General features: G+C 54.6%; 7 protein-coding genes across 10 annotated transcripts; 3 read left to right on the top strand and 4 right to left on the bottom strand.

Annotated features, from left to right (window-relative positions):
• Positions 1-4,291: 4,291 nt before the first annotated feature.
• Positions 4,292-67,905, bottom strand: FLT4 (fms related receptor tyrosine kinase 4). Of its 3 annotated transcripts, none has more exons than XM_068162418.1 (30): positions 67,672-67,905; positions 44,394-44,490; positions 36,140-36,414; positions 31,863-31,975; positions 30,795-30,957; positions 30,436-30,575; positions 29,591-29,759; positions 28,406-28,523; positions 27,625-27,776; positions 26,788-26,950; positions 24,826-24,970; positions 21,875-21,983; positions 20,477-20,836; positions 20,092-20,238; positions 19,340-19,471; positions 18,988-19,094; positions 18,550-18,685; positions 17,644-17,748; positions 15,989-16,102; positions 15,673-15,761; positions 15,235-15,382; positions 14,634-14,728; positions 14,178-14,300; positions 13,662-13,773; positions 13,214-13,313; positions 12,607-12,712; positions 11,525-11,664; positions 10,676-10,796; positions 9,826-9,911; positions 4,292-8,432 (listed from the first exon to the last, which is right to left on the bottom strand). In XM_068162418.1, the coding sequence occupies exons 1-30, from the start codon at positions 67,727-67,729 to the stop codon at positions 8,216-8,218; spliced, it is 4,140 nt and encodes a 1,379-aa protein (XP_068018519.1). In that variant the 5' UTR covers positions 67,730-67,905; the 3' UTR covers positions 4,292-8,215. The 3 variants fall into 3 exon arrangements, with proteins under 3 accessions (XP_068018519.1, XP_068018509.1, XP_068018528.1); XM_068162408.1 differs by having other exon boundaries at positions 4,293-8,435; XM_068162427.1 differs by lacking the exons at positions 36,140-36,414; positions 67,672-67,905 and having other exon boundaries at positions 4,294-8,435; positions 44,394-44,461.
• A 4,211-nt stretch (positions 67,906-72,116) lies between these two features.
• On the bottom strand, positions 72,117-78,082 carry LOC137453269 (zinc-binding protein A33-like). Of its 2 annotated transcripts, XM_068162394.1 has the most exons (8): positions 78,025-78,082; positions 77,290-77,564; positions 76,639-76,734; positions 74,780-75,013; positions 74,358-74,377; positions 73,497-73,612; positions 72,873-73,204; positions 72,117-72,755 (listed from the first exon to the last, which is right to left on the bottom strand). In XM_068162394.1, the coding sequence occupies exons 2-8, from the start codon at positions 77,560-77,562 to the stop codon at positions 72,660-72,662; spliced, it is 1,167 nt and encodes a 388-aa protein (XP_068018495.1). In that variant the 5' UTR covers positions 77,563-77,564; positions 78,025-78,082; the 3' UTR covers positions 72,117-72,659. The 2 variants fall into 2 exon arrangements, with proteins under 2 accessions (XP_068018495.1, XP_068018487.1); XM_068162386.1 differs by having other exon boundaries at positions 72,117-73,204.
• A 14,086-nt stretch (positions 78,083-92,168) lies between these two features.
• On the top strand, positions 92,169-99,228 carry LOC137445995 (neuropeptide Y receptor type 2-like). The gene is made up of 2 exons (XM_068148234.1): positions 92,169-92,322; positions 97,829-99,228. The coding sequence occupies exon 2, from the start codon at positions 97,867-97,869 to the stop codon at positions 99,028-99,030; it is 1,164 nt and encodes a 387-aa protein (XP_068004335.1). The 5' UTR covers positions 92,169-92,322; positions 97,829-97,866; the 3' UTR covers positions 99,031-99,228.
• Positions 99,229-120,560: 21,332 nt separating this feature from the next.
• Positions 120,561-149,237, top strand: HMGXB3 (HMG-box containing 3). The gene is given in 21 exon segments (XM_068162360.1): positions 120,561-120,790; positions 121,506-121,653; positions 122,067-122,241; positions 122,694-123,257; positions 123,922-124,020; positions 126,106-126,237; positions 129,718-130,130; positions 130,489-130,664; positions 130,949-131,046; positions 131,581-131,679; positions 132,156-132,305; positions 135,900-136,201; positions 139,401-139,528; positions 140,516-140,647; positions 140,899-141,083; positions 141,670-141,889; positions 143,309-143,442; positions 143,847-143,963; positions 145,317-145,346; positions 145,348-145,527; positions 147,185-149,237. Coding segments are annotated over 21 exon segments (4,062 nt in total). The 5' UTR covers positions 120,561-120,681; the 3' UTR covers positions 147,656-149,237.
• CSF1R (colony stimulating factor 1 receptor) lies at positions 149,192-176,840 on the bottom strand. The gene is made up of 21 exons (XM_068162375.1): positions 176,703-176,840; positions 170,296-170,541; positions 168,969-169,253; positions 168,131-168,267; positions 167,049-167,208; positions 166,022-166,211; positions 164,890-165,005; positions 163,784-163,904; positions 162,910-163,100; positions 162,231-162,343; positions 159,095-159,221; positions 158,501-158,605; positions 158,068-158,178; positions 157,698-157,860; positions 156,981-157,090; positions 156,717-156,835; positions 155,681-155,803; positions 154,204-154,315; positions 153,369-153,468; positions 152,680-152,785; positions 149,192-151,452 (listed from the first exon to the last, which is right to left on the bottom strand). Exons 1-21 carry the CDS (start codon positions 176,749-176,751, stop codon positions 151,324-151,326), a joined length of 2,913 nt encoding a protein of 970 aa, XP_068018476.1. The 5' UTR covers positions 176,752-176,840; the 3' UTR covers positions 149,192-151,323.
• Positions 176,841-181,049: 4,209 nt separating this feature from the next.
• Positions 181,050-220,380, bottom strand: PDGFRB (platelet derived growth factor receptor beta). The gene is made up of 23 exons (XM_068162350.1): positions 219,824-220,380; positions 205,284-205,361; positions 204,468-204,764; positions 203,763-204,032; positions 202,211-202,338; positions 201,691-201,865; positions 201,071-201,263; positions 200,772-200,887; positions 199,690-199,816; positions 198,946-199,157; positions 198,006-198,100; positions 197,578-197,710; positions 197,064-197,168; positions 196,844-196,954; positions 195,821-195,974; positions 193,614-193,780; positions 193,272-193,390; positions 191,970-192,092; positions 190,501-190,612; positions 190,082-190,181; positions 189,882-189,987; positions 188,025-188,263; positions 181,050-187,352 (listed from the first exon to the last, which is right to left on the bottom strand). Exons 2-23 carry the CDS (start codon positions 205,330-205,332, stop codon positions 187,202-187,204), a joined length of 3,282 nt encoding a protein of 1,093 aa, XP_068018451.1. The 5' UTR covers positions 205,333-205,361; positions 219,824-220,380; the 3' UTR covers positions 181,050-187,201.
• Positions 220,381-229,802: 9,422 nt separating this feature from the next.
• Positions 229,803-248,934, top strand: CDX1 (caudal type homeobox 1). The gene is made up of 3 exons (XM_068162340.1): positions 229,803-230,320; positions 246,092-246,237; positions 246,931-248,934. Exons 1-3 carry the CDS (start codon positions 229,894-229,896, stop codon positions 247,135-247,137), a joined length of 780 nt encoding a protein of 259 aa, XP_068018441.1. The 5' UTR covers positions 229,803-229,893; the 3' UTR covers positions 247,138-248,934.
• The last annotated feature ends 1,125 nt before the right edge of the window (positions 248,935-250,059 follow it).

The following is a 250,059-nucleotide window of genomic DNA, read 5'->3' as shown; positions in this document are numbered from 1 at the left end:
CAGGGCTGCAGGGGAGACACGCCCATGGGAGGCGGGGCCAAGTGTATAGGCGTGCGCTATGACGTCATCGGGGGCGTGGCGGTGTGGCGGAGAAGGTGGAATGGCAACTGGGCGCGGGAGGTGCGCTCCGGCACTGGCTGGTCCCGATGTCTGCAAGGGAGACTTGGCTCTAGGGACCCTCAGTTCTTCAAGGAACTAGATGTAGGGACACATATGAGTTGCCACAGCTCCTCTGCGTCTTTCATCTGGTGATGGTTTAAAAGCATGTCTTCAATACGGGGAAAAAGTAAAAAAGGGCTGTGCGTCTGCAAAAGAGGAGGGGTGCGCCCAGTCTGCCCAGCTGCTGCCAAAAGCGCTGTTGGGGCGGGAACAGTGCATCCATGGCGGGATTTTGTCACCCCTATCGAATTTGGAGTTACCTTGGGTGTACTAGAATGGGAAGTCTTACAAACACTCAAATGTTGTTAATAAATAATAATCCTATTAAATACTGTAACCAGGACTTGATTAATTACTTTTAACTATCATTGCAGTTAAGATTTCAGCCTCCCTATGACCATAGTAAATAGCAACATACTGTAATGGCCTTCTGGGGTTTTGAAGGGTAAACTACCTGAAGATTATTTATGGCAAAGAAAACACATACTGCAGGGCTGTGAGTTAGGGCATTAAGTTCTGAACAAACAGCTGTGCTGCTGTTCTTTCGAGATACAGCCTCCTTGGTGACTTCCCCAGCCGCTTGGGAAAGGCCTCCATGAAGCCTGGTGTTTAACCTAAGCATCTTACTAAACTCTTCCCTTTCGGAAAGTTGTGTAGTTTATCTATTTGTGATGCGCCTGGTCACATCGTGCAAGGCAACACCACTGAAGCGTAGGTTGTTTTGTTGAGATGTTGTGATGGATCTCATCCTGCCCTTGGAGAAACCTGCACCATTCCCATGGAAAGGAGCAGGGCTGCAAACCTGCCTCATGGAGCAGAACAGACCTATGCTCTCTGCTAAAGACATGGAGTGTGTGGTTCTGTACTATCCTCAGAGAAGCTGTTTGTGAAAAGCTCTTTAGATATGATCCAGGAAATGTCTGTGAAGCAGCAGATGAATGTTCTGCTTCCACTTTATTCTTTTTCCCCCCTTTTAATTTAATTTTTATTTACTTGGTAAGTGCAGGGTGAGGAGCCACATGCCATTAATAGTTTCTCAACGTTTCACCCCAGATGGTGGGTGAGAGTCATAGCAAACACACTGATCCTGCACCCTGCAGAACATTCTGGAGCTGTGATTCGTGCAGTGCAGACAGCAGTTGGATTTTCCAGCACTAAGAGCACTGCTTCATTTTGAGGTGAAGTCATGTCCTTTATTCCTGAAATGTCCTCAGAAAGGGCCAAGAAATCCTAGGAGCCTGGAGTATTCTTTGCTATTACTGCATTGATCTTCAGAGAAAGGTCTCTGAAGGTCAATGATTAGAGGGCTGGAGCACCTCCCCTACGAGGACAGACTGAGACAGTTGGGGCTATTTAGTCTGGAGAAGAGAAGACTCCAAGGAGACTTAATTGTGGCCTTCCAGTATCTGAAGGGGGCCTACAAGAAGCTGGAGAGGGACTTTTTAGGGTGTCAGGTAGTGGTAGGACTAAAGGGAATGGAACAACAATAGAAATGGGTAGATTCAGATTGGATGTCAGGAAGAAATTCTTCCCCATGAGGGTGGTGAGACACTGGCACAGGTTGCCCAGAGAGGTGGTGGAAGCCTCATCCCTGGAGGTTTTTAAGGCCAGGCTGGAGGTGGCTGTGAGCAACCTGCTCTAGTGTGAGGTGTCCCTGCCCCTGGCAGGGGAATTGGAACTGGCTGATCCTTGAGGTCCCTTCCAACCCTAACAATTCTATGATTCTATCTCAAAACCCTCTTGAAAAAACACTGAGGAAACATTTGCTGGCCATGTCAGGAGCAAAACAAGCTGGAGGGCCCAGACCATGACCTGTCAGTTCCCTTTTCTAACCACAAGAAAAAGCTGCTTTTCGTTTCACCCTGCCCGTTTCCCTGTGGGCTGTGTTCCTGCCGGAGACGGTTGGCTGTGCCAGACTCCCCCCGTGAGGGCTGCCAGCTTTGGTCACACAGCAAGAGCTGGGAGCTTTCTCTGCCACATGCAGGGCCATGAGCTGGGAGGAAGAAGATACCTGAGGTCTCAGGGCCCTCAGGAGAGATGCAGCCAAGCGCTGCTTCAGGATCCACAGTATTTCATGAGCAGAGCAGCTTCTATCTCCTCATTCCCCAAAGGGACAGGTCCCTAGATGGGGAGAGGAGAGTGAGAGAGTCCTGTTGGCTGCCCTCATAGTATCATAGTATCAGTCAGGGTTGGAAGGGACCACAAGGATCATCTAGTCCCAACCCCCCTGCCATGGGCAGGGACACCCCACACTAGATCAGGCTGCCCAGAGCCTCAGCCAGCCTGGCCTTAAACACCTCCAGGGACCGGGCCTCGACCACCTCCCTGGACAACCCATCCCTGTCCACCATCTGGTGGTGGATCTGGATAAAGGGATGGTGGTGGAGCTGGATAAAAGGATGATGGTGATGGAGCTGGATAAAGGGATGGTGGTGGAGCTGGATAAAAGGATGATGGTGGTGGAGCTGGATAAAGGGATGATGGTGATGGAGCTGGATAAAGGGATGGTGGTGGAGCTGGATAAAGGGGGGGTGGTGGAGCTGGATAAAGGGGTGGTGGTGGAGCTGGATAAAGGGATGATGGTGATGGAGCTGGATAAAGGGGTGGTGGTGGAGCTGGATAAAGGGATGATGGTGATGGAGCTGGATAAAGGGATGATGGTGATGGAGCTGGATAAAGGGATAATGGTGGTGGATCTGGATAAAGGGATGGTGGTGGAGCTGGATAAAGGGATAATGGTGGTGGAGCTGGATAAAGGGATGATGGTGATGGAGCTGGATAAAGGGATGGTGGAGCTGGATAAAGGGATGATGGTGATGGAGCTGGATAAAGGGATGATGGTGATGGAGCTGGATAAAGGGATAATGGTGGAGCTGGATAAAGGGGTGGTGGTGGAGCTGGATAAAGGGATGATGGTGGAGCTGGATAAAGGGATGATGGTGATGGAGCTGGATAAAGGGATAATGGTGGAGCTGGATAAAGGGGTGGTGGTGGAGCTGGATAAAGGGATGATGGTGGAGCTGGATAAAGGGGTGGTGGTGATGGAGCTGGATAAAGGGATGGTGGTGGAGCTGGATAAAGGGGTGGTGGTGGAGCTGGATAAAGGGATGGTGGTGATGGAGCTGGATAAAGAGATGGTGGTGGACAAGCAGGAGCTGAGGGGATGTCTCCCCAGGCCTCTCTATGCTGCACAGGGCAGCCATGCCTCTGTCCGTGGCAGCTCCTCAGAGGAACGTTTATTTTTTCGGTAGACAAATGGCACCGAGCTCTTCCGAGGTCACCACAGTGTGAGGGAGCCGCTCCTCAGGTTTCACCCTGCCTCCTACTGATTTCTGTTGGTGAAATGGCCACCATTCCATTTACGTTCCATCCCCAGCGCTCCCCCGGCGCGGTACATTTTGCTCAGCCCCGATGCTGCCCATGGTTCGCCCCCGCCCTTCTCTTTCCTGTCAGTTTCCTCCCGCCGCCATCTTCCCGCCCGGGCCCTGCCCCGGGCCCGCCGACGCCGGGGCGAGGGCGCCACCTGCGGGCGGCGCGGCGCCTCCCGCGGACGGGCCGGCCATGGCGCCTGGGAAGGGCTCCGATCGCTGAGGAGAAGGGGGAGCCCGAGGGGGCTCCGCCGCCTTTGGCCCCTCCTGGCGCCTGTCACCGCTGTTGGTGAAGGAGGGCAAGAGGGGCGGCGGGGTCCCAGACCCCGGGCCGAGGCAGGGTGCGGATCTGGGAGAGGTGGCGGCGGTGAAAAGCTGGGTGCTGGACCGCCGGCTCCTGCCAGCGCGCCCTGGGCGGTGAGACGCTGGCACAGGTTGCCCTGGGCGGTGGTAGGAGCCCCCTCCTTGGAAATACTCCAGGTCAGGTTGGACGGGCCGCTGAGCAACCCGCTCCAGTTGAAGCTGGCCCTGCTCACTGCAGGTGGCTTGGACACGATGGCTTTTAACTGTCCCTTCCAACCCTAACCACTTTACGATCCGAAGCTTAACCAAAGTGTATCCGGCTCCACCGCGAGAAAAGACCACGCTTCATCCTGGATGGAAATGCCACTAAGGCCAGCTGTTTCCTAGAGGATGCAGAGACATGCAAAGGGACATGAAAGTAAAAATAATAAACCCAAAGTGTGTAACTGCTTGGGCCAGAGGAGGGCTAGGAGGTGCTGCAGGGGGAGCTGGGAGCAGGATGCTGCAGGGGGAGCTGGGAGCAGGATGCTGCAGCACCGGCCCCCAGGAACCAGAGAGCAGCTGCCAGTTATGACTTTATTCATTACCTTTTTTTCTTCTCACATTTAGATATTACAACAAAACTCTTAATGACAAAGGATAACAAGTACTACAGGAGGAGAGGAAAGAAAGCAGTGTTCTAATTGGTTTGATATATCACCATGAACTTCCAGAGACAAGACTCAACGTGAGCTATAAACACTCACAGACGCTTACTGGTAGGGATACTCACGTGCAAACACCCCACACACTCACCCACGAAACACCCACCCACACTCACACCACCCTTTTGTACTCACACATAACCCATGTGGTAACCTACTTGCATGGAAGGCAGCCCACTGAAACATTGAATGCTGCTGTAGCAACAACAGGTACCAGGTTAAAATATTGCAGTATAAATGAAGTGTTACTTGATACACAGGTTTTGGTTTTCTTTCTTTCTTTCTTTTTTTTTTCCTTCAGAGATGCATGTGTGTTTGCAAGTAGGGGACCCAACACTTTGTTTTCATGAGGCAGGAACAGCCTCTCAACACCAACACTTCGCGAGGAAAAATGAGACTGCAGGTAGACCAGGAACAGTCATTTGGAAGGAGGATGATAAATAGCTTAGCTTCAATGCTCAGTTCCAGTAAAAGCCCAACCAAAACAAAACAGAGAGTGCATTGTGCAGGGAGCAGGCACAATTTCCCAACCCTGGGCTTTAAGTTGAAATACTCCTTTGTCGCTGTGGAAAGGCAGACAACGCTGTTGCCTCACGTCTTCAAACCAGACAGGACCAGCTTCATTTCGTGCTCACACTTATCTGGAGACACTAAACCAAAATGCCAGAGATGACACAAGAGCGTGGGGAAGGGTATCAGCGTTGTGTGCTCTAATTTTAGTATACTTTTAAGGGAGTGAAAGTACAGTGGTCTCAACAGCTCTTCAATAACCCACACTACAAGTGTTCTTCAGCAGCAGGAGCGTCTGAAGAGCAGCCAGCGCTTGCTCATATCATGGCTGCATTGTTCCTGTGATGCTGCTGGTGCAGATACAATAGGATCTGATTCCACCACCCCCCATCAAGATGGTGTGAAAGAGAGAGAGAAAGTAAACTCCCATGGAATGAAATGATTTCAATGTTCAAAAATCAGCTGTCACGTCACTGCTTTCCCAGAGCGAAGGAGGGGATCGTTAACAATGGCTCTAATGAAGTAACCCTTCTCCACAAGGATGCTTGAGAGCAATTCACAGCTGAACCTAGAGTCAACATGCAGCTGTCCTGGCTGCCTGGGAGTGCTGACAGCCAGGCAGGGTGCTCAGATGCCTCTGTCTGCTTTCTGCTGAGAAATCCTGCCACTGCCCTGCAAATGTTGGGCTTTGCTAGTACATTTCTGTCCTTCATATGGGCCAGGACTTGCAGCTACTTTGGCATTCTGTTTTTAAACTATTATTTTATTTATAGGCCTCTTTTTCAGGCTTTCTCTCTGATGGGGCTGTGTTTCCAGGCAGAGAACCATTCGTGAAGCACTGGAAACAAGAGAGCCTGGGTCCTGTAGATGGACATCACCCAGCAAGCAACCTGAATTTATCTCAGCTCTCTGTCATCTTCCACTCATGTGAATGCTGATGGGGGACCCCCAGCAATACAGGGCACATGCAGCCTTCCTCTGATCAAGGAAACCACCAGTTCAAAACCCAGGGCAAGAAGAGGGCAGGAGAATTTGGTCTGGCCTGCACCCCATTGGCTGTCCTACTTCCTTGGCCTGGCTCTCCAGCATCTCCTGCCAGAGGATTCTTACTGACTCATGACAATTACTTAAAGATGCTTAAATTCCTGGCAACTCCAGGAGACACCAGTAGAAATCAGGGAATTCATTGTCACAGGCAGTTTCCAATTCCTCATCCTGAGCCAGTTTGGCTCAAGCTGGTCCAGTTTTTGTGCCTCTTTTTGCCATGGAAATCACAGCCCTCTGATCCTGTTGACACAAAGAGGGAGCGGAGCGTTCAGCGCCCTGCACGGGCTTAGAGAATCTGAATGACAGGCATGCTTCTCCCATGTGCTAAATAAATCTCCCCATTACACTTCTGCAGAGAACTATAATTAAGACTTGGGAAAGTCATTGGTAAGGGCTCACAGGCTCATGTCAGGAAATGCATAAAACCCTGCTGGAAGAGAAACAGTTTGGGAAAGCAGCACATCTGACAGGAAACACAACTCAAACAGTCCAAACCAAACCCTTGGCTCTGTGCACAGAGGTGTGGCCAGCAAGCAGAAGCTCCCTGCTGCTGAGATGCCCTGGTGCAAGGAGCTCTGCCAGCCACAGGCATGTGGGAGAAGAGAGGATGACAAGCTGTTCAGATGAGCCTCTTCACCCAGACTCTTCTGGTGGTGACGTAACCATGCTCTGTGGCTGAGCTCTCGGATTGTGAGCAGCATGGAAAGAAGTAGGAGGGGAAGTGGTGAGGCAGCGGTGAGGCAGCAGCACAGAAATCTGTAAAGAGGGGTTGTGGAGGTTCCCCAGAGCTCTGGATTCACGTGGTATCTTTTAGAAACAAAAGGCCTGAGTGAGGAGATATTTCCTTCACAAATAAATGCTCCTCAGACCTCCAGAGGCAGGTACACTGTGCAGAGAATGCCTCCTTAGAGCCAGAGACCTGGGGCAACAGGAAAGGTCATGGTGCAGAACTGTCCATCTGGGCGAGCTGGGACTTGAGCCCTGGCCAGGTGCTGTCCTCCATGTGCTCAGTGTTGCTGAGATACAAGGGGATACAACCCAGGGCACCTCATGACTGGAGCTCTGTTCCTTCCATTGTTTCCAAAACCCTTGCAGCAACTTGAACATAAACATTTCACTCCCTGCTGCTTTGATCCTTTTCCTCCCAACAAACAACCCATTTTCACTCTGTGTATAGAAGCCAGCTGAAATTAACACAGCTCAGCTTTAATTTCTCACTCAGGCAACAAATGATCTCAGCACTGCCCTGGGAGAAGGGGAAGGTGAGAGCAGCACACCTGTGAGTAACCTGCTCCCAGCACAGATTGTATGAAGCCCTGTTTTGCACAGGCTCTGCAGAAAGGGTTGCTATTTGTCTCACTGGGAGGACTCTAGCCATCAGCTGATGACCAACTCAGCACTAGCTGTGTTGAGATGGCTAAAATAATCCTGGTATAAGGCAGATTGACAAGTTTCCCCCCGGCAGAGAAGAGAAGGGTGTGGGTGTTGCTTGCGGAGGAGCTGGAGAGGCTGGCGCCTACCCAGACTGAGCAGCGTGTGTGAACGCTTACCAAGCTCCCTCAGGAGCTCTCCGTACACCTCCTTAAAACGTCCTGCTCTTGCTGCTAATTCCACTAGGGATTACTTCCCTTTGATTCTGCTCCACAGCTCAGGAGCTGACATCATGAGGAGAGGAGGAGGAAGCAATCCAGGGAAAAACGTTCGGGCTGCACACCAGGAAGAAACTGGAGGCTAAGACGGATCTATTTATATCTGACCTGAAATGGGCTTTCTGAATGGGAAGCTGATCCGAGCAGAGGCTGGATGCGAGGCAGAAGGTGCTGTGGTGCTGAGCACAGGCACCCACTCGCTGGCAGAACGCACCGGTCTGGGCTGCAGGAAGAATGGAAATGTGAGGGAGCAGTGAAGTGGCTTCCTCCGGTCCTGGCATGGGGAAGCTGCAGCTGGAGGTGCTGGGTGAGCCACTGTGCTGCCTTTCCAAGGACATCGGTGTGCCCCATCCACTTGGGGTAGGTTCCCTGCTGGGGCTGGGCGTAGGTTGAAGGAGAAGCTCGGAGGGACCCTGATGATGTGCCTGGAGGGTGAGAGGAGATGCCTGGCAGGCACCTCCAGGGCTTGATGCCGTTAGTACTGCTCGGAGAAGAAGGAAGCGTGGAGAGCGGGGGGAGTGGCCCCCTCTCCAGGCGGGGTGCAGCTGCCGTCCTCAGAGTGTTCTGACAGCTCCCCGTATTCGCTGTTGTAAAAAGTCTGGCCTCCGACTTGGGACCCATACAGCAGCCGGCATCTGCTCCGCAGCTCCGACTGTTCCCCTGGCAGCTCTGCAGTTCGGCTGGGCCCTTTACTGCTGCGAGAGAGATGCACACACAAGATCAGTCTGCGCACTCCTGCCAAGCCTCTGTCCTGCTCTGAGAAATCCCAGCTTCAGGAAACGTCATCTGCTAATGCACGTGGCAGAGGTAGGGTCAGGAATGGAGCTACACCTCCGTCTGACAGCACAGCAGCAGGCCTTGCTCTGAACACAAGCACAGCCTGTATATTTTGTGAAAAATCAGTGACAAAATTATTTCAGCTCTTCTAGATACCTTTGGGGAGCCCAGGGAATGTTTGGGACCCAAAAGAGCAGGGAGAGAGAAGAAACATTGCCTCAATTGCTCCTAGAGCTGGCAGGGATAACAGAAACTGATACAAACCAACAGCCAGGATGAAGGAAAGGAAACAAAGGAAGATGAAGATGTGGGAGGAAATCAGCAGCCCTGTCTCAGTGCCTGCCAATCCAAGCTGACTGGCAAGAATCACAACAGTGAGGGCAGGGACACATTCAAGGAGAGGTTTAAGGTCAATGTTTTCCAGGAGATGGGACACCAGGTAGCCCATGGTGTAGGAGACAACAGGAACATGGCTTAGGGAAAAGAGGACAAGCAGCAGAAGACAGTCAGGATACAACAGCAGAGAGGCCACAGGGCTATGGCAAAGGAAAAAGACAATGATCATTTTGATCCGATGTTGGGAGGCAAAGGAGTGAGGCATAGGACTGGCCTTGTTTAAAACAAGCTGATTTGCTGAGAGAGGCACAGTCCCAGCCTGTTCTGGCACCATGAAGAGATAAGCTGCAGAGATTTTCACCCAGTTTCCAAGCCTGGGGCAAAGACATAACCATCTGTAATGTCCTCAGCCCTGAGAGTGCCAGCTCAACCTGCTGGGTCAGTACTGGCATGTGGGAAATCCTAAGGCCTGCACCACCCCTGCAATGCCACATCAGGGCCTTGTACCACATGGTTCAGGGCTGGGGGATGGAGGTGGCTGCCACATAGTATCCATCTATCCATTCCATCCATCCATCCATCCATCTATCCATTCCATCCATCCATCCACCCCTCCCTCCCGTCTGCCACTGCTTGAACAAGGCCTAAGGTGTTTCACCAGAAAACATCACTAAGCATGAAGGCTCTCATGAACATCATCACTCCACTGTGCCTCGTTGTCTTGTCAGACACATTCTCCTAGAATGGGCACAGTGTGCATTTTTACACCCTGGGAAGCAGCAGGCAGGTCTGTTCTCTTGTGGTTTGCCTCTCATTAACGTGTGCACCAACTCAGCTGGCTGAGGGCCCATAGCCCTGCTGCTGCTGACAGCCCCAAGAGGGACATATCCTATGGGGGGACCCCAGGAGCTGCCTCCTGCTCTCACTGTGTTTGGTAGCAGGGAGGTCTGAGCGGCTAGACTTAAGGAGTACCTGAATCCACCTTCTTTTCTGTGTCGGTTTTCTATCCTCTCAAATTCCTCAGATGCCAGAACCATCCCACTGTCTGTCTGATTGTCCTGGAAGGAAGCAACAGGAGTTATCAGTAACATCCCTGTCGACTGATCAGAGTAGGAAGGGAGGAGCAATCATTCAGAAGATGAGATCATGTGTATCTGTGATGGAAATAAAGGACTAGGGGCACTTTACCAGCAGGCTCCATGCTGGAACTGATTTTCATAGGTGCCTTCTTAAAAGCAGCGCATACAATGGCAGGATTTGTGTGTGCAGTTCAGCTGGGGGAAGAAAAGAGTGCTCCCTGCTTCGAGTATTACCTTCAAATCTGTGAGAAGTGAGGTTTTCCTCTGAGACTAAGGGCATGACTTGAGTTTGCCACTAGAGGAGATGTGAGTACCAGCCCAGCTCAGAGAGGCCAGGAGGATCCTTACTGCACACTGCCATGTGGGTCAAGTTAGGCAAGGTGCAGACAAGCACTGTATGATTTAACTAGTCCTGGCTGGATTTCAGCATGCTTAACCAGGCCATGTTCACAGGTCTGAAAAGAGTGAAGAACAGACTCTTCTCTGAGGCCTTTCACAGTCCTTGCTTGCAGGTCTAGCCTTGCTATTTCACACTCAGGCAGCATGAGCTGCTGTAGAGAAATCCTTATGTGCCAGGTGGAGAAATGAATGTGCATAGGACTGGATGGATCAAACAGGAATGACACAGACAGACTGACATTAGGTAGGAGCGATCTTCCTTCCATGATCTTAACAGCAAACGTGTCAGGCAACAGCTGGACATTTCTTTGCCCCCTGCTGAACCCCACTCAGATGCTACTCACCGGGTGTGCCTTGTACATGGTGTGTGTCATGGGAAACTCTTCAAATGTCTTTATCCTGGATGGACACCTGATCTGATTGCCCCCCGTCAGACACCCAGGGAATGAGACACAGTTGTAGTATCTGTTGACAGAAGTGACTGCATTCAGTAAACCCAACAGAGCCAACGTCCTGACTAAACAGGACCTGGACCCAACCTCCTTTCTGTGCAACCAAAGTACGCAGGGAGGCAGATGACCCAAGCAGGGGATGTGGGGAGGGGAGCAGCATCACTTCACGCCTCTTAACTCCATACTCCATCTGCAGTACCGAGCACCCAGACTCCCATGTCACATCAGGGCTTGATTACCTCTCCACTTTGGATGAGCAGAATTATGTCACCTAGATTGCAGGCATCTTCCAACCTGGTTTATTCTATGGATTCTATGTATGTATTCATCAGCACACTATCACAGCTTCCTGGAGATGAGAAGCCTAGGCCTAGTTGTCTGAGTTAGGAACAGGCAAGATGAAGCTCCTGCACTAGCAGAAGGGCAGAATCCCAGCTGACACCTTCCTTCCTCATCTACCCGATGGGCCATGATGCCTTTAGTGGGATGTGAGACTTTGTCAGTGTAGCTGGAGGCGGGAGAAGTAATGTCCCAGACTTACATGTTAAGAGCTCTTTCTCCTAAGCAAAGTAATTTGCTTTTGCTAGTGAGATGCTATGTCTAAATGCTTGGATCATGCCTGATCACCAGGGATCTTTTCAACCTCTTGCTGCTGGGTTCACCCCATATCTCTCAGGCTTCCTTGTAGCAGGCTCCTGGCTGCCTGCTGGGATCTCTTTGCCCTCTTCAGAGGGGATTCACCTTGCTGCTAGGCTGTGGCAGCGTATCCTCATGTCAAAGTCCTCTTCATCTGAGTTTTGCTGGGCAGAGGAAGGCACCTGGGAGAAACCATCATCTTCTGAGCTGTGAGAGTCGTTCAGTGGGATGTAATCCTTCCCTTCCTGGTAGGAAGAACAGTGAGTGGCCTTACAAGAAGGGGAAGGCTTTCCTACAAGAAAAGGCTCTACAGGTAGAGGCTGTCAGGGCTAGGGAGGAAACTTTCTGGTTCCTCTGGGACAAAACATCTGGCTGGAGATTTTTGTGACTTCTGTGTTAAGTAGCTGCAAGTGTTGCAGGTGCATGGAGGTGTGCTTGAGCAGGAAAACAGCAGGAAACCAACCCAGTCCTTCAGCACCTACAGTTCTCCAGCCTGCACAGACAGAAGAACCCTGTCCTCTGGGGGCACTTTATTGTGGCTCAGTCATGCCTGTGCTGGGAAGGTAGCTGAAAGGTGAAAATGAAGGACGTCAGGATGAGACACCACTCGTGTTTACACATGTAGCTGGCATCTTAGGAAATGGAACAGCTAGGAAAGGTTAAAATCAGAGCTGGGCACTCATCACAGTTTAGAAGTCCTGGGGAGTTACTGCATGGAAGTGATTAGTAAGAGTTTCATGGCAATTTGTGTGGCTGACTGCTGCAGTGGCACGGTTGTTTGGTTCACATGACCCTGACATTTAGATCTGAGGATAGAGTTTCAGAAACCCTGCTGAAGTCCTGGTTTTCATTATGCAGGAGTGTGGGAAGGCAGGAGTGCCAGGGGCTTCACTCACTTGAAAAATGTATAATAATCCTCAGAGGATTAGGATGGAAACCCTGGGATGGTGACTGAGAGGGCACCCACCATGCAAAGAGCAGAGCTGTATTAGGATGCAGTGAGAGGACTGCCACAGAAATGAGCTCTCCGGTAGCTCTGGGAAACAGACCTCTGATCCAGGAAACCCTGTGCTAGCCCTTGGCCTGCACAAAGGTATTGCCCTGGCCAGGGAGTCAGAGGAGGGCACAGCAAGGGAGCTAGTGGTGGGAGAAGAAAGAGCTGAGCAGGAACAGAGAGAGGTTTTCACCTGTTGGACATTTTCCTGCAGAAGGTTCCCCAATATCTCCACCAGGTCAGAGAAGGTTGGTCGCTCCTTGGGATCGCCGTGCCAGCAGCTCAGCATTATACGGTAACTGCCAAGGAGAGATGAGGGGTTTGTGCCACAGAAACCCCCTCCTAGCTGGTTCTGCAGCCCCTCCCCACCTGCTGCTTGCTGGGCAGTGTGCACCTGCACTGTGAAGGAAAGCTCAGCACCACCCAGCACGCTGCCCATGTGGATCTGCTGGAAAGGGGCTGCTTCATTAGGCACTGACTATAACAGTGCACAAGGACACCTGGGCACCTCTGACACCTTTCAGAATGGGAAAGCACATTGCCCACTTACAGCCCCATCCCAGAATGGGTGTGCAGGTGTACCTAGGTAGTTCTGATGTGAACTCATCTGGCCTGCCCTCCAGGCAGCTGTCTGGAGTGAAGGATGTGTTGGCTTCTCGCCCCCCCCTCCCCCGGCTGAAAGCTCTTTGCATCTCACAGAGGAGCCTGTCCTGCCCTGTGCTGGGATCTAGGAGGTTTCAACTAGCCTGCAGAAGGTTCTGCTCTGCCCAGTGCTGGGATTTGGAGGTTTTCTCACTCACATTTCTGCTGTGGCATACTCTGGGGCTCTCATCCTGGTACCATCTTTGAGTCTCTGGCAGAACTCTTCGTTGATCTGGACTCCAGGATATGGAGATGCCCCTAAAGGAGGTTCAGAGAGGGAGGAGAATGTGAAGTGTGCCATCAGAAACCAGTCCTTCTGAGACTTCCTACCAAAAGACTTGGAGATGTGATCTCATACACAGCTCAAGTCCTTGGTGCTGCCTGAGACAGGTCCCACTCCTTAAGTGAGCTGGTGGCCACCTCTGCATGCCTGTCTCCCCATCACCCACTTCATGAGCATCCATAGTTTTTTTTGCCTATACTGATGTCTCTTCACTCATTCCTTGGAGGTGTCAGAGCCTCCTGCACAGGCTCACCCACCAAGCTGCTACATGGGAAGAGAAGTCCTGCCTCCCTCAGCAGCATGTGACCCTCATAAGCACTCACCCAGTGAGAAGATCTCCCAGAGGAGCACCCCAAAGGACCAGACATCACTCTGGGTAGTGTAGACCTTGTCAAAGATGCTTTCTGGAGCCATCCACTTCAGAGGGAGACGGGCCTGCAGGAGGGAGGAGAGGCACAAGTGTTCTGTCAGGGACATGGCCCAGGACAGCCCTTGTGGCAACAAGATGAAAGAAAACAAGAGCAAATAGCCCTGCTCCTCTCTCCATGGAAGCATGAAAGTTTGGTAAGGCCTGAGGGAGGGATGGAGACACTCGAAGGAAGAGGAAAGAGTGTAAAGAAAGAAGAGCAAGGTAATGACAGGCTGAGGGGCAGAAGGAAGGAGACAGAGGTGATGGAGGAGGAGGAGAGCACAGGTACTGTTGGGCTGGTGGTTCCTGGTCCCAGCCACACAAGTGGTCCTGCTCCTTGTTTTTCATCTTTTCCTCAGATTGTTCCAGAGCAGTTCATGAACACCTCAGGGGGCCTACTGTGCCTGGGGTTTGAGAAGCTGCTGCTTACGCTGCCTTTCCTGACGTAGTCGGGGTCCTTGTAGATGTCTCGGGCCAGGCCAAAGTCACAGATCTTGACCACGTTGTTCTCTGACAGCAGGATGTTGCGAGCTGCCAGGTCTCTGTGGATGCACTGAAGGCACATGAAGAGGAAGGGACAAAATCAGAGTGAGGGGAACCACCGTCAGAAAGTGCAGAGCGCCCTCCCCTAGCCTTCCCCTGCAAACTGAGCTGTAATGGGCAAATGAGGGGATAACGACAAACATTTCAAAGGCAGATCGTTAAGGAGAGGATAAAATGCAAGAGAACCAAGTTCCTATCTCTGTGTTGACAGAGCTGCTTCAGACTTCCTGAGAAGTATGAGGCAGGTCACTGAATCTCTGTGTGTCACCCATAAAGTGGCTGAAGGGAGGCCTTCTCTGGTCAAGCATGGGCAGAAGAAGAGGGGAGCAAAAGGTGAACTCACCTTTCTGGATGCCAGGAACTCCATGCCACGTGCCACCTGGAAGCTATAGCAGATCAGGTCTTCCATTGTCAAGGGACTTTGCCACAAGTCATCCACTGTCCAGGAGTTCAAGAGAAAGGTGAGACAGTGAGTGGTCTCCTGTCATCCTTGCCCCTCTCCAGGACAGCTAGTCCTCAGTGCCAACTGGAGGAACCAGTTCCCCTCTAGGGTTTTCTGCTTAGGTGGTGGATAGCACATGGCAGGAATGTGCTCATCGGACAATGAGTCCAGCCTCCAGCACACGTCAGTGTTGTGGAGAACAGGACTGGAAGGGACTTTGAAGGTCAACTCATCCTTCCTGTCCTAGGGAGGACCCACTGAGATCCCCTTCAAGTCTCCTTTCTTTAGGCTTGAAAAATCCAAAGCAATTTCATTCTCCCTTTTGGGTTTCAAGAGGCAGATTGCAGCACCAGCCCTTTAGCCCTTTTCAGGGATCTGCCACATGACAGTGGAGTGACCAGCACCAGGGCCGGGTGCCAGGTGCCCATGGTCATGCCCTACCCATTCCTCAGGTTAGACAAGTCTGGCAGGTGAGGAGCTGCTGCCAGGACTGGAGTTTTACCTTCCTGGATGGGCTGTGCTGGGTGGCTCTTGTGCAGCAGGAAGCGGTTGAAGATGGCACTGTCGCTAGTCCCGGAGCGACTCCTCCTGTCTGCTCTCACTGCCTCCACGATGGACTGCACCTGGATGCGCAGCCTGGGAGACTTCTCCTGGCAAGGAGACCAGAACAAAAACCTCAGCAAGCAGCACATATCGTACCCTCTGCACCCAGGAGCAGCACAGACTTGCTCTGTTCTTAGACTGTTGCTCTGGCCTGGAAGCACCTATCTTCCACTGCAGAGATGAATGACTTCTCTGATGTGCACATGAGCCAAGATCACTGTGTGAAGTTGAGCTCCTGCTAGACAGAGGGTGTCTCGGTCCCATTGTCACATCCAGGCCACAGGTCTTCCTTCCCTAGCCATGGGACAAGTCCCTAGGGGCAAAGGAAGCTACTTACCCTGTAAGGGCTGAATCCTTCCCGTTTGGTCCGCAGGTAGTTGGAGAGGTTTCCATACTTGCAAAACTCAACAATAACCATCAGTGGACCTGGTGAGAAGACATCAAAGGCCAGGGGAGGAGGTAAGATTGGAATGGTCAGAATTGCCCCCAGCTCATGTGCAGCCCTGCTGAACTGTGGCACTTGCCCTAAGTGCACAAACTCGCCAATAACATCCCCACATCCCTCTGGTCACGCAGGTGGCCAGCAGAAGGGGTACAGGGGATGAACACAGGTCTCTGGGAGCAGGCCCAGCCTATGGCCCTGGGGTATTTACCATTGGGTTTGGTGCAGGCACCCAGCAGATTCACCACGTTGAGATGATTCCCGATGTGAATGAGGATCTTCAGCTCCGACATCAGTGCCTTGTGCTCGCTTGCAGTAGCTCCCTCTGCAAACACACAGACCATGTCATGATGCCTCCTCACAGCTTTTCACTCCCCCTCCCCCTTCTCTCAGCAGAGTGTTAATGTGAGCCTTGCTGCGGAGACTGTGACCCCAAAGCCTTAGTACGTTTTGTTATCGCGTGCTTCCGTATGAGATGTCAGAGCCTTGCCTGGAGCTCCCAGGATCCCTGCTGCATTGTGTGGAGTGCTCCCTACAGATGCAGGGACAACACAACCTGTGCCAAACACGTTTTTCCTTGTGATAGTTGTGCAGGGCAAAAGATCATTTGAGGCTTACCTACAGATGCGCGCGTTTGAGTCTCTGCCCTTTTGGCCTCCAAACAGAGATAATGAGCCATAAAACAATTTGAAAGACAATAGGAAACAAAAAGCCTCTCAGCCTTTTGATCATGACTGTCCCAGCTCAAACCCAGAGCAGCTTTTGATGGTTCCACCCCGACAGCAAACACAGCGTTGTGGCCCTGCCAGCTCCCTGCACTGCACCTTCTCTCCCGGTGTCTAATCCACATCAGCTCCTGTCTGTTTTACCCTCAGGGGTTGTTCTCTAGGTTTCTGTGCCTTTTTCATACTTCTTGGCTTCCCCATAAACAGTTTGCTTTACTTGAGGGTTTCCAAATTTAGTCTGAGAGAGGGAAGTATCCTCCTGAGGTGCAGCTGATGGGCCACATGACAGACAGCCAGGATTCCTTCTGCAGTTGCTGTGCAGATCATCAGTACACTTGCAGTGCTAAGAACTGCTGAGATGAGCCATGGCTTGGTATCTATGTTCTGGCCACTGCTGGCCAGATGCTGCCTTGATTGTTTTGTTGGGTGCCAAACTGCAGAACAATGTTTTGGATGCCTGTTTGAAAACATGGCTATGAAAGCTGAAAATCTCACTCTGGGCTGACCAGGCTTTGGGTGCAAAGCAGTTTAGCCCTCAGTGCTGTGAGAGAGCTACAACCTGCTTCTTTACCCAGTTGTGAAGCAGGCCCATAAACACAAAATACAGGCACATCTGGAAGAAGGTAGTTGGGAGCAACACTTTCCTTCAGTGACCTGCCAAAGAGGGGCTCTGGATTCTAGTTTGTCCTTTGAGGCAAATCTCATTCTTTTCTTTTGCAGATAGATAAGTTTCCTTGAAAGCCAAGTTCCCTGAGTCACAGAATGGTTTGGGTTGTAAGGGACCTTTAAAGGTCATCTAAGTCCAACCCTCCTGCAGTGAGCAGGGACAAGTCCCTACTGTAGGTTCTGTCACTTGCCTCCCAGTGCAACTGAAGAGGAGTAAAGCATCCAAGAGGGAAGCCCAAGAGGATCAACAGAGTTGAGGCCAAGAAGACCTAAATTCTAAGGTTGCCTCCAGCTCCTCTCCCCTAGCTGAGGGCTGGCTCAAGCAGAAGCATCCAGGAGTGCTTGTAGGAGATAAAACGTTTTCCTGTGCCTTAACAAGTGCCTTATGCAAAAGACAGGCAGGTGGACTTTCCCTGGCAGGTGCCTCATTCTCTGCTGTCTGCAGACTCCATATTCTGCTTCACTCCCCACATACCTTTCAGCATTTTGACTGCTACAGTCTCACAGCTGTTACTTTTATTGATCCCAAAGGCTGACGCTTCCACCACCTTCCCAAAGGCACCATGACCAAGGACTTTACCTACAGACAAGGAGAGAGGCAGTGTGAAGGAAGGCAAGTGCAGCACAGGCAGAACAGAATGAATAAAAACTAAAAATCCCAGCAGGAAACCATGAGAAGAAGAAAGAAAAAACATCATAAAGGAAAAGGAAGGAGTGGAACTTGTGCCCTTGCCAGGTGGCTGCTTGCTCTGTTGGTGAGAATAAGAGAAAGGGTGGTGGGAGGAATTGAGACAGAGCTGGCATGGACAAAGCAGAGGAAGGAAACAGCCCTGCAGAAGTGAGAGGCTGTTTGTTGCCCTCAAGCAAAGCATGTTGGAAGGGTAAATGTGACACCTTGCAGCAAAGTAGCCAGAGTTCATGTCACTGCTCTGTGCCTTAAAGGTAGTCTGCAGGACTTTTAACCCTCCCAGGCAGAGGGAAGAGACTGCCTGTGGGTGTCTCAGCGTAAGGAGGATAATGGATGCTGTACTGGGCCTGGACTTGGGGTACCTGCTGTGGCCTGGGCTGTTCTGTCCAGATGGCCACTTAGAGAATTTGGGAATGTGTTTTAAAGTGTGCCCAGAGGTCTTCTGCTGTCTGTGTGGGTACAGTAGGAGAGTCTGGGCTTACAGTTGGCTCAGACCTGTCCACAGTCAGACCTGAAGAGATTTCCTAGGCACAGCTGGGATTTGGGGACACCTAGGGAACAAGACTGCAAGCCTGAGGCAGAGAGAAAGCATTAAATAGAGAGATGTGTGTAAGAAGCCCAGAGGATGAGCCTGAAGGGCTGGTGGGAAGCCCTGGCTGCAGCACACGGTGGCAGGGAGGGGCTCAGGCTCACCTAGGCGCAAGCGGTCCCGTGGGAATTCCCACTTGCTGGAATCATAGGGCAGGTACTCGCACTGCTCCTCCAAGGGCACCTCCCCAGGGTCCATGATGATGGAGAGGTAGCCTGTCTTGATGTCTGCGTGGGCAGGCTGCAGGAATCAGCCAACACAAAGGGTGAGGAGATGCCCTCCCAGCACTGGGTGCTGACTCCCAGAGGAGATTTGGTTCCTTTGCCTGCTTTGACCTATTTCCCCCTGGCAAAGGCTGTTCCCTGTCACCTCCTTTACCACAAGCCTTGTGCACCCTGTCCCTGGCAGTGAGAGCACTTGAAGCCACACTCAATGACCTCCTTTCCACAGGTGCTGTCACAGAGCCTCCCATCACAGCAATGGTGCTGCCCCAGGCCCTTCTACACCGTCTCCCCTGCCCTGGGACAGAGACAGTCACATACCCTTTTGATGTTACAGAAGATGAGGATAAGGAGGATCCAGAAGAAAACAGCAATAACCCCAGTCCCAATCAGGATGACAATCTCCACATTGGTCCTGTCATCAGAGCCTGTGGGATGGGAGGGAAATCACAGCTTCAGATATTCCCATTCTGTGCCCCGGTTCAGCCATCCCCTGTGGCCTGCTGGGCAGGTGCTTGCCCAAACTAAACATGCTCTGGACTGCAGATCCTCCTGTGAGAGCACCAGGCCACCAGCAAGGCTTAGGGGCTTTCCCTTCCTCCCACTGCTGTGGGACCTTGGCCACACTTCTACTCCTTCCTTTCATCCCCAGAGGTGTCACAGCTCCTGGTACCTTCCACAGAGACACTGGCTGAGGAGTTCACACAGCCCTTAGCGTTGCAGACACTGCACAGGTAGAGCCCAGCATCCTCTTCTCTCACCCTCTGAATGCTCAGCCTCTGGTTGAAGTCTGCCAGGTCAATCCCTGTAAGACACAGAGGGTTGCAGTGGTCACCCACAGGGAGAGGGCATTAGCATACTGGACTGATTCAGGCTCAAAGTAAGGCTCCTGTTTTTTCACTGGCTCATTTTAGAGGGCAGAATGGAACTACACCAGTTGGTTAAGGCTCTCTTCTGTGGCCTGGAAGGTTCTTCCCCAGGCAGTGAATAGAGGGAACTAAAACCCTGCAGACAGCACTGGATGGGGATGGTGCCAAGCAGCCCAGCTGGTGTGTCAAGCTCTGCTTCAGCTCCAGAACCTGTTCCTTTTCCTCTGCAATATGCCTCAATCCTTCCCACATCCCTTCATGGGATCTGGGTCGGTCCCTGCATGAGCAAAGATGCCAGGCACTGAGCTGGGAGTAAGAAGATGAATGATTTATCTCTCTGCTCACCAGCTGAATGAGCACAGGCACAGAGAGTGCTGTCCCAGGCCCTAGGGCACAGACTTGGCTGGTGAGGCTGTATCAAACTGGGACAGAACATGATTCACACCCCAGATCAGCCAGTTCAGAGAACATGTGTCTTTGCCTGGGCACGGCAGTTTCAGCTCTCCAGCTGCTGGACATGGTGCCTTGCCTTTGATTTGCCCCCAGCCCACTGTACCTGACACTTCTTCCACCAGTTTCTCATCTTTGTACCAGCTGATTTCAGGAACGTGGCTGCCGTCCACCTTGCAGCGCATCTCTATGGAGTCGCTGACGTTCACCCAAATGTCAGTCAGGTTCTGCTTGAGGCGGGGGATCTCCAGGGCTGGAGGGGCAGCACAGAGAGGAGGAGGGGAAAATGGGAAACTGATTGATCAAAAGCATATCTGTGTTCTTGGAGGGCTTTGGCTCTCTGACCCCTGCTGAAGGGGGTCTTGGGAACCCAGGTGCCCTGCCTCTGCCACCTGGAGTTTAGCTTGCTTGTGTGGCTTCCCAGGGAAGCTGATGGCAGCAGGAGCACCAAGTTCTCCTCTGTCACTCCCGCCTGCCCTGTGGACCCTCACCCTGCACAGAGATGTATTTCTTGTGGCAGTGCTTCTCCCGGGTCTTCCTGTTCTGCACCTCACACACGTAGTCTCCCTCCTCGCCCAGGGAGATGTTTGGGATGGTGAGCAGCAAGGTCGCATCATTAGAGTCGGGCTTGAAGCGCAGCTCCCCCTGCATCTTGGTGGCATAGTGGTGGACATTCTTGCAGTCCAGCACCAGGGGGTTGCCCTCCTCGTCGTGGAGCTTGGAGAGGTTCAGCCGGTACCACTGCAGGTTCTCGTAGGTGTAGTTGTCAGCGTTGCAGCTCAGCTGTAGGTCCTGCCCCTCTATGGGCTCCTCCGAGGGCTGGGACTCAATCTCGAACCCGTCTGGAATGGCTTTCAGGAAGGAAATCAACATGTGAATGAGTTTCCACGGCTGAGCTGCCAGACACAATGAAATTGTCTGCTTGGGCTCAGCTCTCTGAGACTCTCCTGTCCTCAGCCCAGGGTGAAGGAAACCAATCTAGAGCAGGACTGTGGCGTGCGGACTTCCATTGATCCACAGCTTAAGCTGAACCCAGGGCTAAGGGCTGTGCTGAAGTCCCAGAGTCAACTTAAGATGGAGTCATAAGTCAAACAAGCCTGGGATGTCTGCAATAGGCTGTTACTGTTCTCAGCTCAGCTGAAGCACTCTGGATTGCAGACACAGCTGCTTTCACAGGTGCAGACAGTTGCACAGTCAGGCTGGGCATCTGCACACACACAGAGTTACTGGAGCAGCAGCTGAAGATGTTTATTAACGGTGCTCATTACCTCCACAAAAGCTGGTTGATCTGCCAGCACAGGTACTGTCTGTAAGGGCCAAGAGACCAGGCTTCCAGGGTCTGTTTAGAGGGGCATGAAGATAACCCTCTCCTATGCCCTTGCCTCTTGACTCTCAACCACCAGCACAGGATACCACTGGTAGGAAACTTACACAGCCCCCTATAGGCCATGACTCCAGTCCACACTGCTGGGCTCACAGCTTTCTCCCACCACCAAAATCCCATGGGGACCCTGAGGGGAGCTCTGGCCAAAAGGATCCTGCCTGGGAGCAGGTCTGGCAGTGCCACTAGAGGATGCTATTGGACCAGGCACATCCCCTGCCCTGGGAGCTGCCTGGGCCTGAACCAGCAGGACATCCCCAGCCCGGGACCTGCCAGGGCTGCTCCAGGACCTAGGCACAGGTCTGTCTGCCCAAGTCTGCCTGCGCTGTCTGCTGCCAGGGCTCCAGGGTTTTGCCACTCAGCAGAGCTCTCAGGGAGCACTGCTTTCCTGTTGGTCACTGTTAAAGGTGTCAACTGTGAATGACAGGAGCCAGCAGGTCTGGGGATCTGCCTGTTTCAAGCAGAGAGCCTGGCTGATGCAGATGGAGGGGTGGTCTGCAGTACTCACTGGTCACGTAGAAGTAGATCAGCCGCTCATCTCGACCCACTTTATTAGAGGCAATGCACTTGTACATGACTGAGACGTTGGCCTCCTGGATGGCCAGTTTGCTGACTGTCTGATGGGGGAAGAGAGCATAAGGCATTAGAAAGAGTAAGAGGGAAGAGAAGCAGGATCAGTGCTGCTCTCTTGCAGATGGCAAAGCTCACAGCAAGCCTGGCCCCAGGTGGCAGCTGTACCTGGGAAAGGGTTATACAAAACTGGCCTCTCATTCAGTAGCCCTTGGTACATTTCCAGCCTTATCTGCTGGCTGTAGAAAGAGCAACACAGTTTAATTCCTGATTTCTGCTCATTTTCACAGAGCCCAGCCAGCACTGTGGAAGCAAACTGAATGCTAAGCCCCTTGGATTACTAAGGGGAAAGGCCTCTGTCCAGCAAGGGGGACAAACATGATGTAGAGCTGAGGGGTGGCTAAACTCCTGTCAAGCTTTATAAAAGTGTGGAGAAAGGGAAAGGACCCCAAGGTCTGGATTATCTGAGCCCTCTGCAGTTAAGTGACTACTTTGTGTCCCACAGATTTCAGTGGAGTTTACAGCTACTTACAGACCTGCAAGCACTCCTTTCATCCATAAAGGAATACCAAGCCTGGGAAAGCATCCCAGCTCTCACCACTTCAGGAAGAGCTCTCATCTTCTCCCTTTAAATCCCAAGTGTACATAGGCATGGTTGTAAAAGCTTCCTCCCCCCTCCTTCCAGCAAGACATGACTAAGACTAGGCAAAGAGCCAGGCTGGTGTCCTGGGAGCACAGGCCCAGGAGATGCTGCCTCTGAACATGCCAGGGAAGGCAGCTGGGGAGTAAGGCTGCTCTCTTCCTCCAGCTCATGCTGCACACGTGCAAGCTGCCAAATGTGTTGCAAGCACTCCCCTTAGAGGAGATCTGCAGTTTGAAGCACAGGTTTCTCCTCCCTCCCTGCTTAAATGGCAAGGTAATCACACCCCAGAACCCCTCTAGTGAGACACTGTTCAAACTGCAAATAAATGATGTTCCTCCAGGGAAGCTACTTTGCCCTTTCTATTCACCCCATAGGCCTTGGGAATCATGTAGGTTCTAAGTGGCAGTGTGTTAGCTTCTGTTCCCCAGGAGGGAACAGGAGGAGCCACTCCTGCGCTGCACGCTCAGCACAGCTGAAGTGACCTTATTGCCAGTACTGCTGTGCATTGCCTTTTCCGTTCCTTGGGGCTGTTGAATGCAGCTGCAGTGACCCCAGGGCTGCCACTTCTGTGCACTGCCTTTCCTGTTTCTTGGGGATTTTCCTTCTAAACGCCTCTGTTACGTTGGAGTCGGGCTTTCTGGGTCTGACATCATGCTGCTGCCTGCACATCCTGTGGGGCTCACTCTGGCCTTGCCAGACAGAATGAAAAACAGTGGAGGATGTTAAGAGAAGACAGGGGAGAAGGAGAAGGAGAAGGAGAAGGAGAAGGAGAAGGAGAAGGAGAAGGAGAAGGAGAAGGAGAAGGAGAAGGAGAAGGAGAAGGAGAAGGAGAAGGAGAAGGAGAAGGAGAAGGAGAAGGAGAAGGAGAAGGAGAAGGAGAAGGAGAAGGAGAAGGAGAAGGAGAAGGAGAAGGAGAAGGAGAAGGAGAAGGAGAAGGAGAAGGAGAAGGAGAAGGAGAAGGAGAAGGAGAAGGAGAAGGAGAAGGAGAAGGAGAAGGAGGCACATTTGGAGGATGCAGCATCCCACCACAGGTGAAGAGCTTTTTTCTCCCAGAGCTCTTTGCACATCCCTGGGCTGTACAACCTAAGCTGGACCTCCAGGACATTTACAACCAGCTAGATGGAATGAGGAGAACACAACTGAGGGATGGAAGTAAGAAAATGAAAAAAAGGAGAAGATGAAAAGGGACCAAACCAAGAGTCACATCTGGAGGGATGCAGAAGGGCTTTGGACCCAGGAGCTCCCAGCACCCCTGCTTGCTTCCCTGGGGGGGCACCAATCCCTGCCTCTCCTTTCCTCTGCTCCGGGAGAAGCAGGATCTGTCCCTGCCACCCTTCTGGCAGAGTGACGAAGTCCCGGCCGGGCCAGGGGACGGGAAGTGCCTTTGGAGGTGTGTAGGAAAACAGGAAGTGACTTTCGGAAACAGGAGCCCATTTGTTTGTTCTGCATCCCTCTGTGAGCAGCTGATGCCCGACAGCAGCGGGAACAGGAACCCCGTCATGGCACAGGCCTGACACTTGTGGCTACCGGAGAGACGGAAAGAAACAAGCAGCCGGCAGGGGCTGCCTGCCTGCAGGGGCTGCCTGCCTGCAGGTCACAGATGCTGCACTAAGGGAGAGATGCTCCTTCCAGAGAGCACACACCGTGATGCAGTGGGCTCTGGGGGGCACCTGTGCCCTCACTCACAAACCTGCAGCAGATAGATGCCAGTATCTCCATACCAGCCTCACCCATCCCATGGGGATGGGGACAGCTGGATGCAATGCCCTGCCACACACTTTCCTGAGGCCCGAGATTTCCTGGTCAGCCTGATTCCTGCTCTCCCCTTTCCAGCTGCCCAGGCTGCTGTGTGAGGTTTGGCTCTCCCAGAAAGCTGATGCAGCAGTGATCAGAAATAGCCATGGGAGCCCCCATAGAACACATCCCCCCACCACACTCTCCCTGCCTGGGTGCCCTGTGTTCACTGGTGATCGCTGTGATCCCTCCAGAGCCTCTCTGGATGCAGGGCCATTTCTCAGAGGTGACAGTTCACCCTCACCCTGAGGCTGCCTGGGACTGCAGAGCCCCAGCACTGGAAATGGCCATTGACGGTTTACTCCAGAAGCAGAGGTGTGAAGCCTTCCCCAAATCTGGCTCTGTCAGGTTCATTTCCAGCTCAGTTTTGCTGGCTGAAGCCAAAGGACCCCTTCGAGGGTGCCTGTCTCCAGCTCCTCACTCCGGGATTGGTCTGGGGCTTACAGCCTCACCTTGTTCCGCCCCTCCACGAACTCCACCCAGGTGTCGATGCTCTCGATGGGGTTCACGGCGTCCTGCTGCGACACATCTTTCCAGTCCTTGCACTCAGGCATCCGGTCCCGCTGGTGGCGCCGTGCTGCCCGGTGCCTGCTGTTGCTAATCCAGCAGCCAGGGAGGAGCAGGAGAGAAAGGAGAGAGATGGAGAGAGGTTCAGCTGGGGAAAAGGCAGCAAAAATGGCACTGTGTGGGAGAACTGATGCCCCTGGCCTCTGACTCTGCAGAATGTCCTGAGTCTCTCGGGCTACACAGTTCCAGTGTGTTTTATCAGGGTGCTCTGCAATCACATTATCTGTTGGGGCAGGGAATGTATTCAGTATCACTAAGGTTGGAAGAGACCTCAAAGATCATCGGATGCTGGTGTCCCAGGCAGTGTCTTCACCCCCAGGCCTGTGGTTTCATCCTTCCCTGCTATGAATGGAGAAATGCAGGAGTGAAATCTGTTCCTGTCTGCCTGGTGCAGTTCTTGATGCTACTTTGCTCCACAACAAGGCCTTAAACCCCTGCTGGGACTGTGAGTCAGAGATGTTACAGACTCTGGATAGATGCTGGCTGGTTGTGCACCAAAGGGTGCTCCTGCTGCTTTTGAGTCAACAAATAGCAGGAGGGAAACATCCCAAGCAGAGATGCTGCTGGTATCTCACAGCAGCATGTGTGCTGTACCTCTTTGGGGTAAGACAGGTGGGCAGGGAGAAGTGTCCAAATCTGTCATGGCCCTGGATGCTGCAGGGAGCTTCTGAAATAGAGGTGGGGCAGGGAGATGGGAGGCTCTGCCCAAAATCCAGGGTGGGATTTGCAGAGGCAGAAGGCTTATGGCACCAGGGGAGCAGCAGGGAGCTGAGCACCTAAGAGCAGGGGCAGGGGTGTGTGCTGGCAGCACAGGTCAGGGCGCTCAGCACGTTGGTGAGCTGTGTAAACAACAGGAAGCCCCAAAGAAGCCTCCTGCATCCTCCGGAGCTATGCTAGGCAGAAATATGGTGGCCTTGGGAGACAGTGCTCATAATTCATGGGCCCCTCTGCTTCCTGACAGGGCCACAGTGCACTTGCATGCAATGAAGAGCTCTCTGCTGTCCCTGGCTCAACAACAGCTGGCACAGGGCTGCAGGACCTGGCTTCCTCCAGGCACCCTGATGTCCTCCACCCTGACTGCTCTGGCTACCACTCCCCAGCATCCCTTTTCCTTCTTCCTAAAAAACGTCATTACAGCCCTGCCTGGTGCTGCCCCAGCTTCCCAGGGCACAGGCAGTGGGCATGCACCCTTCCTGCCTGCCTATTGGTCCTGCTTGCCCAAACACCCTCCTGGCAAACCATCCTGGCAGCTAGCAGGGATCTGGTGCTTGCCCAGATTCAGTGGCTCTTCCTCACACGCAGCAGCTCTGCTCACCTGCCTGTAAGCATTTTTGCTTCTGTTATTACCCAGCAGAAGAAAAAAAGTCCAAAGAACCACAGGAAGCCTAGAGCAGGAATGGGCTGAGCCCCAGGTGCTGTCTCAGGCTCTCACCAAGGGGCTGTGCTTCCACATAAGCAGTGGTTTTGTTGCAGTTTCTGTGAGGTGTGGCCTGGCCACGGACATCCCCTGCCAGATGCAGATGGTTGAGGACACAGAAGAAGCTGCAGAAACCCTTGGTGTCTGGGACCAGTGAGCTCCACTCTGCCTCTCTTACAGGGCAAGTGAGTGTCCAGTGCTCTGAGCTATCAGTTGGTGCTCTCCTTGTCTTGCTATTTTCTGGCTGGGACAATCAGAAGTGAGATGGGTTTGGGAACACATCCAGAGTGCCCAAGGAGTCCATAATGCCATGCTGGTGTCCTGGTAAGTCAGGGGTGCTGGAAGAACTGGCACTTGGGGGGCTGGAAGGAATGGCACTTGGGGGGCTGGAAGGAGTGGCACTTGGGGGGCTGGAAGGAGTGGCACTTACAGGCTGCGTCGGGAGAACATCCGGCAGGGCATCCATGGCCTCCACTGCCACTGGATCACCTCGGGTGCTGGGATGCCATAGACTGTGCAGGTGAGGGCCTGGGGGCTCCTCCGGGAGTAGATGCTTGGGGAAGAGGCTTCCTTCTCATGGATGTGTGGAGGAACTGCAAGGATCAGTGATATGAGTGGCCACAGGCTCAGCTGCTGCACCCCCAGTCCAGGCACAGCTGTCCCCAAAGCCAGCTACAGAGAGACTGGGCACTAAAGCACAGGGCTCTCTGGGCAGCTCAGGCCTGCAAGGCAGAGCAGGTCACACCTGTGCAGGTTCAAGTGACATAATTGCTTCTTCCTCTGCAAGGTATGACTGTCTGGATGCTGCAGGGCTCAGACCTACAGAGCTTGCTGGAGACAAATCTCCAAGCAGCAGTGCCATTCCAGCACGTTTTGTGCTGGCATCTGGTTTCTGCACTACAGGGACCAGTTTCTGCCAGGGAAACTCCCTAGGAGCTTCCCAGCCAGGAGAACTCCTTCGGCTCCAGGCTCCACATGTGTTGTAGCTGCCCTGCCTTTAAGTCAACCTCAGCAGCATCTCTGACTGCAGCTGGGAAACTGCCCTTGAGCAAGGATGCATCCTGCCCTGAGTGATGGAACCAAGAACAAGCCCATGCTGTATCACCTGGGCCACAAGGAGCCAGAGCATCCCTCGGCGTTGGAGGAGAAGGCGATGGTGCAGGTGCCCACTGCTTTAGGGCAGCACTGGGGACTTGGCCTCTGAGCAGCCCTGAGGCTGGGGCCATGGGCTCAATGCTCTCCCCCCAGCCCTGTCCCCCTCCCTTACCATTGACAATCAGCTGGAGGCTGATGTGCTTCTCCAGCCCCGCCAGCCTGTTCCGCAGAACCAGTGTGTAGGTCCCGGCGTGCTGCTCCGACACATCCTTGATCTGCATTGAAGATTGAGATTGCTTGGAAATTAGCTTCCCGTCCTTGTACCTGCGGGGAGGCAGAGACAAATGCAGCCATGGGGAGGAAGTGGCCCACTGGCAGCTGGGCAGGGGTTTGCTGGTCCCCACTGAAGCACAGTTGGGGCAGGCCTTGCTAGCACGGGGGACCTGTCCGGAGAAACTCCTGGGCTTCCCTGGACCCGAGTTATGGCTCTGTGCATTGCCTTGTGTGGGTGTGTGTGAGGCTGGGGATGTCATAGCTCTGCCCTGAGCAGTGGGCAGGTGCAAAGCTCCCACCTCCCAGACAGCTCTGATGGAAGTGCAGCACAATATGGTGCACAACCAGGCCCACTCTCTTGCTCCTCTGGGCAACCAGCATCCCCACTGCAGGGGGATGAGAGGGACAGCTTCTGTGGGAGCTCCACTGGGCTCATCCAGACAGCACAGACCTGCCAAGCCCTTTGCTGTTTTGCACACAGATCTCACCTTCTCCTGTCCCAAGCTGCCCTGAGAGCCAGGGCAGGGGGGAGAAATAACCCCCAGGGGTGGGGAAAAAAGTGACATTTGGGACACTCTTGGTCACAGAGGGGCCTAGTGAGGAGGTTGGGCTAGGCTTCCCTACTTGGCATAGGGGAGGAAGAGAGGAGAAGGTGTCTCAGGCTAAGAAAGATGAGTTACCACTGGAAGTCTGGTGGGGGGTAAGCCACAACTTTCACTGGGAGCTTCACAGCTTCATCTCCTGCAGTGGCTTCTATCACTGGGCCTTTCCTCCACTCCACATTGATGAAGGGCTTTTCTGCAAGGAAAAAAGTGAGCATGGAGGAGAGCACAGCACAGAGGGACAGGCTGTCATCAAGCTCTGCTCTTTTCCACAGGGCCAAACAGCAAGGAGCCTGGACAGGCAGGATGTTGTGGCAGTGCATTTGAAAATGATGGCAGCAATGACATCAAAATAGCCAATATCCACTCCTGCCCTGTCTGCCCGTACAACCCCCAACTCCTCTCCCACACCCCTGTTCCCAGCAGGGCCCTCTCCCTGGAGCAGAGGCCATGGGTGCCAGGCAGAGCTGGGCAGGTGAGCAGAGAGCTGTGACTCTGCCTTGCTGTTGGGATGCAGGGAGGCTGTGCTGCCCTGGGACTTTATGCTGCCAGGAGACAGCAACCCACTGCCAATGGTGCCTTGTGTGCCCACAGCTGGGTGCCTCCCAGGCCTTGTGTGCCACAGGGGCACCGTATGTGCCACTGGGCCATGAGATGTGTCCTGCCATCCTACTGCCAATGTAGTGTTTGTATCTCTCTCTCATCATCTTATCACCTTGCTGAATGTGATTATGCTCCCAGTGTGGTGCTGGGGTGCAGAAAGGCTGAGGAGGCAGGCTGGGTCTCACTAAAGCAGAGTGGGATGGAGGTGCAGAAGGGCTGAGGGGCTGGAGGCAGGCTGGGTCTCACTGAAGCAGAGTGGGATGGAGGTGCAGAAGGGCTGAAGGGCTGGAGGCAGGCTGGGTCTCACTAAAGCAGAGTGGGATGGAGGTGCAGAAGGGCTGAGGGGCTGGAGGCAGGCTGGGTCTCACTAAAGCAGAGTGGGATGGAGGTGCAGAAGGGCTGAAGGGCTGGAGGCAGGCTGGGTCTCACTAAAGCAGAGTGGGATGGAGGTGCAGAAGGGCTGAGGGGCTGGAGGCAGGCTGGGTCTCACTAAAGCAGAGTGGGATGGAGGTGCAGAAGGGCTGAGGGGCTGGAGGCAGGCTGGGTCTCACTGAAGCAGAGTGGGATGGAGGTGCAGGATCCCCTCTGCTGAGCCTTGGGCCAGGCACTGCCCGAGCTCAGCTCTGTCTGTGGCTCTGCGAGGGAGCGGAAGGTGCCTACCATGCACGATGACGTCGGTGCTCTCCTCCAGCACCTGGGCACCGTTGGTGGCCAGGCACGTGTACTTGCCCAGGTCCTGCTGGCTGACGTTGTGAAGGGTCAGGATGCTGGAGAGCTCCGTGTGCGTCTGCAGGGACCGGCGCTCAGGCTCCATCACTGCCCGCTGCGTCTGCGGGAGGTGGCAGAGAGAGGGGCATGAAACACATGGATGGACTGGAACTGTGCAGATGGGCTCCTTGCTGCCCTGCCTCTCCCTGGACAGACATCTCCGCTATTGATCATCATCCTCAGGAGTAGAAAGGCAACAAGCCCTTCATGGCTGAGCATCTGAGGCTGGGGTCAGGGGTTTTAGCACATGTTTTGCTCTGATCTGCAGCCTGGGAGCCTTACAGCTAGGTGAACAGTGATACCCTCAGGGGACTCGTGTGTCTCGCTGTTCACAAGGCTACAACTGCAGGAAAACACATCAGGGAAGGGACCCCCTCAGAAGCTGTTGGTGACCAGGCCTGTGTGACTACAATAGCTCCTTTGTAAGCCAAAGATGTTTGCTCTGGATTTGCACTGGTGGAAGTGAAGCCAGTGTTTGCCCAGGAGAGCCCCAGAGCAACAACCCTGTGGCAAGGACAATGCTTCCAGACAGGAAGAGAAATCCTCCCTCTGTCTGCCTTCTGCTGCAGGACAGAAAAATGGGCAAGTGCTCTGACCAAGATGTTCAGGGCACAGCATGGTCAGGATCATGAGGTAGAGCCCTGCCAGTGATGTGGAGAGGAACAATGAATGGGCAGGAGTGGATGACTCAGAGGGAAGTGGGTCAGTGCACTGGGAGCAGCTCTGTTTGCTGGTACCTGTTTGCCAGGGTAAGTCCACTGGAAGCGAACACCCGAGTTGAACTCAGCCCACACTGTGCAGTTCAAGACCAGCTTCTCTCCCACCAGCAGCTCCATGGCTTTCTTGGGATACAGCTGGATGTCGTACAGCTCGCTCCCTGGGGCAAAGGGGCAACAAAAGGACTTCTTTGACTCTGAGTCAGCAGTTAGGAGAGGCTTGGGTACGACCTCCTGCTGCTTGTTGAATCCCCGTCTGGCACACAGTAGAGGAGATAAAGCACCATGCAGAGCCGGCACAGCTAGAGGGGACCACAACCACCCCAGGAACCACACTGCTGGGCTTCAGAGTCAGCCAAACCACCTTCCCAAATATTCACCTGCTATATGGATGATGAAGAAATTGGATTTGAAGACCTTCTTGTCGATGACAGTCTCACACTGGACAAACAAGGAGTCCCTGATCAAGTGTGTGGGCACCTGCATCCCCTTCTTGTTGTCCCAGAAAGTGCTTTTCCCGTCGGGGTGGATGAGGGAGTTTTGCTGGAAAAATCACCGTTTTGCCAAGTGAAGTAAGAGGTAACAGCATTCCCACCCCACCCCTTCCAGGCTTTACACTGGCTAACTCATCCCTTTTGTGGGGAGAAACGCTGCAGCATCATGCTGTGCTGGCCTCCAGCCCTCTCCCACCGAGGGTTTGTCATCTAGGAATCACAGCCTCCCCTGGCCCCTGTATCCTGCACCTCGAGCCTCTGTGTCTGCAGAGTGGGCCAGGGACTTCCAGGAATGGAAACATCCAGTGATAGCTAAGGAAACTGATGCTGATGTCCCAAACATCAGTCCCACTGGGATGAGTGCTGACCTTGAGTAGTGTCCTTCCCGGGCAAGGGAAGGCCCCTGGCCCCCAGTGTGTCCCTGGAGGCCTTTGTACAATAGTAACACTCATCCTGGAAGGATGTATTTGCATTGTCAAAAAAAAAGGGGGGAGAGGAAAAAAAAAAGGGGGGGGGGGGGGGGGGGGGGGGGAGAGAAGGCACAAGCAAGCTGATAACAGAGTTGTTTTTAGTCATCAGCCCCAGGGCTGCAGCATCCTCCCTTGTGGGGATGGCGACCACCTAGAGAGCTGGTAGATCACAGAGAGCAGAGCCAACCAGGGAGTCCTGCAGGGAAATGGGATTCAAACAAACCCTTGTTTTGCTTCACAGAGCTCCAGGGAAGCGCAGCAAGGCTGGCAGGAAACCTGTGGGGTCTGCCCAAGGGAACTGGCCAGCACGGCTTCGACCAGCAAAGAAAACGAGGAAGCCAGTGGCTTGTACTTTCCATGGAAAAAGTGTCCCGTGCACTTTCCATTCCTGGCAGTGCCTGTCCTGCCTCCACGCAGGCAATTACCAAGGCAGAACAAATGCACTGCCCCTGGGGTCAGAGCGTCCCCCTGGCTGAGCTCTTACCGAGAGCAGGGTGACGTTAAGGTCTGGGATGGACACGAGGCATGGCACCCAAGTGTGCTCCTTCTTGCTGATGAGGAGGGTCTCTGGCTTGTTGATAAATGGCTGTTCAAAATCTGAAGAGGAGACAAGGAGAGGCACAACTAAACAGAGGCAAGAAAAGAAGCAGGAAGAGGCAGCAGAAGCAAAAGAGGCTTTCCAGCTTCCCTTAACACAGCACGAGCTTGCCAGAGGGAGTGATGCTGAGCTGGGTGGCTCCACCTGCAAGGTGACAGTCAGAGGAGACACCCGGAGCTTGGGAATGCAAAGAGAGCAGCAGAGGCTGGCGCCTGGGCCAGCTGGCTCCTGCACACCAAACACCCTACTGATGGAGCAGTGCTGGAAATGACCTCTCCTTTCCTGGCCCCCCTCAAGGTCTCTGCCTGGGTTTAACCCCTGGTGGAGGCAGCAGGTCTTGACCTGGGCTCAGCGCCTGCCCAGCTGGTGACTGAGCGTGGCCCCGTGGCAGGGCTGGTGCAGGCTTGTGCCGCCCTGGTGCGGCAGCAGCAGAGAGACCTTCCAGGGCCAGGAAGTGATCCGCAGCAGAATGGTATGCAGATGTCATCCTGCAGCCATCCTGGCTGGCAGATAAACAGATGAGCTGAGCTTTCCAGGGCTGCCACCCCACTGCTGCAAGCACAAATATTGACAGGAAGGACAAAACCACCCAAAGTTAATCAGTGAAACGACTTAGCAAGGCCAGAGACATTATACTGAACTCCACGTGGAGATAGCACTGAGGAACAGAGTCTGCAGCAGGGACTGTCCCATCCTGCTCAGGGAAACAACAACAGCCCAAGTGGGGCTCCACAGTGGAATGAGCTGAGAGCAGCACATAAAGGAGATGTGCCATAGCCCTGTCCCATCATGACAGCCACCAAAGACCAACCTGATGGCAAAGAGATGGCAAGTTAACAATGTCCTCATCAGGTGTCCCTGCCCATGGCAGGGGCTTGCAACTAGGTGATCACCTAGAGATGGTCCCTTCCAGCTCAAACCATTCTATGATTAACAGGGCAGCACAGACCCCATTTCTGGTTCTTTCTCAGATACACTAGAAAGACCTGGTGAGATCAAGATGCAAAATAGACTTCTATCCCAAGTCATGGCTGGACAGGGGGTAGGAAGGGTAAGGTTTGCTATGCAGAGCCTCATGCTAGCTCCTGCTGAGGCTCAGCAGTGCATTGGTTTGAGGGGGTTTCTGCTCTTTGGACTTTCCCAAACAGGGCATAGAATCAGCAGCCACCAAGGCTGACTAAATGGGATGAAGACAGATCTGGAACAGAAAATGAACTGCAAGGCTGCTTGGTGTCCTCCGGCCGTACCTCATGGATGGATGATTTCCTTTGCAGTGTCAGCCCCTGCTAGCACACCTGCACGCAGGTGGGCTCACAGGATGCTCTGAATGGAGACTGGTCACTGGTGTCTAAGATGCTCAGTGCTGTCAGCATCTTTCTCCTGTAAGAGTCATCTCTCTGAAAACGTTCCCCCAGCACGTGGTCTCGATTGGCCTTGTCTGTGGCAATTGTCCCGTGGGTGAAGGGGGCTCCATAAGGAGGTGCTGGGTCCCTATCTGGGAGACATGGGGCTAACCAAGGCACCTGCTAGGGGAGATTTTATGGCTCCTAGTATGCTGGAATCAGAACAAATGATACCAGTGGCCTTAGAAGTTACTCCTTATTCACCTGGATTGCAGCTAACCCACCGATGTCAAGGGACTGAAATTCATGTTCTGTTTGTCCAGCCTGAGACTCTCTCCCTGCTAACCAACCCCTGAAGGTGCCTGTCTGAAATGACAAATCAAAGATGAATTTGACAACGATCCTCATTTGGGGATCCTGCTGTTCAGATCACACTGGGCCCAACCCAACCCAACCCAGTGCTCAAGGGAATTCCTTTAATTTTCGATCTAGAAAGCTGTTGCTTCAGTGCTGCAAAGACCCCCTGGGGGTGAAGAGCTGTTTTCTATACCTTAGGTGAAACAAGTCATGCACAGGAAACCTGTTGGTCAGCTCTTAGGAAAATGCAGAGTGCCCAGAAAATGCTAATCTTTCTTTCCTGGGGTTTTGTGCTGCCACAGGATTGCTGTCTTCCCAAATCACAGCTTCCTTTCCGAGCCGTGTTCCTCATTCTTCTCCTGGGCCCTGGGCATGTGAGAGGGAGGAGCTGACAACTGCCAGAGGTGAGAGATTATGAAGTCTCCTCCAATCTCAGATGGCAGCCAAGAACTAACTGATTTACTGGGCTGGTCCTGCTGCCAATGAGCTTGTGATTCATGCACTAACTCCCCTCTCTCACCACACCACATATTTTCTACAAGGCTGCCTTAATGGGTCGGATGGGAATAATTTAGCATCTTTCCTCATTAATATATGCTCAGGTTTATGAGATGGGGGCTGTAGAGACCCTAGTCTACCCTGCTGGGGCATCCTGTGTGTTTACAGTGCTATCTGCAGCTCTAATCAAACACACACCTAAGCAGACGCATGGGAAATGAGACAGATGGGTGGAGAGTCCATCTGACAGCTGAGCTGCAGGTACAGTACTGAGGAGCCCACGTTTTGCAGCCAAGCACAGACATTTCGTTCTTGGCAATCCCACCAAGCTCTTAACACGAGAAATTAGGTTGATGGATAAACCTGTGGCCTGATCATGCTGTCTCCAAACATCCCCAACACTTACATCAGCCCTTCCGTGCTCTCAAGGGACAGTTTCACATCGCAGCCCCGTTCAGCAGGAACAGGCAGGGCTTTATCTGAATGTTCTGCAATGACTATGATTACTCTCTGTCTGAGTTTCCCTGACATGTCCCTTCTCATGTCTTGCCTGGAAAGGCAGATTCTGAGGTTTCCTGGATGCTTGATAGCCATAACAGGGCACAGCCTGACTGGAGTGAGTACGGACATGTGCACAGCAACGCCGTGAGGTGTTGGCTGGATCTGTTGCGCACAGGCTGTCCGCAGGCACGGTGAATCCCAGGAGCCCCTAACAGTGTGGGATTTATTGCCCCCTAAGCTTGCACACTTGCTGCAACCTGGGCAAGAGGAGAGCCATTACTGAGCTGCTGCTGAGGCTGGAGGTGAGAGAAAGTGGACAAAGGAGCAAAGTGGCATTTGCTGGATCACAAAGAAAATCAGGCTCTTGCAGAAGCGCTCCCTGTGGGTAGCCTTGTGAGGTTATTTTCATTGTAAGAAGCTCTCTGCCCCCATCCTGATACAATACTCAGGAGTGCCTGAACACCCCTGTCCATCTCCCAGACATGTCCCCACAGCATATCTGGGACCTAGGGAAGCTCTGTTCTGTTTTAGGATGGGCAGCAGAGCCCATGGGAAGGGGAGGCAATTGCCCAAACAGACCTCAGTTCCTCCCCAGCAGCTGCCCAGTTTTTCTGATTTGCCCCTGCATTTTTCTCTGCATAGCTGAAGAGGCAAACCTGCCTTTGCCCTGGGACTCGCTGAAAAATGCATCTTGTATGTCATGACCTGCCTGGCTTATGACAACTGCGCCAACTAATAAATGGGGGCGGAAAGAGAAATAGCTCAGCCAACTGTTTCCAGGGGACAGGGCTCATTTATCTTGCTGGAGTGCGCTGGGAGCAGTGGGGGAGATGAGAAAGAAGGAGCCCCTGGAGCATGGAAGAGATGAGTATTGACCCCACAGCTACTTGCTGAGCTGAGGCCCTAGCTCAAAGCCCTGTGGACAGCCCTCCTCCTCCGAAACACATCTCATGACCCTGCCCTCCATGAGCAGTGTGGAGAGGAGCATCTGTGTCTGCCACTGTGGAGCAGCTCCAGCAGCTCAAGCCCGGGGAGAGGAGGAGGCTGCACACGGTGCATTTGCACCACTCCTCCTCTCCCTCGCTCAGTCCCAGCTTAACGGAACATTATCATCCCCAGCCCTTTCGTCTCGGAGAGTCCCCAGCTGCCCAGGAGCTAACTCTTGTGCTTTTTTTAGCAGTGGAGCATCCCTGAGGCCGAGCTCTCACTCCTTAAATTCCTACATTCCAGCCTGGCTGGAGCGATGCCCCCGGGCCAGGACGTAATTGAATCTCAGGCGCTGCCCAGAAACGGAGGGATATTGATTCCTGCAGGGAGCCAGCCCTTGGTCCTCTCCCCGAGCCCGCAGCAGCCACGCTCTGCCCAGGGAGGCTGCGGAGCGCGCCGAGGTTTGTAACCTCCCCAGCGCCGCACTGGTGCGCAGGCCGCCCCTGAGCTCCCCCAGCCCGGAGGTGCAGCTCTTACCTCTGACGAACACGTAGGTGCTGACTGCTGTGGTGCCCTCGATTTTGGCATCAATGTACTTGTAGTAGCAGCGATAGTAACCTGTGTGGTTGGCCTGGGTCTCCGTCACCACCAGGACCTTGCAGTACGGCTTTGTGCCTGTCCCCTCGCAGTCTTCTTCTCGGACTGCCTGGCTACTGCTGGGGGCTGCTGAGGACACCAACTCGGGCTCCTTCTCCTTCCCAGCGGGGTCCACCTTGCCCCCAGGCCACGACCACTCCAAGGGGTGCTGGCCTCTAGACGTGGGCAAAGAGGAGAGTTAGCTTTGAGGCTTTAATTGCCCTGGGTGACTCCATGCACAGCTGCAGGGGGGCCAGCTGTGGCAGGGAGGAACAGCCATCCTCCAAGGAGGAAAACAGGCATGGGGAAATGGCAGCAGCTTCACTCAGCAGAGGCTTGTCCCCTTCCGCAGGGCACCTCTATAGCCATGCTAAGCTGTAAGGTTTCAGTCCACTCGCAATTAAGTCTCTCCCTCCCGTGACTTTGTCCTGCTGGTATTGATACCAGGTCAGAGAACCACACAGGGCCTTGAGGGAAAGGTTCCATTTATTCTCTATTCCCTCTCTTTATTAAAAGGATCCAAAGCTATTAAGAAAACACACAGATGTGATGAGCTCCCATGGCTCCATGTAGCTGCTGGCTGGGGCTTGTAGCGTGATGAATGGAGTGGGAAGCAGAACGAAGGAAGGAAAACAGACTGGAAAGAAAATGAGAGAGAGAAAAGCAAGAGGGAGTCAGAGATAAAAGGCAGCAAGCAGAAAACAAGAGGAGGCTCAGCTCATCACCCTCTGTTCAGTTGCCAGCTGTTTCCTTTCTGCTGCTGGGAGAGGTGGTTCCCTTGCTTTGCACAGCACCCTCCAGCCCCTTCAACCCCCTGGCTGGCCTGGAGCTGCTGCCCCTTCCCACCTCTGCTACAGACACCTCTGCAAGAGCACAACCTCAGAGCCTGTTCATCAGCAGCCCAAAGGCAAACAGAGAAGTCCAGGAAGTGCAAGAAACAGCCAGACAGAGCCTGCAGTTGTGCTTTTATATGTAGCTGAGGGTCTCCAGAGCAGGAGGCTTGCAGATGACGTGCGGGCACACACGCCTGCCACCACGGCTTGCTCTTACTCCACTTGTTTACTACAAACAAACCAAGCTTTGATTCCATGCTGCAAGTTTCCTCCTGTGAACTCAGAGCCTCTTTCAGAGGAAGGCCTAGTTCCCACTTGAAAGTTTGCCAATGTGGCTGGAAGTCTGTGGAGAATGTGCAACAGGGAAAAAAGACGACATGGGAAGGGACAGCTGTGGGGGAGAAGTGGCCCTTTGTCAGCACTGTTTGCTCTGAGGGGGGAAACTGGGTTCATCCACGATACAAGTCAAGAATAAGCATGTTGGCATGCACAGCTCCACTGCCAGGACCCTGCCAGGGCAGCTTTGTGGGCAGCTGCTTTAAAGGGCAACCAAACTGCGACCATCACCAACAGCTGGATCCAGCAGACAGGCAGGCACATCAAGGAGGAAGGGAGAGAAGGTGCCATTGGAGGGCACAATGGCTCAGATTAAATGAGGGAAGGGTTTCTGTCTAAGGGTGGGGGAAAGATAGAATGGAATAGAATAGAATACAATAGAATAGAATAGACCAGACCAGACCAGATTGGAAGAGACCTTCAAGATCATCGTGTCCAACCTATCATCCAACACCACCTAATCAACTAACCCATGCAACCAACCTTATCAAGTCTCCTCCTGAACACCTCCAGGGATGGGGACTCCACCACCTCCCCAGGCAGCCCATTCCAATGGGCAATCACTCTCTCTGTGTAAAGCTTCCTCCTAACCTCCAGCCTAAACCTCCCCTGGCACAGCCTGAGACTGTGTCCTCTTGTTCTGGTGCTGGTTGCCTGAGAGAAGAGACCAACCTCTGCCTGCCTACAATCTCCCTTAAGGTAGATTAAGGTAGATCTGCCCCTTTGTGTTTGTCTTCAGCAGCTGACTTATCTTCCTGCAGACTTTGATCTCTTCCAGTCCCTGCTGCCTGGCTTGCTGTGGATGAGCTGGGAGACAATGTGCTGCCCTGTGTCACCAGGCAGTGTCATGCCCTTGGGGACAGCCACGCTCTGACCCAGCCTAAACACCACAGAAGCATCACAGAAACACTCAGGATGGAAAAGACCCTCAGGATCACCAAGTCCAACCAATTACCCTACTCTGCAAAGTTCACCCCTAAACCATATTCCCAAACACCACATCCAAATGGCCTTTAAACACATCTGGAGTTGGTGACTCCACCACCTCCCTGGGCAGCACATCCCAATGCCTGAAACTTCTGCCTTCAGTGCTCGAGGCAGGACTGGAAGTACAGCTCCAGCAGCTTGCATCCAGGAATCACAGGCAGGTTTTTCCAAAGCATCAGAGGCTCACAAACACTTCCATAAAAGTAAAGCTTGAATTTGGAGGGTTTTCCCACCCTGTTTATGCAGAGGGAAATCTGATCACCAAAACCAGCAGCACTCAGTGGCCACTGCCTGCACTGGGTGCAATCCAGCCATGTGCTCTTGTGGCCAAGAAGGCCAATGCCATTCTGGGGTGGATTAGAAGGGGTGTGACCAGAAGGTCGAGAGAGGTTCTCCTCCCCCTCTACTCTGCACTGGTGAGGCCACATCTGGAATAGTGTGTCCAGTTCTGGGCCCCTCAGGTCAAGAAAGACAGTGAGCTGCTTGAAAGAGTCCAGTGCAGAGCCATGGGGATGATTAAAGGGGTGGAGTATCTTCCATACAAGGACAGACTGAGAGAGCTGAGGGCTCTTTAGTTTGGAGAGGAGACTGAGAGGTGACCTCATCAATGTTTAGAAATATGTGTAAGGTGAGTCCCAAGAGGCTGAAGCCAGGCTCTGCTTGGTGGTGCCCAATGCCAGCACAAGGGGCAGCGGTAGAAGTTGAGGCATAGGAAAAAAATTTCACTGTGAGGATGACAGAGCACTGGAACAGGCTGCCCAGGGAGAATAGAATAGAATAGAATTAACCAGGTTGGAAAAGACCTTCGAGATCATCGAGTCCAACCTATCACCCAGCACCATCTGATCAACTAAACCATGGCACCAAGTGCCTCATCCAGTCTCTTCTTATACGCTTCCAGTGATGGTGACTCCACCACCTCCCTGGGCAACACATCCCAATGGACAATCTCTCTTTCTGGGAAGAATTGCTTCCTCACATCCAGCCCAAACCTCCCCTGGTGCAGCTTGAGACAGTGTCCTCTTGTTCTGGTGCTGGCTGCCCTGGAGAAGAGACCAACCCCCACCTGGCTACAACCTCCCTTCAGGTAGTTGTAGACATTTTTGCTGTCTCCTGAGCCTCCTCTTCTCCAGGCTATGGTTGTGGAGTCTCCCTCTCTGGAGATACTCCAAACCCACCTGGATGTGTTCCTGTGTGACCTGGTGTAGGTGCTCCTGCTCTGGCAGGGGCTTGGTCTGGATGAGCTTTCCAGGTCCCTTCCAGCCCCTGAAACTCTGTGATTCTGTGAAAGCCTGGGGCCAGCCCCACCCTCAACCCACAGCCAGGAGCTTCAGACCCTGAGCGCACAGAGGAGCCCCAGAGCCCTTTGCCTTTGCTCAGGCGGTTTTGGCTCTCCACGTGGGGCAGGGTGCTCGTACAAGGCTCCAGCGTTTCCGCCTTCTGTTTGTTTACCCGCGGGGGTTTTTCACGCATTATCAGATCCCCTTGTTTGATCAACCACCAAGGCCAGCAGAAGCTGAGTGACAGGAGTTTGTATAAACACGGATGGGCCAGAGCAAGCAGCAGCACCGGCCCGGGGGCAGCGCTCAGCTGAGGCACTCCCTGCATCACGCCTTGCTGCGCCGGGTTCAGCGGCCACACGGAAGCTGTAGGCAGCAGTGGGAGGCTATGGTAGAGCTGCCGGTGCGTTTAGAGGACCAGAAGGTGGCAGGGATGAAGCCAGGCCAGGCTGACTTGGACTTCTCAGTCTGCCCTCTGCATTTGGGGAAAAGTCCAAGCCTCAGCTTCTGGTTCTCTCCCTCCTATCTACCACCTTTGAAGATTTGTTCCCAAGTTGTTTTCTTCCAGCTCTGTGACAATGTGCCTCTGGGCGACAGAGCCCGCTGGTGCCAGCTGGAAACACATGCACTGTGGGCTTCTGTACAGCTGCTTTCCTCAATCTTTTCAGGATAGATGCTCTTCAAGGGAGATGTTGCAATTGGCACCACTTTTCCTCAATCCCCTTTGAAGCTCCAAAGCGTGATGTGATGGACAAAGCTGGCTGTGGCTTCGGGGCTTAGCTGGGATCAGACAGATCCTCCCTTAGCACCACAGAGGATGTTCACAGCAGTTGCACACATGTAGGAAAGAGGCAGCAGGTGTTGTGTGTCCCTGGATGCTGCTCCAGAGCAGTCATGGTGGAGCACTGCTGTATCCTCAGACTCCTCCAGTTCTGCCACAGTGCTCATTTCCTCCCTAAGAGCCAACAGGGCTCGGAGGTCAAATACTTCCTCTCTGCTAGAGCAGGTTTGTACATCTGCCAGTCAGCTCTGTTAACAAGTCACCAGGCAGCAAGGGACAACCTTGCCCTTCTTTTTTCTGCATCAGGGTGATGTTCCCACTCCATCTGAGTGGCCAGCACCTGTAGGATGGAATGGATGTGGCTGCACTGGCACAGCCAGGACCAAGTCAATTCCTCTGGGGGTTTCTGCTGTTGTGCAGCTGGCTGCTGTGGGCTCTGCTCCAATATTCATGAGCCAGAACAGCACAAGCTCTCTGCTTTCCCCCAGCACAAGCTGCTGGGGGCATGAATGCAGAGATTCACAATATTCCTTCCTTCCTTCTTGGGATGGGAGCTAATAAAGGATGCAGTGTCCATGAGGGCATCAGTCCCTTTGCCCTACTCTGCCACATGCTGAGATCAAAACATCACTGGGGCTCTCAGCCAGCCTTGGCATCATCTGTACTTTGGGGAATGCTCCTACACTGGTCCCCTGCTCTGTCTGGACCTCTCAAGGGTGCACTTTGCTGGGTGACAGAGGAATGTGCCTGTTTCAATGCCATTTGCAAAAGCACCTGGGGGCTCCTTGTGCATGTGCTGTGTCTTTGGGTTTCTGTTAAGCATGTCCAGCTCCAGAGGCATCACTTCACCTGTGGTCTGTCACAGTCTGGTCACCAATGAGGCTTAAGTGGGCTGTGGAGCAGGAGGGAGGCTGCAGAGCTGTGGGTGTGTGAGTTCCAGGCTGCTGCAAGGGAGCCTGAGAGCACAGTTGGCTGCAGAACTCCCACGCTCAGTGGGTGAAGCTTGAAAGGTCTCCAGGGAGTCTCATGTGGGGGGTTTTGAGCTCAGCTTTCTTCTGTGGCACTGCTTCAAGCAGGCCCATACTCCTGGCTCCAGGGCAGCTCAAAGAGCAGCCAGAGGACATAGTTCTCAAGGGAAGACCAGGGTCAAACTGAAGCCACCTCCAACACGATGCTCAGCAGCAAAACTCTGGATCCTGGATTTGATTTCATGTTTTTTTATTGCCCTACCCTACCCTCTCCTTTGCCTGTTTTCTTGGTGGTCTTCATGCTTTTCCCTTCAGCTCCCATTAATACAGGCCAGGTCTTCCTAGGGTGGGCCACGGTCCAGAGAAGAGGTTGGAGGAGCAGCTGGGTGTAATTAGAGATCCAGAGAGCAGAAAGATTTACTTTTCATTCAAATGAAGTAATAGTGTCCCACAGTTAAAAGCCTTTTCTCAAGACATTAGAAAAACAGAGGCTTGAGAGCTCAGAGGGAGAAGGTGAACCTCTGAGCCACACAGGAGATGCTGAGACTTATCTGCCTGTGGATGGTGTGAAGCAGGACACTGCACTGCCCTGAGGGGCACATCAGAGACAACAGGATGCAGAGGCTGGGGGCAGCAAGGGATCAATGTGGGCATAGGGTGCACAGGGTTCAGTACTGTTTGCAGATGACCCTGCTGCTCTTTGGCTGGTCAGCTCAGTCCTGCCCAGGGCCTGAGAGCCAGGAGTAGGGATGTTCCTTACCTCAGCTGTGTCACACAACCACAGAAAGTCAGGGGCTGGAAAGGACCTCAGAAGATCATCCAGTCCAACCCCCCTGCCAGGGCAGGATCCCCTAGGGTAGGGCACACAGGAATGCATCCAGTTGGGATTTGGAAGTCTGCAGAGAAGACTCCACAACCTCTCTGGACGGCCTGCTCCAGTGCTCTGCCACCCTCACAGTGAAAAACCTTTTTCCTTATGTTCAGATGGAACCTCCTATGCTCCAGCTTGCACCCACTGCCCCTTGTCCTGCCCATGCCACTGTGCTGTACGGATGCTGCCCTGCCAGCCTGCTGCAGGAAACAAGGAGCTTGCTGCCACATGGAGAGGCTCTGCAGCTTCTACAATGCTCCCTGCAAGGCCAGGCCGTGCAGAGCCCAGACTGGAACTATGTTTATTTTTACACTTCATGTGCTTTTCCCTTCCCATTAATCAATACCTAACAAATGCACAAGGAAAGGGCAATCTTGTCTGCAGTGCAGGAGGGTTACCTGAAAAGCAAAGCTTTCCGCTTCATGGTGCTAAGCAGATGTGTTCATGCTTGACTGCAGAAGACACTTTCTATCCCACACCTCTGACTTCAGTGTGTCCTTTAGCCTTGGCTAAATCTGCAAGCAACACAGCCTTGAAAGTCACTTTCTGGGTCCCTTCCTGGGCCAGTGCTGGGCAAGGGTTTGGCCTGATTATGAGGTCATTCAGGATAACGTCGATCTTCCTTCTTCCAGAGTTCAACAGAGACTGTCAGCTCCCACATCCCTCTGTGGAGGGAACTACCATGGCAGAGCACTGGAGTCCCCAGACTCCCTCCTCGCCCTCTCTACCCCCAACAGCAGCTGTGTGGCTGACCACAGTAGAATAGAATAAACCAGGTTGGAAGAGACCTTCAAGATTATCACGTCCAACCCATCAACTGATCCAACACCGCCTAAACAACTAACCCATGGCACCAAGCACCCCAGCAAGTCTCCTTCTGAACACCTCCAATGATGGTGACTCCACCACCTCCCCAGGCAGCCCATTCCAATGGGCAATCACTCTCTCTGTATAGAACTTCTTCCTAACATCCAGTCTTCCATCTCATGCATTTCCTACAACCCAGCACACACCATGGCTCTTCAGGTCACGGCACGACCAAGCCTGCCGCCGCCTGCCTTCCCAGACCAAGTGAAACCAGTTCAGTGTGGCCATCAAGAACCTTTCCCCTGTCCCTCTCCCCAGCTGTGAACTCATTCACAAAGTAAAAGCAATGCCATCTGTTCCAGGAAAAGTTAAATATGTTTGTGACAAGACATGAACACGATGCCAGCCAAGTGCTTGCGGTAATTGCTCCCCGGTTATATATAACACTGAGAAACACCCATCTGAGGCCCACGCTGGATTTACACCCCCACCGGGCCCTAGCACTCAGACCTCAAGCACGGCTCTGCTTTCAGCTGCTGAAGGGAAACTCCAGCTTTGTGATGAAAATTGACCTTGGTCAATTCACCCACTTGTGGCAGCTTTTTTTTCCACACACCCCCCCCCCGCCCCTTTCCAAGATAGGGAATACAGCGCTGACAGCAGCCAAGTGTCCCAGCACCAGAGAAATCAGCTCCAGCACATCGCCTCCCCAGAGCCACAGTCTCCAAAACAACCAGGGAGGCTCCAGCTCCTCTCTCAGAGTTATTCACCTGGCCTGGATGGGGCTTCCCTTCACTCCCATGCTTACAAAGCAGAGCATTAAAGCCCAGCCTCTCACAGCCATTACTGAGTGCAGCCTTGCTTCCTCCTGTTGATAGAGCTTAGCCTCCCCCAAGCTGACCTGCCAGATTTAGAAACCAGACCTACAACCCTGCTGTGATGAAGTGAGAATAAGCAATGGCAGAGAAAGAGAAGGAGGTCTAGGAAGGCCACTTTGCCTGAAGAGCTTACAAGGAAGCTATTAGATCATGCACATCTTTATCCTCCTTTTGCCTGCAAGACTACAGCAGAGGTTATCATCATCATCATCTTCTCTCAGTCATCTTCAGCTTCTTTTTCAATTAGTTAATTAGGAGAATTTATTCTTGGTGAATGTGGAAGATTCCTGTCAGTTGTGCTAATTTGCAGGTGTGCTGCAGCCCAGGTGTTCCTGATGGGGTCTCCTTGCCTGGTCCTCCAACATTTACCAGGTACAAGTGGTCTAGGCAGAGCCACGTTTGCTTGCACCTTACCTGCAGGTGATGGTCAACGTGTCCTTGGTGTTGATGATGTGCTCTTCCTCGGTGATGCTGAGAGTAGGGGGGGTCATAGAATAGCTGCTCACCAGATCTGGAGAGAGAGAAAGAGAAGGGATGATGCAGACATCTGCTAGTCTGGACCCACTGCTGTGGGAAGCAGCTAGCTTGGCATTACAAACCCAGAGAAGGGCAAAGCTTCTTGAGGGAAACATCTCACAGGAGTCTGCTGGGTCACAAGCAGCTCACTTGCAGCCCTCCTGGCTCCAAGAGTGCTTCAACAACAGCCACAGGGCCAGGGCCAGACACCCCCTGGGCTCAGACAGACAGACAAACACAGATGAGGGCCAGAAAAAAGAATGGAAGACCAGAAATGAGAGGATCCAGGTGTGGTCATTCCTCACCAGGTGACTGAGATTGAGCTCACTTGGATTAGGGCTCCAAAATGATCTTATCTGGTAAGTGGAGGGAGCCTGGCAAGAGGTTTTTCTACACATGTGGAGTTTTCTGTAATCAGAGGGACAAATCAGGTCTGCCTACATATCACAAATGCAAAACTCCTGCGCAGAAGCTGTCAGGAGCCAGCAGGCAGTCACAGGATGCCTGTCTCCTGCTGGGCACTCTCGGATACAGGCAGTCACCCCAACAGGACCAAACCTCTGGGGATTACAACAGCTCCTTTCCTGCACCACAGCTGGACAGGCATTCCAGGAGTGAAACTATCCAGGCTCAAGGATGGGCAGTTAAACATTATCACTGCTTCTTCCAGCTGGTTTTTGTTTTTTGGGGAGAGTCCCAGTTCTCGTGGGCTTGCATCTCCGGCATGCCAGACACACACCCTAGGCAAGCTCCTCACGGACAAAGCATCTCGAAGTACCGGTTACCTCCAGGGACAGCCCTCTTGTTTTTCCTCAGCACCCTGGTGCTGACTGTCATTACTTTGTGATCCTTATCTTAAAACTCCAGCTTCTGGAGAAGTGAGATAATTCAAAAGAAGAAGTCTTGGTGACTGCAAAAACAAGCAAGCAAACCAACCAGAAATAGAAATTTGGGGGGGGGGGGGGGGGGGAAGAAAAATAAAGACAAAGGAGGAAAAAAAGAAGAAGTTGTGAAATGTGAAGCTGTGAGTCAGGTAGATGCTGAATGCTAAGGAAGAAAAGAATGCAAAGATATGTTGCTAGCTCCACCTTCTACACAAATGTGAGGGTTTTGCAACCGTGTGCTGCACCCTTCTCTTTTGCTCCTTCCCTCCTGACATTCAAACCCGAGTATCAGAGAGATCTGGCAGGCAGGGAGAGGTCTCAAGGACGCTGTGTTTCCATGGGTGTCACAAGCTGCAGGAACGCCACACGAGGCCTCTCCTCCCGACCTGGGGCCTGAGGACCACGTGGCTGGAAAGCCCTGCGGTAGAGCCGCGTGATGAGCGCTTCTCTATGGGGAAACCTGCCCCAGGAGACACTGAATGGCCACCAGCGCCTCTGGCACACGGTCTCTGAGGCATGGCCGGAGCGGCCAGACCCGTGCCAAAGCTGGGGGGCCCAGGGTCCATCCAGGGCAGCAGGAGAGACTGCCGAGGGGGCTAGACCGGCGGAGGGACGTGCTGAGCGACACCGCCGGGCCGGGGCCGCCGGCCTTGCTCTCCCTGATTGTTCTCCACTTCCTTCCCGCCTGCGCACGGCTCCGAGGTGGTGTCCCTGCGGCTGCCCCCATAGCAACGGCAGGGTGACGGCCCTCACCCCCTGCCATCGCCCCCTGCCATCTTCTGCCTGCTCTGCGCTCGCCCACATGAGGCGGCCTCAGCCCAAGGGACACCCTGGCCCATCTCTGCCTGTGCCTGCTCCCCAGGGCCTGTCCTTCAGACACCTCTCTCTCTCCACAGCAGCAGCGGCCATCGTTCAGCCATCCTTCATCCTTCGTCATCGTTCCCGGGCCCCTGGGACTGGGTGGCGCTCGGCCCCCAGCGAGGACACCCTGCCCCTCGCGCCTCCAACCTTCCCTTCCCCGAGGGAGGGGACGTTAGATGTTGAACACAAAAATGTGCCCTGGGGCTGTGAAAATAAATGAGCACATTTTTGGTGAAATCCCTTCAAAATGCAAGGAGGTTTATTAAAGAGAGGAGGGGGGGAAGGAATCTCTCCTCTAAGCTGCATTTCCTATGAACGCCGGACACGCTTATCCCAGTGCAAACATTGCTCTCCAGATGGCCACAGCCTGCCAGCCCATCAGCCCCAGCAAGCAGCTGGGGGTGCCTGCCTGCTGCCCCTCTGGCACTCAACCCCAAACCCAGAAGATGTGGCTTTCCATGGGGCTGGTTGAGGACAGCAGACCCTATCGGTCAGTGCTCTGTGGCAGCCAGCAGAAGGCTCACCCCCGAAATCCTGCCACAGCAATCCCCAGGGCTGGCTGTGACAGGCACTGAGCTGGGTCTCAAAACCAGAGTGGTCTCCTTTGCTTGAACCACTAAACAGAAGGTCCAAGGTGGCTGGAGCCTCTCAGCCAATGCTGTGCACTGCATCTTCCCCACGGCTGGGCTCTGAGGCAGCAGGGTGGATGCAGCAATAACCTCCTGCCTCCCTTCACGTGCTGCCCAGTGACCTGTTAGCAAACACCAGGGGGTGGAGGGGAAGAAAGAAAAAGTACGGTCTGTGCAGGTTGAGGCTGTGGGATTCCTGCAGATGCATCCTGTCCATGGCCCTCCATGACTGCAACAGGAAAAGGAACCACTGCTCCCTCCAAAAGCACCGCAGCGTAGGGCTGGGGACGCTCATGCTGCTGGGCCAGCTCTTGCCACCGTCCAGCCTCCTTGCTGGCCCTGAACTGCTGGCAGCTTCAGGGACTCTCCAAATCAGGCACTGGCTCATGCTGGAGACCCATGACTCATCTTGACACTGGGGCTGGCATCTTAGGATGCTGATGCCACAGCCACCTGTGCCATCCAGCACAGGCACAAAAGGGAGGCGCAGAGCCTATTGCCAGCCTGCCAAAAGCACCTTCAAGATGATCAGCTCTCCCTAAACCAGTTCTTCATTCCCCATTGTGCTTGCCAGACAGATCCACCCCACTGCTGCCTTTGCCTTGAGGGAACGTGTGCCCTGCTGCGACTCTCTCCCGTGTCTCACTCTCCCCAGGACTGAACTTGGTGCCGAGCTTGACCACTAAATCTCAGCTAACCGACATACAGCTGGTTTGTGTCTCCAGCAAATCCCAGGGTACGAGGGAGATGTCTCCAGAGCATGGAGCGTCTCCTCTCCCCCAAGTCCCTCCTTCCCCACCTCCAGCCCCAGCCACGCTTTATCTGCTGGGCCCTGCGAGCCGATCCCCTTCCCCTGCGCATGCCGAGGGTGCCCTCGCGCAGGCAGAGCACTCCTGTAATTAAAAAGGCATGCGGCAGCCCCGGCCAGCTTTGTTTGCTCAAGATGGTTTCCAAGCAAGTTGGCAGTGGGATATTAAAATAAACAGAGAGGGATTGATGGGATGCAGGGAGAGGAAGCAGGATCCCACAGGCACTCACACCTTGTCTATTTTCAGAGGAGTGCGTTTCCCAGCGGTTTCCCTACCCTTGATCTCTCAGCGCTTGGCTCTGAAAGGGGCCAGGCTGCACTGAGGGCCTTCTCCTTATCACTGGCAGCTCCTTCATTTTTTTTCCTAGCCCTCTCTGCCTCTTTCTGCACCCTGAAACCACTGCTGCTCTCAGCACAGCAGCAGGGCTGCCCACTAGGGTCCTGCATCCCAGGGCTCTCCTTGCCTGGTGAAGAAGCTGTGCTCACTCTGGAAACCCCTGCTCACCCTAGGGAATCCTGCAGAGACCAAGCAACCCACAGGCTCCAGCCTCATGCCTTATCTCTTCTCTCCACTCCTGAGCACATTGCAGGAAAGCTTTGCATGGGGCCTAGTTGTGTCCTGTGATGGCTGCAGATACTCAAATCACTGCAGGGCAGTGTCTGTGCCAGAGCCAGCAGCAAATGATGGGTTTGGAAGCCTGTGCAAAGGCTGTGCCTGGGTGAAGGTGCAGGGACAGCGTGGCACGGCACGAGGCAGGAACAGCGTGGCACGGGATGGCAAGAGGCAGGGACAGCGTGGCATGGGATGGCACAGACGCAGGGACAGCATGGCACGGGACGGCAAGAGGCAGGGACAGCGTGGCATGGGATGGCACAGATGCAGGGACAGCGTGGCACGGCACGGCACAGAGGCAGGGACAGCGTGGCATGGGATGGCACAGATGCAGGGACAGCGTGGCACGGCACGGCACAGATGCAGGGACAGCGTGGCACGGCACAGATGCAGGGACAGCGTGGCATGGCACGGCACAGAGGCAGGGACAGCGTGGCATGGGATGGCACAGAGGCAGGGACAGCGTGGCACAGCACAGACGCAGGGACAGCGTGGCATGGGATGGCACAGATGCAGGGACAGCGTGGTACGGCACAGCACAGACGCAGGGACAGCGTGGCACGGCACAGCACAGACGCAGGGACAGCATGGCATGGGATGGCACAGAGGCAGGGACAGCATGGCACGGGACGGCACAGACGCAGGGACAGCGTGGCACGGCACGGCACAGACGCAGGGACAGCGTGGCACGGCACGGCACAGACGCAGGGACAGTGTGGCATGGGATGGCACAGACGCAGGGACAGCGTGGCACGGGACGGCACAGACACAGGGACAGCGTGGCACGGCACGGCACAGACGCAGGGACAGCGTGGCACGGGATGGCACAGAGGCAGCTCCTGCTCTCTGTCTGCTTCCACTCGCAGGAAGCCCTGCGCCAGGTCCTCCCCCTGAGCCCATGCTCACCACCTCAGCCCCTCTCCGTTTCCCCTTCCCTCCCCCTGTGCTGAGTCGGCCCTGCTGACGGATTAACAGGGCTCCTTTCCGGAGAGGGATTCTGTTCACACTCTGTCCTTCTCGCTGACTTCCTTCCCTGGCGCTGGCCTGGATCCGCTGCGTGTCCCCAGCTAACCGGCACAGCTCTGGCTCCTGTCACCCAGCTCGCTGCTTTGGGGGGCTGTGATCAGAGCTGCAAAATGACATGCATGGAGCAAAGCTGCTCCAGACGCGGCTGCACGCTCGTGCTTGCCTCCCTGCACCTCACATAGCCAGCACCAGTGCTGTCCTGGAGCAGAAGATAGACTGGAAGGGAAATAAAGGATGTCCTTTCCCCCAGGATGCTACTAGGACCCTGCTACTGTTCCATCTCAGCTGTGTTCAGGCACAAAGCTCCCAGCCAATGAGCATCCCAACAAAGCAAGGCAGGGACTCGAGATTTGGTGCTTTCTATGAAAGGAATTGCTGGCAGATTCTTACCAGCCAGCAGAATCCCCAGGCTGAGGCTCCAGGATGTGCCCACGTCCCAGGTATGCAACACAGATCACCATGGGTGATCCTCACCTGACTCCCTGGGCTCAGGCAGCTGCTCTGGCCTGGCTCAGGCTCAACACTGCTCTGGACATCCTGGAATTCCTCAGGGTCCAGTGATACCATAAAGCCCAGTGTGGCTCAGCTTCCAAAGCATCTCCTGTTTCCCTTGAGTTTTACCCTCAGCCTGAACCTTTGGCTGCCCCAAACTGCCCCTGCAGGCAGAGGAGCAGTTATGGGGCTCTTCCCTGGCAAGCAGGGCCAGACATGCACTTAGACATGCAACCACACACCACAGCTACTATGGGAGCAAAGACCAGCCCCTGAAAAGCTGGCAATAAAGTTTCAGGACCTTGGTAGCTGAGGAAACAGGGACTGAATGACCCTTTCTGATGCAAAAGAGCAACAAGAGCTGGCACTGGGGAGAAGGGGGAGAATTGTGGTAGAATTACAGGATACCAGTATGGAGGGGACCTCAAGGAGCATCTGGTCCAACCTTTCTTGGGAAAAGCACAGCCTGGACAAGACAGACAGCAATCTGTCTAGGTGAATCTTAAAAGTGTGTGATGTTGAGGGCTCCACCACTTTTCTGGGGAGATTATTCCAGTGGCTGATTGTCCTTGTTGTAAAATATTTTCTTGGTGTCCAGCTGGAATCTCCCCAGGAGTATTTTGCACCCATCACCCCTCATCCTTTACATGTGACCTCCCCTTGCAAAACAAAGGATTCTCTGAAACCTTGCTCTGCCCTTTCAGCAGCCCTCTCCTCCAGCTTTCCAGGCTGGGCTTGTCCAAGTGAGCAGCATTTGCTGGTAAAACTACATGTGCACCATTTCCCCTTGCTCCACAGGCACAGCCTTCCTCCCTCTGCTCCAGTCACATCTTCCCCACCTGCTCTGGTAGGACTGACTGTCCTGATGCTGGAGGACACACGCCCAACCATACACTCATGGGAAGTCCATGTGCTGGAGGCAGAGCCTGGCCAGCTTCCCCCATGGAGTGACTCCTCCTTGTGCATGGGGCAAGCATCCAGCTGGGAGTTGGAGCAGCAAAGCATGAGCAACACAAGGAGCAGGCAGCTGGCAGAGCACTAGAGGGAATTTGGACGTAGGGCTGTCAGCTTTTCCTCCTTCTGGTGCTCACTAGCACAGAGCAAGACTTGTTTTGCAGAGAGGTGAGATATCACACAAGGCTGAGAAATGAATGACAGGCTCCAGCCAACGTGGGGATGAAACACCAGGTGTTTTGTGTCCAGCCTCACAAGGATCAGAGTGAACCCCAAACCATGGAGGGAATTCACATCAAAATGGAGCAGACTGTGCCCAGGGACTGTGAGGACAGGGTGACAGCCACCCAAGTCCATGATGAGGCTGGGAAACAAATAGAGATGGTGTGCTGAAAAGCTGTGTGAGCAAGGTGGAAATGGGCTGAGGTGTAAGCAATGAATAAATCAAACTCAACAGTGGCAGAAAAATGGAAGATCTCTCCAAACTATGCATCAGCACCCTGGGAAAGGAGGCAGGTCTCTTATTTTGTAAGGGTCGTAAAAGATGTCCCTTTTTCTGCAACCCAGGGCTGGCCATCGTTCAGACCTGTCCCTAAAGGGGTTAAACAGAGGAGCTGTGCTCCTCTGTGCAGGATCAGCCTCACTGCAGCCTTCCTTGTGCTACAGCAGCATCGCTGTCCCAGCCACACCACTGACCTCCACGCACCCAGAGCTCCTCCAGGCCAGGGCAATGTCTTTCCCCTTCTCACGGTGGGCAATGCCAGCAGTGAGACAACACTCCTCTGCTCTAGAGATTGTCATCCATGGACCAGAAAGCCCTGAAATGTCACCAAAGTGGGGTGGGTCTGTGCCCTCATCCCTTTGTGAGGATACCCAGAAAGCATCAGATGTTCCTTTGCTCCAGCCAGGGTAGGCTGTCCTCTTCCAAGGGGCAGAAGGGACTGGGAACTACAGAACTCAGTCAATACTCACAGACACAGAGGTGATTGTCACTACTGGGTTCCTGATCCCTTCTATCCAGCACCAAAAGCACAGCAAGACAAGTTTGCCCCGAGACACCTGTGGGTAAGTTGGTGTATGGAGGCAGGAGCCCCCCAAGTAGGAACTGAGAGCTGGTGGAAATGCTCTTCTCTTAGCACCAGCCTCAGAGATGCCCCAAGCACAACGGGTCTGTAGCAACACCAAGTGAGGAGGAAGGATGTATGACCAAACTGAGAGGGCATCCAATGCCTCTGAGTCCAGCCAAACAGACCCACAGCCTCAGCCCATAAGGCTGCTCTGGCCTCAGTGTATCCACCCCAGTGGATAGCCTTTAATTGCTCATAAGCTTTTAACTAGTTCTTTTCTGGCAAGGCACACACACACAAATCTCATAACCACCTGCACTGATGAGGAATGAGACAAGGAAAGTCCTGACCTCTCTGTGATTCTTCAGCTTTTGGACTTCCAAGCTGGCAGTCTCACCAGGGGACAGAAAGAGAGGTGCTTGAAAGCAGGAGCCACCTTCAAGAGAGCTGGGCTGTCCTGAGGAGCAAAGTTACCCTGGTACCCTTCAGTCCTCATCCCTTGGTGCCTCTAGGCAGGGATTTAAATCTGGGTATTTCACAAGCCAGCTGCCCCGAGGCAGCAGAGCACAGCTCCATCCACTGCCCGACCATGCTGCCACCTGCTTTGGGGACCGGTCTGCAGGGGCACAGCCTGCCATGCTCCAGGGACCGCCACCAGCATCCCAAAGAAGGGTCAAGGAGCGCCTGTCTGGGAGTGTTTATCTGTCTGCCTTTCTCCTCCGCAGGAAGCACTATCTCACCATCGCCCTGCCTCACTCCAGCCCGGTTTCCTGCTCCATCCTGCCAGGTTTACCCTGCTTTTTCCTCCTCCCCTCCCCCTGCCCCATGGCTGTCAGGCCATGTTTGCATTTCTGTCTCCTGCTGTCTTTCCTCTCCCTATCCACCCCCCGCGCTCGCTCCCTACTCCATCCTCCCCGAGAGGCTACGTCCTGAGCCAAAGTTAGCCTCTGTCAGGTAGCCACATGTCCGGCCTGGGGCAGTGGGTCAGCCGGGGCCACCCTGCAGACCTCCTCCAGGATCTCTGCTGTCAGCAGCCTCCCCGGGTCCCGGGGGAGCTGGCTGTTTGCTGCTCTCGCTGGGCTGAGGGATGCTCCGGCACATCAGAGAGCTGGTTTCCCCTCGGCGGGCTGCCCGCCCACCCTCTCTGCTGCTGGCCAGCGGCTGGCCAGACGCCGCTTTGTTTGGTCCCCCCAGTCCCTGGAACCTCTCCGGGTTTGTTGGCCGCCTGCTTCTGCCCGGAGAATCCTTTTCCTGCCTTTGAGATAGAGGATGCTTGAGCCATCTGTGCGGTTTATTTCCTTGTAGAAACTAACAAGCCAAGGATTGCTTCCTCTCCCTGACATTTCGGAGGGCAGCTCCGGCTCAGCGGGATGCGCAGGGAGGGGGAGCCCAGCACCTTCAGACAGGAACAGGACCTATTCTGTCTACAGGATTCACTCCCCAAGGGACAGAAATCCTCAGATCTGCCAAAATGCCCGCGGCAGCTCCTACTCTGCCACTGCTGTGGCTCTGCAGGAGCCCAAGGCGAGCTGCCCTGCTTAGCACACACAGCCAGCCCTCTTCCACTGGCCCCTATTAGCTGCATGGCTAAACCCTTCCAAAACTCAATTAAAATTATCCTCCCACATCTTAAGGACTGTCAGGTTGCCTCTCTTCCCAGTTTAATTTACTTCTTTCAAGATCTTGCCCTGCTCACATCCTCAGCCCCCGCAGGATGTGATTAATATGGTGCAGAAAGAGCAGAGGGATCAGATGGCTTTAGGGGACTGGTAAGAGAAATTAACACTGTTCATTACATCTCTAACCTGAAGGGATGAAATGGATGGTCCACAGGTCATACAGAATGAGTGTTGGTCCAAATCTAGTCAGACAGGCATTGCCAGCACAAAGAGGTGGCCAAGATGAGCCAGAGATGTTCCCTGTGGGCTCTGGAATCTCTGGGCAAGTGGCTTGGGAAAAGCTTCTGCTGCTGCTGCTTCCAGTTAACTTACCTGGGACTACTCAGAAGCCTGCCTGACCATTGCAGGATTCAGAGTTTAATTCCACCCCATGTCTGCACAGTGTAACCCCAGGAGCTTTACTGGGCTCAAGTATTTCTGGCAGCAGTGGGTACAAATCCATGGCCTCTGAAGAGACATTTCCAGCCACTGAGAAGCAGCAGCAGACTGTACAGTGACAAAGGATAAATGACCACAGGAAATTATTATCTACTCCTTCTCATGCTGTGCCTGATGGTGTTAGGAGGCAGAAGTCAAAGGAACTTTTCAGGCAGCTCAGCTAAACTGTAGATTTTGCCACTGTGGGATATCCACAGAGATTCCCAAATAGAGAGAGAAGATCCTGGAGAGAAAGTCACCAGCAGCTCTTACACCCAGTGCTTCAGGTGAGACACACAGGTCTAAGAGACTCTAAACTGCCCAATGCCAAAACAGAGCAGGTGCATCAAGGCAGGATACCCCTGCCCATGTGAGGACATCATCCCCCTTCCTGGAACCCCAGCTGCCCACACTGAAGCTGATGACAGCCCAGGCAGAGCCAGGACCAGCTCCAGTACCTGGGCAGGGGAGTCTACCAACAGCTCCAGGGCTTTACTGCACAGACACAGAGAAGCAGTGGAGAGGAGACCCTCAGTTAGAGCATCATTGGCTACAGCTCCGTGTTGAGCCATCCCCAGAGGCTCAGGTAGAGCTCTTGTTGAAGCAAGCCACAGATGTGCCACTTGGGGAAGATGTAGTTCAAGTTAGAAAGACCTCATCATCTGACTCTCACTGGGAGATGAGGAGGCAGAAGCAGCTGAGCTGGATGTCAGACAGAGCCTGAGGGCTGGCACTGAGCACAGAGAGAAAAGGGCAGCAGCATTTGTAAAGGAAAAAAGCAAGTTGCAGGTTTGCTTTTTCCTTGATGTATGTGAGCATAATAGTTGGCCTTTTAAGATTTAGCTCTTCCCAAGACTGTTGGCTTATGGACAGACTGAGCAAGGCATGGAAGAAGCCCCTGCACCCCACTCAGGGCAGGTTCCCCCACCCTGAGCAAAGCCTGTGGATCCTGCCCAGGCTGCTGCACCCAGGCTGACTGTGCTGGGCTTTTTCAGGGGTCTGCAAGCCATGCAGCTGAACTGGGAGGCACTGTGCCAGCAGGAAAAGACCTGCTCTGTTTTGATCTCCCTGGTGTCTGCATCCAGATGTTTACTACTTAGCCGTGAACTGAAATCAACTCAGAGCCCTCAAACCAAACAGCTGCCTGGAGCTGGCAGTGCCTGTTCTCCTCTGCCGAACAGCCCATCCGCAAGCTGATCATCAGCTGCCGAGTGCAAGAGAAGCAGATGAGCAGGGCAAGTGGGGAAAAAACAGTTTTGCAATTAGATAATTATCTTGGCCTTGGAAAACCTGGATTCAATTCTCCATCTGCTCCAGGCTCTCTGCAAGCCTGCCATGCAGCTTCGTTGTACCTCCATCCCCACCTGACCCACAGAGGGTAGGGCAGCAGGAACTGGGCTGCTTTGGCTTGGAGGAAAAACAAGAAAGGAGGGATCCTTATTGCCCCTAATGAAAGATAACAGGGAAGAAAGAAACTGGATTTATCCCAGAGCCAATGCAGCATGAAAAAGCTGCATTAGATGTGGATGAATCCAGAAAGCAGGAAGCACAAGCGAAGTGCAGGAGGAATTTAGGCTTCCTGGTTGTCAAAGTAGGGTTTTCAAGCATCAAGTAGGATCTTAAAAAATAATAACGCAGCAGCAAAGGGAAGAGTGGTCACAGGCATGACAGAGAGCTGCTGCCTGGGGAGCAGGAGAGCCAAACCCTCCTCCCTGGTGCAGCCTCTCACATGCGCGCCCGCACGTGCGCACCCCGCATCTGCACGACCCCTGCTGCTGCCTCCGACGGGGTGGGCACCAGAGGAGGCAGGAAGATCACAGGCACATGCTCTTCAAAGCAGCATTAGTCATTAGAGGTAGTGGCAGAGGAAGCGAGCCTCAGGTACGAGGTCAGACACACACAAGCAGAGAAGGCTGCTGGAAGAGCTCTGAGCGCTTGCTGCGGATCTAAGAGCCCTCTTGACATCTGCTCGAGCAGGAAGGGAGATGCAGTTCCCGGGGGGTAAATGCACCTACTGCAACGTAGGAGATGAAAAAAATTCAACTCTCCTGGATAGCACTGCACAACTTGGCTTTCTGCCATCCTTGAAAGCAGCCAGAGCTGGCCAAACCCAGAGCCTTCCCTGATGTGGTTAATAAAAACCTTTCTCTGCTCTCTGCAGGATCCCCAAGAGGGACGGGCTCTAGAAAGTGCAGTAAAGCTCTCCCCTCACGCCCAGGTCAGCGATCCCATCTGCTCCCTGCTGGGCAAAGAGAAGTGAGGATGATGAAACTCAGGGCTGGGAAGAAAGGCAGCCCCGCAGGGCTCGCCCGGGGCACCGATGGCAAGTGGTGCGCTCGGTTTCTCTTGGCACAGAGCTGCGACCGCAAGCCAGGACCCGCTGCAGCGGGAGATGGTAATCAGCATCTCCGAGAGCCAAAGTGGATGGGGGCATTCACGTCACTTGAGATTAGCTGGCTGTTTAACATCTGCACAGATTTCTCTCTCCACCTCCACATAACACCCCTCACGCAGCCATGAAGCTCATTGAATTCCCTTCCAAGAAAGGCTGAGCTGGAAATGTCACACTTTGTGTATCACGGCAGGATTCCTCCAGCCAAACGCCCAGCCCAAATGGCACCGTGGGACTCTGGTGCTCTTCGAAGGCCAGTAAGCTAAAAACACCTTCTGCCTGCTTTTCAGAAACGACTTAGGAGAAGGTTACCAAGTTACCAAGTTTCCTAAACACCCAGCTACTCTCTTGTTGATGCTCAGCGGCCGCCTGTTGTTTTCCCGTTCAAAGGTGCTTCCCTTGCCACGCAGCTCAGCGGGGAGAGCACGCAAGCGGACGCAGGGGGAAGGAAGCCTTTACACATGCTAATGACTTCCACCCAAGGAGCACAAGCACCAGCAGGGAAATGGTGCTAAAGAGACAACACGCCGCTTCCTTGGCCGCCCCTGCTCGGACACCGCCAGCTGCTGGGTGCTCAGAGCCACGGGGCGAGGCTGGAGATGGCCGTCTCAGCCCCATGGAAAAGCCAAGGTGTGAATGAAGGGAAGACACATTGGCTTGGACCACAAAGGCAGGAGAAGTTGTTTGGCAGCTTTGGCACCACACTGGACCTAGGGACTGAGGAGAGACGTGGGCCCTTTCCCATTTCCAGCAACGTGGGCCTGGAGACCACATCCCTTCCAGGTGCTGCTCAGCCCATTTCACCATGCCCATCTCTCGTCGTGCCAGCACAGGTCTCCTAAGTTCACCTGGGGCCCTGTTTATTTGCCTTTTCTGTTTTAAACTTACTGTTGTATTAAGAAGTGTTTTTCTTTTGGCAAAGGTTACCGCGGGGCCAACGCCAGGCAGAGTCTCCTGCCTTCCATCACCACTATAACCTCTGAGCAGGAGCTCAGCCTGGCCAACGTCTCTTATCTCCAGCGAAGGCAGGCTTGTGTTTCCACCACCGTGTAAAAGCCACCCCGGCGCTCCCCCTCTCCCCCAGTGCATTCTTTAAAATGCCACCCAGGCCTTGTTATTGCTGGGAGGCTGGAAAGCCAGAGATTAACTGCCTCAGGCTGCATTAGGCTTTATTTGTCTAAGCAGCCAAGGGTGAGGAGTGGCCATAAATATTGTGAAACGCCGAGGGTTGTGGAGGGGCAGCGCTGGGCAGCGCAGGCACCGTGGCAGTGAGCGCTGCAGCTTGGGCTGGGTGCGGTTCTGGTGTCACTGCTGCCGCTGGAAAGGTTCCTACCTCCCTGCAGCACACCAAACCCCATCCTCACATAGTCAAACTGGGGACAACAAGCCACCACCCATGGCTTCTGGTTGCTTTGCAAGCAAATGGGGTGGATCTACCTGACTGAGTAGGCAAACCCCACCGCAGCACTGTCACCCAAGGGGACACGCACTGGGTTCTAGCCTGCCTGCCTAGAATGCAGTACAGCTGTGCTCTGGCTCCTCTTCGTGCACTGGGATGTCACAGCACAGAGAGGAGATGAAGACCAGGGTATGCCCTGACACTACCCCCCCACACCAGCAGCACTGCCAGAGCCAGCACTTAGAGAGAGCAGCTGTGTGAGAGAGCTTGGCAGCAGCCAGCACCCAGATGAGTGCTCAGCAGGCCCAGATGCATGCTACAGTAGCTCGATTGCTTTACAGAGGTGTCGCTGAGTGATTCTGGTTGCAGGCAAGGTGGTTGCTTCCCCTGTGCTTCATCCCAGCACAAAGACCACACACTGCCTGCCCAATGGTGTGGGAAGTTTCCTGGGGTGAATCTCCCATGGGAGCATCCCCACCCCCAGCAGCTGGCCACCATGCTTTCGAGACATAGAATCACAGAATTGTCAGGGTTGGAAGGGACCTCAAGGATCACTCAATTCCAACTGCCCTGCCATGGGCAGGGACACCTCACACTACAGCAGGTTGCTCACAGCCACATCCAGCCTGGCTGCAAACACCTCCAGGGATGAGGCTTCCACCACCTCCCTGGGCAACCTGTGCCAGGCTCTCACCACCCTCATGGGGAAGAACTTCTTCCTAACATCCAATCTGGATCTACCCATTTCTAGTTTTGTTCCATCCTCCCTAGTCCTATCACTCCCAGACACCCTAACAAGTCCCTTCTCAGCTCTCCTGTAGGCCCCTTTCAGATCCTGGAAGGCCACAAGAAGGTCTCCTCAGAGCCTTCTCCTCTCCAGACTGCACAACCTCAACTCTCAGTCTGTCTCCACAGCAGAGCAGCTCCAGCCCTCCGATTGTCCTTGTGGCCCTTCTCTGGACACGTCCCAGCACATCCAGATCCCTCTTGTAACAGGGGCTCCAGAACAGGACATGCTGTTAAACTTCTGCCCTTTGCTGCCCAAGGGCCAAGCACTGCACAGTGGTGAAGGGATGATGGCCACTCCAACCAAAGCGCACTCGACTGGGGACTCTGCTCAGGCTAGCACAACCCACTGCATGGGTGCTGGGTTTCTGTGGGTGCTGGATGCCATCACCTCTGCTGGATGCAATTTTCCTTGCTGGCCAGCACTCTGAGCTGGCAGTTTCCAAACCTGATCATAAACCATAGCTCCTGCCCAACCTCCTTGCCTTGGGAAATAGCAAGATTTGCTGTCCTCAATGGAAACATTGACTTGACCCTCACTTTAGGTCGTTGTGCCTCACATCCACCTCAGCAGACGCCAGCCTTTCAGAGATGGGGAAAACAAATCACAGGAGGAGAGCCAAGCCTGGAGCTGAGCCTCCCTGCCAGCCCCCCTGCGTGTGGCTGCAGACATGCACACGCTTCCCCCAGCCAACGTGGGACCTTCCACTGTGTGGAATAAAACTGGAGAGTTTTCCAGGCTCTGCTACACAGCACTCCACTTTTTGTAGTGGTGGGTTGTTTTTTGCTGTGGGCAGCACATGAAACCAGTAAACCTTTTACAGGCTTCCCTGCTGCAGAGAGAGCTCACGTGCCTCTCTGATTTAGGGCTCCAAAACCCTTTGTGGGTTTCCTGAACTTGCAGGCAGACCTTCACAAACCTGTGAAGCCACTACCCAACTTGGGGCACCTGGTCTGCTAATCCTTGCCAATGGATGGAATGGTGAACCCCCTGCAGGATGGGTGCTCTGTGTCCCCAAAGAGGAAGGGGATGATGACCCAGGTAGGAGGTCTGGCTGCCCTTGGCTGCTCAGCAGAGCCATCGTGAGCTTGCAAATTCCTTATGAACTTCCCACGTGACACAATAACCCAGGGGCCAGATCCTGCAGCCATTTCTTCTGTCTTTACTCAGACCAGCCTCCACTGAAGTCATTGAGGCATTGGCCTAAGTACAACAGAAGGACTTCAGGATTTGGCCTAGTAATAAAAACTTCCTTCCTTTGTCTACTGCTCACTCCACACGATCCCATTACCTCCCAGCCTCCTCCTGACCACATCTCCCGAGGCTGGGGCCATCAGTTGTTTGGTTGGTGCTGCTCTTTTATTTCACCCTCTGCTGGACTCCTCTGCTGCAAGCTGCTGAGGTGGAGAGGTGGCAATGAAGAGGGCAGATAAGGGGGTGAAATGCAACCTGTCAGAGGGGCAGTGCCAGTCCCGGCCACACACACGTGCGCTGACACCGCAGAGACTGGGAGCTCAGCCATCACATCCCCAAAGGCAATTCCTTCCACACCTCTTTGAGGATGGAGTGTCTTCCAAAAGCCTTTTTTCACACCACTGACTGTACAGCAAGTTCCTTAGGCTATACACCAAACTCCTTATGTGATGGGGACTGGGTGAGAGGCTCCTGCCCAGGAAGGGATCAGAGGAAGTTAACTCATCTCGATGCAATGGTGACTATGCATCATGCTGGGAAGTGACGCCATAAGAAACACAGAAAACTTTAACCAAGTAACTTGCAATATGAGTTGCGATGATTTTGCTGCCTTAGACTAGCCAGGAGGATGCAAAGCTCTGTTATCCTCCCCAGGCACCTCATCCCCAGCATGGCCATCCAAAACATGCCCTGGGGTTTGGGGCAGGAGCTCCTGCTCCCCTCCCACGTTTACCAGCCTTGCCCACAGCTGTGGCACTGGCAGAGCAATAGGCAAACACAAAGGGACTGACACAGCAATTCCCTTCCCACCAATCCCTCTGCCTGTGCTGCTTGATGACAGAAAGCAAACAGAAAAGGAATTTGCACTTAGCTGAAGTGAGAAGCATTTGAGGTACCAGCACAGTCTGATGACCTAAGTCTCAACCCTGCAACTCACAGATGCTCAGGTATGTGACCTGGCCATATTGTGGAGAGCAGAGAAACCACTCCTGGGAGTTCCCTGCAGGGGGATTTTTCACATGGCTCAGCTAAAGCTGTAATGGTCAGACCTTGGAGCATGCAGGTCTAACTACCCCAGGGGACACACAGCTCTCTGAGCAGCACAGGAGCAGTGACCTCAGTGTGTGAGGCCATAACGTGGTTTTGCACAGGCCTGTGTGAACCCTGTGCCACCCAGCTTGGCTGAGCCACCTCACCACGTCCTGCACCCTAACGCAGAGCACAGTGATGCCAACCTGCGTTGCACAGCAGAAAGTCCAATGCCCAGTCCAGCAAGGGCTGTCCTGTCGGGGCTTGCTCTTTAAAAACCACACTCACTGTGCATCCTGCCCTTTTAAAACACATTAATTGCCATGGAAACAATGCTCTTATTGGGATGGGAGCAGGCTGGTGGCCTCCACGGATGCAAGACAAAAATCAATGGATACACAAATACAGACTGCATTTCTGGGGCTTTTTTTTGTGGTTTTGGGGGCTGGGCACAGTGGGCACACAGGAGAGAATGGCTCAGGCACTAGCAAGATGCCATCCTCTATGAAAAGCAAGCTGGGGACAATAAAACATGCAGTAACATCTCCTTTGCAGTGCTTTTCTGCTCAGTCAAAGCTCCCCTGTATGGGACCTGGTCCCAGTACTGATGTGTGTGCTCAACTCCTGCAGCTGGTCATCACTCCCAGCTCCTGAGGAGGCATCCCTTCATGTGCCAGTTGCTGGTGAGTGGAAAGACTCACCTGACCTCAGACCTTGGCAGGGTGGCTTTGCTTCATGCCTCCTGTCCCCCTATCCCTGGTCCTTTCCACCAGCTCAGATGCCTCACCCAAACGACTCGACCGGTGCCAGTCTCGCGTCTCTATGTAAATGCCATCACTTTGTGGCCTTGAGAGCCTTTCCAGTAGCTCTGAGGGGGGGCTGTACACAAACCAGCACAAAGGGAAGGGCTCTCGCAGCCCTTCCCTCCCTGCCCGCAGCTGCCCCTGAAAACCCAGTGCAAAGGGCAGCCCCGGTGCCCGGCTCTCCCCTCCCGGTGAGGAGCAGCACTGCCCCGCTCCCTGCCGTGCCGCCCATCATAAAGGGGTCCCTGAGCTGTTATCAGGCAGTGACAGTTTCCGCCATCAGATTCCTCCTGTCCGTCAGGAAAGCTAAATAAGGAACGTCGCTCAGGCGGCTGCAGGAAGAGGGGAAATGCAGGGACATCCGGCCCAGCTGCCAATTTTTCCTTTCCCATGAACCACCGCTGACCTCCGCCAAGGGAGAACCTGGACACCCAGCCTGGCATCGGCACTGCTCCTCTTCGCTTAACCCTTCCCCGGGGGATGCCCCGGAGCCCGCCCGGGCGGGTGGCCTCGCCGTGCCACGCGGTGTGGCCGCGGTGGGATGGGGCACGGGCGCTGCGCCACTGGTGCCGGCATGGCAGAGCGAGGCGGGCGGACTCGGCGCACCAGCTGGCACTTGCCCAGCCAACTGGAGCCGTGGCCAGCAGAAGGCTTAACCCCTCCGTGCCTGCTGTGGGTGGGTGGTTGCACCTTGCGTGGAAGCAATAGATCCTGAAAGCATCATCCAGCTGCTCTGATCACCTCCCTCTCTGCACCAAGAGCTGGAGCAGGGCCGAGATCGTTCTTCTGCTTATCCCTCTGCAACTGAACAGAGCTTTTCCAGGCTCTGCTGAGAGCTGTAACCAGCTCTGGACTGGCTGCTGCAGACAGGTAAAACCTCATCTTCTTTTTCTCTCCAATCACTCCTCGGCTTTTCCCATCAGTAACAAGAGATAAAGACCAGGATGATCTACAACCTACTCAGCCCTTTCTTGTGGTCTTCCCTGGTCAGACCCTGGGGTCCTTGCTGCCTTTCACTGCACAGAAGCAGAGCAGGGATGCAGCAGCCATCTGGTTATTGTGCACTCAGAGAAAGGGAGACCACATCCCTTGCTTGGAGTATCTCTTGCCTTTCCCCACCACCCCATCCTCTGTGTTTCCCCAGTTTGGAGTCTTTTCCTGACCCCCTAAACCCACCCTCCCTCATTAGCACATGACGTCCGTCCCATGGCACCTCCAGGTTTGGCCCACAGAGTGTGTGCTGGAGATCCTCTCCCTGGAAGGAGGGGGCAGAAACACAGCAAGGAAAACAATTCACACGTGGGAGAAGTTGTAAGGTGAAATACAAGTCACTCGCTGAAACCTCTTTCTGCTACCTCAGCAGGGAAACGACTCCAGGAGAGACTCCCTGCTTAATATCTTCAGCTTATAAAACTTAGTGGGAGTTTCACCACCAGCTGCAGTGGGGCCAGGTCTTCACCCTCCTTCTGCTGAACTTGTACCTAGAGCAGGAGCTCAGCACCAGCGGCGGTGACGCTGGGCTCCGAGGCTCGTGCCTCCTCGCCGACTTGACCAAAGGCCATCTCTGCTTCCACTGCTCTGTGCTAACAATGAGGCACTGCAGATGGGCAGCAATGTGTGTGCTGAAAACATCAGAACTGTTCTGACCAGAGAGAAAAAGCCCCCTTGGGACCCTCTTTTTTAACAACATGAAACAAGAAACAAAGGTCTGGGATAGCCAGAGGCAATAAAACCCCTGGAATTCATTTAACCACTCACTAGATGCCAGTGCAGCTGCAGCAGTATTTCTTTTCTTAATGAAGGAGAAAAAGTAGCTCCAGCTCTGGCCCAGGGCAAGGCTCAGCTCTGGTCTCCCCAGAAGACAGCGGCATACAGCAGGCATTGCCAGTCTGCCCCGTGGCATCCAGCTGGAGAAGGAGCTTCTGGGCGCTGCGTGCCCAGCTCCCTGCTGCTGCTCGCCCAGGTGGAGATTGCAGGAACTGCCAGCACAGGGGTAGCTGCAGCAGGTCAAGGCAAAACAGCACTGGGCACCTCTGGCTCTCAGCCTGGGGTAGGAAAGGGGGCCTTCAGCTTTAGCTAACCACCTGTGGATTTTTTTCCTCACCAGCCCGTGTATTTCTCTGTGCACAGCTGCCCGTGGATTCAGGCAAAGGTTTATAGCACCCCCGAGGCCCGTGGTGGCCAGCACCATCACTGCACAGTGCCATGCAACAAGCCAGTGGCCTCCCACCACACTGCATCCTCCCAGCACAGGAACCCACAAGGAACTGCCTTCTTCAGGCAAGCTGTGATTTTGCAGCCCTTGTCTTTCCCAAGGGTAGAGCCTGGTGATGTTTTGTCATTCCTCACATGGAAACCACCATCAGTCTTGTTCCTTCACACCAGCTCCTCACCCTCCATGGGCAGCACGGCCTATGGGGTCCAGCCATCACAGGGCTTTCTGCTTCTCCCTCTGCCTGCAGGACCCCCCAGGATCCCCATCACTCCAGGCTTATTAGAGCTTTTCCCCACCACCAGATCTAAACACACAACCCCCCAAAATGGGGGTAAGGGAGAACCTCCACCTTGCCCCTATTATTTAGGGCTGTTTCAGTCCAGCAGGCTGAGTGCAAAGATGCTAGGAAGATGAGGACAGTCTTTTCAGCAGGGCCTGTTGGACAGGAAAGGACAGGACAGATGGTTTTAAACCAAAAGAAGGAGATTTAGACTAGAAAGGAGGAGGACATATTTTACACTGAAGGTGGTGGAACACTGGCACAGGTTGACCAGAGAAGTGGTAGGTGCCCTGTACATGGAAACATTCAAGGCCAGGTTGGACAGGGCTCTGAGCAGCCTGATCTAGTTGAAGATGTCCTTGCTCACTGCAGCAGGGTTGGACTAGATGGCACTTAGAGGCCCCTTCCAACCCAAATCATTCCATTGCTCTATGATGTTTGAAACACCTCTGCTGTGCCAGCTGGAGTGGCTGGGAAGAAGGTGGGCGAGATGGGTGCTGTCTCCAGAGCTCCCTAAAGGTGCTGAGAGGTGGGCAGACCTGGGGACACATGGAGAGTCCTCTCCTGCTCGTCAGCCACACAAAGCAACCTCCCGAGTGCTGCGGATGCCCTGTGTGGTACCAGAGAAAGCGCTGCCTGGCCGCGGCTCGCTCCTGCCTCTGTTCCCGTGGGATCCCGCTCTCCCTTTCCCTCCCCAGGAACTGCTCCGGGACGCCGAGAACAGCCTGTTCCCTCCCGGCTGGCTGGGAGCACCTGACCTTCCCACGCCTGCCCTGGAAAGTACCACACCAAGAGACATCCTGGGACAGCGATTACACGTGGAGCAAGCTCACGGGAGAGAGGCAGTGGAGTGGGAAACACCAGAGACAGCCCTCTCCTGTCCTGCCAGTGCTGGCAGGGGACATTGTGCTGCGGGGGGAGTGCTCCCCTGACCAGATGTAAAACTGAGCTCAGCAACAACCACCCCTGGTTGTTTGTGCAGGCAGTGAGCTACGTGCTGGGGTGCTCAACCCCAGGGTGGTAGTTGCAGCTCATTCATCTGGAACTGGAAGGGGGCACAAAGGCCACGGGCTGCCCTCTCCCCAGCAGCACCTCAGGGACCACCGGCTGCATCCCCCCCATCATCCATCTCCTCCTTGGAGGCCCTGGCTCTGGTTCATCACTAACAAGCAGTGGGGTTAAGCCAGAGCAGGGTTTGCTGCGCACTCACAGGCGTTGCACGGAGGAGTGTTGCTGAGATGGCTCACGTTTAGTGCCTGCACTGCAAGAGCTGCTCCAGACCCCAGCAGAGAAGGTGAATGTTGCTGCTGGCACCGTCAGCGCAGGGCTGTCCGAGCACCCGGCTGGGGAGGTGCCTCTGATCTTGGAGGGCAGGCAGTGGCAGCCAACGTAATCGGCTCAGGTCCTACACAAGCATAGGCCCTTCCCTCACACAAAGGGCAGATACTCTTCCAAGCAGCATGCTGGAGTCCCCAGTGGGGTGATCTGGCTGTGGGGTGGTCAGCATTGCTCTGTGCCCAGGGCACGGCGGCTCAGGGAGTGCATGCTCTCATTGCCACCCAGAGATGATGCCCTGGGGTGGAATCTCAGCTTGCTTTCCCATCTTGCTGCCTGCAAAGGGCAGCTCCCCAGTTCTGCTCCATCCTGGAAGCATTGCAGAGCTGGGATGCAGGGAGACTGTGCTCTCACACACAGCATCCTTTCCTAGTGCTGGCCTGTCTCACCAAGTACCAAGGTGCAGGAGCAAGCAGGACGGAGCCAGAGGAGACCTTTCAAGATCTTGAGATGAATCTTTCACCATCCCTGTTTCACTGGGATGGTATCACACCCCCATTGCTGCTTCCAAGGGGAGCAAATACTTGCACCCAGCTGGAATTGTGGTTAATGAGGGATTTGTGGGTCCTTTACATGCTGACAAATTGGTCTCGAGTAGAAAAGAAAGAGAGGAAGCAAATCCCCAGGGTACCATCCCCAAGTTGAGCCCCACACGGCCCTTGGTCGCTGTGCTAATCAGGCAGCACTGGGGAGCTTCAAAGCCCTGTGCAGCTCTGCGCCGCCGAGGCCCACACATTACAACCACGCTGGCCACGGCCTCCCAAGCACTGCTCCCTGCACCTCCAGGAGATGAAAGAACCTGAGACAGCTACACCGTGCTTTACAAATTGCTAACAAGAGACCTTTGAACAGCTGCAGCTCCCGCCGCGATGCCACCACCAGCAGGTTCTTTTCTGCCTTGCCTCCCTGAGCCCCTGCTGAGCTCCAGCAGCCCAACGTGTCCTCTGGCCCCGTCACACCAGGGCAGTATCTTGGGCAGCGCAGGTTGGCAGTGCCACTGACGGTGACGCTGTCCATACCATACCCCTGTGGCCAGACCTGCAGCCTCCCGTGAGCTCCCTTCAGTGATGGCGGCAAAGGCTGTCAGGGACAGTGAGTCACAGAGCTAAGGCTACAGAAAATTCTATTTATGCTCCCAAAATTCATCTCCCTACATTGCAGGCTTCCAGCACCACTAACTTGCTGTCAGGCTCACTCTGACCTGGTCTCTCAAACAGTGCAGGCAGGAGCTTCCCTGGGTGGAAGCCAGTGGGGCTGGTGCCCCATCCCCACTGCCCTGGCAACTCCCTTCCACCCAGCTCTGCTCTGCCCCACGGTCTCTGCCCTTTGGAAGGGTGTTGCAGCCCCAGCTCTGCTCTGTTCCCACATCCACCTGACTCAAGCCACGGCCAGGGGTTTCACTTGATGCCCAACTGCTTCATGCCCCAGAAGCACTACGGGAAGGGAAAATATTCCACCGGGAATATTTTGTCACCTTTGGGTGACTTCCCAGGCAGCCCGGTGACCTCTGGGAGAGGGAGGCTGGCTGACATCGAGGGGACCACCGCCTTGTCGCGCTTTCCTCCCCAGCGCGCTGCCTGGCGCTAACAAATTAATGACTCCCAGCATGAAAAAATAAACAACCAGAGCAGGGAGCCGGCCCCGGCTCTGCCCTCCCGGCCGGAGAAACCCCTCCTTGCCAGAGTCCCATGCGGACTGTTCCTGCTCCCAGCCAGCATACCCACGGCACGGGCACGACGTGGGCTGCCCCGTCCCGTCCTCCCGTCGTCACAGCCGTCGGGGGCACCCGGCAGGGCGCGTCCCTTCAGGGCCGGGGACTCCGGGGCGGGCTGCGTCGGGGCTGGGGGAACCCACGGCGGGCTGCGTCGGGCACCACAAAGGATGAGGACATCGGGACAAGCTGTGCCGGGGACAGAAGACCTCGGGTCGAAATGTGTTGGTCCCTGCTGGGGCTGGGTACAGCGGGGCAAGCTGTGACGGTCCCGGTCGGGGCCGGGGACACTGGGGCAAGCTGTAGCGGTCTCCGTCGGTGATAGGGACCTCAGGACCGGCTGTATCGGTCCCCTTCGAGGATGAGGACCCCGAGGCAGGCTGTGTCGGTGCCCACCGGGGATGTGTGCCCTCGAGGAGGGCAGCGCCGGAGCACGGCACATCCCCGCCCGCGATCAGGGAGGTGGCGGCAGGCAGCGCCGGTCCCTGCGGCGCCTGGGGCACACGCGGGCGGCTGCGCCGGGTCCCGTCCGGTCCCGTCCCATCCCATCCCATCCCATCCCGTATTACCGCGGCAGCAGCCCCCTATCCCCGACGCTCACCTGCCTCCGAGACAATGCCGAGCCAGAGCCAGAGGGACAGCGTGCAAACTCTCTTCATCTCCGGGGCTGCGGGCAGGTCCGTGCGGGGCGGCGCGGAGCGATGCGGTGCGGAGCGCCCCGCGCCTGAGCTCTGCTCCCGCCGCGCCCCAGCTGCGGCGGCAACGCGCGGCGGCGGAGGGGGGAGCACCGAGGCCGTTTCCTTTTCCTCCGCCTGCCCCGGCCGCCCGCCGCCCTCCGCCGAGCACCGCGGGGCGCCGGGCGGGCGGCGGGGCGGGCCGGGGCGGGGCGGGAGGCAAAGTGGGGGGGGGGAGGGCACCTGCGGGTCCGGTCACCGGCGGGAGGTCCTGACTTTCCGCACCTGTGTGACTCCCACACCTGTGTGCATCATCCCTGCAGCGGTGTCCCTGGGTGTCCCACACCTGTGTGCACCATCCCTGCCTCACGTACACACGAACACCCTCACACCTGTGTGTGTAACCATGCGACCACCCTGCGCTCTGCACTCCTGTGTGCACCCCCGTGTGTCCCACCCCCACTGGTGTATGTCTGCATCACCCCCAAATGCCCGCAGGTCTCCCTTGTTGTCGTGTGCGACCTCTCAGCAGAGGGGATGCAGAGAGCAGAGGGGATGCAGAGGGGATGCAGAGAGCAGAGGGGTTGCACAAAAACCCCCTCTCACAGGGCTGTGCACACACCTCACAGCGGCATACACACATGGCACATCTGCTTGCACGCACCCCTCCGCGCCTGCGGGCACCCCCCAAAGCCTCACACCTGTATGCATACCCCACCCTCCTTCCTGAGCTCCCCCTCTTCCCCTCTAGGGCACGCAGAATCGCACATGGGCTTTCTCACACCTGTCTGCACATACTTGAGGACCCCCTTCCCACCATCCATCCGTGCCAGCAGCGTGGGACACCAGTGTTTCTCCCAGCACAGTCACCTGTGGCACATGACTGTGGCTTTGGCAGCAGAACGGTGCTGCCCCATGAGTGCCAGTGGCACTGCCCCTCGCCCCCCCTCCCCCTCCCCCAGTGCTAGCGGCTCTGTCTCAGTGCAAACCGATGGTGAACGGAGGTGATGGCAGAGCTTTGGGGGCGCAGTGGCACAGCAGGCACAGCCCTGCCAGCTGCCTGTGCACCCAAGTGCTGAACAGATAAACTGACATACCCCCACGCTGCACCCCAGGGGGTTATTAATTATGCACGCTTGTGGACAACGAAGAAAGAGGCTGAATGAGAAACACGGGCTCTCGGCTTCAAAAAATCGTTAAAACTTCTTGTGCACTCAATTGCCAAACCTGTGGAAGAAATCACCCTGTCCCTCTACCCAAGCCCTAGGAGCCTTCAAGCCGCAGAGTTTATTTTACCCAGCTCCTCCCAGCCCATCTGATGAGATTTTAACCCTGAGAGTGCCGACTGCGTCGCTTCCCAGCGCACTCATCTTGGACCTTCATCCCAAAGGAGCAGGAAGCAGAGGTGTCCCTCCGTCCCAGGCGAGCGCCCAAGCCTCTGCAAGTTTCTGGAGAGAGATGTTAAAAACTTGCCGTGATGAGGTGGTGAGGAGTCAGAGGTGGGGACTGCGCCAAGAGGCAGCGCTGCCCATTGCCGTCCTGTGAAGAGCAGAGCCTGTGGAGTCAGACCCCTCCCCAGCGCAGCTCTCTGCCATGGCAGCCTACCCACACTGGGCACCACTGCGAGCATCGGGGGCATCATCACAGAGATGAGCGGCGAGGTGGTGAAGTGTGGACGGTGAGGGAGGGATGAATCACATCACACCGCTGAGACGCTGGGTGAAATGCACAGCCGAAGGGCTGCCCGAACGAGCCGAGCGTGACAAGACCTGACCTGGCACCCCCAAAACCAAGGGATTTTGGCATTCTCCATCGCTGCCAGTCCAAGTGCGGCAGCGTGCAGGCGGCGGTGGCGAGGACCAGCCTGTCCATGCTGCCATCTAACGGCGGGACAGCGGGGAGGGCTCGCCCCGCCACAACGGGGAATTTTCCATCACAAGCAGAGGGTGGCTGTGGGACCGATGGGACCTTTCCATTGTTGGCGCCCCGGGGAACAAAAGGATCTTATTTTAAACTCTTGCCCCGCTTCCAGCACACGGGGGGTGGCGGTGGGGAGGGGACCTGTGGAAGTGAAGGCTTCCCCAAAGCACGGGAAGAAAACACAGACGCCGGGCAGGAGCTGCCAGACACTGCCCAGCCCCAGGCATGGCTATGGGAAAGGTTCTGAGGACACCCAGGGACAAAACAGCTACGTAACCTGCAAGGGAAACAGAGCCTGGTCCTGGGGGCAGAGGATGAGAGTCTGCCCTGGCAGGTGCAGAGACTGGATGCTGGAGCAGTGGGGTGCTGCCACAGTGCCCACTATCTCATGCCTTTCTGCCTGAACCCAGGGCCAGGGCCTGCATTATCCCCACCCGTGGGTTCTACTCCACAGTGCTCAGGTTTAGCAGGGAAATCTATTTCTGAGACACCACTTCAGTGTTTTGTCACCAGGTGAATGCTGCACATGCAGCAGCTCAGCACAGCTATTTCCCCTCATGTAGGAACTGCCATAGGTGCTGTGGGCAGGGCAGGGGCTCTGCCTGCCCAGGCATTCCTGCTAGAGCCCTTCCTTGCTGGCAGGGCCAGGTGAGGACATTGTACCCTGAAATGCCACCACACACAGCCAGGCAGCAGCAGGAGGAGGAAGAAGATGCTTCCTCGGGAGCCTGCTCAGCCCGGGGATTTGGAACAAGCAGGTTTCACTGCTCTCCAGCTCTGCCTCCGGCAAAGGGAAGGTGTAGGAGGTGGCAGCGATGGCACTGGCACTGGCACCTGTTGAGTGCACTGCTGGCAGCCTGTGCCACCAGAGGGGCCCACGCGGCACACACCAAAGCCTGGCCCTGCTCCCTGCCCGCAGCTCTGCTTCCCCTCACAGCTGGGGATGGCTGCCTGCTGCCTGCCCTCGCTCAGCCCCCGTTTGAGGGAGGGGTTTCAGGCCCCCGGGCACGGCTCCCTGCTGCCATCAGCCCAGCCTCACCTCCCCTCAGAGGCTCACGCCCCTTGAGGGGGGTGACAGCCCCGCACAGGGCAGCATTGCCAAGCCCACAGCTTCCTCTTCTCCGTTCTGTTTTTCAGCTGAGGCTTTGGTAAGACAAGGCAGGAGCTGGGAGAGGAGGCAGTCCAGCCCAGGGACCAAGCCAGGAAGGAGCAGAGTCCAGTCACTAGCTAAAGCCCAGCTGAGGATGAGGAGGGAGCAGAACCCCCTGACATCCCCTTCAAGCACACCTGAGCCCCCAGCAAGGCTGTACAAAGCAGTGGCTTCCCAGTAGCAACTGCACCTAGCTTCACCCCCAAAGCCTGCAGAACTCCTGCTCAGGAGGGCACATCTGCCTGCATCTGCCACAGGTCAACCTCCCTGAGCACAAAGTCCTCTCTTGCCCTGGCACAGGCATTAAGACACCTCAAAAGCAGGTGTTACAGCAGAGCCCAGCCATGGCACACTGTAGTGCTGAAGGACAGAGCAGAGGAACATCCTTCATGGCACCATGGGAAGAAGGGCCCCTTGTCCTGTCCCTCCTGGTAGGGGAAGGAGGATGAAGGACCTGCTCTGCCCAACTGTGGAGCTGAAAAGCCCTCATGCCTCACAGCATGGAAAGCTGAGCCTGAGCCTCTGCAGAGGAGGAATTTGCAGGCTCCAGCCAATACCAGGTGCTGTGCAGGATCAGGGTAGCTCCAGCCTCTGCTTTGACCCTGGAGCGGACATGAGTGCAACAAACATGGCAACTCCACACCCCTCAGGTGCTGCCATCCTCCCTCCCTCCCACACATCACTCCCACCAGCCAGGATCTGACCAGCTCCTGCCCTGTCAACTCCACAGACTCACGAGTGAGGCAAGGAGAGAGCCAGCACAAACCGAAGCAGCCAGCTCCAGCTCAAACCCACAGGATCCCCAGGCCCCTCTCCTGCAGGAATGGTGCTGCCAGTGAGGCCACATGGGGCTGACAGGCAAAGAGCCACCTGGGGGATGCCTCCTCCCAGCACCAAAGGCTGCCCAGGCTTTCATGAACTTGGCCTGAAAGGAGACTTTGCATTTTTCATATATACAGTGCTTAAGAGCCAGCCAGGCCTCAAGAAGCCAAATCTTAAAGCCCAGGAGCCTAAGAGCAGGGCTGGGCTCAGGTGACCCTCCTTATCCCATGGGGCTGCCAACCCCCACCTTTGGATCCAGCAGCCTGATACAGGAGGGTAAACAAAAGAGCAAGAACTGCTGCAAGATGTGCTGGGAGCAGTCCAAGGGCAGGGCTGAGTGAGAGCAGTGGCTCCTCCATGCCTCCTGCTGCAGGCAGGGGTAAGGAGTCTGGGCTGAAGCAGGGGCTGGTCGGTGGCCCCAGGGTGTGCAAGAGATATCCCTCCCAGCACGCAGCAAAGAGGAGGTCCAGCAGGCAAAGATCTTTCTCCTGTACTTTAATGGTGATTGTGTAGAAGGGAGGCAGCAGCAGTCCCACACCCGTGCACTGAGCTCCCTCTGCCGCCAGCCTGGAGCCCTTCCCCTCACAGCTTTTCAAGCAGAGGAAGCCCACCGATGGGAAGCAGCAGCAAGAGGCACCCGAGGGTGCTCTGGGACCACTGCCCAGCTCCACAGGGTTCATAGGAAGGGCAGGAATTGCAAGCAGCCTGCAGCCTCCTCCACTGTGGGTCTGGGGCTATGGCTGTCACGCCATGCCATGCTCTGGCATGCAAAGTTGCTCTTCAAGAGGTGCCAGGCACCTCCAGGAATGCTGTGCAGGACCCCAGCCATGGTATAGAGAAGGGAGGGCAGACAGGAACTGGAAAGACTCATCCCAATCTTTGCTCTCACAACAGTCCCTCCAACACCCACGAGGTAAGTCCACATGTGCCAAGCTGTCTTCCACCACAGCCCCAGGCAAGCAGTCAGCCAGCAGAGAAGGAGCCAGGCTGGTGTCCCCCAGGCCCCCTGCTCCTCCTCCTCCCTCAGAGGTTGAGGTGGCAGAGGCGCATGGGCTCTGCGTTGTCCCTGCCGTCGCTGAAGCAGGTGCTGAAGAAGGGGCAGTACCTCTCTGCAGAGACCTGGTGGAAGGTGAAGAGGTGGGACATGTCCTCAGCATCAAAGAAGGCGACGGTGCCCTCCTGGCAGTCCAGGAAGACCCCCACCTTGCGGGGGGGCCGGCGGGGAGCCAGGCGCACCCAGGGGGTGCTGGTGGCCCAGTACTCAGCCCTGTTCCGCAGGCGCAGCGTCCAGTAGCCGTTCTCGGGGCACAGCTTGACCTTTGCTGCCCGGTCCACAGCCTCAGCGGCCACCCCCAGATCCCACTTGGTTTTGCTGCCCACCCAGACCTCCCAGTAGTGCTGGCCGCTGGTGAAGCTCTGCGAGCTCAGGACGTTGACGCACTGCCGGAAGCGCCGGGGGCTGCTGGCCACGGGCCGGGCCCGGTCCCTCTCTGTCACTGCTGTCAAGTCTCTGGAGAAGACCAGGTTGGGGTGGGCTGACTCGGGGTCAAAGGTGAGTGGGGCAGGAGCTGTGGGCACAGTGAGCATGGCATTTTACCAGTTGCACATACCCTGTGTGGAGCACCCCCAGCCCTGCCTGCAGCCAGCACAGCCACCCCTCACACCAGTCAGCAGCATCTGTCCCCAGATGTACTGCACATACCCTGTGTGGAGCACCCCCAGCCCTGCCTGCAGCCAGCACAGCCACCCCTCACAGTGGTCAGCAGCATCTGTCCCCAGATGTACTGCACATACCCTGTGCAGAGCACCCCCAGCCCTGCCTGCAGCCAGCACACCCACCCCTCACAGCAGTCAGCTCACCAGGGCAGACAGACTGCAGCATCTGTCTCCAGAAGATGTACTGCAAGGGGCCGCTGCAGCTGTCTCTGTAGCGCTCCAGGTCAAAGGCAGGCTGGGTCTCAACACGCACTGAGGGCCTGGGGTGGAGAGAGCAGAGCTCAGCCCCCATGCTGTGCCCCTAGCAAAGGTCAGGACTGCAACAGGCTACCATGCACAATGGGTGTGGTAAAGAGGAGACTCAAACCTCCTCAGCAGCTGCTCACTCCACCTGCAGCAGTGCCACCCACAGCGTGGGCAAGTGGCTCAGGGCAGAGGTGGTGTGGACCGAGACACGTCTGGCAGCACTGCTCCTGGAGCACTGACTGCTGGCAGACCAGCACCCAGGCACGACTCCTGTGTGGGTGGACAAGCCAGGCCTGTGGAGCCAGACTGCAGCCAGGGCAGCCCCCAGGGAAGGAGGCAGAGAACAGGGATTTGCTCCCCTAGGGCAATTCTGGCTCTCGGCTACTCGCAGCCTTAGCCAAATCTCTTCCTCTGGGTCAGTTCTGCGGCTGCATGAGTTGCAAAAAGCTAAGGACAGGTAGAAGTCAAAACACCCAAAGTCTGGGGCATAAACCTTACTCCCACTTGCAGCATGCACAGCTCTTGTACCTGTTCCAAACCAGCATGTCTCCTTCTCCCACTCTTCCAGCCCAGCTCCCTAGGGAGAGCATCCAACACATGCTGGGGACCAGCCACCACCTAGCACAGCACCAGCAGCTCACTGAGCAATTTGTGATGCTTTTAAAACTTGAGATAAGATGCCTCCCCTGTGTGGCTCCAGCCAGGGGTAGAGATAAGCTCCTGGAAAGGCAATCAGCTTCTCTCATGCCAGACACGTACCTGATATCCAGGCTCTCCACCTGCAGTGAGGAGCAGAAAGAATGAGCAGTTACTGTCTGTAATTAATGCAGCTGCACAAATAACCTCCCTGTCCTGCCTCCTCTTGCTATACAGGACAGAGAGAAACCAACCTGCCAGGACCCCTACCCTGAGGGAAACTGCCTGGGCACCACAGCCAAGGCAGTTTTATAGGGGTGACAGGGAAGGAAGGCTTCTGAGAGCCCCCACATCTGAGAGATCACCACAGCCATTGTGGCTATAGCCTCCAGACTCCATGGGATGGGGCAGATGACCTACAGAGGTAGCAGTGAGAACCAACCTCCAGGTACAGCCTAGTGCTGTCACTTAGGACTCTCCCCATCCCCAGCTCAGATCCTGAAACATCCCTCAGCCTCCCATCAGGGCCAGCCAGGCAGGCTCACCTCCAGCAATGACACCTCCTCCACCTTGCTCAGGGTGTGCTCTATGTGCTCTATGTCCTTCTGCAGCACCAACACTCCCTCCTCCAGCCGGCGCACATCCTCCTGCAGCTGTGCCAGCAGCTGCTCTTCCTTCTCCCCCAGCTCTGCCAGCGCAGCTCTCTCCTCTTCCTCCAGGATCTGATGAAGGCGGCCAAACTCTGCCCGAATCTTGAACTTCAGATCCCCAGACAGCTTCTGAGCAGAGGGAAAAGGCAGGAGATTGGCCTGGCAGCTACAACACACAGGCAGTGGCACAGGATGGCTGGGCCTGGTACGCTGCTTACAAGGTGGAAGCATCAGTGTCCCAGGCACACCCATGACTTCTTGGATGGAGAGCAGGACACAAGGACAACTTGCAAGGTTGCAGAGCCAAGGGGTGGGGAAAAACCCTCCAAAACCAACCAATCAACCCCCCCCCCCGCCAGGCTCTGCTGGTGACTCAGTCACCCAAACTAGAACTCCTTGCACACAGCCACAGTGGGAGCCCACAGCCCTCTCCCACACCACCAGGAATTTGCTTGTGTGCAGAACTGGAGCTCTTCTTTCTGTGGAGCTGCACACTCAGCTGTACAGGTTAGAGCCCTGGGCAGAGCTGACACTGGTAACTTGCTCTTTTTCTCCAATGCCTCCACCTCTCAGGGCTCCTCTCTGTATGGGAGAGGTGGGGGAGCTGCACAGACTACTCTCTGCAGTTAAGGCTGATAAAGCCACATTCAGCTCCTTTCAGAGGTCACTTTTTTTCTAGTTGTTTAGTCTGCCAGCCAACCTCTTGTGCTCTCACTGCCTCCCTGCTTGTTTACAAGAGACAGCCAATGGCTTGGTGTTTTCCCAGTCTTTAAGCTTTTAATCTCCAAGTGCAACCTTCACCCTCATTACTTTCTCGAGGAGTGCTTCCTGAAACGTGCATCCCCTTCTAGCAGCAGGAAACCCATCTCCCCCAGGGTACAGCTGAGAGTTGACCAGCAGGCAGGGCACCCCAGCCTCCCTTTGCTCTAGCAGGTGCTTGTGCTGACACACCAGAACCACAGAGGATGTGCTGATTTGAACAGGGAGGCTGTGCAGTTTGCTCCTTTACTCTTGAAACCCCTCTTAGTCAGCTCTTCCACTGCAAAGGGACATCAGCTGCATATGCTTACTTCCTAACACCTCTCCATTGACCTCAAAGGTCCATTCCCAACCTGGCAGTGGGATAGAGGTATGAAACAGTGCAGGCAGAGGGATCAGACTCTGGTCAGAAGACAGCCTCCTATCAGTTTTATCTCACTTCCCAACTACTTCTGCTTTGCTCCTTCCTTGGCTTTTAATACTTTCATGTCACTCAATAAGGAAGCACAGTCAGGTAGTTGCTCCACTGATCAGTGCCAATTAGGCAGCCTGTTGCCACTTGAGTCTCCAGAGAGCACTCAGGCTCCTCACATCCCCTCAGAGCTTCATGGTGAATCCAAACACAGTCCTTGCGACAAGGCCACAGCTCTCTGTAGCACCAACACTGTTGCTGACCCAGCTCCTTCAGTTTTGCTGCCACCTCTTCAGACACAACAGGATTTCAGAGCTTCCAGGAATGGCAGCACTGCAGGGCTAGAAGAGGCTGCTCAGCTGACAGCCCTTACCACTCACCTGCTGCACTAACACACCTTCTAACCACTGCACTGAGTGCTCAATGCTCAACATCCAGCAGCCACAGGCCTTGGCCTACATGCTGAGGAATTTGCTCAGCTCCCCGCACCTTCATGTGGATTTTTTTCACAAGAAGCTGAGCTAAACCCTCTCCAGACACCAACTCAGAGGCTGTGCAGAGGGCAGGTGCTGCAGAGCGTTACCGTCAGGCTGCAGATATCTTCCTGCGCCGCGCGCTTCTTCCGCAGGAAGTTCTCCAGCTCCTTCTGCCGAGCCTGCAGAGCATCTTCCAGGTGCTTCTGCAAGGATGAGGGGAAAGAAGGTGGGCAGAGCATGTTAGTACTGTGATTCAGGGTCCATCCCAGAGGCCAGCACCAGAGGAAGGTGCAACAGAACTTCCTACAAAGGCATCTGCTGCACAGTCCTGAGCACTACTTGTGTGTGCACATAACGAAGCAACTTGATTTTTAAGAGTGGGAACTCCAGCCTGGGTTATCCATTTGCACAAGTCTTAAACCTTGTGTGCTGGGATCTGACTCATGCAGGGATTGACTCCTTAAGCAGCATACCCAGCACAGGCAGCCCTTAACCCCAGCTGCATGGTCCTTTTGCAAGAGACAGGGAGGCTGTGATGGAAGGCAGGCATGGCAGTGAGGGAAATGAGTGCAAGAGAAGAGAGGGTGCAGCAAAAGGGAGAGGGAATGAATCAGGACGGCATAAACATCATTGAACTTGGGTCAGGTAACCCAGCAGGGGAACTAGCTGCAGGAGGAGGGGTGGTGGGCTCGCAGGGGCTGCACAAGACTCACAGGGCACTTGTCCCCTTCTCCCCAGTCCGGGCAGCGGCCACTCACCTGCATCTTGTGCCGGTGCTCCGCAGAGCCGCAGCGCCGCACCTTCTCCACCAGCCCTGCCAGGAGGTAGTGAGTGCGGAACGCCCGGCTGGGGAACTCTCGGCGGCACTGGGGGCAGGAGGGGACGCGGGTGCAGCTCTCCCAGTAGCCCTGGATGCAGGCCTTGCAGAAGTGGTGCATGCAGTCCAGCATGACGGGCTCTCGGAAGAGCTCGCAGCAGATGGCACATGTCAGCTCCTCCCGCAGGCTCCGGTCCTGCCTCCTGCCCGCCATCCCTGCTGGCACACACATCACGCTTTGGGTTTCCCGCCACCATCAGCCCACAATTCCCTTCCCTCAGGGCTAGGGAAGCCTTCAGCTTCTTTGGGTGCTCTGTGGCAGGGTTTGGTTACCAGACCTTGGACCAGAAGCATAGGAACCGCCCAGGTGCCACACTGGGGGTGCCCGGCTCTGGAAACCCCCAAATGCCGGGAATTACAGATGAGCCTTGGCAAAGACTCAAACCCTTTCCAAAGTCACAACTTTCTACCTAGCATTACTTCAGCACAACGACTCACGGGGCCTAACAGGGCCTGACCCTGCGTGCCTGGCAGGGCCCTGGGAAGAGGCCACCTGACCGAAAAGCAGCACCCTACAGCCCGGGCAGCCTCGGGCTAAATCCCAGTCCCGTCCGAGCAAGTCCGCTGCACCCTGAGCTGCGCACCCCAGTCAGTACCGCGCACCACAGACACCCACCGTACTGTGACCCCAGATCCTGCCCTGCTGCACCGCTGCCAGCTACGAACTCGGGACTTTCGAGCCCGCCCCGCCCGTGGACTGACGTCCGACACCACCAATCGCCGTGCGGGGAAGCCGCCCCTCTCCGCCCCGTCCGCCCGCTCATTGGATGGAAGCCGGAGAAGGGCGGGGCTTCAGCACGTGACGTGATCGCGTGCGCGCGGAGCAGAGCCGCTGTTGGGGCATCGCGCGCCTCCCGGGGGAGGGAGCGCGCGGCGCAGCGGGGGCTGTCCGGCCCGGTCCTGTCCCTGCCCCCGGCCCTGCCCCCGTCCCTGCACCCGGCCCTGCCCCCGGCCCTGCACCGCCCCTGCACCGCCCCTGCCCCCGGCCCTGCCCCCGGCCCTGCCCCCGTCCCTGCCCCGCTGCTGGACTCAGCAACGAGACCCTAGAAGTGAGCCCTATGGAAAATCCTTCCCCTCTCTTCCCCAGTTTCCCTTCGACAGAGGTCTGAAGCTTGCTGGAACTGAGCAAGCTCTCCTGGTCACAGGAGCGTCAGGGGGAACTCCAAGCGATGCCTTGGGACAATCATAAGGGCTGTGGGCTTGTTAGCAAAAAGAAAGAAGGGTTTTCATTCTTGTGTGGCCACTTGATGGTGGGTTCTGGGATGCTGTGGGAAGTGGCAAACGCTGATGGGACATGTGAGAAAAATCACAAGAGCTTTCAATACTGGAAGTAAAAGCAAACAAAACCAAAAGGAGGGGGGGCACAAGGACAAGCAGCAGCTGCACAGACCATATGTTTCCTAACTGCTGTTAGATCATCCCCCAATAAAGGGCAATGTGCTGCGCACTGACCACCTGCTGCCCACCTCGCCTGCTGCTTGCTCACTGGCACATAACTGCAGCTGCCCTGCTTGCACATGCTGGCCTTCCTCTTGCCTCTCCCAGCCCTTCTGGAGTCACACGTTCAACCACAGCCCCATGCCGAGGTTTGGACTTTGAGCATTGCTGGCTACACGAGGAGCAATCAGTCCTGGGAGATGCTGGCCGTGGGCAGGTGAGATGTGCCCCAGGCAGCCTCCTGCAACCACCTGTGCACAAAGAAGCAAGGAGACGAAAGCTCCTTGATGCTCCCCATTGCCCTGCAGAGCCCTAGAGCAGGCAGCACAAATGCTGGAGTGTGTGTGGGGGGCTGGGGAGGACCCCAGGGAGAGCGCGGAGCTCCAGGAGGTGCCTCTCCATCCTACCCCATCTCAGCTCCTGGTGTGCGGCATGCGGACGTAGCGTGGACAAGGTGGGAGGATGTGGCTTGCTGTGAAGGTGCTCTGAGGCCTTTGTGTGGCCAAACAGGTGGCATCCACGGGCACCAACAAGGTCAGGCTATACCTCAATGTGCAGCCAGCCCCAGCACAAGACCTGGGGCTGGAGGACTGGGGACTCAGGGCCCATTCCAGTCCACTGACTCCTGCTCCAGTCCTTGTAGTGTCTGGGTATTGGGGGACAAGATGCACTTGGTGGGCAGGAATCATTTCCAACAGACTGAACCTGCTCCCATTGCTGCCCTCTTCCCTTCCCCACTGCACAACTCAGTGGGGTCCTCCTGAGAATGTTCCTGTCATGGTGACACTGGGACCTAGGGATGGCACAGGGATCCAGGGATGACCAAGCAATCTCTGCTTAGCTGTGACTTAGCTGTGACAAGACCTGATTCCCCAGCTTGATGGAGTTTTGTGTTTTCACTGAGGGTACAGGCTGGGACCTGCTGGTGGCAGTGGCTGGTGCCAGCCCAGTGTGCTGCAGCTGCTGTGCAGGTGGGCAGTGCCCACGCAGCAGGAGAGAGGCTGGCATTAGGTGTCATCCTCCTGCCCTGCACCAGCTGGCTTCGAACTGGTGGGGTTTGGATGGCAGCTGAGTCATCTGCTTAGCTGCATCCCCCTGAGAGGGAAATGACTTTGTCATCTCTGTCCAGCCTCTGATCTGCTGGATTTCCCCAGGAGGCATCATAGCCTATGCACACACACACACACACAAGCCAGCAGACAAGGCACCCAGCCCAGGACACACAGCTTGGGGTGAGCCAGGTGCTGCTCCCTGACCTCTTGCAGATTGCAGCACCACGACCCATTATTTGTGTGGCTCTGCACAGAGGTAAAAGCATCAATAATTGCCTCTCAGCAGAGATCTGGAATGTGCTGTGAAAGGTTATGTTTCCCCAGCAGCCTGAGCCATTGGTGCTGGGAGATGTCCCTGTTGAATCAGCATCTGTGCTGTGCTCAGAGAGCTCATCCCTCCCTGCAGGGCTGGTTGCAGAACACAGGGAGGTAACAGCCTGTACCAAGACACACCCTGGGGCAGCTGCAGGTCTGTTGCTGGGAGGTGAGTCCTTCTGTAGCCAGATAACTGAAGATTCACCCTTAGACAGCAGGAACCAGCATATTTCCAAATCCATAGAGACCCTTTAGGAAATGAAGCACTAGAGCAGACTGTTCTGTGGCCCAGGACACTTCAGTAATGGCATAATAGAGCCTGGGGTTGTTTAGCCTGGAGAAAAGGGTGCTGAGGGGAGACCTTGCTCTCCACAACTCCCTGAAAGGAGGTGGGGTCGATCTCTTCTCTCAAGTAGCGAGTGATAGGGACAAGAGGAAATGCTCTCAAGTTGTAGCAGGGGAGATTTAGGCTGGATATTAGGAAAAATATCTTCACCAAAAGGGTTGTCAAGCCCTGGAACAGGCTGCCCAGGGCAGTGGTTGCCTCAGCATCCCTGGAGGGATTTAAAATATGTGTAGACACAGTGCTTAGGAACATGGTTTAGTGGTGACCTGGCAGTGTTGATTTCACAGTTGGACTTGATGCTGTTAAAGGTCTTGCCCAACCCAAACCATTCTGTGGTTCTATTCTGTGAATTTGGGACAGGCCAGCTGATGATGAGCTTCCCCAGCAGCTTCCCTTTTACCCCCAGCTGGAGCCTGCTCCTGGGACACTGTGCAGTGTGAGCAGCAGGAGCATCATTCCCCTGTGGCACTGGGCTGGGGCTGTACCAGCAGATACCCTGCCTCTGGGGTTGGCACAGGGCTGTGGGACGCTGCTCTCATGGGAGTGATGCTCTGCACCAGGGCATGGCACTGACAGCACTGCAGGGTGTCCTGCAGCACCCAAGGGAGCCCTGGACCTCCTGATCTCTTGACTTATTTTCCCAGATAAGTCCCCTTGCTGCTGGCAGGACCAACAGCCCATGCAAAACTCATCTCCATCCTTGCAGGTTCCCGCTGCAAACACTGGCGTTGGAGCCAGAGGAGGAGTGGCATCATTTTACCAGGCACTGAGCTACTCCATCAGTGCCAGAAGGGAGTTCTAATAAAGGCAGAGATGTCCTTGTCACAGCCGTTGCACTTTCTGGGACATCAGCTAGGAGGTCTAAAGCTAGCAGTGAGTGGCAGTCATTTCCCAGTGAACACATCTCCCTTCTGGGGATTGAAAGCACACACCCAAGCGTCCCCTGGTCTCCAGCTCCTCTCTAAGTGCTCCTGGCATCTCCTCCCTTTCAGCACTCTCTTCACTTGGCACTGTAATGTTTTCTTTTCCTTTCTTTAGCATATTCCTCTTGGGAGGCTCCAAGCTCTGGGCTGGGACCTGAGAACGCTGTGTGTGGAGAGCCTGATTGTGCACTGGGGAGATGAAGGATAACATGGATCAGGAAGGGGCTGGCTGAAAGCTCATGGATTGGGTCCAAACCCCTTTGTGGCTCTCTGCTGCGTGCAGTAATGATGTATTCTTGGAGCTGGTTTCCAGAGGCACTGGCTGGCCTTGCAGAAGGAGGGGGATGAAGTGGGAAGTGCAGTGGGTCTAGGTGCCAGAGGTCCTCACCGGACTCCCTGCAATGCCCAAGTGGAAGGGGAAGAAGCTGCTGATCCATGGTGTCAGTCCCTTGTGTCAGCTTTCCAAGCATGGGCAGGAAAGCTCAACAGGGGGTGAGAAGCTTTGCTTTTTGACTTCCCTGTTGCACTTTGCTCTGAGAACAAATATGCACTGAGGACTTCATTCCCTCTACTGATGACTTCATTGCCTCTGGATCCTGCTCTCTACCTGAGCGGTTCCTAGCTGCAGGGCAGACCAGAGGGTGGAGGATTAAACTGGGGCTGGAGCCCTTGGGTCCTGCAAATGTGACTCCCAGCCTCAGGGGGTGACTCCTCTGCTCACTGGTCTGTGCCCTGCTGCACGCACCAGCCTGTCCCCTGCAGAATGCAAACCTGGAGATAGGAGGTCCTCCAACCAGAGCCATCAGGGTGAGCTGGTGGGTTTGGTGTGTCTGCAAGGGAACAAAGCACAGCAGCACTTGGCAGTTCCCAGCTCAGCTGCCTGCTGGGATTTGAAGACCTACATGTGGGAGCTTGCTTTAAACACAGTCAAAAACTATCAGCCTACCCTCGGTCCTTACCCTGAGACCCTCAACAGTCCTTATTTCCACATGTCAGAGACTGAGATGAATTGAAACTGTTGGGTTTGTTTTCCACCTGCTGATGTGGACAAGCCCCAGGGGAAGGCCTCTATGGGATGAGAATGGGCCAGCCCTCTGTGCTGCCCACAGCATCCCTGTCCAGGAGGGAGTGTGGTGCTGCTAATCCCCAGATCCCTGACATCCCCAAAAGCAGGCTGTACCTCGGGAAGCTCCACTTTGATGGAGTCTGTCCTCACATGAGAAGGGAAGAAGAAATGGAAAGGGGAAGCAGCAAGCAAAAGGAAACAAGTGAAAGGAGAGCTGGGGTGAGCCAGGGTAACAGCTGCATCACTGTTAATGGATATTGTGCATCCCACCGTGCCCTCAGCAGCAGGGACATGATTTAAAGGCCCCAGCTAGAAAAGCAAGCAGGAAATGAAGCAATGGTCTGAGAGATGGTATCTGTGGAGAAACAGCTGGAGGAGGAGGGTGACAAAGGGAAGGACATTATTTGCCAATATTTCTTTGTCCAGGCCCAAGTGAGTCTGCTGTCTTACCAAGGCTGGAGCCCTGTGCTCTGAAGGTGTTTGACTGGCCACAGACACCCCTGTGAACTGGCCACTGTGGTCCAGATAAGGGCCAGCTGGAGATGGTGAGAGATGGTGAGCAGGTTCAGACCATCCCAAACATGTCACAAAAGCATGCAGGTCAGGTAAGGCCAGCGGCCTACAAGTTTGTGACCTTTTGTCCCTCCTATGTCCAGGAGCTCATGAAGAAGGGTTGGAATGGACAAATCCACCTCCTACTACAGGGAAGTTTGCAGCACAGGACTGGGACATTTCTGACTCTTTGGATGCTGCATGGCTCTGGGGCTGTAAGAGCCATTCACCCAGAGACCACTGGTCACAGCAAAGGAAACAAGTCCTGGAGCAGGCACAGGGAGATGAACGCTGCTTAACCGTGGTGATTTTTTTCTGGGGATGCTCAGTTCCTAGGGAGCAAATTCATATGGCTGCTGAGGTTCTCAGCCCAGTTTCCCTCCCCAGGACTTCTCATGCATGCCATGACAAGCTGGCATGTGTGGTCTGGCGCACTGGGATGTGACATTCCCCATGCCAGGCCGCCGGGCAGCCAGGAATCCACATTTGCATTCCCCCAGTGTCCTTCAGCTCCCCACACCCAGGTGCCAAACCCAGGAGGTTTCTGCAAACGTTAACGTTTCTGCCTGCTGCTCGTTTGCCTGTTTATTCTGAGCTATGCAGAAAACCCCTCTGGTATTCCACACACAGCACAGGGCTCAGCCAAACCAGCTTTGTCCTCTCAGCCTTGCTGCAATGGGGCCCATTAGCTGGTCCCTGGCTGAAGGATGTCCTGTAAGACTCTTCTGCACTCGAATGCCTGGCTCATGGTGAGACTGCTGAGCAGCCCCAGACCTGCTGAGCTGCCTCCGCAGGGCCTGAAGCATTTGGATTTTAAAATAGATTTTTTAATGCTTCTGACCTCATCTCTGTCCAGCAGGGGGGTGGCAGAGGTCCCCATGAGCTCACCACACAAAAATGGACAGGCTTGGCCACTCAAGGTGCTCAAATATTTTGTCAGTTAGCAGCCACATTCCACGGTCAGAACACAGCAGCCACGAAATCCAGCCCTGTGGTCACCCCACATCCTCAGCCTGCTTTCCTCTGGGAGCTCTGAAGCTGTTTGCTGTATTCATTACTTGCATTAAAGTTGTCCACAGAGCCCAGTTCCCCTCAGCACCCCATGATGTCACATGTGAAAGCCTTCAAGCCCATCCAGCAGAGGTGGAGAGAATTCACTGACCATCACACAGCCTTCAAAAGCCAAGGGATGGTTCTGCAGAAGCCCTCAAAAGAACAATATCAGGTCACACAGCAGGGGTTATCCGGCATAAATGTTCCCCCTTGCTGTTAACTTTGGCCTTTGCTACTGGAGAAAGATGCAGATGTGCTCCAGAATCTCACTCATTTGGGGGAAATTTAGATTCATTACTGCCTGCAGCTCACCAGCCTCCTCCTGGAGGCAACCCACTGTGACCCCCAGCAGGATTTCAAAGCAGCTCTACCTTTCCCCCTTGCACTTTCTTACTTGCCACGTAGTGAAAGCTGGAGCCTGAGCATTACCAAAGTGGTCACCAGAAATAAAGGGAAAAAAACTTCCATTGCCACTGAGTGAGACAGCCATCTCCATTAAGGAAAATCATTAAGGGAGCTATATCTTTGTGCAAACACCTGGAGGAGCCTCAAAAAGATTTTGCTTCTGGAGCTGTCACCATAACAACAAAGGATGCAACGGGGAGGGAGCGGGCAGAGATGTGCCCTCAGCAAGCACGAGGGGCCGCGGCCAGCCACAGAGTCAGCGGCCTCAGGTGATGCTGAGGATGAGGAGCAGGCCAACATGGGTATGAAGGAGCATGCTGGTGTTGGGGAGGAGTCTTTTGGACACAAGGAGGGGAAAGGATGGGTGATCAGACCAGCATGGTCCTGGAAATACTGCAAACATTTTCTGCCCCAGTCCTGGTGTCTGAGCTGTTGAGGCTGTGGTGCTGCTTGCTCAGGACCTTGCTGCTGTGCTGGAGCTGTCCTGGGCAGCTACGGGGCCAGGGCCACCACAAGAGGCAGCCAGGCTGAAGCTGAGTCCAGAGTCAGGTTGGTGGCCTTCAGGAGGCTGCATCATCTGCAGCACAGTAAACACTGAGAGAGATGATCCTACCATGGGGATGAATTGATCTCTTTTGGAGCCCTGCTCTTTGCTCTCACTCCCTATTCAAAGTTCACAGACTGATTTATTTGTAATAGGAGCTAGGCAGGCTCCTTCCCCCTCCTTTTTGAGGGGAATAAGCCCAGGACAGCTGTCAAAACAGGGAATAACCTACCCTGGAGACATGGCACCAGGGCCTCTGCCACCTTCCTCCCTTCTCTGGCTACTAGGACTGCCTGCACTCCTCTACTTTGCTCTGCAAAATGATGATGAAGCACAGTGCTATGATCCCCAGATGAGGCTGTCACAGGAGGCCACACATCTTCTGCCCAGAGTCAATGTCACCCTGCAGGGACATGGAGCTGAGCACCACATTGGGAAGCCCTGAGCACTGACAGAGGTAATGCTGCACAAAGCCATAGTCCCCTGGCACTTTAAGTACCCTTAAGTCCTGGGGAGAAATAAGTTTCTTCTCCCTCCAGCAGGAAAAGGCTTTCACAGAATCACAGAGTTTCAGGGGCTGGAAGGGACCTGGAAAGCTCACCCAGACCAACCCCCTGCCAGAGCAGGAGCACCTACACCAGGTCACACAGGAAGGCATCCAGGCGAGTTTTGAGTATCTCCAGGGAGGAAGACTCCACAGCCTCCCTAGGCTGGATGTTAGGAAGAAGTTCTTCACAGAAAGAGAGATTGGCTATTGGAATGTGCTGCCCAGAGAGGTGGTAGAGTCACCATCACTGGAAGCCTATAAGAAAAGACTGGATGAGGCAGTTGGTGCCATGGTTTAGTTGATCAGATGATGCTGGGTGATAGGTTGGACTCGATGATCTTGAGGGTCTTTTCTAACCTGGTTAATTCTATTCTATTCTCCCTGGGCAGCCTGTTCCAGTGCTCTGTCACCCTCACAGGGAAAAATTTTTTCCTCCTATTTAGGTGAAACTTCCTATGCCTCAACTTCCACCGCTGCCCCTTGTGCTGTCACCGGGCACCACCGAGCAGAGCCTGGCTCCAGCCTCTCGAGACTCACCCTGCACATATATATATATTTATATATACACACCCAAATATTTATCTATATATATTTTCGAAGTGGATCTGCAGGCTGCAGAGATCGTCCTGCCTGCTGTGTCTGGTCTGAGCTCCTCGGTGGAGGCGGAGGGGAAGCGCAGCTCCTCGCTAATGAATCGCAGACACACGCTCCCCCGAGCAGTTGCTTGGCAAGTGTCCCACATGTCCCGTGCCAGATTTGCTGGCCAGGAAAGCTCGGTGGTATTAGCATGTTCCAGTTAATTAGGGTTGTAAGCCGCCCTTTTCATCGCCTGCAAGAGCTGAAGGGAGGACAAACCCCGAGCGCTGCCTTTATAAGGCTTTGTGCTTTCCAGCACCGCCTCTGCTTGACTTGTGCATGCTCCGCTCGTACCCTGGGGGTGCTGCTCTGGCTCCCGGGGGACTCGGTGTCAAACCTATCTCTCAGTGTCAGATGGTGGCTCTTGGGTTGTATTTCTGGCGAACACGGAGCCAAATGCATTCCCAGCCAAATCCCCGGGCAGGTATCAGGAGTGGATCTGACCCCCTGCCCCGGTGCGAGGAGCTGCCAGCAGCACGGCTGCGCACCGGCTGGCAGGGCTGCTAGCCTGGCACTGCGGAGCTGAGCATGGCAGGGACAAACTGCCCCTTGCTGGCAGCTCAAGTGAGTCTGTGTCGCTCCTCCAACCCCGGGACTGGGAAAGACAGCAAGGTTGTGAGGCAGCAAACATGATGCTGCTGCCACCACAATGGTGCTGAGCAGTCTGGTGACTTTCAGCATTGCCAAGCCCATAGAGAACACTGCACTGCTGCCCTGGATCGTCCCCAGGTGCTCACATCTCCTTCAGCCTTGGCACTTGGGTAGAATTTAGGCTGAGGCTGTCACCAGCCCATCCAGCTCTGCTTGCTGCCATTGCCACAACCCAACATTTATAGGATAGGATAGGATAGGATAGGATAGGATAGGATAGGATAGGATAGGATAGGATAGGATAGGATAGGATAGGATAGAATTAACCAGGTTGGAAAAGACCTTGGAGATCATCAAGTCCAACCTATCACCCAACACCATCTGATCAACTAAACCATGGCACCAAGTGCCTTGTCCAGGCTCTTCCTAGACACTTCCAGTGATGATGACTCCACCACCTCCCTGGGCAGCACATTCCAATGGCCAATCACTCTTGCTGGGAAGAATTTCTTCCTAACATCCAACCTAAACCTCCCCTGGCACAGCTTGAGACTGTGTCCTCTTGTTCTGGTGCTGGCTGCCTGAGAGAAGAGGCCAACCTCTGCCTGTCTACAATCTCCCTTCAGGGAGTTGTAGACAGCAATGAGGTCTCCCCTGAGCCTCCTCTTCTCCAGGCTAAGCAACCCCAGCTCCCTCAGCCTCTCCTCACAGGGCTGTGCTCCAAACCCCTCCCCAGCTTTGTTGCCCTTCTCTGGACACCTTCCAGCAACTCAACATCTTTCCTAAACTGAGAGGCCCAGAACTGGACACAGGACTCAAGGTGTGGCCTAAGCAGTGCTGAGTACCATTTGGTACCTTGAGAGTGACAGGCCACAGATTAGTAACTCCACTGTGAGACTATGCAGGAGGAGCATCCAGCTGAGGAGAGGAAGACCTTGGTTGCAGAACATGCTGCCTAAGTGAGATGGGCAAGGCAGAAAGAAACGCCACAGGGCAAATGTGTCACCCCTCAGCTGCCCTGGCCACTGCACACCCAAGCACCCTGGGGTGCAGGTAACAGTGCTCCAGGGCTGTGTGAAGTATTTTCATCTCCTCTTTGGCTTACAGGGAACTGAGGCACACGGTGGGGTTTGCTCCCTCAGACAGGGAGTCGCTGTCAGACCCCAAACCTCAGCCCAATTCCTGGTTCCTCTGGACAACTGCTGGTGCACAATGTGTTGTATTTTTGCAATCCCAGCTCTGAAGAGCTTATCTGTCTGCAATTATCCTCTTCTGCAGAAGCTGTTTTCTAGCTGGCTCAGTACACAAACAACAAGCAACAACCATCTAATAAATTAGCAAAGCTTTGAGTGCAGTGACTTGCAGAAACGGCAGCTAAACGGAGGGGCCAGTTCTGGGCTCAGAGATGCTGGTGTCTGCTTAGAGGAGCCCTGCTGAGCTGCCCAGAGTCCTTCTGCCCTGATGCTGAGGATGATCAGGGGGATTTTCGGTGCTGGAGGGAGATCCAGGGGTGGGAAGAGGTGGAAGGGGCAAACCCTCCTCAGTGTTAATCAACTTAATGAAACGAGCCCTGTGGGTTTGCCCCAGCTGGAGGCCTGTCCCAGGAGCTGAAGAGTGGTGATGTGTCTTATACAGCAGGACGGAAGCCTCATTAATCCACATGAGCCACATGAGGACATCCATACAATCTCCACTTTACTGGCTTGCTGACCCTCAGCTTGAAGACACACAGTGTCCTCATCTTCTGTGCCCTGAAGCAGAGCAGTCCCAGGCCAGCCAGCACACAGAGCTGACCTCTCCTCCTGCTTCCGCAGTGCCTCTCGCGATGGTATCAGCCAGCTCAGGTATTCTGGCAAAGCCTCGTCCCCAGTGCTCTCTCTGCTCCTTACCTAACCCCGGAGGCGCTGGTATGGGAACAAAGAGGCGTTACGAAACGAGGCCCTGCTTTTCAATGCAGAGCGGGTGCAGACAGCTTCCCATCCTCCCTCCCACCCCTCAGCAGCTTGCTGGCTAATTTAGTTCCCAACTGCATCACAAATCCGCTGCCTCCGTGAACCGTGGGGCTCCAATGGAGAAGGGAACTCTGTGTTGCCACAACGTGCTGCTGCTCCTGAGGCTCCTGAGCAAAGCACAGGCTTGGCACCACAGGAAAGAGCAGTGGAAAGCTTTTGGCTACAGGCAGGTGGAACCAAACAGATGTGTGAGAAATGAAAGGCTGCTTTCCTAAGTGTGTCAGTGTTGCTGCTCCAGATGAAGCAGGATGAACTGGAGCATCTGGAAGCCTTGGTAACAGATTTCTCAGAGTGATCAGATAATGCACCTTCCTTTTATGACAGAAGTTGAGCTCCAGAGTGTGGATTGCAGCTGCGAGGTGTGCAGCCCAGGGAGCTGCCTGCTCCCTGAGGCAGAGCAGGTTAGGGATGGGCTGATGAAAAGTGGGCTCCATTTCTCAGCTTTTCACATCACTTTTGCTCCCTGCAGAATAAATTTCATTGTGGTCTTCTCAGAAGAGTGGGTGAGCAGAAGTGTGCTTGCCTAAACAAAATCCAGTCGCTGGGAAAAGGCTTTTGGGCTGCAAAGATCCTTTCAGTGATCCCATCCTGCCTGCCAGGACTCGAGGCTCCTGGGACACCTCTGCTCGGGGCTGGAACTGTTGGTGTGTACCCAGCCTGTGTGTGCAGACACCCCAGGGTCTGAGGTTACAATGCTGCATGCAGTGGCTCCTGGCACCTCTGCTCAGGGCTGTGCAGCCTTCCACACCCCAGGAGAGAGCAAGGGGCCATCTTCATATTTCCCCATCCTCCTCCTTTGGGCTGTAGTTGCTGGTTGAGGCCAAGAAGCTGCTTAGCTGCTTGGAGAGCTGTTAACTGCCTGGGGAGTTCTTTTTGCACCTTGTGTTCAGGCCTGTGCCACTCTGCTCCTCTTGACCCACCAAGAGGGTGAGGGGCTCTGGCAGAGCAGAGCCTGGGTGTCCCTTAGCTGCCAAGGAAGTGAGGGCAGGGCAGCATGGGGGCTGTGCCGGATGGCCTCGCCGCCAGCAGCAATTATGCTGTAGCTGGGTGAGATTAGGCAGGCTGGCAGGCAGCCTGTGTCTGTGATGCCGTGAGAAGAGCCTGGCTCCTGAGGGGAGCTCAGAGGGAGCAGGGACCAAACCCTGGCTCCGGGGCTGCCAGTTGGAGTGATGCCCCAGGCATGCTGAGAGCTTGACCTTCCCTTGCTGCTCTGCTTCGTGTCACGGGAAGGGTGCTTGCAGAGGGACCATTCGTGACAGTCTGCAGCAGTGTGCAGCTCTCTCCCCTCCTGGGCTCTCTCTGTTCTGCCAAGCACACTGAGGCTCCTCAGCTAAGTTTTCTGGTCAAAGAGGTGAGCTGATGTTTGGGAGCTTGCAGGTTCTGGTTCCAACCTCTCTTCTGGACCCCTGAGTCCATGGAAGAGGATGGTCTTGTGATGACTAATCCATGATTAGAGGGTTTGAATTTGCTGTCATCCAGCAAACACCACGTGCAAAAACTGACTGGAATTCACCCCACGGTCCTGATGAAGGCTCACAGCTTCAGGCTGCAGCAAGTTTCTCTCCTGTCAATCATTGCCTTTTCCTCAGGCATCTTACTCCAGCCCCAGGGCAGAGTGGGGAGTTGCAGCAAAGGACTCTGGAGAATGGACAAGAAAAATCTTATGCTGAAGGAAAGGGGGAGGAAAATCTTTGTTGAGCAGCATTCAACCATCCACTGCCAAGGACCTTGGAGAGGAGTATTCATCCACTGGGGACCCAGGGAATGGCATGGACCACTTGCTTCCCATTAGCTGCTCTTTGCCTCTCCTACAGACCACTGGAAGACAGCAACAGCTCCTTCCAAGCAGGCTTGTCCTGTCCTGCTCTGCTCTCCTCCACTCTCAGCTTTCCAGAACAGCTAAATCAACAGCCTCAGGGTAAAAAAGAAGGGGGAGAAGACACAAAGCTCCCACCAAAACCCCTCTATTGCAGCTGGTGGATTTGTTTGTGTCAGCACTGGTGTGCTGAGCCCTTTCCTTCCTGAAAGGGAGATGGGGAGAGAAGGGGGAAGGATGGGACTCATGAGGACCCTTGCCTTATGTTTAGGTTTGAGTGCCACTTCCCATGTGACTTACTTCAGGAGTGTTCTCATCCTCCTTTTTCTGTTGAGCCACTGGAGTTGCTTTTGCCTTGTGTATCCCAGCTTTGTGCAGCACAGAAAGTTGGTTGAAAGCCCTCTCAATTTCTGTGCTCACAAAGAAAAGGAAACCAAAGTCCACTGTGGGAAAACAATAAACCAGCACAAGACTCCTCTGAAACTCCTAGCTGGAGATACTCAAAGCTCAGAAGTGTCCTCCTCCCTAACCTCTGGGAGCATTTCCTAGCCCAGGTGAGCTGCAAACTCACACATTGCCTGTGCTGGAAATTCTGTGCTGGGAACACAGCTGGCTTCTCTTTGAAAGCAAACCCTTTTGCCAGGTAGGGAGCTGTGCTTCTCCTGCTTCCCTGTGTTGCCCACAGGGCATTTTCCTGGTCTCTGGTAAGCTTGTATTCTACAGATTTGGACATGAGGATGCTGCTTTTGTGCCTCTCCCTTTCTCTTGCTCCAGGTATATGGGCAGTGCTGAGAACCCTAAAATAGAAACTCGTATGGGTTCCCAGCTCCTCACTGAATCTGGCTCTGGAGCAGGCCAAGCCATCTGCCAAGTGGCTAAAACTTCTCACCATTATTTGTACTCACTTCCCAAGAGTACCTGATGCCCTGGCCCACAGCAACAACCTGCTGTACAAGCATGGAGGATGCTGTACAAGCATGGAGGCAGAGGAGGATGGGGTGAGGTCTGCAAAGGCTCTGCTGAGTTGCAGGACCTGCAGAACTCTTGCTGCAGAGGATGCCCACCCCTGGTCAAGACCCTACCAGACTCTAACAAGTTCAAAGCCTGAGCAGATGGAAGAGCTGCAGAGTGAGAGTGGGTGGACGCTCGCCTGGGGCAGTGGCACGGATGGGGAGCCTGCAGACTTCCAGCTCCCACCACTTCTCCCTGGAGAGGGATCTGGATGTGGTGGAAAAGCTTCTCTCTCCTTGATGCAAGAAGCCCCTCAGTGGCTGAACACTGTATAAACAGCAGCGGCAGGCTCCCTCCCCCTTTCCATTTCTGTTTGTTAAACACACTCTCCCTGCCTTTCACTCACTCAGGAGCTAACCCAGCATCCAGCTTTGCGAGTCGGGGGCTGTCAGTCACCCTGCCGGAGGCTGTCTCTGGATGCTCAGAGTGGGGAACCGCAGCTACCTCCGGCGATGAAGCACCATCCAGCCCGGATCCTCTCCTGACTTCCTCTCTTTTCTGAGGACAGTTGCAGAAAAGTGCTTTCACCTCTTTGCTACAGGTTGACTTCCAGAGAGCAGAGAGGACCAGGTGCTCCATCCTGGCCAGCAATGAGAACATAACTCCAGGTGAGCAGCTTGGGTCCTGAAGGAAGAGGATGCTTTGACCTTTGCCAGGTGGGCTGGGGAGGGCTTATCTGAGTGGAAGGGCTGAGATGGGGCCAGGTCTTGGCCACACCATGCAGTTCAAGCCAAAAATTTGGGAAACTGGATTTGGGGTCTGAGAGCCCTGAGAGTTGGAATAGAGAGAGAACAGGAAATACTGCTGGGAGAGTTTCAGATGGTCCCCGAGCAGAAGCAGGGAGTCTGGGAGGCAGGATGCTGAGTGAGAGCAGCCAGAACAGGTTGTTCCAGGGGGCTGCAGGGATCAGGCACGTACAGCTCTGGAGCAGTGCTCTGCAGGTGTAGGGCTGCCTGAGAGATCCTGATCTCCCCCACAGTCTGCCTCCTCATGGCTTGGTACAAAGCTCCTGGCAGCTCCTCCGTGCTGGGACTGCACGTGCTGCTGCCGCTCGGCTCGCTGCCAGGGATCAGTGCCCTCACGGAGAGAGATGCAAAGGGAGATAGCAACTGCAGGAGAATTGCTGCTAGCTTGCTTTCTGCACTCAGTGCATGTTAACTGCTGAACAGAGAGGCTCTCCTATAGTCCTGGTGTAGCTTGCATTTCACCTGCAGTTTCTGGTTGTCCCAAAGCAGGATGTGTGTTTTCACCTTGCCTAGGCTGTTAGCTGGTTGTGTTCGCTCCCTCCCCTCCCTTGTCTCATCTGCCCTGGACTTGCTGGAATTCAGGAGGTGTCTCCATCTCAGTGTCAGTCACTCACTGAGCCCTGTCTCCCAGCCAGCCTTGCTCTGCTTCCATGGAGCATCCCACAGGGCAGAGGGCCCCACGTGGTTCCCTCCTGCTTTCTGTAGGAGAAATTTCCAGGGGGAAGTGTGCATCCCCACCAAATGGATCTCTTCACAGCACCTTCTTTTTCATCCTGTCCTGAGCTGAGTGACTAAGACATCCTCCTTGCCTCATCTCCTTCAGAGTTTTCCATGGCTCCAGCCTAGGCAGGATGTGCAAACATTTAGAGTGAGGAGTGACAAGAACTTCCTGGTGTATCTCCTTCTCCTTGTACTTTGTCTTCCAGTGCCGGGTGTATGCTGAGCTCCTCTGTGAGCAGCTCCAGGGCCCTGGAGCTTGGCAAGTGCAGGGGTGGCACTGCAGATCTGATGCCATTAGGCTTCTGCACCAATGGGCCTGACCTGGAGGGCATCTGATGATGGGCAGGGCAGGAATTCTTCCTTTCTGCACCCCTTCACTGGAGACAGAAGGACCTGGGACAATTTCTATCTACTCTTAGGCTTCAGGGAATCACCCCAGAGGTGCTCTTAGTGCAGAATCCAGGCCATTAATGGCACAGAGAAGGCAAACCCCCTTCTCCTCTGTCACTTACATCTTCATGCAGCTCCTGAAATCCTTGTCCAGGATTTGTCCTGAGAGATGCAGAGTCCTCTCTGGTAGTGAATGCAGGAGGCCAGAGTTAGCAAACTTGGGCTCTGTTCCCAGCTCTGCTGTGGCTGTGCTGTGTGGCCTGTGGTGAGCTGGTTAACCTCCATAGCTCAGTTTATTGTATTCTCCTCCCTTAAGTGCTGTGGGGTGCAGGGCTGAGCACTGTGGCCTCTGAAGTGCTGTAGGGGAATAGGAAAGTGGTGGAAGGAGGTGGAAGCTGGCTTGTCCCAGGCTGATGTCCAACTTAGTGATGAGGAGTGCTCTCACCCCTGTGCCATGGACCCCTGACTGCTGCCAGACATGGGACTTGGGATGAGGTTGGTCAGTGCTCCAGGCTGGGCTAGTGGAGATGAAGAGGTTTCATAGAGTTGAGTTGCTTCAGAGGAAGAGTACAGCACAATAAATCAGTGAGGTGAGGCATGGAGGCACTCCTCAGCCTCAGCCTTCACACCCTGGTGCTGCTGTAGGAAGAGACTGTGGCTGTCATCAGCCAGAGAGCAGAGGCTGGCCCAAGTCCCCCCACTCCCTCCTGCTGAATCAACAACAACTGAGATAGAATTGCAATTCCTGGCCATGCTCTGAGCAATCCTTGTCCTTACCTCCCCCTTTTCTGCACTCCTTGTCCCCATGCTACGTGCCTGTTGGCTGTAGAAAGCCCATTCTCACTGCTTGGGACATAAAGAGGAATTTTAATTAACAAGCTCTGTTTACTCCAGCCCTCTGCCTGCCCCTCCAGCCCTGCTTTCTGAACCCTGCCAGGCTTTGCAGATGGCACTTCCAGGTCTGGATGTGCCCTGACAGATCTGGACCAGGCTGGCTGCATGCCTGGGGCTGTAGCAAGGGTGTTCCTGGGAAGCAGAGGTGCATTTGAGTCCCAGGGCACCTAGCCCTGGCCCTCTGTAGGAATGGATTTTGGAGCTATCACAGTGTTCATTGTCTCTCTCAGTCATCAACAGCAGTGTGCTGAGTGCAGGGCTGAGGTTCCTTTGTGCTTCCCCCTCCTCTTCCCTGCTTCCCAAGGGCTGAAGTCTGCTGGCACAGGCAGCAGCTCTCTGCCTCACTTCCATGTCTGGGTCCCAGCCCTGCCTCAGACTGATCCTCAGAAAGCGAGGACAGGATCCAGGCCATGCCCTGTTTCTGCAGCCCTTTCTGGCAGCCCAGCCCAGAGCAAAGTGCTTAGGGTAGCATTTCTGCCTCCTCCAGGTCTGCCCTGATGTTTTGTTCTCCCCAAAGCAGTTGGCTCTCATTTCCAAGTCTGGGCACAGGAGTATGTGCCTGGTAGCAGCCTACACATGTGCCAACACTTCCATTACCTGCTGAAACTGACCTCAGCCCACTCCTAGAAACATCCCTGTGACCTCCAGGCAGTCCTCAGAGTGGGAACATTTATTATGGCTGGTTTGGATCTTAATTAAAATGCCTTAATTGATTTTTAATAGCTCCCCTTTGGAAAAAAAAACAACAGAGCAAAGCAAATCAAATAATAACTCCATTAAGGCCATTTTGTTAGGAAGCCAATAACCATGATGTTCCTGGCTCCTCTCAGATGGTGGGCAGCTGCCAGTCTCCAGTGAAAGGAAACAGCCTGAGATGTGAACATGGGGGCTGGCAGCCAGCTGGTGGGTGAGATGGGGAAAAAGAGAAGGGAGTGCCCACTGTGGTGTGCCAGGCCTTGGGTATTGAAGATAAACAGGACACAAAAGGCACAGAAAAGGAGGTAGCAAACAAGAGTGGTAAAGTAACACTCAGCAGTCTGAAGGTACAAGAAGCCAGGTGGAGAGCAAGCACTGAAAGTGTGCCCAGCCCTTGCTCTCTCTCCTGCACTGGCCTTGCTCTTCTGGCAGCAAAGTTTGCTTTGGGGCCACCTGCAGCATGGGTGTCTGAAGAGAGGCTCTGGTTGAGCTGCTGCCCCATGAGGGTTGGGCTCTGTCCAAGAGGCTGTGGCTGTGCCACCCTCCCAGGGCCCTTCTCCATTCCCCACTGTGTCAGCTGTGCAGGGAGGCTTTGAGCTCCTCACTCCCACCTTAGGAGTTGTGAGCTCCCTTTGGCCTTTGGGTTACCTTTCCAAGGCTGGGGGTGCAGAGGGCTGAGATCACCCTTAAGCAAACTCTCAGCACAGTAAATCCACTAATTTCTTCCCTCCTGCTGCTTAAAGCTGCCTTCCTCCCCTCTTAGTGACAGCTTTATAGTCTGCATTACCACAGCATCTGAGCCAAACAGTTTCATTTACAGGAATCATTGACACAAATTGACCAGCAGTTAGACAACTTGGACAAGACAATGGACATGGAGAGGGGCAGGAGAAAGCAAGTGTGCAGGCAGGGAAAGTCTACTCCAGGCAGCTCCTTTGCCAGGCCTCTGCAGGGCTGTGGGTTTCCAGCCAGCTGGGCAGGTTCCTGGGGAGCAGCTCCCAAGGGGGAATCACAACCCTTGCTCTGAGGAAGGATGCAAGAAGCAGCATCCGTTTGTTATTCATTGCAGTGTAATTGCTGCCACTTTTACCATCTTGCCACCATCACTGCAAGGTATTGAAGGAAGCAGCAGAAATGCAGAGGCTCTGCACAGAAAGCATTGTCCCTTCCCAAGGACAAGTTGTCCTTAAACAATTGGCTCTCAGGGCATGGGATGTGTGGCAAGCCCACCAGCACCCCACCAGCATCCCACCAGCAGTGCTCCTGTCTCACCTGGTACAAACCCAGAGCAATCTGCTCCTCGAGGAGCTTCAGAAGGTATCCAACAGTCTGCCTTTAATTCCCAGCTTTGTTTGAGCCCTCTGCCTCCCTCTCTCAGTAGCAGGACATTATCCCCTTCTTTCTCTGCAGTTCAGAGAACAGAGGATGCTCTGCAGACCACCTTGTTTGGGCTGGGTGATGACTTTTGCCCGATTTTGATCAAGTGTGTGGTGGGAAGGGGGGAGAAGAGATACTTGAGGGGCCATGTCCACCCCTCTCTGCATGCCCCAGCAGCAATGCTGAGGCACAGAGCCCAGGAAGGTGCCAGCAAGAGCTGGCTTTGCTGCTGCTGTGTTTGGACTGAGTGAAAAGCCTGCCATGACAACACTGCTGCTGCAATGGCACCAAACACCAGCTGTGGGTTCCAGACTGACTCAGTTCTGGCTCATCAGCTGGGCTCCCTTCTCCCAAAGCCACGTTCACACAGCTGTTTGAACACCACGTGGCAGGAAGCTCACTGGCGCTGGGGCTTCGGGGCTTTGGCTCTTGGGCCTCTCTGTGCCTGGATGCTCAGCAACAGCTCTGCAGGAGGCTTGTTCACAGCTTCAGGCATTTGGCTCCTGCACATGCACATCCCTGCAGGAGCTCCCTCCTTTACCATGAGGGTAGTGGAACACTGCAACAGGTTGCCCAGGGAGGTGGTTGGGTCTCCATCCCTGGAGGTGTTCAAGGTGAGGCTGGACAGGGCTCTGGGCAACCTGATCTAGTTGAGGGTGTCCCTGCTGAGTGCGAGGGGCTTGGACTGGATGAGCTTTGGAGGTCCCTTCCAACCCAGACCATTCTATGGTTCTAAGATTCTTCTGCAAAGCCAGCAGGTGCCTGGGTGTCACCAGCTCTGAGGGGTGAATGATGACTGTGGTTGCAATTAAAGCTTTCTTTCCTGAACAGGGTATTGTGATTTGTGTAGCACAGACTTTGTGATTGGAACAGCACAGGTCTCCTACAAGCAGGAACAAGATGGTGCCATCTGCCAGCAGTGTGACACAGAGCTTGTTATTCTTTATAAGATGGGGACAACCTTTTCAGCAGAGCCTCTTGTGGCAGTGCAAGGGTTTTGTAGTAAAAGAGGGGAGAGTTAGATTTGATAGAAGGAAAACGATGTTTTACACTAAGGGTGGTGAAACACTGGCACAGGCTGCCCAGAGAGCTGGTAGATGTCACATCCATTCACCTGATCATAGGCTCTAAGAGGAGATGTGAGAGAATGGGAAGGGCATCCGGTGTGAGGAAGCATGGGAGATGTCACTGCTGCTGCTTTTTAGCCCAAAGTGCCCTGTGGGAGATGCCCTTTGAGTCTCAGTTCCTGCAGATGCTCTGCTGTCTGACTTCTGCTGTGCCTGTGTTCTAGGCCTCCCTCTCCAAGTGACAGAAAGTCTCAGGCCAGGCATGGGACCGTTGGAGGGAGCCAACAGCAGCCTCAGCATGGAGAAGACAGCGTTAGAGGAGAAGCTGCCACAGGGCTGGCACGCCAAGGACTTTGTGGCTGCTGGACAAGATCTGGCTGGGTCTCGCAGCGCTATGATGGACAGCACCAAGATCCTGGGAGTCCAGGTTGTCCTCATTGCTGCCTACTCCCTCATCATTCTGCTGGGGTTCATTGGTAACTCCTTGGTCATTTACATCATAGTGAAGTACAAGACCATGAGGACAGTCACCAACTTCTTCATAGCTAACCTGGCCCTGGCAGATCTGATGGTGGACACGCTCTGTCTGCCTTTCACCCTGGTGTACACGCTGCTGGATGAGTGGAAGTTCGGAGCTGTCCTTTGTCACCTGGTCCCTTACGCTCAAGCTCTGAGCGTCCACGTGTCCACTCTCACCCTCACTGTGATTGCCCTGGACAGGTACCGGTGCATTGTTTTCCACCTGGACAGCAGGATCTCCAGGAGGCTCAGCTTCACCATCATAGCTGTCATGTGGCTGGCAGCAGCCATCCTGGCAGGTCCTCTGGCCATCTTCAGGGAGTACCGGTACGAGGAGATCCCCTCCATCAACCTCAAGATGGCCGTCTGCTCGGAGAAATGGCCTTCTGGTAACAACAGAGATGCCACCATCTACAGCCTCTCCATGCTCCTGCTGCAGTATGTTTGTCCCCTTGCCATCATCTGCTATGCCTACACCAGGATCTGGTTCAAGCTGAAGAACCACGTCAGTCCCACCTCCAGGAACGAAAACCAGTGCCGGAGGAAGAAGACGACCAAGATGCTGGTGATGGTGGTCGTGGTGTTCGCCGTCTGCTGGCTGCCCTTCCACATATTCCAGCTTGCCATTGATCTCGATCTGGTGCTCATCTTCCACGAGTACAAACTCCTGTACACCGTCTTCCACGTGGGGGCCATGTGCTCCACGTTCGTCAACCCCCTGCTCTACGGCTGGATGAACAAGAACTACCGCAACGGCTTCCTGATGTTCTTCCGCTGCCAGAACAAGCCAGAGAGCATCCACACTGAAGGCTCGGTGAGAGGGAGGTCCTACATCTGCAGGGCCAACACCCTAAATGGCAGCAGCAAACAGACTCCTGGTAACGAACCACTGCCCACAGAGGTGTAGGGGTGGAACATCCACCTCTGGGACCGAGGCTGATTGAGCCCAGAGATGTTCTTTGGTGAAGGTCTTTCCTCGGTGGCACATTGTGTTGCAAAAACATTACAGCTGCTGCAGCCATGTAGAATACCCTCCCCCCCCCACCACCCTCCACACCACCCTCCCCCCCATACTGCTCAGTTCAATAAATCTGGTGTACTCCTGTCTGACCAAACAAATGCTTGGTGCCATGGTTTAGTTGATTAGGTGGGTTGGATCAGTCGATAGGTTGGATGTGATGATCTGAAGGTCTCTTCCAACCTGGCTTATTCTGTTCTAAAGGATTTAATCCTTCCTCTGCATTCAGAGTGATGCTGGCAGAAGCACACAAAAATTGTCCACACAGAGGCTCTCATCCAGCTGTTTGCATTTGCCAAGGTGGGCTGTTCAACCTTGTGCCCCCTGACACCTTACCCATTGCCAGTGGAGAGCGTTTGTTGTGTGTGCTCCTTCATCTGGAGTCTCCTCTCCAAAAGCCTTCATGATCCGTCTTTAGCTAATGCCTGCACGGGGAGGGGGAACCACACTCCTCTGCTACCGTAGGCTGGTTACTGTCATCACGCTGTGGGCCTGGGAAGGGAGCTGTCTGGGCAAGGTGGGAGCTGGGCAGTCCCTCTTCAGATTTGCAGCCCAGGGGATGAGCTCTCGTGCTCAGAAAGCCCAGGAGGTGGCAGTGACATGTCTCACCGTATTTCCCTTCACAAATGCCACAGCACAGCTTCTGGGACGTTAGCCAGGGAGCCTGCAGGCCAGTACCCTGGATTTAGCAAGAAGGAGAGCAGGCAGAGAGAGAAGCAGATAGGAAAGGGCAGAGCTGGCACAGCTGATCAAGAGGACTGAAACTGAACCTGGGAAACAGACAAAGGTGATCTTCTCCAGACCCTAAGAAGCAGCTCCTGCCATGAAAAAATTTGATGGGTGCCAGCATGACCAGAGAGGCAAAACTGCCACCAAGTCCACTCCCCAAGGCACTCAGAGGCTTTAACAGCTTTACTCTTTCTGGGGCTGGAGGTAGTATGGGTCTGTACCTGGGTGCTTCAGTTCAGAGGGCAGAGGTAGCCTGCTTGTATGGTTGTCAGAGATGTGGTATCCTCTAGCAGAAGAAGACATGGAGACAAAGGAAGATGTATCCTTTGAAACCAAACTATATGTTCTCTTCCCTAAAGCTATGTCAGCTGGGGAGCTTATTTTTAGCTCTGCCATCAAAGGAGCCTTGATTGCTACTGTGATCCAGCTCGTTGTTGGTGTTGTCTCTAAAAGTCAGTGTTCATCAGATTGGAAAGAAACTCCTGAATGCAGGAAAGAGACTCAACAGACTTCCTTGTTAGAGATAAAAAGAAAAGGAAAGCTTTGATTGGTAGGTCTTCACTGGAGCAAGGACAAGAGGTAAGAGGACTTGCAGTACTGAGTGTGCCAGCTTGGCTCAGGCTGCTGAGCTCTCACAACTCTGCTCAGGCTGCTGAGCTCTCCTCAAGAGATGGATTGTCAAAGGGTTTGTTTGGAAATACACACAGTATCATACAGTAGCACTAAGGTTGGAAGAGACCTCAAAGATCATGGAGTCCAACCTGAAATACAACTCTCCTGCCTCCTCCCTATCTTAACCTGGCTCTGACCCTGGTTCTCCAGCCCAGCTTCTGACTGCCACACTAGATCTTGCTCTCTTTGTTCATTTCTTCTTTCGGATCCTCAGCTCCATTTTCCTAAATAGGTACAAAGAAAGTAGTCTCTGGTTCCTTCCTGAGAGACTTCACCGCCAGGCAGGGGCTGCAGATCACACTCTGAACTCAGAGACACGGCCATGCTAATGCCTAATCACCTCCCCAGCATCTGATCCTGCAGATCACAGCCTGAGTTTCTTTTCAGGGAGCTTTAGGATCTACAATAACTCTCAGGAAGTCATTGATGCTCCAGGGAAAGGCTGATCTGCTTCCTGACAGGCCGAGACACAATGGGAGAACCAAGACACAAATAAGCCTTTTCCACCTGAAGTGCCTTGGTGTGGCAGTGGGATGTGGCTGTTTCATCCTGATGGGTGGTTGGTCTCTTCTCCCAGGCAACCAGCACCAGAACAAGAGGACACAGTCTCAAGCTGCACCAGGGGAAGTTTAGGCTTGAGGTGAGGAGAAAGTTCTTCACAGATAGAGTTGCTAGCCATTGGAATGTGCTGCCCAGGGAGGTGGTGGAGTCACTGTCCCTGGAGGTGTTCAAGAGGGGATTGGATGTGGCACTTGGTGCCATGGTTTAGTCATGAGGGCTGTGGTGACAGGTTGGGCTCTATGATCTTTGAGGTCTCTTCCAACCTTGGTGAGACTGTGAGACTGTGATACTGGGATGTTTCCATCAAACTCCAAGATACCAGGAAATATTTCTGTTTCACGAGCAGCTTAACTGAGTGGAAAGAATTCAGCTATTGCCAATAAACACTTCAGAAAGTGATTTAAGGCTCAATAATGTATGTCAGAGTAAAAGAACACATTCAGCAGTGCGAGCCTGGAAGACAATCATGCTGCCAGCAGAGATGGATGAGGAGCTAAATTGCTCTTCCAGCGGCCCTGCCAAAGGTTTTGTCCTGTGACACGGCGCACGGCATCTGCCTGCGGGGCGAGGCAGATGATGGCATTCTGAACGACTGCTTAACTTTGAGCCCAGACTTTTAAACTAAATATGGATGGATAAATAAATAAATAGATCCCAGCTCTTCACAAATAAATACTGGCAGTGGCATTTATAGAGCAGAGGGCTTTTGCTTTCTGGTGGAGCAAAGGGAGAAGGAGAAACTGTTTGCTTGTAGTGTAAGAGGAGAGCTGTGCTTGCTTTATTTCATACACTTGCACGGCTCTGCTAATGGATTGCTGATGCTTTTTCCTTGCCATTGTAAAAACTTACAACCTTACACCCACACCACTGGCAAGGAAAGCAGCTCTCAATTGGGTATACATGTCCCTGTGGAAAAGCACAATGCCTCTGCTGAGGGAAAGCGGCCCTAGTGTCCACTGCCAAACAGAACAAGAGAAGGTGGAGAGCGAGGAAGCAAAGCTTGATTTGGGCAAATAAAGAGTGTGTTCTAGACTGTCATGACTGCAGAGCAGACAGGAGTGAAGTTGTTCCCATGAAACAGAAATCAGTTGGAGATAGAATCACATAATGGTCCAGGTCAGAAGGGACCTCCAAATGTCATCCAATTCAACCTCCCCGCAGTCACAAGGACACCATCAACCAGCTCAGGTTGCCCAGGGCCTGGTCGAGCCTCATCTTGAATATCTCCAGGGGTGGGGCCACAACCACCTCCCTGGGCAACCTGTTCCAGTGCTCCACCACCCTCACAGTAAAGAACTTCTTCCTGATATCCAATCTAAATCTGCCCTTCTCTAGTTTGAAGCCATTGGCCCTTGTCCTGTTCCTGCAGGCCTTTGCAAACAGTCTCTCTCCATCCTTCCTGTAGCCCCCTTCAGGTACTGGCAGGCTGCTATCAGGTCTCTCTGGAGCCTTCTCCTCTCCAGGCTGAACACCCCCAGCTCCCTCAGCCTGTCCTTGCAGCAGAGGTGCTCCAACCCCCTGGTCATTTTCGTGGCCCTCCTCTGGAGCCTCTCCATCAGGTCCATGCCCTCCTGAAGGTTCCTCAAATATTACCAGTGCCAAAGATGGCTTCACTGCTATGACCAGGCCCATGAAACCACAGACCAGAAGCATTTTCAGGTTTTGAACTACTTAGTGTTCAGAACAGGGCATGACCCTGCTTTATTGGTATGGAGGGCTGATTCTCTAGCAGTTACAGATAGAGTCAAAGGCATCTTCCCATTGCTTGCTCCTTGCCAAAGGTACATCAGTGAGTGCCTGCCAAGCCAGACTCCGTGCTGCAGAGGTAGCCCTGGTGCTCCTGACGTGGGCTGGAATGAGTCATGCCAGTGGTACAAGAGCTGATAAGGCTAAGGTGTTTCATTACAGAGCTAGCAACACAGTGACAAAAGTGAAAATGAACAAGTGTTTCATCAGAGCTTGTCTGGAAGGTGGTGCTGGGGACCAAACCAATGTCCTGATTCTTGCTTCTCAAAATGCTGCTTCACCCAGCTGACCCCAGGCTCTTTCACAGCTTTCACAGAATCAAGAGAACATACCTGGTTGGAAGAGACCTCAAAGATCATCCAGGCCAACCACTAACCCAGCACTGAAGGGTCAACACTAAACCATGTCCCTAAGTGCCAGGTCCACAGGCTGCCTGAGCACCCCCAGGGATGGTGACCCCACCACTGCCCTGGGCAGATCATTCCAGTGTTTGAGAACCCTTTCAGTGAAGAAGTATTTCCTCATATCCAGCCTGAACGTCCTCTGGTGCAGCTTGAAACCATTTCCTCTGGTCCTGTTGCTTGACACCAAGGAGAAGAGGCTGCCCCCTCCTCACTCCAACCTCCTTTAAGGGGTTCATAGAATCACAAAGTCACTCAGGTTGGAAAAGACCCCTGGGATCATCAAGTCCAACTACTGACCCTACTCTACAAAACCATATCCCCAAGCCTCACATCTAAAGAGCCTTTAAACACATCCAGGGAGGGTGACTCAACCACCTCCCTGGGCAGCCTATTCCAATGTCTGACCACTCTTGGATGATTTTTTTGTAGAGAGTAATGAGGTCTCCCCTCAGCCTTCTCTTCTCTAGACTGAACAATCCCAGCTTCCCCAGATGCTCCTCGTAGGTCTTGTGCTCCAGCTTTAAGGAGGGAGGGACTGACTTCCCTGAGGACCACCCTATTTCTCAGGCTAGGACACTCTTCCTGCTCACACCAAACAAATCCTGAGTTACAAAAAGTAGCACTGCACAGTTCTTAACTGGTTCAAGGTGAGAAGAAAGTCCTTCTCAGAGAGAATTGTTAGCCATTGGGATGTGCTGCCCAGGGAGGTGGTGGAGTCACCATCCCTGGAGGTGTTCAAGAGGGGATTGGATGTGGCACTTGAAGCCATGGTTTAGTTAGTCATGAGGTGTTGGGTGACAGGTTGGACTTGATGATCTCTGAGGTCTTTTCCAACCTTATTGATTCTATGATTCTAAGTGATCCCTAGCGGATGAACTGGACAGGCATTGGAATGCCCTGCCCAGGGAGGTGGTTGAGCTGCCAGCCCTGGCTGTGTTTAAAGGTCATTTGGATGTGATGCTTGGGGATATGGTTTAGGGGGGAACCTTGTAGAGTAGGGTTGCGGGTTGGACTTGGTGATCCTGAGGGTCTTTTCCATCCTGAATGTTTCTGTGATTCTGTGAACTCTCAACAGCCCCCATAGGTGGGATGCCCCATCCAGCCCCATCCAGCCATTGCTGACATCCCAGCCAAACACAAGAAGAGCTGAGACGTGGCCTCATCCTCCTTTAAAAGCAGCAGCAGCAGTAAGAGTCGCTCCCCAGGAGAAGCTGCTCCAAGAGCTCTCAGCAGACCCAGAGTCTCTCATCAAACCTTCCAGGCATGACAGAGCAGGCTGAACTTTGCAGAGCACAGGCTGTGCTTTGGACACAGAAAGCTCTCTGAGCACTGGGAAATTTTGCATCTAAAACCTTTAGCTTGCTCTGAAAATCCCTTCCCTTCCCATTTGCTTTCCAAAGCGTATAGGACCGTGACAAGCCCATGTGCACAAAGAGAGCAAAGGGTTGGCTTCGTTGCCTTTCCTTGTCTTAAGGCAATACACGCACCAGCATTTAGATCAGTGCAAGGGGAGCTGGCTCCCCCGGTCAGGGCTCTGTTAGAATCAAAGATGTGATGCGCTCCTGCCTATGCTTCATCCTGCTCCTGGAAAGGCTAGCCCCAGCCCCTCGGGGCTCTCTGCCCTGCGGGAACAACATGCCCTCTCCCTTTGCCCACGGCAGCCCAAGTGAGCAATGTCCAAAACGTTTTCTTCAAGATGCTCACAAATGTAGCGGCAGAGGCTTTGCTCTGAGCCTTTCACAAAGGCTCTGTAGGGAAATAGAGACCAGACCGGGAGAGGAGCAGCTTCTTTAACATATGCTAATCTAAGAGGGGCTGGACTGCTCTTCTGCTGGCGGAGGTCGCAGACAGCTCAGCAGTTCCCTTGCTATCAGGTGTTAATCTCCTCACTGTTACAACTAACATGGGCTGAAACCAAATTAGCCTTGGGCAGCAGCTGCGGGCTTGGTGTTTCCTTTGCATGCCTTTGTCTTTTGGCTCTGTCGTTGTGCGATTCCAAGAGGGTCTCTGAATGTGCTGTGTTTTAAACGAGGCCTCAGGACCAGTTCACCTGGTGAAAACCAGGAACTGCTGCACCAGTCCAGAAAAGAAATAAAAAAGAATGAAAGGAAAGGCTTCTGGGTTCCTAGGGGTGTGCAAACTGTGGTCCCTCCCACTGGAAAACACTGAGCTTTGCCTGCCTTTCAGCTTTCCCTTATCTAGCTTGAGATGCTTCAGGAGCCAAAAATAATATTGCATATTAGTGCCAGAACATGCATCTTCTCCCCAAGCTCATTTCAGAGAAGGGATTTGTTCAGGAGGGCCTGGGAGGGGAGGAAGGCTGAGGCTTTAAAGCTCATCCTTATCTCCAGTCTCAGTGCTTTGCAAGTTAAAAGACAAACCAGAAGAGGACAAAGTCACGCACACACGCTGAGGGAGGTACCAATTTATCTTCAGACAACACAACCTCGATTTAATTTTCTACCCAGCCACCCCAGCACCCCTTGCTGAAGTGCTGCATGTATATGGGGCTGAAGGAGGTGGTAGGAGGGAAGCATTTTTCTGCTGCTAATAGCAATACCTTAGTGTCACTCATGATTTATAGCCACCAAAAAACAATGCTCTTCCTGGTCTCTGTTCTGCTTAGTGTAATGAGCACAGAAGGAATAGTGCAGATGCTTCATGTTGCTCACAGGAGGAGATCTTCATTAGTTCAGTCCTCTCCAGTGTGGTAGCAAAGACTGTGAACATTAGAGGAGAAACTCTTTTGTTTCTAACAGCTTATTGAAGTGCATAAGCATGGAGTTGTCACTGTGACACTCTGCTAATGTGTCACAAACTTCCAGACACTGTTTGTCTTCCAGGATGCCCAGGCTACAGGGGGCTTCTGCCTTGCTGCTGTGTAGAAGAAAGAAGGAAAACAGGTCAAGACTTCAAGCCCTCAGCACAGGAAGGATGTGGACCTGATGGAGAGGGTCCAAAGGAGGGCTGTGAAAATGATCAGGAGTTTGCAGCACCTCTGCTACAAGGACAGGCTGAGGGAGCTGGGGGTGTTCAGCCTGGAGAAGAGAAGGATCAAGGGAGACCTAATAATGACCTTCCACTACCTGAAGGGGACCTACAGGGAGGATGGAGAGAGACTGTTTGCAAAGGCCTGCAGTGACAGGATGAGGGGCAATGGCTTCAAACTACAGAAGACTAGATTTAGATTTGATATTGGGAACAAGTTCTTTACCATGAGGGTAGTGGAACACTGGATCAGGTTGCCCAGGGAGGTGGTTGTGGCTCCATCCCTGGAGATATTCAAGGTGATGCTCGTCAGGCTGCTGGGCAACCTCATCTAGTTGAGGATGCTCCTGCTTACTGCAGATGGACTGAGTGACCTTTGGAGGTACCTTCCAACCCAGACCATTCTGTGATTCTATGATAATATATTCAGGACATTATGAGGCCCTGGATGAAATCTGGAGGCTAACAGAATTCTTTATGGAAAGTGGGGTAGATTGTTTGGGCTATTGGGACCAAGGTGAGTAACAGCAAAAGGAGAATGAACTCTGCCACAGCACAGAGCCTCTGTCAAGCTAAAGATGAGTAAGAAACAACAATAAACCTGGATCTATCAGGTCCAGTATTCTGTCTTAGATCAAGGCAATAGAGGATGCTGTTTAGTTAAGGCATGATAAGCTGACCACTTTGGTGGCCCATTCCCCTCATACCCCTAGCAGCAGCCACAACTGGTTTCAGCAGATGCCCTCTGGTTCCAGTACTGTGGGAGGTGCTGAACAGCAGCTGAACCACTGCTTGCCCAGGGCCTTCTTAATTCTATACATCTTGTTGATGCCTTCCCTCTCCAGCTTTCTCCTTTCCTAGCTCAGGTCACATCTTCTCTAAGGCAGCTTCTTCACCCCTGATTGTTTTATTCGCTCTTCTGTGGACCTCCTCTAGTTCCACCAATCCCACAAGGAGCTGAGTTTTGCTTGCAATTCCTGTGACAGAGAGAGATCTATCAGCTTTGCTCCAGCCTTGCTGCAGATCAACCATTTGAGTGCTTTTAAATACGTGTGGGGGAAGGACACCTCTTGATCAAATGTCAGGCTGCATCTCCCTGGCTGCAGCATCCCTGTACTTTGAATGCAATCTCATTACACAGGTCACTGAGTCAGCTCAGTGAATCATGAAATGCATCCACAGGCTTTGAAAACGAGAGCCACAAGGGCACTCAGATCCCCACCTTGAACTCTGCGTCCCAGAGATTGACCAAGGGGCAAGACTGGAGTCCAAAGCACCCTGATCCTGGCCTAGTGTCCTAAACCACAGCTTCATCTGTCTGTCCTACGAAACAGACAAGCAAGAAGTTGGGCATTTCCAGGAACAGAGGGATGAGGTTTTGTTACTTGGCAACTGTGGCTCCCACATATTTTGGAAGAATTTGAGAACATCCTGCACCTCACAGAAATCAACCAGCTTAGGTGAGGAGGAAGGGAGCTGGCAGCAGATCCCCCAAACTTTGAGCTGGGAAGATCTCCTGGGGTCCACGGAAGCAAAGAGTGCTTTATGTCTGTATGCTCCTCAGCCTATCTCCTCGACGTGACTGTCTGCCTCGGTTTCTGGGCTCTTCATGGTGAGATAATCCCTTGTTCTGCCATTTCTGTCTCGCAGAGGCATTTCACAGCCATCCCAGTGCGCTCTAATCCACCTGTCAGCTGCAATCAGCACACAGCACGGTTGCATTCTTGTTCGCCGAGATTTGAGCACCGGGAACAAAAACCTTCAGAAGAGGTTTCACAGCAGGAGATCTGCATGTGAAAACCGGGGAGGGGGCGGTCAGACCTGAGGGCTTGGTGACTGCGACACTGTGATAGCAAACCTGGCAGCGAGGCCAGGCAAATCTGCCTTGCTTCCTGCAGTGGCAGCTCACTTCAGACAGGAATTCAGACAGGATTATTAAAACAATAATTTAGGGCCTCGGTCGCTGGGTGCTGTCCCCAAGGCTGAACTCGGCTGATGGCCGGCTGAGAGGACCCCAGCTAATGCATTTATGCAGCGGTGCAGCGCTTTTGGTCCAGCTTTGTTATGTGAACTGCCAGTTCTATTCCCTAGGTTAGATGAGAGAATTTGCTGGTTTCAAAGCACAGACCTCAACTCTCCAAGACAACCCTGCAGCACCCAACTAAGTGAAGCTAAGATAGCAAAATGAGCATGGCAAGAGCTGATTGAAGCTGTCTGCTGCTTCGAGGAGTGCAGTGACGGGAGATTGCTACGGTGGCAAAGACATCTTACCCAGGAACAGGGGTCTTTGTAAGGCCTACCTGGCACTGCAGCCCTTTGTTGGGTGAAATTCCAACCGGCTTCATGCAAAATCAGGGACAGTGGGGGGTTGTTAATATCCAAGAGTTTGTTTGGAATACTGATCTTTGTAATTGCATCATTAAAAGGACACGAGCTAATAATCTCCTTGCAACCCCAGCAGCTAGAACAGCCTGCCAAGAACTTCTCTCTTTGAAATGTAGCTTTAAAGAACCTCTCCTGGATTTCCCAGACAACAGGGAGATGTTCTGGGGTATTTTGATCCTATATATGCTATAGGAACAGTATGCAAAAAGATAAATGGGAGCTGGAACTCCTTTGGCTAAGCCATTCCTGATGAGAGGGTGTCTCACATCTTCCAAGGCTCCTGTAATGGAGGTTTCATCCACTCCCTGCACAGTCTATTCTGAGCCCTTCCTAATGCCTAACCAATCAATCTCTCTTACTGCAGTCTTTTACTTCTTGTCTCCTGGCAGACACAGATAATAGTTTACTGCCTTCCACACGTACCTTACATATTTAAAGGGTATAGTGACGCACCTCTTCCACCCCCTCCAGACTAAACCAAGTAATACTTTTCTGCCCTTCCCCACAGGCCTCCTTTGCTGTACCTCTTCTTGTTCTCACTGCTCTCCCCTGGACTTTCTCTGGTTTTCAGGCAGTAGTTTTAGAGGTAAACAAGAGCACTGAAGGAGGTAGAAAAGTTCTGCAGAAGTGTTCTCTGAGCAGTCACTCTGTACACTGGAATGTATAATTGGGAACTGCTCTTTTCCATACACAGTGACTGCCTCTACACTATGGCAGGAGACCAGGGTCTTTGTTTTGCTGTCAGCAGAGCTATTTCCATGTTCTGACTCACCAAGGGCTGTTTCTCCAGGGGTAAAGGCAGCAGCACTATGCAGCATTGTTCAAGCCTTCACAGGTGAAAACAGCTCTGAGGCAAGGCTTCCCCTACAAGTTGCAAACATCCTGCCACGTGGACTTTGCACCTTGTGGGCGCTGGGTCGTGTGTGCAGCTCTGGGTATGTCCATTGCATGAGGCATGCACGTGGCCCAGTTCTCCAGGGTGCAGTGACACAAGCAACAGGAGGCCATGGCCATCATGCCCCTGCTTGCCTTTCCCAAGGAAATTGGTGCCTCACAAACATGTCTCTCTCTCAGTCAATATCAGGGCTGTCTCTTGTGCTGCCTGGCAGCTTTCTGCACTCCCCATCCCCACTGTGAGCTCAGCAGTCACTTCCTTGCTTCCTTTCACTCACAAACAGGCTCAAACAGACCCCTGCTCTTGGGCCCCATGGCAATGGTTGAAGAGGTTGCAGCCTTCAGCCCCACTGAGGTGCCTAAGCAAATAGCTCTGCCAGCAGACCAGCAACACAGGGGCAGTGCTGGCTTCTCCCTGTCCCAAATATAACCTCTCCAAGCAATATTTAACTGCCCCCTTTCCCATGCTTCCCCGAAGAACAGCCCTTAGATTGTATTTCCTTCAGTTGCAGATAGAAAGTAACATTCTCTTCAGCCAGCTCTCTCTTCCAGCTTTGTCCTATCTTGGTTGAGCTGATCTTAAACTCCTGAGCCTTGCTTTGTTCTATGAAACAGGACAAGTGCAGCACCCAGAGGCTCATAAAACATGTTGTGTGTGCCAGCTGAACAGTGCTGCTGCTGTCAGAAGCATTCTAATTGAACACATCTTTACAATGGGATTATGTTCCCATCAGTCATGTAGGAAGGAGGCAAAGCTTCCTTGGGAAGTGCTGAGAAATACTCAGAGAAAAGCAACTTCTGAATCCTCAGGGGCAAGTACTTATTCCAGACTCTCAGATTTGTGCATCCAGGTGTGGGAGGGCTTTTAATGGTGACAGTGCCTGCAATTTTTCAGCGGCATCTACTGCTTCCAATGTGGAGTGTGAGGATTGACTGGAGGGTGGCTGCAGGCTTTGCTGTGCTGCTCACAAGCATTGCTGAGTTGTTTGGCCAAGAATGATTCTGAGGAGATAGCAACCCAGCGAGTTTCTATTCCAAGGAAGCCAATTTTAAAAAGCAGAGGTTAGCCAGTTCTTGTTGTCTTGAGCTGTCTGTCCTGTGCTTCCCTCTCTGATGATTGCTAAGATGTGCAGTTGAAAGGAGGAGGTTCCTCTGCTGAAAGCACTGGGAGGTGACAAGCTCTGAGCTGTAGTGTTGGCAAACAGCCTGAAGAGAAAGCTGGGGAACCTTGGCTGCTAAGCAAATGTACAACATTTACTGCAGACCCCTGGAATCAGCAGGACAAAAAAATTACATTTAGGGGCAGCATGGAAGTGACCTCCTGAGGCAGAACATTTATCACAGCCAGATTACCAAGCTAGGAAGCAACCTGCTGCCATGGCTTTTGTGATCAGGTCATGTCTTCACTAATCTGTGGTCCACACTGCATCAATTATTAGTAGAGAGATTTAGTTATCTTTTTTCTTTCTCATGAAATAGTTTCTCACACTTGTGACCCTTCTATTCAAGGGCCTCAAAGCACCTCACCTTCCCCAGAGGTTTGGAGTCTGTCCCAGGAAGTGTTTGAACTGCTCCTTGTGGAGTTGCAACTCATTACAAACATATTTGCAAGTAGCTCAGTGAGCCCCAGAAGGAGGCAAGCCCCATTTCCTCAAGGCCTTATGCCTGCTGCCCACCTCTCTGGTGTCTAGCAGTGTGCCAGCTCTCACAAGTGACACTCTCTACCTGCTGTGCTCCTGCACAAATCTGCTCAATCAAATCATGGAGACCTTGACCTCCCTGTCACATTTTGTTGAAATTCTTCAAGTGGTTTAAAAGGTCAAAGAGGCTTTCTGCCCTTCAGGGATTTTAAAGCCATGGGGCATGAGGGTAATTGGCTTTGTAGGGAACTGCATCTAAAAGTTACCCTTCATGACAGGACACCTGAAAAGATGTCACTTGTTAGGAGTATGTCAGCAGCCCCTTCTCCTCTCTCTTTTTTTGCTTAGAGGCTCTTGTGTGTGTCCCTGGGATTTTTAACCTGCTTCTCCACTATTAAAGACAAACCTCAGGCCTGAGCTCTGGCTGGGACCTCTCATTAACAAGCACTAATGAGCACGGCATCGGCTGCATGGGAGTCCTGTCAAATGAGAGAGCTGGAGCAGAATCCCCTTGCTCCCTCCAGTGTGCTCGTTACTCTTTTGTCTCTTCGAGTCGTTTCAAGTCACCGCTTCCTTACAGGGCCATTCCACGGATGAATGACTCCTCCTCTGAGAAGCTGCTTTCTGAGAATCATCATCTGTTTCCCCTTCGTTAGTCTTTTCATCAGGGCTGGTCATGCTTCCACGTATTGTGATATTTCTGTCACTCTGCACTATCTTAGGAGAAATAAATGAATAATCTCCTTCCTCACATGCACACCTTTCACTCTGCCCACTGCAAAACCAGACTGCCAGTTTGCTGGCAAAAAGAAAACCCTTCTGTTACAGTTTCAGATGGTGATTTAGAAAAGCCAAGTTAAAAATGAGGTTTCTCAGCAGAATTTAATGCAGCCACTGTTGTTGCAGTGCCTGGTTGTAACTCAGTGCAGATTTGATGTTTTCAATCCAGAGCTGCAAGGATCTGCACTCTTTCAGCAGTCTATTTTGATTCTTAAGTGCTTGCCTGTACTGTAGGCACAAGGTTAGCTCAAGCTGCTGGGTTAATCAAGTGTCTCGTGGTTGGTTGTAGCCCATTTGTAACAGTCAGAACTTCTTGAGCTCCATGGTTAGCACAATGCTATGCAGAGCTCATCTCTTCTTTCCCCATGTGGCTGTGCTAACAAATTTGAGCCAGATGCCTTTTGGCATTAGCAAACAGGTGCAACCCCTCCAGTGTGACAAAGAAATGATCTTGGTTGGGACTTTCCTGCCATATATTATCAGAGGGGATTGTACAAACAAGCCAGCACTTGTTAGAAGGAAGCATGAGGATGTGACTTCATTCCTGGATATCATCCCACCTCCTGGAGCTCTGCAGGCTGGAGGCAGCTTAACTGTGCCTCTGCACATCAACTGTGCTGCTGAGAACCTGTTCACGGGGACCCTCCAGGGTGATGAACATGCCAAGTCACTCCAAGGTATTGTATGAAAAGAGACCCTGGCACCGAGTCCTGCTTGCTAGAGACTTGCAGACATTTAGAAGTGCTCTGTCATGCAAGCCAAGTCCAAGTTCTTTTAATTCTTGTAATCAACAGGCTGCTGATTGTGATAAGGCAAGGATTTCAGCTCAGAATGGACTAGACAACGGGGAGGGGAAAGAGACATTAGACAAATACCGGGTAGGCGGTGCAGGTGTTAACGCTTTGATATTCTCCCCTTCAGGGGAAAAAGCAGAGACAAGATTAACAGTATCACACTCGGTAATGGTCTGGTCCTGCTCAGAACACCAGGAGATGAAGTTGTTCTGAATGTCACTGTGAAAACATGAACCCAGGGTGTCTGACTCTCCAATCAGTGGCTCTGCTTGAAGCCAGATTAACATCACAGAGACCAGGATTGCACCTTTTGTATTTGACAGCTGGAGCTGCTTTTTGTATTCAAGAAACCTGCCTCCTTGCTGGGGTGGCACTTCTGTACCCGTCACAGAGCACCAGTGTGATGTAAGCCTTCAGGGGAGGCAGGAGGCCTTCTTTCCCAGACATGCTATGAAGGCCCAGCAGCAGTGCATGCTGTCAGCATCCCAGAGGTAGCTCAAGCATGACAGGAGAGAGCAAATGAGAGCCTCCTCATTTTCATACTCACTGCAGAGCAGGAGAAGGAGCAAGACTCTGGAGGGATTCACATGTACTCTGTTAGCTGTAGCAGTACCAGAGCCCTTGCCAGTGCAGCACTACGTGAGTCACATCACTGCTGTTGGTTCCCCTCTTGTACCTCCAGGGGAAGATGTGAGTGCAAGGAGTGTCTTGTTCTGGTGGCTATCTTTTAAGGAAAATATGGATCTAATTATCTTCCAGAAATCAAGATTAAAAAACCAACAACCAAACACACCAAAAAAAAACCCAGCCTCATTACTTTTGGACCAGAAGTTAGTGGAGATCATTCCTGAGGAAGCAATCCCAGCTCAGCTCCAAGAAGGCTCTGCTGTCACCCACCCAGTCAAGCCTTAGCCTTTATTGCAAGCAACCACCTGTGCCATGCATGCCAGGAGAGAAGATCACAGAATCACAGAATGGTTTGGGTTGGAAGGGACCTTTAAAGGTAACCTGGTTCAACCTCTTGCAGCAAGCAGGGACACCTTCAACTAGAGCAGTTGCTCAGAGCCCCATCCATCCTGATCTTGAATGGTTCCAGGGATGGGGCTTCTACCACCTCTCTGGGCAACCTCTGCCAGTGTCTTCACCACCCTCTGTGTGAAAAACGTCTTCCTTAAAGAAGAATCTTGGCTCTTGCCTTCATTCCTGGCACTGCTGCCTTTTACTGTAAGTCTGTGCTGCAGTGAAAGGTGTGGCCATGGCTTCTGGCAACCTTTCTGAGAAAACTCTATCAGTGGTGAGGACCAGCACCTCTGTGACAGTGAGGCTCAGATCTTCTGAGGGCTACTTAACAAAACTGCAATGAACTAAAGCAACACATCCTGCCAGAGAGAGCAGCACAGCAAGGACACCAGAACACAAGAATACTTTGGCATTATTCACCTCACCTGCCTTCTGGGGACATGCTGCCAGACCCAGCACCCAGCCCTGGGCTGGCTCCTCTCTCATTTGCTGCCTCTAAGACAATGTGTCCCTGCCCTCAACGAGTCCCTGCTCTCATGCAGGCTCTGCTGCTTTCAGAGGGCAGAGCCCAGCACTGGCTGGCACTGCTCTGAAGGCACTTCCAGGGCTGTCTGCTCACTTCAAGGCTGGTTCTTCCCAGCTGCTCAGGGCCAGGGTGCTGCTGTGAGTGTGCACAGACAGACCACACAGCATCTGAAGGCCCTGCTGAGGCTTTACAAGCAAAGAGTGACCACAGCTTACAGAAAGTGGGAGAAAACTCAGAATCTTGAGGCAGGATCATTTTCCTGGCTCTCTGGGGCGAATGCCAGCTAAAACAAGGACCATGGTACATTTTTCCTGATGTTCCTGAGTGAGGAAAGAAATAAGTAGGACAGAAATGTTTATGTAAAGAAAATACATTCGGGGTCCTATAAAGTGTCAAGACTCTGCCTTAAATAGTCACCAGCAGTCTCTAGTAGACTCTTACAGTGTTATGGAGCCTTGAGGAACTCTTGCTACCCCTTTAGATAAACAGTAGAGTGGAGAGGGTTTATTCTTTACACATGAAGCTGCTTGGCTCCTGTTTGTTTATCCTAACACAACTTCCTAGATAGGTGAGTAATCCATGTGAAGGGTGACTGGGGTTTGGGTGCTTGCAGACCACACTGCTCTGTGCCCAGCTGGCAGCAAAGCTGGAGGCATTTCTTCCTGCAAGCTTTGAGAGGGTTCAGCTTCAATTCCACTTTCCAAGTCTGAACAAAATGAGAACTTTCTATTTCAAAAGCTGTCCCCTTTCCTTTATCATCAGCAAAGAAGGGAACCCTTGCCTAGCCTGCTCCATACTGTTCATTATCTCACACAAATGTATCACTGGGTTTCCCTTCTCCTTCACAAGCTCTCCATGGACAGTCTTTTCAACCATGCCTCCTCTCATGGCTTCATTATTTTTGCCACCTAACACTTTTATACCTCATTCAGCAGAAAAAAACTCACGTGGTGATCCAATTTCAGTTTAACAAGTGAAGGTCACCTCTAAGCCCTGCTAACAATGTTGCTGTAAGAAACAGGAGGGAGAAGTAATACAACCCATGGCTCCCAGGTTTATCTTTTAGGAAAATTTGCATGAATGCCTTGAAAGTGTTTTATGCAGCTTTCTCACAAGAGATGTATTTCACTGGCTGTAAAACACCTGCCCCTGTGACTGCTGTGGAATAGGTTGGCTGGGTGGTGACTGGGAAACAAAAGCAGCTTGGCAGAAGAGAGGCAGGTTCTGTTTTACCCAACACAAGAACCCCCAAGTGCTACACCTGGCTCCAGCAGCCTCACAGAGAGACTTATTATGATCTTGGAAGATTAAATGAGAGGTTGGTACAAGTCTATGGGTTTGTGGCTGCTTTGTTTTGCATGAAGCAACAGGATAGCTTTTCCCTACCTAAATCAAATCCATCGCTTGTGGTGCCTTTTCTTCTGCCACAGTGTTGTGCTGTCAGTTACCTGCTCCATAAAGACAGCCCCTTTCCAGAGCCAGTTTGGTTGTTTTGTAAACCCCACCCCCTGGAAGCCTGTGTCTGTAACTAAAAACATTGCAAACGTTAACTTTTCCCAGCGCCCTGGTGTTTGTTCTTGCTCCCAGACACACCAGAATTCATCAGAAATGTAACCAGGCCCTTTGTTTTTGCTTTTCCTCTGGTGCCATTTCAGAAACACTCACAGTTTTATTGCAACATTGCTGAGGGAAGAGGGGCTTGTTTACCTTCCTGCAGACAGACAGACAGAGGCTCCTTCTTTATCTCCAGTCCTCTGACTCCCATTCTGCCCTCTTGTTGCAGTTACTACTGGCATAAAGGCCACGGATGGCATGGTGCAGTGGGAGCTGTGGCAGTGTGCAGAGCCACAGAGGAACTACTTTAGTGTGTTTTCACTCTCAAAGGACAACATGACCCCATGCTCACCAGTGAATCACAGAATCATAGAGTTACTGAGACTGGAAAAGACCTCTGAGATTATCAAGTCTAGTCACATCAGCGAAACCATGTCCCCAGGTGCCACATCCAAGCTTTTCTGAAAGACCTCCAGTGATGGTGACTCCACCACCTGCCTGGGCAGTCCATCCCAGTGCCTAAGCAGCCCTTCTGTGAGGAAGTGCTTCCTGATGCCCAACCTAAACCTCCCTGGTGCAGCTTCATACCATGACCCCTTGTCCTGTCACTGGTTGCCTGGGAGAAGAGCCTGACTCCTACCTGACTACAACCTTATTGATTCTATGATTCTATCCTCCAGAGGTCCCTTCCAACCCAGACCATTCTATGGTTCTATGATCATGGATCCCTGATTCCTAAGGGTCAGGCTGGAGGGAGGCTCCACATTGCTTTACAGCCCTGCTTAAAAACCTTCATTTTTTTTGGTCAACTTCCTTTTAAGTAGTTGTAGAGAGTGATAAGGACCCCTCTAAGTCATGGAATCATAGAATCAATAAGGTTGGAAAAGACCCCAAAGATCATCAAGTCCAACCTGTCAGTCACCTCTTCTCCAGGCTGAACACCCCCAGCTTTTCCTCACATGGCTTTCCCTCTGGCCCCCTCACCAGTCTTGTTGCTAAGGGTCCTAGCAAATCTCAGGGAGGCTCAGAATGACTTAGAAGGACTTACAAAAGCTGTCTCTGATGACTGTGGCTGATAACAGAACTGTTCTTAATTCCACTGCACACCTCCCTCACCAAGGATGAAGCTCCGAGTAGGTTCCGTTGGGATTTTATGTTCTCCACCTCCACCCCTGAGAGTCCTTGGCAGTGTTTTCCTCCTCACTGCCACGCTGTTGCAATCTTTCACAGCTTTCTGGTGTCATGAAGGCCTCTTGGAAACTGGTGCTGGTTGAGGGCTGACACAGAGATGATGTCAAATCGCGCTCAGAATAGACACCTCAGCGCCACGACGACATGATGTTGATTGAATGGAAAAGGCTGAACCTTGGAAAGCTCTGCGGATGAGGGAGCTGGAGCTGGATGAAACCGAAGATAATCTGCTGTGATTTCTCATCTGTTGAAACAGACTCTGAAGTCAGCATTTCAAAAGTAAACGCTGGTACCTGCCGTAGTTCAGTGTGCCTGGCTGTCCTTTGAACTCCTTCAAAGAGGCCTTTGTACTTTATCAGAGAATGAAGAGGGAGATCCCTGTGTAATCTCCATCCTTACCTTGCCTTTTGAAAAGCAATGATGCATGAAGTGTCCTGGGGGGGAGAGTGCCTTTCCCCTCCTGGCACAGCAGGTACTCCTCGACCTTACAATAGATACCACTACGTGGCAATTTCCCCTGTTCCTCAAGATACTACTACAGCACAGCTAAGATGATTTACATGCTGTTGATACTATATGTTTTTTTTCCCCTGAGATAAAAGTCCAAGGAAGAGTCAAAATGCCCAAGTTAGGAGTCAGCAGAAACTCCACCATGAGTGAGGGAAACGTGGATGCTTCAAGGTTGTTTTTATCTCTTAATATTGTCTTCAGTTGTTCCTGAGTCCTGTAAACATCCCTTTTTGTTTGCTTGTTTGTTTGTTGTCCCCAAATATTTGCCTAGGTAATAAGCCCACCAACATTCTAGAGGTCCTATCTGAATAGAAAGCAAGGAGCTCTGGCAAAGCAGATGGGTGGGGATGAAACTGTGGAGTGCTTGACGCAGCTCAGCGTTTGCCACCAATTACTGGCAAATAAACACCAGAGCAGAGCGCATAAATTGGCTGCAGGACTTCGGGGGAATAAATAACTGCTCCCAGATTTAATACTGGCTGTCATATCCCCTGCTTTGTGGGGCTTATTAATGACTTACTACCAGACAAGAGGAGCCCTTGTTCTCCTCCTCTGAGATGAGAGAAGGCACGAGATAGATGTGGTTTAGATTTCTTCTAAAGTTAGAAGTCATGATGTAAAACTCCAAAATAGACATGGGTACTACAACAAAAAGGGGGAAAAAAAAGCCAAAATGTGTCATTTGAAAAACATGTTCTAACAATGGCTGCAGATTATCCTGCTCCCCAAAAGGTTCCACGGGAGAGGGTTACAGGTGGAGAGCTCTGGGGGGCTCTCTGTTCCCTGGGGAAGCAAACGACTCTTTGTCATTACTCAGGGGGAAACTGTGATAACAATTAACTTTCTTGTCTGTGTGTGAGAAGTTTGATTCTTCAAAGCTCAGAGATGTCCATAAAGAAATGCTGGTGTCCAAAAAGAAATGCTGGTGTCCAAAGACAGGATCAGAGGATGCTAGGGGAAATGTCCATAAAGAAATGCTGGTGTCCAAAGACAGGATCAGAGGATGTCAGGGGAAATGTCCATACAGAAATGCTGGTGTCCAAAGACAGGATCAGAGGATGCTAGGGGAAATGTCCATAAAGAAATGCTGCTGTCCAAAGACAGGATAAAGAGATGTGCTAGAGGGGTACTTGCTATCCCCTGGTTTTGTTTCAAAACAGCCTCTTAGTTTGTTGCTCATCCTGTGCAAAACATGGAGCCTGTGCTGTCTCTCTTTGTATTTGCACACAAGTCCTCTGTGCACTGAGTGTTATCTCCAGCTACCATTACTGCTGGCTGGCTTCAGGTTCCACAGGATTTGTGGATGTCTCCACGTGAGCATCCTAGTTTGGGGAAGGAGCACCTTACAGCAAATCGTGCCACTTACTCCTTGGTGCAGTCTCAGAATGTGAGTTGTGTTCCTTTTGGATGAAGCACACCAAGTGGTGTGCTGCCAGAGCTCTTGTACCTGCCAGCTGCCAGTCCTTGAGGGCAGATGAGGCTTGGTGCCAGGTTCTCAGAGAACACACCTGGATTTGTAACCAGCTGTTCCCCTCCACAAAGCTGTGGCACCTGGCATTAGGTGTAGCTCCAGAGCACATGGATACTTGTAGCACAGAAAGCAACAGACCTGTTCTTATTCCCACTTGTGGAATGTCCCATTGGATGAGCCAAAGTAATAAAAGAGACCTTAATTCTCTGACTCCTCATATAGTTCTCACCTTTGGTCCTTTAACATCTGCAGTGCCAGGGTGTAGCTCTTAGACTGGACATTAGGGAGAAATTTTCCACAGCAAGAGTGGTCAGGCATGGGAAGGTGCTGCCCAAGGAGGTGGCTGAGTCACCAACCCTGGAGGTGTTTAAAGGTGGTTTGGATGTGGTGCTTGGGGCTATGGTTTAGAGGTGAACCTTGTAGAGTAGGGTTGTCAGTTGGACTTGGTGATCCTGAGGGTCTCTTCCAACCTGAATGTTTCTGTGGTTCTTCATGAGGATGTCAGGGCTTGGAAGGGACCCCTGGAGATTATTGAGTCCAATTCCCCTGCCAGAGCAGGACCATGGCATCCAGCACAGGTCACACAGGGACTTCCAATCTTAGTGATACTGTCATACTTCCAGATGGGGCTTGAAAGTTTCCAGAGGAGACTCCACAGCCCCCCTGGGGCGCCTGTTCCAGTGCTCTGTGACCCTCACAGCGAAGCAGCTCCTCTTCACATCTTCCTCCTGCGCTGTAGTTTGTACCCATTACCCCTTGGCCTATCACTGGGTGCAGCTGAGTGAGCCCTTGGGGCGAGCATTGCCCCCGGGCTGGTGCCACTGCTCGCGGCGGGAAGGTCCCTGGCGGCTCTGCGCTGGGGGGGAGGCACAGTGCTGAGCTGGCACAGCCACCCCGCAGCACGGAGCTGTCCTGGCGTTTTGGCTGGGTATGAACTCAACTCTTCACCTGACTCACTGCCAGAAAGGGGGGTGTGGGGCTGACAGTGCTGGTTACTGGTGCCAGGGAGCAGAGCTTTGCCCCGGTGCCTGGTCCTTTCAGGAGAAGCACCAGGCCTGTCCCTGCTGCTCCCCAGAGGCCGGCAGGGTTCATTCTCCTGTGGGGAGCAAGGCCAAAACCCTGCCCAGGAGCGCTCGCCTTCCTGTGGCAAGCCTGACCAAAAGCTTGCCCAGCACCACTAAAAAAAACAAGAAAACTTCTGCAGGAGGCTTCTCGCGGCCTGAGCTCTTCCCTAATTACGCTCTAATTGTGCTGCGCTCGGTGCCGGTGCCTCAGCCCCCGCCCGCCCTGAGGGAGGAGAGGTAGCAGCAACAGGCTGCTCGCGCTCCTTCCCGCCACAAACGCCAGGGCGAGCTGCACTCGTGCAGGAAAGATGACTCCTCCCGGCCACCGTCCCGCCCCGCCAAGGCCCCTTCTCAGCGCTCTGGCCCCGCCCCACCAAGGCCCCTTCTCAGCGCTCTGGCCCCGCCCCTCCGTCAGCATGGCCCCGCCCCTCCACCGTCCCCCCCGCGCCCCGGATGCTGTTGCCGCGAGCCCTTCCGGCGGCCGCGAGTGGCAGCCGAGGCGGCGGCTCTGGTGCTGTCCCGCCCCGACCCGCGGACCGGGCCTGGCCTGGCCGCCGGCCCAGCATGCCGGTGCGGCCCGCCCCGCCTAGCCCGCCCGCCCGTTCTTGTCTATGCGGCTGGCCTGTAGCTCCGGCGCTGCCTCTTCCGCGCCGCTGCGCTCCGGCTGGGACGTGACCGAAGCTCGTTGCCTGCCCGACCGCTCGTCCCCGGTGCTGCCCAGTGAGTGGCTTAGCCGACAGCGCCTTTCCTTGGCGGGGGGGACACCTGGGAGTGGGCCGGGGGTAAGGTTCAGTGGGGCTGAAGGGGCACCCCGCCGTTCCGCATCGCCTCGGGGGCTGTGGAGGGGGCGGCACCTCGGTTTAAGGGGCTTTGGCTCGCCCGGGATTTGTGACTGCGTTGGGCCCAGGTGCGTGGGCTGTGCTTGAGCCAAGGGAGCAGTGCCCTTTATCTACCGAGGCTTCTCATGTCTTCTCTGCCTCCCAGCACCCTGGAGGCTGGAGCCGTCATCGGTGTTAAGCGAGGCGTCTGGAGATCTTCTGGTGGGTAAGAGGATTATGAGGCTTCAAGGCTTATGCAGCCTCTGGCCTTGCTTCTGTGAGCATGGCTGTGGTGTCTTGTAGCTGGACACCAGCCTGCAGCGCATAAACCTTGCTCCAGATGACCAAATTTATCTGAGAGGTGCCTGGGGAATTGCAGCTTTTAAGTACAGAGGGAGCATGCTTGCACTGAGCTGGTGCTGTGGAGGTTATGGGAATGAAGGTGGTTCCCTCTGGAGCTACATGGATACCTGACACGTAGCTGTCTTGATTAATTAGAGTCAGATTTACCTGGCGGTGGTGCTGTCGGTTTACAGAGGTGATTGTGGGCTGTGTTTGGTGGGGGAAAAGTGGTGCAATTTGGCAGGTGCATAGCATCATGAAATGTGTGGTTTTAGCCATGGAGGCTCCATATGATGGTACTGAAGTAACTGTGGTGATGGAGGAAATAGAGGGCACTTACACCTATGCTTCACCGGTGCCATCGAAGAAGAAAAAGAAGTATAAAAGTACTGGTGATCATGGAGAGAAAGCCAAAAAGCCCAGGTGAGTTCTGCCTGTCTTCACTTAGCTCCTGTGTGGGGTATGGGTGCAGTTCTCTTTGCTTCTGAGCAGAGAGAACTTTGCAGTGCACTTGGAACTCTTCACCGTGTGAAATATCGAGTGCAAAACGCCGGCTTGACGCTCTGGGCCCGCTCTGACTTCCATGCCTTTACAGGTGCTCTCCCTAAAGTTTGTGCACCTCAGAATACCTTGCCTTAGGCTCTTTCATATTTCAGAGCTTTTCCTCAAGAGCTTAGTTTTCATTTGGTTCAGAAAAAGAAGTACCTTTCCAAGTAAAATTGCATGTGCCGTGCTTGTCGCCTGACCTGGAGGCAAGCCTGAACCTCGCTGATCTCTTTCTCCTGAGGGGTTTATGTGGAGTGGTGTTGATGTTTCAGTCTCTGGTTGTGTTTCAGGTCTGCTTACCTCCTCTACTACTACGATATTTACTTGAAAGTGCAGCAGGAGCTCCCCCACCTCCCTCAGTCTGAAATCAACAAAAAGATCAGCGAGAGCTGGAGGTTGCTCAGCGTGGCTGAAAAAAGCTATTACCTGGAGAAAGCCAAGCTAGAGAAAGAAGGATTGGACCCAGTAAGTCATCTTTCAGGCAGTTCTTTGCCTTGGGGGGCAGAGAGACACTGAAGTACCACAGCACTGTGTGTGGGAGAAGCAGTTAACTACAGATCCCAGTTTGTGTTTCTGCTTCGGACAGCTTGTAAGGAGGCAGCGTGTGAGGCCAGTGCCTCTTGCTTTTGCCTTCTGTTCAGGCAGGGAGTAGTGTTTTGACATTCTGGATGGATATGTCTAGTGCCTGCTGACAGGGCTGGTGGTTATTTTTGTGTCCTGTCATCAGGGTGATTGATGAGGGAGGGGGTGATAAAACCGGGGCTGAGAGGATTCTGCAGGCTCTGTCATGTGGCGAAACTCTCAGCGGGCTGCTTCGGGAAACCTTTTGAACTTTGGGTCCTAAAATAAGCAGGATTAAGAAGTGAATCTCTCCCTTTCTCCTCTGCCTTTATTCCATCCTCTGTCTTGGTCAACAGAACTCCAAGCTGTCCACTCGAGCTGCAGTGGTGCCAGACATTCCAGGCTTCCGCAAGATTCTTCCTCGCTCAGATTATATAATTATCCCCAAAAGCACTCTTCAGGAGGACAGGAGCAGGCAGTCGCTGGAGCTGTGTGTGACACAGGGTCAGGCAGCCTCTGAGGGGTTAACAGCCTCCACCAATGTCCCCAGTGTCCCCCGTGATGCTGTGCAGAACATCCTTTCTGTGGACTCCAGCCACGTTGGCATTTCTGAGCAGTGCATCGCCATCGAAGGGCTGGCAGAAGAGGCAGCTTCCTTTGGCCAGCCAGATGCTGTGGAAGAAGTGGTTGCATCAGAGGTTCTCTCTCACTATGTTGGGCCTGTGACAGAGAAAGTGGCTGGAGACATCCTCTTGGATGAGGCTTCTCTGGAAATAGAAGGGCAGCCGTACCAGACGGCTCGAGTAGTCATTGAAGAGACTCTGGTTAGCAGCTCCGCAGACATCTCCAATGGGAACATTGCTGTGGCCAGGCCTCAGGTTTCAGATGGTGTGTCTGTGGTGACCGTGGTGACTGGGAGGGTAAGTTGTGGTAGTGACACTCAGCCTCCTGCCAGAGCCTCACCTGAAGTGCCTGGGTGCTGGTGAACACCTTTTCCTTCAGATCAGTGGTGGCTGCAGGAGCTCCTGTGTTGCCCCTTGGGCCTTCCCTCAGTGGTGAGGGAAACAGCAGCTGCTTGTAACTCATTGATTAAGCTGTCTCTGAAGGTGCCTCTGCTTGTGGGTGGACTCTGCCACGTGCTGGTATCACTTTTGTCTTAAGATGACTGCTTGAGTGTTTTTGTTTCATGTAAGAACACTTGGGGTGGGCTCTGCAGTTGGACTACAGGAGTTTTGGGTGAGGAAAAAAATGTCACCTCTGCTCCTGGTAGCTGTTTTCTTGGTGGCAGAGAGGCAGAAGTGAGTCTTTCTAAGCTGAGGTGTTAGGGGCTGTCCTAGAAGAGCTCACACTGTGAAGATTTGGATCTGCTGGTTTGCTGTTTTCAATTTCAAACTGAAGAGTTAGGCAGTTTCCAGAGCAGACATGGTGAAGTCTTTGCTCTTGAAGTGATCCTCCTCCTTCTCTACTTTCTGGTCTCATCAGTCCTTCAGACATAAGGTCAATGGTAGTGTTCATGAGAAAGAGAGGCACACAGGCCACCATGTCTGGTTTTCTGCATGTAATTTCCTTTTGACTTCATTTTAGGATGCTGAAGAGAGTAGCTCCTCCACACCTGCTGCACAGTTCATTATGTTACCTTTGCCAGCTCATTCTGTGGTGGAGAACCCAGCATCAATTAAATTGGTAAGAACTTCAGAGTCTTCCGTGGGGGTTTAAGGTAGGAATAGCTTTGTCTTAAAGGTGTTAGAGCATGAAGGGTTTGATCGTGGCTCAGTTCTTAAAGATAACCCAATTTGGAGTCATCAGTTGATGTATTTCTTGCCTTTTGTGTATGCTAAGGGGGATCTCTGACTTCTCTGAGTGTCTTACAAGGGCCTGTTTCTGCTCCTCAAGGAGTTCTTGGAAACAAGTGCAGTAGATAATGCTGCCCCAACACACCTGACCAACAGCAGTCTCTGTGTTGCCCTTTTCAGGGTCTGTGTAGCCAACTATGTCCTCTGGATGCACATTTGTCTTCATAAAATACCAGTGTCCATCTCTTTAAGGGCAAGAAGCTGCTCTTGTGACAGGAAAACTGAGCTCCCCAGTCTCATGTCTCTTTGCCCATGTGACAAGAGAGGAGCTGGGACCTAGGATTCTGAGAACCTGTGTGAAAGGTTGTGTGGCCCACTGTATGAGAGGGAGCAGTGACTGACCACTCCAGCCAGCTGTATCTCTCTAGCCATTGTAGGACTGCATTGTATGCTCAGCACTGCAGCTCCTTGTGTAGCACAAGCCAGAATCAAATCCTGTTTCCTGTGTCCTCTGTGCTTCCAGCTGGTGGAAAACTGCAGATATTTATAGTGGTGCACAGTGTGACATTCTTCCAGATGTCTCAGGGAAATGGAAGTACCTCAGGTTTTTGAGTGTGAGAAGTGCTTGGCTTAAAGACTCCCTCAGCATTTTCATTTCTAGAAAAAGCCCCAAACACACCCAGTTAGGGACTTGGAGCACAACAGCTCCCTTGGGAGCATTGAGCAGTGAAGATTGCCAAGAGCTGCACTGGCAGAAACTCAGTGTGTTGATGCAGCTGGCTGAAATGGCAGCTTCTGCTTTAGTTCCCTTTATGGGTAGTGCCTGGTGGTGCTGCTGGTGCTACAGCCAGTTCATAGCAAGGTACTTTACAGCACCAGTGAGTGCTTGACCACTGCATCCCACAACAGACTACTGATGAAGACTGCCTCATGCTGAGTGCTTGGCTTCAGGTTTTCTCACCCTGAGTCTCTTGGTAGAATTAACCAGGTTGGAAAAGACCTTGGAGATCATCAAGGTCCAACCCATCACACAGCACCATCTAATCAACTAAACCATGGCACCAAGAGCCTCATCCAGTCTCTTCCTAAACACCTCCAGTGATGGTGACTCCACCACCTCCCTGGGCAGCACATTCCAATGGCCAATCTCTCTTTCTGGGAAGAACTTCTTCCTCACATCCAGCCTGGACCTCCCCTGGCACAGTTTGAAACTGTGTCCTCTTGTTCTGGTGCTGGTTGCTTGGGAGAAGAGACCAACCCCCACCTGGCTACAGCCTCCCTTCAGGGAGTTGTAGGCTGCATTAAGGTCTCCTCTGAGCCTCCTCTTCTCCAGGCTAAGCAACCCCAGCTCCCTCAGCCTCTCCTCACAGGGCTGTGCTCCAAACCCCTCCCCAGCCTCATTGCCCTTCTCTGGACACCTTCCAGCAACTCAACATCTTTCCTAAACTGAGGGGCCCAGAACTGGACACAGGACTCAAAGTGTGGCCTGACCAGTGCTGAGTACAGGGCACAATGACTTCCCTGCTCCTGCTGGCCACACTGTTCCTGATCTGGGCCAGGATGCCCTTGGATCACTCTTGCCTCAGTGTGGGCCACTCTGAATCGTTTTGGTATCTTAGGACTTTTTCTATCCTCTTGTGACTTTTCATGTTCATAAGAGGGCTGTTACATCACTGTAAGTGCAAGGCTGGGCTCTCCAGCAGGTTATTTGCATTGTTCATCCCTGCTGACCTCTGCTCTAAACTCCAGGGATGGTGAGGGCCCTTGTGTGGTGGATGGAGCGTTTAGACTCGGAGCAGTTACGACGCTGACTCACTCTGATCAGACTGTGGTGACTGATAGTGAAAGGAATACTAGTGCAGAGCTGGTGGTTTGTTGGATGTTTGTAAAGTGCTAGGGAGGAAAAGGGGAGCAGTGAGCACAGCTTTGGGGGTTTTCAGCTCTGCAGAGAAATTGTTGTCTCTTCTTGTTTCAGACCACCACCTACACTCGCAGGGGACATGGCAATTGCACCAACCCTGGCTGTTCCTTCACTTATGTCACCAGGCACAAGCCACCCAAATGCCCAGCATGTGGGAACTTCCTGGGAGGGAAATGGATCCCAAAGGTAAAGCTGTCTTTCCCTCCTGACTTTCAGACAGAAAGTGCTTTTGTTGTTGTTGTTTGTGGCTGCCTGTGGTATTTCTAGACCTGGAGGTCAAGCACAGGAGGTCAGATATGCCAGGACTGATCTCGTGCTTCTGTTCCAGTGCTTGTGCTGGAGCAAGTCTCTGTGCAGAGCACACTTGGTCAAGGTGAGACAGGCCTGAAATCATCACCTTTGGGTAAAGATGCCACTTGGATTGGTGTCAGAATAGATGGAGCTGCCTTTGGTGACTCCCTCATTGAGAGAAAGCTTCTTCTGTCCCTCTGCCTGCACACTCATTGTTCTGGGCTGGAAGGCACTGCCTGTTCTTCCCTAGGAAGGGCTACAGCTCAGGAATTTGGTTAAACCATTTGTTTTGTGGTAATTTATTGGTGTTTGAAGGTGTTCTACAAATTGAGGCTTTCTGTGGTCTTTCAAAACTGATCTTTCCACAGAAATGAGGAGCAGCTCTCACCCTTAGCAGGTATGTGGGTCCTTGGGAGGCAGCTACTGCTGAAGCTGATCCAGCAGAAGCTGAAGTGGTGTTGGGTCCTCTTGACTCCTGACCATGGCTGGTTGTTCATGGTGTTCTGAATGTTTGCTGGAAGCAATGTCCAAGGTGGTGTGAGGTTGGTTTGAGTGGAAAAGTCTTTCTCCATGTGACACTTACTCTGCTGGAGTTGCTGGCATCTTTGCCAGCTGTGCACAGCAGAAAACTCACTGCTAAAACCTTGGCAGTGTCAAGGTAACTGGTCAGCTCTGAACAGTTGTGTGCTCATTAAATGTCTCTCTGAAACAAAGGCTTCTCAGGCCTTGCTGGAGGATGCTGCCAGTGTGAAAATTTGCCTTTCATTCAGTGGCTTTCTATGAATTGTAGAATCTCAGAATGGTCTGGGTTGGAAGGGACCTCCAAAGGTCATCCAGTCCAACCCCTTGCAGTCAGCAGGGACTAGACCCTAGAGCCCTGTTGAGCCTCACCTTGAATATCTCCAAGGGATGAGGCCTCAACTACCTCCCTGGGCAACCTGTTCCAGTGTTCCACTACCCTCATGGTAAAGAACCTGCAGTCAGCAGGGACATCCTCCACTAGATCAGGTTGCCCAGAGCCCTGTTGAGCCTCACCTTCAATATCTCCAAGGGATGAGGCCTCAACCACCTCCCTGGGCACCCTGTTCCAGTCTTCCACTACCCTCATGGTAAAGAACCTGTTCCTTTATGGATTTGGATTTGAATGGATTTGCTCTGAACCTCCTCTGTTTTGTGTCTAGATCCATAAAACCTTTAGGGGCAAGGACTTTAGGGCCAGAGCTGGTTTAGGCAGCTTACAGCCTCCCTGGTGTTGGAGCTGATGGCTGTGTGGCTGTACAGAGAGTGGTGATGGCCTCTCAGCTTTTGTTCTGTAAACCTGCTGCAGTGGGTGGCTGGCTGGCTGCAAACCCATGTGTTGTGCCTGCAAATGGCACACGTGTGCTCCTCTTAAACCCTGCACTGATCAGCACTGAAGGGTTTTACAGGCAGTTTTCTTTCCCTTTGAGTATTATTCTGCCTTGCTGGGAGCATGATTGCACAAACAGTGCCACTTGTTTGTGTGGTGCCATGCCTTGGGAAAAACAGGCACCAGCAGATTTGGGTCTTCTGGGGGTTTCAAACTGGCAATAACACCAATGGAACTGAAAATAAATGTGTACAGATCTTCCTGTTCCTTAGGGAGGAAGGGGACTAGCTTGGAAGATGTCTGGTTTTAAACCAGAGCCAGAGAGTGGTGGTGAATGGTGCCACATCCAGCTGGCAGCCAGGCACCAGTGGTGTGCCCCAAGGGTCAGTGCTGGGCCCTGTGCTCTTTAACATCTTCATTGATGATCTGGATGAGGGCATTGAGTCCATCAGCAGTAAATTTGCTGATGACACCAAGCTGGGGGCAGGAGTTGATCTGCTGGAGGGCAGAGAGGCTCTGCAGAGGGACCTGGACAGGCTGGGCAGATGGGCAGAGGCCAAGGTCAGGAGATTGAACACATCCAAGTGCCAGGTTCTGCACATTGGCCACAGCAACCCCATGCAGAGCTACAGGCTGGGGTCAGAGTGGCTGAGAGCAGCCAGGCAGAGAGGGACCTGGGGGTGCTGGTTGATGGTAGGCTGAACATGAGCCTGCAGTGTGCCCAGGCAGCCAGGAGGGCCAATGGCATCCTGGCCTGCATCAGGAACAGTGTGGCCAGCAGGAGCAGGGAGGTCATTCTGCCCCTGTACACTGCACTGGTTAGGCCACACCTCGAGTCCTGTGTCCAGTTCTGGGCCCCTCAGTTTAGGAAGGAGGTTGACTTGCTGGAATGAGTCCAGAGAAAGGCAACGAAGTTGGTGAGGAGCTTGGAACACAGCCCTGTGAGGAGAGGCTGAGGGAGCTGGGGTTGCTTAGCCTGGAGAAGAGGAGACTCAGGGGTGACCTTATTGCTCTCTACAACTCCCTGAAGGGAGATTGTAGACAGGCAGAGGTTGGTCTCTTCTCCCAGGCAACCAGCACCAGAACAAGAGGACACAGTCTCAGGCTGTGCCAGGGGAGGTTTAGGCTGGAGGTTAGGAAGAAGTTCTACACAGAGAGAGTGATTGCCCATTGGAATGGGCTGCCTGGGGAGGTGGTGGAGTCACCATCATTGGAGGTGTTCAGGAGGAGACTTGCTGGGGTGCTTGGTGCCATGGGTTAGTTGATTAGGTGGGTTGGATTGGTTGATGGGTTGGATGTGATGATCTTGAAGGTCTCTTCCAACCTGGTCTGGTCTGGTCTGTTCTATTCTATTCTATTCTAAACACCTAGGATGTCCTTCTGAGTATGAACTCTGTAGAGGGCTCAGAATCAATGTGTTTATCATGCCAGAAACTCTTGACTCTCTTTTGGTGTCTTTTTGACAGATTAGTGATGGATTATTCCATCATTCCCTTGCTGATGCAGCCTTAGTCTTTTTCTGAAGGTCAAAAGCTCTCCTTAAGCAGTGCTCTCATTCCCAGCTCACTCAGATGCCTGCTTTTCTGAGTGCTTGTATCCAAAAGACCCAAGTTCTCTGTCTAGCTGCCTTTGGCTCCTCAGCAGTGTGGAAGAACAGGCAGTGTTGGAGAGCTGAAGCTGTGGAAGGGGAATGTTAGAGGGGCTGGTGGGTGAGTTTGTGGCGCTGATGCTGGTGGTGCCATGTGAGGGGCTTTACAAAAGGGACAATTCTCCAAAGTAAACAGCCTCTAAAAATAATGCAGGAAAGGCCAGGAGGGGGGATGAAATGCTAGCAGGGCCTTTGCTGGCGTGGGAGAGGGTGCCTCTCAGCAGAAAGCCATCCATTTCCTCCTGTTTGCTGCTCACACGCTTCGGATGTTGCTGGTTTGAGCCAGCGCTAAGTAGGCCACGGCAGACCTGGGGTGTGCGGAGGGAACTTATCCGTGAAAGCCTCAGCTCTGGAACGTGACTGCCTCTCTTGTTTCCAGGAAAAGCAAGCCAAAAGCAAACCTGAGCCAAGTTCAGGCACCTCTCTCAAAACTCCAGCAGCCAAAAGAGGCCAGCAGTCAGCGTTCTCAGAACCAGCAGCTGGTAGCGAGGGCACCTCCAGGTCTGCCCTGGAAAGCTCTGAAGCCGTCAGCCAGCTGCTGAGCGCTGTGCCCGCTGGAGGCCAGGCACGGGACAGCGAGTGGGAGGAAGTCATCGTCTCGGAGGCTCACGTTCTTGCCGACAGCGTGCTTGCTGAAGACAAAGGGGGCGCTGTGGGAGTGACCCTGGGCCAGGAGAGCCACCAGCAAGGAGAGTCCTCTTCAGAGCAGGCAGAAAGGGAGAGCGCAGGGCTGGGGATGCTGCCGGCCTTGGAGGTGCCTGGTGCAAATGCCTCTGCAAAAAAACCAGGGGGGTGAGTCAGTTCTCCATATGCTGTGGGGATGTCTGCTGTGTGCTGAGGGGATGGATCCAAGAGATTGAAGGCTCTTGGCAGTGCTTCCTGTAAGACCTGCTCTGTTTGTTGTCTGTCTTCTGCTGGTTCAGGATCGTTCCTTTGAGATTGTTTTGGCCATCAGAGCTAATTTTGTTCCTTTTCAAGTGACAATTAAACTGTAGTCACAGGGCAGATGTACCCTCAGCCCTACTTCTCCTTTCTGCTTCAGTTGCTGTGGTTATTGTGCTAATAAAGCACAGCTCAAGAAAGAGAAGAAAATTGAGGCCAAGGGGGGAATTGGTGGAATTTTCTCCTAATTGTAGCTCTTATCTTTCAGGATGGATGCTCCAGCTGCCACACACAAAGGACAAGAAGTAAAGAGTAAACCAAGACCCAAGCCCTCCTTGCTGGCTGCAGCAAGACCCATGAGAGCCATTCTGCCAGCTCCAGCCAGCGTGGGGAGAGAAGCCAGCAGCGAGCAGCCTGGCAGCAGACAGGCCTTCCCAACCACTGGTAAAAGCAGTATTCTCTGGTGTGCTCTGGCAGTGGTTGTCTTTTCTCATCACAGTGAAGTGGTCTCTGCCAAACATTGAGCTGTGTCTGAAGGGACATAGTGAGCTAGGCTAGGAGAAACCACTCTTCCTTTCTGAGAGTGCAGTGAATGAGCCAGGGAACCCCTGCTTGGGTCACCTGGGGTGCAGAGGAGAAACCTCACGTGACTCTGGTGACATTTACCAACGATGTCAGAATGAATCTTTTCTCCTGTCTAACTTGCTGCATCCTTTTCTTCCTTCAAGACAAACATTCCCCTGTGAGAACATCAGGCTTGAAGCCCAGCACCCTGAAGCAGCTGGGCCAGTCGATTCTGCAGCCCCCGAGCGCCGAGGAGCGAAAGGTGCCTGTGGTTTGTTCCTCACATGCAAATGCATTGCCTGGGTTGGCTTCTTGTATTGACCCTGGTGCTGGGTATGACCTGAGTGGTGAGAAACAGAACATAGGCACTTAGGAGCCGTGTGATGGTGAGACCTGTGCCTGACAGGTTTAGTGACCTGGCTGGGAAGCAGCACAGGTGCTGGGTGGTTGAGGGTGGGAGCTGAGCTGAGAGATGCTGTTGGACAATTCTTCTGTTGGTTACTTTGAGAACCTCCCAGCTACTTCCAGCAAATGTGTCAAGGATCTGCTAGTGCTTTGATAATCTGACATGCAATACTGAGTCTCTCACCTGTGAAGCAGGACAAGTGCTGGCATGCTTCTGTTTGAATTGCAGTGCCTTGGGATGTGAAACAGGGTCTTGTAGTCCTCTGATGACAAATGAACGTGAACTGATTCCTTGAGGGGGACAAAAGATGCTAATAGTATTGCTTACAGAATGTGTATCTTCAGCAGCAGGTGTCTCACTGGTGGTGTTTTTTCTGCTTTCAATCTCTAGCTCCAGAGTGCTTTGACCAGCAGAGCTCCTCAGGTTAAAGTAGTGGAGGTCAAACCAGAGCTGTTCCCTTCCTACAAGTACAGCTGCACTGTAACTTTGGTGAGGATTTTTCAGAAGGCTCTGGCCTGTGCCTTGGGGTGTGTCATCTCTGGGAGGAGAGTGTTCTGTGGCTTGTGTTGTACTGACTTGCAGAGCTCTGTCTCATATTTAGTGTCAGGCAACCTGTACTTGGTGTCATCTGCTAACCTCCCCCCCGGTGACTGCACCCTGCTGCAGTCACGTTTGAGGCCTTGCTAAGAACAGGACTTTCCTTTGTGTCATAGCATAGTCCCCATGCCCCACTTAAGATCTGCCCAGAGGATCAGTGGTGTCTGAATGAATTTCCTGCATGCTTGTGGTTTCTGAGAATGTTTTGAGTGCCAGTGAAAGCATTCTGTGCAAAGTGGCAGGGGCTGCTGTTTGACCTGCAAACAAGGTGGGGGAAAGCCTGTGGCATTCAAGCAGGCCTTTCTGGAATCCTCTTTTGTCATTTTAAAGATCAAGGTCAGCAAACTGCTTTTGTTTTGTCGTTTCAGGACTTGGGATTGGCAACCTCCCGTGGCAGAGGGAAATGCAAGAACCCCTCCTGTAGCTACGTGTACACAAACAGGCACAAGCCTCGAGTCTGTCCCAGCTGTGGATACAATCTTGCCAAAGACAGAGCTGAGAAAACAGCAAAATCTCTGGTAGGGCTCAGGAGGGTTTGCCTCATCAAATGGCTGCTGTGGGGTGGGCAGGGCAGGACCTTTGTTTGCCAAGTGCCCGTGGGAGCGTGCTCGTTAGAGCTTTTCCCGGTGGGGCAGTTGGTGCTGGGTGCCTCCTGGTACTGCCACATTAGTTACACTTCCAGTGTCCAGAAGGTCCAACCCAGTAGGTGGACACAGGAAACAGTGTATTTCTTACCCATAATGTCCTGTGCCCTATAAATCCATCTGCAAAGTCATTCTCTTCCTCTGTCTTCCCTCTCTGCTCCCGTGGGAGATGCTCCTTACTGGGGAGTGGTGGGGGAATATCTCTGCCCTGCTAGGCCTGGCTAGGCCTAATGCCAGGAGGAGAAGGGGGGGGTGGCAGTCTCAGACCTGGCCAGCCTGAGACTTGCCTGGCAGTGGGGGGGAAGAAGGAGCCCTGGGGGTTTTGGGTATACTCTCAGGTGGGGAGAAGGGAAGTGTTGGGAGGCTTTTGGGTGTGCTGTAGGGGACTCTGTAGGCTTTGGGATTCTTTTGTCCCTGTGCTTTGTAGCTTCTGCACAACACTTGCTGCTTTTTCCATCACTTTTGCAGTCCATTTGTGTGAGTGTCATTCTTTTGCCCCTTTCAGGGGCAAGAGAGGCTCTGCCTGGCCTCAAACCAGGGCACTAAGGGAATAATGTCCTCTTGGAAGTGCTTGTGACGGTGTTTGTACCAGCCAGCTCCTGCCACAGGGGTGCTTCCAGCTGGGAATGGCTCTGAGCGTGCTCAGTTCTACCACTGGATGTCTCTGTAGCTTACAAATCCTTCCAGCCTGCCGGTGCTTGCTGGGGAAACCACCCTTGAAGTCACTTTTGTTGTGTCAGCTTTGTTGAAGGTCAGGCTTCAAGAAACTCCCAGCTGGGCTTTGCTTTGGGGCACTGGAGGTGTTCAGGAAGAGGCTGGATGAGGCACTTGGTGCCATGGTTTAGTTGATGAGATGGTGCTGGGTGATAGGTTGGACTCCATGATCTCAAAGGTATTTTCCAACCTGGTTACTTCTATTCTGTTTATTCTAATGTCAATTATTATTGCCTCTGCTCTCTACAGCTACCTGAAAGGAAGTTGGAGTTCAGCTACTTCCTTACAGGTAGTTGTAGCCAAGTGGGGGTTGGTCTGTTCCCTGAGGCAACCAGCATGAGAACAGGAGGACACAGTCTCAAGCTGTGCCAGGGGAAGTTCAGGCTGGAGGTGAGGAGAAAGTTCTTCCCAGAAAGAGAGATTGGCCTTTGGGATGTGCTGCCCAGGGAGGTGGTGGAGTCCCCATCCCTGGAGGTGTTGAAGAGGGGATTGGAGGTGGCACCTGGAGCCATGGTTCAGTTAGTCATGAGGTGTTGGGTGCCAGGTTGGACCTGATGATCTCTGAGGTCTTTTCCAACCTTATTGATTCAATGGTTCTATGGTTAGAGCTTCCTATTCCTGGGGGTTTGGAGTGCAGCCTCCAGCCTGAATTTATTGCTGGCTGTAGTTGTTGTCTTTTTGCTGTTGTTCATTTTTCTCCAGTGTGTGGCTGCCAATAATGAATTCTGAGTTTTGCTTGAGGTGATTCCTGCCTTGGAGGTCTCAAGGGGTAGCTTTGCTCATACAGAATTGTTTGGTTTTTCAAAGAGACCCTGTCCTGTTCTTAGCTGAAATGTCCTCTCAGCACGAGAGGCAGCCAACCTTTTAGCCCCCTGTGGTGGTAAAAGGGCTCTTCCACTTGATTTTGTTTGTTGGTGGTTGGTTGGTTGGTGTTTCCTCTTGGAGAAGTGACATTGTGCAGTGTTTCCAAACAAAGTGGGGTGGCCTGTGTGAAAGCTGCACGTAAGCAGCTGCGGCAGGAACAGCAGCCTGCTGAGCTCAGCTCGCGTTTGGAGAGGCACGAGGCTTTGTGTCTTCCTCATTTGGCTGCTGCTGTATCTTCTGGCCCTTGATGTGTTCAACCACTCCTGATGTGCAGTTTGTTGCTGTCTCTGGGCTGTGGGCTGATCATTTCTCTCGCTGCTAGGCGAGACAGAAAAGCAGGTTGAGGTGTGGGCAGGAGAGTTGAAGTGATTGAACAGATCAGCCTCTTTGTCTGCTGAGTCACCTGGATTCTTCCCCTGTGCATTTTGCCTTGATGGCCTGTGTGTGTTGGGGGTCTGTGTCTGAGGACCATAGCTGATCAGTTGTAGCTGATTAGTGCAGCCAATACTTTGCAGCTCCTAGCTCTCCTTTTAGCACTTGTCTGCTCTAGCTTCTGGAGGGGAGTGCAGGCTGCCATGGCTGCATGAGAGTTATACAGGAGAATGTGCCTGATAACCTCTGGAGAGAGGCAGTAACTATTGCCAGGCTTATAGGAAGTGTTTCTACACCTGTTTGGGGGCTGTCTTCACCCTCTTGGACCCCAATGCCTGCAGTGGTGCTCCAGCTCAGTGGCAAATCTGTGACCCTCCAGCAGTGTTACAGGAGCTCCTAAACACTGGGCTTCAAGAAGGTATTTTTGGTGAAGTAACTTAGGCTTGAAGCTGCTGTCTGGAGTCAATGATTGAGCAGTGGAGTCCAAGCCAACTCTGCTGGGTTTCAAAGGTTCTCAGTTTTTCTTGATTCTCTTTATGGCTTCTCCATTGCCACTCTCTTGTCTGAGTTCTTTGGGGTTCATTGTAGTTCATCTCCTGGCTTGCTTAGTTGAATGTGTGGAAGTTTGCAGATTGGGAGCAGGAGTTGATCTGTTAGAGGGTAGGAGGGCTCTGCAGAGGGACCTTGCCAGGCTGGACAGATGGGCAGAGTCCAACGGGATGGCATCTAACAAGTCCAAGTGCCAGGTGCTGCACTTTGGCCACAACAACCCCAGGCAGTGCTACAGACTGGGGTCAGAGTGGCTGAGAGCAGCCAAACAGAGAGGGACCTGGGGGTGCTGATTGACAGTAGGCTGAACATGAGCCTGCAGTGTGCCCAGGGGGCCAAGAAGGCCAATGGCATCCTGGCCTGCATCAGGAACAGTGTGGCCAGCAGGAGCAGGGAGGTCATTGTGCCCCTGTACTCAGCACTGGTTAGGCCACACCTTGAGTCCTGTGTCCAGTTCTGGGACCCTCAATTCAAGAAGGACATTGAGAGACTTGAATGTGTCCAGAGAAGGGCAACAAGGCTGGGGAGGGGTCTGGAGCACAGCCCTGTGAGGAGAGGCTGAGGGAGCTGGGGTTGCTTAGCCTGGAGAAGAGGAGGCTCAGGGCAGACCTTCTTGCTGTCTACAACTCCCTGCAGGGAGGTTGGAGCCAGCTGGGGGTTGGGCTCTTCTCCCAGGCGGCCAGCACCAGAACAGGAGGACACAGTCTCAGGCTGTGCCAGGGGAGGTTTAGGGTGGAGGTGAGGAGAAAGGTCTTCACAGAGAGAGTTGTTTGCCATTGGAATGTGCTGCCCAGGGAGGTGATGGAGTCTGAGTCTCTGTCCCTGGAGGTGTTCAAGAGGGGATTGGATGAGGCACTTAGAGCCATGGAGTAGTTGTCAGGAGGTGTTGGGTGCCAGCTTGGACCTGATGATCTCTGAGGTCTTTTCCAACCTTATTGACTCTGTGTTTCTGTTTGCCTTGCTTCCTAGGAGGTCAGTCCAGGTCAGCCTGCTGTGCTGAACACCAGTGAGCCCCTCAGCCCCTCCCAGAAGGAGACCCAGCGGCAGTCCACCCTGCAGCTGCTGCGCAAGGTAACGCAGATCCCCGAGAGCGAGTCGGAGCTGGCCGAGGTCTTTGCGCTCATCCAGGAACTCAACAGCTCGCGCCTCATCCTCTCCAACGTGAGTGAGGAGACAGTCACCATAGAGCAGACCTCCTGGTCAAACTACTATGAGTCTCCAGCTGCGCAGTGCCTCCTCTGTGGCAGCCCTCTGTTCAAAGGGGGACAGAAGTAAGACTCTGTTTTGGACTTGTGACTCTTTGCAACCTCGCGCTGTTGTTCCCTGTGGCCAAAGGGCCTGAAGCACTGCTTGGCTGTAGCCCCCTGTGCTGAGGCTGCTGCCAGTGACACTTCAGTGAGCTGCCTGTGCCTGGAAGGCCTCTAGCTGCTTAGGGACAAGCTGCTTCTGTTCCTCCTGTGCGGTGGAGTTTGTCATAGTAGTACCATAGTATCAGTCAGAGTTGGAAGGGACCACAAGGATCATCTAGTTCCAACCCCCCTGCCATGGGCAGGGACACCCCACACTAGATCAGCCTGGCCAGAGCCTCACCCAGCCTGGGCTTAAACACCTCCAGGGACAGGGCCTCAACCACCTCCCTGGACAACCCATTCCAGGGCTTCACCACTCTCATGGGGAAGAACTTCCTCCTCACCTCCAGCCTGAATCTCCCCACCTCCAGCTTCATTCCATTCCCCCTAGTCCTATCACTACCTGAGATCCTGAGAAGTCCCTTCCCAGCCTTCTTGTAACCCCCTTCAGATACTGGAAGGCCACAATTAGGTCACCTTGGAGCCTTCTCTTCTGCAGACTGAACAGCCCCAACTCCTTCAGTCTGTCCTCATAGCAGAGCAGCTCCAGCCCTCTGCTCATCCTCGTGGCCTTTCTCTTTGCCCCTTCCAGCACCTCCAGATCCCTCTTGTAATAGGGGCTCCAGAACAGGATGCAGTACTCCAGGTGGGGTCTCAGTAGAGCAGTTAGCATTTCCTTGCAGCAGGAGAGCTTGATCAGAGAGTGACTGCTAAGTCTAGATGGAGTTGTTGGTGGTTTGGTTTTTTTCCCTCTTGAAACTGAGGTTTTTCTCATTACTCATCCCTTCTTTGTGTTCCCAGTCTGCTGTTTTGAGGCTGACAGAGGCAAAGTTGTGGGATCCTAGATGTGCATTATGTGCTTTCCCTTTCGTCTCTCTGCCTGATCTGAATGTTTCCTGTGTGGATCTTTCTGCTTGTGATGTTTTCATTCTTTCCCTGGCTCAGCGTGGGCTTGAGTAAATCCTTTCTTTGGAACAAATCCCCCAGTCAAAAGCTGTCAGAAACTACCAGGGTACAGGCTGGATTACCTTTAGAATAAACCAAACCAAACCAAACCAGGTTGGAAGAGACCTTCAAGATCATCGTGTCCAACCCATCAACCAATCCAACCCACCCAAACAGCTAACCCATGGCACCAAGCACCCCATCAAGTCTCCTCCTGAACACCTTCAATGACGGCGACTCCACCACCTCCCCGGGCAACCCGTTCCATAGCGCAATCACTCTTTCTGTATAGAACTTCTTCCTAACATCCAACCTGAACCTCCCCTGGCGCAGCTTGAGACTGTGTCCTCTTGTTCTGGTACTGGGTGCCTGGGAGAAGAGACCATCATCAGCCTGTCTACAACCTCCCTTCAGGTAGTTGTAGAGAGCAAGAAGGTCTCCCCTGAGCCTCCTCTTCTCCAGGCTAAGCAGCCCCAGCTCCCTCAGCCTCTCCTCATAGGGCTTGTGTTCCAAACCCCTCACCAACTTTGTTGCTCTTCTCTGGACTCGTTCCAGCAAGTCTGGACTCGTTCCTTCACCAGGTCTGTGGAGAAGCCTGGAGGATGGCTCCTCACTGGCTCTGCCACACATCCTCCTGTTGCTGAAAGCCTGAGCTGAGATGTTTTCCACAGCAAGATCATAGAATTGGTAGGGTTGGAAGGGACCTCAAGGCTCAGCCAGCTCCAACCCCCCTTCCAGGATCTGAAGGGGGCCTACAGGAAGGCTGGGGAGGGACTGCTCAGGATCTCAGGTAGTGATAGGACTAAGGGGAATGGAATGAAGCTGGAGGTGGGGAGATTGAGGCTGGAGGGGAGGAGGAAGTTCTTCCCCATGAGAGTGGTGAAGCCCTGGAATGGGTTGTGCAGGGAGGTGGTTGAGGCCCCATCCCTGGAGGTGTTTAAGCCCAGGCTGGCTGAGGCTCTGGGCAGGCTGATCTAGTGTGGGGTGTCCCTGCCCATGGCAGGGGGGGTGGAACTAGATGATCCTTGTGCTCCCTTCCAGCCCTGACTGATACTAAGATACCATGACATCTCACACCACAGCAGGTTGCTCACAGCCACATCCAGCCTGGCCTTCAAAACCTCCAGGGATGAGGCCTCCACCACCTCCCTGGGCAACCTGTGCCAGTCTCTCACCACCCTCCTGGGGAAGAACTTCCTAACATCCAGTCTGGATCTACCCATCTCTAGCTTTGCTCCATCCCCAGTTTGCTGTTGTGTTTCTTTCTTCAGCCAAGAAGATTTTCTTGGTACCCAGTAAGGATGTTTGCTTTGGGCCAGGCCAGTACTAGTTGAGGTTCTTGCAGCAGAGATGCTTTTTGTACTCTGGACTGGTTTTGCAGAGCAGTGCTATCTGAAGGAGCTGAGCCTGCTTAGTTTGAGGAGGAAGAGGCTAAGAGTGGACCTCATCTCTCTCTACAGCCACCTGACAGGATGTTGTGGGGAGGTTGGTGCTGGTCTCTCCTCACAGGTGCTAGAACAAGAGGGAATGGCCTCAAGCTGCCACTGGGTAGGGTTAGACTGGACACTAGGAAACATTTTCTGCCCAGCAAGAGTGGTCAGGCAGTGGGATGTGCTGCCCAGGGAGGGGTTGAGTCCCCAGCCCTGGATGTGTTTAAAGGTGGTTTGGATGTGATGCCTGGGGATATGGTTCATGGAGCAGGGGCAATGGCTGGAGCTGGTGATCCCAGGGCTCTTTTCCAGCCTGCATGATTTTATGGTTCTGTGATCTTGCACCCCTGTCCCTCTCCTTGTAACTTGCTTGTCTCTCACCTTTGTAGTCTGCCTCCTCAGCAGCTGTACTGCAGAGGAGCAGCCCTCTGTGACCCTCTGTGTGTGCAGGGGCAGGCTGTCACCAGTTGCTGCCCCACAGCAGTGGGGCTGATGTTTCCCCAGGGCTGTTGATACTCTCCATACTGCATGGCAGATGTATGGAGCTGGAGAGATGTGGCAGTGCTGTTAACAGGATGTGAGCAGTGACCTGACTCTGCCAGGGGACTCCATCTTAAAATGGAGCTGGTGTGAAATGGTGTGGGCTGGCTTGGGCTCACCTCCCCTGGAACACCTGAACTTGCTGCAGGACTGGACTGGCAACCCTGTTGACTGGACTCTGAGTTGTCTTTTGTTGTCTGTTGCAGTTCCCTTGCTGGTCCTCAGGAGTGCTGGCTGCTGACAGCAAATAGGTTACAGGTGGTTACAGCTCAGGTCAAAGTGTGCATGAACCTCCAGTGTCTGGCCCTCCATAGCTTCACTGATATTTACACAGGTAGGAAAAAGGTCAGCACACCAGCTTGGAGTGTGACTGCAGCCTAGGCCCTTGAGCTGCCCTGGGAGTGTATCAGATCATTGTCTGCTCAGAAAAATCTATTCCTTGCTCCAGGGCATGAAACTTCAGTTTGGTTTGGCTTGCACTGCTCTGGGTCTTCTGCAAGCAAATCCTCATCACTGAGGAAAAGCAGCTACAAGGGCTTCAGGGAGGGGAGGGGGCTCTGTGCCTGGCTTCAGGGAGCGGGGGGGCTCTGTGCCTGGCTTCAGGGAGGGGAGGGGGCTCTGTGCCTGGCTTCAGGGAGGGGAGGGGGCTCTGTGCCTGGCTTCAGGGAGTGGAGGGGGCTCTGTGCCTGGCTTCAGGGAGTGGAGGGGGCTCTGTGCCTGGCTTCAGGGAGGGGAGGGGGCTCTGTGCCTGCCTTCAGGGAGGGGAGGGGGCTCTGTGCCTGCCTTCAGGGAGGGGAGGGGGCTCTGTGCCTGGCTTCAGGGAGGGGGGCCATGCCTGCCTTCAGGGAGGGGAGGGGGCTCTGTGCCTGCCTTCAGGGAGGGGAGGGGGCTCTGTGCCTGCCTTCAGGGAGGGGAGGGGGCTCTGTGCCTGCCTTCAGGGAGGGGAGGGGGCTCTGTGCCTGGCTTCAGGGAGGGGGCCATGCCTGGCTTCTCCTCTGTGTAAGTGGTGAATGGTGGCTTGTGCAAGGCAGCCCCTGAGCTCATCGTAGCCAAAGGAACCTCTGCAGAGATCTCAGTGTTGGCTGGGGGGAGACTCAGTGGCAGGCACTGTGGGCCTCCTGCAAGGCAGGATGGAGCTGAGGAGATTGGCTGCTGCTCCTTACAGCCTTTTGAGGGTGAAGGCACGTCTGTGAAAGGAGCTGACCTTGCTCATGGTTGGAAGGAGCTCTCTAGCTGATTCCTCTGAACATAAGTAAGGAGCCTGTTTGTTTGGGGAAGATCTGCACCCCTGCAGCCCATGACTCTCTGGTTTCCACTGCAGGCCTTTTCAACGTGGGGAACAAGCTGCTGGTGAGCTTGGACCTTCTGTTTGCAATCCGAAACCACATTAAACTTGGAGAGGATCCCAGGGTGGCTGTTTGCAGCATTCTTGACTCTGTTCAGGAGCAGACTGGTGGGTTTTCCTCCTTGCTCTTTCCAAAGTGACCTGCTGGTGGTTGCTAGGTTATAAAAAGGCAAACCTCCCCTCTTCTGGTGTGGTTTGCTGCTGTGGAATCACTTCCTGAGCCCAGCAGCACCTCTGTAACCTTTTGTAGCAATGCTCTGTGGCACAGGTTTGGCTTTGCTCTGCTTGGGAGAGCTGTGCTTAGCTCTCTGCTGGCTTTGGGGGGTGGAGGTTCTAACAGCAGCCTCTTCTCTTGGCAGACAAAACCCTGAGCCCCGAGGAGCAGGTTCAGCTGCAGGAGCTGCTGTGCAATGGCTACTGGGCCTTTGAGTGCCTGACAGTCAGGGATTACAATGACATGATCTGTGGGATCTGTGGCATAACCCCCAAGGTGGAGATAGCCCAAAGGAATGTGGACAATGTCCTGGCACTGAAAAATATAGAGGTAGGCTTGGCATCAGCTGCACATCCTGCTCGTGTTCAGGGCAGGGCATAATGAGTTCTGCTGACTCTGTAGTGCACAGCAATTACATCAGGCCTTTGGGAGCAGCTTTCTGCTGATGCCTGTCAAGAGGATGTGGCCAGGGTGGTGATGTCTTCAGTTCCTCTTGGAGGTGTTGAGCTCTGGTTTGGGGAAAACCAAGATCCTCTGTCCCTGGACCACAGCTTGTGCCCAGCAGCCTCTGACAGTAGGGACCTTGGATGAAAGCTGCTGGCCTTGGCCTTCTTCCTTTGACACAGAGGCATTCTCTTTCTCCCCCAGCAGCACTCTCCTTGAGGTGCTGTCTTCTCTGCTGGGGAGCAAGAAGCCCTGCTGACAGGATGCAGCACATCTGCCCCTCATGCCAGATAAATGGTTTTGACTCTGGCCCAGCAAAAAGTGATTGTGGGGAGCTGCAGGAAGCTGCAGTCTTGGTGCTTGGGCTGAGCACTCTCCTGGGTAGTCCTCATGGCTCGAGGGAGGCTGACAGAAGCTGTGGCAGGGGCTGTGGTGGTGTGTGTCTGAGCAGTGTGGTTCTTGCTCTCCCTAGTTCACTTGGCCAGAGTACCTGCCATCCAGCGAGGTCAACGTGGAAGACTTCTGGTCCACGATGGAGACGGAGGTGATTGAGCAGGTGGCTTTTCCTTCCAGCATCCCCATCACAAAGTTTGATGCCTCCATTGTTGCTCCTTTCTTCCCTCCACTGATGAGAGGAGCAATGGTGATCAATACTGAGAAGGACAAGAATTTGGATGCCCAGCCAGTGCCAGGTAACTGCTGAGGTTGTGCTTGTTAAGGAGCTGCTTTGGGTGGTGGTGACCTCAGTCTTGTGGAGATACTCAGAGTTGAGGATTGATGTCCTCTGAAAGCAGGCAGGAGCACTGGGGTAAGCTCAGCTGTCCTCAGGATACTTGTCAGCTTGAGTTTTGGCCTCCCTGGTGAGGGGCCTGGAACACAAGCCCTGTGAGGAGAGGCTGAGGGAGCTGGGGTTGCTTAGCCTGGAGAAGAGGAGGCTCAGGGGAGACCTTACTGCTCTCTACAACTCCCTGAAGGGAGGTTGTAGCCAGGTGGGGGTTGGTCTCTTCTCCCAGGCAACCAGCACCAGAACAAGAGGACACAGTCTCAAACTGTGCCAGGGGAGGTTCAGGATGGATGTTAGGCAGAAGTTCTTCCCAGAGAGAGTGATTTGCCATTGGGATGTGCTGCCCAGGGAGGTGGTGGAGTCACTGTCCCTTGAGATCTTCGAGAAAAGCCTGGATGAGGCACTTGGTGCCATGGCCTGGTTGATTGGATAGGGCTGGCTGATAGGTTGGACTGGATGATCTTGGAGGTCTCTTCCAACCTGGTTGATTCTATGATCTTGAGAGCAATGGTGTGCTCTGATGCATTTGAAGCATGGGGGACCTGAGAGCACTGCACTCCAGGTGAGATAGAGTCTGCAGAACTTGAATGCCAGTCAGTGTTTGGTCTGTGTTGGACTGCTACTTGGAGCATGACAGCTGGAGGCAGTGCTTGGTATCTCAGTATCATGGTAAAGAAGTTTGTAGGGAGGCTGGGAGACAGAAGTGCTTGTCCTGACCAGTGTTGTCAGCATTCAGGATACCCAGGCATCCACTGTGTGTAAGGAGAAACCAGGAGGCAAGAAAGTTCAGATGCTTGAGAGCTAAACTTACTTAACAGCCATTTCCCTTAACGGTTTAGGTTTAAGAGGGCAAACTGGCAGGAGTAGGAGTTGGTTTGGCAGACAGGGCAACAGCTGTTTGAGAGAGCTGAGCTGCAGAAGGGCTGCATGGGCTGCAGTGGAAATGCAGCTCCAGAGGAAGAAGCAGGAGGAGATGTGGAGGGTAAGCATCACAGCAGCCTGGAGCTGCTCAGTCTGAGGTCCCATTTCTCTGTGCTCCCCTGTCACTTGCTTGTTCTCACATCAGTGCAGTTAGGCAATTAAAGGTTACAGACAGCAGTGCAGGCAAGTGCTGCTGGGCTCTGCAGCTCTGCTGGGCTCTGCCTGGTGACCTCCCTGGTGAAGGGTCTGAGGGAAGTGTGGGTTGTGATGTCCTTTGAAATAAGGCTGTTGATAGCTTTCCCTGGCTGGCAGTAGGCTGTGCACTTGCTGCTTCTGTAGAAGAAATGATTTTGGTGACTTCCCTTCCTGAGAACAAATGCTTGAGGCTTGCTTCCTGCCTTTGCAGGTAATGGGAGTGTCTTGGTGAGGCTCCTGCAGGATGAAGTCCTCAGGCTTGAGCTAATCAGCTCTTACAGTGAGGAAGAGCTGCAGAGCTTTCTGACACAGTGTGGCATCCCCTGGGAGGCTTCAGACACAAAGGTAATGGCTTGTTTGCCCACATACAAGCCTGCAGGAGTGCAGCTTCACCAGCTTTTCCCTCATTCACATTTGCCTTCATAGATAATTAACTTCTCATCTGCCTGTGCTGAGGGCAGGGGTGGGTTAGAAGTGAGTGCCTGCAGATTATAGCATAACTTACACATGGTGAAAGGAATTGCACCTTTGTGGGCTGGAAGAAAGGAAGCCTGTAATTACCTTGTCACAGGCTCAGCATCCTGTAATTGCCTGCCATCCTCACAGTGCTGAGTGTGGGGCTAGGAAGTTGCTGGGTAAAGTGCAAATTAGGGTTTGGGAGACCTGACCTGCAGCCTTCTCCCCCTTTGGAGGGGAGACTCTGTTAATTTTGGCCACATAGAGACTGTCTCTGGGGTCTGTTTTTGTAGGACCAGCTCTGCTACTCCCTCCTGACTCTCTATGAGTTTGTGCAGAATGGCTCAAGCATCACACAAGCCTCTCCTCATCACACAGGAGGGAAAATCTACAAAGTGTGTCCCCATCAGGTAAGGAAGGCCTGGAGTCAGCAGTGAGGTTTCTTCCCTTGCCTCGCTCTTCACCGTCATTAGACAGCAGCCATGGAGAGCTCCTCTGAGCCTTGGGAAGGAAACACTGCCTCAGGGGCTTGGAGTATGAGCAGTCCTGCAGGCAGTTCCAGGATCTGCTGGTGACCTGCAGCCTGGTTTAGATGTTGCTGCTGAGGTGGAGTTGAAACTCCCCTCTTCAGGAAGAAGGTGAAGGGAAAGTGCCTGAGGACAAAGCAGAATGTCTTTAGGGAAAGGAACTTCCTGCTCACTGCATCGGCTGGAGTGCCTGGAAGGAAGCTTAGGGTGCCTTGAGGACTCTGCTTTTCTTCCATAAGCTTGTCAGTTTTCTTGTGCCCTTTGGTGTCAAATGCTCTTTAACATCTTCATTGATGATCTGGATGAGGGCACTGAGTCCATCAGCAGTAAATTTGCTGATGACACCAAGCTGGGGGCAGGAGTTGATCTGCTGGAGGGTAGAGAGGCTCTGCAGAGGGACCTGGACAGGCTGGACAGATGGGCAGAGGCCAAGGGCAGGAGATTGAACACATCCAAGTGCCAGGTTCTGCACATTGGCCACAGCAACCCCAGGCAGTGCTACAGGCTGGGGTCAGAGTGGCTGAGAGCAGCCAGGCAGAGAGGGACCTGGGGGTGCTGGTTGATGGTAGGCTGAACATGAGCCTGCAGTGTGCCCAGGCAACCAGGAGGGCCAATGGCATCCTGGCCTGCATCAGGAACAGTGTGGCCAGCAGGAGCAGGGAGGTCATTCTGCCCCTGTACACTGCACTGGTTAGGCCACACCTCGAGTCCTGTGTCCAGTTCTGGGCTCCTCAGTTTAGGAAGGAGGTTGACTTGCTGGAACGAGTCTAGAGAAGGGCAACAAAGTTGGGGAGGGGCTTGGAACACAGCCCTGTGAGGAGAGGCTGAGGGAGCTGGGGTTGCTTAGCCTGGAGAAGAGGAGGCTCAGGGGAGACCTTCTTGCTGTCTACAACTACCTGAAGGGAGATTGTAGCCAGGAGGGGGTTGGTCTCTTCTCCCAGGCAAGCAGCACCAGAACAAGAGGACACAGTCTCAAGCTGTGCCAGGGGAGGTTCAGGTTGGATGTGAGGAAGAAGTTCTCTACAGAGAGAGTGATTGCCCATTGGAATGTGCTGCCCAGGGAGGTGGTGGAGTCACCATCACTGGAGGTGTTCAGGAGGAGACTTGCTGGGGTGCTTGGTGCCATGGGTTAGCTGTTTGGGTGGGTTGGATTGGTTGATGGGTTGGATGTGATGATCTTGAAGGTCTCTTCCAACCTGGTTTGGTTTATTCTAACTGACTCTCTCTCCTCCCCAGGTTGTGTGTGGCTCAAAGTACATCGTCAGGGGGGGAGAACGCCCGGGACCACGTGGACCTGCTGGTGTCCTCGCGGCACTGGCCGCCGGTGTACGTCGTTGACAGAGCCTCCTCGGTGGCACTGTGTGCAGACATCTGCTGTCCTGGCCTCACTGCCCAGATGTGGGGCAAAAACCAGGGCTGCTTCTCTGACCCCATGGAACCTCCAACGGTTAGTTCTTGGTTCTTGCCCTCCTCTGCTCCCTGCTGTGCCAGTCACAGTCTCACAGCATCACCAAGGTTGGAAGAGACCTCAAAGATCATTGAGTCCAACCTAGCACCACAGACCTCATGACTAGACCATGGCACCAAGTGCCACATCCAATCCCCTCTTGAACACCTCCAGGGATGGTGACTCCACCACCTCCCTGGGCAGCACATTCCAATGACCAATGACTCTCTCAGTGAAGAACTTTCTCCTCACCTCCAGCCTAAACTTCCCCTGGCACAGCTTGAGACTGTGTCCTCTTGTTCTGGTGCTGGCTGCCTGGGAGAAGAGACCAACTCCCTCCTGGCTACAACCTCCCTTCAGGTAGTTGTAGGGAGCAATGAGGTCTCCCCTGAGCCTCCTCTTCTCCAGGCTAAACAACCCCAGCTCCCTCAGCCTCTCCTCACAGGGCTGTGCTCAAGGCCTCTCCCCAGCCTTGTTGCCCTTCTCTGGACACCCTCAAGTGTTTTGATGTCCTTCCTAAACTGAGGGTCCCAGAACTGGACACAGGACTCAAGGTGTGGCCTAACCAAAGCAGAGTCCAGGGGCAGAATGACCTCCCTGCTCCTGCTGGCCACACTGTTCCTGATGCAGGCCAGGATGCCATTGGCCTTCTTGGCCCCCTGGGCACACTGCTGGCTCATGTTTAGGCAGCTGTCGCTCTGCACCCCCAGGTCCCTCTCTGTTTGGCAGCTCTCAGCCACTCTGCCCCCAGCCTTTAGCTCTGCCTGGGGTTGCTGTGGCCAAAGTGCAGCACCTGGCACTTGGACTTGTTGAATGCCATCCTGTTGGACTCTGCCCATCTGTCCAGCCTGTCAAGGTCCCTCTGCAGAGCCCTTCTGCCCTCTACCTGACCAACTAACTGACTTGTCCTGTGTGGACAAGTTTCAAGGGAGATTTAAAATGGGGGTGGGGGGGAAGACCCCAACTATATGTAACCTGCACTGTGTCTCAAGACAATTTGACCTGATCAGCTCCATGTGAACACAAGAAAAACTCTTTCACTCTGAGGGTGCCAAAAGACTGGCACAGGCTGCCCAGAGAGGTTGTGGAGTCTCCTTCTCTGGAGACAGTCAAAACCTCCCTGGATGCATTCTTGTGTGACCTGCTGTAGGTGATCCTGCCCTGGCAAGGGGGGTTGGACTGGATGAGCTGTCAAGGTCCCTTCCAAGCCCTGTGATTCTGTGAAGTGTCTCCTGACTCAGAGTTCTGCCAGTGCACAGCTGCTGAGTGTAGCAGAAGGTGTTGCACGTTGCTTGGGGCATGATATTAGGTTCAAGCTCCTTAAATAGAAGGAGTTGTGCTGTGGTGCCCTGTAACACTGCAGACCACATTGCTTGTTTTGACACAGCAGCTCACTTCTCTTGAACTACTGCTGGTTCTTGAGAATGGGAGAGAAGGAGGGTTGGTAGTGCCTCGGGATCATCTCAGAGGGCATAGGAGTGAGGAGGGAGGGTACAGCCCCACCTCTGTGGCACTCAGGGGAAGCCTGAATCCTTCCTCCCTGTGTGCTGGGTCGCAGTGCTGGCTGGAGCTCGGCCAAACTGCAGCTGTGTCTTGTGCTTGGTGGCTGTGGGAAGGATGCTGCTTGTTCCACCTGGTGCCTGTCTCTCTCTGGCAGTACGTGTCCTGCCCTGAGCTGCTAGAGCAGCACTGCAGCGTGGACGTCGGCCTGGCTGAGCACTCCCTGCAGCACCCCATCACCAGGTCTGTGGCACGCAGAGTCCTCCAGGCGGGCTCGGAGCAGAGCAGCCAGCCAGACCCCACGGCTGGGCACCGCTGCCTCTCCCTCTGCCGGGAGCTGGAGCCCTACGGGGCCCTCATCGCCGCCATGGGCACCAGCAAGACCGGCGGCATCCGCCAGAGGGCCATCACCTTCGAGAACGCCACGCACTATTACCTCTACAACCGCCTGCTGGACTTCCTCACCAGCAGGGAGATCGTCAACCGGCAGATCCAGGAGGTGGTGCAGAGCTGCCAGCCCGGGGAGGTGGTGATTCGCGACGCTCTCTACCGGCTCGGCGTGGCCCAGATCAAAACAGAGGCAGAGGAGGATGAAGAAGGGAAGCAGGAGGGTGACAGAGGTTGCTGAGTGACAAAGCAGCTCCTTGGTTGGTTTCTCTCTGTGGTTGTGTGGATGGCTGGGCTGGGCTGGGCCAGCTCCTGCGAGGCTTTGGCAGCTGGCTGGCTTCAGATGTGACTTGCAGGCTGGAGATGTGGTGCTGGTGGCTTTGCTGTTAATGACCAAAGAGCTGTGTGCTTCCATAGTGTCACCAGAGCTGCTGTGAGCACAGGTCCATCACCCCCTTGCAGAGGGCAGCAGCTGCTTCCTGAGCTCTGTGAGGGCCCCACTGCTGGTGGTGTGAAACCTTGCACTCCCCACAGCTGGGGAGAGGAGAAGGGAGAGGTGAGAGGAGAAGGGAGAGGAGAGAGGAGTTTCTGGTAGCAGGGAGGACACCTGGTCAAGCACACCAAGGGTTTCTATTCTGAATCTTGTTTGCTGACTTCCCTGTGTGAATTGGTGGCAGGGCTGGGGGGGTGTGGGAGCAAGCATGAAAGGCAGACAGATTTCCCCCAAAACATTCTGAACAGGTTGGCTTAGGGCAGTGACTCCTGCTTGGCAGTCCTGCAGAGCTCTCATGAGTTGACTGCAAGGAGCCTTTAGTTGAGGAGGAGCAGCAGCCATGCAGCTTTAACACAGAGCCTCCCTTGAGGCTGGGAGTGTGGGCACTTTGGATGCAGGGGGTTTCTGGAATCATTTCCTTCACATGACCACTAACAGTTTAGAAGGTGAAACATGGAGTGGGTGCAAAGTGTTCTGTGTGTTGAGGTGAGGAGGGCCCTGCTGAGCCCCAGGGCAGCCAGGGTGGCTGGAGGGTTGTACAAGCACTGTGCCAGGTGGTGGCTGTGGAAAGGGGAAGGAGACTCCAAACTTCTCTGCTGTCCCCTGGGATACTTTCTAAAGTTTTGTTCTACTCCAGGGCTTGGATTTCTGTTGCCTTGCCCTTGGAACAGAATCACCAAGACACTCTGTGGGATGAAGGATGAGTGCAGTGTCACCAGAGTGAGCAGGGGGTGGTGTTCCTCCCTCACAGAGAGTGAGCTCACTAGGAGAGCTGCATCCACATGTGCAGCCTCAGCACTCTGCTGCTTGTCACATTTGCCCTGCCCATCTCACCCAGCTCTGTGTGAGCCACAGAAGCCTCATGCTACCCAGGTTGCTTTAGCAGCTTCTTGGGAGGTTGTGCTGAGACTTCTGCCCCTGCATCATGTCCAAGGAAGGCCTTGGGCTACGGTGGTAAAGCTACCTGTGCTGTCTGCTGCCAGCTTCCTCTGGCTGGTGCTGGAGGTGGTGGTTGGTGGATGTTTGGTGTGACCTGCAGAGAAGAGGATGATGCTGGACTGCTGAGTTGCCAGCCAGGGAGTCTGTGTTTGTCTGAGTGAGCAGTGGGGAAGATTCAGAGGCTTGTGGTGTGGTTGAGAACTCCCTTCTGTGAAGGGGAAACCTATTGAGCACCATACTGTTAAAGTAAGTGTATTGAGTCTGAGCAGATGCAGTAATGACAGCTTGGGGTTTTTCTCTTTCAGAACATTAACTTATTATAAATTAGTGACTTTTTTCAGTCAGTGCTAAAGTTTAATAAATTATCTCCAATTTTTGGGGTGAAACTGTGGCCAAGTGGCTTGTGTTTTGTGTACATAACCTGGAGGACTGAAGGGGAAAAGGGCAGCAGCACAAACCCCCCGAGTCCAGTGTGCACTGCCATGGTGGCTGGGGAGCAGCCTGGGGTTCTCAGAAGCAAGGTGTTCCAAGAGGAGCAGCTCCAGGGCCACCTCAGCAGAGTGTGAGGTGAAATTATCCTCCTAACTAAGCTGTAGCTAAGGTATTGATCAGACACATGGCAAAAAGGCAGCCCCTCTGCTGCTGCTGGCTGACTCCTGAGGTGACTCTCAGAGGAGAGAGCCTGCAGCAGGTGATGGTTACCTCTGTTCAGGATGTGCTTAGTAGCCTGGGCTGGAGCTCTAGATGCATTTAAGCCATTGCCAGAGGAGGTTGTGCTGTGGTAAGGTCAAGTCTCTGGTCACCAGGGTGCTTCTGCCTCTCCCTTGTCCCCAGCATCACACTGCCATTCCCACACAGGCTCCTGTCTCAGCCATGGTGACCACTGTCAGGGGTCCCATCAGCACCACTGACCTTACTCCCCCTCTCTGTCCATGCATGAGGACTGCTTCCTTTTCCCCAGTGAGACACAGGCCAGCTGGAGCAAAGGGCTTTAAACCCTTACTTTTAGTAAGTCCTTTCATTACACAAGAGTGAAGGGGTTGGAGAACTGCTGCTGAGAGCTGTCTGAGGAGCTGGAGAAGGGGGCAGGCTGGGCCAGTGCATCACCCATGCTCCCATCAGTTCCCCACTGAGAACAGTGCTTAAAAGTCTTGGGAAAAGCTGGTTTTGTTAAACATCTTGGTTTTATTCTTTATAATGCTGAGAGACAGGAATACATGAGCTCTGTGTTTAGTAAGGAGCAATGAATCACTTGGGGTTAGCATAAACCAGGCTTAGTGCAATCAGAAGTGGCCCACAGTGGAACTGCCCACAGTGGAGCTGCTCACAGTGTGGCAAAGGCCACCTGCCCCACACTGCTGCTGTCTCACTGTGGTTTGCCTGAGCCCTGTCAGTGCTTGGACCTGGCCTACTGCTCCTTCACCCACTAAGTGTGGTGGAGCCAGGAAGGTTCTTTAGCTCCTTCTGATAGCTGCACAGGACAGGGTGGCTGTGGCATTGGTAACCCTGCACAAGAGCCAGATGAGAAAGAAAGTGAAGGGCATTAGGCCCTAGCTTATGGGAAAAAACAAAACCCACCCCAAACCCTCAGCTGTACTGTGAAAAATCCACTCAGGGAATATGTACAAGGGCAGAACTCTCCCAGGCAGTGATTGCTACATGCTGAGTGAAGTCAGAGTGTGTAGGGTATGTGCTATGCTGATCCTTTCCAGATCTGTTGAAGCTGCCATTCTTTCCTGGGTTGGGGTTGTGTTCAGTGCTCACCTGAGGAGCCCTGGGTACCTCTGTGTTTTACCTGAGAACTCAGTGCCCCTCTCTCCTGTTAGTGGGGCACAAGTGCACATGGCCCTGGGCTTGTCTCCTTGGCTCCCTTCATCCAAACGCTCCCTGCAGAAGCAGCAGCTGCAGAGTGCAGATGCAGGAGGAAAGGTAGAGGTTAATGCACATTTAATGCTAAGTAGGGGCTTTGCCTGTGCCTGAACATTCACTCTGCAACATCCAGGGTCAGGCTGACAGAGGGAAGGGGGCAGAACACCAAGGAGGAGGCCTGCTGTTGGGTGTGGGGAGCAGCTCCAGCTTCAGCACTTAGTTCCAGATGTGCTCCAAGGAGCACAAGGGTTCAGTCCTGTGGGTGACAGCTGGAGGTGTCCCACTTGGCTGCAAGTCGTGGTTAAAGGACTACAACCCCCACCCCACAGCCTCTGCTGGGGAGGGGGAGCCTCACTCTGCCTTGTTGAGATGGAGCATGTCATCATCCTAACAACTCTGTGTTATGCTTCAGGCAAGACCTTAGGGACCCCATGGGGAGTGGGGGGTTCAAGGCCCCCCCTGTGCTGCCCTGTCAGTGAGGAGCTGGTACCACACTTGGGAAAGCACAGAGGAGAGCCAAAGCAGAAGGCATCTGTTCCAGGGCAGAGCAGAACCTGGTGCTCTGCAGAGCAGGGGGGCAGGGAGCTGCCCTGAGGCTGTGGTGCCAGCTAACAGAACTGGTAGTTGTTGCTCTTGAGCAGGGGCTGGCTGCCGTCCTCCGGCTCGCAGGACTCCTCGCAGCAGCCGGCGTCGCAGCCGCTGTCCTCCTCGGCGCGGGAGGGCAGGTTGGTGTAGTCCTTGAAAGAGAAAAGAGCCCAGCCCAAGGCCTTCAGTCCCAGGCAACCAGCACCAGAACGAGAGGACACAGGCTGCTCAGCGGGAACTTTAGGCTTGATCTTAGCAAGAAGTTGTTCACAGAGAGCTTGCCCGGGGGGGGGTGGGGTGGGGTTGAGGTCCCTGGAGGTGTGTAAGAAAAGCTTGGATGAGGCACTGAGTGCCATGGTCTAGTTGATTAGCTAGGGCTGGGTGATCAGTTGGGCTTGATGGTCTTGGAGGTCTCTTCCAACCTGGCTGACTCTGTGATTCCCTTCAGTGATGTCCAACATCTGCTGCAGCAGCTGGGGATGCTAGCTCGGCCCTCCCCTCTGCTGTGCCTGCAGTGGTTCCCTGGCAGCACAGACCTGCCTGTGCTTTCCTCCTGCTGCAGGGCAGCTGAGCCCTCCCCTCTGCTGTGCCTGCAGTGGTTCCCCAGCAGCACAGACCTGCCTGTGCTTTCCTCCTGCTGCAGGACAGCTGGGCTCAAGGCTGCACACCACAGCCTGGGGGACGGGGCAGGGCTCCTGCCCTGGCACTCCTGTCACTATCCATACCCTTAGGGGTATGGATACAGCTGCAAAGCCTCTTCAGCTGTGATGGGCAGTGATTAACCCTGCACAGCACGGGGAAAGCTGGAAGCATCTCTGCACCTCCCAGCCACACTGAACTGCCCTCATCAGTTAAAGGGAAGGGACATCACCAGGAAAGTTTCCCAAGAACTATATCAAGAAGGATGTGGAAGTGCTGGAGCATGTCCAGAGAAGGGCCATGAGGGTGAGCTCTGCTATGGAGACAGCCTGAGGGAGTTGGGGCTGTTCAGTCTGGAGAAGGCTCTGAGGAAAGCTTATGGGGGCCTACGAGAAAGCTGGGGAGGGACTTTTTTAGGCAATGCTAGGACTAGGGGGAATGGAACAAAATGAGAAATGGGTGGATTCAGATTGGATGTGAGGAAGAAGTTCTTCCCCATGAGGGTGGTGAGAGACTGGCACAGGTTGCCCAGGGAGGTGGTGGAAGCCTCATGCCTGGAGGTTTTGAAGGCCAGGCTGGATGTGGCTGTGAGCAAGCTGCTCTGGTGTGAGGTGTCCCTGGCCATGGCAAGGGGTCTGGATCTGAATGATCCTTGAGGTCCCTTCCAGCCCTGACAATTCAATGATTCTGTACTCCTGGAGGTAGAAAGCACATCTCCCTTCTGCTCTCCTGGTGCTCACCTGCTCCTTATGCTCCTCCAGTTCTTTCTGAATGAAGCAGCTGATCTGGTCAAAGGTGGGTCTCTGTGTGGGCTCCAGGCTCCAGCATGCCTGCATGATGCTGTACCTGCAGAGCCAAACCAGGACAGGGGGGGTTGCACTGTGCTGCTGCACAGCTGCTGCACCCCAGGGTCTCCCCTGCAGCACTTTGCACAGCACTGAGTGCTTCCTTGCTTTCCTGCCTGTAAAACCCTGGTGAGTGCACATGCAGTGCTCCAGGGAAAGGTGAGCTCAGATTCAGATGCAGCAAAGTTCTCTAATCTATCAGCAAGGGGGGGTCAGACCTGCAGTACATTTTTCTTTAAGCTTAAGCTCATTGCCCTCCTGTAGCCTGCTCACTCATCTCCTCTCACAGTCCTGGGATCAAAGGTAGCTGACTGATAATACAAAAAATTCACCAAGGCCAGGACCTTCCCTCCCTCAACAGGGCAACTATTGGATGGAGCACAACTGACTGCCCCAGGGCTTGCCTTCCTGCAGGAGGAATGAGCAGCCTGGCAGAATCCAGGCTGAACCTCCAGGCCAGACATACCTAGCAGCAGCAGGCAGACCTGTGGCCAATGTCCCTGTGCCAGCTCCCTGCCTGCACCTCATGAAGTAGTTCCAGCCACCCTGCCAGCAGTAGGATGCACCTCAGGGCAGCTACTCACATTTCCAAGGGAGCAAAGTCAGGCCTGGCCATCTGGTACCCCTGCTTCACCATGCTGTAGAACTTGCTGTTCACCACCATGCCAGGATAGGGACTTTTACCTGTAACAGGAGCAGAGGTGACTCTCAGACCACAGGCTTTAACACTTCAGCCCTCTGGGCTGGGAGGAATCAGCTTTGAAGCCAGCCTGAGCCAGCACTGTTCCCTCTTGGAGAGTCTGAGGAGCGGTTGAGGGAGCTGGGGTTGTTTAGCCTGGAGCAGAGGAGGCTCAGGGGAGACCTTCTTGCTCTCTACAACTCCCTGAAGGGAGGTTGTAGCCAGGTGGGGGTTGGGCTCTTCTCCCAGGCAAGCAGCACCAGAACAAGAGGACACAGTCTCAAGCTGTGCCAGGGGAGGTTTAGGCTGGATGTTAGGAAGAAATTCTTCCCAGAAAGAGAGATTGGCCACTGGGATGTGCTGCCCAGGGAGGTGGTGGAGTCCCCACCCCTGGTGGTGTTCAAGAGGGGATTGGATGTGGCACTTGGAGCCATGGTTTAGTTAGTCATGAGGTGTTGGGTGCCAGGTTGGACTTGATGGTCTCTGAGGTCTTTTCCAACCTTACTGATTCTATGATTCTATCCTCCAGAGGTCCCTTCCAACCCAGACCATTCTGTGGTTCTATGATCCTGGATGCCTGGTTCCTAGGGGTCAGGCTGGAGGGAGGCTCCACATTGCTTTACAGCCCTGCTTAAAAACCTTCATTTTGGTCAACCTTCTTCCTTCTCCTGGAAGCTTTCCTGCAGAGATGCCAGGGCATGCAAACCAGAAGCAGCTGGTGAGCTTGTTTCTTTGCTTACCAAGGGAGAAGATCTCCCAGAGCAGGATGCCATAAGACCACACATCACTCTGCACTGTGTAGATGCAGTCAAAGATGCTCTCTGGGGCCATCCACTTCACGGGCAGGCGGGCCTGGAAGAGCAGAGAGTCCTGCAGGCTGGGACGAGCAGGCAGCTTGTGCCACATACACCCTGTCCTTGCTCTGCAGCCTCTCCTGTGATGCATTGAAATTACCCCCCCAGAAAACAAAAAGAATTGCCAGGCCTGCTCAGGTAGAAGCAAAACTAAGATCTAGAAATAGGAACTGCTATGAATAGGCACAAAACACACAACAGTTCCATGGGTTCACAACCTAGAAACAGCAACCAGGGGGTTAGCAAGAGCTTCCCCTCGCCTTTCCAACATCCCCCCACCCTGCCCTGGACAAGGAAGAAGAAGAATAATAAAGAGAAAAGCAGAGAGTGGCTTGTTAGTCCTTAGCCACAAGGAGAATGCAGCCAAGGTCAGCAACAGCCAAGCAAAAGCTACCAGCCAGCACCTGCTGGAGCGAGGAGACCAAGAATGGGCAAGAGTTAGTTTGTACAACTGACTTTATGTTAGCTGTCAGCCCAAGGGGAGTTACTTAGACCTTACAACTATTTCCCCTTTCCATCCAATGGCAATTTGTTTATATTCTATCACTTTCTGTTAGCTGTGTTGCTATGTTGCTATGGTTATGTTGCTGGAGGGTGTCCAGAGAAGGGCAATGAGGCTGGGGAGGGGTTTGGAGCACAGCCCTGTGAGGAGAGGCTGAGGGAGCTGGGGTTGCTTAGCCTGGAGAAGAGGAGGCTCAGGGATGACCTTACTGCTCTCTACAACTCCCTGAAGGGAGGTTGTAGCCAGGTGGGGGTTGGTCTCTTCTCCCAGGCAGCCAGCACCAGAACAAGAGGACACAGTCTCAAGCTGTGCCAGGGGAGGTTCAGGCTGGAGGTGAGGAAGAAGTTCTTCCCAGAAAGAGAGATTGGCCATTGGAATGTGTTGCCCAGGGAGGTGGTGGAGTCACCATCACTGGAGGTGTTTAGGAAGAGACTTGATGGGGTGCTTGGTGCCATGGTTTAGTTGATTAGGTGGTGTTGGGTGATGGGTTGGACTGGATGATCTCGATGGTCTTTTCCAACCTGGTCTGGTCTGGTCTATTCTATTCTAGTCTAGTCTAGTCTAGTCTAGTCTAGTCTAGTCTAGTCTATTCTATTCTCCCACTGGGATTATTTAGACCTTACACTTACTTCCCCTTTCCATCCAATGGTAACTTGTTTGCACCCTCTCACTTCATGCTAGCTCTCAGCTCACCAGCGTTCCTTAGACCTCACAATTGTTTCCCCTTTCCCTCCAATGGCAATTTATTTGCATTCAATCACTTTCTCCTCAATGTGTGGAAAATTTCCTAGGCATCAGCCTGCAACTACCAGGCTCTGCCCCAGCCTCATGCCTGCTGCTGGCCCTGCTGCAGGCACTCACGTTGCCTTTCACGACGTAGTTGGAGTCGTTCATGATGTCGCGGGCCAGGCCGAAGTCGCAGATCTTGGCTACCCTGCCCTCTGATATGAGCACGTTCCTGGCTGCCAAGTCACGGTGGATGCACTGGGGAGAAGAGAGCACAGCTGAGACCCAGCCAAGAGCAGTCCCAGCTGATTGCCTGTGGCCTGGGCTGGTCCCCAAAGCGACACTGACAAGGGAAAAGGCAGCTGGAAAAGCCCTGGCGAGAGGCACTCTGTCATGGACAACGAATCAACCACTTCACAGTCACACAGAATGGTCTGGCTCGGAAGGGACCTCCAAAGGGCACCTTGTCCAACCCCCTCTGCAGTCAGCAGGGACATCCTCAACTAGATCAGGTTGCCCAGAGCCCTGCTGAGCCTCACCTTGAATATCTCCAGGGATGGAGCCACAACCACCTGCCTGGGCAACCTGTTGCAGCGTTCCACTTATGGCAAAGAACTTGTTTGCAGTGTCAAGGCATCATGACAGTTCATGCCACCTCCTTTAATCACTCATGGGATCATCCTCTTCCCCAGGGGAAGTAGCTATTGACACTGTGTCCTCATCTTAAAGCCATATGGGTACTCTGTGATAGCCTAAACGAGCCAGCTCTGGCAGACAGCTCAACAGTCACTTTCAGTTCCTTGTCCCTGGGGCGGCAGGGAAGCAGCCAGTGCAAGACAGCCTTACATCAAAGTTCCTGATCTCATGAAAAAGCTGGGGAGAAAATGTTGAGACTAGCACAATGCACAGCCCTGCATCACTGCCCTGCCATGAAGGCCAGCCTGGAGCTCATGGGAGACAAAGCTCTGAAGGAAACAGCACTCACCATGGCCCAGCATGCCTGAACCCAGTACATGGAGAAGAGAGCATCATCTCCAGCAGCAGCTTGCTGGAGCTTGGCCACCCCATCCAAAGCATCCCAAGCCTAGTGCAGATGGGTGGCTGATGCCTGCTGGCTGGAGAGGCCTTCCCCAGAGTGGGTGATGGGGGCAGTTGTCTGCTTGGCTCTTACATTCTTTGATGCAAGGAAGGCCATGCCCTGGGCCACCTGGCTGGAGAAATGCAGCAGGTCAGAGAGATTGAGGGGACGAAGATCCTCCCTGGCTTCATCATCTTCCTCTGAGCTTTTCCCTGAAATCCAAAGTGAAGTTTCAGAGGTGCTGCAAACCTGGTGAGTAGTCAGGCTGTGCTGTGTCCTGCTTCCCCAGAAGCTAAAGCAGGCAGGATGGCCAGAGTAAAGAAATCATGGGAACACAGAAATGAGTCTTTAACTCACCCCTGGCTTGTGCAGAGTCTGATGATGCTGAAGATGCTGAAGATGATGATGATGACACTGGCTTCATTTCAACATATGTTTCCAAGCCCTGGCTTGAAAAGCCACTGTCACTGAGGCAGAAGCAACAAAGATGGAGGCAGGTTGTAAGCAACTCTCCAGCACTACCTTCTGCCCTTCTTTAAAGGCACTGAGCTAAGAAACCACACCCCTGCCTGTGGGATGTGGCCTGGCTGCTGGCTTAAGAGCAAAGGGAAAGTCAACACTGAGGCTTATTTGGGAAGGGGACCTAGGCTGGATGGGGCTCTGAGCACCCTGGTCTAGATGTACCTGCTTACTACAGAGAGGTTGGACAGGATGACCTTCAAAGGTCCCTTCCAACCCCAAACATTCCAATAGGTGCCCTGTGGTATGGGGCTCCAAGTGCTGTTCCCCTTGGCTGATGGAGAGCACTCTACTTCTTGTCCCTCAAAAGCCAGCAAGACAAAAAGTTCTGGTTGCAGGCTGTGGGAGGGCAGGCTGGATTGAAACCAGGATTCACTGTGGGATGTTGGAAGCCTCTGGGAAAACTGGGAGCTCTAACAAAGTCTGAACATGCAGAGCCCCAGTGGCTTTCACAGCCTGGTGCTCTGCATGTCCCCAGCCTTCATCTCTGCCAGCAGGTGCCCAGCCCAGGCCCTGCAGGGCTCAGCCCCGTGGCCACCCAAGCCCTGCTCCTACCTCCGGATGTACTTCTTCTCCACATCAATGTTTTTGTAATCAGCAGAGCTGTCTAAAGAAGTGTCCAGGGCAGAGTCCTGGGTGATGAGGGATTCAGCCTTCCTCCTCAGGAAATTCAGCAGGTCTCCATAGCGACAGTACTCAGTGATGACGAGGATTGGGCCTGGGAGGGAGGCAGAAAGGGGTCCTTAAGAAGTGACAATGCTGTGACCTGTCCCTGGGAGAGGCAGAAGAAGCCATACTGGGTCTGGAGGTGGCCAGCCCTCAGGCCCTCACACAGTTATAGCTTCAAAGGAGACCTCCAAGCTCATCAGCTATCCCTGCTGTGAGAGTTAAGAGCCTCAGGGGAGCAGGGGCTGTGGGCACTCACCTCCAGAGGTACATGCCCCCAGCAGGTTAACAATGTTCTCATGGTGTCCCAAGTGGCTCATGATCTTCAGCTCAGACATGAGAGCCTCCTGCTCATCTGTGTCTGCTGATGCTGCAAGAGGAGAGGAGGAGAAAGGCTGTGTGGAGGAGTGACAAGGAAGAGCTGATGGGAGAGGACAGAAAAAGGGATGGACAGAGAGATGGAGCAAGAAGAGGAGGTGGGCTCAGGGAGCAAATCGTGTCCTCTGCCTGTGCTGCTGGCCACATGTGGACACAGAAAGTGGCAGCAGCATGGCTCCAGCAAGCAATACTTAGAAACACCTGCAAAAAGCAGGTGCTGCATGCTGGGGAGCACCAGCACATGGTGCACACACTGCATCCTGCCCAAAAGAGCCTGGGGGGAGTTCAGCCTTTGCAGCTTGCTCTGGGCTTACACTTGAGCATCTTCACAGCCACTTTGAGGACTGAGTCTTCTTTGCCCAGCCCAAAAGCAGTGGCTTCTACCACTTTTCCAAAGGCTCCTGCTCCAAGAGTTTTTCCTGCAGAGGGGACAAAAATAAAGAGAAGTGTGCTTATGAGATGGCTTGTAGGAAGAAATTGAGCAGCTGCCCTGCACACAGCCCTGAGGAGGATGTCTGGCAGCTGGGGATTCCTGCTGAGCACAGACAAGATGACACATCCCTTAGTCAGGAGCTGGTTAACAGCTGAGGGGAACTCTGCTGTGAGCAGAGATGGTGTGAAAGAGGCTGTGTGCAAACGTGGCCTCACCAGCACCATGCAATAGAATGACCTCAGATTCAAGAGGAGGGAGAGGATCCTCTCAACCTTCCTTGGGGCAGCTGAGGGCTGGAGGGAGGTTGTGCCCTGGCATTTGCCACCCTGTGTGGAAGAGGGCATCAAGGCCAGGTTAAGGGTGGTGCTGTGACAGCTTTGAGTGGTGTCCAGTTGCTTTGGCTCCGTCCCTTGGAGCGCTTCAGCCCTGTGGTGAGCTGCAGACAGCCAGGCAAGCAGCAGGAAAGGTTCCTCACCAAACTGGAGGTTATTCCTGGGGAATTCCCATTTCTCATTGTATGGCAGCTGAGTGGGGTCAATGAAGATGTAGTTATTCCCTTCACAGGCCTCGATGATCTTCCACCGCACCTGGTACTTGGGTTTCTGCAAGGCAGAGACTTCACTCACTCACTGCTGCTCAGGGCCCCCCAGTACCAGCAGGGAGGCAGAGAGGCAACACTTTGGCTTCAGCCCATCAAAACATTTCTTGCTTTGAACATGAACTGAGTGAGAAAGGCTGTGCCTGGACAGCCTGGTCCCTTTGCTGTTACCAAGTCCCTCCAAGTCATCACCCACCACTGAGGGAGGCTTTCTTGACTCTGTCACTCAGAGCAGCCCCTTGTCCTCCCTTGGGATGGCAGAGCTGGGGGAGCCAGCATGTTCCACCAGGCTGACAGTGCTAGGCTGGGACTGGAGTGAGATGTCCCCACTGTGTCTCTTTCCTTGGTACCCTGGAGCGCTGAGCACAGCAGAATGGTGGAGCTGGCCCAGCCTTGCTTCCCTTCCAGGGGTGAAAAAGAAAGAGAGAAAGAGAAGTAAGAAATGTCTTCTCTTTTCCACGAATATGATGGCAGAAGTAACCAGGCCAGGCAGAGAGAAGCAGTGCTGGAGCCCATGGGCAGAGGCAAGCACCAGCTTGTGCTGGGTGTTGTCACTCATGTTGACAGGGTCAAGGGAGCCGAACTGGAGGTACAGGTAAAGAGAAAGGCAGTGAAATGGCTTGGCCTGAGAGTGCTCTGTGTGAGAGCTTCTCTCCTGGGCTAGGAGACAGGCAAGGACCTGCACCCCAGTGTGGCAAAGGTGGTCTCAGGTCAATCAAGGCAGGCAGCAGGAAGCATAGGTGGAGTGACCACAGCTGTGATGAATCCTCTCATGCCCAGCTATGGGAGCTGGGCACCAACATTCTCCCCCTCCCCAATTCTCCTGCATAGCTGCAGAGAATGGTGCAGAGTGCAGGCAGATGCTCAAAGCTGGCTTAGCACAGGCATGAGGGACAAAAACTGAGGCAAACCAAACTGCAGTTTTGATGCTCAGCATCTGTTTTCTCTTCCACACTGCTTCTATTTCCCTTGCCTGAGAGCTGAACATCTGTGCCTGTGCAGGGCTTGCCCAAAAAGGCCCAGACAGGATTCCCCAAGAAGCAGAGTTTCTGTGGAGCTCTCTGTAAGCAGCAGTCTGAAGAGCACTCTCTGTCTTACCATTGGCAGCAGGAATCAGAACCCTCTTACCCCAAGGGGAAGGAGGGAAATTCAGGCTAACATCTCAGCATGAGCTTTGCAGCAGCCTACTCCATAAGATGTTACTGATTAAGCAACTGAGCCTGGAGAGTGGAATGTGGTCTCCATGGGTTTCCAGATGGAGGTTTTGTGAGAGAGCCCTGGCTGGTACCAAGGGTCTGTACCCAGCAGCTATGAGGGATGACTGCACTGCTTGCCATTATCACTTTGGAAGCAGCCAAATGATGCCCTGGTGTTGCCAGGGGAACCATGAAGTTTAGTGAACTCTGCTCATTCTGATGTCATTAGAATACACAAACACACCTCCTGGCCTGAGGCTACCCACCTCCAAGGCAGACCGTGCCTTGGGCACCCCTCCTTGGGGCCAGACCACACCATGGTTTAGTTGATTAGGTGCTGTTGGGTGATAGGTTGGACTCTCTGATCTTGAAGGTCTTTTCCAACCTGGTCTCTCCTCTCCTCCCCTCTCCTCTCCCCTCCCCTCTCCTCTCCTAGTCCTCCTTGGGCATGCATGGAAGGGGCAGGAAGGGAGTTCAGACCTGGACAGGGGTGAAACTGATTACAAAAGATGTCTCCCTAGCAATGGGAGAGGTTCTGAAGAAGTAACAGGTTTACAAGAAGAAGAAGAAGAAGAAGAAGAAGAAGAAGTAATAAGAAGAGGACTTTGAAGGAAAGCTTTCCCCACTAAGGTCAAGAAGGACCAGCAGCACTGGACCCAGGACCAGAGAGATGTCTCCAGACCCTTGCAGCTATAGACCTCTTTCTCTTTCCTCTCTTCACTTCACCTTTCCCCCTTCTCTCACTTTTCTCTGCCTCCTATGGGTAAACAGTAAAGACTTACAGTTGATTGAAGTGAACCCCCTGGCTTGAGTTGCCTGAGTGTTTAGCACTTTGAGGTCACCCTCAGGAACCATCCCAAGTCCACTGCTGGGACCGTGACGGTGCCCCATAAAGAATGTCACATGCCCTGGCAGGGTTTGCTGCTGCCTGCTCTCTGTGCCATGATTCACCTAGCACTGCAGCAATCATTCATGACTCAGGAAGCCCATGGCTGAGGGAGATGTTTTATCAGCACTTCCTGCTTCTCTTGGGCTTCCAAGACCTTCCTAAAAGCTGTGCTTACACATCCATCAGACTCCCTGTCCTTCTCTGGCCAAGTGGTCAAAGAGAGCTCTGCCTGCACAGCTGTATGTGCTTGCTTGGGAGAGAGCTCTTCTGGAACTCCTGGGAGTCAGCAGCAGGGCTCTGCTGCAAGGTTTGCAGCCTTGATGGGCTGTCAAAGGAAGAGTGCCAAAGGCAGAGCTGCAAACCAGGAGGATTTTCACCCACTGAGGAAGCAGAGGTGGCTTTTGAGTGGTGCAGTTTATGGAAACAACTGAGAAGGAATCCAAATGCTGGAAAATGAGCCTTGCAGAGAAAATGGGGGCAGTGCCTGTGTAAAAATAGTGACCAAGTCTTCCTGGAGACAAACACCTTCTGACATCATCCTGTTTCTCCATAAAGGCAGCTTTTTAGAAAGCAAGGAGGGGAAGAAGTAGTAGATGCAAAATCCTTAGTGCAGTCTGTGGCTTCCTGGTGACCAGAACAAACCCAGCTGTGATTAACAGCCCAGGATGAGCACCAGTATCTGCACTGACCTCGGGTTTACAAGACTGAAGAACCAGGGCTGCAGAGGTGGTACCACACCCAGTTTGGTGCACAAGCCTTGCCCTGCATCAGGAAACTCCTGTGGAAGCTGGCAGGCAGTGGAGATGAGGGAGGGAGCTCCCCTGGTACCTGCAGGCTGAGCGCTCCCTGGCTGTGGCTGCCAGCAGAGGCACTGTGGTCTCTGCAGCTGGGCAGGCCCTGCTCTGTGCTATGCCGCAGGGAATCTGACCTGGTTGTACTTGTAGAGGAGGAAGAGGAGCAGCAGGAGCAGCAGGACCGATGTGCCTATGCAGGTGGAGAGAATGGGGCTGAAGAGCTTGTTGGGAGGGACCATGACACTTCCTGGAGGAGCAGAAAAGCCAAACAGAGCAGGCATGAGTAACACACTCCTGACTCCATTCCACCTTTGGGAACATTGCACCCAGCTGGTCACTTGGCTTTCCCCCATGTGCAACACAACCTCAGAGACACCCAAAGAGCTGCTGGGAACTGAGGGAAGTTCTTGATGCCAAACTCGAGGCTGCAATGGTTCCCCCACCCCCCAGTTTCCACACAAAGAGCACCAAGTGCAGGTCAGATTGAGTGAGTGAGGACCAAGATCTCTGCACCAAGAACAAACCCATCAAAAGTTGCAGTGGGCTGAGCAACAGCTTGGCTGTGCTGCTCCTGGAGCTAGGTCCTGCAGTTCTAAGGTGTTCATGGCACAGCTCAGCCTTGGCACCAGGCTATGCCCAGCCAACATCTCCCACATGTCTCTTAGAGGACAGCCAAAGCCTCCCACCTCCTGTGAGCACAGGGGTCTGGTGGAATCTACCCCACCTCTCTTGCAAGACAGTAGGGATGTGTGTACAGCAAGATGAGCCCCCACATGCTCCCCTGCTCTGCCAAGCTACCAGTTTGCTCCTTACTGGTGATGGTGAGTGAGTGAAACATGTCAGAAGCATTCCCCTCTTTGTTAATGGCCACGCAGCAGAAGGTGTAATTAGCACCCAGCTCCTGGAACGGGACAATGCTCTCCACCTCCACCTCCTGGAAGGGCAACATGTTTACCACCTGGGGACTTGAGTCATTCAGTACCAAGCTATAGTCCTTGTTGTACCTGCAGAGACATCAAGGAGAGAATGAAGGTTTCTTGGCAGCACAGTTGCCCAGAAGTGAGTTGGTGCCTGTGCCTGACCAGAAAGGAGACACAGGGAATTGGGGTTGCAGCTCAAGGAGATGTGTTACTTGCTGACCACTTAAAAGACCTCTCCCTGGATGTCAAATCTCTGTAGAGAAAGAGCCTTGGCTGCCCTTATGTGGCTGCAGCTGTGGCTGCAGCAGTGGCAGCAGTTGCCTCCTTGAATGGGGCTGGTACTGAGACACAGCAGTCCCTGTTCAGGCAGCTGCAGCTGCCTCCCATCGTGCTGTATCTTGCTGAGCTTGTGCTCTGCAGAGCCTCAGACCCGGGGAGGTCCCAGAAAGAGGACTAGGACCATCTAGGCTGTAGCTCTCCAGCAGCCTACATCAGAGCACTTCTCCAAAGGACTCACACCTTCCTTGGAAAAGCACGGGGAGAAGGTGAATCACAGGGGGCTGAACTCCAAGCTCAGAACAGAGCCTGTTCCCTCCCCCCAGACAATCCCCAGGAGCCTCCTTTGCCAGCACGGCAGCATCCCTGCTGCTGCTGCTGCTGAACAGGCTCTGTCTGCTGCTCCTCGGAAGCCCACACGGGGCTGCTCAGCAAACGGCAGCAGGGCAAGGGCAGGGCTGGGAGGGCTCATCCCCCCGGGCACTTCTCACCTGTCAGAGTGCAGAGGGCAGTGGTACCACTCAATGCGTGGGGCAGGGTAGCCGATGGCTGTGCACTGGAGGATGCTGGAGTCGTTGGCTGGCACCTTGATTTTGCAGACCCTCGGAGGATCTGTTGGGGAAGGCAGATAAGCAGGGAGGGCTTTAGCCAGAGAGAGAGAGAGCACATTCCCTGTGCTCTGGGTTGCTTCCCAGGTGTGCAGGTTACAGTTTGAAGGGGGAGCTTTAGCCTAGTTCCTGACTGCAAGGGCTGGAAAGACTGAAAGTGAACCAAAATTATTCCCATTGGGTACAAAAGAGAATCAATGCTAAGGGCTACATAAGTCATTGGATTGCTGATGGGGATGCAGTGGCAGAAGCAGCTCTCTCTCCTTTCTTCTGTTGCACAGAGCCACAGACTTCTGTTAAGGACACTCTGAGACTCTGTAATGCTGGCAGTTCTGCAATGCTGTAACCAAGGACTTCTGAGATCCTCTACTCTCTGCTTTTCTGGAACTCCATCATGGAGCAACAATGGGGTTCCTGCCCTGCAGGGGGTTACAATACCCTGGTATGGAGCAACAATGGGGTTCCTGCCCTACAGGGGGTTACAATACCCTGGTATGGAACAACAATGGGGTTCCTGCCCTACAGGGGGTTACAATACCCTGGTATGGAACAACAACGGGGTTCCTGCCCCACAGGGGGTTACAATACCCTGGTATGGAGCAACAATGGGGTTCCTGCCCTACAGGGGGTTACAATACCCTGGTATGGAGCAACAATGGGGTTCCTGCCCCACAGGGGGTTACAATACCCTGGTATGGAACAACAATGGGGTTCCTGCCCCACAGGGGCTTACAATACCCTGGTATGGAGCAACAATGGGGTTCCTGCCCTACAGGGGGTTACAATACCCTGGTATGGAGCAACAATGGGGTTCCTGCCCCACAGGGGGTTACAATACCCTGGTATGGAACAACAATGGGGTTCCTGCCCCACAGGGGGTTACAATACCCTGGTATGGAACAACAATGGGGTTCCTGCCCCACAGGGGCTTACAATACCCTGGCACCCCACCCTCCCTGCTGCCAGAACAGGCAGTGCCAAGCACTTACATTTCATAGAGACACTGAAGGTCAGTGAAGCATTGGTCTCATTGTTGAGGGCATAGAACGTGTAGAGGCCTCCCTCCCCGTCCTGCAGGCGGCTCAGGGAGAGCGTGGCGTTGTACCTGCCCACACAGAGAGAGCAGACACCATCAGGGACACCCTGCTGAGGGAACTCAAGCACTCACAGTCTTTGCTGCAGGAGGTGCAGCTGATTCCCAGGCCTGGGAGCAGGTGGATACTTCCCAGCAGTAATCCCAACCCTTGAGGGGAATTTGCTGCTTGCTTCTTCAAGGGACGCAGGCAGGGGCTGCTCTGTGTGACCCAAGTGCACAGCAGCTCTGAAGGGCCAGGGGTGGTGAATGCTCAGAAAGAAAGAAGAACTTAGTCCCTAAACTGTTGCTTTTGAAGGGCCAGAGGATGCTGGTCCTGCCCCTGACAGCTCCTTGCACTGTGTGGCCACTTCAAGTCATGGACCCTAGTGCTCAGTCCTCTCTGCCCCTCAGACCCCTTCACATGAAACAGTTTGCCCTAAAGCCATTGTGCTTGCTGAGGGCCACAGTTCCTCTTGTGGACCATTCTTAGTTTCTAAGAAAATGAAAGGGGAATTGCCAAAACTCCCCCAAAGGAAGGCTTCTCTCAGCCTGCTTTTGGCCTCAGGGGGCTGGAGGCTTGGGGAGGGCAAGGCTGTGCCCTCCATTAGCTCTTATCCATATAAAGATGCTTCTGGCTTCTCCTGACACAGGGCATACAGTGCCCACACACTCTCCAGGCCTCAGAGCATGGCACATGTCTGGGGAGCAGCAAGGGAGTCCAGGTGTTTGTCCTGTCCCTCCGCCCCTGCAATCTCTTCCTGCCAGGAGAGTGAGCAACCAGACCACGAATGTGCTAGTGACTCCCACAAGGTGTTCTAAAGAGAAAGCTGCCAAGCTAGGCAAGAGGTGGTGTCCTCTGACCTGATCAGCCCTGCTCACTCTGGTTTGCTAACAGCACTGAAAAGAGAAGACAGAGAGGCAGAGCAGTTCCCTTCTCCAGACCCAGAGGGTTTTCTACAGGCCAGCAGCGTGGGGGCTGCCTGTCTCCCAAGGCAAGCACTGCTGGAAACATGCCATGGCCAGTCTAGAAGGAAGAGAGCACCTACCAGTTGTTTCCAGAGATCATCTGGCCTTTGCAGGGGCTGTTGGCAGAGTTCCTCAAGGGGTTTGTGTGCTCCCAGCCCCAGTGGAGAAGTTTTGGGTAAGCCTCGATGTGGACCTGCAGCTTCAGACTCTCTCCCAAAGCAACCTCCTGGCTGGTGGCTTGCACTGGGGTCAGGAGCACATAACCTCTCTCTGCAGGATGGAGGAGAGCATGGCCATCAGCAGGCATGTCCAGAGACCTGAAACAAGCTCTTACCAGCTTCATGACCAGAGCACTGTTGGAGGGGGCAGCAGGAGGGAGTGAGGCATGACACAGATTATGTGACCAGAGGAGAGCTTTTTGATCGCTGCCTTGTCAGGGCAGCTTGGATTCCACTGCCTGAGGAGAGCTAGAAAAGCTCAGTGAACTCCCCTGGGGAAAGAGGTTCTACACTCTGTATCCTACTAAGTGATGAGGGTAAAGCTGTGTGTCCTAATGGCCCACAGCAGAAGTCCCTTAGCTAAACTCTTGGCTTCTCACTTGGAGAAGACTTGGACCAAGCCTTCCCTCCAAGCCAGGGTATGCAGCAGCTTCAGCAAGTCCCAGCCTACAAGCTGGGAGGATGCATTTTCCACCCAGCAAGTGCAGAATGGACTCAAATCCTCTCCTGTGGATCTGTTGCTGGAAGAGACAAGATCCATACTCCACACATGCTCTTTCCTGGTCTTCAGCATAACCTTGCCCTATTCTTTTGGTTGGTTGGTTTTGTTCCAAAGCTGTTTCTAAACACAGAGAGACTGAGAAGAGCTCTCTGGTTCTTCATCCAGCATTAACAAATAAAATCAAATCAAAGAGACAAGCCCTCCTGCTCCTCAAGCAAGTGAAGGAAGCAGCAGTTCCTTTTCCAGCAGCTCCACAGCTCTCATGGGACCCTTCAGGATGATGTTCCCCACGACAGAACCAAGAAGGGATGGAGGCAGAAGCAGCAGACTCTGCAGGCTAGGTGTGATTCAGGCCACAGCTGCCTGCTCTTTGGGGGAGGCACTTACCTACTACCTGCAGCGTTGTTGAGGCATTCCTGAAGCCCCCAGAGTTGTTGGCTACACAAATGTACCTCCCACTGTCCTCCATGGTCACTGCTGGAACCAGCAGGGTGTCATTGATGAAGTATTTGTCAAGGTCAGAGCTAGGATTTGTCAACCTGCTGACCTGTCAGGCAAGGAGGGAACATCAGGGCACGTTCTGGGAAGAGCAGAGGCTGGAACTAGAATCTTTATGGCAAATACACTCCCTCCCTCTGGGCTGCTGAGCTTTGTCATGACAGAGCCCCTGTCACTGCAAATCATCTGGGTGAAGACCACGGGGCTCTTAGTAAAGCTGCAGGGCAGATGTCCCACAGCAGCCTGGGTTATAGCTGTTGTCAGCCTTCTGACTGCAGGCTGGCCCTGCCCTGTGGCACCCAAACGTGCTTTGTGCTATCTTGCCTCCTTAAAAAAGGCATCAGATGCAACAAGGACTTCTAGCAAACCTTATCTAACCTCAACAAGGAGGAACTTCTTTGCTGTGAGCGTCACAGAGCGCTGCAACAGGCTCCCCAGAGAGGTTGTGGAGCCTCCCTCTCTGCAGACCTTCAAGCCCCATCTGGATGCATTCCTGTGTGACCTGTGCTGGATTCTATGGTCCTGCTCTGGCAGGAGGGGTTGGACTTGATCTTTAGAGGTCCCTTCCAACCCCTAACATCCTGTGATCTGGCAGTTAACAGTCAGCACAGCAGAGGTTTGGAAATGCATTCCCTTCCTTCACCCAGATCTTTGTGCCCTGAACATGTTTGCTGCTTTCTAAGCCCTGTCAGAGCTAGGTGGAGACACCTTGCTTTGGTAGGTCCTGTGCCTCGTGCTCAATGAGCTTTCCTTCTCTCCTGCAGCAAGATCCTGACAACAGGAGGGTGTTTCTTAATCCTGTGTGCCCCTGAGGAGAGGATGGCCACACTCAGAGGTCTACAGCTCGTCTGGGCAGCTGCTTTGGTTGGGGCAGTTCAAGGCTTTTCTGCAGGTGACTTGGGCCTGGGCAGTTCTTACCACCCTATGCCTCCCACTTTCCAGAGAAGCCCCCTTGAAGCTGCACAACTTACATTCTTTGCTGCTGTCACCCATCTGATGTCATACTTGTGGGAAGGAGCAATTACTCTGCAGGTGACTTGGAAAGGTTCACCCACAATCCTCACGTGGTCAATGGGGTCCATCATCACTGACACAGGCTTCTCAGGCCCTACACAAAGGCAAGCAGGGAAAGATGCAATGTCAGCTGGCCCAGGGACTCTCTGCACTTTGGAGACTGCCCAAGGCCTGGCTACCTTCTCCTTTCCATCCTCTGCAGTCTCTTTACCCCTGGCCTTCTCCTTTCCTAGGGACCATCACTCCTTTCTGTGCACACATCTATGGGAAGCAGGAGAGGTCAAGGGGACCGCAGCAGCCAGCACCGCTGGAAGGGGAACCTTCTGCCAAGCACCAAGCACCAGGGCATGAGGACTTGCAGAGCATTAGGGAGACAGCTGGACTTTTTCCTGTGTTCTGTGCCAGTGCCTGCAAAAGGTCTGAACACTGCTGAGTCTGTGGAGACCCACCCAAAAGAGTCAATTAGCCAGAAGCTGATGCTTGCCCAGGGAGGTGCTGGAAGCCTCACCCCTGGAGGTTTTTAAGGCCAGGCTGGATGTGGCTCTGGGCAACCTGCTGTAGTGTGAGGTGTCCCTGCCCATGGCAGGAGGGTTGGAACTGGATGATCCTTGAGGTCCCTTCCAACCCTGACAATTCTGTGATGCTGTGAACTTTCCCTCTATTGAATGTGCTTCAAAGATTGCAAGTTCAGAAGATCTCTCCTGCCAGCAGTGAGGAGCTTTTCTGTAGCTATCTGCTGTGGCCAGCTTAGCTATTGCCATCTCCACCAGGACAGCAGCAGCCCCAGTCTTTTACCTTCTTGAATGATGAGTCTAATTCTTGGTGACCTCTGTGTCTTTCCATTGATGACTGCTTGGCATCTGTAATGGCCTTTCTGCTGGCTTTGCACGTTGTGCAGTGTTATTCCTTTCTCAGCACTGAAAGAATAGTTGGTCCCAGGTGAGAGCGGAGAGTTGTCATCCCTTATCAGAGTCACACTGGAGCCATACTCAGGAGCTGTGATGAGGCAGGGGAGCTCAGCATCACCACCCCTGGTCGCCACGATCCAGTAGGAGGAGGTGTACCACACGTTGTTGGGATCTGTGGAGCAGCCAAAGCAGGCCAGAGAAAGGGATCAGGAAATGCTTCAGAGCTGAGAAGCACAAAGGCAAGTCTGCAGCATTGCTGCCCACTGGGAGCTGGCTGCTGGACCAGCTCTGCTCAGTGCTCAGCTCTGATTCAGCTTCCCAAAACTCACACAAGCCCAATGCCAGCAGAGGTGTTTGGGGAGATCACAGCAATCAGCTCACAGCTCTACACAGGCAGAAAGACTGAGCAGGGTGCTTGCCCCTGGTTAAACTTTGAGCCATGCTGTTCATTTGAGTTCTCAGACTTGCAGCTTCCCTGCCCAGGAAGCTACAAGGGAAGGGCTACGAGGGGAGGGCTACGAGGGGAGGGCTACGAGGGGAGGGCTACGAGGGGAGGGCTACGAGGGGAGGGCTGAGCTCAGCTGGCAGAGCTACTACAGCACAACTTCTTCTGGGGTAAAAGAATGGTTGGGGTTCAGGTCTTGTGAGGATTGATTCATGGGACCCTCCCCCATATTTGGGGTACTGGCAGCACTGTTCTCTGATCTCCAGACCTCACTGCTCATTTCAACACCCAACAGTCCTTCATCCCTACTATTTCCAGGAAGGGAAGCCAAGAGGGAGAGGTCCAGGCCAGGTTAGGTAGGTGCCCTATACTGTACCCCAGTGCTTCAACCATGGGCCCCATTTTACATGGCCTTCCATGGCTGTGGGTGAGCCACTGCACCACCTTCTGGGGCACCACCACCATAGAATCACAGAATGAACCAGGTTGGAAAAGACCTTCGAGATCATCAAGTCCAACCTATCACCCAACACCATCTGATCAACTCAACCATGGCACTGAGTGCCTCATCCAGGCTGGTTTTAAAATAAAATAGAATAGAATAGAATAGAATAGAATAGAATAGAATAGAATAGAATAGAATAGACCAGACCAGGCTGGAAGAGACCTTCAAGATCACCATGGCGAAAGAGAGGAGCTGTGTGCAATGGCCTTGCTCCCTAGGAGGAGGTTGTTCTGTCACAGAGATGGGAAGGGGGAAGGTGGTTACCTCTCACAAACAGGTGCACAGCTGCAATGCCCTTGTCACTGCTGTTGACATAAGCACACATATAGGTGCCAGTGTCCCTGTAGGTGGCCTTAGGGATGCTGAGTGTGCTGCTGGTGTGGTTGCTGAATGCACCCCTTCGGTTCTTCCATTCGACTTCAGACTCTCCTGAGCAGTGCAAGCTGACTGGCTCACCTGCATTGACAACCAGAGCAGGGAGCTCAGGGCTGATCACTGGGGATGCTGAGCCTGCAAAGGAAAGGGAAAGAGTCAGGCTGCAAAAATATTCCCTAGAGATGCTCTGCTGGAGCTCACACTGCTGAGCAATGAAGTAAATCAGCATCAGCAAGAGGCTGGGCTGGGGCTTCAGACTGGATTTTTGGCTCACACCACTCCAGCCATTCTCCATCCCAGCAGACTCAGATAGAATAATTTCAGTTGGGAAAGATGCTTGAGAGCATTGAGCCCAGCTGTTAACTCAGCCCTGCCAAGCCCACCACTGAACCATGTCCTGAAGCAGCACATCCACATCTCTTTCAAACACTAGTTACAGAATCACAGAATTAACCAGGTTGGAAAAGACCTTCAGGATCATTCAGTCCAACCCATCACCCAACACCAACTGATCAACTAAACCATGGCACCAAGCACCCCTGCTTGGTGCCATGGTTTAGTTGATCAGTTGGTGTTGGGTGATTGATCCAGTCTCTTTTTAAACACCTCCAGTGATGGTGACTCCACCACCTCCCTGGGCAGCACATTCCCATGGCCAATCTCTCTGTCTGGGAAGAATTTCTTCCTAACACCCAGCCTAAACTGCAAAATTGTTTTAGAATCACAGAATTGTTGGGGTTGGAAGGGACCTCAAGGATTATTCACTTCCAACTGCCCTGCCATGGCCAGGGACACCTCACACTACATCAGGTTGATCAGAGCCACATCCAGCCTAGCTTTAAAACCTCCCAGGGGTAAGGCTTCCATCCCCTCCCTGGGCAACCTGTGCCAATGTCTCACCACCCTCATGGGGAAGAGCTTCTTCCTAACATCCAATCTGGATCTACCCATCTCTATTTTTTTCCCACTCCCCCTTATCCTATCATTACCTGACACACTCAATGTCCCTCACCTGCCCACTTTTCCCCCTCAAACCCACAGCACCTGGGCTCTGTTGGAGTCTCCTCCCACCCCAGGTGTAGCCACTTGGCCTCCCCACCCACTCCCCTATTTAATCCCCCCCAGGAAGGGCAGAAGCCCTAAGCTGAGCCCATCTGGGCTGAGGATCCTCCTCTCATCGCTGGTGAGTGCCCCTGGTGCACACTGGGTGATGGTGGTGGTGACTACAAAGGCCGGGGGGCCTGGTGGCCCCCCGGTTGTTAGGGCTATGATTGATGACTCCTCCAGAATCACCACAGGGTGCTGGCTGGGCCTCCTTACTGAGCTGAGCTCCTCTGGGTGGTACCTTGGCTGGTGAGGGTCTTGCCCCTGGCTCTGGGCTGGGTGCAGGAGTGGTGGTGGTGGAGCAGGAGCTGTTTAGTCATATGAAAGGATGCTAATTGCACTGCTTTTACCTGGAGCCCCCTGAGTGTGCTCTCATCATTCAATAAACCTCTGCTCTTGTGCCTCATTGACAGACCATTTTGTCCCCCTCACTGCTTCTCTTCAGAAATAAGGAAGGAAAGGAGGAGAGAAAGCCTGTCCCAGGGCTTTACAACCCTTCTGTGAAGAAACTGTTCCTAACATCCAGCCTTCACCCCTCCTGGCACAACTTCAGCTCATTGCCTCTTGTCCTGTCCTGGTGCTTGCTATTTCATAGAATCAACCAGGTTGGAAGATCACCCAGCCCAGCCTATCACCCAGCCCTATCCAACCAACCAGGCCATGGCACCCAGTGCCTCACCCAGGCTTTTCTTGAAGACCTGCAGGATTCCAGCACATCCCAATGGCAAATCACCCTCTCTGAGAAGAACTTCTTCCTAACATCCAGCCTGAACCTCCTCTGGCACAGCTTGAGACTGTGTCCTCTTGTTCTGGTGCTGGTTGCCTGGGAGCAGAGACCAACCCCCTCCTGGCTACAACCACCCCTCTGGTGCTGCTACCAGGCTGGACTTCTGATGCCATCCACTTTGGAGATGGCTTCTCTGCTGGCTGAACAAGGGGGAGCCAGGGTCCCACTCCAGCCCCTTAGTGTCAGAGGGAAACATTTCTTTTCCCCCTGTCCTGCCACATCAGCAAGTTCTTTGAGTCACCACCTATATTTAGGGTGGGGGAAGTGAGAAATGAATCAGTGCTGTGGGGTGAGGGAAGAAGTGGTGCCCCCACCCCCACCCCAGGCCTTTGGGGAGGACAGGAAACACATTGCAAAGGGCTATCTGTGCTGAGGGGCTCTGCACCCCCTCTCTCCAGCCCCTATCCAGGGCTATTTTCCCACTTCTGCTTTCCTTCCTGGCTGCTAACCCATCCCCACCTCTTAAAGGGACACACACCAGGTTCAAACCAACGCAAAATGCAGCTCCCAGTTTATCAATTGGTTGCTCTGGGGAGGTCACTTGAGGCAGTGCTTCTCCAGGGGGGGTGGCAGCAGCAGAGACAAAAGCAGGCTTTGGTCTTGGGATGCCTCAAACTCTGCAGCAGACTGCTCTGGGCTCCCAGGAGCCCTTCAGCTGAAGGGTTTGTTGCCCAAATGAACATGGGAGAGGTGGCAGAGGGCAAGGCAGCCTCGAGTGGCACCATTAGTCCAGCTGCCCTGGCATGCCCTTCATGGGCAAGGGAAGCAGTGAGCAGGTGTTGCAGCCCTGCTCTGCAGGGAGGAGAAAGGAGAAGGCTGCTTGTGGTCATGGGGGGCAAAGACATTTCACAGCAAATCTGCTGCCAGGCGCTGCCTTGGGCACAGTCCCTGTAACAGGCAGTAGAGGCAGCACAGTAGAGAAGTGCCCATCCTCACCCAGCCCTGCTCACAGCTCCCTTGGTGAGCAAGACTGTGTTTGAAGCACCAGTGTGTCCTGTGCCACCAGCTGTGCTCAGGGCTGTAATGCCAGAGCTCACCCCAAGAGCATCATTTAAGCAGTCTTGGGCTGATGCCTCCCTCCCTCCCATGATGGGTAGGGACTCAAGGCCCTGGAGGGCATCACTGGTGTGTGGCAGCCATGCAGATGCCCAGGGGAAACCCAAACCAGGCTTGCTTCAAACTCAGTGGCCCTGGGGGGGAATGAAGCAGAGGACAGGGAGCTTTGGAGCATGGAGTGTTTGGCACTTTATCTCCCTGGGGTTTGGGTTGTGTTGGTTTGGTTTTAGTGATGCTTTTATCTTTCTGTGGAAAGAGGAAAAGCTTCATTTATTCCCAGGAGAGAGGAAAAACATATCCCAGAGGCCTGTGCAAAGCCACACTTTCCACATATCAGTGGTGGGACCTCCTTCCCTTCCTGCTAAGCTGGCTTTGCTAGCAGGCCCTGACACTTCTGTTTCTTTTACCCTCTGTTACTGGACACTTTTGCCTCACCTGCTCCTTGCTTTAGCCATCCCTCCACACACAAGGCTTCAGCACCAAGCTCTTCAGCTCAGACAGGCTCAGGAAAGGACCATGCTGCAACTGGTCCTTAGTTTGGCCCCAGCAGGAGGACAAGACAAGAGTGATGTCCCTCTCTTTTTGTCATCATCCTCCAGTCAGTCCTGAGGTGTTCTGACCAGAGAAGGCTCAGGGTAGGTGCTCTCCATAACAGGAGGTTCCACCTCACCATGGAGGAACTTCTTCACCGTGAAGGTCACAGAGCACTGGAACAGGCTGCCCAGAGGGGTTGTGCAGCCTCCTTCTCTGGGAGACTTTCAAGACCCATCTGGATGTGTTCCTGTGTGACCTGTGCTAGATTCTATGGTCCTGCTCTGGCAGGAGGCTTGGACTTGATGATCTCTGAAGGTCCCTTCCAACCCCTAACATCCTGTGAGCCTGTGAACAGTGAAGCAGCAGCCAGCAGCCTTCAGGCTGTCACTGGAGGCTCCTATCAGTGGCAGAACTGCTGTACAAGTGGAGTGAGGAGAGAAGACAGACACTACATGCAGGACAGTGCCAGGTGAAGGCCACCCAAGCATCCACTCCTTCATGTGTGCTCAGGGATGAGTCAGACCAGCAGGTCCTGCTCCAGAATAGGGAAGCAGGGCTGCTGGAGGAGGCTTTCTCCCTGCTGACCAGCATGCAATCTTGCATGAAGCCCGAGGATGCCTCTCCACTGCTCTCCAGCAGCTTCCTCAGCAGTGCCAGTAACTGCTGGCCAAAGGTTTAACCACACTTGGATTGTGTAACCATGACCTCTAGTTGCAGCTGCAGATTCTGTCCCTGCCTCTCCCATGCCAGCCAAAACATTGCTTTCCCTCTGCTAATGGCTTAGAGATGGTGAGGGAGAAGGGAAGTCTGGCAAGACAGAGAAGCTTGAGAACCTTGCCACAGAAGCCAGTCCTCAGCACCTTGGCTTGTCCCTGGAGGGTAACCAGGCTAAGGTCTGAGTGAGTCCCACATCTGGCCCAGGCTCCCATTGCTCCCCCAGCAAGGATGGGAGGGAAAAAGCTTTTGAGGACACCTTCCCCAGAGTGACCTACAATATCTGGGGCTGGGGGGGGAAAGGGTGCTCATCACATCTCTGCTTGGGGCTTCTCTGTCAGTGGTTTAGATTAAGCTGAAAGGGAAAAAAACAACCCAGACCACAAAAACAAGCAGCCAAAAAAGCCCCACAAGCCCTCCCCAAACCCCAACAACAAACCCAGGAAGACCTCTCCAGAGGGCCAAGAACAGATGTGAGCTCATCAGGCATCAAATCCACCCTGTCCTTGTTCCAGAGCTGGGAGTTGAGGCCCTGGCTCAGGTCACAGTGGTGATACCACACCAGCCCTGCCTATCCAGGAGGTAGAAGGAACTCAAGCTCTGGCTCCAGCTTTGGACATCCTTGGCTTGCTGCAAGGTGAACTGCATTGCCTGGTGCCTCAGGGAGCTTTTGGGGAGGTCTTGACATGCTCTCTCACATACCTACCTCAGCTCTGCTCTGTTCCTATTATCTTAAAAGAGAATAAGTTCAAATAAAATCAGGAATTCAGCTCCCTGCAGCCTTTACAACCCAACCCCAGCACGGGAGCCCTGGGAGAAGCCTGTTCGTGTTAAAGCCATGGCTTGAAGTGGGGCACCATGCACTGCACCAGCAGGAGGGATGCAGAGCTCCTGGGGTGAAAATACCACCAGAGCAGTGGCTCAGGGGCTACAGCACCTCCCTGGCACAGGCTGAAGGCTTCATCCTCCCAGACTGCCCTCACCCAGGGGGCACTTCAGAGCAGAGCCTCTCTGGGGGGGAAGGAAGCTCAACAGGAAAGTGAGGGAAAGCACCACACAGGATCTGAGAGGCTGCCAGCTCTGAAGGCACCAGATTAACTCTAGTGGTTTCTGTCTGTTTGGTTACAAACCTCAGCACAGGCTGAGGGACACTCTCCCGAGGCTGACATGCTATCAGCTCTTGGCCATCTCCCCAGCCTCAAGAGCCAGGGGTAGCCACCTTTCCTTTCTTGGCTGCTTGAGCTCTGTTTCCATCACACCCTGGCTCTGGAGTCATGCTGTGCATGCCAGCACCACCAGAACACAGCCACCCTCAGACATCCCCAGCCAGACATGAGGTGCATTGGAAGGAGCTGGTGCAGATGACCTTCTTGACTCTCACCTGCAGGCCAAGCATCTCCAGCTCTTGCCCCTTGGGGCAAAGCACTATTTCAGGACTTGCTTCCCTCAGGACTCACTTTCTGCTGAACCTCTCTTTCCTCCCAACTTCTGCTCATATCCAACCAGCAGCAAGCTTCCCTTTCCCATCTCTCCACTTTCTGAGACTCTCTTTATGCTGTGTGCACCTTTCTGTGCCCCCTGCTCTTGCCCCAGCAGTGCTGCAGGCAACCAGGAGCAAGCCCTCGGCACAGCCACGCTCCAGGGCCAGCAGAGAGTAGGAACCAAGCCTCTTTCCACCACTGCCCTCCCTCTGCAGCGATGGGCAGTTCTGGATGCTCTTCAGGAAGCTGCTCCAGCCAAGTCTGCATTAAATGTCAAAGTGGTGACTCTTCCCTGCTGTGCCAAGGAGCAGACAGCTTCTCCTGCCCACAGCAGCGGTGGCTGCCTCATGAAGCAGTCTCCAGAGGCAGGGACAGTCCCAGCCCACAGCAGGCTTTTGGCAGACACAAGTGAGAGCTCAGCTTCACTTTCTGTTGCTGGGAGCCAAGTGTCCCTTAGTCCAGCTCCAGCATTTCCCCAGCCCCGCCAAGGCTGTCACTCCCTAGATGAGGAGGGATGGAGCAGCCACATCAAACACCCAGGAAACCCTCCCGACACCCCAAAACGCCCCTGGGGTGGCATGAAGCCACACTGTAGGGCTCTGGGGAGCTGGGGGACCTACCGTGCCAGGCGGCAGCCGTGGTGAGCAGCAGGAGCAGAGCAGGACCCATGTCCCCAGGAGGCAGGGAGCCGCCAGCGCGGAGCGGGGGCGCAGCTGAAGCAGGATCCCTCGCAGCGGCGCCTGCCGCCTCTCCTGCTGCCTCCTCTCGTGGGTGCCGTCCCCAGCGCTCCTCAGCAGGAGCTTCTCCTTTCTGAGCTGGCCACAAGTTAAGAAATTCCCTTTTTTGTTGTTGTTGTTGTTTGGTTCTGCAGGGCGAGGGGAGAGGAGCCCAGGCTGCCAGCCCTGCCGCCAGACGTCACCGGTGACAGAGCCCCGGGGCAGAGCTGCAATGCAACCCCCCTGCTGCAGGGACCCCTTGCTGCTGGGACCCCCTGCTGCTGGGGCCACCCTCCTGCCACACATCCTTCCTCACACCTCTCCCCAGGGCTGCCAGGGGCTGCTGCACCCTGCCAGGGCTAAGGGCAGACCCAACCTGCCCTGGCTACTGCCACCCAAAAGCCCAGGGACCTCTTTACTCTTGCTTGGGGACTTGCAGGGACCTGCTTTGGTGACAGAGGACACCATTTCCCCTCATCAGGTCAAGTTTTGTCTCAGATTTGGTGGCTCTTGCTGGCTTGGGCTCCTGGGAGCCCACACAGGACCATGGCAACTCTTTCCCCCACCCAGGTTCACAAAGATGCTTCAGCCTAGGGCAGCTTTCCAGGTGGGAAAAGGCCTGTGAAGGTGATAGATTACTGTGTTTTAAGCAGGAGCAGAAGCCTTGGTGCAGAGAGGGGTCTTGTGGCCACACAGGATCACCTCCAGGCTCCACTCCAGCACCGGGCAGCAGGCAGGGTTGATCCCAGCCAGCCTCAGGCTTGCCTTCACCACCCTTCCCAGCAGGCAGATAGGTTGGGGTCCAGCCTGCAGACCCTTCCTCGTCCCCAGCTGTGCTAGGGAACACACAGGGACCCCTCCTCTCCCACTACCTCTGAGCCTGGGGCTCACAACCACCATGTCACCACCAGGCAGCCTCAGAGCTCAAGCAAGGACCCCATCTCACCCAGTCCTGCCTTGCTGCTGGGAGGCTTTCTGAAGCTGTTTCCTAGCAGGCAACCTGCAGGCACCTGGGAGCAGGCACTTTGTTAATCCTCCCCTGAACTGGGGCTCCTCCAGAACAGGGGCTGAGGGAAGGCTTGAAGCGAACCAGGGATGCTCAAAGGAGCAAGATGTGAGCAGGTCAGGCCTGCCCCAGGCTGCCCCTTGCTCTCTGTCTGTGGATAACCTCCTGCAGCAGCAGAAGCTCACAACAGTTCACAGCAGCTCTGGGGTGGGAAGTTATGGCCACCACCTGACAGCACTGGGAAGCACAGGGGAGGAAGGGTTTGCCCCTGGGGAACTGCAGGGCTCTGCCTTAGCTGCTCTCATCGGCAGCAGGGACATCAGCTGCAGGACAAGGGCAGCAGAGATGGACCTCTCCAAAACGTCTGCTCAGGGGTGGCAGTGTAGAGGTGCCAGGCCGAGGAGTGCCCCTCATGCTTCCACACACTGGAGGGCAGTGGGCTTCCTCCAAAGGGGGCAGTTAGCAAGGCAAGGCCTGGGGCCAAGGGGTGAGAGCATGGCTGACTGCAATGGACATGAGTAAGAGTCATGAGAACGAGGAGAGAGCTCTTGGGTTTGGCCAGAAGGATGGCTGGAGAGCATGAGGGAGTCCAGGGAGAAGGAAAAGCAGCTTTTGGATGGAGAAGATTTCCTCTCAGCAGTTTTTCCTGGCAGATTGTGGGGGAGAAGGACATGAAGCAGATGCAGCAGATGCCCAGAGCCAGGGGGCTGGCGGGAGGCTGGGCCACAGGAGATGTTTGCCTGATTATTCTTTCCTCCTTCTGAGCCAAAGGGGCTTTTTAAAGGATGTTTCTTTCCCTCCTTCTTCTTTTTAACTTTGAGTTGTGTTTTTTCCAGGAACAAGTGCCAGCTCAGAGAGAACTGACTCACCAGAGTCAGTCACTGAACCAGACATGCTTAATGCAGAGGAGAGAAACACTCCCCCAGCCTCCCTTCTTCTCTTTGAGGAGCCCCCTGGCAGTGTCTCTCTAGCAGTAGTGCACAGGTGACATGCTACAGGTCACCAAGCTGGGCTGGGCATGCTCATCTGCCAGGGCTCCTCCCTCAGAGGTGGCCATCTCCTCCTGCCTGGAGGCTGTGCCTCAAATCCCTTGGTTGCCAGCAGCAGCTCAGCCACAGGAGTGCTGCTGAGGCTCCTGTGCCCAAGCAGCTCTGAGCAAGGGGCAGGGATGCTCTCAGGGGAGCTCTGCCCTTACTTTGAGCCTCTTGAAGCCCAGAGATGTCTATGGAGTCCCCAAGGGGCAGGGAGGTGTGCTGGGAGATGGCACAACATTGCTTTGTGCATGCCTGGCCACAGGCTGGAGGGGAGGGTGGAGGCTGCTGTGAGCCCTGGAGGAGAACCCAGGGAGGTCAAGCTTGTTTCCCAGACTGGGAATGGGCCCAAGCCATTCCAGCCCTACAGGACCCCTGCACTGGTGGCCATGGAGTCATGCCTGCCTGCATGGCCCTGCAGCAGCCTGCAGATGTGTGGAACATCCATGTCCCCAGTGAGCTGTTGGTACCCAAAGAGCTAAAGCCTCTGCAGTCTGAGCCTCTCTGCCTCACTGAGCTGCTCCACAGAGTGCTTCTCTTATCAGTGGGGAGGAGACCTGGAGTGGGCAAAAGACTCTGCTGGGAGTCCCCACACCTCCATACCCACTCCCAACCTCACAGCCCCTCCTCAGTGCATTCCAACCTGCAGAAATCCTTCCAGGCAGGGACTGGGCAGTGGAATCTAGCTGGGTTCAGGGCTGAGCTCTACCAGTTCCCCTTCTCTGCTTTCCCCCAAGCCCAGGTGATGGTTTTTTGCCCTGCTGATTCAGCTTCTGGAGAAAAATGTTGTGTGGCTGAGCTGTGCCAGGTGACTCAGAGCAAATTTGGGGTGAATCAGCCTGAGCTGGTCAAGGAGCCTGCAAATCTCCTCTCTGGCAGACAGCAATGCTGGGAGCCCAGCACAGCCTGTGATGAAAAGCAGAGTCTGCTGGGACCTGGGCCTGTCTCCTGCTGCAGCTGATGCCTTGGACCTTTGGACACACAAGGGGTTTCCAGGAAGGAGGTGAGGGAAGTGAGGACTTGCAGTGGGGCTGCAGCCTGACAAGAGGGTCAGCACTGAATCTCAGTCCAAGCTCACCTCTCTGCAGCAACATCTGGACCTGAGGGAGTGGGCAGCTGGTATCCTGGGGTTACATTTTAAAGGGGAGTCAGTGAATTCTTCATTCCAGAGAGAGAGGAGGAGAACCCAGCTGCAGGGAGAGCTGAGCATGGGGATCACACTGCAGTGTGGCTCCTGCTGGTGCCCTGCCCCACTGCTACCTCCAGTCTCTCCCACCAGCCTGAGCTGTTAAACGATGCACAAACCCCAGCAGGGCTGTGCTGCCTCTCATCTCCCTCAGCCCAGCACTCTTTGCTCTGGCACCTCCTGCATCCCTGCCCCTATCTGAGCAGAGATCAAGCAATGCTCCTGGGAAGCACAGCAAGCCCTTGTTTGGGGTTGCTGCCCCAAACTTTGGCTCTGGGGATACACATGGGAACTTTTCCCAGTGACCTTCCCTCTACCCAGCTTCTCCTCATGCAACAAGTGCAATGGATCCAGGCTGGATGAGGGTAGATTCAGATTGGATGTCAGGAAGAAGTTCTTCATTGAATCAGTGAATCAATAAGGTTGGAAAAGACCTCAGAGATCAAGTCCAACCTGTCATCCAACACCTCATGACTACTAAACCATGGCTCCAAGTGCCACATCCAGTCCCCTCTTGAACACCTCCAGGGATGGGGACTCTACCACCTCCATGGGCAGGAATCCCATGAGGGTGGTGAGAGCCTGGCACAGGCTGCCCAGGGAGGTGGTGGAAGCCTCATCCCTGGAGGTGTTTGCAGCCAGGCTGGATGTGGCTGTGAGCAACCTGCTGTGGTGTGAGGTGTCCCTGCCCGTGGCAGGGGGTTGGGACTGGCTGAGCCTTGAGGTCCCTTCCAACCCTGACAATTCTATGGCTCTAACACGACCTACCAGCTGGGCAGTCAGCAGAGAGAAGGGTCAGATCCTGCCCTGCTAGCAGCCCCTGTTCCTTACCACATCCCTGGGCTCTGCTGTTGCCTTCCTGTGCTTCTCTCTGCCTGGCTCCCAGCTTGGCTTTCACTGAGCACTGGGGTCATGCACAGGGTATTAAGATGCTTAGCTTCCCCCCCCACGGCATGGTTAAGCTGTGTTCCCACCCCCACCTGAGTGGGAGCAACCAAAGCCAGGCAAAGCAAAGGGAGAGGTGGAGCTCTGCAAAAAGAAGAGAACAACCTTTATTTTTAAACTCTTTCTTTAAAAAGGCATTTGCAAAAGTTTACAGCATAAAAATAATGTCTCATGGCTGCAGGAGGGGAGAGTACAAACCCTACAAGTACATCTGTAAACCTAGGGAAGTGTTAACTCTTTGGTACCTTAGTCTGAGCTCTGGTTTTCCCTTGCCCTCAGGGGTGGGTTCTGACCACAAGGGTGGAAGCAGGAGCTGCTTCTGCTCAGAGATGCTGCAGAGCAGCAGCATGATGCCAGCCAGCCAGCACAGCAGGAGGAGGAGAGGCCAGAGGGCACACTCAGGGCAAGCTTTGCAGTTCAGGTGTGATCCTTGAAGGAGGAAAGGGCAGGAATGATGGGACCCTGCAGGCTTCCCAGCATGGGCTGGCTTCCCAGCATGGGCTGGCTTCCCTGCCTCCTCCCACCCCTCCAAGGGTCATCTCTTCAAAGTGCCACTGAAGCTGCCCTGGAGCAGCTCCCCTGCCTCTGCCAAAGCCAGCTGGATCCACCTTGGTGTGTCCCAGACACTTCAGCCCTCTGGGTGAAGCATGGAGTCATGCTTGGAGCCCAGCAACCCATCTGCTGCCCCATGAAGCTTGATTTGTACCACTGCTTGGCCTGCCATGAGCAAGTCCTTGGACTCGATGATCCTCGAGGTCTCTTCCAACCTTAGTTATACTGTGAAGTCCTGCAGACAGCATGGTTACAGGGAGTGCTGGGTGCTCAGCAGCCAGGGCAGGGCTGAGGTCTGCTGCAGGAAGGAGCTGTGCATGGCCCAGGAGCTGCCCAGCACCAGCAGGACCTGCAGCTGCCCTGGGGCAAAGGCTGCCAAAGGCCAAACTTCATGTTCCACAAGTGGGAGCACAGCCAGGCTGTGCCTGGGCTCTCTGGGGCTGGTGTGGCAGCCCAGTGTTCTCCTTCTCAGGGGAGATCCTGTGGGTGGCATGGAGAACTGTCCACACCAGTCCTAGCACCTGAGCTGAGCCTTGAGCCCGGGCAGAGCCCTTCCTCACACATGTTAGCTGACATCTTGCCTTAGGACATCTTGCCCCCCAGAAGGAGACATCTGTGAAATCCCCTTCTCCAGATCTACCCAGGCAGCCCTTGGGCTTCCTCACAGCCAAAAGCAAACCCACTGCCCAGGGCCCTGTACTTGTGGTGCTGTCTCTCCCCCAGCCCAGCCCCCTGGGTGGGAAGAAGGAGAAGAGCAGTTTCTCACTTCTGGCTGACTTCCTTCTGGCTGCACATCTGCAACTGCACTTCTGCCTCCCACCCCCGTGGGAACTCCCCCATGGTCCTCCCTCTGGCAGGTGAACAGAGACAGCTTAGTCAGGAGTGAAGTCCACTGTGCTCTACACATCTGAACAGGACACAAACACACACTGCAGGTGGCTCTCTCGCTGGGAAAACCCAAACTGAGAAGGGAGGACGAGAAGCTGAGCAGCCTGAGGAGCACCTCAAGTGTGGGAAGAGACACCAGAGTGTCACATTAGCTCCTGGGATACACTTAGGTGGGCATGGGATAGTGAGTGGCAGCAGGGTTATGCATACACTGGTGCTGATAACAGTGAAACAGCTGGAGAGTAAAATATCATCTACAAAGAAAAGATATTGCACTAGAGGTGGGCCCAAGCTGCATCCTCCCGTGGGGCAGCTCAGTTTGTGCCACCTCTACACACAAGAAGACACTCAAAACTGAAAAATAACCCCCAAAAACCCCAACCCAGAGGGACTGGCTCCCTTCAGAGCCTCACCAGAGAGTTCATGGCTACCAGACTGAGGGACCCAGCTGGCCACCTCTCCTGGCCACCCAGGGACTGGAATGGTAGCAGCAGAGAGAGAGGGAGGGGAGGCTGGAGCTGGCTCCCTGAGCAGACAGAGCTTCTCTGGGTGCTGTTGCAAGCCTCTGTCCTGCCAAACCCTCTCTTGGAGGAGAGTTGTAGGGATGCTCAGCAAAACAAGCTGGCTTTGCCCAGCTGCCAGCCCATCCCTGGCTGGGAAGATCTGCTTGCTGCAGCAGGTCTGCACACCCTCACTAAGTGGTGATGGGAACAGTAGAATAGGGGACAGGAGGATATCACAAAGTGCAAGACTTGGCCCTTGCAGACTCAGGGCCAAAGGCAAATATTTGGTGATGTCTCTCTGGGAGGGAGAGTGGTGCCACGTTGCAAAGAGCCTGCAGTACCTACTTGAAGAAGGGGAAGAGGGAGGTGGGGGTAGCACCCTGCCAGCAGCCACAACAGGTTTTGATGCAAAGAATCATTGCCATAAATCTGCAAGGGGGACAAAATGCAACAGGCATGCAGGGAGAGCTAATGCCCAGCCAAAAGGACAGGCCAGCTGGGCTCCCCCAGCAGGGAGAAGAAAGAGAGCTTCTCCTTCAGGACTGTGGAAACAACTGGGTAATGGGAAGTCAGCAATTTAGTTAGCAACTGATCTGTGCAAGATGGAGGCTAGTAGTGGATTTGTGTAGTGAAGAAGTGGCCAAAGGGAAGGTGAGGAGAGGTTAACTGATGGGGAAATCTTTGGGCTGGATGGAGGTGGCAGAAGTAGCTCTCCAGGGCTGCTCTTGATTCTGGAATGATTTCATGCTTTTTGTTATTCTGTCCAGCCCAAACCCAACAGTTTGTTGATGACCCAATGTCTGGGACAGCAGGGAGCAGCTCAGCTGGAAGTGCTGGAAGGGCAGAGAGACTCAGGCTGCTCAGAGGATGACTCCAAACTACCAGCGTGATGTGGCTGGGAAAAGGCCAACGTTACCCAGAGCTACAGCAGGCAAGTCAAACCCAGCACAGACCACAACTATTCAGGCCCTGTGTCAGGTCTAGATTCGACCTTACCTGCAGGGCTGGGTACTTCTGGCCACCTTTGAGAGAGAAGGAGCCATTAGAAATGGAGCTGGTGCTGACAGGGGCTGTCAGGATGATCTCCTGTGCCACCCTATGGCCTCAAGGGAGGGGATTCTCCCCCTCTGCTCTGCTCTGCTCTGGTGAGACCCCACCTGAGTACTGCATCCAGTTCTGGAGCCTCTATTGCAAGAAGGATCTGGAGGTGCTGGAAGGTGTCCAGAGAAGGGCCATGAGGATGAGCAGAGGGCTGGAGCTGCTCTGCTACAGAAACAGACTGAGACAGTTGGGGCTGTTCAGTCTGGAGAGGAGATGGCTCCAAGGAGACCTAATTGTGGCCTTCCAGTATCTGCAGGGGGCTGCAAGAAAGCTGGGGAGGGACTTTTTAGGGTGTCAGGGAGTGATAGAATTGGGGGGAATGGAGCAAAACTAGAAATGGGTAGATGCAGATTGGATGTTAGGAAGAAGTTCTTCCCCATGAGGATGGTGAGAGACTGGCACAGGTTGCCCAGGGAGGTGGTGGCAGCCTCATCCCTGGAGGTTTTTGCAGCCAGGCTGGATGTGGCTCTGAGCAACCTGATCTAGTGTGACCTGCCCCTGCCCATGGCAGGAGGGTTGGAAGTGGATGATCCTTGAGGTCCCTTCCAACCCTGACAATTATTCTATGATTCTACCAAGCACCTTCCATGCAACAAAAACTAAGTGGTCTGACCCCAAGGGTCTCACAAGTTACTGCTTCCCCATGGATAGAATCATTTCATTAGCTCTGGCCACAGAAAAATGGCTTCTTCAGTCCAAGCAGGAGGAACAGGAGCATGGAAAAACAGCTGTCACTCACAGTGTGCTGCCTGTGGAGGGTGGGGAAGCTGACCACATGGGCTGAAAATACACTCCCCTGGCTGCCAAGCAAAGTGCTATGTCTTATGTTCCCATTGGAGCACAGCACACCTACTCCCCTCCTGGCTGCAGACATGGCAGCAGCATTGCAGCCAGAGGCAGCTTCAAACAGAAGCTCTTCTGCTGGGCATTTCTGGCAGAAGTTTCAGCATTTGAAACAAAACAAAACAAAAAATAGATGGGGGGGGGGGTTGGGGAAAGACTTCTCAGTGGCTCTCAGATGGGCAGGAGCCCAGCAGGATGCTGCCTGTGCAGGGGGGGGGGGGCAAGGAAGGGGTGAATGGGAGGTGGGAGCATGAAGTGAGCAGAGCTGGGTGCAAGGAGAAACTCCTTTCAGGGTGGCAGGAGGCCAGCAGGATACTGCCTGTGCAGGGGGGGGGCAAGGAAGGGGTGAATGGGAGGTGGGAGCATGAAGTGAGCAGAGCTCTGTGCAAGGAGAAACTCCTTTCAGGGTGGCAGGAGCCCAGCAGGATGCTGCCTGTGCAGGGGAGGGGGGAGGCAAGGAAGGGGTGAATGGGAAGTGGGAGCACGAAGTGAGCAGAGCTCTGTGCAAGGAGAAGCTTCTCCCTTCAGGGTGGCAGGAGCCCAGCAGGATACTGCCTGTGCAGATTGGGGGCAAGGAAGGGGTTAATGGGGGGTGGGAGCATGCAGTGAGCAGAGCTGGGTGCAAAGAGAAACTTCTCCCTTCAGGGTGGCAGGAGCCCAGCAGGATGCTGCTTGGATTTCAGAACTGGCAGACCTGCCTGCTGCTGAGTTTGTAGGCTGCAGAGAGCTGTGTGTGAGGAGGGTGAGAAAGGGGCTGGTGGGAGGTGGGAGCATGCAGGGAGCAGAGCTCTGTGCAAGGAGAAGCTTCTCCCTTCAGAAGAACACCCTGCTGATGGTGGCAGGCCTGCAGGTCCTGGGGTCCAGCTTTCACCTCTGCAGAGGTGGGCTCACAACCGCTGTCCAAAGCCTGCTGTGCCTCCTGCTTTCAGCCTCCTCCCTCAAGTGCCAAACGAGGGCACAAGAAGTCCCAGGCCCGCCTGTGAGAAAGGAGGAAGGAGGTGGCAAGCAGGAGGATTGTCTCTGCCCTTTTATTCTCCAAAACATCTTCCAAGAGAGAGGAATCCTCCCTGGTTCCTCTTGCTTTGTTTGGCTCCTCGTGGCACCTCACCCCCAGCCCTCACAGGCTGCAAGTGTGGCCCCAGCAAAGGGGCAAGGTGTGAGAGACAGTTCAGCTGTGACCAAGCTGCTTCCCAGCTTCTCTCCCTCTCTTTCTGTTGAGATGTCCCTGGGTTGGTGTTTTGGGATCCTTAGTGCTCCCCATAGTTTTGCTAGGACTCAGGAAGGGAGCTGGTGAGACCTTCCATCCTGAGAAAGGGTGGTTGGGAGCCCTGGCTCCCCACGGGGAAGGCAGCTGGTGGGGTGATATCACCTCCCAGCAGATGAGCTGGGCTTAGTGGCAGTGGATTAATGAACAGCCATGCTGCTTCCATATACTGGCCCTGGCTAGTGGGTTAATATGTTTGTTCCCTTTAAATCTTCAATGGAGAATAATTAGCTTAGTGTCCACACAAACACTGGACTGCCCTCTTTGCTACTACAACAGAGTCATTGTGAGAGCATTTGGAGCTCCTAAGCACACCCTTGGAGCTCCTGGTGTGGTGCTTGGCACAGAAGGGTCCAGGGCCTCACAGCCCCTCTAGGTGGGTGCAGGGTTGTGCCCCAGAGCCATGGGTACCTGTAGTGCTTGTGATGCTCTATCCACCACAGAAGAGGTGTCAAGAAAGGTGATTCAGTGTCTCTGAGAGGCTGGCTGGGCTCTCCAGGACTTGCCTGTGCTTGGAGAACCTACCCAATGTGCTCTTCACCTCCAGCAGCTGAAGGCTGGCGTTGCAGGTTCTCTGCACCCCAGCAATGGGCTCCAAGTCAATCACCTGTCCTGGTGGCATTTCACAGAGCCACGGTGTGGCTGGTGCTGAGACCATCAGAGAAGTGCTGGTGCAGAGGAGATGAAACTCATTGCCATGGAGAGGGAAGAGGCCTGGAGTATCATCTTAGCAATGCAGAGCGTGGTGTCTCTGGTGGGGGTCCAGCCCACGCCTTCCACTTGAAAAGCAGATGTTGGTCTGTGAGGTGTCTGCCTCCTGCAGCGCTTTGGTCACCCAGGAGGATGTGGCAGTGATCTGGAAGGTTGCTGGCACTGAGCCACCTCTTTGTAAAGGGAAAGGGGATGGCAATGAGGAAAAGTCTTTGACTCCCCAGCCAGCAGTGGGAGGCAGGAGGGAAGGAGGGACGCTGGGACAGGTGAGGATGTCCTGATGCACAAGTGCAAGGCATGGCTCTCTGTGAGGTCTGGGTCAGGCCCTCAGCTGGCCTCTCCGTAGGGAGATGCAGAGTCAGCCCATCTCTGACTACAGAAAGCTCTCCTCCACCTCTTGGTGCCCTGTGGTTGGCTCCTGGCAGCCTGGCTGTGGGTCAGGTTCCTGCTCCTCGTCCTGCTGGAGGCCCAGAGGGCTGTCACAGGATATTGTAGATGATGTGTTGGCCTCATTCAGCACAGAGCTGAAGGGAGACAAGAGGGAGAGAGAAATGAGTGCCTTGTCCAAAGTCTCCTGTTGGGAGAGGGCTCCCCTAAAGCTGAGAACTGTGTTGGGCTCCCAATATCCCCACTCTGAGCAGCTTTCCACTGACAGAACAGACAAGAGCAGTTGGGTCTGCTCAGCCCTCACACACAGCTCAGAGCCAGCTGCAGGCTGTGGGCCTCCCTCTTGTGAGCAGGGTCACTTGTCCCCAGCTGTACTGGCTGATGCATGGCAATGTGAGCTGCCACCCCGCCTCAGCTCGTGTCCCAGCTCCTCTGGTTCATCTGAGGGTGGCTGAGCACTGCAACAGGTTGCCCAGAGAGGTAGTTGAGGCCCCATCCCTGGAGACGTTCAAGGTGAGGCTTGACAAGGCTCTGGGCAACCTGATGCAGGTGAGGATGCCCCTGCTCACTGCAGTGGTGTTGGACTGGGTGACCTTTGGAGGTCCCTTCCAACCCAAACCATGCTGTGACTCCGTGATCTCTATCCCCGCAGGCTCATGCAAGGTCACAGCAGCTCAGGTAGGGGTGACTCTGCTGCCCTTGCCTCCTGGCACACACAGCCCTGGCCTGTCCCTCAGCAGCGCATCCCCACTCCCTCTCGACGCCCCCGCTTCCAGCCCCTGGACAGCACTCCGCAGCAGCGGTTTCACCTGGCCCGGCTGACGGAGGGCTCCTGCGGGAGCTCGCAGCTCGCCTCGGGTCTGGGGTCGGGCAGAGGGATGATGTAGTCGTTCTCGCCCCCATCCTGGTGCACAGCTGTGTAGAGGATGCTGCTGCTGGGCGAGCTGGCGTTGAGCCTGGCGTTGTTCAGCCCGGGGAGGATGGGTCTGGTGCGGACGACCGCGGGGTGGTCGCTCTTCATGAACTCTTCATCCACCTGCTGGTACCTCTGCAGGGCAGGTTACCGAGGGAACAGGGAGGGCTTGTGAGAGGAGAACGGCACTGCTGCTGCCCTTCCCTCCTGCTACACACAGCCCTGCTCTACCCCTCAGCAGAGCTGCTGCGGGAGGGGAGGGAGTGCAGTGCTGCTGTGGGAGGGGAGGGAATGCAGTGCTGGTGTGGGAGGGGAGGGAATGCAGTGCTGGTGTGTGAGGGGAGGGAGTGCAGTGCTGGTGTGTGAGGGGAGGGAATGCAGTGCTGGTGTGGGAGGGAATGCAGTGCTGGTGTGGGAGGGGAGGGAGTGCAGTGCTGGTGTGGGAGGGGAGGGAATGCAGTGCTGGTGTGGGAGGGGAGGGAATGCAGTGCTGGTGTGGGAGGGAATGCAGTGCTGGTGTGGGAGGGAATGCAGTGCTGGTGTGGGAGGGGAGGGAATGCAGTGCTGGTGTGGGAGGGAATGCAGTGCTGGTGTGGGAGGGGAGGGAATGCAGTGCTGGTGTGGGAGGGGAGGGAATGCAGTGCTGGTGTGTGAGGGAATGCAGTGCTGGTGTGGGAGGGGAGGGAATGCAGTGCTGGTGTGGGAGGGGAGGGAATGCAGTGCTGGTGTGGGAGGGGAGGGAGTGCAGTGCTGGTGTGTGAGGGGAGGGAATGCAGTGCTGGTGTGTGAGGGGAGGGAATGCAGTGCTGGTGTGGGAGGGGAGGGAATGCAGTGCTGGTGTGGGAGGGGAGGGAATGCAGTGCTGGTGTGTGAGGGGAGGGAATGCAGTGCTGGTGTGGGAGGGGAGGGAATGCAGTGCTGGTGTGTGAGGGGAGGGAATGCAGTGCTGGTGTGTGAGGGGAGGGAATGCAGTGCTGGTGTGGGAGGGGAGGGAATGCAGTGCTGCTGTGTGAGGGGAGAGAGTGCAGTGCTGCTGTGTGAGGGGAGGGAATGCAGTGCTGGTGTGGGAGGGGAGGGAATGCAGTGCTGGTGTGGGAGGGGAGGGAATGCAGTGCTGGTGTGGGAGGGGAGGGAATGCAGTGCTGGTGTGGGAGGGGAGGGAATGCAGTGCTGGTGTGGGAGGGGAGGGAATGCAGTGCTGGTGTGGGAGGGGAGGGAATGCAGTGCTGGTGTGGGAGGGGAGGGAGTGCAGTGCTGGTGTGGGAGGGGAGGGAATGCAGTGCTGGTGTGGGAGGGGAGGGAATGCAGTGCTGCTGTGTGCCTCATTTGCTTCCCTGGCTGCTAGGAGGTTTCCAGAGGGGCTGGCAGCTCCTGGTGGGGCTCAGCTACTCTGAGTCCATCAAAACCAGGCCAAGGAGATTTATTAAGCGAGAGAGGGAAGGGCACAATTTGGCACCTCCAAAGTGCCCCACAGCTGGAGGCAGGGCTTTGATCTGCTGCCCATTCTGATTGCCACAGCTGCTGAGGCAGCAGCTGCCAGGCTGTCCATGCCAGCTCTCTCAGCCACGTCCCCAGGATGCCTAAAGCACCTCCACTCTCCAAAGCAATGCAGCCTCAGTCACAGCAAAACCCTCTGGCACAGCAGCACTGACTGCTGCTCTCCAGACCCTGCCTGAGGGCCCTAACCAAGGCAGCTCCCTGCAGAGGGCACAGGGTCTCTCCTGTCCCTTCAGCAAGGGTTCCTGGGATGTACCTTTCTGTAGCAGTCCACCAGGAGGTTCCCCATCAGCACCACCAGCTGCGAGAAGGACGGCCTGGTCTCAAACTTCTCCTCCCAGCACTTCTGCATGATGTCATAGCTAAGAGGAGGGGAGAGGGAGCACCCTGGTGAGGGGGCAGGTGGGGAGGAGAGGGGCAGAGATGCTCCTGCCGTTTGTGGAGGGCAGCACTTACATTTCCTCAGAGGCATGGGTGGGTTTGGCCATCCGGTAGCCACGTTTGATGGCGTTGTAGAACTGTTCGTTCATGGGCAGCTCGGGGTAGGGAGTCCCCCCTGGGTGTAAAGGGAGAGCAGGACGTCAGGCTGGTGAGTCTCCTGCCACCCCCCTGCCAAAGTGCTTTCCACATCAAGGTTTCCTTTTAGGTTTTTTTTGCTTTACCTTTCCTGTTTCATCTCATTTCCAGATGGCCATGTCAGCATGGGAAAGAAGGAGACAGGGAATGAAGAGCTACTCTGACTGGCAGGGCTGAGGCTTGGGAGGTAGAAATGGGTTTCTATTGTCCCTGGGAGTGGATCCTATTGTCCCTGGGAGTGGATCCTGCCAACAGGCTACCAGACCCACAGACACCATCATGACCTCCAGGATGCTTACCTAGAGTGAATATCTCCCAGAGGAGAATCCCAAAGGACCACACATCGCTCAGGGTGGTGTAGAGGTTGTTGAAGATGCTCTCTGGAGCCATCCACTTCAGGGGCAAGAAGGTCTAAAGAGGGAGGGGGGAAGAAAAAAAGAGAGCCAGCTGCATCTACATCACTTGTTCCAGAGGGTGAGACCAACACATCTACTGACATCTCCTGACAACCACTTTGGGGGGGACCTCTTTCCTCTTTCCTTGTGTGGGATGAACTCTGCAGGCAGGGGGAAAGAGCTGGGTGTGCTGCAGCCATTCCCATCCCTGCCTGCCATGCTGAACTGTCACAGAGGGCACTCTGGACTCTGCAGTTCTTGGGGAGTCCACTGACTTGCACAATGTGACCACAGCACTCCTGAAGGGAGTCCAGGCCTGTCTGGGCTTTGGAAACTCCAATCAGGCTGGAGAGGGCCATGGGATGACCAGGAAAGAGCCAAAGGACACATCCTGCTCTTTCTCAGAGTGATACTCAGGGGCAAAAAGCAGCCAGCCTTGGCCATCTTGTGGGCAGCACTGGCTGTGGGGAATTGCTTACACAACAAATACCAAAATAATCTCCAGGAAGGCTTGCAGAGGGGCTCAGTCTCACTTCCTGTTTTGGAAGCAAAAGCAGCTATGGCAAGTCTGGAGTGAAAACCTCCAGCCCCTCTGCAGGAGGGTCTCCCTGCCCAGGCATGGGTGCCTGCCTGCCAGCCACCTCCTGTGAATGGCAGACAGCACCAGAGGAGGTCACAGAGTAGCTCCTGGTGGGGTTTGAGAGGCCTGGCTCCAGCCTCAGCTCCCCCAGCCTCAGCTTCTCTGGGAATGACACCACCTGCCTTGCTTGGGGCTGCATGTCCCCAAATGCCCCAGGAGTGGACATGCTGCTGGAGTCACAGGGGAGGCTCTGGGGAAAACTCAGCTATGGCCTCATCCTCTCCTGCCTCGAAAGGTTGGAGAGGTCTCTCTGGAAAGCAGCTGCTGGCAGGAAAACTCTTGCCTTGCCTGGGGGTGTAGTGGTTAGAGCAGGAGTCTGTGAGCCTCTTCCTAGAGTGGCCACTGACTCCCTGCAGCACTGCCAAGCTGCCTAAGCTGGCACTCATCCTGATGCAGCTCAGGACCAGCCCCAGCACCGTGCAGAGAAAGCAGGCAGCACAGCTGACAGTGATGGGCTGTGCAGGGAACAGCCTTCAGTGCTGCTGCTGCTGCTGCCAAGGTTCTTCTGTAAGAGCCTGGAGATAGGGGTGTGCAGCCCTGCCACTCCCCAGCATGCAGAGCACATCAGATGCAGCACAGCTGGCTGTTGAGAACATCTCCTGGAAGCCCTACCCTGTCATCCCTGTCACCCCTCCTGGGCACAAGGGTGGACAGGGGACGCTGCAGGGGAAGGCAGGGGGAGCCATGCCCAGAGCCCCAGGAAGAAGGGGCTTGCACAGCTCCTGGTACTCACACTGCCTTTGGAGATGTAGTTGGAGTCCCTCATGATGTCCCTTGCCAGGCCAAAGTCACAGATCTTCACCAGCTTCCCCTCACAGATGAGCACATTCCTGGCAGCCAGGTCACGATGCACACACTGTGGGGGCAGGCAGGAGACTGTCACTGGGCAGCCAGGGAAGCAGCCCAGCCTCAGCTCTGACCCATTTCTGGGGCTGCAGGGACAGGAGTCACCTCATGTTATTCCACCTCTAGGGACAGCCACAGCTCAAAGCCACAGGCAGAGCTACCATCATTCTATTCCAAGTTCCCACCTCTCACCTGCACTGCTGTCCTCCCCACAGCAACAGGCACACCAACCTGGCCAGGCCAATCTGGACAACCCACCAAGCAAGGGGGCTGGAGGGCTGGCAAGGAGGGGATGTCTCCATCTCTGTTTGGACACTCCAGCCAAACAATCTGAGCACACCAGAGTTACACCAGCCTAGCTGGTGCCTGCTGGTTTGCCTGCACGCTGGATGTTTTCCATGTGAACAGCCTCAAGGTTTGCCCCAGACCCTGCCAGACACTCCCAGGGAGCAGGATAGTATCACACCACTGTAAAGAGTGACCATGGGAAGCTGTAGGAAGCTTCAAGCTCTTCTTTCTTCAACATGGGGAAGCACTGACCATGAACTTTGAGGATCAGCCTGTCTGGTTGGAGGCAGGGAGCCAGGAACTTCTCTCTGCATGTCACTGACACCACCACTACCCCTTCTGTTAGCTCCACCCTGTGTGATGTTTCACACAGTCCAACTATGAGACTGCCTGCCCTGGGCTAAGTCAGACCTTCCAGAGTTCAGCTCTCTGTGCTGGCTTAATTCCTTCTAAACAGCCACTTCTGATGAGATCTGGGAGGAGGGGAGGAAGGCTCAGATCTTGTGGTGCATTAGGGATGTCCACAGAAAGTAGTAGCTCTGCTGTGGAGGGCCTTGTGCTTCAGCACAGAGGTCATCAGTGGTCATCCTGCTAACTGAGGATGATAAAACACCACAGCTGTGCTGCACAGGGCTTGGGAGGAACTCAGGGTGAGGGAATTGGAGCTCTGAGGCTCAGTCTCTGCCAGGGTTAGCTGTCATGTGCAGCTTACAGTTGTGCTGATCCTCAGGGCTGTGTTCCCAGAGGGAAGTGGTCAGCAGCTCTTCAGTTGCGTGGCCACTTCTCCCATGAGGAGCTTGGCACGGACAGAGGGACAGCAAGTGGGAGCTGACCACAGGACACAGCAGAGCCTTGCTGGCCTCTGCTGCTGCAGGCACCCCAGAGCAGCCAGCACACATACGTTTTTGGAAGCCAGGAACTCCATCCCGTTGGCCACCTGGAAGCTGAAGCCCACCAAGTCCATGTAGCTGAGGAGTGGAGACTCATTGATCAGCGTCATCCTGTCTGTTCTGTCAGGAGCTGGAGGGCAAGCAGAGGAGGGTGCTGGTGTCAGCACACTCGTGGGCTGCCAGCCAGTGGAGGGACTCACTAGGGACTGCTCCCCCTCCAGCAACAAGGGGAGAGTGCTGCACGCTCCCATCGTGAGGGCATCTGCCAGCACTGCCGGCCTCACCCCAGAGGCGACCCTTGCAATATGGAGCACCCAGCTCTGCAAGCAAAGGCATCCAGCACTGGCAGTTACCTGATGGGGCATAGCTGTCCAGCTCGTAGGGGGTGCCATAGTTGGAGGAGTCAATGTCAGCATACTTGACTTCCCCCTTCATGTCAGACATGGGCACATAATCCAGGGAGTCATCCTTGCTCATGTCCATGTAGCCCCCATCGCTCTCGACAGACAAGGAGAGGTGGCTGGAAAGGGAAGCAAAGAGGCTGCTCAGGTCCAGAGCAGAGGAGGAGACTCAGGGCACGAGGGCAATGATTCATGGGACTGCAAGTCCTGAACCCTCAGGCCTGGCACTGAAATGTGCCACAGAGCAGGGAAAGGAGCCTGGCATCGTGCGTGCAGAGAAGCAAAATGGCACTGGAGACCTTCTTCCACCAACTAACACCTGAGGTGCCCTCAGCATTAACTTCAAACAGCAAGATCACATCAGCACCATCTCCAGATGTCCCTTCCTGCACACTGAAACTTCTTATGCTCACCTTGCCTGGCAGAGCACCAGGCTTGGCTCAGCACACTGTCTTGGCACTGGAGAAAGCAAGAAAGGGAGTCAGGGCCACACAGTTTCACAAGAGCCCACAGGGCAGGAGAGACCCAAGCCAGACTGGGCAGGCACAACCTTGCACCTTGCTGGGCACATTCTCAGACTGGCCAGGACCAGCCTGGAGGAGACTAAACAGAGCAAGCAGGACATAACCTTCTGTCCACAGTTAGACCTTCCCGGGTTGGAGCAGCAAACATCTGCACCCTTGAACAGCTCTCTCCTTAGTGTCTGGGAAGCAGCATCTTAGAATCACAGAAGGGTCTGGGTTGGAAGGGACCCCAAAGCTCATCATCCAACCCCCCTGCAGTCAGCAGGGGCATCCTCCACTAGATCAGGTTGCTCAGAGCCTCGTTGAGCCTCACCTTGAATATCTCCAGGGATGGAGCCTTAACTGCCTCCCTGGGCAACCTGTTCCGGTGTTCCACTACCCTCATGGTAAAGCCTTGAAGCCTTCCATGTGCCAGTGATGGGAATCCTGCTGCATGCCCAGAGCTGAGAGGCTTGGGGGGACTACACTCAGTACTTCAGTGGGATCTCAGCTGCCTCCAAGCAGAAAGCACAGGGGCAGCTGTGCTGATGTCCCAACACCGTGCTAAAATAGAACAGTGTTGTTTTGGCGTGCTGGAAGGAAATGCTGCTTTCTAACTTCCCATGGGAGCGTTTGCTGTGGTGTGCCTGCGTCCCTCACAGCTGGCAACCAGACAAAGGACCCTTTCCCTGCCCTTGTAGCACCTCTTGTGCAACTGCACACCTTCTAGCACTTCTGCTTTAGGCTTGGCAGCAGCACAGGCTGCCCTGAAACCTGAGGTCTCCAAGGATCAAGACATGCCAGGAAAGCCTTCATCTCTGCACTTGATGTGTAGCTGTGGTTATGCCAATGAAGCTAACAAAGACAGGGATTTTCCCAGCTGGCATGGAGCAGCTGACATGTGTGCTAGCAAGTTCAGCCTCCAGGACATACAGATTGCCTCTGGTAACTCCCTGTCTGCTCTTTGGAGGTGGCTGGTTGGCACTTGAGCTGCTCTCACAAGGGAACAGAACAACCAACTCTGTCTAAGAGCTGGGCCAGTGTTTACTTCACTGACTGGAGGAAATGTAAGCATTCTGCCTCACAGCACCAGCCTCCCTCATCACAGAACCACAGCAATGGTCAGGCTGGATAAGACCCTCAGGATCACCAAGTCCAACCCACAACCCTACTCTACGAGGTTCACCCCTAAACCGTAGCCCCAAGCACCACATCCAAACCACCTTTAAACAGCTCCAGGGTGGCTGACTCAAACCTCCTGCCTGGGCAGCACATTCCACTGCCTGACCACTCTTGCTGGGAATTGTTTTGTCCTGATGTCCAGTCTAAACCTCCCCTGGTGCAGCTTGAGGCTCTTCCCTCTTGTTCTGTCACTAACCACCTGTGAGAAGAGCCCAGCACCAACCTCTCCACAGCCTCCTTTCAGCTTAATTGTAGAGAGTGATGAGGTCTCCTCTCAGCCTCCTCTGTTTCACACTAACCATCCCCAGCTCCTTCAGTTGCTCTTCATCAGATTTATTCTCCAGGCCCTTCACAGCTTCCCTGCCCTCCTCTGCCCTGGCTCCAGCACCTCGATGTCTCTCTTGCATTGCAGTGCCTCAAGGTGGGGCTAGGATGGGGTAGGCAGCAGGGAGGGGAGTGCTGCTTTCCAGGTACCTCTGGCCGTGGTCCTGCTTGGGGGTGTTGCCATAGAGCTCCATGTCCCGGCGAGCCTTCTCCCCACAGGACTGCAGGAAGGTGTGCTTGTTGCGGTGCAGGTAGTCCACCAGGTCCCCGTAGCGGCAGTACTCCGTGATGATGTAGATGGGCCCTGGCGGCACACAGCAGCCGTGTCACACCTGCCCCCGGCCCAGCTGCCTCCTCGGGGCAGCCAGCTTCAGCACACAGGGACGGGACCCGCTGACAGCTGCTCTAAGCAGGGCCAGGGGGCAAAGCCACCTTCGTGCTGCTGATCAGTTTGGCATTTAGACTCAATCACAGAATCAATAAGGTTGGGAAAGACCTCAGAGATCATCAAGTCCAACCTGGCACCCAACACCTCATGACTAACTAAACCATGGGTCCAAGTGCCACATCAAATCCCCTCTTAAACACCTCCAGGGTTGGGGACTCCACCATCTCCCTAGGCAGCACATTCCAATGGCCAATCTCTTTCTGGGAAGAATTTCTTCCTAACATCCAGCCTAAACCTCCCCTGGCACATCTTGAGACTGTGTCTTCTTGTTCTGGTGCTGGGTGCCTGGGAGAAGAGACCAGCGCCCACCTGGCTACAGCCTCCCTTCAGGGAGTTGTAGAGAGCAAGAAGGTCTCCCCTGAGCCTCCTCTGCTCCAGGCTAAGCAACCCCAGCTCCCTCAGCCTCTCCTCACAGGGCTGTGCTCCAGACCTCTCCCCAGCCTCATTGCCCTTCTCTGGGCACGTTCAAGTGTCTCAATATCCTTCTTAAACTGAGGGTCCCAGAACTGAATTTGGTGGTTTATGTATGTGTGGGGGCAGGGTTAACAGAAATGTGCCTCCTCAGCTTCCACCAGGTAGGAAAGAAGGAGCCTCACAAGGCTTTCCTAAGGGAAGGGTGAATCATTCTGAACCAGAAAACAGGAATTACCCCCACTGAGGACAGTTCTCCTTAGCCCAGCCCAGGGCAGAAGGGAGAGGAGAAAGGGCACATGAGGTTCAGTTACCTCCTTTGGTGCAGGCCCCCAGCAAGTTGACAATGTTGAGGTGAGGTCCCAGGTGGCTCATGATCTTCAGCTCGGACATGAGGGCTTGCTTCTCGCTGCTTCGGGCTGTGGCTGTTGGGAAGAGCCAACATAAACGGCAGGGCAAGGAGGGGAGTGCGTGGGCAGGGTCTGGCCTCACAGCTTTGGGGCAGAGGAGAGGCATGGTGTGGAGACCACTCACACTTGAGCATCTTGACTGCCACTTTCATGGTGGACTGTGAATGACTCAGCCCGTGAGCCGTTGCCTCCACCACGCGTCCAAAGGCACCGGAGCCGAGAGTGCGGCCTGCAAAGAAGCAGGCAGAAGACAAAGCTGGTGACAGCCCTTGAGGAGAGGTGAGGTTGAGAGCTTGGAAAAGGCAAGTGCCCTGCCTGACACCACACCAGCCTGCTGCAGCCATCCTGGTGGGCACGGAGGTGGTCATGAGTTGTGATGTTTGGGGCTGGTTTCCATCTGGCTGGGGAGGGAAGGAGCTGCCAGTTGCAGGCAAGGGGCACCAGGGATATCCTGGTGTTTCACGCAGCTGGCCTCCCACCGTGGTCCCCAGTGGTCTCCCTGTCCCATGGACCACATCATATGCTCCAGGATCTTTGTGCCTTTTCTGGGCTGATCTCTTCTGGAGACCCCAAACCTACCACCTCCACACAGCCAGAACCCCAGGGGGGGCCACCAGTGGGATGTGCAGAGCCTTTACCTAACACCAGCTTGTCCCTGGGCACCTCCCAGCTGGAGTCATAAGGGAGCTGCATGGGATCCACGTAGATGTACTCGTGCCCGTCAGAGCTGACCGACTCGATCACCTTCCAGCGGATCTCATAGCGAGGCTTCTGGGGAGGGGAGCAAAGGGAGAACAGACCTGAGGGGCTGAGAGGTCAGGACAATGTGGATGAGCTTTGAGGACGATGTGGATGGGCTTTTTTAGGGAGTCTGCTCCCTGCAGCCTCATTTCCCCCCTAGCCTACAGATGGCAGGGGTGTGCAAAGACTGCTGGAAGCCCATGGTCCCTGGCAGAGGTGGGACACCAGCAAGCCTGTGCCAGTAGGAGCTCACAGCTTTGGCCTTCCCAGCAGCCCTGCCATGAGGGTACCACTCTGGCAGCCTGGGAACACTCTCCTCTTTTACCTTCTGCCACAGGACGATCAGGATGATGAGGGAGATGACAGTGAGCACCAGCAAGGCCAGGATGACGGAGATGATGAGCACCTTGAATGGCAAGGCTACAACAATAACAGGGACAGCAGTCAGACTCCTCCTTCACCTCTCCACCAGGGGCCTGAGTACCCTGGGGAAAGGAGGGGAGGCAGTGCAGAGGGGTCCCTGCGCCCTTCCCTTCTCCTCCAGTCACTGTCCCCATCCTGCTAGGTGCCTCCCTCCTCAAACATCTACCTTGCTCTCCCTTTAGGTGGGGGTCAGCCCCTGTCCTCTCCTCCTGGGCAGTCCTGCCCAGCCCTTGCAGAGCCAGCACCCCAGGGCTAACAGAGTGCTGGGTAGTTACAGCCTGTTGAAAGCTTGCTGCTCTGGGAGTGGTTTGACCATGGGGAGGTGTAAGGAGCTGGAGGGGTTGATTTGCCTGTGGGGAGCTGGCAGCTCTGGGCCTGGGCTGAGACCCTCATATTTGAGATGTTCAGCGTGTGGATGTTCAGGTCCATGGCACCATCTAGTGACCCAGGGGCTGATAACAAGACACCAGGGACCTGCTCAGGCACTTTAAATCTTTTTTCCCTGGAGGGATCACCCTGCCAGTGGGGGAAAGAAGATGTCCATGGCCAGTGATGATACAATCATAGAAAGGTCTGAGTTGGAAGGGATCTCCACAGGTCATCCAGTCCAACCTGCTCTGTGGTAAGCAGGGGCATCCTCAACTGGATCCTGACACAAGGACTCCAGATGCCTCTTGGAGCAGCCTCTTTCACTCAGCTCAAAGGAAGCTTCTGTTGGGGCAGCAATACTCGTGTTTCCCACCTCTGAGGACTGCCCTGGCTCTCAGCCCCTTCAGACTGGAGACACGGAGAGGGAAGCCTGGCTGCCTGCCAGCGGCTCAAACCCTTCCCTCGGCGCTCACCGTGCGGGACCAGCGTGATGTCCTGCGAGCTGCTGCCCAGGGCGTTGTGCACGGAGCACCTGAGGAGCAGGGGCTGGTCCAGGCCGTGCAGCTGCAGGGTGCTTCTGACTCGGTACAGCTGCAGCTCGGCGTGGTAGGAGGCGTTGGTCTGCAGCCCGATCTCCGCAGACTCGTTCCCCAGCAGCCGCCTGGGCTGCCCCTCGCTGCTGCACCTGCTCCCGGGGAGGGCAAGGAAAGCCGAGGGGCAGCTGAGACCAGGCACCACCACGGGGTGCTCAGCAAGCAACAAAATCGTAGCTCATTAATCACAGAGTCACAGGCACGTTCAGGATGGAAAAGACCCTCAGGATCACCAAGTCCAACCCACAACCCTCCTCTGCAAAGTTCACCCCTAAACCATATCCCCACGCACCACATTCAAACTCTTCCGGGGTTGGTGACTCAGCCCCCTCCCTGGGCAGCACATTCCACTGCCTGACCACTCTTGCTGTGAAGTTTTTCTTCCTGCTGTCCAGTCTAACCCTACCCAGTCACAGCTCGAGGCCATTGCCTCTTGTTGTAGCGCTGTGAGAAGAGCCCAGCACCAGCCTCTCCACAGCCTCCTTTCAGGTGGTTGCAGAGAGTGATGAGGTCTGCCCTCAGCCTCCTCTTTTCCAAACTAAACAGCCCCAGCTCCTTCAGTGGCTGCTCATAAGGTTAATGGAAGGGCCCAGGCGTTCCCATGGACTCCATCACTCCACTCACCCTTTGATGTCACTGCAGGCAGACCAGCTGATCTCTGGCTGGGGCATGCCTTCAGCAGAGCATGTCACTGCCTGCTCCCCGCTGCTGGCACTGCTGTTCTCCTTGAGATCCACCACTTTGGCTGGCACTGAAACCGAGAGGCAGTGGTGGGAATGAGTCTCCCTTTCTAGCAGCAGGATGGAAGAGAGAATGGGGTTCCACCCTACCATGGCTTTGGGGTGAGGAGATGGTGAGGTAGGACTCCTCACATCTCCCTTATGAGGCCAGGCTGAGGGAGCTGAGTCTCTTTATCTTGGCAAGAAGGAGACTGAGAGGTGACCTCATTAACGTTTGCATGTATGTGAAGGGCAGGAGGATGGAGCCAGGCTCTGCTCAGGGATGCTCAAGGATAGGACAAGGAACAATTACAGAATCACAGAATATTAGGGGTTGGAAGGGACCTTGAAAGATCATCTAGTCCAACCCTAGAAGGTCTCATGTCAACACAAGGGAAAACTTTTTCACTCTGAGGGTGACAAAACACTGGACCAGGCTGCCCAGGTTGTGGAGTCCTCTGGAGACATTCAAAACCCACCTGGACACGTGTGACCTACTCTAGGTGACCCTGCACCAGCAGGGAAGTTGGACTGGATGACCTTTTGAGGTGCCTTCCAACCCCTGATGCTCTGGGATTCTGTGATCACATCAGTTGTGTTTTTGAAAGCTAACAGCCAACAGAGAAAAGTTTGAGGGAGTTATGTAGGTGACCTGCACCCATCCAGCTTGCTTGGAGAGCACCAGGGAAAGTCCTGGGAAGAAGAGCTGCACAATGATCTTCAGATCTGCTACTTTGGAGTAGGGCATGAAGGACAGGCTGCTGGTGTCTGAGCACTGTGACCAGGGTGACCAGCACTGCCACCCTTGCTCTGGGACCAAGTGTGAGAGATCAAATGGTCCTTGTTTGAACGCTCTTCCTTTACCTGAAATCACTCTGGAGCTGTAGCCAGAGGAGTAAGGTCTCCAGATTGAGTGTCCTGCAACAAAGGATGGAGCCACCCCCTGAGATTGCCTCCCCAGCCCCATATCTTCATGCCCACTCTCACCATTTATCTGCAGGTGGAAAGAGAGCTCCTGCTCATCATCCTCGTTGGAAGCTCGGATGGTGTAAAATCCTCCTTCTTCCTGCTTCACCCGCACCAGCACCAGAGCTGTTTGGTACCTGGAGGAGACACAGTCCCAGAGTGCCTCTGAGAGTGCTCAGAGGCAACCAGCTCCCACCCAGCTGAGGCATGCTCAAAATCAGCTCATGGGAAGGCATTCAGCCACCAGCCATGTCCAACCTGGAGTTTGCTTTGTGAACTATTCCCTCCCTGCACCCCTGTGAGGAATGAAGGCGTCTCACCTAGTTTCAGACAGGTTCCTGCTGGTGATGGTGAACTCACTGCTGCTCTCCATGGTCAGAGTCTTGTTGTTCTTCAGCCACACAATGCTGGGTTGTGGGTATGCCTCCACCTCCACCTGGATGGTGTGGCTCTTGTGCACCTCAGCGTACACTGTGCTGGGCAGGTTGGTGTGGAAGCGCACAAAGCCATGCTCTGAGAGGGGGCAGGAGGAAGAGGGGGGGTCAGAGGGAGAAACAACCCCTTCTGCAGCTCTTTGGACAAGCATGGATCTGGAATGAAACACTCTGAACACCAGAAAGTGGTGGGCAGCTCTAGATCTATCCCTCAAGGCTTCGGGCTTGGGGAGTGCAGGTGCAGAGCTCACATCACCTTGGCACTGCACAGCGCAGAGCAGCTCTCACCCACACTCTCAGGGTGGGAGATTTGGGATGTTTTGATGCCAAGAAGTGGGTAAGGGTGACATGGGGTGAGGGATGGCTTTTTGCCATGGTTACTCAGGGCAGAGGCAAGAAGGGGAGAGAGCTGCAGGCTGTGCAGAGTGAAGAGGGTGTCCCCCTTGGGCGTCCTGCCTGGACACGCGTGTGGTTTGCTGGCTCTGAGGGCACGGGCAGCAACGCACCAATCACGTGGACTGTGATGTCCTTCCGGTCTGTTTTCTCGTGGTAGCCCTCAGAGACATTGCAGACATAGGTGCCACTGTCCTCCAGCTCTGCGTTCTGGATGATGAGGATGGAGCGGATCTCGTGGGTGGATCCAGGCAGGAAGTCGGTCACCGGCTCCACAGTCTTCCCTGCCTGCACAAGGAGGACAGGGGATAGGGTCTGAGAAGTCAAGAGCAGGTTCTGCCATTGGAGCTCCAAAGCCAGGCTCACAGGGAAGGAGGAGAAGCAGGTAGAGGACCCCAGTCTGGCTGCAGAGGGGCAGGAAACATCCATCAGAGGCCTCAGTCATCCTCAGTGCAAGCATCTCCCCATCAAGCCTCCCCTAGGAGGCTGCCTCCCCTAGGCAGCAGTAGCATCCTACAGCTTCTGCTGTGGTTTGAAGCATCCTATGAAGCTTCATCTGGAATACTGCTGACCTGAGACACGTAGGGAAAGGCTGGAGCTGCTGGCTGGAGCCTGAGGAGCTGGAGCACTCACCTGCTTGCGGGGGTAATCCCAGTTGAAGTTGACCAGCTCGTTGCCGCTCACGGTGCACATCAAGGTGATGTTCTCTCCCTGGCGCACTATGGTCTGCACTGCGCTGATGGAGACGTTCACAGATGAGACTGGGGAAGAGGGGAGAGAATAGTGAAGATAGGGAGGAGTGGGCACCAATCCCATGGATCCTGGTCCACTGGAAAGTCTCTCCTCTGAGGGATGGAGCTGATGCTTTGGTAGCACACATTCTCCAATGGGGACAGGACTACGCTGTGGGAGTTGTAGGCTGTGCCTTAAACATTTTCCACAGATCTTGAACAGAGAGTAGTGAAATGGAAATAAATCACCACTGGGTGTTAAAAGGAAAACAATGACAGCTCTAAACAGCCCCACTGGAGAGGCTGAGGGAGCTGGGGTTGCTCAGCCTGGAGAGGAGGAGGCTCAGGAGAGACCTTCTTGCTCTCTACAGCTACCTGAAGGGAGGTTGTAGTCAGGTGAGGGTTGGTTTCTTCTCCCAGGCAACCAGCACCAGAACAAGAGGACACAGTCTCAAGCTGTGCCAGGGGAGGTTTAGGCTGGATGTTAGGAAGAAGTTCTTCCCAGAAAGAGAGACTGGCCATTGGGATGTGCTGCCCAGGGAGGTGGTGAAGTCATCATCAGTGGAGGTGTTTAAGAGGAGACTGGATGAGGCACTTGGTGCCATGGTTTAGTTGATTAGATGGTGTTGGGTGATAGGTTGGGCTTGGTGATCTCAAAGGTCTTTTCTAACCTTCTATTCTATTCTATTCTATTCTATTCTATTCTATTCTATTCTATTCTATTCTATTCTATTCTATTCTATTCTACTTCTATTCTATTCTACTCTACTCTATTCTATTCTATTCTATTCTATTCTATTCTAGTCTAGTCTATTCTAGTCTAGTCTATTCTACTTATTCTATTCTATTCTATTCTATTCTATTCTATTCTATTCTATTCTATTCTATTCTATTCTATTCTATTCTATTCTATTCTATTCTATTCAGATATCTATCATAAGAATGAGCTTGGTAAACAATCTTTCTCTGTTTTGGCTTCTTTGCTCTGGGAGATACTAACTTTGTGCTGTGCTGGCTTCTGCTTGACCTTGGCTGCATTGTTTTGGCTAAGTTCTAACCACTCTCTGCTCTTTCACTTGTCCCTTTGTGACCAGGATGGGGGTGGGCAGGGAGTGAAAAAGCTATTAGCTGCCCTGGTTTTTGGCCAGGGGGGGTTCTTGTGCTGTTTATTACCTGTAAGTACTCTATATTTGGTACATATCCCTTGCATTTCGTTGTAGATTGTAGTTTTGCTTGTAAATACAGCTTCACTTGGGTCCCAAACCAGGCTGGCCTGGCAATTTAATGTTGGGGAGGGGGAGGGAAATTTCCACCCACCACATGACAACTCATTTAAGATTTCCCACATTCATTCAGCCTCCAAATTGGAGGTCAAAGCTTTGCTGTTCCCTGCCACTGGACTGAAGAAACAGCCACAGGACATGCACAGGCATGCTAGGTCAAAGACAGCTCACCCTGGATCCTGTAGACGTAGAAAGTGTCTGAATCCACCTCCTGGTCATCCACAATTGCCCGGCAGAAGTAGGTCTTGTCCTCAAAGAAGCCTTTGAATCCCTGCTGTGGGTCATAAGCAGCTGGGATAGGGTTTTCCACCTTCTTCTCATAGAGGGTCACCTGCATCTGTGGGTTGGTCACCCGGCATGGGATGGTGGCCTCCGTGTAGCCCGTGATGAAGATGAAGAGCTCTTCAGAGGTGATTGTGGGGAGGAAGACTAGGGAGGGATCTGTGGGAGAGCAGGAACACTAATTACAGAGAGCTGCTTGGAGGGCTGCTCGGTGCTCCTCCAGCACTGCTCCAGCACAGGGCTCTGTCTCTAGACTCAGGGGATGCTTCTCCCTTTTCTCCGTAGGGCAAAGTAGAGCTGCTGTGTTTTGGTCTCACCAAAGCTCTCCTGGGAGAGTAAGAGAGACCCAAACAGTGCCACCTAACACCGCTGCCTCCCCCACCACTTGTCCCAACACACCCCACACAGGCCTCTCCATGACCTGGCAGCCAAGGAGCATGCCAGAGTCTGATGACCTGCCAAGAGGGCTCCCTACACGGGAGGAAGGATTTTGGGAGGCTACGTGCTTGGAGGGAGAATGCTCATTCAAAGCCCTCTTCCTCCTGGTAGCTAAAATCCATGCAAAGGCACAGGCAAGGCCATGCTGTGCCCTACCTGGGACGTAGATGTAGAGAGCTTTCCTCTCGAGGGGCTCTGCAGCCTGCTGGGGGCTGTAGGTGCAGGCGTACTCGCCCGTCTGCCGGCCCGTCACGTTGCTGAGGGTGAGGTTGCTGATGAAGACACCGTCCCTCTTCTCCAGTGAGGCAGCCAGGGACTGACCCTCCCGTTCCCAGACCAGCTCCCTGTCCCCATAGCACAAGAGGGAGAAGCTGCTGTGAAGGTCGAGGACGAGCTCAGTGTCTCCAGGTTCTACGCGCAGCCCGCTGCCCCCAGACGTTCCTTGCAGCAGACCTGGGAGAGGAGGGAGGCGAAACCAAATGGGAGTCCTCTGAAGTCCAAGGTGAAGCACATTGGAGCACAGCCTCATGCCAGTGTAGTGTCAGCCCTGACACTGGGAAATAACCTTCCTGGGATTGTCCTCCTTGGTGTAGCCATCACTGACAAAACAACCTCTCCTCAGAAGTGACCTAGACCTTGCTGGGTCACCCTCCATGCCCTGTACCTCCTCACACAGGAGAGGAAATAAGACATCACAGGGTTTGGCAATGTCCCAATCTGGTCATGTTGCCTGTGGCAATGCTGGGTGGACAACCTCTCCCTTTATGCTTTATGTCTGCCCCCATCCAACCTTTCTGCAAGGTAACTGCACCCTCGGTGCCACCCAGTGCTGCCCAGTGTCTTTGGGTTGGCACAAGCCTGTAAGCCAGAGTCATTAGGAGGGACAGATGTGCACCCCTGGGGCCTCCCCACAGCATTGCATCCCCATGCAGCACCCAATCCTGCATACACCTCCCCAGCCAAAGCACTCACTGGTGAGGATGAGGAGCCAGAGAGATGTCTTCAAAGAGAGTTGCAGCATGGTGGATTCCGTGGATCGAGGGCCAAATCCTGCCAGGAACAAAGTAGGATGAACACAGTGCTGTCAGTGGAGGAGGGGTCCCTTGGCTGCCCTGGGCTGGGGTGGGGGGTCCCCAAGCCCTGGACTCCCGTCTCTACTTCAGAAACCTCCTCTCTGCTTTCCCTTCCCAGCCTTTCCCTCCTGGTGGGGTGGTTGGTTTCTCCTCATGCTGGCTCTGCAGCAGGAGCTGTTTCTAAGGCCTCTCCTGCTGGTAAACAGGGATTTAGCTGGAGGCTCCAGCAGTTGTGTCAACTCTTGCTCATCCCTGCTGGAAATGCCTCTCCCCCCCTGCTGCAGAGCCCGGCCCCTCTCCCTCCCTCTGCTCTGCTGCTTGCCTTTTTTTTTTTGCTTAGTTTTTGCTTCCCTCAGACCCAGGGAGATAAAACTTGCTAGACAACAGATCCCCCCTCCAATCCTCCCACATTTTCTGCTCCTTCCATGGCATCCAAAGAAACCCCACCAAAAAAAAAATGGAGTTTCCTGTATTTAACTTTGAAATTATCTGTTTGGAGGGAATATTTAAGAAGACTTTTTAGTTAAAAAAGAATATAAAATCCCTTTGATCACCATTTCTCAATAAATCTGTTAAACAGAGGGCTTTGAGTCCTTCCTAGTGCAAAGCAGAGCTCCCTGAGAGCAGTGGGGTCCATTGTCCACGAGAGGGACAGACAGGGATGGGGAAGAGTATTTTGGGAAAGCCAAATGGAAGATGCTAACAAGGGGAAGAGTGAGGAGAAAAGGCTTCCTCTGCTCCTGGGTGAGGCTGGGGGGGAAATAAAGTCCTCATCCTGAGCTTGGGGATGCTTCTTTGTGGAGCTGAACTTCAACAGCTCCTCCTCTGCTACCGAGCCACCTTCCCTCCCCCGGTGCCAGAGGCACTTTGAACCTGCTGGCAGGGCAGACCCTGAGGAGAAGCCCCTGTGGTGCTGGCACGGTGCTCCGGGGAGCCGCTCACCAGGCATGAGGATGGTGAGTGGCAATCCGGACTTGCTGACCTGGCCCCAGGCACTGTCTCTCGGCCCCGGCGTGGCCTCCTGCTCTGCTCGATGTTAGGGAGGAAATGGTTTGCAAATGACGAGTGCTTGTCAGATGTTTTTATTATTCTCTTGCTTTGGCTCAACAAAAGTCTGATCTACCAGCCAATCCTTCCAGGTCTCCAGCTTATTCAGCAGCTTCCCTCTCCCCTTTCCACAAACCCCCTCCCACCCTCCTTCTCTCTTTTGCATTTGCCAGAGGGGATGAGAGCACTTGCAGGGAAGAGCTGGGGGTGGGTAGGATGAAAGGGCCGAGGTGAAATTCAGGCTGTAAATGAATGTGACCTCACTGACCCCCCCTCAGAGAGCACCAACCTGCAGGAGAGAGAAGGATGGACCACCTAATCCCGCTGCTCCCCTCCCCTCCTCCAGGCACTGCCATGAGAACAATTAGCTTTGTTTCCCAAGTCTCCTTTACAGAGGTGTGTGATTCATGCATTATTCAACGTTCAAGGTTGTAAGGACCACTGAGATCCTCTCCTTTCACCTCTCTGTGCCTGCATGCAAGCCAGGCTCTTTTTGCCACCAACCCTCAAAGAAAGAAATACCAAAACAACCTGCTTGACAGCAGTTAAGGTCTCCCCAAGCTCATGCTCAGCTTTTAGCTGCCTGCCCAGCTTCATGACTGCCACTGTTAGTCCTGTTACAGGCAAGACCTTGAATTCCTCTACCCACACAAGACAGGTCCCTCCCTTCACCAGTGATCTCTGCAGGATCACTGATGGGGCAAACCGCTGCTCTGCTGGAGCCAGGGAGCCAGTCTGTGGGTGCTGAGCTTGCATGGGTGTTGCTCCAGCGACCAGTGAGAGCCCTGCAGCCTCCTCCTCCCACTTCCAGCTGCCTCCCCTGCGTTCATAACTGGATTTAATAAAGCTGCTGGTTTTGCAGAGGCATTTCTCTTGGAGATGCTTCCCATGCAGAGTGGGAGGGTGGCAATGTCTTGCAGAGAGTGGTGACCTCTCCCTTGTTTGTCTGCTCTGGCTGGGTGAGAGGCATGCTCAGAGATATTGAGGTCTGCCTGTTCTGGGGGATGTGTCCAGAGCCTGGCTAGCAGAAGGACAAACCTCTCTCCCCCATCACAAGGACAAACCTCTCTCCCCCATCACAAGGACACGTGTGCTTGCACATGAGGGTGCACACAGCCATTTCACAAGGGATGCAAATGTGCCCAGCTCGCTGCCAGCCTTGAGAACACTTGTTGTTTCCCTCCTCAGCCTCAGCTTTTGTTCTCAGCAGAGCAGTAAAATGCATGCTATGAGTGCCGCTGAGGTGGGTGCAGCCCCACTCAGTGACCTGAAAGCAGGTGCCCAGACGTTAACCCACTCAGGGACCCAAACACAGGCCCTAGAAGATGCTCAGCTGTGGAAGATCCTCCCAGCCCTATGGGTTAGCAGGGTGCCACAAACCCACATGCTTCCCACAAGCCAGGACCTGAGCATTTTCAAGCCGCGGGACCATTTGCCTCCACTCCTCCGGGCGAATGCTTGGAGGCCAGGGAGGTCCTGCAGCAGTGCCGCACCCTGCAACCTTTGCCCAGCCCTGCAGTTCCGCAGCGGCTTCCTACCTTGAAGCTGTGGAGGTGAAGTCCCAGCTCTCCATCCCTGCATTCCACCCCTCACCATACTCTCCTCCCCGTCAGCACGGGTACAGACTCTGCCCCTCTCCATCACCACGATGCGAGGGCAGTCTGTCCCTGGCCCGGCAGGGCAGGGAGCTTTTCTCTCGAGCCGCTCTGTTTATTATTCTAAAAGAAGAATTTGGCTGGGAGAGGAGACAGGAGGTCAGCTGGCTCGCAGGGAAGCCAGGCTGGCTGGGTGGTGCAGCCCCGCGCCCACACTCAGCCGCACACACTGGTGGGGCTGGCTGTGCTCTCCGGGGGGCTCAGGTCCCTGGGGCCGTGCCGGGGCTTTGCTGAGCGCCGCGGGGGAGGACGGCTCCCGACGGCTCCCGACGGCTCGGCCCAGGCGGCTCCGCTGGCCTCCGCGCTGCTGCGAGCTGGGCACCGCGGGACCCTGGATGTCTGGGTGGGTTTGGAGTCCAAGCAAGACAGGGATAGGGGTGACTGCCCCTGCCCAGCGACACATTATCTGTCCTTATCTCCCCTCTGCAATCACGGCAGCCTGGCCCGCGCGCTGGACGCGTGGCCGCAGGAATGCACCAGTGGCCGCTCCTCCTCCTCCGGCCGCCAAGAGCAGCGAGCGAGCGATGTTTGCTGGCAGGATGGGGATGGGGAGAGCTGAGCCGGCTCCGGGGCCGTCACATTTCCCAGCCCAGTGCCATGCTGGTGAAAGGAAAGTATCCTATAGCTGGCTGGGGCCAGGCACTGCCCGAAGCCTGTCTGAGCATCTCTAGTCTTGTGTTTCTGCAGCATGGTGCATGGGATAAATGGGGACATCACAACATCCATCAGTGGCAGTGGTGCTGCACAGAGGGCGTTCAGGCTCTGGTGGCCCACGGAGCAGTCACAGACAGGACACAGGCCAGAGGGAGAGAGCAGAGACGTCCCATGGCATGGCCAAGCCCATGCAGCAGGACCGTGGCTGTGCCAGGACTGGGAATCAAGTGTCATGATTCCCCATCTCAGAACCTTGCAGCTTCTCCAGAGCAGCTCAGCCCTATTTCTCCTGCTTCACTAGTCTGTGGACAGCTGAGCTTTCTCCTCCACCTCCTCTTCCACTCCCCTGCTCGCTGCTGCAAGCAAGGGCTGGGGCCTGATGTCTCTGTGGCTGAGGAATTTTTGCAGTGGGAGCAGGGCTACGCCCAGGGGTTTGGGTGCAAGGAAGAGCACATCCAGCCTCTGCTGGGAATGGTCCCAGCTTTATCTAGGGAGGACCATCCCTTCAGCCATCTCTGCCACTGCTCCCCACCTTGCAGTGCCTTGTTAAAGAGCTCAAGCATCACCAAGCCTTGCTGCCTTATCACTGTTCAGCCACTCCAGACCTACCTCTCATTTAAGGACACCAGTAAGCCATAAATGCCTTTGCTAATGCCCTAAATATGTTGTGTGGGCTCAGTCTTGACTAGTCTTGGGTAACAAGGCAAGAATTTCCTTTGACTTTGCTTGACATGCTCTGCCACACTTCTGAGCCTCCTTTCCTCTGCACTTGTGCTCCCAGTATGGGTACAGTGCAGTGCTCATGGCAGAGCATCTCAGCATGCATGGCAGCCACTGCTGGCACAAGCAGCATGTGGCACTGCCCATCCCTAAGCATGGATCATGTGGTATGGTGCCATTTCTAGCCCTGCCTTAAACCATGGGAGATCTACATAGACAGGAATCCACACCAAGCAGACCCTCCTGATTCACTGCCCCCTCCCCAGCATGCCCAGACCACATGTCTCACTACTCTTCCATAAGCTGTGGAGAACTAATATGGGGGTCCTTCAAGCACCCCCAGAGCTGTGGGATCCTGCAAGCACCCCCAGCTTGCAAAGCTGGTGCACAGGGAAGGGCATGGCTCAATGTGCTGGGGACGGGGACAGCAGCCATGGCTGCTTGACAGCCACCTTAGAAGGAGTTCTTGTCCCCACAGACCATCAGTCAACAGCAGTGGAAGTGCTGCCTGCTGGAAATCAGGGCACACAGCCCCCTCCAATCAAATGCCATTTGCATTTCCAAGGGCAATTCCTGCATCCATTGTCCCAAACCATGCTCCCTTTGCCCAAGCCTTCCTGCTCTGGTGATGCTGGGCAGAGGTGCTGCCCGCTGGCCCATCCCACAAAGGCATCTGGGCTGGCAGCAGCACAATGGCAGTGAAGGAAGGAGCAGAGAAGTGAAGCCAGGCCGCTCACACAGCTGCTGGTCCTTTCTCTTGCTTTCTATTTCTAGTCCCTTGTCTTGCTGGGGCTGCTCTTCCAGGCACTCCCACAAGGCTTGCTGTCCCCCTCTGGCCTGCCAGGCAGGCCAGGGACATCTGGAGCAAATTAGTGGGAAGTAAAATATACTTTATTTCTTCTTTGTCTAAGTGCATCTGAGTCATTAAGCGAGCTCATGGGTGCCCATTGAAAAAGCCCTGTGTGGATCCCAGGATCAGTGCTGCTCACAACCAGGGAGGCCACTTGCAGTCAGCCAGGCTTCTCCTGCTTGGGGGGCACCGTCCCCTGCTTTTGAAAGCAAACAGCTCCCCAGCCAAAGGCTGGCAACCTCCGAAACCCAAGCCTTGCTTGTCCGGCAGTGAAACTCCTTGGCTTGCCTTGTTTTCCTCTGCCACCCTCCCCCCAGCCTCTGCAACTGCTTCTTTCCCACCCTTTAATCTAAATAAAACTGAGAGGCTTGGTTTTTGTTGGGTGTTTTTTCTTCTTCTTCTTTTCCCTTGGCTGGAACCATCCGGAGTTGCAACATCTCTCCTCTGGGGTCCCTCGGCTCCCATGACACCGTGTTTACTCACAGGCCAGATTATCATCACAGAGCCCTTTGCCTTTTTTTTCCCAGCACATGGCTAGAATTAGGCAGGGCACACACATGCCGAGCCTGTCGTCCCCGGGCCCACAAACAGCCGCTGATAAAACGCAGAGGTAGGAAATCCGAAACCGGGCTGAGGGCTGGGGGAGTCCCCAGGCTCCAGCAGCTATCCCTGCACAAACCTGCCTCGCCCAGCTGCCTGCTAGCACTGAGAGGGTCCTGAAGCTTTACCCAGGTGCTGGTGAGACCAAGGGAGGCTGAGCACCCTGGATGCCAGTCTGCAGCGTGTCAGAGTTTGGGGGGGAGGTTTCACAAGCTCTCTCTCACAGGCAGCGTCACGAATCCCCAAATGCTCTGAGTCATCTTGCCAGAGCTCCTCGCCCTGTGATGACGTGACTAAAGCCACAGCCCTGGTGTGGACCAGCTTCTCTGGGAGATGGTCAAAACGGGGGGAGGTGCCACCTCCAGGCCGGTAGGAGCTCAGGACCACCATGCCCACAGGTGGGGACATCTCTCCTGCCTCTCTGCTGCACAATGGAGTTGACACGACCAGAGCCCCCTGCCCAGAACTCCAGATCCTGGTCTCCAGCTTTGGTGGCACCTGGAGGAGGTGGTTGTCTGCTCATGAGGGCACTGGTCTGACAGCAGGACGTGAGGCAGCACAGCCAGCCTCCCCTGGGCCAACCTGCCACAGCCAACTGCGGGCTTTGACAGCATCTGTCAGAAAGCAAAGACCGAGGACCGTGACTCCAAAGCAGGAGGGAGGCTGCTGGGAAGCATGACGAGTCCACACCGAGCCCCAGCAGCATGATTCAGCAGCCCTGGGGTCAGGCATGTGAGGAGGGGGGCGGTGTGGTGAGCCCCGCGCAGCCCCCTTCCAGCTGCGGCTTATCCTCCCTCTGCGCAGGGCTGCGGCGTCCGCCCACGGGACCCCCAGCCAAGGGACCCCCAGCCAAGGGACCCCCAGCCACGGGACCCCCAGCCAAGGGACCCCCAGCCACGGGTTTCTCCACGGCGCACTGCCGTCAGGAGCTGGCACAGGGGGACGTGGGACCGTGGCGAGCCCTGCTCTCTCACCCCTAAACCCCCGCTTTTCCCCTCCGCTGTAAGCCCCTGGGAGACGGAGGAAACGAGTGACCTATTTAGTGCGAGTTCAGAATAAAGCGAAACATCTGTTTGGCGAGGCGCCAGCGTTATAAATAATCCCCCAGCCCCGCGCCGCGGCATCCGTGGCCTTTCGGGCTGCGCATGCTCCCTCCTGCCCCTGCCGGAGGAAAGGCTGCGCTCCGGCACGCGTGGAGCTGCTCCCCGCAGCCTGCGAGCTTGGCCCGGGCTGTGGGAAAGCCCTGGGTAAGCACCGAGGCTCACCTGGCACTGGGGAAGAAGGGATGGCAGCGTGGGGAGGAACGGCTGCCCCCGGCCGGGCAAGGTTGATGCGATGCCTGGCTTTGCCTTGCTGCGTACCCTGCTCCTTGCCCTGGCCAAATCCTGGCTTCTTCAGTTTCCCTAGGGCAGCCATTGGGTGCCAGGGCCGTGGTGATGCTGAAGCTGGTCCATGGGGGTGCTGGGACTGAGCTATGGTGGTGCCAGGACTAGTCTGTGGTGGTATTGTTGGGGGCTGGCCAGAGTTTCAGAACACAGCCCTGAAGTTCGGTGTCGTGTATGAGTGGGGATGCTCCCGCTGGGTGTGGGGAGCAGGGCTCTCTCCAGCTGTGGGGCTCATCCCTCACAGTGCAATAACCTCCAGGGGAGGCACAAATATGCCCCTTGGGAGCGTTTCATCCTTTCCCAGTGCTCTTCTCCAGCAGGAAGCTCTAAAGGATGCTCTGAAGAGCCCAGCTGGGGCTGCCCGTGACTGTCCCCTGATTTCTCCATAACCCCTGGCAGCAAAGACCTTGTCAGGGGAGCACACCACACTGCTGCTCAAGCATGTCAGCAATGTGAGTTATGAGCGTGGCTGCAGGGCACCCAAATCATGGCCCAGGACCCATGCAGCTCCTTGTATTGCTTCACTGCTGACCCCTCCAAATAGGCAGAAAAACCCTGGGGCTGGCCAGCAGCAGTGACTCAAAGAGCTCTCTGGACCTTCCACTCCTAAACTGGCATATTTGGGAGTGCCAGCTGCCAGGCATGTGGGCCTGGTGAGGCTTGTATCTCTGAGCAGAGCCCATCTGCTCACCCATTGTTTCTTCCCAGTGCTGACAGTGTGGAGAAGGGAAACAGAGAATGTGGAACCGAGGGTCTGAGACCATCCTGGCCGCTTGTCCCACTCCCTGGCCTCTCCAGGGCTTTCCTTGTTCTCATGCCATGAGCTCCAGACAGCCATGTCTACCTTCCTGCAGTGATTCAAGGGAAGCTCTCTGCTGAAGAGCACACGAGGAATAAACCAGTCCCCAGCACATCAGCATCTCCATTATCTGCTCGTGATCGCTTCTCAAGGGTGGCTGCTCTGCCGGGGTCAGGGCTGGAGCTAAAGGTCCCAGCTGGCTCTAACTAACCCCTTCTCATCAGTGAGGGGAGGGCAAGGGAGGAAGGAGGAGCCCTAATAGGATACAGAGGCTTTGGAAAGCCCCAGGAGCAGTGAGTGTTGTGTTCACACCAGCCCCACGTCCCACTGAAGGATGAGCAACCCGATCCTCCTCTGCAAAAGTCCCTGGGACGCAGATCTGCCGGGGTGAGGATAATCTGCCTGGATGCTTCGGCTCTCCCTGGCCGCCTGCAGGGACCCGAGCTTAATCGCTTGGTTCTGGGGGGTTAGGCTCTCGTGGCCAGGATTAGGCACTCACCAGCTCTGTGGTCAGGGCACCCTTCGCAGTGCCTGGAGAGGAGCCTGGCACCGAGGCCAGGCTAGGAGAGGGTGGGGCCAAGTAGTGGCGAGTTGCAAAAGGCAGAGGCTGGTTTCGCAGGGGTGCTGTGTTTGATTTGGCCCTGCCTCCTCTGGGCTCCTGAGAGGGAGCAGTATGTAGCTGCTGGGGCAGCTTTTGGTGCCAGGTGCTGATCCTGCCCTCTCATCTGTACGCTCATCCCTGGGGCAGGAAGACCATTGTGGTGGCACCCAGCACCAGGACTGCAGAGACAGACAAACATCAGTCCTGTGGCAGCCCCCCTTATCCTGTGCCTCCCCTCCTGCCCACTGGCAAGGTGAGGTCAGACCCTAAGCAGACAATCACACAAGGTGAGGGTCTGGTCCCCAGCTCCATATGACAGTAGGACCTGGGGTCAGCAATGAGGCTTTCTGGAGCAGGGTGTGCAGAGAGCCATCACTGTGCATCTGCAGGTTGCACAAGGGATGTCCCTCCCTGGGATAGCCTCTTTCTCTGTGCTCTGTGAGCTGGGATTGCCATGCTGTATGCAGGGTCATTATAACCTCCAGCAGTTCCTCTCCCCTCAGTCATGAAGCAAAACCCATCCCCTCTCTTCACCTCCAGCAGCTCCTCTGCTCTCAGTCATGAAGTAAAGCCCATCCCCTCTCTTCACCTCCTCATATTCCCTCTCTGCAAACAGCCCCTGCCCCCCAAGCCCCACAGATCCTCTGGAGGACAAGCCAAGCCAAGACCCAGCCCTGGGGCTGGCAGCTGCCAGAACTCCTTGTCCTTCCCTGAGAACAGCTTTGAAACGGGCACCGAGTCCTCTCCCCGCACCAGGAATTCCTGAATCAGACCATATTCTCCCAAACAGCTCACAGGCTGGAGAGGGAAACTTGGCAGCTGCCTGCAGGGAGAGAGGAGGGGACCCCTCTTGCAATGCCAGCGGCGCTGGGCCCCAGGGAAAGCGGGGCTCCTGTCCTGCCACCATCTGCTGGGCAAAGGCTGAGGCCGCGGTGACCTCCGGTTTGCCAGCAGAGAAGGCACTTGCAGGGAGAGAGGCTCGAAATGGTGCCTCTGCTGCTGGCCCTGGTTCAGCCAAACCCACAAGCAAACATATTTTTTGTATAAATAAGACAGTGTGTCTCGCCAGTTCAAGCAATTCAAACATGAATGTAGCAATTTAATTGGTGCCAATTACTGCCTCTCGGTAGCATTAAGATTTCAGTCACAGACTCTTTCGTATGGCAGACAGGCCAGAGGGGGAAGGCAGCAGGACTGGCAGGATGGGGCCCCACTCTGAGAGGCAGGCCTGCCTGCTTTGGGACCCTTGTCCTCCTGAGCAGCCCTGCTGCTGGGAATCATAGAGCCACAGCATGGTTTGGCTTGGAAGGGACCTTTAGAGGTCATCTGCTCCAACATCTCCTGCAGTGAGCAGGGAAAATCTTTCACTAGGGCAGGTTGCTCAGAGCCCTCTCCAACCTCACCTTGAATGTTTTTGGGGATGAGGCATCTACCATCTCCCTGGGCAGCCTGGTCCAGTGTTTCACCACCCCCTGGGTAAAACATTTGGTCCTTCTATTGAGTTTTAGCCTCCCTCTTTTAGCTTAAAACCATCACCCTTTGTCCTATCACAACAGGCCCTGTTAAAAAGCCTGGCTCCATCTTTCCCATAGACCTCTGTAAGTACTGGAAGGCCACCAAAAGGTCCCCTCAGATCTTTCTCCAGGCTAAGCAACTCAAACACTCTCATAGCAGAGATGTTCAGCCTTCTGATCATTTTTGTGGCCTTCTCTGGACCTGCTCCAACAAATCCATATCCTTATTGCTGAGGATTCCAGAGCTGGACACAGTACTCCAGTCCCCTTCTGTAGTGGAGAGAGGGTGCCTCCTACTCTATTTGTCTCCTGGTTTTCAGCCCAGGGTTTGACATCCAGTACAGAGCCCTGGTTATAATCCCTGCACTCTCCAACCCTTCCCTGCTGCTGCACACATCAGTTCTTGCTGATCCTGGGGAAGAGCACAGCACAGCTGTTAGCAGAGACCTGGAGAGATGAGCAGGGTCCCTGAAGGCATGCCCTGGAGAGGATGAGTCCCCCCATGGGTGCAGGACTTGTGGCACTCACAATACACCAACCTGGCAGCAGCCCTTCTGGGGGAGCTTTTATGAGCTCCCTGCACAGGCTTTCCATGCCATTATCCTCTGCCTCTGTAGGCTAGTGGTTGGAGAAGAACAGTACAAACACCAACCAGAGACATGTCACAGCCTGTGTGCCAGGTGTGTGCCCAGGGACAATGAAAAACCAGGGTGTGAGAGGCAGTGTGCAGGCTGGGAGCGGGGGGTAATGGACCTGTGGGATCTCCTTGCTCCGTTCAAGGCCCATCCCAGTCCCCCTCTGTGCCTCCCTGTCCCAGCCTGATCTGCTCCTCGTCCTCTGTGGTGCCAGGAAAAGTGCTGCACTTCCAGGAGGAGGTGTCCCGGTGGGAACAGAGGAGGGCAGAGGTGTGCTTGGCTCGGGGAGCCTAATTAGGCACCCGGGGAGGGGAGGGGGGGAACAGCCTCCCCTGAACCAAGCCTCCTTATGTCCAATTTGCCTGGCGGAGCGGAAGGAGCCTCCTGGAGCCACTCCAGCCGCTCAGGAAACAATACTCAGCCTATGCCCTCCCCTTGCAACTCCTCTCCAGGGGATTTCTTTCCCTTGGTTAAAGTACAAACAAACAAACTCCACAGCGCGCTTGACTGCGATCCTGCCTCGCAGGGACAGGATAGGGCCAGCCAGCCCTGAGCTCCCCAGCTCCCTCCAGCCCTGGGCCAAAGGCTGCCAGCACCATCCTCTGTGCTCCCATGGGATCATGCAATCACAGACTGGGTTGGGTTGGAAGGAACCTTTAAGGATTCTCTAGTCCAACCCCCTGCAGTGAGCAGGGACATTTTCAACTAGTCAGAGCCCCATCCAACCTCACCTTGAAGCCAGGATGGGGGACAGCTACCACCTCTCTGGGCAACCTGTGCCAGTGGTTCACCATCCTCATCATACAAAATGTTTGCCTTCTACCTAGTCTATGTCCCCCCCATTTAGTGTTAAACCACCACCCCTTCTCCTGTCACAGCAGGCCCTGCTGAAAGGATTGTCCCCCTACCTCTTATAGACCCTCTTTAGGTACTGAAAGTCCTCAACAAGGTCTGAACTTTCACAGTCTTTCTCTTCTTCATAGTCGAGGTGGAGGAGTTCCAGCCCTCTGAAAGCTTTTGTGGCTCTTTTGGTAATTTTTGATGGAATTCAGCTACTTTGTGGCTCCTCCACTCTCTGCCCTTCACCACAGCATCCCAGGAAGGTGTTTCACTGGACCCTGATCCTATGGACACCAATGCAATCCCATCCCACTTCAGCATGGCCAGAAGGACTTCCAGGACCACCTGGCCCCAGGGTGGAGCTGGACACCCAAGTCCCTGCTTGGAGCCTCTGGCAGTGCTTGGTCACATCTGTCTATCACTTGGGTGATACCATGGCCAGTCAGTATGGGTTCTTCTTGCACTGCATGGCCCTCACAGCTAGAGAGCAGTTCTGAACTTCAGATTTCCACTGGTGCTCACTAAGAGAGCTTTGTCTTGCCCTAGTCCTGGAGAAGGGCTCGATGCTCTCCCCTTCCTAACACTGCTGGCTTGAACACTTGGGAAATCCAGTCACAGACCTATCAGAAATGAGGCTGGAAGGGCTCATGGGGTCGGTGACCTGCTGCAGTGCCCACATCTCCCCAGCCAGAGGTTTGTCCAACATGTCCTTTGAAACCTGTGGGGCTGAAGCCACACAGCCCCCTGTCTGTAAGCCTATTTCCCATGAGACTTAACATTTCCCTTTGCAGTGACCTTTCTTGTGCAAGGGGACTCTGTGCTGCTTCCACACAGCACCCAGTGACCGATGAGCCCCTGACAACCCCTCTGCCAGTCCTCTGCAGCTGCTTCTGGGCTTCTGATCACCCTTTCTGCTCTACCCAAGTCTTTGCACTCCCATGTGCATCCCTGCTGAAGCACTCACTGGGGAGGAGCCTCTGCCTCCACCCTGCCTATTGAGGCTGTCTCCAGCCGTGTGCCTTTCAGCACATCCCACGGGAAGAGCTGTGGCTTCCCCCACGCCGTGCTGCAAGCTGGTTTGTGTCCACTGCAGCCCCCAGATCCTTTCCCACCGTGCAAGCTGCCTGGGCTGCTAGCCCCTGAGATCACAGACAGCCTAATGGCAGCATGCCGTCACAGCTTGCTGGAGTCTGGTTGGTGCCAGCTCCTCCTGGAGCCCTTGGAACCCTCCTGAGCTCTGATCTGCCCACACATTGGCTGCCCACCCAGCTTGGTGCCAGCCCAGAGTTCCCTGAATCCACTCATCCATCCCTCAGACAGTTCATGTAGAGATTACAGAGGAACAAGCTCAGGCCAGAGCCCTGAGGGGACCCCTCTAGAAACCCCCAGGACTTTGGACAGCAAGCTGTGGCTGCAGCATTCCAGCTGGCCATGCTTGCCTTCAGACTGTGCTCCCTGCTCAGATCACAGGCACCCTGAACCCCCAGCCCTTTGTGGGGGTGCAGGACACAAGCTGAGGGCAGATTATTCAGGTGAGTGTGGTCCTTTCACTTGTTCCTTCAGCGAGACCCTTCTGTGCTGTTGGGCTGGAGAAAGGGACAACTGTATCCAGCCAGAGAGAAAAGCCCTTTGAGGGCTGCAAGTGGGTCTCTGTGACCTGATGCTTCTCTGAGCCATGGACCCCTCCTGCTGCACTGACTGACTTGAAGGTGTTTACTGGACCAGGGGCTCTGCCTGGGCTTGGCAGTTCCCACTGGAGCCACAGTAGACCCTGCCCTGGGTGGCATCAATGTCAAGAAGTGACTTCAAGCCTCATGCCAGACTGTGCCCAGGGCAGGCTAGCTGGCATCTCCCCCTCTGAGCCATCCTGGCACATACCCACTGCCAGGCACTTTGCCACTGGCTCTGGCTGCCTGGACAAAATGTGTGGAGAGCATGAGTTGCACAGACAGCTTGCCTTGCAGGGTGCTGAGGGGAAAATGACCCTTCCACCAACCCCACAGTGGCCCAGGGCTCAACATTGCTGGTCCTCATCACTGACAGGAGACCCTCTGGAAAGATTTGGGGCTAGCAAGCCCCCTCCAACAGGGTTTTCAAGCCAAGCCAACTACTTTTAGCTATTTGCCCCCTGCTTTAGGAGAAGCTCCAGGCACTCTGGGGCAAGGCTGGAGGAAAACAATATCCCTCCTCACCACAAGTCCTACTTTGAAAGTCTCTCTCTTGGCATGTGAGTGCAGGAGCTGGATGCTCTGAGCCTGCCATGGCCCCAGTGTGACCATCAAAGCCCTGCAGGTGATGCAGTCCCCTGTGCCCAGGCTGTCAGGGTTGCCTGAGCCAGCACACCTTCACTTCAGACCAGCACCAGCCTGTTAGAAGTCCTCAGCTCCTGGGCTCTTGGTTCAGCAGAGTGGTTGCCCACATCCATGCCTAGAAGGGTTTTACCATGCTCTCCCTCCAGTACCCAGCATGTTGGGGCACAGGCCCTGATTAGGGCTTACAGATGTCCCTCTCCACCTTAGTTTGGCCCATGGAGACATGACTCCCACCAAGGACAGAGGCTGAAGGTCCTAGGAGCACCCTGCATTTAGAGATCACCATGGATGTGTTTGGACAGTCTAAAGCTGCTGTGATGCTGCTCTGCAGTGGGGCACACTCAGGCTTCTAATAGATATCTTGCTGGGGACTGTGAGAAGCCCCTTCCCCATGCACACCCCAGTCCTCCCACGGGGCTGGGACAGCTGGGGCAACCCCCTGATACAAGGAGGGACTGAGAGCTCCCCAGGGAGAAGCAGAGATCCCCTGGGGCACGCTCCTGCTGCAGTGGACTCCTCCCTCCTGCCCTACAGCCGCAGCATCCCCTTGGCTCCCCACAGCCAGCCCAGCCCAGCACCTGGCTTTTCCTGCAGGATGCTGAGAGTTTGGGCACTTTCCACCAAGAATCACCTCCCCGAGGTCTGGTGGGGCATTTTGGGGTGCCAGTGCCTCGGAGGGGAGCAAAACTCCTTCCGGAACAACTGGGCTGGCACAGGGGGAGGGTCCCTAGGGTCCGCAACACCTCCAGAGAGAGGTTTCCTGGCCAGAGAGATGGAGCCGAGTGGGAGGGCGAGCTGGCACCAGAGTGGGCGACGCGAGGTCTTACCTTGGGCAGGGTCCCAGCGGGGGAGCGCCTGTGCCGCACGTCTCACGGTCGCTGGCCGCCCCGAAATTCCTTCTTCTCCTCCTCCGCACTCTTTATCTGCTGCCTTCTCGAGGCGCTCTCTGCCCTCCCAGCCTTTCCCAGCTGGCAAGGCTTCTCCACTTAAAGGAGAAAGCGAGGGAAGCAAAGAAATGAAGTGGAGGGGAGGGGGGGGGTGGGTGGAAATTAAAACCAAATCAAAAGGAGAGGTAAGGCTGTGCCAGGGCTGGGCTGCAGCCAAGCCCTCGCTCTGCTTCTCTAGTGCATCTCAGCAGGGCCCTGAGCAGCCCCCAGCCCACCTGGGACGGGGGGGGGTGTCCGGCCACGTCGGACCCCAGCGTGGAGCAAAGCCCCGGCCGAAGGATGTGCAGGCTGTGTGTGCACCGTGTATAAATAAAAGAGACCTTGGGAGGAGGAGAAGGGGAGAGGCTGCCTCGCCAATGAGCGGCGGAGTCCCTCCGACTTCCTCCCTCCACCCTCTGCGGGGTCCCTCTGCAGAGCAAAACTTGGGATTAAAGCCCAGCAGAGGAGCGCGATGGGGAGGGGGGGAAGGAGGGGGTGTGGAAATTAGGAAAAGGAGGAGAAGGCGAAGCGGCAGCAAGGAGAGGGGAGGTTTCACCCCAGAGTGCCGGTGACGGGGGGCGGTGCGGGCCCCACTAACGGGAAACAAAAGCAGCCCCGACCAGCCCGCTTCTCGCCTCCTTAAACCGGAGGGCAGGAGCTGCTTTCTCCCTGAGTCTGCTTTCAGTTCTGGCCTTTTCCCCTGTTTTTTCTTTTTCTTTTCTTTTCTTCCCCCCCCCCCCGCTTCTTTCTCTTCAGGTCTCTTCCCCCCCTACCCCCCCACTTTAATCTATTTTTTTTCTTTCTCTCTTTTTTCTTTCTCTCTCTCTCTCTCTCTCTTTTTTTTTTCCCCCCCTTCTCTTTCTCAGGATATGAGGGGATGTTTAGAAAATCCTCTGCCCACGCCAGCAGCTGACTCATGTTTTTATTAAAGAAGGCCTGGACTGAACCAGCTCAGAGTATTCCCCACGGGTGCCTTGCCGGGCCCTGCACTGTGCCTCCCGCCCCGCCGACCCCCAGCTGGCCACCACCCCTCTGGCACCACCAAAGCCAACCTCCCAGTCCTTGAACTTATCGGAAAGGGGAATAAAAGGTCTTGTGTGGCTGGGATGTTGCAGCAGAGGGCGGGTTTGCCTGGGGACTCTGGGCTGTTTCAGCTGCTGAGGGGCACAGAGGCAGCAGGAGTTTCCCCCGCGGCTGTGCCACCATTCAGTATGAGCTGCAAGGATGGTTACAAGACTTGGACATCTCTCCTATGAAGCAAGGCTGAGAGAACTGGGACTCTAGTCTGGAGAAGAGAGAGCTGAGAGGGGACCTTATTAATGCCTATAAATATCTGAGGGGTGGGTGTCAGGAGGAAGGGGACAGGCTCCTTTCAGTGGCACCCAGTGACAGGACAAGGAATACTGGATATCAGCTGGAACACAGGAAGTTCCACCTCAGCATGAGGAGAAGCTTCTTTACTGTGAGGGTGAGGGAGAACTGGAACAAGCTGCCCAGAGAAGTTGTGGACTCTCCTGAGAGTTGTGAGCCATTGGAATGTGCTGCCCAGGGAGGTGGTGGAGTCACCATCCCTGGAGGTGTTCAAGAGGGGCCTGGACGTGGCACTTGGTGCCATGGTTTATTCATGAGGTCTGTGGTGACAGGTTGGACTTGATGATCTTTGAGGTCTCTTCCAACCTGGGTGATTCTGTGATTCTGGATGTGCTCCTGTGTAGCCTGCCCTGGGTGATCCTGCTCTGGCAGGGGGGGTGGACTGGATGGTCTCTGGAGGTCCTTTCCAACCCCTACCATTCTATGATTCCTGCCCTGGGGGGATGGAAACCAACTGATGAACCTGCTTTAAATCCTCCCCACACCTTAGTGAGGTGAAATACATTATCTGAGCATCTCTCAACAGGCAAAATGTTATCATTTGTCCAAAAACGTTGGGTTTGGGTGGGGGTTTGGTGGTGGTGGTGGTTTGGTGGTTGGTTTTGGTTTGGTTTGGTTTGGTTTGGTTTCAGTTTGTTTCAGCACTGTAACAAGGTGCAGTGAAGCTCTTCTGGTCAAAACTGCCGTTGCCCCACCAGTTCTTCCCACCATTTCCATCTCAGGGATGTGCTTTTGCCTGAGCCAAACAAGGACAGCTGAAAATTTAATGGCTATCCTGAAAATAAAACAGACACAAAGAATCCACTGCAAAGATGCCTTTCTGTCTTTCTTTTTCCCCTCTTCCAAGAATGTAAAAAGCTCTTCCTGCTAAGACAACACCACTGGGTTCCTGGCTTGTTTGCAAGGCAGATTCATCTCCTTCTGCCTCGCTAACCAGCGCCTGCACAATGAGCAGAGCTGATGATTCCCTGGCCGGATGAGCCCAAGAGATTGCCACTTATCACCCTTTATCTCAGTGGGGTTTTGGTCTTTGCCCTGGTGAAAACCCAAAGGGGAAGGGCTTTGTTCTGTGCAGCCATGGAGGCTGGGCTGCAGCACACCCAGCTGTAGAATCATGGAATCATTTTGGTTGGAAAAGACCTCTAAGATCACCAAGGCCAACCAGCAACCCCACACCACCATGCCCACTAAACCATGTGCCACAGTGCCACGTTTACAGCTTTTCTTGAACACCTCCAGGGATGGTGACTCCACCACCTCCCTGGGCAGCCTGTTCCAATACCTGACCACTCTTGCAGTCAAGAAGTTTTCCCAGTATCCCATCTCCTACTCACATGCAATGAGTAGAACTTTGCATGGGGGCTTGTGGGCTAGTTCTGTGCCTGGCAGGGACTGGCCAGCCAGGAAGGTACAGCTGTGGGCAGGGGAAAAGTGGACCTGGCCAAGCCCAGGCAGGAGAGGAAAAGAAGGATGCTGGAGAGGTGGCCACCAGGAGCTGGAGGGGCTCTGATGCTGGGCTGCATAGAGGGTAAAGCAATGATGGCTAGGAGAGACCCTGCTGCTCCCCTGTGCTGGGCTTGGTGGATTCCCTGACTCCAGATGTAGTGGTGGGCACATGCTGGGGAGCTCCAGCAGCCCCCCCAGAGCTGAGATGGTCTGTGATGCAGAAGAGGAGCCTCTGAGCGTGAGAGCAGCTCGTGTTGGGAGCAGGCGGCCGAAGGGATGTGCCGCACACATGGCTCTTCTCGACACTCTTCCCAAGGGATAAAGATGTGTCTGACAGGTCCCTGCATGGGGACATTTGGGATGCTGGGAATAGCTCAGTGGAGCTACTTCCTGGCAGTATCCTCGCTCCAAGGACAGCATCAGCACAGCGGGAGGGAGAGAAACCCACGAGTACGATCCTGCACCAGGGACAGGACACCCATGGTGGGCAGGGAGGGGAAAAGCTGGGACAGACCACCCTTGAGGACAGAGCATCCTGATCCCAAGGTGGAATATATTTGTCTCTCTCCCTCTTGCAAATGGGTGATTCAGTGGCCACCCCTGGGCTGGGAGCAGGGACAACCTGGACAAACAGAATCCACCCTGAGGATGATCCCAGAATGGTGGGGGTTGAAAGGGGCCTCTGACGATCATCTAGTCCAATCCCTTCCTAGAGCAGCATCACCTAGAGTAAATCACCCAGGAATGCCTCCAGGTGGGTTTTGAATGCCCCCAGAGACAGATCCTGCAACCTCTCTGGGCAGCCTGTTCCAGCCCTCTGCCACCGTCAAAGGGAAGAATTTTCCCCTCCTGTTTACGTGGAGCCTCCTGTGCTCCATCTGCCAAGGCCAGGGGTCGTTGTTCTGGGATGCCAGCAGAGCCACAGCGTCCCAGCAAGCACACGATGGCCCCTGCTGCAGTGTCCTCGGGGAGCATGCAGGGCCAAGCACTTTGTTTAGGAACAGCACGTCGGGGGCAGGGCAGCTCCTGGGAAAGGCCAGCGCCGAGGAAGCGCCGAAGCCGCTGGGACGAGCCCGGGCGGGCGGAGGGCAGCAGCTCAGTGACTTCTGCCTCATCTCCTCTTCATTGCTCACCTCTATTTCTGGCGCCTGCACCCCCCTTTGGGGTGTTTTGCAGGATTTAGTGGTTCCCCTGGGCCTGGGACAGCTGCAGTGTGGGCTGCCAGAGCTGCTCTCAGCTGAGATTTCCACCCTCCATAAACAGTTAGGTGCTAGAGGAGGCTTGGGGTCGTGTGGTGCAGCGCCACTGACACAGGGACACTCCAGGCTCTGTGGACTGCTTCACCATCACCTGAATCAAAGCTGCTCTCCGACCTCCTGCCCCACCCCAGGCAGAGCTGGGACCACAGGTTAAAACCTCCACATCCCTCCCCTGATGTGGAGAACACACCAGAGCCAGGCGACCCAACACGATGGAGGGAGCAGTGTGGGAGTCAGTGACAGGTCCCACATGCCAGCAGGTGAGAGGCAGGCAGGTAGGGAAAAGGAAGCAGCTGTTGGCCTTTCCCACTTCACTGAAGGTTTAATGAGGGCCAGATTTGGTTTCTTCAAACCTCTATCACCTCCAAGTCAACGCAGGGATTGTGGTAGTGCTGTGATGTGGTGTGGAGCCGCAGACCACAAGAGAGGAGCAGTGGGTGCCACAGAGCACGGCACAGTATCTGGGCAACCCATCCGGCATGGCAGCTGCCAGCACTTGCTCGTGGCTGGATCCAGCCCTTGGGTCCTGTGGGAGAGCTTCACAGAGGCTTCATCAAGCCCAGAGCTCTTCTCTCTCCTCCAGAGCAATCACAAACTTATGCATGGTGGCAGTGGGTGAGAGTGGAGAGGAAAGGGAGGCAGAGAGTGCTTGTTCCAAAGTGACCACATGGCCAAGCACAACACGCTGGGGAGCACCCCGGGCTGGGGAGTGTCCTGCAGACCTGCGAGTGCTGGCCACGGACGCTGCAGGGTGACGGTGGTGTCGGGAGGTAGCACTGTGCTGAACGCCATGCCCAGCTGTGTCCTTACAGATGCTGGCCCGTCCCCTACATCCCGCGGATCTGGGCGCATGGAGGAGGCAGTAGCCGGAGGCAGAGGATGCTAGCTCACTGCCTTTCCCCCTGCTCGGGGCCATTCCACCCCCGTCCCACATCCCACGCACTCTTCCCAACCCCACGAAACGCTCTGGTATTAGATGTGCTCCGCGGAGCCCCTGGAGGCGGCGGCAGGCTCCTGGGTGCATACTAATAGCGGTGCCGGCCGCTCGCCCCAGACTTTCCCACACATCTGCAGTCACTTAACGTGGGAGTTGTTAACCCTCTGCTTACACAGCGCCTGAGACGCCGTGAAGGGACAACGCACGGCCAGGACACTCCCCGCCAGACCCTGACCACCTCGGGGACCCTGTGCCTCCTGTCAGGAGCTGGATGAGTGAGCAGTGCCCTGCACCCACCAGCTGCACGCTGAGCAGCCGGCTCTGAGCCAGCACAGGGGGCAGTCTGTCACCAACCCACCCAGAGCAAGGGAAGCACATGAGCTGGAAAGAGATGACAGATGTCAGCCTGTGTCCCTGTCCCCACTGCTGCCTTGAGGATGGTCCCAAGATTTGTGGCATGTGCATTTTTGCCAGGCAAGCTGACCCAGTGAAGCTGATTCCCTGAGGAGGGGAGTGGGGCTGGCCAGATTTGCTGGCAGCACACTGATTTGGGCTAACCTGCTCCAGCACCCATCTCTCTTGGTTCCAGCTCTGCAGAGCTCTGCTCAGCTTGGGAACACGTGTGCCAGCAGAGACATGGTTCAGAAATCTGGGAAAAGCCAAAGAACAGGAAGGGTTCTGCAGCAGGGCTGATGGAGCTGGGGCAGGGGGTTGTCCTCTGCAAGAGAGTTGCATTCCTCTCTCTGATGCCAGAGAGGAGGGGATACTCCTGGGGTGTGCAGCGAGGTGGCTGTGCTTGCCCCAGCCCTGCCTGGCTCTCTGGGATGCTGTTCCAAATGTGTGTGGTAGGAATGGTGCACAGGGAACATGCTTTGCTTCCCCTTTCCTCCTGCTGCAGGAGGGTGGCAGGAGAAGCTGGGGAACAGGAGGGAGGTGGTGGCTAAGCTGGAGTGTGCATGGACCCACACAGCTCTGGAATGTGCTGGTCTGAGGCCGCAGGCTTGCTTTTGGTAGCTGCAGGGGCTGAGAGGATTGGGAAGCCATAGGCCCAGTGAGCTGTCAAGGAGGTGGTGGGACAGGAGGCACTAGGAGGAAAGGGGAGTGAGGTGAGGCACCTACCCCTCCCTCTGTGGCAGTCTCCCTGTCCTGCTGAAACCATGGTGAGAGTTCAGAGCAAGCCGAGGGACAAGGCAGGGCTTGGTTTCCCTGCGTGAGTGCTTCCTCCACGGGAGGAGAAGGTGGTGGAGTGCTCTCTCCTGCAAAGCTGCTCCATCTGTGACAGCTGCTTGCAGCCTGGCCCTGGGGACCTGCCGGCCCTTCCTTCTCCAGCCCTCCTGCTTCCAGGAGATGGCATCACTCGATCACGGATAACAGCACCAAGTCCAGAGGAACCCTGGACGCTCTCCCTCTCCACTGCATCCGCCTGGCTTCCACCAGGAATCTCAGGTCTGGAAGGCCAGCAGGAGCTCCCCGGGCTGGGTTAGGTGCTCGGGGGGTCTCTGGGGTAGATGGAGAAAGTACTGCCACCTCCTTCCATCACCTCCTTCCATCTAGATGGGGACCTCTAGGGGCCGGGGGAGCCCATGGCAAAGCTGTTAGCAGGCGCCTGGCAATGCTGCTCCTGCTGAGCCCCTCACCTGCTGGGGGGAGGATGCAGGTGTGGAGTGCCCTCCCTGGACTCCTGAACCCCCTGCTTCCCAGCAGCTGCCTGAGCCCTTGGCCTCGGCGCCACAGGATAGGAGAAGGGAATCCAGGTCACCTGTCACTGCCTGTGGGAAACAGCCAGCAGCAGGAATAACCCAAGCATCACCCAGCCCTGAAACACAACTGCTCCTGGGGAGGGACCCAGCAGCCACCTGTGTTCCTCTCTGCCTACTACCATCTTGCCCAGGAGATTTTTTTTTCCCCCCACTCCCTGAGCCAGCTTCTCTTTGCTGCTGAGAGGAGGAGGATGAGGAAGAAGGCCTTGGCTCTCCTGCTTAAACAAAGCCATGGCTGTGCTGAGACCTTGGGAAAAATCCAGGATAGATGGAGTTACTCAGAGCATCAACTAACCTGCGCTGCGTCACGAGTGGAGGTTGTCGCCGGGTGGGAGGGTCGTGGCAGCCACCTTTGTCGGGAGGGAGGGAGCCAGGACAAGGCTGGGTGAGGGGCTGGGGACTCAGGGGAGCACAGGGAGGATGCTGCAAATTGCTCACCTCTTGTGATACCTCTGCCAGGTTTGGAGAGGCAGAGCCTGGGCAATGCCATCCCTGGAGGTGTTCAAGAGGGGTTTGGTTGTGCCACTTGGTGCCGTGGTTTAGTAGTCATGAGGTGTTGGGTGACAGGTTGGACTTGGTGATCTTTGAGGTCTCTTCCAACCTTATTGATTCTCTGAGTCTATGAACCCATTGCTGGGGTTGCACTCTGCTGCCTTCTTGCAAACCAGATTCCTTACCTCTTAGCCCATCTCCCTCTGATCTCATCCTGGCTCCCACCTCCTTGCAGGGAGTGGATATGGCACAGGAGCATCCATGCAGTGTTTTCAGCCAGTTTCAGCTGTAACTGGGGCTGCAGCATTGGGATGAGGAGCTCAGGAATGATGCAGAGCTGCTGCAGGTCCACAGCTCCAGGGTTGCCCCAGCATGGCTCCAGCGCAGCATGCTTGGCTGCAGGGCAGGAACAGCAGCAGGCTGGGCTGGCTGCAGCTGGGAGGGCTGTGAGGTGGCTCCAGTGCAGCATGCTTGGCTGCAGGGCAGGAACAGCAGCAGGCTGGGCTGGCTGCAGCTGGGAGGGCTGTGAGGTGGCTCCAGTACAGCATGCTTGGCTGCAGGGCAGGAACAGCAGCAGGCTGGGCTGGCTGCAGCTGGGAGGGCTGTGAGGTGGCTCCAGTGCAGCATGCTTGGCTGCAGGGCAGGAACAGCAGCAGGCTGGGCTGGCTGCAGCTGGGAGGGCTGTGAGGTGGCTCCAGTGCAGCATGCTTGGCTGCAGGGCAGAACAGCAGCAGGCTGGGCTGGCTGCAGGGCAGGAACAGCAGCAGGCTGGGCTGGCTGCAGCTGGGAAGGCTGTGAGGTGGCTCCAGTGCAGCATGCTTGGCTGCAGGGCAGGAACAGCAGCAGGCTGGGCTGGCTGCAGCTGGGAAGGCTGTGAGGTGGCTCCAGTGCAGCATGCTTGGCTGCAGGGCAGGAACAGCAGCAGGCTGGGCTGGCTGCAGCTGGGAAGGCTGTGAGGTGGCTGCAGGGAGCTCTCACAAAGTCCACCCTGAGCAAACAGATGACAGCAGAGCTGCAGGGGCTCAGGGGCACACTGGTCCTCCCATGAGCACAGGACAGCTCAGGAGGAGGGCTTGGCACGGGAGTGAGCAGGGAGCAGTGGTGTGTGAGTGCCATCCCCAACCCTCCTGTTAAGGCTGGGGACATCTGCTACCAGCTGCACCATGGCCACACACCAAATGCTCTCAGCTCCTCAGGTCAGAGAGGCTCTGCTGGGTTTGTTACCTTTTCCCTTTTAGCTCCACAAATTCCATTCCCCACTGGAAACCCTTCCCAGGTTCCTGTCTCTGAGGGTCTCTGCTTTCAGCCCTTTCTTTCCATTTCATTCTACATCTCTTCTATTTTTTTCTCTCTGCCTTTTCTTTTTGTTTCTGTTTCTCATAGCCCAACTCAGGGCTGTTTCTGTCCCAGGAGGGTGAGGACTGACCAGTCCTCGTCCCACTTGCATTTCCAGCCTGGCAAGCGGCTGATGAGGGGAAAAGGGCAGAGGTGGCCTTGGGGAGGTGACAGGAAACAGCCTCCTGGAGCCTCTGCAGGACTGTGCTTTGCTTTGGGGGGGAACCCCCAGCCTGCAAATGATGGCTGTGACCCCGGGGCTGTGGCCAGTGCAGCTGGAGTATGACACTGGCAGGGAGAGGGACGTGGAAATGGAGGAGGCTCCTGGCTGCAGGCAACGGGGATTTCTGGGGGGTTTCTGGACAGCATGGCACAGCACTGGCCCTCAGTCCCTGCTCTGTGAGGAGCAGAGATGTGTCTGGCCTGATGGGTGACAGTCTCTGCTGGGGGCTGTCTCTGGCCAGTGGCCACCTCCCACCTTGCAGGCAGGCATGGCTTCAGGAGGGTCCTGTGCCTGGATGGTTTCCCTGTCAGAAGGTATGGGGATGTTCTGACTCCTTAAAGAGGAAATCAGGCAAGAATCCTCTCTTGCTGCAGGGTCATGAGCCTCTCAAAGATGAGTTGGAGCCCAGTGACTCCCTGTTGGGTCCGTAGAGGACCCTTGGGACCCCCTGCACGGAGCTGGCTCTGTCTGTTCTGCTCTCTGAGGCCAGTTTTAGCTTTGCTGTCAGGGTTGGAGGGCTGTGTTTGCCCTCAGATAGAGACAATGCATGACCCAGAGCCTTCCCACGAGCCCTCTTCTTCTGAATCAGGCAGATGCTGGCATCAGGCATGGGAAAGCAACACCCCAGGGCAAGGGCTTGGTGTCCCCAGTGTGGGCACAGGGCTAGTGCCTGGCATAGCCCTGCCACAGCCACACTTGAATGTGAGAGCTCTGCCCACCCTGCTCCTGGGTTACAGAGGGCTGCAGGAATGGGCTGAGCTCCTCAGGGGCTGACACTCGATGCCCAAAGCTGGCTACTGCCACGGCTGATGGCATGGGCAGAGCTGAGGTCCTCGGTGTGCCCCGAGGTCACCCGCTGCCTCAGCCCTCCTGCGGCTGGGGTGGGAGGTTTGAGCTCGCCCCCAACACCCGCCAAGGTTCCTGCACTTTGAAATGCAAACCTGCCTTTCAATGCAAATGCTGCGAGAGGTTGGGCCCAATAAAAGCCTGTGGGCAGGGAGGTGCCTGGCCCCAGGACACAGCTCCCCAAGGCGCCCAGGTGAGCGGCAGCGAAGGAGGGGCAGGGGCGGCCGCTTCCCCGCCAGCCCGAGCGGGCCCACAGCCGGCGGCAGGGCGGCACAGCATGTGCCCGGGGCTGGCCAGGGAAGATGTACGTGGGTTATCTTCTGGATAAGGACACCAACATGTATCCCAGCCCCGTCCGGCACCCCAGCCTCAACCTCAGCCCCCAGAATTACGTGCCGGGGCCGCCCCAGTACTCGGACTTCGCCAGCTACCACCATGTGCCAGGGATTAACAACGACCCCCACCACGGGCAGCCGGCAGCAGCCTGGGGCTCTCCCTACACCCCTGCCAAGGAGGACTGGCATTCCTATGGCACCGCTGCGGCGCCTTCCACCGCCAGCCCGGGGCAGTTCGGATTCAGCCCTCCAGATTTCAACCCCATCCAGCCCCCGGGCTCGGGACTCTTGCCTCCGCCCATCAGCAGCTCGGTCCCCCAGCTCTCCCCTAACCCCCAGAGACGCACCCCCTACGAGTGGATGAGGCGCAGCATTCCCAGCACCAGCAACAGCGGTAAGGAAACCCTCCAGCCCTGCACCTTCCTCTCTGCAGAGGATCCCTGGGCTTGAAGTCCTGAGGGGCCAGATCCTGCTCTGTGGCTCTCTCTGCTTGGCAACTCCCGGGAGGGACAGCGTGCTTGGGCTGCCCTCGGCACGGCACCTGGTCCCCAAAGAGCAGGGGGACCCTGCCGCCGAGGGGGCAGGGGCTGAGGATGGGCAGCGAGGGCACTGTCCTTCCACGTTGCTGGCAGCCAGTGTTAGATTGTTGGAAAGTTCTTTTGTTTTTATTTCTTTACCCTAGCCAGCCCCTGTAACCCTGCCCATGCCTGCCCTGCTGGGTAGGATGGGCAGAGCAGAGATCCCTGGGGTCCTGCCAGTCCTGGTGGTGGGGAGAAGGGGTCGGTGGGGTATTTCATACGTGCAAGGGTGAATGTGCAGAGCTGGAGCTGCAAGCTGATGTGCAACTGAGTGAGAGCCCAAGCACAGGGGTGTGCAAATGTGTGTGCAAGCTGCATGCAGCGCAGTGTGCATGCACATGTGTGCAGGGAAGGTGCCAGGTGGACACAAGCAGAGGGAGGGTGCTGCCTGTGCCGTGTGTGTGTGTGTCAGGTGTATTCAGTGAGGTGTTACACAGTGTGTGCGTGCAGGGCACCATAAACTGCGTGTGTGTGCAGGGGGCTTGCTCTAGAGATGTGCCAGGGAGAGCTACAGGGCATGCTGCATGCCCAGTGTGTGTGTGCAAGGTGCAGGGAGCGTGCCCACGCCGCAGCATGCACAGGGGATGTGTGCACACGTGGTGTGTGTGCAAGAGGTGAGTGTGTGTGCACGGGTGGGGGGTGTGCCAGGTGCAGGGGGTGTGCACACACCTGATGTGGTGCTTTGGGGGCCTCTGCCACGTGGAGGGTGCGTGTGGGTGCTCAGGGTGCAGCACACCACCTGTGCATGTGCACAGCCTGTGGGTGCCCTGCACCTCCTGTGTGGGTGTCCTCTCCTCTGTGCCTACTGCCCTGCTGTTCCCAGGGTCCTGTCCCCGCTGAACTCCTGACCTGGAGGCAGAGGAGGAAGCGTCTGGGTGACCCCAGCCCCCTGCCCGCAATGATTGGGGGGCCCTGCTGCCCACTTCAAAGGCAGTGAGCAGATCCCCCCTTGGGGCCAGCCCAAATTGACATGGCTTTTGCTTTGTCATGGAGATGGTGGCTGGCTCCTTTGGCAGTGAGGTGAGGTGCGGGGTCCCTTTGCCCTGCCCTGCCCCTGCTCTTTCATCTTCCCCTCAGGCTTTGACCGCCACTGCCAGCCCAGCCTGGGCCTGCTGCCTGCCAGGCTTGCCTGGACCTCCCACCTCTCCCTCTCTCTTGTGCTGGGCTTGAGCTCTAGAAAGCCCTGCTGGAACTAAATTCACTACTGGGCATCTCTGGAGAGCAGTTTTGCTTTTGGTTGTCCACATCCTCGGGATCAGGACCAAGGCTCCCTGTTTGCAAAGTGTCTCCAACGTTAGGCTTGCTTCTGTCTCTCCCCTAAGTCCCATGTAGAGACTCTCATGCAAGGGGCCTCATGCAGAGGTGCTTGGGGGAAAACAGCTCCTGATGTTTACTGGATAGCCATGGTGGGGATGGAGTGGTATTCACTGGATAGCCATGGTGGGGATGGGGTGGTATTCACTGGATAGCCATGGTGGGGATGGGGTGGTATTCACTGGATAGCCATGGTGGGGATGGGGTGGTATTTACTGGATAGCCATGGTGGGGATGGGGTGGTATTTACTGGATAGCCATGGTGGGGATGGGGTGGTATTTACTGGATAGCCATGGTGGGGATGGGGTGGTATTTACTGGATAGCCATGGTGGGGATGGGGTGGTATTCACTGGATAGCCATGGTGGGGATGGGGTGGTATTCACTGGATAGCCATGGTGGGGATGGGGTGGTATTCACTGGATAGCCATGGTGGGGATGGGGTGGTCCCAGCTGGGCCAGTAGCTGCGGTGGAGCAGGCAGGACATCCCAACAAATGGAAAAACCCAGCCCTGGTCTGGAAAGAGGAGGGGAGAGGCAGGCTGGTGTTTCCTGGCCCATGTGAAGCACTGAATAGACATATTAAGGGAAAATGCCTCCCCTTATTCCCAGCTGTGGAGGCCCATAGAGGTGCTGGGGCTCAGGGCTTCTCTGTGATGTCCTGGGATGGAAGGAGGGTGTGATCCTGCAGCTCAGCACCCCCCCTGTGCAGCTAGAACCCACCACTTCTGCAGGTTTTGCAAGTCCAAATGTCTTGGTTTCTTCTGAGGAAGGAGGCAGGAGGGAAAATAAATGAGGGGAGAAAGATATCAGCACACGTCTCCTCTGGATCAAGGGAAGGGCTTTACACCCAGCAGTGGGGCTGAGATAAAGCAGGGGCTTGAAAGTGCCTCTGATTGAGTTAAATGACAATTGAGTTGATTGAATTCTGGAAAAATATCATTAGTTGCTTAGCTTGTATCTCTTAGATTAAACCCACACAAAGGGGAAAAAGACTCAGCTTTGGTCCCCTTGCACGCAGCGATGCTGCCCCAGCCCAGCCCCAGCCACGCAGGGACGGATGGCAGGGGCCAAGTCCCTTTCTGGTGATGTTTCCTCAGGAGAGGTGGCCAGTAAGATCCCTTTGTAAGGCACTTGTGCATTGAGAACCTGTCCTTGTGTCTCTTCTGGGTCCCAGGCCAGTGCTGCCGGGGCTAAACCGCTGCTGGGAGCATGTGCTGGGAGTTGGTTTTCCAGGGCTGCCCTTGAAATGAAAACAGAGCCTTAAAAAACCCCAACCAACCAACTAACCAAGCAAGCAAGCAACCAACCAACCAAGCAAGCAGCCAACCAACCAACCAAGCAGCCAACCAACCAACCAAAGAAACTTTCTCCATTAAGGTTGAAAGAGAGCAGGGCAGAGCTGGATTTGCCAGAGATGAGGATTAAATTCTTAGCTGAATTGGTTTATTGAAATCAATCAACTGGACTTTAAGCAGCTTGATTAACAGTGCTCAGCTCACCTCAGTGCCCAGCTCACCTCAGTACCCAGCTCACCTCAGTACCCAGCTCACCTCAGTGCTCAGCTCACCTCAGTGCCCAGCTCACCTCAGTGCCCAGCTCACCCCAGTACTCAGCTCACCTCAGTGCTCAGCTCACCTCAGTACTCAGCTCACCTCAGTGCCCAGTTCACCTCAGTGCTCAGCTCACCTCAGTGCTCAGCTCACCTCAGTGCTCAGCTCACCTCAGTGCCCAGCTCACCTCAGTATTCAGCTCACCTCACTACTCAGCTCACCTCAGTGCTCAGCTCACCTCAGTGCCCAGCTCACCTCAGTGCTCAGCTCACCTCAGTGCTCAGCTCACCTCAGTGCCCAGCTCACCTCAGTATTCAGCTCACCTCACTACTCAGCTCACCTCAGTGCTCAGCTCACCTCAGTGCCCAGCTCACCTCAGTGCTCAGCTCACCTCAGTGCTCAGCTCACCTCAGTGCCCAGCTCACCTCAGTATTCAGCTCACCTCACTACTCAGCTCACCTCAGTGCTCAGCTCACCTCACTACTCAGCTCACCTCAGTGCTCAGCTCACCTCAGTGCTCAGCTCACCTCAGTGCCCAGCTCACCTCAGTGCTCAGCTCACCTCAGTACTCAGCTCACCTCAGTGCTCAGCTCACCTCAGTGCCCAGCTCACCTCACTACTCAGCTCACCTCACTACTCAGCTCACCTCAGTACTCAGCTCGCCTCAGTACTCAGCTCACCTCGCTACCCAGCTCACCTCAGTGGGAATAGGATATGAGCACGTGGACTCTGTTTCTTTCTCTCTCTTTGTTTGGCTATAAATATCAACAGTTGTGAATGCAGTAAATCATAATACTTCAGAGGGTTGTAAATTAAGGTTGCCTTCTCTGTCATGCCTTGTATAAACAGCTCTTGGCTGTAGGCTGAAAGCTCTTGGGAGAGAGCTGCGTGCCGCTAAGGGCAAACGTTTCGCAGGGGGGATGAGCATGCTGGGGGCTTCTGCAAATGCAAGTCAGACCCTCCCCACCCCCCAAAAAGCAATCAGTGAGACATCTCCCAGTGACTCATCACAGAGTCATGCTATGTACCTGTTGCTAAATACGAGCCTGCTTCACCCAGCTGAGCCAAGATAACCTTGCGGCGGCGGCAGGAGGGGTTGCGGTGCCTGAGGGTTGGTTGCTGGAAACCGGGAGTTAAAGGAAAGGGAGCTGGAAGATGTCCCCCGGCCTCATTTCTCTCTCTCCCCCAACGTCACCTCTTTTTCTGCTCGTAAAATCTTCACGAGCAGCCTGTCAGAGCCTCATGCTTCCTCCTTATTCGCAATCATTTGCCAGCTTCCCTGTGAATTGCACCCCGGCTCTATAAAAAGCTCAGGAAGGTGGCTGGAAGCAGCCGCTGGCTGAACTTTGAAATGCACCCTCTGCTCGTTAGGTATGCAAATCCCCAGATACTGCCTCAGGTCTGGCTTTTAGGTCACTAATCCAGCCAGGGCCCCAGTGCTAAATATTGCAAGTGAAAGTGCAATCGGGGCATCCCTTGGGGAGGTGAATGCACCCAGAGCTTTGTGTGGGATCGGAGCCCGTGGTGCCCAGGCAGGTTTTGGGGTTATGGAGAGCAAGCTGTGATGCTTAGAATAGAATAGAACAACCCAGATTGGAAGAGACCTTCAAGATCATCGTGTCCAACCCATCAACCAATCCAACCCACCTAAACAACTAACCCATGGCACCAAGCACCCCACCAAGTCTCCTCCTGAACACCTCCAGTGATGGTGACTCCACCACCTCCCTAGGCAGCCCATTCCAATGGGCAATCACTCTCTCTGTGTAGAACTTCTTCCTAACATGCTCTGAGAATGGAGCATCCCAGGAGGTGCTTAAAGGTCTCAGAGATGTGGTGCTGAGACCTGTCAGACCTGGCAGAGTTAGAGAATGTTTGGATTCAATGATCCTAAAGATCTTTTCTGACGGAGACCATCCCATGGCCCTATGATTGTACGGACAAGTGGAGGTTTGCCAGGTGTGCAGCTTCCATCTGAGTTTTCACTGTTTCCAGCTCTGTTTGTTGCCCTGGTGAGGTCCATGAAAGCTGGAGGAAGGAGTGAAAACCTCCCAAGTAAGACAGAAACATTTCCCCTGGACAGGTGGGGCTCAGGCTGTGTGCATGGTGTGTTTCGGAGTGATGGTGGTGGCTGGAGGCTGGTGTGTCTCCCTGCTCAGTTCCTGCATGGAGGACTCCTCCTCAGGACACGGTTGCTCACCATGAGATCCTTCATTCCTCCAACTTGTTTGGTGTGTGCATGCATCAGGCCCCACCAGACCTCTCCCCTTGAATTATTAACCCATAACCTGCTCCTGGCCCCAGCTGGGATTTGTTGACTGCTTAGGCTGCTGGCCAAGGTACAGGCCTTCCAAACTTTCCTAGGACTGACTTTCCTTGCACAAAAAGGGCTTCCCTGGAGCACTGGCCATACCTACGTGATGGGCTTGGCTGGCTAATACCCCGGGATTAGCAGAGGGACACTTTAAACCCCTGGCCAATGGCAGATGCTTCCTCCAGGGAACCCTTCAAGGACGCCCACTCCATCGCTGTTAGCTTTGTGATCCCCTGGATAAGGAGCTGCATCCTTCCCCCTGCCCCACAGTAAGGATAGGCTGAGCCCCATGGGGCTGCCAAGGGGGCAAGGAGTCCTACTGCCCAGCAGGCACCATCACAGTACAGTAGAGGTTAGAAGGGACCTCAAGAGGTCATCGAGTCCAACGCCCCTGCCAGAGCAGGATCACTCAGGGTAGTCTGCGCAGGAATGCATCCAGGTGGGGTTTGAAAGCCTCCGGAGAAGGAGACTCCACAACCTCTCTGAGCAGCCTGTACACCTTACTGTCCTCCTTCTCCTGACACAGCTGGGCCAAATCCAACCAGGTGGCAGGTCTGAATGAGCTGGATCTGGACTCGGTGGCCCAGGGCTGATGTGGAGGCGATGCTCTGGAGGGGGCTGCCTGCAGCCCGCACGTGCCGGCCAGCCCGCGTGTCAGCCCAGGACTCCTCACCCTCCCGTGCCGCTGTGGTCTTTGACCTGGCACTGGAGCCTGGCTGGTGGTGCTTGGCTCAGCACTCATAAAACCATGGGAGCAACGGAAGGAATCTGCCAGTTGCCAAAATAAAGGGTTGAATCACTGCAGGGCTGGGAAATTCCTGGCTTGTACTGGAAACAGCGTGGCCAGCAGGAGTAAGGAAGTGAGAGCTCCCCTGCCCTCTGCACTGGGGAGGCCACACCTTGAATGCTGCCTTCAGTTTGGGGTCCCTCACTCCAAGAAAGGACGTTGAGGTGGTGGAGCATGTCCAAAGAAGGTCAATGCAGCTGAAGGGTCTGATCTAGAGCACAGGTTTTGTGAGGAGCAGCTGAGGGCACCGGGCTCGTTTAGCCTGAGGAAAAGGAGGCTGAGGGGAAACCTTCTTGCTCTTTATGACTACTTGAAGAAGCTGCCCAGGGCAGTGGTGGAGTCACCACCCCCGAGGGATTTAAAAGCTGTGTAGCTGTGGTGCTGAGGGACAGGGTTTTGTGCTGACCTGGCAGTGCTGAGTGGACATTTGGACTTGATCCTGACGGTCTTTTCCAACCAAAAGGATCCCATGATTCTATGAAATGCTTGCCCAGTGCCCAGTCCCTGGGGCTGTGCCTTGTCCAAGGACACACTGCAGCCACTGGCAGCCAGCTCCTTACGCCCCTGGGGCCTGTACCTCCTGCAAGGAAGATGAGGCTTGCCGTGGGGGTGCCTCCACCCATGGGTGTGGGTGCAGCCCTGGCCCCATCCCACTGTGCCAGCCTGTGCTCCTGCACACCGGTCTGCACTCCCTGGACCCAGCTCTTTGCCCAGCTGTTTCTGCCCCTTCCCAGCAGCCAGGCTGTTCTGTGTGGCTCAGCTGTGTGCCAAGACCTGGTCTCTGCCTCCTGGCTTTGCCAGTCCCAGAACTTCCAGGCAAGCCAGCCCCAGCCACACACTGCCACTTACAGCAAAGCCATAGGGCTTTTTTTTGGAGGCACAGAGCTAACTGCAGGGGACCAGAGGCATCAGGACAAGGACATGGGTTTATAAGTGAAGCACCTCCAGTGGCCAATGTACCAAGCTGAATCAGGTTTTATTGCTGGTGGGTGCCCACAGGAACACTGCTGTTTGACTGGCACCAGGGAGAAATCCTCCATTTGGGTCGAGGTCAGGTGAACAGCCAGGAAGCAGCTACCCTGGGGGCAGGAGAGACACTCACTGGGGGGACCCCAAGCCCCCTCAAGCACAGACGAGTCCTGCCCTCAACCTTGATGGCTGAAATGTCCATTTCCCCAAGCTGGAGAAGAGCTGGGAGAGCCTTGGCAGAGTCCAGGGGGGAGAATTCATTCTGCATCCCCTCCCTCTGCAGTACAGAGACATCAAACAGGTCTGGGGGCGGTGGGCTGTGTGAGCAGTGTGGCTCCTCTCACACAGTTTTTGACACCCAGCAGTTGCCTAAACCCACCACCCTTTGGCAGAGGAATGACCTCAGGCAAGGTTCTGGGGAAGAATTGCCCTCTGGAGGGGTTTGATTCTTACTGGTGGTGAAGAAGCAAGCCACATGGCTCCAGTCCTTTGCCTCATGTGGGCTGTCCCATCCATCACTCCTCTGCTTCCTGCAGCAGAGGAGAAATAGCTGACGATATTGCAGCGTGCACGGGAAGGCTAAGCTTGTGAAAACCCTGACCTGCTGGTTCCCAGAGCTCAGGGAAGGGTGGGGGGCTCTGCTTTACCCCCTCTCTGCAGCCACAGAGGGAGGGGAAAGGAGCAGAGCAAACGAGTGTGGGGGCAGAGGGAGAGTGTCAGGGGGCTCAGCCCCCGCTGCTGCCGCTGCAGGCTTTGGGATCTCATTTCCAGTGGGTCTGGGGCCCATGGAACGAGCTGGGCTGTCTGTCCTGAGCATCAGCATCACGGCTGTCACTGCTGCTGCACAGCGAGGGAGCAGCGACCCCTGCGCACACACAGGCATCTGGAGCACATCTGGCTGCCAGATGAGAGTGGCTCCAGCCAGCCTGGAGGCTCCTGAGTTTTAGCTGCAGATCCCAGCCTTCTCCTGGGCCCGAGGTCTCTGTCATGGGGTATTGCTCTGCCAACTGCCTCTGTCTTTGAAGTGTGTGGGGGGGGATTTTTCCCCCCATGGGGCTGAAGACAGACCAGGGGTTAAGGTGTTTAGGGAGAGCCACCAGAGATCAGAACCCATGACTCTGACCTGGGACTCCACTCTGGTTTGGAGTTGTGTCTGTGCCTCAGTTTCTCCATCTGTAGCACTGCCAAATCTATGCCTGGAAGGGGGGAAGGTTTCCCTGGTGCCTTCCCTGGGGAGGAATGGCAAATCCTAACCTCAGTGCTCTCACTGGGATGGGAGGTTTCCATCCTCTTTGCAAGTAGATGCTGCTCATTCAGGATGAACCTGCTTTGTCATGGAGAGAAAGCATCCACCCAGAGGGGACAGCCTTGCACCCTCTCTTGCTGTACTCCAGCTCCAGTGTGGATAAGGTATTTCCCTGGTGCTCACTGCTGCCAGGACTTTCACACCTGCTGCTTTTCAGTATTAAAACCATAGAATTACAGAGTGGTTTGAGCTGGAAAGGACCTTAAAGATCACCTAGTTCAACCCCCCTGCCATGGACAGGGACACCTTCCACTAGACCAGGTTGCTCAAGGCCCTCTCCAGGCTGGCCTTGAACACCTCCAGGGAGGGAACATCAACAGCTTCCTGTTTTAGTGTCTCACCATAGAGTCATAGAATCAATAAGGTTGGAAAAGACCTCAGAGATCACCAAGTCCAACCTGTCACCCAACACCTCATGATTACTAAGCCATAGCTCCAAGTGCCACATCCAATCCCCTCTTGAACACAATTTCTTCCTAATATCCAGTCTCAATCTGCCCTCTTCCAGCTTCAATCCATTCCCTTCCACCCTATCATTACAAACCCTTGTAAAAAGTCGCTCCCCAGCTTTCTTGTAGACCTCCTTCAGGTACTGGAAGGCTGCTGTGAGGTCTCCCTGGAGCCTTCTCTTCTCCAGGGTGAACAGCCCTGACTCTCACAGCTGGCACTACAGGAGACTGTGGTGCCATCAGATAGGGTGGAAGCAGACACTCAGTGCAGACAGACGGGCAGACAAGGCTGTGCAGGTGGAGGCAGGGCATGGAGACAGCGTTTCCAGGGAGGTGAGACCACGCAGGGCAGCTCCAGGAGCACCCTGCCCAGACTTTTCATGCCAGTCATGCAAGGAGCTGCTGCGCAGCGAGGCATGCAGAGCTGCTGAGCAGCCCCAGGGCCAGCCAGCCTGGCAGCAGCACCTCCACCCCCCCATGCCAGCACCTCCTGTGCAAAGCACCATGACACGTGCCCAGGCTTCAGGGACCTCTGTGGCAGGGTGTGACAGCCAGCATGGTGCTGTGCTCTCATCTCAGGCACCTCTGGTGAGTGGGTCAGGGCTGCCCTACCCCAGCTGCCCTGATCAGAGCCCTGATGGCTGTGTAGCAGCTCCCCACGGAGCCAGTTTGCTGCTGCTGCAATTTGGAGCTGCTTTGACCTGTGAAATGGAGACCTTTGGGGAAGCTTGTGGTTTTCTGCTCCTTGCTGCTGGCAGCCAAGCTGCTCCTGCAGTGGCTGGGAGGGCTGTGTCCTGTGGATGAGGATCCTGCCTTTGGGGCTGGTCTGATCCCTTCTTATCTGTGCTGGGCACACAGGGCTGGCTGCATCGCTCTGTGGGACCAGGGAATAGATGAGGTTCAAATAACACACACAGCTCTTGCTCCTTTGCTGTTTTCTACCCCCTCCCAGGGTGCCACTGCCACCCCACAGCCTCTTTCCTCTCTGGTTTCTTCTTAGAGCTGTTCAACACCAGCCTCAAAGCACCTCTCTCTGTGTGCCTGGTAGGGTGCCAGGGGCAGAGTTTCTTACTGAAAGCCACACTTTGGGCAGGCCAGGGCTGGAGAGGGTGAATTGCCATCTCCCTGGCAGCCTTCACTGTGGCCATGAGCCTGCAGAGCCCAGGATGGTGGGCACAGAGATCTGGTTGGATTTTTCCCTTCCCCTGCCAGGCTCCTGGTCCAGGGCAGGAGCTGCAGCATCTACTGCCCGGGGCAGGGCTGGTGTGGGGAGCAGATCCATGCAGGGGGTCAGGACCCTGTCCCCCCGTGGGTGTGCAAGTGCACACTCGGGAGCTTGCCCCTCGGGGTTTGCACAGCACATTAAAGCTATTCCCTTATCTAATCATGGCTCAGGTGAGTGCTATTAGGGTTACACATTAACAGCAGTAACGATGCCCTCTCCCCACGCAGCCATTGGCCCTGCCTTGATCCCCAAGCCGAAACCATTCCCACTGGCCCCACAAATGGCTCCGTTCGGCTGCCTGAGCGGCTTCTCTGCCTGGTCTTGTGGGGACAAGCAGAAGGGACATAGCAGAGTTGGAAGGGACTGGCAACTGTGCCAGGAGGCGTCACCAGCACCCCCTTAGTGCCCTGTGCACCTAACCCATGCTCACTCCCAGCGCAGCAGCCACAGCTCTGGGCCATCCTGGCTGTGGGACCTCCTGATCCACCTCTGCCAGGCTTTGCTGGAAGCACGAGAGTGGCTCCATCCCTCTGCCCAGCCATGCTGCCTGCTGCAGTGCTAAGGTTTTCCCAGAGGTGCAGGGGTTCCCCATGAGGAGCCAGGCTGGCTCATCCCAGATTTCCTTTCTCCTTTAACACAGCCATAAAAAGCGGCCTGCAGGAGCGAGTTAAGTGTAAGGCAGCATTCATATTCAAGGTAGTTGAATTATTCATTGTCAATAGTATTTCTTGCAAATCTTGGTGGGTTGGGTTTTTTTCTCCCTTCTGGTGAATCACCCACAGCACATCCCCAAATTCAGCAAACATCTCTGAAACCAGCAATTAGCTGAGACGAAGAACTTCCCATCCCTGCCTTGGTTGCGAGCCCTCCGCTGGGAGCCTTTGCTACCCGCTCCGCAGCAGCGGTGGGGCAGGGGAGGTGCTGGGGCACAGCCACGGCTAGCTGGCACAGCTGGGGATCTGCCAGACCTCGGGCAAAGCCCAGGCTTCCTCAGGGCTGAGCCAGGAGGAGGGAATAACAAAGCATGAGCTGTGATGGATCTGTTTACAGCTGCAGCAGGAAATAATAATTCCTGCTGAAATGCGTGGCACATGTGGGATTCACAAACCTCCTTCTGCCTTTATCCTTTAATTCATTATTTAGGGTGGGGTTTTTTTTCCCCCCCACTTTATCTGTCAATTCCTTTGCTTCCCAGCTGGTTTTGGTTCTGTCTTACTGGTTTTTTGCCTTCTCCAGGCAGTGCCATTCAAACAGCAACATTGCACGCCAGATCCTTTTTCAAGTGGTTATTACTTCAGAAAGGTTTTGTTGGGGTTTTATTTTGTTTGCTTTCAAAGGCAAGAGAGGGGGGAAAAAAATAAAAGAAAGATAAATTCATGTGAGAAAAATGAAAATAACTTGTAGGAATCCCTGAGCTGGGGGCGGGCAGAGGGAGCCTGGTTCCTCGCTGAGCTGCTAACCCTGGTGGGAATCTCTGCTGGCACATCTGGTTTATTCTGTGACTCCCTGGGAACTGCACATTCAGCACAGGTTCTTCCGGGCTGGGATGCAGAAGTCCTTCTCCTGAAGATGAAACCTTTGCCTGCAGGGCAGTGAGAGGCAGCAGAGAGTCCTGGGAAGGACAGAGGCCCCCAGGGGCAGAGCAAGGGGAGAGTGCGGGGTCATAGTTTCATAGTTTCATTCAGGGTTGGAAGGGACCACAAGGATCATCTAGTTCCACCCCCCCTGCCATGGGCAGGGACACCCCACACTAGAGCAGGCTGCCCAGAGCCTCATCCAGCCAGGGCTTAAACACCCCCAGGGACGGGGCCTCGACCACCTCCCTGGACAACCCATTCCAGGGCTTCACCACTCTCATGGGGAAGAACTTCCTCCTCACCTCCAGCCTGAATCTCCCCACCTCCAGCTTCATTCCATTCCCCCTAGTCCTATCACTACCTGAGATCCTGAGCAGTCCCTCCCCAGCCTTCCTGTAGCCCCCTTCAGATACTGGAAGGCCACAATGAGGTCACCTGGGAGCCTTCTCTTCTGCAGACTGAACAGCCCCAACTCCTTCAGTCTGTCCTCATAGGAGAGGTGCTCCAGCCCTCTGATCATCCTTGTGGCCCTTCTCTGGACACCTTCCAGCACCTCCACATCCCTCTTGTAATAGGGGCTCCAGAACTGGACGCAGTACTCCAGGTGGGGTCTCACCAGGGCTGAGTAGAGGGGGAGGATCACCTCCCTCGACCTGCTGGCCACACTTCTCCTGATGCAGCCCAGGATCTGATTGGCTTTGCAGGCTGCAAGTGCACACTGAGAGCTCATGTTGAGCTTTTTGTCCCCCAGCACCCCCAAGTCTCTCTCCTCAGGGCTGCTTTCCAGCCAGTCCCTGCCCAGCCTGGATTTGTGCCTGGGATGGCCTCGACCCAGATGCAGGACCCTGCACTTGCTCTTATTGAACCTCATGAGGTTGGCTTGTGCCCACCTCTCCAGCCTGTCCAGGTCCCTCTGGATGGCCTCCCTTCCCTCCAGCCTGTCTGCTGCACCACACAGCTTGGTGTCATCAGCAAACTTGGGTCCCTTGGCATTGCTCCAGACCGGCGCTGTGCTGTGGGCAGCCCACGTGTGCCAAAGAGGAGGCAAACTCCCAGTAGGGCTGCCCCAGACCCTTCCACACTAATCACTGTGTCTCAGCCCTGTGCCTGCAGACATCTCCACACACATCTTGCTCAACCGAATTGCCTTTCTCACCCTGCTCTGACCTGCAGTCACCCGGGGTGGCCAGAGGCGGCTTTGCGAGGAGGGATTAGGTGTTCGCTTCCACAGAGCCCTGGGGTGGGCTGGCCTGGAGCGCTGACTGAATGCTTAACATCCCTCAAACAGGACTTAGTGGCTAAAGCCCTGGTGCAGGGAGCTCTGCTTTCTATTCCTGGCTGTGTTGCAGCCTTGCTGTGCTCCTACCCTCCTCTATGGATCACCGGAAAGCTTTGGTCCTTCCTGGGTTCTGTTCTGAGATCCTCAGCCATCACCACACTCATGGTGTGCTTGAGCCCATGCCAGCACTTCTAGGAGCAATGGCAGGAGGACACAGAGAGTCACATAGCCATGGAAATTGGGTCCTAACTTCAATCATGGGGCCTGGGATTTCGGGCCTGGGAGTACCATGACCAAGTCCCAGCAGGCTGAGATGCCTCCTGTGCCCAGCCCTGCTCCCATCTCTACCCAGGGGTGTGCACCCTCATGTGCTCCCACACATGGTTTGCTCAGTAGCCAGCAGCAGGAGCTGGACCTATGCTGGCTCTTGTTTATTTGGTAGGAAACCAGCTGTCTCTTTGCACCCCTTGGGATGCTGCAAGGGAGATGATTCTGCAGCAGCCTCTCTCCCACTCCCCGTGGACTGTGACCATGGGCTGCCTTGTCTCCAACACCCTTCAGCATAAGTGGCTTAGGAAAGTCCCCATCTGTTTGCAAGAGGAAAGCAACAGGAAAGACAACCTTAGAAATAAAACTGAGTTAGCTGAGAGAGAGATTGTCAGCCTGGGGCGTGAGGTTTTGCCCTGTGGAGATTCCCTGATGCCTGATTAGCTTTGAGTCCACTCTGGAAGCTCTGAAGCAGAGTTTTGCTCCATGCCACCCAAACTCCTGCTTGCACTAGGATGGTCAGAATGCACTAACAGTGCTGGGACTTCTCAGTGCCCATCTGATTTGGCCCAAACTGGCTGATGTACCAAGGACTCGCTGAGGGGAACAGCTGAGCGTGGTGGCAGGCACACAGAGATCCCTTTTCCTGGGTGAAGCAGCTGCAGGTGAGGTTCTGCAGGTTGTTGGGTCACTCAGAATCCCTCCCTGAGCATCTGCAGCAGAGGTGGATAGTATCTTGCCCATGCTGGTTCATCCAGGGCAGCCCCAGGGAAGTCCCTGGCTGGCTCCTGCCCCATCCCATGGCAGCACTGCTCTTAGCAGCAGAAATTCAGGAGAAGATGGGCAGATGTCTGCCAGACAAACAAATGGCCAAGTTCCCAGTCATAAGGACCATTGGCTGCTGAGCTGAAAGCAAGGGTCTGTGCCTCTTGACACCCTAGAACATGAAGAAGCAAATATTCCCAGCTGAATATCCCCAGCTGTGTTCATCCTGTGCCCATGGGCTCTTCTGCAAAGGAAAAGCATCAGGGATTTGCCAGGAAGCTGCTGGGAATGGGTGACCCTCCTCAGAGTGCCACCCTCGCTCCCTGGCTGGCTTTGAGGTGTTGGCTCCTGCCCAGCAGCTCCCCCAGGAGCTGATGGAGAAGGGGCCTGGGCTACTTCTGACTAGAAAAGCAGCAGGTGCCGTTGGCAGTGCTGTGGGACATGCACCTGTGTGCACATAGGTGTGCTGCTCATGGCCTTGAGCTCTGCTGTATGGGGGGGGGGCCCGAGGTGAGATTTGGGCTGGTTTGGGCCAAATGCCACTGGCCTGTGGAGCCAGTCCCCAGGGGTGCTTGGACATCACTTGGGCTTTCCTCAGTGACGTTTCAGGGCTGCACAAAGCGAATAAGCACTGCCCTCTGGCTTAGCTCAGCACAGGGAGAAGGAAAATAACCCTCCTGGCGGCAGACAAATGCTGCCATCCCTGGGGTTTCCATCTTTCCCCTGCCCTCATCCATGTGTGCCTTCAGGTGCTGATACCTTGGGTTTGGCCTTCCTGGCAAAGAGCTGGAGGGTTCCCTCAGCCCTTCCCAGCTGGACTTTTGCAGGCAGCCTGTTCTTGGCCCATGGTTTGCAGTTCTGCTCCTCTTGGGGACAATGTGTCATGGCACATGGGATTTCTGCTCCCTCTTCTCAGCATGCCTCTGAATCCCTCCCACTCTTTCCACAGTTTCCCCAAAGGCCAGGTACTTTCCAACCCAGAGAAACACCCTGGCCACCCAGGAGAGGGGTTAATCCCAGTGGGAGCCTCATGATTCCCATTCCCACTGGTCCCCAGAGCATCGCCGTGTTTGACCTGAGCTCTCCGCAGGCAGCTGTGCAGCTTCTCCATGTCCTCAGGGATGCTTAGAATCACAGAATTGTGAGGGTTGGAGGGGACCTCAAGGCTCAGCCAGTTCCAACCCCCCTACCATGGGCAGGGACACCTCACACTACAGCAGGTTGCTCACAGCCACATCCAGCCTGGCCTTCAAAACCTCCAGGGATGAGGCTTCCACCACCTCCCTGGGCAACCTGTGCCAGTCTCTCACCACCCTCATGGGGAAGAACTTCTTCCTAACATCCAATCTGAATCTACCCATTTCTAGTTTTGTTCCATTCCCCCCAGTCCTGTCACTCCCTGACACCCTAAAAAGTCCCTCCCCAGCTTTCTTGCAGCCCCCAGCAGATACTGGAAGGCCACAATTAGGTCTCCTCAGAGCCTCCTCTCCTGCAGACTGAGCAGCCCCAACTCTCTCAGTTTGTCCTCACAGGAGAGGAGCTCCAGCCCTCTGCTCATCCTCATGGCCCTTCTCTGGACATGTTCCAGCACCTCCAGATCCTTCCTGTACCAGAGGCTCCAGAACTGGAGGCAGTACTCCAGGTGGGGTCTCCCCAGAGCGGAGCAGAGGGGGAGAATCCCCTCCCTCGACCTGCCGGCTCTGCTTCTCTTGGGAGCTTCTGCTCCTCCATTGCTGCCCTTCATCACATCTAGGCTCACCCCTGCTCTGCTCTCTCTGCCAGGCAAGACCAGGACGAAAGACAAGTACCGGGTGGTGTACACAGACCACCAGCGCCTGGAGCTGGAGAAAGAGTTTCACTACAGTCGCTACATCACCATCCGCCGCAAGACCGAGCTGGCCGCCGCCCTGGGGCTCACCGAGCGGCAGGTCAGTGCTGCAGCGCCCCAGCAAGGCCCAGGGGCTGGGGGAGGGAAAGGCAAGGTGGTGATCCCAGCCTAGCTCCACAGATCTCCCGTCTCTTCCCACCTCTAGGGTGCCCTCCCTGCCCCCAAGGGCACCTGAGGGTTGTGCTCTGCATCAGGATCCACAGATCTCCCGTCTCTTCCCATCTCTAGGGTGCCCTCCCTGCCCCCAAGGGCACCTGAGGGTTGTGCTCTGCGTCAGGATCCACAGATCTCCCATCTCTTCCCACTTCTGGGGTGCCCTTCTGCCCCCAAGGGAACCTGAGGGTTGTCCTCTGCATCACACTCCACAGATCTCCCATCTCTTCCCACCTCCGGGGTGCCCTCCTGCCCCCAAGGGCACCTGAGGGTTGTGCTCTGCATCAGGATCCACAGATCTCCCGTCTCTTCCCATCTCTAGGGTGCCCTCCCTGCCCCCAAGGGCACCTGAGGGTTGTGCTCTGCATCAGGATCCACAGATCTCCCGTCTCTTCCCACCTCTGGGGCTGCCCTCCCTGCACCCAAGGGCACCCTGAGGGTTGTCCTCTGCATCAGGATCCACAGATCTCCCATCTCTTCCCACCTCTGGGGTGCCTTCCCTGCCCCCAGGGGGACTCTCCCTGCCCCCAGGGCAACCCGGAGGGTTGTCCTCTGCTTCACCAGCTTCGTCTTTCTGCAGGTGAAAATCTGGTTTCAAAACCGGAGAGCAAAGGAGAGGAAGGTGAACAAAAAGAAGATGCAGCAGCAGAGCCAGCCCACCAGCACCACCACGCCAACCCCCCCAGCCGCTGGCACGCTGGGACCCATGGGAGGCCTCTGCAGCAGCAGTGCCCCAAACCTCGTCTCCTCCTCTCCACTGACGATCAAGGAAGAATTCATGCCTTAACCCCTCCCTCACCAGCCACAGACACCGAGAAAGAAGCACTATACAGCAGGGCCTGGCTGCTCTGTGGGCTCTGAAGAGTGACAGCCCCTTCCCATAGACACAAGGGCCCCTTGCCGAACCAATGGGGTGACCAGTGAGGCTGGGCCAGGTGGCACCAGGACCTTCCCGGGGGATGGTGGGTTCTACATGAAAAATGTAAGTTAGGTAGTGTTGGTCTCCTGTAGGAAGCAGGCTGCTCTCTAGTATTTGTAGCCCAAAGCAAGGTCCTAATGTCAGCAGAAGGAAAGGGGGGAGGGGGTGGTGGAGGATGACTTTCCTGTGGTGCTTCCAGTGGAGCTGGTTGGATGCCTCCTTTGGTCCTCCTGGTGATGCAGCTGCCTGGTGCTCCTGGGGCAGTTTGAACAAGACTGAACGAGAGAAAAAGACCTGATTGGACTCAAGGCAAAACACTTTCCTGCTGAGCTGGCCTCCTGGATCTGCCCTGCTGGGAAGGGGAGTGCCCAGGGCAAAGGGAGTTGAGCTGTGGGAGCCAGCACACCTGAGGTGGGACTCCTTCAAACCATGATGGTGGTGGTGAGCTGGAGCACAGCCTTGCAAACAGTCCCCAAACACCTCTACCCACGTCCCCTAACCACCCTGGCAGCAGCTGCTCCTGTGCCCTCATCTCTGCCTCTGCAGGCACAGAGCCATGTGTCCAGCAGCTCTGGTATGCCCAGCTGTGCCATGGCAGGGTGGCACTGCAGCCATCCTCCACCTGAAGCGCAGGGAGGGGAGGGAAAGGAGCCAGGAACAGGCATGCTGGAGGCAAACCATTCTGCTGAGCCCTGAGACCACTTTCCCATGGGGAAAGGGAGGAGACCAAAGAAGATTTGCCACCAGGATGGGACCAGAAGGGCGAATGCTTTGGGGTGCTGCTCCAAGAGATCACAGCTGCCATGGGCACCGGGAGCTGCTGTCAGGGTGGGCAGGCTGTGTTTCAGGCAAAGGAAGGGCTGGTGTGCACAGTGGTGATGAAGAGGAGGTTTCTTTTCCACAGAGAAGAGGTTTTTCCCTATATTTTTCCAAATCCAAAGGACTCCAGGTCTTTGCTTTCTGTGTCCTCCCTCCTCCGTGCACTGCATCGCCACTTGCCCACTGTGTGCCCTAGGCCAGTAACTGATACCCCTCTTTTCCTGCTGGTGACCTGTAGCTGAAGTGTCCCTTCACCCTGCTTAGTCCTGACCAGGGTTTCTGATGCCCCAAAGGCCAGTGAGGCAGAGCTGGGGCGCAGGGGAGCCCGTGCCACCTGCTCAGGGCTGTGCCAGGCACTCCAGGGCTGCGGCTTCCCAAGATCAAGACAGGGCTGAGGGAGCACAAGCTTTGCACAGCAGCTGTCGTGGCCTTTCCCTGCACTCCAGGAAGGTGGAGCAGGAGACGTTCCCTGCCCCCTGCTGAGTGCCCAGCTGAGCCTTCACCTTGCCCTTGGCACTGCTTGTGCATCGCCTTGTCCACCACCAGCCTTGCACCTCTCCCAGCTCCTCCTGACCCAGAGAGCAAGGTGCTCAGGCACACTGTGGCTTTGACAGACGAGTTCCTGCCACCCCTCTGTGCCTGCCACCTTGCTCCAGCTCTCACAGGATTTGAGTTTCCCTGCCGTGGGGAGACACCTCTCCTGGCCACCGCTGCCAGCTGTGCTCGGTGGTGAGGATGACTGTTTGCCTTGGCTCAGGGCTTTGGCTCAGTTTTTGTGTAGAAAAGGCAGAACTGCTTTTCCTTTTTCTTTTTTTAGGCATCAGTGAAAATAAAACCCAGCAGGAATCCCTCGTGCCATGGGTGCGTTCTTGTCTCTTCCCGGCCAGGGATGCCAGCTTCAAACTCACACCGGCACTGATGCCCCTGAGCACAGCTGGGGTGCTGCCCAGTCCTGCTCCAAAGGATGCAGAGGGATCTCTGGATCCAGCAGCCTGGCCCCTGCAGCGTGCAGGGCACCCACCCCGCTGTGTGCCAAGGCTACATCCCATCCCTTTGCCACAAAGCGACCTGGAGGCTGCTAACTCACAGCCCAAGGGGCAGCCAGGGAAAGGGTGAGGCCAGGCTTGGGCTGACGGAGGCCAAAGAACAAGGCCAGCTGCCCACAGACGTGGCCACCTCCCATTGGCGCCTCCTGGTCTCTAATCTCATTTTATGGCTGTTGATGGCTGAATATCCTCCTTGTCCAAGAAGAGCAAACAGAGAATGAGGATGTGAGATAGTGCCTGGGACAGCTGGCATCGGTGCCTGACACTCGACTCTCTCCAGCCTAGTCACATCCCCCTGGTCCTACAAAGTATTCAGCAAGGGGCTGCCCACCTCCCCCACCCCCCCACCCCAGGAATCTCTGCCCAGAATGGCTCCTCCAGCCCCCAAACGTGCCAAGCATCGCCCAGGAAGAGCTGGGGACTTGTGTGGTGAGATGCCCAGGCAGGGTGAGTGGCTTGTGGAGAGACACCTGGTGCAGGATAAAGTCCTCATGGGTGGAGGAGATGGAGCAGCAGAAGCAGGATGAGGTGGCACTGCAGAGAGGGACAGAGCAAAGGGTTTTTTCCTTGATCTTGCAAGAGTGGCTGCACCTACTGCTGCACCCAGCGCTGCACCCCGGTGACCCTGTGCTCAGCAGCACGGCGCCTGGGCCGCCCACGGCAGGGACCATTGCCTCCCTCCACCCCTGCAAGGGGATGTGGAGCATCAGGAGATGAAACAGGCTGGGAGAGGCAAAGAAAATGGGGCTGGTAGCATGTGATAAAAGGGATGAGACTGAATGGTCTAAAGAGCTGGAACGGTCTGGGAAAACTGGGGCCAGCTCTGTGTGGAGACTCTAGAGTGGTGCCCATGCCAGGGCCTGGCTTCTCCACCTGCACCCTCCTCCCTCACCAGGTTTCAGCTGCCTTTGACATCCAACTTTAT

Source organism: Melanerpes formicivorus, unplaced genomic scaffold (genome assembly GCF_026170545.1).
Source record: "Melanerpes formicivorus ecotype bairdi unplaced genomic scaffold, bMelFor1.0.p_v2 SCAF_2, whole genome shotgun sequence".
Lineage (NCBI taxonomy): Eukaryota > Metazoa > Chordata > Aves > Piciformes > Picidae > Melanerpes > Melanerpes formicivorus.
The sequence above is the reverse complement of the archived record's forward strand: the minus strand, read 5'-3'. Positions and strand labels throughout refer to the sequence as shown.

What these genes read in the sequence shown, in the direction of transcription:
- CSF1R (XM_068162375.1), bottom strand. Translation starts at nt 176,751, where the DNA reads ATGGGTCCTGCTCTGCTCCTGCTGCTCACCACGGCTGCCGCCTGGCAC. An exon ending in GGCTGTGAAGATGCTCAAGT is followed by an intron (nt 158,179 to 158,500) that starts GTAAGCCCAGAG and finishes CTCCTCTTGCAG; the next exon opens with CATCAGCAGACACAGATGAG. An exon ending in TGGAGGAGCATAAGGAGCAG is followed by an intron (nt 151,453 to 152,679) that starts GTGAGCACCAGG and finishes TTCTCTTTCAAG; the next exon opens with GACTACACCAACCTGCCCTC.
- PDGFRB (XM_068162350.1), bottom strand. Translation starts at nt 205,332, where the DNA reads ATGCTGCAACTCTCTTTGAAGACATCTCTCTGGCTCCTCATCCTCACC. An exon ending in CTGGCTCCTCATCCTCACCA is followed by an intron (nt 204,765 to 205,283) that starts GTGAGTGCTTTG and finishes CTCCTCTCCCAG; the next exon opens with GTCTGCTGCAAGGAACGTCT. An exon ending in TGGTGGACTGCTACAGAAAG is followed by an intron (nt 188,264 to 189,881) that starts GTACATCCCAGG and finishes CCTGCCCTGCAG; the next exon opens with AGGTACCAGCAGGTGGATGA.
- FLT4 (XM_068162408.1), bottom strand. Translation starts at nt 67,729, where the DNA reads ATGAAGAGAGTTTGCACGCTGTCCCTCTGGCTCTGGCTCGGCATTGTC. An exon ending in TGCCTGCACCAAACCCAATG is followed by an intron (nt 15,762 to 15,988) that starts GTAAATACCCCA and finishes TCTTCTCACCAG; the next exon opens with GTCCACTGATGGTTATTGTT. An exon ending in TGCCACAGCCTAGCAGCAAG is followed by an intron (nt 10,797 to 11,524) that starts GTGAATCCCCTC and finishes TTCTGTCAACAG; the next exon opens with ATACTACAACTGTGTCTCAT.
- LOC137445995 (XM_068148234.1), top strand. Translation starts at nt 97,867, where the DNA reads ATGGGACCGTTGGAGGGAGCCAACAGCAGCCTCAGCATGGAGAAGACA.
- CDX1 (XM_068162340.1), top strand. Translation starts at nt 229,894, where the DNA reads ATGTACGTGGGTTATCTTCTGGATAAGGACACCAACATGTATCCCAGC. An exon ending in TCCCAGCACCAGCAACAGCG is followed by an intron (nt 230,321 to 246,091) that starts GTAAGGAAACCC and finishes TCTCTCTGCCAG; the next exon opens with GCAAGACCAGGACGAAAGAC. An exon ending in TGGGGCTCACCGAGCGGCAG is followed by an intron (nt 246,238 to 246,930) that starts GTCAGTGCTGCA and finishes GTCTTTCTGCAG; the next exon opens with GTGAAAATCTGGTTTCAAAA.
- LOC137453269 (XM_068162386.1), bottom strand. Translation starts at nt 77,562, where the DNA reads ATGGCGGGCAGGAGGCAGGACCGGAGCCTGCGGGAGGAGCTGACATGT. An exon ending in AAGATATCTGCAGCCTGACG is followed by an intron (nt 75,014 to 76,638) that starts GTAACGCTCTGC and finishes CCCTCTGCTCAG; the next exon opens with AAGCTGTCTGGGGATCTGAA. An exon ending in AGGAGGTGTCATTGCTGGAG is followed by an intron (nt 74,378 to 74,779) that starts GTGAGCCTGCCT and finishes TCCTCACTGCAG; the next exon opens with GTGGAGAGCCTGGATATCAG.